The sequence below is a fragment of the Acanthaster planci genome, linkage group LG02, assembly GCF_054643075.1.
Source record: "Acanthaster planci isolate LZ-2023a linkage group LG02, COTS_SCS, whole genome shotgun sequence".
NCBI classification, from domain to species: domain Eukaryota; kingdom Metazoa; phylum Echinodermata; class Asteroidea; order Valvatida; family Acanthasteridae; genus Acanthaster; species Acanthaster planci.
The window spans coordinates 30,696,713-30,985,070 of record NC_141778.1 but is presented as its reverse complement, the minus strand read 5'-3'; the positions used below and the strand labels follow the sequence as shown (position 1 = coordinate 30,985,070).

General features: G+C 42.4%; 6 protein-coding genes and 1 long non-coding RNA gene across 18 annotated transcripts; 2 read left to right on the top strand and 5 right to left on the bottom strand.

Moving 5' to 3' along the window:
* Positions 1-21,487: 21,487 nt before the first annotated feature.
* Positions 21,488-44,716, bottom strand: rrm1 (ribonucleotide reductase catalytic subunit M1). Its single transcript, XM_087133403.1, has 18 exons — positions 44,556-44,716; positions 44,263-44,351; positions 41,541-41,718; positions 40,459-40,559; positions 37,885-37,944; positions 37,339-37,378; positions 36,465-36,541; positions 34,907-34,992; positions 34,494-34,635; positions 34,032-34,115; positions 33,016-33,257; positions 32,366-32,567; positions 30,214-30,363; positions 28,143-28,364; positions 26,339-26,551; positions 25,531-25,626; positions 24,646-24,834; positions 21,488-22,952 (listed from the first exon to the last, which is right to left on the bottom strand). Exons 1-18 carry the CDS (start codon positions 44,572-44,574, stop codon positions 22,722-22,724), a joined length of 2,421 nt encoding a protein of 806 aa, XP_086989529.1. The 5' UTR covers positions 44,575-44,716; the 3' UTR covers positions 21,488-22,721.
* A 32,221-nt stretch (positions 44,717-76,937) lies between these two features.
* LOC110976980 (thyrotropin-releasing hormone receptor-like) lies at positions 76,938-268,161 on the top strand. 6 transcript variants are annotated; one of them, XR_015424594.1, is made up of 8 exons: positions 76,938-77,125; positions 83,431-83,550; positions 84,044-84,192; positions 191,291-191,396; positions 203,485-203,577; positions 221,174-221,261; positions 257,987-258,121; positions 267,446-268,161. XR_015424594.1 is itself a non-coding variant. In XM_087133837.1 (4 exons), the coding sequence occupies exon 4, from the start codon at positions 95,031-95,033 to the stop codon at positions 96,210-96,212; it is 1,182 nt and encodes a 393-aa protein (XP_086989963.1). In that variant the 5' UTR covers positions 76,938-77,125; positions 83,431-83,550; positions 84,044-84,192; positions 94,357-95,030; the 3' UTR covers positions 96,213-105,260. The 6 variants fall into 6 exon arrangements, 1 of the variants encoding a protein (XP_086989963.1); XR_015424595.1 differs by lacking the exons at positions 221,174-221,261; positions 257,987-258,121; positions 267,446-268,161 and adding an exon at positions 206,142-221,087; XR_015424593.1 differs by lacking the exons at positions 203,485-203,577; positions 221,174-221,261; positions 257,987-258,121; positions 267,446-268,161 and adding an exon at positions 206,142-221,087.
* Positions 116,894-119,771, bottom strand: LOC147800141 (uncharacterized). Its single transcript, XR_015424533.1, has 6 exons — positions 119,315-119,771; positions 118,332-118,449; positions 117,895-118,046; positions 117,678-117,758; positions 117,390-117,467; positions 116,894-117,083 (listed from the first exon to the last, which is right to left on the bottom strand). It is a non-coding gene; the product is annotated as an uncharacterized LOC147800141 (long non-coding RNA).
* Positions 188,343-190,504, bottom strand: LOC110990293 (beta-1,3-galactosyltransferase 1-like). The gene has a single exon (XM_087133838.1). It carries the CDS (start codon positions 190,183-190,185, stop codon positions 189,103-189,105), a length of 1,083 nt encoding a protein of 360 aa, XP_086989964.1. The 5' UTR covers positions 190,186-190,504; the 3' UTR covers positions 188,343-189,102.
* On the bottom strand, positions 191,400-203,823 carry LOC110990295 (beta-1,3-galactosyltransferase 1-like). Of its 7 annotated transcripts, none has more exons than XM_087133839.1 (5): positions 203,445-203,792; positions 203,246-203,336; positions 199,052-199,190; positions 198,205-198,374; positions 191,400-196,978 (listed from the first exon to the last, which is right to left on the bottom strand). In XM_087133839.1, exon 5 carries the CDS (start codon positions 196,971-196,973, stop codon positions 195,921-195,923), a length of 1,053 nt encoding a protein of 350 aa, XP_086989965.1. In that variant the 5' UTR covers positions 196,974-196,978; positions 198,205-198,374; positions 199,052-199,190; positions 203,246-203,336; positions 203,445-203,792; the 3' UTR covers positions 191,400-195,920. The 7 variants fall into 7 exon arrangements, 5 of the variants coding, with proteins under 5 accessions (XP_086989965.1, XP_022110888.1, XP_022110892.1 ...); XR_015424598.1 differs by lacking the exons at positions 191,400-196,978; positions 198,205-198,374; positions 199,052-199,190 and adding exons at positions 200,522-201,221; positions 201,954-202,015; positions 202,602-202,760 and having other exon boundaries at positions 203,445-203,818; XM_022255196.2 differs by lacking the exon at positions 199,052-199,190.
* LOC110990298 (putative G protein-coupled receptor No18) lies at positions 226,756-231,296 on the top strand. Its single transcript, XM_022255202.2, has one exon. It carries the CDS (start codon positions 229,090-229,092, stop codon positions 230,431-230,433), a length of 1,344 nt encoding a protein of 447 aa, XP_022110894.2. The 5' UTR covers positions 226,756-229,089; the 3' UTR covers positions 230,434-231,296.
* On the bottom strand, positions 238,541-242,046 carry LOC110990297 (uncharacterized). The gene is made up of 2 exons (XM_022255201.2): positions 241,940-242,046; positions 238,541-240,889 (listed from the first exon to the last, which is right to left on the bottom strand). Exon 2 carries the CDS (start codon positions 240,872-240,874, stop codon positions 238,940-238,942), a length of 1,935 nt encoding a protein of 644 aa, XP_022110893.2. The 5' UTR covers positions 240,875-240,889; positions 241,940-242,046; the 3' UTR covers positions 238,541-238,939.
* Positions 268,162-288,358: the final 20,197 nt, after the last annotated feature.

Genomic DNA, 288,358 nt, shown 5'->3' with positions numbered 1-288,358 from the left:
TGCAGAACTATTGACGTACATGGGTAATAATACTCGGCACAAGTACGATGTAGACCATAGTAGTGCTATACATTGCAGTAACGACTATTCTATATGTCGTTCCCATATACACGTGCTATTATTTTTTCAACAGATCCAATAATAACCTAATCTACCTTATTTTCTGTACTTTCCTATTTTTTTTCATAGGCTTGCTCCATGTTGGTCCAGCGAAGGAACAGTCATTTGTCATACAGGGTGGGCTGTGAGCGGTCCATCTCCGCTGTCGTGCAGCTGATGGATGAACAAGAATTGTCGGGAGTGGACAGGTCCCTGTCCCTATTTTGCAGGGACCGGTAACTAGCTGGCTTCTGGGGTCCGTGGTTGGTTTAGCTCTGCGCATGCGCAATTGATTTTTCTATTTATAGAGATGATGTTTACATACAACCTTTCGTGCGCGTGACAGCCAAACACAATGGCTCTCTCGAAAACTTTAGAAAAGTTTATCCCCCTGTAATTATAGAAGCGATTACCTCCTAAAAACAGGTTACGTCTGAGAGTTGTTACATGCGGATATGACTCAGAAAAGAGAGCGCTAATCCGTTTTAGAAAGTCTTCCAAAGTTTGGCCACTTGACAGTGTTGCATTGTGGGAATTGTTATATGCTAATTTCCTCATTAACATAAAACCGGCAGGATTCCTCCTGCATCATTGCCCACTAGCGGTCCCTGCGTTCAGCAGACTAGTGTGTAAGACAGCGACAACGTACGGGGACGGGAACCAGTCTATGTTGAGACTAATGCAGCGTTTTGAAATGATACAATCGAAGACCGAAAGCAACTCGGTGCTGTGGTAAGCAACAGCGGCGGCATGCAGTGTGAGTGGAGCTGTTCTATCCAGGGGACTGGGGGAATGGGAGATGAGGTAAATCAAACATTGGCCCGCCGGTAGAAATTCCAAAAACTGGGGGAGGGTTGCTGGACACCACATGACACTAGCAGGCGCTGTTAATATACAGGTGTACGTTTTATGCATACGACTTACAACCCTTTAAACCTCCATCAAAATCGCGCATTTAAAAGCTTTTGTAGGTTCTCCTCCTTGTTTTCAGTACTATTGAATTTGCGTGTTTTGCCTGTTTGGAAATTTGAAAACTCCTCAAATCAGGCAGTCTTTCTCACCAGCTATAAAGGTGCACAGGCGATGATCAAATAGCCCATCCCCCGGTCAAAAGTGTGTGTTGGGGAGTGGTATATACCCACATTGATGCCCCTTTGCGGCAAAGCCTCACCGTCTCTGGCAATAAACTTGTAGTTTTGGTACGCCCCGTTCCATAGAATAGTCTCCCCATCAAACGAGCCTCTTGCCTCAAATTGTCAGCACATCATCCATATTGCAGTACTTGTACCAGAATTAATCAAAGCCGTAAGAAATTCATACTAGGCCTTACTACATTTTACAGATTTAGAATTGATTTCAAAATAACACGCTGATTTCTGTTGCTATTCGCTTGTTGTGGCTATTTTAAAACCATAAATGAATTTCTTGGTTTGCCTCGCATGAAGCGGTACGAGTTCTTAGAATAAACAGGTGAAAGGAACGTTGAAATCAATGGATCGTAAACAGTTCATATTTTCCTTGCTTCTCTTGATGAGCGAACGTTATTTTGGCAAACAATTCCAGAAAATTTCATCAACCTTATTGACTGTACTTGATAAAAACTGCTATTGCCAGCTTCATTTTCCACAAAGCTCGTGCAATCGAGCAGAATTATGACGAACAATGTCAAGCAGGCTCGTCGGCAACAACACTTCCACCAGAGCGATTTCCAGAAAAAAAAATGCATCCACAGGCCTGTACATGGATTTGGCGCATATTGCTTTCGTGGAATTAAAACAGAGCCTTACGAGGAACCATGGGACTATTATAGAGCTCGTCAATTGCAGTGTTGAATCCGCGCCCCTATCGCACTCGGCTATCTGCACTTAGCGAAGTCAATTTAGGCAAGAACACACGGAGATAAAATGCCCTCCAAAATGTCAGTCTAAACATTAGTCACCCGAGGATTATTTCCCTCGCTCTTGCCGTCTGTTGCCGGAGAAAATGGGCTTGCACTTCAGGTTAATTAATTTGGAAGGAGCGTGTATTCGCGGAAATCCAGGGTGACGGCGGAATAGCAGTTAAAACTGGAAAAAAGAGATGTAGATCTACGAGAGCACTCAACCACGACAGAGCCAATATTGACGCACGCTTTACAACCAACTGCTTTTCAAACTGTCGTCTGTAGTCATGGGTGGGGGGGGTGTGAAAACGACGAAATAAGACTGGGGCATACACCGTAAGAAGGCAATATGAAACCACACGCCATCCTCAATACGAGTCATTTATGCTATGACTCAACCACGAGTCTACAACGAGTGCAATTTGGAGAAAAAGCATCAGTTTCGGCAACTAGAAATGCAATATTTGTATTTATACCCCCAGGTTTTGACCAATCAGTGGGCGTCTGCAGCTAGCGCTATAGAGTCAAGATGAATTGTCGACCAATCAAGAGACAGGGCTCTGCACATTGGCGTCGCCATGATTTTTTCCCGGGGGGGGGACCATTGTTTCCCCATTGGATGGGGAATTTCCTGAGGGCAAGCTAGGTCTAGTGGCGAAATGAAAGAAGACATGAAGGGGTAAGGCGATACCTTTAAAGCAAATCCGTGACCTTTATCCCATTTCCTCTCTTATTTCTATTTGCTTCCTTTTCCCCAACTTTGTTTAATGTTTCCCCATTTTTTCAAGGAGGTGGGAGGTGACCTCTTGCCCTCCCCTCGCGACGCCCATGGCTGTGCTACTCCGAGTACACGGCCGGCGCGTGTTGGCTGCGTGTTCTCTCCCACACGTTCGTCTGACATGTACGGGCCCGTACAAACAATTCGACGAACGATCCATATACCAAAGTCCCAGGAATACAGAATATTGATGAACCTACAAAACGGGCTAGACATGCCATCAAGGGGCCGAATCCCAGCACGTAGTCTACGAGTCAAACAGTTTTAATAGTAATCTTTCCCCTTATTCGTCCAAACGTAATTTCCAACGCTAGATATTGGTTCATCTTTCGGAGAAATCCAGACCAGCTCCGAAGCCTGTAATTACACTAACTACCATTCTGGGAACGTATGTGTACTTGCAATAATGAATACGTATACCATGTACACGTCTTGGTGACATGCTGCGGTAAAACCTCAAATTACTCCATTTATTGCCTTCATTTCATGCATCATAGGAACAAGAAGGGAGCCGACTGACTAGGTACATGTATAGTCCTGGAGTGAGATCAACTATTCCAGGGACCGTGGATTCGTCTGAAGAGGTTTGGGAAAACAAGAACGATGTCCATTGGTCCTAAGTGCATTGGTGAAGAAAAAGTGAGCTTATCAAGCTCTGCGGGATGGAGTCCTAGAAGTCCTAAATGGCCGTGAATGTCCATTTGGACGAAATGGTTGTTACTTTTTACCAGGGAAAAGGAATTCTGAACTATACTCCTCTGAGAGAAACGACAGAGAGAATTAGACAGATATTTTATGTTAGTGAAATCGTGGCCAGTGTTTTGGAAATTCACCATTATTACGTGTTGGATTCCTCAATCATCAAGAATCCCATTTACAGGAGGGGGAAACTGTCAAACGTTGTACGAAAACCTTCGAGTAGTTACCAACTGAAGATTCGACAGGATGCAAGTCCTCAACTGCTCTGCAGAATCGACTTCAAAAATATTGCTGAATTGCGGTCCAAGGACTATGATACGGATGGCTTCATGCCAAGTGAACTATCGCCACACCAGAACAGGGTTTCCCAAGTGGACAGCAGGAAAGATGCACTCACTTCACCAGAAACCAAAACCAGCCGTCACCAAAACACGCAGAATGACGAGTCTGGAAAATGACACCAGTGAACTACATACTGCAGGGTATGACAGACAGGGTGACCGCGACGAGCCTCGTTTTGCGTCGACCAAGCGCTTTCGACGAAACAATTTCCGACGAACTCCGTCTGCCTGATTCAATTCTGGAAATACCGGAGTCGGCTGCCATAAAGTGCTCCCCGAGCAAAACGTCCACATTCCAAGAGGGGATCAAAATTAATAGGAAACGTATCATTCTAAAATGCTGGGGGTAAATAATGCGCTAGCTATCGGATTGCGCAGAGAGACCCGGAATCCCTCCGCAATTACTGGGGTTCTTTGATTTCCCGAACCGGGCATCGAATGTGTGAGCTGTGTTACGAGCGCTTGGAGACCAGGACGATTCGAGGAAGATTAATATCTGTATTGCAAAATAGGGGAGTGCCGCAATGAAATCAGTGACTGGAGTGCCGGGTTCAGTACAGTCGCAGGGCGCTCAAAATTTCTGACGAGTGGATATAGTATAAACCGACACAGAATCATGCGGTATCCAATGGTTTCATGTAAACTGTGCAATGGGCGGAGATTTGTAATGGGGGAGGGAACATGAAAATTTAACCCAAATGCAACATAGTAATGCGCGGATCTGTACGGTGAAATGCACTTTGAAGTCTTTGATGTCTGATTTACGATATTATCATAAAAAGTGGCAACCATTTATGGTTTGGTTTTTCCATAAAGAATCTAATTCAACAAGTAATTTCCAGTTTAGCACTGCCTTCATTCCCTTTTTCAACACCACAACAGCTGAACCTTGTTTAGTTTGCTCAATTAATTACTACAGCTTATTTCCTCTTAAGCTTGCAAGCGTGGAGTGATACATAATGAAAACCTGATATAACTCATGCGGAAGACATGTTTTCTCAACTGACACAAATTCTCAAAAGTCTCCACTGAAAGGTGCACTATATCGAGTATAGGAATCATAGATATTCTCGTGAACATACAAATACCTCTATTATACCAAACGCTTGATGGAAGCGATTCCCAATTCAGTGTGCCATCAAACAAGTGTTTTCCTCTTAGAGGCCAATTCATGTTGGACACTATAATTTGATATCCTCCTGTTAATTCATCGCTTCCTCGATGTGGAACATCCGGGATCTTTCAAAAGCACTCATCGTAATTTACACACAAATATTCCAAGTTAGTAGGGCCTTCTCTGCGCAAATAATTAAGACTACAGAGTCCTTTCACACGTAAAAAGAATAGCATTTGGCGACTCCGACTGGCCTCGGCCTGATAACCTCTTGGTGGCGCAATTTACTGCAAACTGCCCCCATATAAGGAGAGCGCACGAAGGAATGTATGAAACTAACTTACCTCGTATATTCTATTGAATGTGTCAACTCCTCAAACCTGCGATGTGTCATTGCTGTGTGACATGCATCCAATGTGACACCGATCCTGTGTGACACTATCCAAAGTGGCGCTGGCCTCCGGGGGGCATGATGCAATTGTGACTCCTCCAGAATGACGACACTTTGTAACGACGTCACCTATGTGTCATGGTCGAGCATGTTTACAGTGACACATCCGTTGTAACGTGGCTCCGCACAAACACACACATCCATCAGCGATTTGAGCGTGACACATATCCACGATCCAGCGTGACAAAGTTCCGGCCGGCGTGATGCATCGTCTTGCATGCATGACGCCAACCTGCACGACAGCAAAAAGAAAAAAAGAAAGACACTCACAACATAAGTTCAACAAAGGACACATCGTCATGCATTAAATGGGGCCTGATATTTTTTTCTTCAGATATCATAAGTTCAAGCCTCATATGACTTGTAAGTCTAATAACACACAGGCTGGTTGAAGTGCTTCGTGACAGGGGGTCATGGGTCTTTTCGACAATCAAATACACGACTCGACCCAGTAGCTCTACTGAACATTTTCCATTCAGTCTGTCACTCCTCACAAACAGAGGCATTATATGGTTACGTTGGGCTTAGAATCTACCGAAAATCCATCAAAGTCTTGTTTTACGCACCACCACTACAGTAAGTGAGAGCATCCTGTATTTTGGATACTGCAAGTTATGGGGGCGCGTCCAAAACGAGAGACACAAAAATGACATAAATAAATAGTTAGTACAGTGTAATTCGACAGCACAACGCTCGTGGACAGGTGGTACGCGCGCGTTACATGCCTTCGCGACCAACAGGGTGTCGTGATTTGCCAACTGCACGCGCGCGTCAAGCTTGCTGAAGAATGTGCGTGTGAGTGTGGTGCCACCGAAGTTATGGCGTCTCATCGGATTAGTCCATAGTGAAGAAATTCTGCTACATGTACTCTGTGGCGTAGCCACGGGCGGGGGGCTGGAGGCACGTGCCCCGGTACCCCACCCCACTGGAAAAAAAACCGGTAAATGGATATTGAACAAGGCTAACAAAACTTGCCCCCCCCAAAAAAAAACCTCACCACTGAAAGCTGGTACCTCCTTGGTCCCCCCCTCCGCCCAGAATTGGCGACAAGAAGGCACATTGGGTTGCTCCGTTATAGCTCTTATTTTCTACCTAATAGAAAATGGTGAGATTTTGCGTAAGAGTGATGCTTTCTAGGGTCTCAAGCTGGTCTGCTGCTGACCTAAAACTGGTGGAGACGGAATGTGATCACCAAATTTATGTTTTTATCAAGAACGAACACAAGCTTTGCTGGGTGCATCCTAGTGTGACACTGGGCCTAGTCTTAGCCCGAGACGGTTCTATCTGATATTTGTTACGTATGCACAAAACTATATCCAAACTGTTGCGCTTGAAAGTAGTCGAACAACAGAGGGCGGAACTTACATACCGCTATATTTACGGAATCGAGCACAGAATGGAATTGAGTTTAAATTTAAAATTTCACGAAGACTATTGGCCGAAGTGTATTTTTCACAAAGAACAAGAGCAAACTTTTAAAAACCCACGAAAGGTCTTTTATCCAAGACTACACTCGGCCAAGCTGGCGATCGTAAGCATTGACAGAAGCCGCCCACGATGTACCGGCCAACACAGCAATGTTCCCCGGGCGACCTTGCAGCGATCACGCGCTATATACACGTGAGTGATTGGTTCAAGATTGTGTAGTGGTTAAGGCAATTAGAACAAAACCACGGTCACGATTTCGAATACAACTGCACGTGTGTCCAACTAGTAAATAGCAAAAAGCGGAAATTACTTCACAGAACAAGAGTGTTCCCTTTAACATTTCAAAACCACCAGACAAAAGACAAGATGCTCGAAATAACCTTCAGTTGATAGCCTGTGAGAACAACTTGTCGTACTCGCCGGCCGCATTTCTGTGCCCCAGAGGATTTCCTGCCGGTAGAACCGTCCATGGCAGGCGCTAGACTTTGCTTTGGGAACTTGTTGTTTCGTGACGGCTGCACTGTCCTCTGCAGTCGCACAGCATCTATACGCATGGTTCACAATTTTTAAGCTTTGAAACAAGCTTCAGCTCAGAGGAATAGGGCCTACACCGACTGATTCCCCGCTTAAGCCAGTGCAAACTCCGAGACAGGTTGTCATCGTGAGTTTCCTAACAACGCCGCAACTCGAGGGCTAACTTTCGGAGCCCGTTGGCGTTTTTTTTAACTGTTTAGACAGGCGTGACGTGTTTGTTACGGAGAAGTCACAAGGAAGGGAGGGTGTGACAATATTTCCAGGGAACCATCACTGGCTTCGAGATGATTTAAGAAATTCTCATACCTATGATATTGGCAAGGCTAGTTATTATTGAAAAGTGGGGGTTCGAAAACGTACTTTCTTCGTGAACGCTTGTCGGACGGTACCTTTATCGCCTAAGAATCTTTCAAACCATCTGGCTTTCAACAATGCTCTATAAATGGCTCGAAAAGGCATATATTTTCCGCCTGGTGCAGGTAGTGAAAATGAAAAGTCGAAATGGCTAAAGACTTCTAAGCTGAAAAATACTGTCAGTCGATTTCATTTTATTCCAGGAGGGGGAGAAGGCCTTTGTCAACCTTCTTGTAAAGAAATTAATCTAGAAACAAAATTAATCGTATTCATGGGACGTCATTATCCAAGAGGGCAAAAGCATTATTGCTTTTTAAGTACGAATGCTCACCTACTGAAGATCACAACAGCCTTAAGTTGGTGGAAGATATAAAAGCTAACACGAACAGGGTAAGCGGTCTACAGTGTTGTAGCAATGTACTTGAACGCACGAATTCAGAGGTACATCACTTAACGTTGTGACGTTATAATACACGTCAGGTAGGGCAAAAAAATCTAAATTTAATTAACGCCTCCCCGGCGCAAATCCATCATCGGAAACCTGCTGCTACATCTGACTGGAACCAGCCAGCTGACGCCGGTAAGCTCGGTGGTCAAGTGGTTAAAGTCGTGGGTTCGAGTCCCACTCGAGTATGTTTGTATTTTGGGTTGTTTTCCACAAGCCTTTGGGGCCCAAACACTGATTATTCAGTGTTATAATACATGTCGGGCAGGGCAAAAAAATGTGGCTCATGTGTAAGCACAATATGTTTCAGATGTTTTAGAAACTATTCAAAAGGAACAAAGAAACATGTGATAATTAATTTGGCAGCTAGTACATATATTATTATATAAAAGTGGAAAAGACTTAAGAAAATATCATGTTTATGGGAGATATTTCTACGAATAAAATGACAACAGTAGACTCCTAGCCCCGGCAAATCAAAAGCAAAATAGTAGTAGAGTCATGTTTCAGTATGTGACACGTAAACCCATGAAAACAAATTCGAGATACATGTGTTTAGAGCGCAAGGTCGGCGAAGGTAACTGAAATTTTACATTTGAGTGTATGCTGCACTGCTATCCAGGGAAATTGTTATGAAGCGGATTCGCAACTGCCGCCTTCCTCGAGTCTCCGCAATTACAAAGAGACGAATATTGGTAAAAAAAAACATGGATCGGATCTCTCAAATCATTTCTTTTTTTTTTAAGGAAAGCCTTTCCCAGAATTGAGAGCATGGCAGTGGATTAAAGACGGTTTCTCATCGACTTATGAGAAGAATGCTTTTGTCACGGGTGGGAAAATATGTGCAAAACAAGATCAGTGCAATTTCCGACTCCGCTGGCTCGAGGGATGAAAGACACGGGTGAAAAAAAAAGACAAAACACTTCCGTGAAAGGAGGGAGCTTTATGTATTGCGATTTGGTCGCTGGCTGAATGTTGCGGAGAAGGAAAACAGGCCAAGGAGTGGAGGGGGGGGGGCAAGATTTCAGTGCTGCTGCAACACTATAAACATCGTACACTGGCTATACGCTCGCAACCCGCAAATTAATACGGACGATTCAAAATAGTGCGCCACCCTGAGTTTGCAACACGTTGGCCAATCATAACGCGCGAAATTTGTCGACCCTTTCAAAACGCGCATTGGGTCGATAAATTTCGCGCATTGTGATTGGCCTACGCGTTTCAAACTCTTGGTGTCGCACTGTTGTGAAACGGCCGTATTCAAGTTTGGTCAAAAAAAAGAGGGAGCCAATGGATATTCCAAACTTAATGTTTGCAAATATTAAGGAAAACGTATACAATGGTCGACGTTGACAACAATGTTTCTCGGCTACGGTACCACTCGTGGGCATGAATCTTATACAGATGGCCCAACGCATGCATTTCCAATAGTCATGGTCTGTATATATCAAACAACCATGTAAAATGCCAACATTAAAAACTTCAACCAATGACTTCAGAAAGTTTGAAACGCACTCTTTACTAAAAGTATGAAAGCTTTTTTTCCCGCATTTGTCACGTTCCCCAGTCTTTTCCAAGAGTCCGAGGCAAAACATCCGTTTCGTGTCCAGTTGAAGATATTTGTTTGTCATCATCTCAAATGTGGTTATCCGCAAATCCGACGCCACGAAGGCTTCGCCAAAAAGTCTAAAGGATCAATCAGCATATCAAATTCTGATTTCTGGAATTCGCGAGGAACCTCTTCATTTCTCCTGATGTTGTTTGTTTTTCAAGTTTTCTGAGAACTCGGCGACCCTGGACAAGTGCATCTAGTCGTAAATGCATCGCCCCCGACACGACCGGAGCAGTAATCCGAGCGAGGCAATAAGCAGCGAAAAGTCCACGCGATTGATTGCGCGCATATCGCCATGCTGGGCCAGGATATCGGGCCGGCCGCAGGCTATAATATCAAATCATCCGACAATAACCGTGCTGACGATTGGTAGAAATCAACCTCAGTGCCCGCGAGGCAGTGGCGTAATTTTGTGCCGGCGACGAGGGGCGATGGGGGATGACTTAAATCAAAGTATTGCCTTGCCATGGAAATTTGAAAAAAAGGGTGGGGGTTGCTGATACGATATGGCACTAGGGCCACTGTCTTGAACACTAAAACTCCCGGAACCTTACGTCAAACCGGCACATTTTTAGCTTTTCAACATGTTTTCTCCCTTTTTTCAGTGCTGATGAATTTGGTTTTTGGGAAGTCCAACAAATTCTTCAAAAGTCGCCTTCATTTTTTTTTCTCGCCACGAAAAATGCTGGGGATGATTCAACAGGCAATCTCACGGGGTCCAAAAGTGGGGTATATTTATCCCAATCCCCGGAATTTAAGCCTCGCCGCAGGGTGCCTTCTTCAGGATAAGGCGGGAGTATACGTGCACTCCCCGCCCGTTTGATGGGGCCATCGGCAGCTACATCTTCCGTTGGTTCACTGATGAACCTGGGAGTACTCGCCAACCCAGAGAATGGGTGTATTAAACTCTCCACTCATTATTCCACTGTAGGAAGTGTTTGCCGTTTGTATCAGAAGATTGAGTATTGTCCAAATTACTCCAGTTATGTTTTTACTCTTGAAAAGTTAAGTTGAAATAATAACAGAACAGTGGGAAATAAAATTCAGGTGGAACTCTTCCTCAATGATTTCCTGATTCCTTTAATATATTGAAACGTTCATTCACATTTCCAATTTGGATTTCTTCACTTTGAAAAGTCCACGCGCATTTAGCGCCGTGTTCAGTTTCATCTCGCCCTCAAATTCAAATGCTTGCAGTCACAACGAGCTGATATCTATATCCCGCGACTTGACCCATCCAAAATATCTACAGGCTTTTCTGAATACTGTATTTTGCTTCCTATAATGAGACCACCTGGAGAAAACGATTTGGGGGACAATTAAATCATTGATATGATTTCAAGCGCTTGAGGGCAGCAAAGCACCCCGGACTAACTTTTCCCGATGGATTTGATCACACGTATAAGGTTAAGCCCGTATCGTCAACTCGTCTATCTTGACGCTGTCCAGTAAAGAAACCTGAGGTTGTTTATTATACTTAGAACGGGAAACGAAGGCGCTCAAGGCACGTCCACTCAAAACTCAAGAAATATGTACAGCTTAAAGCAGTCCTGAAGCTTTGCTGAATTGGACTTAGATGTTTTATGAGGTTTTTATTTTAATACGTAACGTCCCAGGGCATGCATTCTAGAATACAGGCCAAATTCCAGTGCCATAATATTGTGTAATGCTATCAATACGTAAACACAGAGATTTTTACATTCGGTTTTGTGTTTTGCAATGTATGCAAAGCTGGTCTTTCGCTCTCGCGAAAACCTTCGTATGAGGCGATGCAATCGCTCTTTGTTCCCCCCGCCCGATGCTGAGGACAGGACGATTCCGTTGTGTGTCCGCCTCCTTCCCTCAGCTCGGGAGGGGAGAATACCTTGAAGATTTCCGCAAGGGCACATTCGTCACTTGCATGATTGGCCGCAAGACTGGTCGGACGCACCTGGATATCAAAATCGCTTTGAAGGTTTTGCGCGGACGCGACTAACGATGCTTGGGCATTGCTTAGATCTCTTGTACCCGGGATATCTCGAGATCTTAAATTCAAGGCAACGAGGGGGGGGGGAAGGGAACTTGAACCAGTATGCCGCTTATGAAGAGGGATGGCACCGAGTAAGGGATGTCGACAGGAAGATCGAGCCCTCACACAGCAGAGCAGAATAATTCTACTCATGCATGGGTTCAACCATAGTTGTATGCTAGTGATAAAACACGAAATCCTTTATTTACCGAAAACCCTCAAGTCTTCTTTAGGGGGGAGACATTAAACCTATATGGTTCTATAAGAACCACATGAAGGTGCTCATTCAGAAACAACTTTTTCGTGGTCGAAAAGGCATAATCTCGCTATTCTGCGAGAAGGCACTACGCTTAGACCTAATTACAAGGCCATAACAGAGATCAAACGTTGCACATAATGAAAAGTACATAAAGCTACCTTAAAAGCAGATTAGGTACTTTGTTTCTTCAGTGGCAGGGAGCCTCAGCTAGGGACCTTCCTTCACGTCACTTGCTCACTTCTTCCTCATAAAAACTGCCTCAGTTTTAAGATAATCCGTGAGTGCAGTGCAGCACAGAACGACTATCGACCACGTGAAGCCGCGCTCTAAACCACCTGGCGCGCACTGTGGCAGGCCACGACACCCTATTGGTCGAGGAGGAATTTAACGCGCACGTGGGACGCGCGCTCGGCATACCACCACAGCTGCAGCGGCTTCACTTTTTTCTTTTTTTTCCTGCGTCGCGTTACAGCCGCAGATAGCTGCACTTTCTTGACACCCACAAGTGTGCAAAGTAAAGGCGGCTGCCATGCATGGAAAAACAACAAAATAATGACTCGGAGATTTTGCCATCACAATGTTGTGGTGCATGATTGACAATGCTCTTTCTACACTTTTACAAACAAAAAACTATGCCGAGTTGTGTATAAAACATTCCACAAAGGGCATATAAGCCCCGGGCCTGCAGTGTGCCCGTTTGGTCAGAGTGTTTGCACAGAAGCGCAGAAGAGCCACGACCACGATATTTTCTTGACGCCGCGGGCGGAAGACACAACTTTCAAAAGTTTTTGTTGGTTGTGGCTATTCACACCCTCCTATACGTTTGCCGTGTAAAGAGTCGAAATTTACGTACTCGTGGCCCCTTACACATAATGTTGTGAAGTATACTGCCGCAGGGCCAAGAAGTCCACGTCCCATATTAAGTCTCACCGCCAACAGTTGCTTCACACAAGGACACAAACACAGAGAAACGACGAAGAGAAAAAAGGAACCCGCAAGAATTATAGAAGCAGAAAAACCACAATCATCGTAAACATCTCCCTTTGCTTCCCCAACAAAGTAAACTGGGCAAAGAAATTTTCCGAAAAAAAAGTGCGGCTGCAAAATAAACCCTCCATTGAAAAGAACTCAGGAGATATAAACACGTGCCCGTACACGAGCGACCCATTTTTTCTGCACTTGAAAAGAGCTATCATTGTCATCTTAAGCTTAGGGTGCAAAAAAAAATCTCACTGAAGAGTACTATACCCCGGAGACTCGTACCCCTACACGCGAGGATATTTTTTTCTATCACAAAAAGGATATATTTTTTCATCTTGAGCTTGAGCCAAACTTTCGGCGAATGCAATGGTAAGGGTCATAAAGGCGCTCATTTCACAGTTCCCCCGGCGTACAAACGAGTGGTAACTTCCTCCTTCAGAGCATGAAGGAAGCCAGCAGGCGGATCAAGTCTATCGCATTTTCGTGCATCGTTACAATACATCAAGTGGGAAATCAGACGGTCTACACTCATAACCACAACTTACGAAACACACTCGACACAGCCGTGACAACGTATAGCATTCGGAGTTATTGCCCTTAGGAAATCTCGTAATGCGTTTTACACAGTGACCGATCTCCATTGGACTGAACAAAATAATTATAATATTTGTCGTTCCTGATTGGGCACTGTTTAATCGCCAAATTTACATAACAACAGGGAAGCCTTTCCATTGGACCTCATTTACAGTTTAATTTCTCTCTCCGCCCAGATCAGAATAGCGAGCGCGTGAAGTATGCAAAACAGGTTGGATAATGATTCTGCAAACTGAAGCACCTTGTTAGCGCCGAACATTTGCTATGGCAGCTATTTCTGTCTAAGTCTTAGAACGCAATGTAAAGTCTAAGAAACAGTTCGGAACTTCTCATTATTCAACAACAGAACAGCTCCCCCTTAAAATAGAGAGAGGGAGAAATAAATAACAAGTATAAAAATATAGCTGGATTCTGACTAGTACTTGTTTTTCGGGATTTCTCATTTAGAAAATGTCCTTTTTAAAAGGTAGTTAGAAATGCCAGGATTGCTCTTAAAAATACATGTCAGAGATCTTCTGAAAAAAGCACCTTAGAAGAATACCAAGCTTACCATCAATTTTATCAGCATTTGAGTGCTTTTTACAAAACTCGAGGATAACAACTCAACCGAAATATTATGAGCTTGTCACTGAAAGAAAGGACACGAATTAGGTGGAAAATGGTCAGGATACAGTATCCAATGGCGACAATCATCTTGGCACAGAGGCACGCAAGCGGTCTCTAATGTTTCATATTTACGAGACAAGGTGATGCCCTGCTACTGTTACTATAGCAACCACAGAGTTTCGTGTCGTCAGGGATAATAAGGCGAATGGACACAAATTATGTGGCGTCAAGATGTGGCTGTCGAGCCTTTATCAACGACCTGTCATTATTTCCACGGGAGCCCTATTCGCTTAGAGCAGAAACACGCCCTCACCGTTTGAAAAGAGCCATGCCGGTGGGGAGTATTCATTTTGTTGGTAGCGATGCGATTGCAACGCTTGTGTTTCATAGTCGTCCGTGAGCCAGCGACGCGCAGATTTGACCAAAAGAGTCGCGGTGGGATGAAAATTGCGCCCTCTCTTGGTTCAGCTCGGGGCTCATATCCTACATCGTTGGAATCAAATGCATTTCAATGCACAGCTTACATGTACTTCATGCCGATTTGCTGCATCGTCAGTGACACACTCTAAAGCATGCAATTTCTCCTGTGCAGCGACCTTCTAAATAATTGCAGGCCGTTTAATGTTTGGAACGATTTCATCCCCGAAGAAGGTAACAGCTAGAAGGCCAATTTGTTTTGCACAAATTTCAAAAGGGTGTCCTTACCATGAAATTGGCTGAAAATGACCTTGCAGTTGTGAATCATATATATCATTACTGGAAACTAGATGGTGGAATAAATCCCCCCAAAATAAACGACTACGACATAAAGCACGACAGGATATTTAGCGACGAAAAACGAAGATTATGCGTCGGTAAAAAAAAAAGATAGAAAACACGCCAGCGACTATAACCTCTCGTATTCATGACAAATTTTGCTTGCAATCGTACCATCCGGTTGGGGTACTATGACAAGGCGAACACAACCAAATCCTGCAATCGATAGCTCATTGTAACGAGTCTCCGTTGAAATTCTACACGTGTTTATGACGGGCTCAGGAGCAGCATGGTACAGCGTAAACATCACCGTGCCGGTGACCGAACTTTTTCTCACATACACAGTATATAGAGTTATCGATAACATTGCCCACTCTGTCTCGTGCCTCAGCTGATGCAGTTACTGTCCGAGCCCGAAGAGCTAGCATTGATGTCTCAAGTTACGGGCAAGCCCGAGATTACCCATATAGGGTTGAACAAACCCGTCTACAATTCCAATTTGGGTGCGCATGCGCATGAATGGCATCTGGAGGCAACAAGCTTCAGCGGCCCATTAAAATGTGCGGAGGCACAAATTCCAAAGTCATTTTCCCTCAGCTTCTGCCCTTTTTTTCAATTTCGTGTGTGAAAGAAATTTTTGAAGAGCAAAATATAAACTTGAACAATTCCGTTCGTTTAAGGCGCTCGAGGGCTAAAAAAACTCAGTAGGGTTCCGTTCTTTGTGAGCTATGAAATAAATTTTGCGATACGTTAGGATACCATCCACCATTCTTGATCGACGACGTACGTAGCGAAACAAATCTAACCCAATCTGAAGCTAGCCCGCAATTCTCCCTAAGTTCAGCCCGCGATTCAGCGTAGTACGAGTGGTGCATAGTACCCAGAAGTACTATGCACCACACCATACTTTTCGGACCCTACAACTTGCTTGAGAGCATGGCAGAGGCAAGACTATCCCGCTACGGGCAATGGTAGAATCGACACCGGTGACGTACGTACAAGCGTGAGAATGAACAGTACTAAAACACAAACCAAAGCAAAGCTTCAAAACGTTGGACAAGTCTTGGAAAGAGCTTTCAATAACCAGCGTGAAGTGATAAGAATATAAACAGGATATGCCCCTCCCCTTTTTGACCGGAGGGGGCGTGACCCACACAAATCGTCCCCAAATATTTTGTACTGAACACACAAACAAAAATGCTCAGTAGTCCCGCGGAGAGTCATTCTCACGCCGGTCGTAATACATGGCCATCTAGTCACACAAGTGGAGATTTTCAAGGTAAAAAGACGAGGGTAATTAAGTCTCTTCGCTGTATACGTTGGCTGTTCAGTAAAGATAAAGGTTTTTGTGTATTAAACGCTTTCAATAATTCGACGGTGCTGGATTACTGAAGTAACATTTCAAATAACGCTGACGAACGCTGTTAGAGAAATGAGGTTGGAATGAAACTATACGCACGCGCACCAAGGCCATGGAAAACACAGCCTGTAGTAATCGCGGCACGCTTTGCTGGGCTTTGGTCACTGGCCGGCCAAGGCTGCGCAATAAATCATATATTCCTTCATCATTACCGTGAGGCAACTTTTCATTTTTTTTTCATAACAGAAAGTCTCCCCAAGTGATCTGATTTGCGGTTTGTCTTTACCGTCAGCGTCCTCGGAGAAAAACACTGGAGACAAAAAAGGTGGCCTCGGAATCACAAGGATTCGGGGTCCCATTTCAACATCGTCGTTGCTTTTGGACCCAACAGAATAACACTCACGGGTCGAGAGCCTGTTACTCTCCGTGCATCAGCGGCTTTTTGATGATTTCGAGTTTCATCAGGGAAAAACAATAAACAAGTGCGACGTGAAACTATGGGCCTGTTTTCGACTCCCACCTGCTTGCAAAAAAACGGCTCAAACAGTAACAGACCTGTCATAATTCGCATTTCTGTTTTTGCTTTTAGTTTATTTTTGCGTGATTGTGTCCATGCATGATTCATAATTCAAAGTCGTCGAAGGAAAGATAAATATAAGCTTTGAGGAGCCAACGCTTGAGATCATTCATATATCCATAAGAGTACACGCTTGGTAACAGGGGGATTAGGAGGTCGACAGCCCACACTAAAAGAAAAAACGGGAAATTACAAAAATAACTAAAGTAAATGCACCAATACCACTGTAAACAACGTATGCATGCCATGTATATAAACGTCTCATTATCATTTCTGCTTGTCCACAAAAATGAGAATTACAAAAACTCAGGCCAGACCCCGACCCCGAAACACTTCTGGATCCTCCCCGGGGTGTATAGTCATAAAGCACACAAAATTAATATAGCGCATCAAAACGACTGTTGGGAGAGTACGAAGCCAGAAGGACTACAGGTACATTATTTCAGCAAAGACCATGATTTCGTCAATGAAAACAAGAAAGCAATTTTTATCGAGCTTTGAATGGAACAGTCGTTTATAATATCCGTTATCAGTTGCCGAAGCGCTTTACATAAGTCTCGGTGCTTTTGCGCCTAATAGTCTCTCGTCCATCCCTTAGAATATGGTGAACCTCCCCTTGAGAGTTGGCTAACTGAACTGGCATTGCATGGACAACCGGTGCAAAACAACATCAATTTATGATCGCTGGCGCACTCCATCAAGATCAAAAGAGGAAAAGGTGAAACAGAGGGCTAAGATTTCACTGTCGCGTTGCTTCTACCCTTATAAAATGTAAACACTGGGGAAAAGGACGAATAAAAACAGTGAGCGAAGATCGAAATATAAAAGGAAGTAAGGGACGAATCTAGCGCGCAACCTCGAAAGAGTAATTCGAATTCGCGCAAGACTAACGTCACAGTGTGAATGTGTACAACTTTAAATGATCATCCAAAATATACGATATCTGCGCATCCACGTGTTGAGAAGGTTGTAATAATGCCAGGCTCTGTGCAACAATAAATTCTAAGCCTACGGCCAAATAACACCATGCACTAAAACGAGGACAGGGAAACCAGACAATGAGAAAGGAAGACAACGCTCTGTTTGTATTCACACTAAACTCAATGCTGCCTAATAAACGTGAAAAATTGGACGATTCTTTATAAAGGTCCTCGTTTGGGGGTAATTATTGTTGACGGAAGGAAATGCTCTAACGGAGGCTATAAGCGAAAACGATCCATGATATGGGATTAAAATGCAACCTTCAATACTTAAGATCTCATTTTTAAAATATAAATGTCTCGCTTCGTTCGCAGATTAATATAATTTCATTATTGTATAGGTACATGTATATAATTGGAGAATATTTATTGAATTAAACACAAACCAAACCTGGAAATGTTCGTGAATTTCCAGGTTAAATGTGCTTTATTGTTGGCTCTGTAATTTACCACAAAGTTCTAGGAGAGACAAGCCATGCACACTGCTTGAACCCTGCAAGGCCATGATAGAGCCGGCGTCCATCATTTGCCGTTTCCTCCCCGTAATTGGATGCGGGGGAAACGAGCTCATCCCAAGTGGCCAATAATGGTCTGCAATGTCCACTTCTCCCGTTGCTTATAACTGCATTGAACAGGTTATCGCCAAGGAGCTTCTGTAACAAAAATATGCAACATCGCCCAAATGGTGGTGTTAGGTTTACACCAAATAACCCATCATGGTGTTAGTGAAGACGGCAGTGTTGGTAGTGTACACGGTTTTAGAAGTTACACCGATTGCATTTTGCACGACATCGTTTGTACTTTTCGTCAGCAAAGATAAGACAATTTAAAACTTGAAAATAGAGCTCAACATTGATCATGTTATTTCATAGATGTGGATATGAAGGGCAAAACAAGACTGAAGGGGTGATATTTTGTGCAGCGTGCGCGCGCAACAACTGCATGCATGACGCACCTTTATATTCCGCAGCCTGTACTTGAGAGCGATATTTCTGAATGCAAAAGCAAGCATTCCCGCCTTGAGAATGAAGTGCACCCTCACCGGCGAAAGGAAGACAGATGGTACCATAGGGGTGCAGTGTCCCAATTCAAGGAAAATTCTCCGCCAGGCGGAGGCGCAGAAAAAGTACCCCCAGAGATTGTTTCGAAAAGAGGGGTCTGTTTGGGCCAGGAAATGGTGGGATTGTGTCAGTATGGCCCAGGATCATCTCTGTAGATTCAGGGGCACCCATCTGGGGGCAAAGCAGACAAAAATGGGATTGAAAATTAGTCAGAAGAGCCCCCGGAAGGTGAGGGATGTCATTTGAAAAATGGCCACTGGGAGGGCTTGGCAACATTCACTTTTTATGGGGTGAGTTTGTTTTGGGCGGATAATTAAAAAATTCATTGGTTAACCTACTAAAAATTGAAAATCAAATTAAATCTGAAGGACCAAACAACACATTGTTTTTTTGTTTGAGAGGCCTCAGGGACTTCAGTTGCCTGCCATGGGGCTCCAAACTTGGTTGATTTTACACTATTTTCAATGGAGCTAGAATTAGTTCAGTGCACCCATAGAGATCATATGATCTCTTTCAATGACTGTCAAATCACGCCCTCTTTTGTCCCGTGTTTTGCGGATAGACTGGGCCTGTCTGGTTAAATACATTTACAGAATCTGTATGTTAAACCAAATGACCATAGGAAGGACAGTTAAGAAAAAGCATCGTCTTTAGTAATGCGAGGAACTTCACGGAGATGTATGTATTAAAAAAAAATTAATTACTCTGTCGTGAATACATAGGTTCTGATCTTACATAAACGTCTTTTCAGTCGTAAATGAAGTCAACGTTCAAGAAAATACTCAAGGAAACGTACAGAGAAGGCATTCAAGGAGCCGTTCAGAATCGGGCAGATTGTGGGCATCCATGAATTTCGCATTTCACGAATTAATTCATATTTTGCAGTTGAGCATAGCAGTGTCCTCTTCACTTCTTTCGTAATAACGGCCATAAGTTATCAGCCCTGAGCAAATCATTTCTCGTAGAAAAACAATCATGGCCCAAACCATTTTTTTGTTCAGAGTACGTATCCTCCGACCTTTTTAACCAGCCGGCGTTCAAGATGAGAAAAATCAATGTAAAGGTTTGATTCAACAGCGCCCCCTACTGTTCTATGATCACCAAGCTCGTGCCAGAGCCGTATGGCCGGGAGGCACCCCTGTAAATAAATTCACATAGCCACTAATGATTAATCCCTTACCTCAAAATTCACACAGGTGTTCAGGCCGTACAGAAAAAAAAATTAATAATCAACATATCGCCTTCATTTTCCTTTCAATTTTTGGTAGGTTGACTAATGACTTTCTAAGAAATTCTCACCCCAAGCAGACCACCCCTAAAAAATTGGGAAAGATATTTCCCTATAAACTGACAAAGTAGCTACTTTGAAAATGCATCCCTCTGCAAAACGGCTAAATAGTGCCGCATTCAAACCCGATTGTGTATCCAAATTGCTCAGAAATGGAAACCCTGATGAGTCCGGGCCAGAGGTTCAGTGCTATATCCCCAATTTCATGGCTCTCGGAACTTTATAAAATCTTGAGTCTATATTTTTATTAATGAGCTCAGCGGACATATTTTTGGGCTATTTACGTTTACCCATAGAGCATGCGGCTCTTGTACACCAACTGTCGGTGTACACTGGCGCATGAACCTGTCTGATTGTTTCCAGCAAGGATGGGTTACACTTATGTCGCAACTCTCTCTATAAACAGCTCTGGATTGTGCCCCTCCCGCCCTGAATTTTCAATTGCTGACGGTACACCCAGTCTGTTGTCATATGTTATAACTCCCCATTTTTAGAGAGAGAAAAAAAAATCAGCTTTAATTGGTATTTTGACGGTAGCGTCAGCATGTATTACTTCTTAACGACCCCAAGCCCCGGAAGAAGGGGAAAACTCACCACAAGAAAGTTCTGCAGTCTAATTCGTGCAAACATAACAAACCTGAATTACGTCTGATGTTTCTAGACGTACAATGTATTCTGAAGAGTCTGATGTCAGAGCCTTGGAATACATTAATACAATGACATCATTATGCTCCATGCGTCTGCACAAACAAAATACGTGTTTATGTATTACAGTGACCTGTGGAGGGAGGCATGTAAGGTTGCAATCCGCCTTGAGCAGAAGCACCCCCTCATCGGTCAAAAAGAGCCATGCTAGTGGGGAGTGTTGATTATGGTAGCGATACGATAGCTACGCTTTCATTTCACAGTCGAAGCGAAGTTCGGACCAAAGGAGCCTACGTTACTACCAGCTTGGGTCCCATAATGTTTTCCTTGTCTCATCAGTAATACTACCCAGTTAATATGCTCACATCCTTAAGTGCTCAACTAAAATTCCTCATCGACAGTTCGATTACAAAAGTAAACAGTTAAAATCCAAATACATTACTCTTCAGTATCTTTTTCCAAAAATACACCAACGCTGAGGGCAAATTATTGTCAACGCAGTACTGCACAGCATGTATTGAAAACTAAACACACAATTTATGGAAAAGCCATACAAAACAAAGACGCTCCTACGGACCCCTAAAGGTCGATGTGCCAACCACGAACTTCAGAGACATGAAAATGCAGAGCCTTGATGATATCCTCTAGGAATGGTCGTCTTTATTGAAAAAAAAAGGTGGCATTAAAAATGAAACAAAGACATACAATCTGTCCAGCAAAGGGGTTGTGTAATACACACACAATATGCAATCGTTAAAGTGGTAGCAGAATCAAACTTTACACAAAGATTAGCCAATTTCAAGTCGAGACTGTGAAGAGGCACTTTTATTGCCGGAAATTTCCAGACAAAAGTGAAGTTAAATGTAACAAACTAATTCGCAAATATACATGTGCATAATTTACTGCAGGAACGTTTTGATATATTTCTATAAAGAATAATTCATTTCTTTTGTCATAGCATATTAATCATGGGCTTTTGTACAGATGAACATATTTAACTTTAGCAAATGTGTTCCTTCCACTTTACACAAGGACACATGATAAAGCAGTGAACAGTTTTTCCTGGCCATGTACATGTAATTTTTATCAAGCAAGAAATGAAAGAATCGTTATCTTTAACAGAAGAAATCTAGTTTGAGTAAAACAAAGAATGCAGTCCCAAGCTAACCATCTCAATATTCCCGCTTCAGAATTTTTTAAAACACATTGGGGGTGATGGTTAAAACCCCTGAATTATTTTAATTCTCCTAGCACCTGATGCATTAAATACCAAACTAAATGCAAAAGATGGCAAAGACTGCAATGGTCTGGTGGACAGATCCATGATATTTGCCTTGAAGTAAGCAGATGCGATGCAAGAGTTAAAGTTTTAGTTCATTTCGGTTCTGTGAGAAAAGAAAGGATCGAACCGAGTCAACTTTAACTCGTGCAATAAACTCAAATATTACTAGTGTACACTGTGAACCAATTACGGTAAATAAAGTTGGTATATATAATTACTACTTTTCTTGTATGTAATTTATTTAGTGGTACTGTGTATTTACTGTACTGGGATTTGCTTGACGTCGCACACAACCGGAATGGTTACTCAGATCATTAAACAAAGTAGACACGGCAGGGCTCCCTCTGCAAACTAGGCAGAAACCAACAAATCTATGACCCTGAATAGAACAAGTTACAAATAAATACACATGGACGCAGGAAAAGAAGAACCAACGGTTGCACTTTATTCAGCTCACCGGACAATGATCCAGAGTGTTTTGAAACAATATAAACAGCAGTGATAATTTGAACGAGTAATTTCAGTCGGTTAATTGGTTAATGGAGTTAAACCGAGGAGTCACAGCCCTGACTGCTAGTGACCGATTGCTAGCCGCTGCACATGAGGCACTCTCCGGGGTTCTCCAGGGAGCAGGCCAGGGCCGCCTCGTTCAGCTTCTGCATCTCCTCGTCCTCCTCCGCTGTCTTCTCCTCCTCCTCCTCCTTCTCGGGTGTCTCCGCCTTCTGCATGGTGGCGTTGGCCTTCTGCTTGTCCAGTGTGAATTTGATGGGGTTGGCGGCCGGCCGGGTGCGGAGGTAGTACATGCCCGTCTTCAGGCCCTAGGGAGTGAAGGAATGGCGGATGGAGGGTTCCTTTGATCAGCAAGACTTTACCTCAGGATTTGAACTATGCTTCTGGGGCTAGCAACAGACCTATTAAACATGATGATGTAAAGCTTTGTATACCTGTGCTTTCCTATGACAGTGAGATGGGGCGCAATCTACTGGGAGAGCACAGAGGTAAACAAAGTGTGACGTCATCATGTTTTAGGTCTATCAAGACCACTGCTCCACTCTGACCATGTCTAAAGTACTTGGCTGGCAACAATGCATTAACCACTTGCTGCCGGGGAACCCCGTTTCGAGCGCCACGGAAATTATACAACACCTCACAATTCTGGGCTCTTTTAACCACTTCGGACCGGGGCATTTTTCAACGTTGAGGATGCTGGGCCGGCATGACTATCATTTTTTCCGTTTTCAAAATCCTTCAACAATTCATCATTCCATTTAACAGTCATTTATAGCCGCACGGAGTAATCTTCAGGCACTACTCTAAGTTGACAGGTGACCTTTATTGACGCCCGAATATTTCAGCCAGGCCTGCAGCCTTGTAAACAGAGCCCAGATTGTGCGGTGTTATACAGCTGTCTTTTGTTCACGAACCTGGCTCAGTGCACTGCTGACCTCTTTTCAATAGGGGCCAGATTAGCATGCAGCGGTGCTGTGTGGCTCATCTCTGCGGTGGTGGTGGAGAGCTTTTGTCCCCGGTGGTAATCCGTTTGCTCTAAATACCCCAAACACTGGTATACGGTTTCTAAATAACGCTGGATTATCACCACTTTTGAGAGCGAAAAATGCCGGTCATGCCCAGCATGGTCTTTTGTTCGGAGTACGGTCTTTTGTTACAGGGCCCTGTTTCCTTTGTCCGAGTTCGGAGACCCCGGCCACACATATAAACCATACGGCTCCGATCCCGGAGTCCCCGGCTGGTAGTGGTTAACAGGGCCAGCAGGCCTGGCTTAAATACTCTGGAGTCAATGAAGGTTGCCTGTCAGCCTAGAGTAGCCACCAAACGGTCATTCATGTGGGTGTAAACATCCATTAAATGAAATGATGAATTTTTGAGGAATTTTGAAAACTGAAAATCTTGAAAATCTCCCGTGTGTGCCCTGCAATTTTAAAAGCATCCGGCAGCAAGTGGTTAAGACAATAGGAAATGGCTGACGCTACTAACCTAGTTGCGTCCATGAGAGCATGTGTAATTCTAAGCTGTAGCTAAATAAGGGGAGACTCCAATATTAAACACAGGTGGTGTCTTGAGGTTGATCTTGAGCCTTTGCCAGGTTTTATGGGGTACTTCAGGCACCCTGAGTAACCGTTCTTCAATTCTGGGCCCCATTATGTTTCGTTGCTGCAGGCATTGAAAATTTGTGCTAACTATAGCAGAAATAACTTTGCTGGCTTAAGCATTATTCCACAGTCACATCTTGCTCACGCTTTTGTGTGCATGGAGCTTTCTATTGCTACATCAAAAATGTTTAAGCAAATTCTGCTGCTGAAGTTAGCCAGCTCTTTCGTTTGCTTACTGGTTATGGTGGCAGTGAAATGGACAGTGGTTCAGTTGGTAGAGAAGTGTGTGCTTAGCAACCCTAAGAAACTTGAGTCTGCCTTCCCTGATTCGAGCACAGAGTCTGCCTCCTCAACACGGCCGCAAGGAAAGGAGGGAAAATTGGGGGTTGGGGATGCCTACCAGTTTCCAAGCGTGGAAGTGCATGCTGGTCAGCTTGCCAAAGTTGGGCGCTGCGATGTGGACGTTGAGCGATTGGCTCTGGTCAATGAAGGCCCCGCGATCCGCTGCCATCTTGAGAATGTTCTTTTGAGAGATCTCCCAGACCGTCTTGTACAGATCCTTGATGTCTTGGGGGATCCCCGGAATGTTCTGGAAACGGGTAGCACAAAAATGAGCACGATTGATATAAACTGTCTCTAATTAATGGATTTTTTTCCTCCGATCTTAGGGTTCATTTAAATGCTCGTTTATTGCATAAATCCTCGTCTGTTCAAGTGTTGATGACATTTCCTTCCCTTTCAGTACAAAGCTTTTTTAAAAACTTACGATCAACATTAGAAAAAGGGTTATGTCATAGAACACGAATGAATACTGAAGAATACAAATCATTTCAGTGAATACAGGGTTTTTTGGGGGGGAGGAAGGACTGGTCAGCTCATCAATTGCAAGTTCTAAAGATACTTGACTGAATGATTAAAAAGCAGATGAGACGACAATTGGAAAGTTGAATCAGGGTTGTCTTTGGTGATCAACTTCAAAGTATCCAGAACTTGGATGACTCAAATAATTCAGGCGAGTAGTGTCGTAAATGTTGCTTGTTTATGTGACTGCAATTTTTTTTTATCCGTAACATCAAGACAGGTGACCCATTTACAAATGAAACCAGCTCTCATGTCCCATTCTCTTTGGTATTTCCAAGTATCGGGTTGAGTTTTCTGCACTGCTGCCTTTATACAAAGACTGTAGGCAAACTAAAATACATCAGAAGTTTACACAGTAGAGGGTTTGTTGCGACTGTTAACAGTCCTACTTCAGGCACAAACCGCAGCCGCTAAAAGCACAGACCTGTATGGAGCCGTTATGGGCAATGAGGAGGTTCTTCATTTCATCATTCCACAACCCCGACTCCGTCAGATCCTTCAGGAGATGTTGATTCACAATCTGTACCAAAAGCAAAGAAACCCCCTAATTATAATATCACAAACATGAAGCTCAACAACAAAGCAAGATCTTGCTACTTTGGAGAAATGAAAAATGTTTAAATTTTGGCCAATTTACCAAAAAAGTAGAGAATAAAGATGAGTCAAACTAGAAACGGTACTGAGCATAAAACTTGATTTGAAAAAAAAAAACGTCTGAAAGTTTACAGAGTACAGAGTGTTTCTGCTCAAATGAAAGGAGAGTCCTGAAGTGGGAAGAAATGTAAGCTCACATTTCACCCTCGTCAACAGGGCACACGTCGGCTTCCTTACTTTCACAAACCTAGCAACTGTTCAGTGATCAACTGGTATACTCTCTGTTCTCAACGAAATCGGAAAAGGACTGAAAATACTGGAGATGGCAGTGTCTGAGCCCTACGGTAAAAATCTATTTTCAGAATATGACAAGAGTTTTCAGACTTGAAACTAAGCAATGAAGTATTTAAACTTAAGTTTTCAAAGCAGATCAGGGACCAATTTTTCCGGAGCTGCTATAAAGCAGCAATACGCCAAGCACAGAATATATTCGCTATAGGTAACTGGCAAAAATACCACAAAACGTGCACTGTGGTTGACTGGCTCTCTCTCGATATTTGCTCGGCACCAAAGTTTGCTTGAGCAAAATCATCAAATGTCATCATTAACAAAAACTCTGCGATAACAGGGCCCAGTACCTGGAATTCTCCCGAGAGCACCCTGCGAGTATAGATGTTACTGGTGTAGGGCTCAATGGACTCATTGTTGCCCAAGATCTGGGCAGTGGAGGCCGTGGGCATGGGGGCAATCAGCAGGCTGTTCCTCAGGCCATACTGGGCGATATCAGCCTTCAGGGCTGCCCAGTTGTGCAGGTCCGTTGGGGTGACGCCCCACATGTCATACTGCAAGATCTGCAAACAAGCAAAAGTTAAACTCAGCATTCAAATGCTTCATATAGCTATTGAATGCTTCAAGGAAGTACACAGGATTACATCAGATCCAAGATCCGCCGAAAGTTTCCCACAGAACCTCATAATTTCAAGTTTCATTGGGATAAACATTACTGTATATCACTCAATCAATATAAAACCTGTTGCATGCACAAGAATCCTTCTCATTCTAATTTGATTGTGATTCTGTTCTATATTAACATTTAATCTCAGTTTTTACCTAAAACCTGATCAAAAACTTAACTGTTGACAAAATTCTTTCAACTGGGGCATTTGCGGAGGTGGGGGAAAATTACCTGCGAACTTGGTTCCTGGAATACTGGCTGCTTGTGTGGTGCCCACGCGCTACGACTAGGTCACACCACGAGACAGAGAACTGCGCTTCTCCAGTGAAGTGACGCACCAAATGCCAAAAATAGCGTACACAAACACTAAAACGGCAATCCAAATCATCATAGTGCACCTATGTTTCCTATATATGCACCTGGTTTAATTTCAATCGTGTATACATGTACTTTGTTCATAATCCTACAGTATGATTCCACGAGTAGAGATTCGTACTTGCAATAAACACCAAACGTGAAACCGACACACATTACTATCTGAGTATCTACCTCCTTTCTTGCATTAGGAGGTAGTGACGAGATTGGTCAACTATTTACAGAGTCCCTGCAAGTGTTGTTTCACAGTACATTGGCAACCTTGCCAGGCATGCAACAAATCCATGAATAGATAGTGACAGCTTATGTCATCTTGACAGACTGTGAAATTTCAATACAATTTTTCATACATGGGAGGGGGGGTTAAAGTCAAGGTCAATCTACAATGTATAGAACCAGATTACTTTACTGTCCTTTCCTATTGTGAAGCAGTGCTTAGAAGAAACAACCTCAAATGGGCCATTTAAACCCTCTTCTTAAATCCACCTGTGAACGCATTCACACTACTGTCGTTCCAATGTGTCATGCGTGTCACATTTCGACAAGAAATGCTTAGTAGCTGTGAACCAAAACACGGCGTACATGTACCGATGTTTTGAGTGACTAGAACCTTACGATACCACGACCACATTTAGAATACCCGAGTATTTTTGGCAGTGTCTCATCTGGCCACCTTGCCGTTTTGTCCTGAGGACGGGCAAAAAACAAACTTGGACAGGCAGTGTTTTGCTTGGTTGAAATTTACAAGCTCACATTTTTTACCAAAAAATCTGTTATACTGGGGAACATGTGTTCACATTTCCTTCAAAAATACACAGTGCAGTGGAAATGTGTCCTCAAATAGAGCCAAGAGGTGTCAGGTCTCTATATTTTTCCCGGAAGAGGACAGGCAGTTTTTTAGAACTGGCTGAGGTCGGAACCCTGATTCCTTGTTAGCAAATCCCTATCAATCCCATACGGAAGCCATTCCAGGCAACATCACACCGGATTCCATATCCACGATACCCTGAGACTGCTGAATGAGTGATTCAACACAAGGTGAGAGGAGGCAACCATTTGAGATGAGGGGGAAACGAAGCACAAAAACAACTGACAAATGGCCAGGGACTTACCCCTTTGCTGGCCGGGGAGCCCTCGTAGGTCTCGTAGGGTCCCTGCTCCTTGGCCAGATCGCAGCTTGCCCTCAGGGCGGCGTAGTAGATGGTCTCAAAGATCTGGATGTTGAGCTTCTGGGCCTCGGGGCTCTCAAAGGGGAAGCGCATCTTGATGAAGGCGTCGGCCAGGCCCTGCACCCCGATGCCAATGGGGCGGTGACGCCGGTTGCTCCTCTCTGCCTAGGGGTGCGGACGAAGGAAACAAGCAAAATCAGCTTGACATCCACACCAGAAACTTCTTACAAATCAAAGCCACTGCAGCAGAGGTAGGCTTGCTACCAGATTCAAATCCAAAGACTTTGTTCAATCTTACACCATTAAACAAAGTCGACATTTTTTTCCCACTGCTGACAATTTCATGATTCAAATTTTGATTACAATTACCAACGTAAGGTCAAAAAAAAGTCTCCGGTTTCTGGTCACTGCGCGCGTCGCCGAAGATCTGCGCGGCGGCAAAATAAATAATTTTTTTTTTATTTTGCATAAAATGATTTCCAAAAGCTGCCAAACTTACTTGATTGGAAGGAATTCTACAACCACGTAATTGTTTTTGATGGGTGGGGTGGAGTAATATGTACGGTAAAGGAATACCCTAGGCCTCCATACATTTCAGTCGGGCACTCTGATCAGATGGTGTCATTTGTGTATCTTTACACAAAGGCCATGTCAAAATCAGTTGGCTGCGGCTTGATATCATGCAAGATTCTATGGGAACTAACAGTGGATGCTGCCAAATACTCGGTGTAATTTCCAGCTGTAGCCAATTAAATCGGACCCAGGCCCATGTACGTCTGTGAACCAGGCAAACGAAGTGGTTTTACTTCCTGCGTAAGTATACATATTGAAAATGCTTTTGAGCAACAAACCCTGAGGGGCCAGTCTATTTCGGTGTTGGCAAACAAAAGTAGATTAGAGTGAGAGGATATTTTGTTTTCTGAGCTGAAGTTTTCTCCCGATATGTTAAATGAAGCTTGTTTCTTATAAGCTAGAACAGAAAAAAATATGCAGAGTATGTCATTTGCCTCATGAGAATTTTATTTTCATTTTGACTCGATGAAGCTGAACTTTTTTATTCATTTTTGTTCATAGGCTATTTGACGTGCAACTTGTTTCCTCTTAAAGCTAAAGCAGAAAACACTGTGCCAACAATGTCACATACTGCTACCTCGTGAGAATTTCATTTAAACCGGAAACTGGAGCTGAACATTTATTTTTCACATGATTTGTCCATGGTTCTGCTGCTGTAGTTTAACAAGCCCAATCTTGCCAAGAATAGCCAATTAGAAGCCTCTCTTTTGAATGAGATAAATGAAACCATTGCCTCTCGTCATATTTTATGGTCTTTTCATAAGTAACAGGGCCAAAGTATATGTGCATCATTTTTAAGAAAAAAAGAGGGAAAAAAAAGGGAGTCAACGCACCACTTTTGGACCAAGCCCATGACTAGAAACCGGAGTCTTTTTGGCGGGGGGGCTAATGCAAATGGGTCTTTCCAAGAAGTTCGGGCACAGTTTTGTGACGGCGTCCCTTGTTACATCAGTGAAAATAAACATCTTTTTCCCTGCATGTGGATTCTAAATTGACATTGTTCTAAATGTTTCTAGGTTCTTGTAGTGGTGTGCTTCATCTTTGCCAAATAATAATGACTTAGTCTGTTGTAATGTGAAAATAATGGGCAATAAAAGTTACCGATGTAACAAGGGACGCCGTCACAAACTGTGCCCGAACTTCATGGAATGACCCAAATATCAACTACATTTACTATGTCAAGCCGCAACAATGAAATAGGATACAGAGCAAACGACAGACTGTTCCAACTTTAGAAGAAGTGGTACACGTGGAACTGCTCTGTCTTGCAGTCACATCCATCATGAAGTTCTCACAAGTCCATCAACTGTCATTCGCTCCAGTCCAAGGGAAAAGCAGCCCCAATGAACCACGACAAAAGGGCATTTCTTCATCACCGTCCCATCACCAATGATTTAACAAACTGACTTGTGGCTTTCAACTCAGACTTTTCCTTTCTTACCTCTTTGACAGGGTAGTAGTTGATGTCAATGATCTTGTTGAGGTTCCTGGTGACGACCTGAGTCACCTCGGCCAACTTCTTGAAGTTAAAGGTTCGGTTGGGCAGTACGTACATGGGCAGAGCGATGGAGGCCAAGTTGCACACTGCTACCTGTCAACCATTCAAAGGCAACGGATCTCACTCCACTCTCCATCTTTCAAAAAAGTGGCATTTTATGGTTTGACATTCAAAAAAAAAAAAAATGATCCACTGTCATCAAAATGAAAGCTGTCAAGTCAGACAGAGTTTACCCAGTGTGCATTTGTCTCAAATTTGCAGCAGTACTGAATGCAGGCATGGGATTTTGGGACCAAAAAAAACAAGGAAGTTCCAATCTTTACAAGACTTCATACAGTGTTATTCAATTTTCATGAGCTTGAAGTGAAAAACAAGGAAATCAGCTGATCTGAAGAAAAATGGCCAAAGGCTGTTTGAAAGATGCGCGGGTATCCTTAATTGCTAATTAATTAATCTGTACCAAATAAGCCACTTGCGAGTTAAATTTGAATAAAATCTGGTACACTGTGTTATCTGATTGCATAGAAATGTAACAATTTGAATTCCCCAGACTAAAGACACTGTTGCTAAACCTTGTGGTTCGGGGCAAGCTTTTGCATGGCGACCATCATCTCTGGAATGGACTGGTTCCTTTATGCCGTTCTTATCCATTGAGAAGAGTGTATTGTTGCAAGGCGTCTCTTATGAACTAAGCAAAAGCTTGCCCCGAATCACAAGGTATAAGCAACAGTGGTTTAGTATGGAGAATTCAAGTTATGTTCACGTGAATTTAAAGAACTCAGAGTACCAGATTTTATTCAAATTTAACTCGCAAATGGCTTATTTGGTACAGATTAATTAATTAGCAATTAAGGATACCCGCGCATCTTTCAGACAGCCTTTGGCCATTTTGACATTTGTTAAATTTTAAGGTGCTCTGGTTTTTCAATTCAAAGGAAGGCCGTCCAATAGGACTTTTGACCAGGCAGTACTGCCGTTCTTGACACTTCAGCATGATTTTCTCCAATCAAGTGAAAAATGTTGACGATGCACTTGTGCGAAAATTTATTAATTCATCCTAGGGATTAAAAAAAAAAAGTCGAACTTTTGGATTGCACCTGTAGTCTTGCTTTTGGATGATCTATTTTGCACAAACTATATTTGTTTTAAATAAGTACCTGAAATACTACAGATCTAAGTACCTGAAATACTACAGGTCTAAGTACCTGAAACACTACAGGTCTAAGTACCTGAAATACTACAGGTTATGTAAATCTACATACATGTACAGTCATCTTCTAAAGTGGAAATCGGAAAATCTTGATTGACACGCTATTTGCAGTTGGAAAGAAGTTTGTATGCTGAACCAAAGCATTAAGGCCTGTCCATACCTATAGAATGCGGAAGTGAGGCAACTTTAACATCACAAAACATTTGCAGCAAAATTCACTTTGAGTTGCACGCGTTGAACATTTTGCGAATATTCATTTTAACCACTTCGTGCCGGAGCATTTTTCAACGTTGAGGATTCTGGGCCGGCATGACTATCATTTTTTCCGTTTTCAAAATCCTTCAACAATTCATCATTCCAATTAACAGTCGTTTATAGCCGCACTGAGTAATCTTTAGGCACTACTCTAAGTTGACAGGTGACCTTCATTGATGCCCGAATATTTCAGCCAGGCCTGCAGCCTTGTAAACAGAGCCCAGATTGTGCGGTGTTATACAACTGTCTTTTGTTCACGAACCTGGCTCAGTGCACTGCTGACCTCTTTTCAATAGGGGCCAGATTAGCATGCAGCGGTGCTGTGTGGCTCATCACTGCGGTGGTGGAGCGCTTTTGTCCCCGGTGGTAATCCGCTTGCTCTCAATGCCCCAAACCCTGGTATACGGTTTCAAAACAACGCTGGATTATCACCACTTCTGAGAGTGAAAAATGCCGGTAATGCCCAGCAGCCTGGTCTTTTGTTCGGAGTACGGTCTTTTGTTACAGGGCCCTGTTTCCTTTGTCCGAGTTCGGAGACCCCGGCTGGTAGTGGTTAACATCACAGATCTGCACTTCGGTGTTTTCCTTTAGCGCCAAGTGTCGACCGGCCTTCAATGTACATGTACGTACCTCATCTGGGCTGGAGTATTCGATGATCTCCGTGCACAGGTTACTGCACTTGATGGTGCCCAGGTTCTGCTGGTTACTCTTGCCGTTACAGGCATCTTTGTACAGCATGTACGGGGTACCAGTCTCCGTTTGAGCCTGTATAATGGCCTGCCAGAGGTACTGGGCCCTGATCTTCTTGCGGTACCTTCCTTCGCTCTCGTATCTGGGATGGGAAACAGTGAACCGTTAACGTTTCCAAATTCTGTGGAAAGCAAGATGTTGCAAACAGGAGCACAAACACAGAGACAATTTGAAACATCTATCATCTAAACATCTACAAAGAAACTTTACTGTATCAGAATCTTGTCAATTCCAATCATGAAGTAGTTTGATGTTATACCGACATCTATAAGGGTGCCAGTCTAAAGGTTCTCACACAAATCTACAAACCAAAATCCATGACTTTTCATTGACGTTTAATGCCATTTTGCAGAAAAGAAGTTGTCTGGTGTTACCAACTGGCAGACTGCCATAGTCACTACTCCGGACGACCAAGGACAGCCTGTAAATTTCTCCCCGACACCGGACATTGTGCATGGATCCCGTCAGGGTTGTTTAAGCGGTATTGTACCGTATATGCTTTTTATGATTCATGGTCTACATAGACTCACTGTTCGTAGAGTTTGTCAAACTCCTTGCCCCAGCACTCGGACAACCCTGGGCTCTCGTTGGGGCACATCAGGCACCAGTCCTGGTCGTTCTCAATGCGCCTCATGAACAGGTCTGGTATCCACAGGGCGTAGAAGAGGTCACGGGCCCGCTGCTCTTCCTTGCCGTGGTTCTTCTTGCAGTCCAGGAAATCGAAGATGTCGGCGTGCCAGGGCTCCAGGTACACGGCAAAGGCCCCGGGACGCTGTGTTGGAAAACCACAACAGAGGATGAAGATGTGAATATCCAGTTCTGCCCTCAATAAATATGCCTGACACAAATATTCAACCGAAACTTAATCCCGCCAACATGTGCAAACCGGTGCCCACATGCAGTGTGCCCTTTCCCGTGAGTAGTGCCACGAAACTCCTGTGAAGTCTGTTATTACATTTCATCACTTTCTCGACGGCCTGGAACGAATCCATATCAGAAGTGTACTCAACAGACTTTTTCATTCACTGCTTCAACACGAGACGTGCCAGAGGGTGACTACAAAACTGGAATCTCATAGACAGAACCAAATTTCCAAAGATGTACTTTGTTGGGATGATGCTAATTTGTGCCCTTACGCCAACGTATCTTCCAAAGTACACCTCTGGAAACTGTTTGCGGTACCCACTGCTACATCGGACTTGGACCTGCCAGCCGACACCAGGAAGCTCGGCGGTCGAGTTAAGACATCTGCACTAGTAAGCAGGAGGTCGTGGGTTCGAGTCCCATCCGAGTCAGCTTGTGAATTTTTTCACAAGCTCTGGGACAAACACTAAGCACACAGTGTTATGGCAACATGTTGGGAATTTCAAAAAAATTTCACGAATGAAATTGTATTGAATTGCTAACATCGCGGTAATGAATATTTTTCAGATACAAAGTCCATGGGAATACAAAGATACACCATGTAATTCCTCATTTTGCAAGAGCAGACTATGCCAAAATTCCACTGTTTGCTTCTCTTCTGACCTTTGACCTGTGCTCTCACCTTGTTCCCTCCTTGATCCACATAGCGGGCAGTGTTGTTGTAAACACGTAGCATGGGCAGCAGTCCGTTGGACTGGCCGTTAGTCTGCAAAAGTCAAACAAACATAAATATTCAAGTTATACCGTTCAGCCACGAAGGACACAGTCTTGGATTGGAACGGAAGTAATGCCTTTATGCAGGACCAGTCTGCTTTCATTCATAACATGGCAAATTCCCATAGGAAATTCTCGCCATATAAGCAGGAGCAGTGCAAGTACTTGCGCCGGTCATTATAATTTATGGGTGCATTTCTGAGACAAACAGGTGCATTTTAGCTACCTGCGCCCGTTAATTTCCAGGCCTGCAACACCAACAGCTACCATCGGTGCATGTGCTATCCCCAGCCACGGGCAAGACTTTGAGACATGGCCAGGTTTTTTCTGTCTGCTTTTTGACATTAGAGCCCCCCCCCAACCATCTTACCCCGGCGATGTAGCTTCCAGTGGCTCGGATCTTGTGCACGTTGACGCCAATGCCTCCGGCCGTCTTGGAGATCAGCGCGCACTGCTTCAGGGTGTCGTAGATCCCCTCAATGCTATCGTCGCTCATTGTCAGCAGGAAACAGCTAGCATGCCAAGTGAGACAAGATTATCCGTTGAATTCTGAAGACTCTCACCCAAACGAATCAATCTTCTACAAACTACAAATCTTCTACAAAATCTTGAGAGCAGAATTATACTGTGTACTGGCTGGCATTTCATATCTCAGATTTGAATAAAAATACAGCCTGCATGTCAATACAGCATACAGTGTTAAGCTTTGGCAACCTTCACAACAATGCAATAGCACTTCCATGAGTGATAGATGCTGAGGCACTAGGCCACGTCCAAATGTACCTAGAGAGTTGTGGTCGGCAGGTCCCAGCGTTGAACAGCGTGGGCGATGCATGGGTGAACCACTTCTCTGACAACAGCTCGTAGGTCTGCAATGGGGACCAAAAAAAAAAAAAAACCACAACAAAATATCAAACATCCATAATCAAGGTCTGATGTACCGTAACTGTAGAGGGCAGCAGGGCAGTGCCAAATATCCGATCGATTATCGAATATTCAATGTTATTTTCCGAATTTGAATATTTGAATGCTAAATTCATGAAACGGGAGAATTTCTTTAGTTTTGAATGAGAAAAATAGCACTATGAAGACTTGTTTACAGCATATTCCATAATATGTACGATTCAAAAAATAAATTATTCATCAAAAAATTTAAAAGGAATAGAAGTTTTCAACGGAGCAAGAAGTATTGTTTGTCTGTTAAATCTTGCTAAATCATGGCTGGAGATACTCTGAGAAGTGAAAAGCTATTACAGTGAAGATAATATACAATTGTGTGCACTAACGTAACTGATTTTGTAAATGGTTTGTTCATCAGCAATCTGCCGGTCAGTACAACTGAATATTTGGATATTTGATCGAATTGAAGGTCCAATATTCTAATAGTGAATTACTTGAATTGACTCAGCCCTACAGGGCACGTCCACAATCTCCCGCATGGGGTCCCATACATAACAGATGTTTTTTTTAAAGTAACACATGGATTTCAGTGCTTCTCATTTTGGTGTTGGTGAACATCAACAGCAATTTTGACATTACTAGTGTTTGTGGTGATTGTGTAAAGAGAACGTAGCGCTGAATGTGGGACAAAAAGGGGACCTTTTCCTGGACTTCCCCCGGCACGTTTATGCAAACACTACATTCAGTGAATGAGGAAACAAACACGGACGACTAATTCTAGTGAGTACCAAGTGCCGACTGCTGGTGAGTAACAACCAGCCAGCAAAGGATTAGCTCTTGTTCCACTGGCAGATGTCTTCAAATTAGCAATGAGAGTAAAAATACAAACAGCAGTATTCCAAAGTGTGCATGTATTTGATAGCCAGAAAAAGACTGAGAAGGGCTCCGAGTGAGAGCATGTATCTGCTTGGAAATATGTAACCCACTCTGTGGAAATGAGTCTTAACTTGCCAGAGCCACTTTGGAGTAAAACGCCAGTTTTTGCACAATGTAAATCAATAGGAACCCACAGCATTTTTCACCATGGAGTATCCATTTTCATCAGGATGCCAACCTGAGTGATACATCAAAACAAAAATCTCAATTTGTACTTTCCAATACAAATGAAAACTCAAAAAGTGGCTCTGGTGACTTAAGACTCATTTTCACAGAGTTTGTCACAAAAACTGGAGTATCATCCCATTTGGGTATAAAAAAGTTTGCAAGTCAGCTCATGTCCGATTACAAACGGTCCGGCTGCACCTATAACATGCAGACTATAGACTCAGAACAGCTTTAATGAGGTTTGACAAATTACCATCCACATTTATCAGCAGAGAGTCCTGTAAAGAAGCCTGGACTCATCTGGGGTCACCACTACAGATCAGACATTGATTCTCACCTCAATCGCAGCGTCAATGTCCTCTTCGTGGATACCAACCGCTACTCTCATCAACATGTGCTGGGGCCGCTCAGCGACTGCAATGCACCAAAACACCACCGCTTGATGAAGTCTAGGATATGTTAGTCAAATTTCCAAAAGCCAACACGCATGCAACATTCCTTAAAAATTGTAGTGCGTCAGACATGACCAGTTGCGGCATTTGCAATGATATGGAATTTCTATGTTGCCGTGGAATTAAAAAAAAAAAACAAAAAAAAACAGGTGTTTTGTAAGAGCATACAAGAAAATTATGAACACAGGCAAATACAAACTGGTGACATCCTCACTGGGGCAAACTTTTTTAATATTTTCAATATCAAATGCACCAGAAATTGCTGTTTCAAATCTGGGGCCAGTTTTATAAAGGCAAGAGCTGCTTAAGCACAAAATTTACTTAAACGTCAGAAAACCTTACTTAATCAATTAGGTTACCAGCCAAAACTCCATGTGATGTATATTGTTTTGGAATGGTATTCACCTGTCTTTTGGTTAGCATGACAATCACGTAGATTTTGAGCTGGTAACCTTTGTTTTTTAAGCGAGTTTTTTTGCGCTTAAGCAAATTTTGTCCATAAGCAGCTCTATGAAATTGGCCCCTAATATACAGACTGGTGCAGACATCAATGAGAGACGAAAGAACAAAAAAGAAATGAGCTACATTTTATGAACACACATGCTTCTAATGCTCGAAAATTTACAGGAAATGTTGGGCACCTGCAGACAATAATCCCTATCGCACAAATTAAAAAGAGATTCATTTTTTTCTAAGAATGCTAACATGAGTTTTTCCCTCTCAGATGGGAGAAGGCAAAATCTTCCACAAAATACTTACTTTTTCCGTCAAGTTTCAAAAGGTATGATCGTTCCAGGGTCTGGAAAAAAAAATGATGTGACGGGAAATATTAAAGGAGAATCGGTTTTTGATTGAGACCTCAAACTTTCAAGTCGAAATAGTAACCACCTTGTCTTTGCTTCATAAAAATTGTGGAGAATTTTGTCACCTGACAGTGAACAAAGTTAGCATGACTGTGCCCAAACTCTTGCAAGTTTTTTGCCCTCGGGGTCTCAACTCTATGAGGCCGACAACTTAAGATGTGGAAACTGTGCGAACCTGCAAAATCAAGTGCGGCACGGCAGACAGCCACAAAGAGTGAAGTGGTTCGATGCCACTCAGAGCCCAGAGCTCAGAATGACTTGCTCTATGACAGCATAAAATCACAACTACATGACTTGGTAGCTGCAAGGAACGGCTGCCAATACTTTTCCTTTCCAAGAACCTGATCAGTGAGAGAAATAGACGTCAGAATGTACATTGCCAAAGAAATAACAAATGCCCAGAGACAAATGGGGGGGGGAGCTTTAAACGGCAGGAACATACCTTGAATCCGAAATATTGGTAGTCGTAGTCGCGATCGTAGATGATGGCAGAATTCAGCTTCTGTTTAGTCAGAAAACCAGTGTTTAATGATTCAGTATTATGACAATTCATTTCACCCTCAACTCAAGGCCTTTTTGCCTGGCACCCTTTCAATCCTTCAAATTCCTCCAATTATAGAGCCAGTGATTTTCCGCGATGGCGGAAAACGGATGGAATTCACGGAATCAACACTTTGGAACGGAATCCACTGCTTGAAATGGAACTTGCAAAATTTCCCTCTAAGAATGGCTTAAAGAGTAAAGAAAACTTTCTGCAAAGTACTAAAAAAGAAATGCTTACCAAACCCTTTTCAAATGCTTGCTTTCAATGCATAAATTATGCTGGAAACATGCTAAATTGCACCACTCCACCACATGATTGGATCGTCCGTGCCACACCGGTGCCGATACTTGTAAGCGCTATGGCGTGCGTGAGCCCCATGCATGCAGCAGCAGCCGGCACAGCGGTATGGTACATTGTGTATACAAACTGTACACACATTAGCCGTTCACACGCGCACCGTACTAGCAATGAAATCAAGGTGCAAACAAGTTCTTACTCACATATGACTATTGCACACGTGGGGAATTTAGTCTGTGAATCCGCATGGACGCCTTGAGACAAGGCTAGTACCGCATGGCGAAACGATGAAACCGCAGCAGCAAAACAGAAGACTAATTCCATATTTCGTGAATTAAATGAAACCTAGTAAGTTTGGTGTACCATAGCTTAATGGGCCCTCAGAAGTGTTCAATAAAGAGTGAAGTTTTGAGTCACAAACATTTTAGAGCTCAGATTTAATGTTAACTTTCTGAAGTTTGTCGCACTCCTGCCAAAGAAAATGGCGGGTCAATGTCTAACATTAACCCTAACCCTCCTCAATCCTTCACCTGTTGGAGGACTGAGGAGTGTTAAGGTTAACATATTGTGATCAATGACTGTTACATGGCAAGACTTACTCTGTGACTTCACTGTGCATGTATGTAATCTGATTTCATACACGAGGAGTGGCACATGAATTGGTCGTTAATTAATCGTAGCAAGTTTTTGGCGATTGCGCACCGGTGGGAAATCAATTAATATTCACTACAGGAATTTTTTAAAAAGTTGGAAACATTGCAGAGTATTTCCAAACAATATTGTTGTTATTTTTGTTTCTTTTCTTCTTTTTGGGGGGGGAATGTGGTTGGGTAAATGGTTTCCATGCATATATTAAAACTTGCTCTCCTATTTAATGCTTACGATAGTATGAAACGGAATTTGAATTTCTGAAGCAGAATCCGGGATTTGGCAAAACAAAAAATACCCATTTTTGAAAGGGAAAATCATTGGCTCTACAATTATCCATGCTCTGTATAAGAAATGTGGATAAATACCAGTCAAATGAAGTTCCATTTAACAAGTACTGTTGAAGAAAATCAGTGAAATGTGATCAATGATCCACCAATCAGATGACAGGGATTTAAGCAGGTATTGTATAATTCAACCCATGACCTCTTGTGAAACATTTACACGGTTCTTTTCCCCTAATGTGAACCATTAACACCCAGTGCGGAGGCATATTCAAGCAAGCAATTCAGAAAATGATTTCAAGGAAATTCCCAACTGCACAAGACTTTCTGCAGTTTTTTTTTTTTTTGCAATTTGTAACGGCTCATGCAGAAAGTGACCAATTAGGAAATACAGCTGATGTGAGGAAAAGTCAAATACGGTAAAAAAGGTCAGTGTCGCAACTAGCCAACTGACCTACAAGCAAAAGCAAATTTGGACGGGCAGTTTTGGTTTGTTCACAATTTATAACCCCCCACCATTTTTTTAAAACAAATCTTTTTTTACACTGTTAAATGAGTCTTTTCATCTCCTTCCATACACTGGGTTCAGAGGGGTGTCAATTTCAACAATTGTCCTGGGAGAGGACAGGCAGGTTTTTTTTGATTGACTGGAGGGGGACGGACAGAAATTACAATTCTAGTAAAACCCTGCGGTGGATGACTACAAGCAGGATGATTTCAGGCAATACAGGAACCAATGGATTGACCCTAACGATCCCAAGCCAGCCCAACTCCAGCACCTGAGTTTGTTGGAATCAGTCAGCATGAGTACTGCACTGATATATATGTACAATGTAGGTATCTCTCAAATGACGTCACTTTGTACAGATTGCAACACGCATCGGCATTTTTTACTTCAATTTTCCTGATAAGCATCGGTAGCGCCATATTTCCAACATATTTTGATCAGCACATATGCGAGTTTCAATCATTTTGCACACCGCGCGCACACGCACTTGTTTGTGTTACATACGCGGTTGCAATTCTCCTACAAAGATGGCGTCCAATGAGAGAGATCTACACTGGTTGTGTTTATGTGGGATGAGGCATACCACAGATGAACAAACAAAGAGTCTGACAGTTTATGTTGCACCATTTACTATATGTATGATGTTGAGATTTGCAAGGATGTGGAAGGTTGCAAGTAAATCACCCTAGGGTTAATAAAAAAAAAGAACAGTTGGATTCTTAATGGGGAACTCACATCTTTGTTTTCCATGATGATCTTGTAGGTCTCTTTCGAAATCAGCGGGGAGTGTTTCTTGTTTTTCGGATTGATGTAGTTGTACAAGTCTGTCATGACATCTGCATGTGAAGAATAGACCCAGAAATTCTCAAAAATGTAACAAACAGACTATGTAAGTCAAAGTACCTCAACGCTCCATGCTCTATATAAGCTGAAGTGATTGAAGTCAGGGAACCAGCCTACATCACCCTCCTCTGTCTCTGCCTGTTTCCAATGGAGAGAAGACCCAGACCTAGCTCTAGATTTGGCCCTGGTCTTGCCTGTATAGACCCTTTTGCTCAGTTTGTTTCACGTTGTTATTCATGTAGTGGCCTACCTCACTAATTGTAATGACCGCCCCACCTCTTGTGGCTATTTTGCCACCTAACAGTTAAAAACAAGACAGGAATCAAAGGAATCAGAAAAATCTAACTGTGGAATACTTTGCTTGCAGATTGGCCAAACAAAGGCCACACAATGAAAAAAGGGTTTATAGCAAGGATATGTACGAGAGTACTTGTTTCTCCTGACAGGAACTTATTTTTCGACCTTGTCCACATGGTCAGCAACACACCTGTTCACTGCACACACTTCAATACAGGCGTTTCATAATAGTGCGCCCCCAAGAGTTTGCAACACGTTGACCAATCACAGTGCGCGAAATCTGTCAACGCAATGCGCGTTTGGAAAGGGTCGACAGATTTCGCGTGTTGTGATTGGCTGACGCGTTGCAGACTCTTAGAGGCGCACTATCGGTTATAGCCTGTATTGTTCGATGCCACTGCATCATTGTCAGCACCCCTTGGGGAAACGTGGTTGGTTTCATAGAGAAGCTCAACTGGCAGATGTTAAGAAAACAAAACACTGTCTCTCTCTAATTTAAATGCAGTGCACTGAATAGTTCAGTACTTTCACAAAATCCCAACCATGCACGTGCTTAAACCTGCTCATGAACAGGGATTTAAAACACTAACAAGGCAGGCCCAAACAAACGACCATGGTGAGATACATGTATCTTCAGCCTTCATTTTCCACGCAAGATTCCAAACAGAACACCTTACCAGAAAACACTTTTTTGGTCTCCTTGTGCAAATTAGAGACGGCGATGCGGGCCGCGAGGATGGCATAGTCGGGATGCTTGGTCGTCATGGTGGCTGCTGTCTCTGCTGCGAGTGTGTCCAGTTCGACGGTGGTCACGCCAGGGTAGACACCACTGATCACCTTCATGGTGATCTGAGTCTGATGTCATCCAAGATGAAAATAAAAAGAATGAGAAAACCAATAATTTTGGCAACTTTTGACCCTGATGCCATCAGTCAATCAACTTTTCTTATTCATGGCTAGGGAAGAAGTCTTCAAAGAAGGGACAGATTCTTACAGGCTGATCCAGCTTAACCGAAAGTATAATGTGACTAAGCAATTCCATACTGTAGATCCAATAATCATTCCTGACAATCCTATCTGTGGTCAAAGCACAGAATGTCAGTAGCCTTGCACCGTTTTTCAACTCCAAGTAAATTTGGACAGCTAATCCCTACTGGTCCCCAATTTCACGAGATCCTATAACCTGCCTAGAAGTAGATACGGAGGTGTCAAATTTTTTTGAATGTTTGAAAATGGCAGTGGACACATGGTGGAAATTTTACATGGCACGGCAACTGCACATTATGCGCTAAGCATGTTTTGAGGGACTCGGAAACTTTACCGCACCAAATTTTCATCTGGTTCCATGCTTACACAGACACAATAATTCCATATTCACGGATGGAAGTCAGGGTGCAATTTCAGATTTTTTTTTTTCCTGAGAAAATCCTCCAGAACCAAGGATCACAAAAGAGCAAGCAAAATATTTTTTTAATTTATTTTTTTATCCTGGAATTCAATTTTAAAACACGAATAGATGAAAGGATAAATAAGTCTATCTGCAGAGCTGCCAAGTTCTTTCGGAGCATTTCAGCAATCTCAACTCTAAAAATCAGTAATTTTCAGAAAAAGTCCGTAATTTCTTTCGCAGAGCCAATTGGCTACGAAAACACTATTTTTATTTGATGTGCAATGCACAACACAGCATGTTTACATTGTACATGTAGTATGGGAGTTTTCAGTATGTGGAAAGTAACATATTTTAATGAAAAACAGTTTTGAATTATTATTTGCTTTGCATGCCAAATTATAAATCAAACGTACAGCCTTTGATGATGTATGTACTTCCACAGGGCACCTGCAGCATAGGCATAAAAACCAATGTTCGCAATACAGGTAATCCAAATTCTTATTATAACATGTGCATACTGGTACATGCTCGGTATGAAACTGCACCATCAACACCTCAGGCCGAATGGTACCACTGTCTTTAGGGGGAAAAAAAGGTTCCTATGTCCTGATTCCCTTCCCTAGTATCATCCTCACCTGCCTACCAAATTTGTGAATATCTAAATCCCGAATCTAAAATGCAACACTCTTTTAGAAGAGAATGGCTTGCATTGGAATATGTAATAAAATGGAAGCAGATGAATGTTTTGTGGGTACACTTCTCCCGTTGAGTTGTGCATAAAATTGATTGCTTGTTTGTCCCCAACCCATAATGCATTGCGCACGTCAAAAAGTTTTGTTAAGGAGGAGAAAAATGAAGTCGTTTAGGTTAGGCCTTACAGTTAATTAGAAAACCAAAACTCTTTGGCTTAGAGATGTTAGAATTTTTCAGACATGTCAGACCAGTCTCATCACAGGCCTATGGTTTGTGCACAGGGTGTCAAGAGGTGTCCATACATGGAACTCTTTCCAAAAGACACAAGTCTGAGTGACATACATGTAGGCCTACCTACGTGAGCTGATAAGTGTGCGTAATGATCACAAACATGACGAATACAAATTACAATGATCGAATTCCCGCCTGCCCACATAACGTTAGGCCCCAGCCTAGGTCAGGTTGGACGTTGGCTTCATCATGTTCATTTACACTACCACTGACATCTGCGGTATAAAGTCCTACAATGCGAAATATTTTTGGACCTTTTTTTTCTGACTTTTACCTGGCGGAGGCAGCTCAAGTGTCATTCACAAGTGCCTTGTATCCCAAATTTCATAAATGCTGTGTTGAGAGTACTAAATACGTGCGCAAGTGAACAATGTATTTTGCAGGAAATTTAGCACAACTCACGCTTTCCGTTGGTCAATCTACGTTGGTCTAGCAGTACGCATTTACGCATGCGCAAAAAGGCCATCATTGCAATAAAGCTCTGGCCACATTCTGCCAGTTATGTGGTCTAGAGCTAGGTCTAGGTATTCACTCCATTGGAAATGCATGGAGATGCGTAGACAATAGACCTAGCTGTAGCTTTGGAAGCCCGTTTTGGACACAGCCTTATCTGCGACATCTTCACGCCCACAGCTCTTCCGTGCATGCATAAGGGGTAGTCGGTTGCTATGCATTTCACGTGTGTGCAAACACGTAAGGCCTACAAATAGGTACTAGACCAATGTAGATTGTTCACAACGGAGAACATGAAGTTGCACTAAATTTCCCACAAAGCTACATTGTCCGCGGACATAGGTTAGTAATTACAACACAGCTTCTATGGAATTCGGGATATTAGTAAATTACGACATTCGAGCTGCCTCCACTGGAAAAAACATAAAAAAACTTTCGCTATGGTAGGGGGACTTTACAAATTACACCCTGGACATAAGTCGCAATGCAATGTAGACAACGTCCACCGGCACGATGCCCGGTCCACTGGCTGGGCTACTGTGGGCCGTTACTCCTAGTCTATTACGGCTTACCGGGTCTACGAAATCAGCATTGAGTTGGTAATTAAGCTTGCAGATCCGTGATGTGATCTTATCAAACATCACCTTCTCCTTCCGACCATCTAAAAAAAAAAGGAAATGAAGAAAAATACAAGTCATAAACGTTTGGCTTTCCATTGTGCCACGCCAACGAAATTGGAGGGAAAATCCTAACTTCAAAAAATTCAATCATGTTGGGCCAGGAATAGTGTCTGAACATGCTAAACCTGCCTGCCGGTGTTTTATTTCACAACATTCCCGGCCATTGTAGTCTGGCAAATGCTTACCTCTCTTTATCACATACATGGTGGAGTTTAAGGGAGAAAAAACAACTAGAAAAGTTGGAAAGTTTCCACTGACGAAGTTCACCCGGCGGAGGTCTCAAATCAAGCGCCAAAATTGAGAACAGCGGAAGAAAGAAATCTGTCATTCCTAAGCCGCTCAGCTGAATGTTGACCCCGGGTCAGGGTAATTTTAACCAATCATGAGGGTGGATTGCCAAAGTGGTTGAATATTTATGAGGCTACAAAATGACCTAGCTGGTGTACAAACGCTACGTTTGCACGCGTTTTAGTGCGCACACACAAACGAAGACCACCAGCGACAAGCTCGCGCGCGAAGCTTGAATACAGTTGTTTACTTTTGCTTTCCGAACAAGAGAGGTGCGCACCCCCAATACAGTATGGTCTTATTATACCCCTAATGTACTAACTCTTTGTCTGAAATATTTTTGCATAGGTCATTTTAATCTGACCTCCTTCTGACCCGAATCATTGTCCTCTGAGACAAATGATACGCGACGCCGAGGACGCTTGTATGCTTGAACACTATCGAGGGCAATTTACCGTTATATTATAATGAAAAATCATGATCTTATTATAGCTGTTGTGAATTTAAATTCAGTGTCGCATTTCTTGTTCGATACAAGCTCACCAATGCTGTTTGGGACTAGACAGAGCAAAGTGAATCCTCAGATTTCATTTTCAGATTCATAATTAGTCTTTGGACGAGACAATTCTCTACAGCAATCTATTTAACGAATGGTAATTGATTTAAAGTTTATAAATTGAATCTTTAATTTAAATAGGCCTACTCTTGGTTTGCTTTCTTTTGATGTAGCGCATGACCAAAATACAACCAGTAAACAAAAATAATTGACTTTAAAAACTTGACAAAATGAAGTTGCAAATATGAATACGATTACAACTGCAGAAAAACCTGTTTCTTGCTGCGTCTTTATATAAGCATTTTTTTAAAGAAAAAAATTGACCAGGCCACGGTACAAGTTGAAGAATTGCACTGAGATACACATGTATATCAACGCTTTTCTTTCATGTACATGTATATGTTCATCAAAAGAGGGCGGTATTGCGTATCACAGCAAGTAATTTTTGTCAAGTGGTGAACTCGAGAAAAAAATTCTGTCGCCACTTCACGACTGATGAAAACGAGCTACCCGGTGATTGGAACTCTTGTTCACGACTAATGAACTCATGAACACGATAAACACGACGCGATTGGAACGCAGCATTAACAACGTCAACTTTTTCAACTTTTGTCATGCTGACAATAATTGTTCCTTTAGGACAGCCCAAAGCCGTAAGTTTTTTTGGAAATCTACATCTTGTATTCGATTGTTAAACATTTCAAGGACATGTTTATGTAATTTATTTGTGGGATAATTACTTATTTTTCGTATTGATTTATTGGCAAAAAATTCCAAAAATGACAAGAGAACTAGGCTTTGACACACCACGGTGTACATGCACATGTATGCCTCCTGGAAGCCGCATGTCATTATTACTAAGTGCTAGGCCAAGTAAAGTGTTTTTGGACTTACATTCGAGGCTTACACGTGTAAGTCAGATATTGCATGTATGTTGGTAATGTATAACCAAATGAATACTTATGTTGCATTTATCAATCTTGATTTGCATTTGTTGTTCATTTTGTTATGTGTAGTAAATTAAACTGTAATCCTGAAAGTAAAAACTGCATGTTAACACAGTTACTTTCAATTGGAGCTTTCAACCGTCATATTTTAGAGAGAGGGCGCCATTCACAATTAACAATTTTTCTCAAACTATGACTTGAATTACTTGACCACAGCTTGAAATCACTCGTTGTGGCTGCCCTCGAGCCGTGCGTAATTTCAGTCCGCAGTCAAATAATGCAGACACGGCCTACAATTCTGTAAGGATTTGTTTCAACAAACTTTGTACAAACCTTTTAAATGAATTACCAAAGTTTGCCGAAAATTCAGTCTTGGTTGGCAGCAGTTCAGTCCTAAAGGCACTTTCGTTGAGCAGTTGATACAGGTATTTACTATTTAAAGTTTTAATATAAACATAATAAATCTTTTCTACAGTTTATAAGTCATTTCTTTTTCTTTTGTTCTTCTGGCCAGACATAGTTTTGCCAATCGTGATTGGGTATTTCAGGGCTTATGACAATAGCAAAAGAAAGGTCCCTGGATTTTTCCTGCATCTAGTAAATCAAGAGAGGGTGCAATTCACATTTAACAGAGCAGAGTTGCGACATGGGTGTCTCGATTGTTTCAACCAAAATGGTGGATTATGCTTCAGGCACACGGACACTTCCACAATGTTTACCTGCCACAGCATGCAGACATAATGAACAGCCATTTTGGTTCAAAAGTCTGAAGTTGGCACTACTGGCTTAACTTTTATTTAAGCCTCTTAACATTAAGTTTAACTCTGATAACAGTCATTCTGCTGCTGATCTAGGCCAGTAAGCAGACTGCCACTAACAGAGACATTCTCTCTTTCAATCAGGAAAATACAACTATCAAGGGTATGGTGACCTATTACATAAAAAGAAAGCTAATTTCGTCAACATTTCATTTTCTGGTCAGTTTTTGTGGGGTAATTCTGGCGACATTTAGGAGAAATTGTCCCCAAAGAATGAATGGCTTTACAGTAGCAACCCCATCGAAAAATCAAAAGTTGATGTCAATGGTAAAGCAAGTCACTCCAAAATGGAGAAGCCCTGGGTTCCATTCGCCCAAAATTCTAGATAAAGGGCTCTTAAACGGTTTTACAAAGAGCCCTCCCTTGTCCCAGATTGGCACACAGACACAAAAGAAAAGAGGCTACTGATGCACAATCCTGATTACAGTATGAGCAGTCACCGCCAAAACCATCGAAGACAAACCGATATAAGTAGTAATTTATGAAAGCGGATGTCCAAACAGCTTCTCGATCGGATGGCAAGGACCTAGTAATTTTTTCTATAATGTTTTACGATGTTCGCCTCCTCCAGAGAAAACCTTTATTGCTCTACTGTAGTCACGTAAGGGTGCGTTCTATAACCGGGGCAACCACCTTATAAAGTCCTTCGTTACGTGTTGACTAGCACGCACTCATTTTTCCAATGTTTGTTTGTTCCTTTAAAACAAATGTCAAACGTCCAAAAGCAAATGTCTCAGATAGTATAATGAAGAGAACTTTTTCATCAAGAACATATAGTGCGCTTTTTTAAGACTTCGCAACGTGTTGACCAATCACAGTGCGTCGTTTGGAAAGAGTAGACAGATTTAGCGCACCGTTATTGGCCGACTCGTTGCAAACTCTTGGAGGCGCATTCTTGTAAACGCCCGTATTCGGTAGCAAGTTTTATTTCTCTTTCATGATTAAATTGCAGGAGGCAGTGCATGACACACCTAAGTTTGTAGGACGATGCTAATAATCACAGGTAGGAAAAAAATCGCTGTTTCCTCGTGTTTTGAAATAAGAAGGCGTTTTGACTTGCTTTAACACCTTCGTGACGTTATTATGTCACCAACAATTATCACAGAAATGCCTTCAAAGACTTTACTAACCTTATATAATCTTCTGGCTTTATGACATGATGACGTCACCAGAGTTGAAGCAAAGTCAAACGGCCTTTGTTACTTCAAAGTAGGAAGAAGCAGCGAAATTCTCTTTTTTTAATATAAATATATCTCCGCAACTAATTTGAAAAAGCAAATTCTAAGAAAATTTCCCCAACCTCTGTAACGACAACATCCACTTACACAAAAATAAATCGTCAATGCCAAATGTTATGAGTGAACGGAACAATGGAAAAGTAATTCCTGTATATCTTGTCTTGTATGTTGGACTTGATGTTGGACTTCATGATGTTGTGAAAGTGTATTTTTTTGTATTTTCGGTAATTTTTCATGTGAATGTATTGCGATTTTAAGTGGAGTTTGTCGTCAACAAATAGGCCAAAGGCCCGCGATTTTAGACGAATAATAAGAAAATGAAATGAAACTAGTAAAAAAATGAAATGAAAAGAATCACTCACTTGATATTTTGCAAACTTGTATTAGCAAATTGGAAGCACCCCAAGACTTTAAGTAACACGCTGTTTATCAATCAATGTGGCCATCGACCATGACAGGGGTTATTTTCAGTAATGCCATGGCCATGTGTATTTTAATTAATTAGATAAGCAAGACCAGGATAGTGAAAAATATTAATTTTGAACATCGCTTTGATGTGGGCGAAGTTTAGTCGAGCTTGGAATGACGTCTCTGACATGGTAACTCGAAATCATTGGATATTATGGAGTTTTATTAATTGCTTTACAATATTCCTATCCACGAACACAATGATGTAAACCTGGGGGGGGGGTTATTTCCTTCCAAAGGCCGCTGTGTATGCATTCCACCAAAGACATATTCCTACGTGTTTTTGTGATCCCACGGGTTGTTTACAATAAGAGGTGCCCAAGTCTGGACAGACTGCAGAAACCGTTTCTACAAATCGGCATTTTGGGACTTGTGGCTTCTAACCTTTGGTAATAAGTCGTTCACACTTCAACTTGCATTAAGGCAGGTGGCTACATTCAGAGTTGGGCCCGGAGTTTGAGTGTTATGTTGCGGTACTTTTTGGGGGAGGAGATTATTAAGACAAATTGGGGTGGGCAACGCTTGTGAAATGGAGAAAGAAATTGCCCTATCGATCTATCAATCCTTTAATTTCCAGTGAAACACACAAGACTAACTTCCTGTGTATCACCAGGCAGTGCTCCTTCTCTCCACTTTTGAGTCGTTTTCAGTACGCAATAAGCATTGCGCAACCTTATGCTTTCCGCTGCCGAGTACTGATTATCTATATTAGAGATCAGTGCTGCCGAGCCGCAGGTGTGAAGAGCGCCCTCTATAATTCCCCATTACTGACTGCTCTATTTCTGTTACGTATTTTGGCATCGGGTGTGGCTTCGCCCAAATTTATTCCCGGAAGCTAGATTTTATATCCACGAAAAGAAATCACGTTTAGTTTCAAAAGCAGAGAAGCTGATGGAACACAAATGGAGAACGAGGTACAAAGCCCCTGGCGAGACGAAGCTGGGATTTGGCAAAAAGTCCAAAAATGAACCAATTTTTTGTTTATCTCGCACTGGAAGTGGGGACTAAGATCGTGTCGAGTGAGTCGAGGACATGAAAAGTTTCCCTTGTGGTATTGTTTTACGATTATTTGTTTATTTATTAATGTACTTTACAAAAGCCTGGGAAAATGTATGCTTTGAGACACACAAAAAAAGGAATGGCTTTCGCTTTGAAATTAACAAATTTTTCACGTGATTGAGGAGCCCTCATTTGTTCACTATGTTTTTTTATACAGTGGAGACAGAAGCTGTGAGAGAAATGCCTCTCACTCTTTTTTCACCTTCTCGCCCATCCACTTCCCGGGCAAGAAACTCTGAGCTGATTCAGGCAACAAGCAGCTGCATATAAAGAGAGGTGCCCTGCCATTCATCGAAATTTTTTTAGGACTAGAAACCTCGCCTCGTTGTTTTTATTCCAGGAAAGCTATAGAGGAAAACATGAAATTCGCTGTCTTTAATAATGATGCGTGCATGCATAATCTGTCAGTGAACCCGCAAATGCGATTATCCTGCTCATTCAATTTTCCAATAGCGCCGAGCGGTTATCCTCACTTGATATGTTGAATTTCCTCATTGCAAACTAATTACCTGAACATCTGGTTGGACCTGGTACTTTAAGTAAATTAGGAGTGTCAAAAACCCGTATCAACATCATCGAGAGCGCTAGGCGCTTGGGTAGCCAGTTGCCAAAAAATAAGAGTAGTTCGTGCCGCGCTGCTACACTTTATTGACGCCACAACCTTTGAGACCATAACACAACCATAAATTTCACATGCAGTATGAATCTTTGTCTCCAGTTTTTGCAGAGGTACCGAAGTGTGTATAATGCATATTGGCACCAGCTGTCTGTACGTAATAAATCCTCAAGTCATGAAACGGTTCTTTGAAAATGGATCTTGATTTTAATTATTTCATCTGAGATCCAAGAGGGGGAAAGTGAATCGCGAGTTCTCGTTCAAAAGAAAGCTGAAGGCCAGTCCAGTCCAGTTTTGAAGTATTAAATTTGCAGCTCTTTCAGTATACGGCATTTAGGACTTTGCCTTAATAACATCAATCTACAGACTGTTTTTAATGCTTGTTCAATTGTGCTTCGAGCCCATAAATGTAAGTTTGTAGATGCATATTTCAAAATTATGAGTAAACTGTGGGTGTACGCATCGTTGGTTAAATCGAGTGACGTTATCAAGCACATTGGACTTGGTTTAGACAGTGAATTTCGGCTTAATGTAGGCCTATTCAAGGGCTCACAAGAAAACTCTCCATTTTATCAGGTCTTATGAAGGGGTTGAGAAACACGCACTTTTGAGTGGTAACTGCGTCTTCATCTTGAACTATACTTTTACATAAAAGCCAAGATGACGATGTAAGCGACCAATGCAACCGTGCACTTCTGGGGGGGGGGGGGTGGACGGGGATGGGGGGGCAAAGGCTACTTTACTATAAATAGCAAATGCTATTTATAGTCACCGGTCACAACAACTGAAACCAAACCCCAGGGTATGGTCGTATCGCCAGTTCTAGTTATGAATGGCTGATTTCATGTAGCGAACCATTCACGTATGAAGATAACTCAACGAAAGCCTGACCGCACGCGCTGTGAGAGTAGCCAACGTCAAAATGCGAGTGACGATGGAATATTACAAAGTTGTTCGACTAGGATCTTGTATCGTGTGACTGTATTGCGCATGCGTATTGTTTAAAAACAGTTAGCCTGTGGGTCAAACGCCCGCCTTTCAGTGGCAAACTAAGGCGAGCATGGGGCACGCCCCCACTTGAGGTCAGTGCCCCCTATGTCCCCCTCCCCCCAGATATTAGAGAAGCTAAAGAAATCTGGTGAAAGTCCTCTTTGTTATATCTTTTTATTATCACCAAACCCATTAAGTTTTCCCCTCAGAAAATGAGTATCTAAGTGTCCCCCCCGCAAAGTGTACCCTAAGTACACCACTGCTGCACTTGTCACATCACGCTCGTTTTCAACCCCTGATTGATGTCGGCTGATGCTCAGATATATGATTTCATTCGTATCTGTACACTACCGTCGGGCAACTTGACTAGTGGTCCAGTTGACAAAATGCTCGCTGATCAAACCAGGCCTCAGTAGCGCTCTCCCTCCTAAAAGCCAACAATATTACCAACATTTAGTTGGGTTTGCGTATTGCACTTTAACGGATATTCTCCGTCGAGAGTAGTCTAACCGTTCTTGCACATGTGCCACGCATGTGATGTGCGCAGGGTGCAAAAGAGATCGACAGAAATTAGCCCCTATTCAGGGCCCCTATTCTTCACCAAGTTCAAAATGTCAAAACTAACTGCTTTGTGCCCTATTTACATTAATTCCTTTACGCCACAGCTTCTCTGTGAACGGTTTATTTTGTTTTGCTTGCATGAAAAAAATCAGTCTGGTTTCTATACTTCTTCCCGACAGACTTAAATTAAGCACAAAGTCCTTTATGTTCTATGGATTCACTTGGGCTCAGCGGGCGGTTATCGAACCGTACCGTTAAATGATTTCCACATGGAATCATGCCAGCTCCCAATATTAAGTCTGATATAACTGACTGCGTGTGTTGACTGGAACTTATGAGAGGCACGACATGTTGTCATAGTTACGGGAGCATGCACGCAAGCCGACCATCACTTCAGGAAATCAGAAATCAGAATTGACACCACGGTTGTACCACAGCTGAGCCCGATCAGGCGGAACGCCTGGGGGCTCAGCCTGAGGTTCTATACTCTCTGATTAGAAATATCCATTTTTAATCTCCGCCACACGAGTTCAGAAGGACATCTTCACATCACTTCTAACAACTATGACTGCCTTTGGGAACAACAACGGGGATGGATATTTCGGTTGGGACGTACATTTTATTTTCACGATACCAAAAGATAAAAATCAACAGATTACTGAGAAATTCACAAGATTTTGAGAATGTTTCTGTTTTTACGCAGTGCTTTGTGGTCAATACTGCCCAAAGGGGCGGATCCAAGGGGGAGGGGGAACTAAGAGTTTTAGGGTTGCGGCCGTAAAATTTACCCTGCAATACTCTGGTGTTCAAAATAACACCAGTGGTGTAGAATTTTATTATTTACTGGTTTTTTTTTGGGGGGGGAAGCTTTTGGCGTTAAGTAACACCAGACAAAGAATCAAAAGAATTGTGCATTAGTTCTGATGTTCAATTTTATCACCAAAGGGAGAATTCATTTATTACCAAACTGGTGTTTATTTTGGGCAAGGCTTTTGGTGTTAGGTAACACTGTTATTACCAGAAGCCACACTTGTACTGGTGTTAATTTTAGCCTAATTACCCCAAATAGTGTTAGCGGGAATTGAAGAAATTATACAAAGAGTTTGAATTGCAAATAAAACTATTGACAACAGGACATTTGAAAATAATTTAAAATCTAAACAAATTTAAGTACAAAAATCACATTTCAGAATATCCCGCGGATCGATGCTGTGCGCTGACTACAAACGCCCTGTAATCAATAGATTTTACGCAAGATAAATTACAAGATCTTCGATTTAAGTGTTGCAAATGGCGCGCTGTTTTTGTCGATTTTTCACAAAGCAGTAAACTCAAACATAAAACAAGATAGTGGAATGTAAGTTGTGGTGAATATTATACACCGTAATCAGCCAATCTTGTGAGAGTACGACAAAAAACAATGGCGTTCACTATACTTTGAACAGAACGTTTTGTTTTGCAGATATACCCAGTATAATTGCCCGTTCATAAGTTTGAAACTGACAAAGAGAGGTTCACTTTGTGTGCTGCCAACAATATAACAGTTTTCATTTTCTACAGGAAAAGTATAACAGTACTTTCTTCAGAACGCTGTTTAGAACTACTTCTATATTTGTAGGGTATATTCAAGTAGTCTGGTACGTCTGCTATAGCTTTGTATAATTAGGCACGGTATTGTGGGGATATCGCTCAGACGCGCTGGTGTATTCAGTAGTTTTCTCTTATGCTAGGCGAAGTTCGCCATGAAAAGGTAAGAGCTTGAATTAAAGTCATTATAATGTACCCATAATAATATATTGATATTCATTTGGCAAAAACATTATTCATTATGTTTTAGAAACATGAGCAGGTAAGTTGTAAGCCTATCCATGGATCTATATTTTTGGGGGTTCATTTTCTCGGTACTTTTTACTCGCAATAATCACAAGAGTTAGGCGGCTCGAAATAGAATTCCTGCTTTTTCGCTTTCCGAGCCCAACTTCAAGAGCACCAGATTCGAGGGTTAAGATTCGTCCTATAGAAAAAGGCAGAAGTTCTATCTTTCCACAACGTAAACCGGTTTGTACCGTATCCCAAAGAATGCAACACCGGGGTGTTTTAAGAGCGGTCTTAAGACAGCTCTTAAGCCAACTGGATATGTCTTAAAGTTATTTCACCACTCCAGCTGTCTTAAATCAACTTGATTCACACGCAATAAACCAGTCTACGACATCAATCACCAATCAACTTGTGTACAGAGCTTCTTGATTTTCTGACCTGGGACTCAAATCCCCCAACTGTTACTACTTCACTGTGTACCAAAACTGTAGTCAACACACGTTCCGCTACAATATCAAATATTAAAATAGTGCTTGACCTTACGCGTACTGTAAATTATACAAAGAATTAGCATGAAAACCATCCAGTTGAAGAATGGAATATGGGTATGCTGTATTAACCTTGCACAGAGCAATAACAATCAACCAAATATTCTGTTTTACTTCTGGTCTAAATATACAGAGAAGGGATCACACAATTCTTAATCTCGAAACAACTTTTGCAATGCTCTCAATTCAAACACGTTATACAACCACTCTCCACTTGACCTTCTTGAAAGACCATGTCTCGGAGAGACATACTGGGCAGAATCACCTGTTGACTTATTTGGGTGAGGAGGGCTGCTTGTAGTGTCTGATTCACTGGAGTTTATTGCCAGGGTAACGTCACTTGCAATTCTTGGGTCGAAACCTATGGAGCTGGGAATTGCCTGAGTAAACGAATAAGTCAGAGAGGTAAGTAATCTTCAAAACTGTTTAAACCCTCAGTTCAAAAGAATAGACCAATACAGACAAGTTACGTGTACTTCATGTACATTTTTTAGGGGGCCTGGCCCTACATGTATATAGCGTTGGCTTTCATTATAGAAATAATACGTTATGAAATCATTGTGTTTTATAAACAGAGTCCCATACAAGGATACAACTTCGCAAACTATGCAAGAAATGTATTAATGTTTTACGTTCAATGTGGGCCCTTTTAGAAAAAGGGTGGGCATGGAAATTTACGTGTGAAGTGTTTTTGGCTGAAAGTGAAGGGTATCATTGAAAGATGCCGTTACAAACACAGACCAGTATTACGTACACGTATCACGTACCCTGGCGTCATCAGTTTTCGCTAGGATAACAGGAAAATTTCTCGAAAAAGGATTTCAAAAAGATCGACAGACAACTTCTCTACTGGACACTTCAAGTTTATGATCTGTTGATATCCGCAAAGTTGAAGTCTTTTCCTCCAATTTATCGCCTGCAATTTACGGCAATAGCGCGTGCGTGCGCGTTTTCGTCAAGTGGCATAGGGTACTCTTCCATCAACATCAGGGATATACGATGGCACGCAAAACAGTGATTTCTGGAAGTATTGCCCAGACTGTCTATTTTTCAATGGAGGTGTATTTATAAGTAAAGGTTCAGTGATAATTTTGAAAGGGGGAAAATGCAACTCATAATTTATTATTTTCTCTTAGGCTTATATGTAGTTGAATCAGCGAAAGGAAAGGTTACAAGGGATCACTTAAAACTTAAGTTTTGGCTGTAAACACAAGGACTTCTATCTCTCTCTCTTTATCAACATCTTTATCTTCTCTTTGAAGGGTGAAGGAGGTGCCAGCTAGAACAGCGTATGATACCTTCACTGAGAAATGTCCCTTGCCATATCACAATCGTGCATTTTGGATTGCAATTTGTGGTCTTTGAAAAAATTGCCACAGTGTGTTACAAGTTGAATGTTTTTTAAATCCAGTTCTCAAAACTTCAGAAGAAAAACCATTCACTGTGATCCCTCACGTTGTACAGTGTTATCTCTGTTTTATTCTTCTACTAATGACAAGTTCACCAGACTTTTGATTGAGGGCAAACAACACAAAAAAGGAGTACTCTTGGTTCTAAACCTTTATTTATTCACGTATTGAATCGCGACTACAACTGAAAAAGAGAACTACATTTCTTGTATGATTTGTCCCTTTGTTTAAACAAATCCTAAATGATGATTTCCCTCCCCTAAATATCACTTTGCCTTGTTTCATACCCAAAATGAACAATTATTTCCCATGTTCTGTGATCTTTTTTGTTAAATATATCACAGAATTTTGTACAACAAATTGCGATTCTTTGAGAACTTTTAAAAAAATAATATTCAGCATTTAAGTAAATCAATATATTTTGTATCCACTGCAATTTTGCTTCTTTGTTTTATTCTTCTGACCGTTAGTGGCGGGGATAATAGAATTCTGAGTGTATCCGAACAACTGTTTCTTTAGAGGTGGCTTTGGTTCTTATCATTCATCTCAAGTGATCGGGGTTTCTGCATCGTGACGTATGGCCAGCATGCCATGAAGTTGTGAAACCACTGCAGTGAGAGGCGCTCATCCACTTTCTTCCTCTTCCCAAGATGAATTGCTATAATCAGTAGCAAGTGCTGTAACTTCAGTATGAGTACAGCCATAGCCGTAGGAAGACATCAATTCAGTGTGATTGACAAGATGTTGTTTCTCTTCCTGAGAAAACTGGGGTTCAAGACCAGACTTGGTTGTTTCCAATTTAATTTCCTGCTAATTCTATTACGCAGAGTGGAATATGGGACGGAGAAAATTCTGGAAGCTTCATTAATCGGTATTCCCTGAAGTACAGCCTCACATGCTTAAACGAAAGATTCGTGGGGATGCTGAAGATAGCTCACCCTTTACTGACCATGGTCTGCAGTTTTAAAAATATATTATCTGTCTTAGGAACCTTTTTAAATTCTGTTACCATTTCCGGGAGTTTCGCAAAATGGTGGGTTGCAACCGATGAAAACAAATGCAACGAACGCGCGCGTTCGTAATGATACAATTCAATCCTCTGACTAGCTGGTTGTGCACTTTACGTCGCCATGGTCGCTGGTTACATCGGTTACCACCCGCCATTTCGGGAGAGTCCCGGATGTCCGCGCCGCACACACCCTCGAGTATACAAAATATAAACCTTTGAGTGTCACTTACGACTGGAAACTTATTCTCAACATCTAAAAAGTTGGAGATAGCGGTGAGTACAGACATTAACATCAGGATCACTAATAACGAGTGATGTCGCACAGTCCTGCAGTAAACGGGAATAAAATTTGGTTAGCGAAGACGCATGACTAGCGAAAACACACGAAGCTATATAACGCTAGTTGGCCCTCATGAGGGAACACTGACTGCATGGCATGCCTACGGAATTTGTATATAGGCTAAAATGTTCCATGGGTTTGGCTATTTAGATCATTTGTCTTTAGTTTTAGCTCGGATGGAGTCTTTTTTACAGGCATTCTTTTCCTAGGCTGTATGCCTATCATGAATAGGCTATATTATGTATGGGCAACACGCATGCGCGTATCAACACGTATCTTGTGCAGGGCATGATCAGACATCTCTTCCGACGGAGTGATCTTTTTGAAGGACAGTTCAAGTCTGAAGAACATCACTCGTTAAAAAAACACTTATCAAGTTCCACAACTTCTATAAAGTCGCCCCTGAACTTGCTGAGATTTCTCCCACACCCGTAATATTAACACAATTTTGTCACAAATCTGTTAAAGGTTGAACAACAATCAAGGCAACGCATCCCGTAATTTTATGTCGACCAATCAGAAGGCTTCTTCGACAAATTTAACACCAATATCACGTAACACCGGGTTTTCTTTTAATTTTCAATGCCTAAGGAAGTATTTAACCCCTCCGTAACACCAAATCCCATAAAAAAAAATTAGAAAAGACTGGCGTTAAAATGTAACACCACAGTTCTTGCAGTGTAGGGAGGTTGGGTAACCGGAAGCACTATTGTTATTTTACGCCTTTGTCACATTTATTGGGCCGGGTCCCGCCCTCTTTTTACTACTCCCTCCTTCTTTTTCTTCTCTTTTTATTAATTAATTAATTAATTTTTTGGTGAGGGAGGAGGGGCGTGCGCCCCCACCCCCCTGATACGTCCCTGAGGACCGTTTCAATCTTTTCAGCTCTATTCCCATTGGTCCGGCCATTTTTTCCTCTAGCCAACTCCACATTTCCGGTCTGACTGCCCGCAATTAAACCCATGGTGCAATTTAACATAAGAATCAATCGTGCCATTTAATGAAGCTTGTAATGCAGCAAAACGCATGTCGCATCGTCACATTTTTCTTTTCCCATGTCACATGTACAAACGTATCCCATTAATTTTTTGTCGTAATGGTACATCGATCCACACTAGACTATAGACAACCTCTTCTCAACAGAGTCGGCTATTAGGGAAGCGTTAAGGGAGATGATGAATATACCAAGTCACATTTTTGTAAGTAATAATTATGACTCAGACATTTAGATTTTTTTTATCACGTTCCCTTAAAGTTCCCGTATGCTACAAACAGTACACAAAATTGAAGTTGGGTTCACTGTCAACATGTATAGTTAAGGCGGGGGGTGTTGAATGTACTCTGTCCTTAATCATGCTATGTAGAGAGGGACTTTTTTAATTCCACAAGAGTGCAAAGCGAATCATAGTGTGTGATGTACTTTTCATTTATCATTTAGGCCTGCCAGTACCCGGAAACTCTAATTTGCATGTCTTGCCTGCTTTGTGGTAAATCCCTTTTTGGTGGGAGTACATGAACGTGCCTGTACGTTGTTCTGAGATATGCAGACAGAAACGACACAAGTCTGCGGTGAGTTGTTGCCATTTGGTGCACGTCCAGACAGCTCTGCCCTGTATCATTTTTTGGTTGCTATGTATTCTGCATGCGCACAACCACTCTGTTTGTTTACTGACATTTTCTCTTCCGTCTGATTATCATCTGTCGTCATTAACCATATTTGCAAGAAATATCCATCACATCCGTCATTCGTTGATGGTTCAGCGCATTAGTCACGCTCAATTTATTTCACACTGGAGGGGTAACAGTCGCTACATGTAATTACTTGCACAACGACGGACTCGTAATAATTGTGGTCAGACCAATTCATTTCATTCTCCATTATCCACGTCTCATAAACCATATTCCTTGTATACAAGTGGATGGTAATTTTATATTTTAGGTCACATTCTACATTACCATTAAGTAGGCCTACCATTAAATGTTCTCCATTCTAGTCGGCTTCACCTCGTGGAATGGAACATTTGATCCATCGCCAAATGAAAAATTATTCTAATCATAACAAAATGTCTAACATTCATTGCTACGTAATGCAATACCTGCAAAAATCCTCTTCTACACAACTCGGAAGTGTCATCCGACTTGTTGAGATTTTCCTCGAGATGACAACATATCACTTCCAGAGCTACGTACTCTTAAGTGATAAGGAGAACAAATTGGTCCCGTTCGCATTAACGTCCGTCGTTATGCGAACATAAATTTTTGTGTCGAATGCGTCTGGTCCCAGCACCGGTAGTACTGCGCAATATAGGGCTGGTTCCCGTCCCTGCATTCTTTTCCCCTTGATGGGAATGAAATAAATGAAATGGAGGCTGGAACCAATCACAAAGCTCTATTCAACGGGTTCCATGGAATAGAACGGATAATTCATTTCAAATGTGATAAAATGATCTTCAATCAGATGGTGGGGATTTATGCAGTAATTGTATCATAATTTTACCCACTGGTTTACACAGGACTTGGTTATAGTGAGTCTTGTGCGATGCCTTTGTCGGCAAGTTGTAAATTTCCAGCATAAAGTACGACAAGGCATGTCAGTATTCAGAAATTACTCTGTCTCTTAAGAGCGTCGTCTCGTCTCTCTGCTCAAGAGCAATGTTAAGGGCTAATTCTTACAGGCAATTTGACGCAATTTCTTCAAATTTCCATTGGATAGAATTTTTGGGATAGTTCCACTGGTCAGTATTTCCAGATGTGCCAAACGTACGTGCCTCAGCGAGCTACCCAATAAGGCTTTGTGATGCGACTGGACGTCTTATGAATTCTGTCACAAGTTTCTTTTAGAACTTGAGGGCGTTTTCCCATCCCAGCGGCCTGTGAGGGCGGTGAAGATGACCAAAATCACAAAAACTTACAAGTGTCAATAATTAAACGCCAGCCACTTCTTTGTATCATTCCAGCTCGTCATGCTGTCAGCAGTGCGACTTCGCTGCGCGACGCCGGCGCAGCAACCGAAGAATGCTGTCAATTGCCGACTTTAATAATACGAGCTTCTCGTCAGACAGCAATTTCTCTACAATCCACGCCTGCTGCTCTCATGTTTTTGATGGCTCAAGTGGCATTGCAATAATACTACAATAATTGGGATTCGGTGCTGCAAATATGAACGGAGGAGTTAATGACGAAGTGATAATTTGCTTGTGTGCTGTACTTTGTTTTAGGAACAATGTAATAAATGTTTCATAGCATCACATTCTGTGCACGTTGAAACTCTTCTTCCGTGTATGAAACTGTTTGAAATCTTTTTGGAGTGAAGTGAACTGAGAAGTACCCTTTTTTAACCATGCAAAACTCACCCAGCTTGTCCAGACAAGTGAATGATTTAGTCCAGGAAGACACCATTCGGTTATTGTGTTCACGTTCAAAATTTGAACCCCTAAAAAATTTGCTTGTCGAAAATTTTGAGAAACACTACTCGCTGGCTTATTGCCATACACTTACATAACAGCATTTATTTGCTAAAGGAAACGGAAATCTATGATAGTACAGGATTGAGGTTCATTGCCTCCAATTACATTGCAAAGGTGCAATTTCAAGGATATTTATTTCTGTTACAGTTTTTCTTTAATTTCTTTAATATACAGCCTATCTTGTTGCTTTAAATATGTGCCATTATGCAGTTTGCATTTAAACAAAGTTTATTCTTCCTTAAGCAAACGTTCTGGGAGGTGACGTGGGCCCAGAAATGCAAACACGGCGCCTACACACGAATGAAAAGTTTCACTATTGCTTACGTGCATCCTTGATGACGAGACATAGTGGATCTTCAAAATTTCAAATGCATTGTGTCCCGGTAGCCAAAAGAGGGACTCGCCGTCCTTAGCTTTAAATGAGGAAAAATTCCAATCACAAACGGCCAGGTAACCACCGGCCACGCACTGCGCGCCGGCCGGGCATTTTTGGACGGGGTCGAGAGCTTAGTCAACACTTCGCTGGGCCAGTGCGCGCGGCAAGTGTATACACCTTATACTGGGCTGATACACTCTCGACCGCACCGTACCACTGCGGGGGCGGAGCGAGAAACGTGCGGTAAATACTCCTTTGACGGCCTCAGACACGTCCCAAGTCCCGGTTTAGCGTTGTGTCAATACCCGGTTGTGGTGGCGACGGTGTTATAGTGTTTATTTTGAGTAAAAGGGATTGTCCATCGAGACATGCGACAGGTTTACGCGCAATTTCAGTCGAGGACAAACTTGCAGGTTGATGACACTTCATACCTACACTATAAGGTTGAGTGTTCCCCTGTTGCCATTGCCTCCAGAGTTCACTGTACAGAAACGTTAAAAAGACCCAACTACGCATCAAGTTACAATTTCCAATGACCCTTCTTCTCTCTGCGTCACATGCATTGCAAGGATTTGAACATATTATAAATAAACTTAAAAAAAAATTAAAAGGTGGCAACTCTGAACAAGACTTAAAGCTTGTAAGGTAGGATTTTTTGGAAGAGCTGGACTTTGAAAAAATGTTCTGTTTCCCTGTAACGGAGACAAATTGTAGTAGGCTTTTAGCCCCCGTGTCTGTAGCAAAATTTTATTCAAAGGCTGAAGTCAACGAACAACAGTCTCAATACGGGCGATTCACAATAGTGCGCCTCCAAGGGTTTGCAACGTGTTGGCCAATCATACCGCGCGAAATCTGTTGACCCTTTCCAAACGCGCATTGGGTCGGACAGCGCTTTTTGATTGGCCAATGTGTTGCAAACTCTTGGAGGCGCACTATTGTGAATTGCGCGTATTTTTCAAGATAAACAGATGAAAAAATGTAAAAAATAGACATTTAATAAAAAAAATGAATAACTAGAGAAAGCTGATTAATGTCGTTTTGCTGATCCTGCTGAATATTATACACGGACTATGAGGAAACCGTTAGCTAGCGTCTTCATGCAACACCCATAGAGGGCGTTATTTCCATCCGTAGCCTATTTTCGGATTTGGTCTCGGAACCGGAATCGCGGCACAATTTATCAAAAGAGGGCGCTCAGCAGGGTGATTATATAGTTAATACCAGAGTACACACTCATCGGGATGCTCGCTACCATTCGGGAGCTGGGGAATAAATACCCACCCAGAAATAAAAGGCATCGAGTGACGTGGAAGAAAGTCTGATTTTGGTCCATCGCTAATAGCTGTGCATGTTCATTGGCCTACACCCAATCATAACATCTTCCCACTCTTCAAGAGATCAGATCGGCGCTGACGCAAACGAAAGAAGAGGGCCGCACGTGCAAGCGCAGAGACAGGCGTCAAGCTAATGATGTAACAAGCTTGATGCATTACATTAAAGAATGAGGGCAGGTCGTATACCCAGTGCCCCGTTCTGTCAGTCAAGCAAACAGGCAACAGAAAATACGTATCCAAATACACCTGAAAGAGCGAGGTCAACTAACGGAAGGGAAGGCAGTGTACCATGAAATTGAAATGACAAAACTTGATTTGCTGTAAATTAAAGAGTCCCAAAACCGTAGGTAGAGGTCAAGAAAACAGGCCTAAGGTTCAGGGAACACTCGAGATAGCGCACACCGAGAGACGCCCCATGTACTCGCTAGGAAAAGTGCAGAGGAACCGGAGCGAGACGACGCCTGGTGGATTAAAGGATCGCTGCAAAATTCCAGCAAGGAGACTTGGATTTAGTGGGCCCAACGAGCATCACTCGACGCCAGCAATCAGTGGGTCTAAATTGCTGTCCGCTAATTGTTGGGGGGTATAACGCATGGCTGGACCCGGGGGCTAATTAGAAACATAGGTTGCATGCCGTTGTGCGGCCGATAGCGCGCATTGCACTGGCAGATATCATTGGAATTTGAAATGATTTGAAGCGCTGGGGCCAGGTTTAATTACACCCGTTCTTCCAAATGTTCTTGCCGTCATTATGAATGGTCTGTCTCAAGAAGGTATTTTAGCTTTATGTCGGAGTAAATTCAACGGACAGTACGTAGGACAACTTTGACTTGATCCTCAAGGCTAAAGTTATTCGCGCGACAGTGTCTCCAGGGGGGGGGGCTTTAGTGACACAAAGAAAATTCACTCACTATTATGGTCTTGCTGACGGTGTTAACTGTGATAATGTTGTCTTTATTGATTTTTTAAGTTTCACATTTGTGATATTTATTTCTAATCAACTTCTTTGAGCGGGTACGTTTTACATGGCATGCCGAACATGTTGCATAACGTACAGTGCAATGGCTGTGCGTGTACCTTTCAAGCTGTTTTCCTCTGTCTAAATGAACTATAAAATTGAAGTGGATTTGAAAATCATTTTGTGGATTAAGATCACGTCACACACGTCAGCATTTGGGACTTTTGGCGCGATAATGAAATAGCTTTTACTATCGGTAATTACACCGATTGCACTCACTACGTCACGTGACCTACAGTGGGTATTACACATCAATAAATATGGCGTCCTCCCATAGCAAAGTGTTTCATAAGATAATAGTCACCAAAAATGAAGCTACGGTAGGTTAGGTACTCAGGCTACTGATGTGCTTAGTAGTATCCAAAAATCAGCTTTTTAAAGGACACTTCACTTAAAACACACTTTGCTATGGGAGGACGCCATGTTTGTTGATGTTTGATACCCACTAAGATCTCGTGCCTTAGCGGGCGCAGTCGGTCTGTTGAGACTACCAATGTTGTCGTCAAAGATACGGCTGCGAGTCATCAGGGTGTATTATGCATTTAATGACGCAGTGACTGGGTGTCATGCTTGACACCTCCACTGTCTCCAATTAAGGAAGCTGCATTTTGAAGGCACAAAGCTGGCAGACCCTGCAGCTATTCAATGCTGTCTCCCCCCCTACTTCCCCACCCCTACCATCAATCTCGCTCCCCCTCCCCCCGCTAGTCAGTTTACACGACACTTTCGCTCGCTTCGTGCAACGTACGGACGGCACTACGGTCGAGGCCGGCCTCGCGTGACTTCAAGTGTGACGTCCTGTTTTCACATGACTTGGCAGCGTCTGTCATCAAGGTTGAAAAAGAATCGCTAGTTGTAACAGACTTTGTCTTGTTGCCCTCTTCTTTATTGAGAATGACGAAAGATATAGTTGGGGCAATATGATGCCCCATTCGAAGTCCAAAAAATGCATGGTTAATTTTCACCACCTCCACGTTTTTATAGCTAGTTCAAAGTCCCATGGCTAAGCACCATGCATCAAAACTCTAAACACAATAAGCATCTAAACATGTTTAAAAACAGTTGGTAGAGAACCGGTACGGTATTCCGGAGGTCACAGTCTCAAATCCCGCTCCGGTCAATTTCTTTGTTCATCTTTAAACATGTTTAAAACCTGAGAGCAAACAAATGTTCAGAAAGGTGTTTAATGACTTAACGCAGTTTGTGCATTGAGGGTTTGAATATTGACGCCGGGAGAGTTGGGGCTGTCACCGTAGTAGAATAACGTGAGCTGGAAACAGCCAAACAATGGCACAAACAATGGCTACATGCACTGTTTGGTTTGGCATGCACAAGGGTTTATCCACTACCAACACAGGGCGAGGGTTCCCCTCATTTTCTCTGTTTTCTCAGAATGACGCAATCAACATTCAGCATGTCCAGCATTTGCATCTCGGCATGAACAGAAAAAAAAACCCTTCAAGGTTAGCTTTTTACAGTTGAGCTCTGAAGACAGGTGACACTGCGTTCGATATTTATTTGCAAAATCAGAGAAAATATGTTTTCCTTAGAGTTGCTCTTTAATGACCTAATAGATAATGTTTTTTGCACTGTGTCACTACCGCCTCACGCAGTACGCGCCGAGCGTGCGCCAACCTAGTACCTCCATATTTAGGAGATTGTTCACGAATACTCACTTGAACAAACCATCACGTGGCTAGAGGGTTGCTTGAAAAAAAATATAAGACTGTTGAACAAAATCTATAATTTTCAAAACTTGTTTGAACATCATGAATCAAAAGGGATTTATGTATGGAAATATATGCCGGTATGTTCTTGGCTGGTCTAAAACTTTTGTTTAAACCAGATCAGAAGAATGGACGCCGATAATGCCCGAGTCCAAGGCAAGGCCCCTTATTAATCAACGTCGTTACTCCTGAGCCAGTTTAAACGAACGTTTTTCTTAACGGCCAAGCTCATATTTATTCCCTCAGTGGTACGCAGTGCGAATACGCGACTGTCGCTGTTAAGGTGTCGGACTTGTGTTAGGCATCTCCGGCCCTTTTCGCGAAGGCAGCATGAAATTGCCGAGGGGACACATTCGATGAATTTGGAGTCCCCCAAACAAACTGCATTCCTGCCACCCGATTCATCATTTGAGGCATCTTAGCTCGGAGGGAGGGAAAACAGCCCAGTGATTTTTCTCCCCCTCTTCCAAATCATTTCCCGGTCAGGCTTGTCTCTATTCACTTCACACTTCGTTATATCCCGTTTGGCCGTCACGTTCGCTTGCGCCGTCGAGGGACTTAATCGATGGACGCACACAACTTAAACAACAGTAACAACTTTATGAAGGTACCTGTTTGCGTCATTCCTTACGTGTGGCAAGTTTGTGTTTTAGTCCCGTGACAGTAGGTGTTGCACGGCCAGCAAATTAAACATAGACATAAAATAACCTTTAACCTGGGCGGTTACAACACTCAAAAGAGCGTTTAAGACCTGTTTCTTCCCAGAATCAATTCTTTTATGGAACAAAATATAATATAAAAGTCCACAAATACAGGCCACATTCGAGATTCAGTCTGAAAGCACGAAAATGAGAAGTAAGTGCCGAGCTCTGTTGGTGAGTTTATTTTGAGAACCATTGGGCAGTGAAACATAATATTCTTGTCGTGAAACTAAACAACTGCTCTCTATAAAACGACATTAATCGTGGACGAAATATCTGCCTCGTTTAAGAAACCTCTGGAAATGACAACTTTATATTTGTATATTCTGTGCAGATACGTCGTCATTCGTATTTTGTAAATGATATTTTTTCCAAGTTTTCCTTGAGGCTTTTATTCTTCTAATCATTTGATAATTTTACGACAAGATTCTTATGTACAAGACTGATTACAAGACTATTAAATGTTATGAAAGAAAGTGAAGAATGCCTATCCGGGGGAATCCTCCCTCGAAAGTTTGTCTTGTACTGTACTTGTATTTTCCAAGCACAGAGCCTTCAGAACTTTTTGACACCAATAATGTGAAAATCAGACAAATTGTTCTCGTGTAACGTCCATTTCTCAAGGATGGGTCAGCCAGCAATACATTGCATTCGATGAACTCAGTACACGCCGGCTGGCTGGCGTGGCGTGTAGCCTTGAACTTCAAACAACCGTAACAACAAAACCATAAAGTGGACTGAGTTAATATTTGACACTTCTACTGATAATAAGTGCTTTCATATCAAAAAAATTAGGCCTGGGGCAGCCGAGCTCTTTGGGGAGGACTCCGCCCCCTCGGCTGTGAGATGGCCCTAACGAACCCAGCTCTTATAAGTTAAATCCTACAACGAGGCGTCTTTGAAGACGATCGCGGAAGACACTTGAAGGGGCAGTCCAACCAAATTTGATGAATCGCTGACACGAATATTTGACTTGGCTCACTCGGTTGCCGATCGAGCAATCATAAGCCCACAAACGAAGGCCCAAGAAAGGGTTGACAATATTTACCCATGCTCTCCCATAGTATCGCGTGCTCCATTCGGTCGTGGCCACCGGAAGACAGTTTTCCAATATCTTACCACAGGGAGAATGTTTAAGCAAGCAAATTTGGCGGCCAGGATGGGCAAACAGTGATGAGGCAGGCTCTAGCCGCCCCCCCTTCCACTAGCGTTCATCCAGCGGAACAGTTTGGTTGGTTGGCAACGCTGAGGTGAAACAGTTTGCCGGTGAACCGTCACAGATGTGTCAATATCGCTAATTGTTCTCTTTTGATCTTTCGATACCCAACGAGATTGATGAGACGGGATGGGAAGACAGAAAAATGGCAAATATTAGCAGAAATCAGAGATCTACATGAAGGGAACTGGAGCTGCAGACATTCAACCTGGCACAATGTAAGCTTCGATACCTTTTACCCGTTCCGAATGAACACTCCAAACTCGGCAAGTGACTAGACCTAATCTATCATGCACGTATACGTCTTAAGGACGTGCTGTACATCCCGGGGAAAGCGGTATATGTGTTTGTACGGTGGGGGGGGCTATTTGATCCTCCCCCGACTTTTTCATGGTGAGGGGGGAAAAGTCTTAGAGTGGATTTTGAGATATGTTTGGAACTTCCCAACAACCAAACTGTATTCAATAGTCCTGAAAACGGGAGAGTATAAACGCTTTAAATACCCCGTCTTGATTTAAGGCTTTTTACACAAACCTTGGATTTCTCTCCGCGTGCGGTTTCAGGTTCCGGTTTCGCAAACGTCGTGTCACCAGTCCGATCCATTGCTACGGCGTCTCTGCGGTGACAGGCACAGCAAGGGACTGTGAGGCCGGTATGTGTGAATTGCCTTCTTGTGGAGACCGACTCGAAGACGACGCCGACCCAGCGTCAGCGCCAGGAAACTGGCAGATGGTCATTACTGTTTTTTATGTCCTGAGAATATTATTGAAAGGTACTACTGCCTAGATGTGATGTAATGCATATAACTTGTGATTTGCTTTCAAATAGGTTCTGACGCACATAAATTTGGGACAATTTCTTTACTACATGGTACGTGCTGACGTTGACTGGGATTATGTAGAGATAACATTATGAGCAAAATCTGGTAAATGACCAGTTTTGACAATTTGGATACAGGCGAAGATTTCTGTACTATGGTACCTCACTTACATTAGTGAGGTTTCAGTTAAATTTGCATCTCGTTCCTGGATCCTTATTATTTTGTTGCCGTTCAAGTCCTTATATAACAAAGAAACTCGCAAGCTAAAAGTGACGCAAGCGCAAACAACTCGAGAGCAATACACATTTTCTCCAATGACTATTAAAGCGAGGCTTTCCGACAGTCCAACTTGCAACGCAGATGTGTGGGTCGTGGCACACCAGCGGTCCGTATTCACGAAATCCCGCCAGCTGCAGGTCGGCCTAATAATAGCTGGTGGTCCCGTTATGAAGGACGTGAAGAGAAGTCCTGGGTACCATGCATTCGTGGTCGTGGGAGCACATTATGTTCTGTCATCCAGACAACATGACTCCCCTCGAGGTTTCTTGCTCTGAGACATGACAAGGGATTGGAGCCCACTGTTTAACGTTTTAGAAATGAATTGCGTGGGAGCTTTCCTATGGAGCCTTGAAAGGTACCGATGGAGTTCTTTGAAGGAGTTAGGCCTAATGTTCCAAGAGTCTGCATATTATTTTCATTGAATATAAACCGAGACGCTGCACAATACGTGGCAACAATTGCAAGATATCTGGAATCAATCTTGCGCATAGGCCTTGCAAACCAGCATAACCTAAGAACCTCACCTCCTAATTTGAAGTTCTCTCTTTTGTTTCCAGAATTGTCGTGGCAATTAGTTTTCCCTCTGGGTTGAAGCACACGTTTTGGAGTAAATTCAATTTATGTGTCGCAGTAACCACGTGTGTATACACCTACGAAATTTGCAGTACACAGATTTTATGCTTGAATAAGGGAACGCTAGCGCGTTAACGCATATCAAAAAGCCATTTGTAATCGAGGTTCTTCTGTGCTCCGTTTTGCATCATGATCTGAGTTCTCTGTGGAAAAGTATCCAAACGTCGATGAAAAACTTAAAGACGCTTGATTACTAAGAAGGATTCCGTTAGGGCCATCCGCTGAAAACTCGTTTAAGCCAATTTGAAGGAGAATGCTTTTTGACTGACTCCTGTCGTCAACATGAAAAACGGTGTTACTCTCACGAAGCACACCCTGAAGAAATGTACCGCATATTGTGTTCTGTTACAATTTGGCATTGCCCGATAAATGGGCACGGCAGAACCCAACTTCTGCCTTCAAAAACGTCTCAACTCCCCTCCCCAGCCCCTTCAAAGCTCTGGAGGGTCTCAGATGTTGTAATCAACACTCTCTTTCGGTATCCCGAAGCATTGGAGCGCCAACTCGAGCCCGTCTTGTTTGGTTACTCGGTGAAATGTTCGGAAGCGAGTTCCCCGAGCTCTCGCAATTGACCGTTCTACCCGTCCACAGTCTTCCGCTCGGGGGATGGATCGGGTGCCGCTGATTTTTTTTGACGAGTCAGCCCTGTGATGAGGTGGTCTTTGGTGTCTCGGGCCCGGCCCACCAATGAGCTCTCGAGTGCTTGTTTGTGGCCTGTACGGCGCATCATCTCTCAATGTTGCATGGCATCTTTTGCGATTCATTTAGAGACGGACACGAGAAACGACGGCTGTTAGATGAATCATTTTTGGAGATTTACTCACCACTTGTGATATTATTTTGTACACATTTGCCATGCTGACAAAATTTGTGCCTAAAGTGGCAGCATTTTGCTCCTTTTCCTTGGCAAGTAAGTATAACTCTATCTTGTCAGTTTGACATGTTTGTGTTTTCGTTGTAAAATGAAATCAAGTGCAACAACAGCCCCAGTAGGAGTGATCATACCGAGTTCACCAAGTGATAATAATAATTTGGGACTTACAGTGACATCAGTGACATCATCATCAGCGACAAGCTGATGCCCAAAATAAGCCCTAAGCTGGACCAAGAGGGCGTAATTTTTCCAGGAACGGAGGCTCTTGTGGTGGGAACTACACTTCGCTGGTTCACAAACGACTCATACGAAATGCAAGCGTTACGGTCGCGTCACTACCAGCAAAATGAACACTCCCGACCAACATGGCTTCTTTTAACTGGGATACTTCTGCTCAGTGCGGGTAGACGGACCAAAATCAGTGTTCCGTGACAGATTCCTGTCCTGTGGTGAACTATTATTATTATTTTGATTTCGTCAAACAAGGCACTCTTAGAATGCGCACAACTTTCCAGACTAATGTCAAGAGGACTTGTTACCTAGCGACTGGCCAGAATTTCACACTGGCTGTCGCTGTCAAATTGTCTGTCGACAAAGAACAGTCGTGTGCAGTCTTGCTAAATTGAGACAGAGCGCGATTGGTGCTATTTTTGGAGGTCGATCAGCGATGCAAGGTTCACAATTTAAACTGACACAAAAACCCAGCAAATGGGCAGATACATCTCCACATGAAACCGCGTCCCCTGGCGTGCTCTCGAGGTAACGGCTGTTATTTGGGCAACCTCTTCTGCTGACGCCACTGTCCCATTTGAAGAATCTTCTCCTGATACGGATGGGCTGGCCTCAAGCCGCAGTTAAAAAAGACAGACGCAGTTAAAAAAAAAAGCCTGCTTGTCTTTTGGATCCGAGACACGAAAACGCTCTTATCTTCTGAGTAAACACACTCAGACTTATTTTTGCCTCGTTCATGCGTGCAAGAGGACAGTCGAATTGCACTTTCTATTTCGAGGAAACTCCACGGTTGATGAAGCCATAAGCATGTGTTATAATAAGCCTCGAGATTTCTGGTTTCAAGCAGGGCACCGATATTGCATACTCCCCCCCGACGCCACATATTAAATTCAAAATATAAATTGCACATCTATTTCAAGAGGTTTAATACTTAAATGCAGATACATTTGGCAGTCTGGAATTATTGCATGGAGGAAGAGACTGACATTAGTGAAACCACAGGACAAGAAATTTCATTCAGATTTCACAGTCTCTTGAAGAGCATCCACTCCAAACACAAGTAAAAATTCTATTTGTTTGCCTAACGGTGATCAACGTTTTTAAAAGGTTATTTTCATTTTTTTCTGCAAAACGGGTAAAGACACTTTTTGTAAAAACCAAATCCATTTACAAGTTTCCCCTTATATCAAAATGTTCAAGTATGCAAAATTGCCCTCATTAAAAGCCAAACAGTGGTTTTTCAATTCAAAAATAGAGAGAAGAGTTTGGTTTGGATTTAAAATTTGTGTCTAACTTATCGGTCAGTCTTTATTTGTTGAAAACTGTTTCGCCACATGAACGCGCAAAGCGTGTGCTTACAATCACACCCTCCTTGCGGCCAAATATAACTGAGCGATGATGTCCACTCAAGTCCTAACTCATATCTGACGGAGTCCATTGTCGAAAAAAAATCTGCTTCGTGCGCAAGTACAGCAGCCTCATCGCAAAGAGAGGGCAATATTCGAACGCCATTGTCAACTGTTTATGAAGAATGTTGCGACATGAGTGTCTTAATTGTTGGAACCAAAATGGTGGATTATACGTCAGTGCACATGGGCAACTAGCGCACAAAAGCTGCATGCTGTGCTATACACATGATGAATGAACAGCCCTTTGGTTCCAAAGTCTGAAGATGGCGCTACAAGTAGCTTTCGCCATTGGCAGAACTGCATATGCAATGATGCCACGACCTCAGATTGGAAGTCCGTTTTGGTTCCGAATTCCGCTCGCACCGATCAATGATCCAGCTTTGGTCTTTATGTAGTTTGTCACGTCGCCTCCAAGCACTTTAATATAAAACCATTTTCTTCCGAAGGTTATACAACCACCTCACGTTCAACAACCCTCCACAACACTACCTTAAGCAGCATTGCACCACGCTCCTGAACGTGGTCAGTGTCTTCACTGAATGGCAAGGAAGTAAGGCCAAAGGTATTTTTTAAGTATTGCGTCCTTGTCGGAGAATTGAAAATGTACTTGAGATCTCGTGGGTTGTGATTGCACGCAGACAACTATTCGAAAGAGGAGTTATTTTAACCCATTTTCTGCCTCAATTTTTGAGCACCAAGGCGGCAAGGCCACGCCTGGAAGGAGGTCGCCACCGTGGCTTTGACGAAGATGAGCACGCGAGGCTGATAAGAATTATACCATGTTCACGAGCCTGTAAACCGATGTTATCTTCTAGCTCTGCAAATCAATTCCGGTGAAGGACATAAGATGATTCTGATGAGTGGTATAGCTGTAAAAGGGTCATTGATATCCCGGTCTCATTAAGCGGAAAGTGTGTCACTACATGCCAAAAATTATTTTGCCATCCCAACGAGAACCACTCCGCAATCAGCGTTGCGTTGAGATGTTAATAGTTTCCCAGATGGCAAACTTGCTCGTGTTTGGGGAATTCACATAGAAAGCATTTGTAGACGATGTGTAATATTATCCCTTGCATCATCTCCACAGTGGCAAATCCAGCATTTAATGGAAGAAGAGGTAGGGTGCCAAAAAGTGAAGAGAAACCTGAACGGATGTGCGGGGTTTATTTGCTTAACTGGGTACAAAGTTCTTAAAGTGACAATAATAAGTTGACAGCCTAGCAGAACAAGGGGGAGGAGACAAGGCGTGCTTCTTAAAAGAAAAAACATTAACAATAGGTAGTCGCGTCAGATGAGCCTCTCTGGGTCCGTAAATGATATCAGATGCATTGATTGTCGGTCACGCTTGGCTCAGTGCTGGTGTGGACTTTGGTCCGTGGATGCAGTGTCGCCCGTCTCACTGGAATCTCAATTTCAACCTTCCCCTTGGCCTTAAGTGCAGTTAAACGAGCCTCGCGCCCAGGATAAATTGACAGCTTATTTATTAGAAAAATCATGCAAAGTCTTGTATTTGTAAGAAAAGAAAGGTGCTCAGTATTTTGCATGGTTTTTTCGGGGGGGGGGGTGTTATTGCATTTTTCTTTCCTTAGCACAAAGGCCTATTATTTGTCTGATTTTCAAAACGGTGTATGACATTACTGTTCCGGCTTAGAACGAACATGTTACACTTAATCTATGTGATTAATCCTCGTCCTTCCCAAAAATACTTGCATCGATTACCCCAATTCTATTCATACTCATTCTCTGTCTGCGTTTTCCCAAAGCCAAAATCTGTATAATCCTGGGTTTTACCAAGCCTTGATATTTCAAGGAAAAACACATGGATTTTATAGGAAAAAGTAACGAAAGGACTGAGGTCCGCAGTACTCTCTATGCTGTATTATGTCTTATCATTGCACCATCGATACTTAATGCATTTAGCTGCCGTGATATCTCCACATAACTGAATATATTGCAATCGACTTTTTTCACGTAGACCTTCGTGTAGCATAAACTGTAGTGCACTGTTTTCTTACTAGCTTATTGCATTTGAGGGATTTGAATCATCTTTTTTTATTGTTAGTTTTTAATTTCAGCTTTGTTGGTGGAAGATAAATGAATCGTATAAGTGAATCAACTGAATTATTCTCATTTCCTTGAAAATGAATGGTATTTATCGCGTTGGCGTTTTGAGGTGTCTATCTTGCCTTTAGAATGCCGTGTACATGTAACAAAAACACCCTGCCCACGTAATATCCTGGTAGCCACTTCACAATTGAGCACTGTGAATTACAGACATTTTAATGTGTTTTGTCGCCATAAGCCGTAATGTGTAATACATGGCACACATAAGATCCCGTCCCAGTTCCATTCACGGATAAAAAGGACACCAGATGTGTTTGCCAGTCAGTGCGTAAGGCGGCCGTGAGTGGGAGGAACGGGGGCGCTCTTCCCACTGTTTGAGCGTGAGAGGCTCCGTGCCAAGCACATGAAACCAAAACCTTGCAAACCATCTCTTGAGAAGATTCACTCGAATTATCGCACTCTTTGCAAGGGGATGGGAAATGGGGAAAATTGATTGAAATACTGGGGGAAATCACCGTAATAATTCCAGTTTCACTGCTGCGCGATGACACAAGTCACTGATAGATAGATCTTAGCCGCTCTGCGAGCATGGTAGTCCACAGGGATGTCTTAATGAGATGGAACTAGGTCCGCTGATTACCCACAAGACCTAATTCCCTCTGTTCATTCTGTGAGAGCAATTAATGGCCCGTGACCACTGCAGGTCTCTGTAGGTCTTGTACCGTGTCCAGCAATTTGTTACACCAAACGGGCCATCACGCTTGGTCATCTCAGCCCGTTTCCTGTCGGGCGTGTTGGTGTCCTAGACTCCGCGGAAATTGGTTTCCCGAAGGCGCGGATGGCACCGGCATCTTCCGCGGACGCATGCGCCGCAACAGTAATGGCGGAGTCTAGTTAGGTGCTGTTTTGCCAGGAGTCTTAATGGATCAGCTCAGTGTAATGGAGGGTGTAAATTCGCATCCCTGGGCGGCTACCGCTGCGGAGGCATTTTCCCCTTTGATCGTTCCGAAATCTTCTATTGCACTGTATACGTGTTTGGGATGCCGAAAAAGCGTGTATTTTTTCGCTGATGTAACTATGAGCAATGCTCCGCAGTTGTCGGCTTTAGCCTGAACTCTGTTTTCCTTTCTGAAATTCAGGGCCACTAAATTGCCAAATGTAACTTCAGTGTACGATATTGTCATACACCTGCAATAATGCGACCATTAATTGAGAACCGTGTTCTCATTAAAAAGCAGTCTTCGTCATCGCCTAAGTTTGCTGATAAAAGTGTTAAGCTGCATTTTACCCAGCTTTTTTTTTTCCATTTTCATTGTCACACCTTGCGCAGCACAAGGTCGATTTTTACACATATTAGACACATGAGTCAAACATGCAATTGTAAAAAGGGTTAAGTGGAAAGGTAGAAAATTGGCTGCAAATTGCTTTTATCTGATTTAAAAGCAAGGTGAGCGTTTCTTTATCCCCTGCAGAAGACATGCTACCTCGTCCACAAGACGCTTTTAATGTCATGTCCCAATGTAAAATGGCTTTGGATAGGGCCTACATGATTATCTGAGCATAGTAATTTTTATGACTTTCAATCACAGGTACAAATGAGATTTACAGATGAATTGGTGCGATTATTCATTACAATGGAAAGGAAAATTGAAGAGGAATAAATTTTAACCAGACGTAGTGAACTTCGGGCGTCAGTTGTTCTACTTTTACACTCTAAGCGTGCCTTGTTGGTGATGATGCGCATTTCCCCCTTTGGCCATTTTTGTAAGGCAGGTAATCAAAATTGGACTAATCACAACCCTCTTCAATCCCTTTTTACCAATCCAATCCACAGATCTGAGCCACTTGTCGCGTGGTTAGTATTCTACGAAAACTGGCAGCTCTTCCGTCCAGGAAAAAGCGACTGTCGTTATATCAGTGAGAGAGACAGCGCTGACCCTTTCACGCTGGAGTGAATTGGGTAATTGGCTACCGACGCGCCTCGCTAAATGGTGATTTGTAATCGCCCAAAATCCCAGAAAAAAGGGACTTAACAAAATATTCAGGAGGGAGAAAAAAAAAGAATACCATTTAAATCTATTGGAGCTCTTCTGACATTCACACATCCGGGAACATCCTCTCCGTCCCTTGAAATCTCTAACGTGAATGACAGATTTCGTTGACTGAAACTCCTGTATTATTGTCATCATCTTGCACTAACGTCAGTGGATCAACAATACTTTGTTTTGCACCTGGCTTTGCCGGCCGGATAAGTCCCTTTTTTGAAACTTGTAGCGGTTGGTGGCAGGGGTCACTGTACTTTATCCGTTTCTAGGGTTAGAAATCGCTCAAGTGCCAACTCAAGTAAAGAATGACTCAGAAATCTATTTTGATAACTTGGTCTTCTTAGGAAATTGAATAACAGAAGTTAAGTTTGGATACACAAATGTGACAGTAAAATTTATGGCGTGCAAAGTTAACATTTATTCCCGGAATAGAGATATCTCTATTTCTATTGCGGAAGAGATATCTGTATTACGTTCCTGCTTCTGAGGTCAGCAGGTCGTCCTCAACGTTCTCTTTAAAAAGTCTGTTATCTTGAGGCTCAGTGAAACTTTGTGCGTTACGATACAATGACCTTTCCGTTAACACAGTGTGCGTGACCTCAAACATAATTGAGATATCTCTATTAATCAAAACCGGATGTACACTTATTAGGAATAGAAATATTTCTATTAGGAATAGAGATATCTCTATTCATAATATAGATATCGGATTAAATGGTAAGCTTGCACGCCGTACAAATGCTGCACGTGGAAATATGTCACTCCTTCTCCATTTATCTCTTGTTTTGAGTCGTAGAGTTGGAAAGGTTTGGAAACGTTACCTTAAAAACATTCCATCTATTATTTAATCCTCCCACTGCACAGCTAAATGCCATACTCATCCTAGTAGCACATTGTTGCCATTGATGGTTTCATAAACAGCCACACACGCTGGGTGCATTTGCGTGGTTACTCCTGTTAACACGAGTAGGATGCGTGCGCATTACACTCGGGTACAGGAGTATACTCCCCCTCTAAACGAGAGTTTCGCCGACCCTCGGGTCGTACTCCAGCCGTTCGAGCGCTCAGGAGTATACTCGTGTTAAAGGGAGTACCTCGCTCGAACGCACCTTACGAGGGCTCTCCTCCTCCAACAATCGCCAAGCTCCACCCTCCCCCCACATTATGGAACCCATCGGTTGGCATGACCAGGCTTACTGGCTACGTTGTCTCAGAGACAGTTTCTGACTTTACACAATCCATCATGGGCGTCGATCGTTCTTAAAAGCGGGGGAGGGGTAGGGTCGGCGAGGGCTGGCACCCAAGGCCTTTTGTGGTTAAATCAAGCCAACGCTCTAAGGGAAGAACCTGCTCCCGTCCCCTGGGGAATAAACGTCACTCGAAGTATTACTGCAGCCAATCCTATGTTAAAACTGTTGGAAGGTTTAACATCTATATCTTCCATGATATCAACCAATTGAGTGATCAATCAATCTGAAAAAATAGATAAATTTATGATGTTGATCAAATAATTCTACAATCTATCATATGCAACACCCACACTCCCGTCAAATCAAATCAAAACTACAGAAATTTTAATTTATTTTTGGAGCTGGAAAAAAGACTCTCTCCCCTCGTCCCTCGGGAAGCGCGGAATGTCTTTGCTTCGCTGTAATTGGTCAAAAAGTCAGCGCGTTGACGCCCCAGGTGTTTCCATTGTTCTTCCGCACACAGGACGACGACGGCTTAGCTCCGTGCGCACGTACGTACATGTACGTGTCATGTATGGTAGTGACGCACAGCGCATAAACTTCATTGAAACATGGCGGCTCACTATGAGTTTCATTGCATGGACGTCAGGTACAGACGAAGAGACGGAGAGAATTGAAAATTAAACCATGCACTTGTCAATTCAAGGTGAGTTGCTTTTATCCTACCAAGCAACGATAAGTTGAAAGGTCTTGCTTATAGGATTTTCAGCTAATGCTTAAGGTCACAGCGCGTAAAATGCTTTGAGTTTCATTATGATTATGAAGCCTAACCCAAATACTTTAGATGACTCATCATGCCTTTCATTTTTTGTGTTAAGAACCTGCCTGCTTTGTATTGCGTTGCAGTGTCTTAGAAACTGAATTTCTGTATGTATTAATTACCACATGAGAATCGAACGTTTTGATCGTGGAGCCAGTTTATAGCATTCACGAGAACGGTGTTACGTACGAAGTTGCTCGACATTGGGCCGTTAACTTGGGCAGCCATATTTAGAAAACAACAAACCATAGCCTAGGCCGTGCAAAAGGTAGTTATAATGAGACTTATGTCCCTGTGCAAAGCATTTCGGCCAATGAAAGTGGGGTTAAGCTGAGTTTTCCAGAGTGCTGGTCTTTTTCAAAGACGCGTTCCGCCATTTCTCATACAATTTATTCAGCATGCCAGCACTTTCGTGCAAGGAGGTTGCGTCAGTACTTAATGTTTCAGTAAACCAAAGAAACTGTTTTAACAGTTTGGGTACGTTCACGTTCGCGCTTTCAAACTACAGCATAAATTACGAAATTGATTTAGTAGTTTCAAATTAGCACATACTTTTTCTGGAGACTGCTGTCGTGTTCTGCCGCTTTTATCTCGACGGCATGTTTGTCTTTTGTCAGCACTTGCGGTAGTAATTTACACGTGTACAGTTTCAATTGATTGTCACGATAATGGAGTTCAGTACATGGAGAATACCTCTTAAACGGCTGCATTGATTTCAACTCTGTCAGTGGTACACCGCGTACGGCCCTCCCCAGTGTACAACCGTCACAGTTTATGATGTACATATTATGAGTGAATCTATTCGAGGGACCAGTTGAAGTCATAGGTGCAGTAACCTATTCCTCTCCATTGAATTAAATTAAAAGGATATTCATTTCCTTAGGAGTAATCATGTCCATGTCATGGAGCAGCGTACAAATCCCTTCCGGGCAGGGCAAAGTAGACCGTCCGGGTAGAGTCGTCTGCAGCAGTCATTTTTATTAGATCGACTTTCCCTTTCTATGGTTTTGGACCTGTGGCCCAGACATCATCATGTTCCACGCGCTTGCGGGCAGACGTCGTGCTCAACCTCCCCATCCGGCCCGAGGAGAGAATCATGGTTAGGTAGATTTACAACGAAATCGAGAACAACTGCCAGCTAAAAAATGGCATTTCACAAACAGGCGAGAGAGCAAGGCGAGAGTTGATTGCTTTAGCGAAAAGTATTGTCTCATTTATTTTAATTTGGAATTCCAGACGTTGGAATATCAAATTAAGATACTGGAGTACATTTTCATCAAGACCTATTCGTTACAATATAAGAGCGTTTACGTCATCCTATTCCGTGCAGGAACGCAATGCAGTTGATTAATACTTGATCATCATCTTAATTTTAAAACAGGGACGTTTTGTTTGTCCTCATTGTGTATCTTATATTGCAGTGGCTTGAAAGCGAATTATTAAAAAACATCGTCTGCAAGTTGTACCTCAGATGAATGAAGTGCTGCAACACTGTACAGCGGTATATAAGAGGATGTCGCATTCTTTATCAGTTGTAAAACAGGTTTTGTCGGTCTCTCTCCAGTTTGCCCATTAACTGCGCCCGGCGGCGTAATATTGAACCGAGTGTATTTTTACAGATTAGGTCGCGTGATTTTGGGTTTATTGTTTCCATTGAATTGATTGAAGGGTTTTGTGTTTTCCTGACAAGTAATCAATATTCACCCAATTCAGAACCACCTTTCATTTTTTTTCACTTTATTGATTGTGTTTACTCAAACTGTGCAGTGGAACAAAATTAGATGTCGGAAAGGCTTGCCCATTTCGAATTGTCCGGCAGCTCAACTCAAGAAACTCATGGACATTCAGACTGTATGCATACTACCAGACGGCGCGCATTCTGGTGGCTTCTGTCCGACTTTCAATCACAAAAACATAGCTCTAGGTCTAGCGGCCTAAAGAACTGGGCTGAATAATTATTTTAAGTGATCTTACATGCCCCAACACCTAGTTGTGGTTTTCCTGACTTTTTTTTTACTCAAATGGAGGAAAGTCGGTTTCCTGAAAGTTTCCATGAAAAAATGTGTAGTTACAAAGACTTTTCCCCATACACGCTATAACGTACTCTAAATAATTCAGTTGATTCGCAGAGATTATTAATAACATAAATTTCCCTTTCCACTTTAAAGAGCAGCAGTTTTATATATTGGGTTCTGGAAGGTATCTTTTAAAGTGTCCATCGGTATGCTATTACTTGTACTTGGTAACACATTTTGTGAACCTTTGCATAATTATAATGTTAAACAAGGCACACGTATGTTCACCCCTTCCGTTTAGTTTGTGCGCATGTGCTAAAATTTGGCAAAGTTGTGGTCACGTTCTGTTGCTTGTTACAAAGGAACGGTGTCCCGCGTCGCCTTGCTCGAAATCCACAATAAAGTGATCGAGTGCGCATGCGCTAACTCTCAACTACGTGGTGCACGAAGGCATGAGAGTGAACATTACGTGGGCAAGCCCCTGTGTTGAGCTATATCTGCACAGATTTGCCCAAATTCGGGATATTTTCTTTCGTAAATTTGGCCTCTCGGGTGATGCCTTGTTCTCTCCGTCTATGGCCATCTCCAGTGAGTAAGGTTTATCACAAACATTTTCAATAAGGAAATTTTTGGTTCACATTTGAACAGAAAGCCCCTAAGATGAACAACGTTTTCCCGTAATTAGATCTATAGTAAAGATTGCGGTAACACCATGTATTTATCTCTTCTTTGAGTATGTGTGGTTCTGAGAAGAACCGGGGAATAACTGGACGTTTCGAACAGTGTACTCTGTCCGTCTTCAGGAGACTGTTCGAAACGTCGAGTTATTCCTCGGTTCTTCTCAGAACCACACATACTCAAAGAAGAGATAAATACATGGTGTTACCGCAATCTTTACTATAGATCTAGTTTCTTTCACCATGAAAACCTTTAAGTCTTATATGTTTCCCGTAATGTCAAATTACAACAACAGCGCCCTCATTTGATACAGGAAAAACTTTGGAATTTTTTTCAGTGTTAAAACCCTGCACTTTCCATTAAGAATAAACCAAGTAATCCTTACAAATAAGAGGTGCGGAGAATGCACAATACGTTCCGAAGTGAAAAAAATCACAGTCACTTTGCATGAATCAACTGACAGTTTTCAATCTTTCCTGACGAATGAGTACATTTGTTTTGATTGATTCTGGGGAAGGCAGTAAGTGATTCAAGATGTGCGTCATTTCTTTTTAATTCAATTTATTTTGTGGGAAAATTCTTCTCTCTTGAGCACAATCCCAAGCGATAACAAAACCTTTAAAGGAAACCAATTTACTTATAAGACAGCCATGTGCAGAAAATGGCTTAAATGCTGAAGTAACTTCCAGGAATGACATAATGATTTGCCTAGAGATTAAATCTGAATTTGTATAAAATATAAAAGGCACCAAAATGCATTTAAAATGGCAAAATGAAAATTAAAAATCGGGTTAAATGGCTTTAAAACGTGCATTTACAAGAACTGCATTTAGAAAAATTAGATCGAACGTGCCCGTTTAAGAATTGAAATGTGTTCTTTTCCAGAGCACAATGCATAAAAGTCTAAACCCAGCCACGTTTAAATTATCAGTATGGATGAAACATCCGGAAGGCATGGATGCAGTTATTCCTGTCACAAAGTGGACGTTTAATTAGGGAGGCACAATCGAACGCGGGATGAATTTCGTTCGATTTCTCAGAACTGAGAAGTCCTCCGCCATAAGCGAAGGAATTAGCCGTCTGCTTGATCAGGTGTTAGTTGGACAGCGACTCAGTCCAGAGGAGTGTGTCGTGGTCTGTGTAATGTGTTAGTTCTTGGAAGTACAGGTCCGCTGTTCGGCGTTTCCGCATCTTGAGACTGCAGGGCCAAAAACCTGTATGATTTACGCTGGTAGCACCTGCCGAAGGCTAAAAGGCTATTCAGGGGGGTCCCTATCTTTCTGAGAACTGAATACCTCAAAGTGGGTTCACAAGTTGATATCAGTGACCTTTGTTGCTTGCTTCGAACTAAACGTCTGTCATTCGTAGAATTAATGTTTCAACTGATAGAAAATCACATTTTGACTGATATAACAGTACAATATAATCATCAGTTTGATTCAAATCTCTATACGGCAATTACACGTATATCACACTGTTGTATGGGCAGAGAGCAACATCCCGCACCACTAGCATGTCACAGATTATGCCAGAAACCACCCATATGTTAATTGTAAACGGCGTCGAACTCCTATAGCCGAGAGTGTAGTTCGGGGATTTTGCCTTAATGCAATAATCCAATCATCGGGGTTTTCACAAACCGAATTTGGGTGCAAGTGGACCTACTTTAAATCGACCAGGTGCCGTAACCATGTGCATCACAGGATGATTGGCCGAACTGAAATCCTATAAAGCAACCTTTATTACTGGCAGAATCTGTACGACGACGATTCCTCGGCAGAGATTTCATGTGTTGTGTCGTACTGCGATTTCCGAAGATTTCTTTGAAGGACAATGTGAATTTGTCGGGCTTACCTTTGACCTGGGCCTTTGCCTTAACACTAACTTAATGTTTTGTGCCCGTGTTACAAAAAATGCATTATTTTCTCTCTTTGGAATAAGGTTGGCACAGTCGGACACCGAGAGACCTTCTTTATGAACTAGAATCCCGTCAAGCCTTTACAATTAGCGGTCAGGATCAAACAGATTTATTAAATCCGAAGGACAAGTCATTTAATTAGAAATTCGCTCAAACATCGGAAGAGCACGTCCTGACCCCAGTGACATTATACATCTTAGTCCGATGGATGTTAGCGACGTGCCATCGCGTCAACGGTTCCAGGTGGGATAAAAGTGCATTGGCGCTGAAGGCATTTGCGAACATATATTCCGCTGCGGTTTAAAAGGCATGTTTTCCATAGTTTCCTGCGTACCTTGCACTTCATCTTGGAAGATCCTGCTTTCCCTCAGAGTTGATTTCCTGTCTTGACTGTCTTCTTTGAGTCGATTGTGTACATAAATACCTTTTTGAGGTTACACAATTAAATTCGACATGTTCCAAAAATGACTGTACTCAATACAAAGTCTTGTAAGGGAATTTCTGTTTCTTGTTTTGATGGAAAACCCTAACCAAATCGGAAAATGACACTACTTAATACATAATTGGAAAATTTGTGATGCCACTTAATTTTTATATAATGTACCCATCAGATAGATGGGTTCAGCCACGGTTAAGTCTTGTCTCATTCCTGTATATCTAATGTTTGTATAGTCCTTGTCGTTGTCAGTCCCAGGTCAGGGTACAGAAGCTTTTAGCTTCACCCTTCTTACCTAGATGTTCCCCTCTGTTTTTGTGTTCAAGTGTTAAAATTATTTTTCCTGAGTAATAATTCAATTGTTTAAATGCGTTTTGAATCAAAGTACGTGCATTCTTGTCTTTAAGTATAGCAATGTACTACTTATGTGTCTTTTAGGGCAATGTTGAAATAAATGTTGAATAGGCCTAACCCCCCCCAAAAAAAAGAAAAAGAAAAGAAACACGGCATAATTGTATATAAATGTTTTTGTCGTCAACTGAAGAAAAGATCTGAGACGTTCAGGGTGACGTTTCTGCAATTTGGACTTAAAGAAATCTTAATGACAGATTTTACTCTTACACTGACGTATAAAGAGCCTTAAAGTCAAAGGTCACGCAGCGAGCTTCCGGAACCCTCGCGCTGTCCTCCTGTAGGGATTTTAAATTGGGCCGTCTTATCACGTTCGATAATTTTTAGAAGAATGATTCCTACCTGAAACCGTCCGAAGAAACACTATTGTCAGCATTGTACCTTTATTTTCCTTAAGTAATATTTTGGAAAAGTCAGCTGGAGAATGGTAAAAAATGAAATTCATGGATGACCTTTCGCTTCCGTCAACATCGTTCCTAGGGCTCCTTGGTCATGCCCGTTTATTTTCACTTCATGAGCTTACGTGAAAAGGAGACTGTAAAACGTTGTAAAGATTCACCTACCTGCAGCCAGTGGGTTCTATATTCAGTCTAGTTGCTGTGACACCGTTGTTGTCAGCAACGGTTTGATTAAACTTTAGAATCGTTAGTAAACGCAGATTATTCCTTTAACTTAGTGTAATTCCTAATAAATTGTAAAATGTTTGAAATATTTTTATCTGTTTTCATTTTAGCTTTCACCGAAAGACGACTATGAAATGTTATAACTACATACGAGACCAACAAATTGCCTTCGTCTATTTCAGATTTTCGGAAGTGAGAGGACAGATTTTGGCAGGATAATTCTCTTTCAGGTCAGGTAATGTTTCAGTTTCCACAAATTAATGTTAGCAAAAATTTTACTAAGGCCTTTTTCTGAGGTGATTTTGTTTAGAAGTAAACTAACAAAAAAAGAATTACAAATTCTAAAATTGGTCCACTTTATTTTTCCTATTTCCTAAAGGGTTCCAGATGCGCACCACCAGGCCCTATTCATAACACTGCATGCTCAGTATTTGTCCGAGACCTTGCAAAAGGATTCACAAGCTTACTTGGGTGGGACTAGAACCCATGACCTCTTGCTATAAGGGCAAAACTCAGATTTGAAATGAACATCTCCCCAACACAATGTATATCTCGGAATGAAAGTGCTGTAATTCAGTAATTTGGGGATCGGTGAATACTACACATTCTTTAAGACTATTCGTGTCAAAGAAGGGTCGACACATGTGACTGTGTCCCTGTTTTCAGCCCATTATAAACCAGCACTTCACAAATGACAGATTATTCTCTGCCTCCTTCTTACAGAATCTAAAGATTTAGCGGATTGCTCGGTTACGGCTTAGATGCAAGTGCAAGTAATTACAGCCGTGATGCTCTAGACTCGGCTGTTGATTAAGGACGCAAGACAAACAGTTGAGAAGTACCCATGGAAATTGGATTGCTCAAGGATTGGGGTAAGTGGTTTCTTTTCCCTATCTATTTTGGGTACACAATGACCGTCTTGACAGTCTAAAACAGAATAGGTGGTGTTATGTCACAGGTTATTGCCCTACAATAAATGGCAGTGCCTCAGTGTCTAAAAATTACGCGATCGTGTACAGTGTTTACGTTGTTGATAATTCCCGCCATAGTAGAAAATGAAATATGTTGTGGAGTTGTATAGACCTGCACGCATTTTGTACAATTTTTGCAGCGCTTGTAATACATTAGGCTACCAGGATTTGTCCCCGGCTTGTAGAGGTTATGCGTTGATGGTGCTTCATGGTGCCTCAGAGGCTGGCTTTGTTATTTGAATTTACGACAAACGCACCGAAGGTTTACTCGACCCTATCCCAGTAATGCAAAACTCTTGCCCTCTGAGGACGCGTTCCCGCATATTCCTTTTGTGATTATATCCTTTCCTATTGTTTCGAATCCGTGAACATTTATGTTGAATTATTCTCGCCCGTTTGGCTCTTAGTTGCCGTAAAAACTTAATGCCCAGGCACGCTCAATCCACAGAGTACGCTCAGTTTAATAATTGCGTTATGACGCGACGATTATTAGAACTTGCACCTTTCGGAAAAATTTTCCTCATTGTGGCCGGAATTCTTCATCCAATCTGGCCGTGTGAACCAAATTTTATTATGCATATTGCGGACGGCTGTATGATTTTGGACATTTGAGCGGCGCAGACGGTCTGCCCCGGATATTCTCCTCAATGTGGTGACGCACTTTGATCGATATCGGACACCGGGATCATGCTCCGCACTTCAGAGGCCATAGATTCGGTTGTCGCAGAAAGACAATAAGCATTTTTCCCCTGTCGACGTCATTAAGCAGTGCTTATAACTATGGCACTGTGGGGATAAGTCCAGGAGTATATATCCGACTTATTGCTGAGCTTATTTTGTTTTTGGGATGCCGTCATTTGTTCTAGGCGAACTAGTCAATGCAAGATCTCAAAACGTGCCCTTTGGTAATGATAGAACCCCCCACTGAAATACAATCCTGTCATATTGGAACAACCAACAAATCTTCCTGAAATTGGATACATTGCAAATCGTGCAATGAATAAAATTCTAGGTTCGTTTAAATGTTAACAGAATCTGCCTTGGCGAATAATGGTAAACAGCTTTTGAGTTACACATTATATCAATACTCTGCTTTAGACTGAATTTCAAGATAGATCCGTCTTAATGTCGCCATTCTGTACATACTGAGAAATTCGTGGCTTCAACCAGTCGTCTTGGCATGGGTAAAAGCATTCTAGACTCGTGGACCAATGGGCAGGCCAGTCATGGTGCAGCTGTGAATGCCGTCATTCCCATGACGACAGGTCAGCCATTTTCGGTTTTTAATAAATTGCAAGCTTCTACGCATACATCACTTTCAGTGAAAATATTAGCCCAGAAGTGCTTGCAGAGAAACCGGACAGGGAAGTCTGGAAAAGTTGTAATACTTCGACATACAGGCAATTCAAATCAGCGGCAGAAGAAAGTGGTCTTTGTGATAATGCATAGAACGGATTTCAAATACATACAGTAATCTGGCGCCTAAATTTGAACCCTTTTCACGATACCGGGGTTGTGTGAATCCAAATTAAATTTCTATAAAAAGGCTGTATGTGGTCGCCACGGTTTGCAATATGGTTTTGAACCTATTTGACAGGTAGTAGGCCTATTCCTGTGAAACTTTGGTAACCACTTCTTAACAAGTTCTTGTGGAGTCTCATCTTTCCTGAGCCTGTCCCTCCGTGTCTCTATAAGCCATGTTGTGAATATTGTCAAGTGTGTTATGATTACTCAGATTGTGGGCCCGAGTCTGCACCCCCCGTTGGTCATCTCATAGAACAACCATCAGCTTATCTTGCTTTCATCAAGATGTGCTCATGGGTAGTGTTACATGCCTTTATGGATTTTAGTCAGGAGCCTGCCCCGAGCTTATTACAGATGGCCATTGGCCGGCGGAAATCCTGTAGATGCCCGGGACTCTACGAGAGAGTCCTCTTGAGATTTTAGAGAGCTGACGCAGGGCTTAATGTCGTGTCAAGAAGCACTCCTGTTGCGTGCTTTGTGATATTTCGGTATCCTCTTGTCATGTTTTTCTTCTCTTCTGTTATCTTTGGGTCGAGCCTCCCCTGATTCATCTCAGCCGTATTTAGTTTCGCCACTCAGAAGGAAACCATTGTGCCTCCAAGTTTCCCGTTTTTAGTTCACGTATCTATTTCCGTTCTCCAGCAGAAGCTATTCACGTGGGCGCCGTCTTGTATAACTGTTAACTAATGTTGCGATTTTTTTTCTCGCTCTCTTCGGGTTCCGCTATTTGTGGTCGCTATTTTTGTCGGAGTATTCTGATTACGCCAATCTCAGGGTTTGCCGTTCCCTTTTCACCTTAACACTTACACACCATGGAAGCTTACACAAAAACCAAGCGCTCCTGTTAGAGAACCTATCAGCTGCTCTTCAATCTTCATGGCTAAAAATCATTCCTTATCAGCTATCACCCTGTCTCATATTCTCCTATTTTCAAAAGAAGAGTCGGTTTGGAGCAGTGGTACTTTCCTTGCCTTCCACCTCGTTGACCCCGGTTCGAATCCCACCCCAAACCGACACTTGGACTGAGGTTTTTGTTCCTATCTGACTCAACGGGTTTCCCTTGAATTTTAATACGGACTTTTTCTCCCGCCTCTTTGGAACAGACTAATAACACGAGTGATAATTACATAGTCTTTCCATGGTGAAATTTCCCTGACATCAAACCTCTACTCAAGTTTCAATCTTGCGAATTTGAAGAAAGAAACGCAACCCTTGCTGAATTACAAACGTTATCTTGCAACATATGCGTCCTAAATACATTCGGAGTGATGTTTGCTGTGATTGTTAACGTATTGTCGAAATGTCCCCAAATATCCCCCGATAAAAAAATGTGCGGAAGGTTTGCCACATTAGTGTACACTTAAGAGATCTAATTTCAAAATAAACTCTTGTTGCCGTTTTTTTTTTAGTGTGTTACGGTACCTGTCACCTCAAACATTGGCAACCTTTTTCGTATACAACGTGTTACACTTTCTGTAGACTACTGCTCAGGAGCTACCCAGTCTGTCTGGACACCGTTTCATTAGGACGATCATGGTCACAAGCCGGCAGTGCGGCTTAGTTTGCCCCCAGTCATATTTTCCCTCTTCCAGCAAAAATATGCGACATAGAGACAGTAAATGCAAAGACAAAGACAGTATCAGAAACCGAATGGTCATACATCTATGCATCCTGACAAATGCCAAACACTTTCTTGGGAGTTTGATTGGTGATTATTTCCATAAGCCGAGTCATATATAGCTCCAATACATATTAAAAATTGCCGTATTGTTCTCCTACGCACTAATGCTAATATAACATAATTTCATCAACGGAATGCCCCATCAGATTTACAGTTTCAAACAAAATGCACAGTCACCGGCGAAAGAGTTTGATATGTAATCTTAAACGCGTGCTTTTTACAGGTCTTTGTTGGATTTGGTAAGCGGCCATATTAGATTAATGTGCCCACTTTCCTCCTCGGAATACTGACAGTACGTTGTACAGATATTGGTTCGACTCATTTTACTTGGTACACTGGCTTTTAGGTAAATATTAGACCCTAGATCTCTCCATCAATGGTTGACAGGCTGCACCATCGGTTATCAAAGTAATGTCTGTTACGGTGCAGCAGTCACGGACAGCGCGATATGCAATCTGGGATTGGCAGCATAAGCCCCGACTTGGGCCATCAACATGAACCCCGACGTTAGGTATAATAATCCACGTCTCAGTGTAGAGTTTCATATCATGTCCCAAACTGTCCGGAAGCCATCAGAATCCAGAAAGCTACCGCAGACCTCCTTGAAGCTTTACCAAATCTAGTGTGCTTTTGGTGCTTATCTTCGTGTGGATGCAACACTCTTTATGAAAGAGGGTGGCAGCAGAATGTCTGCCTTGAATAGTTACGATTTCCAATGGTAAAGACAGTACTTAAGTCCGTATACGCAGATTGTCTGGAAGGAGCTCATTTTTTAGCAAGATTTTTACCCATGTTGACAATATAATGAAAGGCAGGTGTTCAAGATTTGTATCATCAATCACAAGAATTATTTGTAATGTCTGATAGAGTGCATTACTAAATACTTATCTAACGTACTCTTAATGGAAAGTTTGAGCGGGTAATTATTGCACGAGTGAACAAGATGAAGGTGTTTGGATTTTCAGTGCAATTTAAGTGAAAGCTGCATTTAATATATTTGCATTCATCCAACGATGAGGCTGTCCAACATGATGGATTACGGTATTATTTTCAGGGCAAATATGAATAACGCATAATAGGTTGATGGTATAAGCACGGATGTTTCATTATCATTTCGGTTTGATGTATTTTTTTTACAAATCCATATTTACATACCTCCCCAGTCAGGGCTGCATCAGAGAAGACGAGTTGTTCAATATCCCCCATTTCATGCTGCACATTGACCAGCAAAGCTAGCTCGGAGTCATTTGCATTGTAAGAAGTCGTTTATCACCCAGAGGACATTTTTTTTGAAGATCATTTCAGATAAAAATAGCTAAGAGGAAAGACTACATCATTTAATCAGTTAATAAGTTAATTTGTATGAACGGACACTCTTGACCACTACATCGACGTAATTCTATAATGGAATATACGTTAATATTAATACTAAATGGAAGTATTTTTCAACTTTGGTGGTACCAACAACCAGCATCACAATCACTTTTTCCACACGCTATGGTTTCTTCATCCAAACAGATCTAACATCGACAGGTATGTATCCTCCCCACTCCTTGTCCTAAACACGAGATGATCTGCGTACCGCCCACCATCGAAATTTCCCAGTCTCTGATATTGGCCAGCAAGATTCCAGACGTACACGAGACGGGCTCCGGCCACTCGGTCAACGATTTGCAATTGGAAAAGTGAATAGGAAAAACACGTGGGAAATTGATCGTGGCTGCCTGAGCAAGCAGTGCCGGGCAGTAATTTGGTCTTGCATCGGCGCTGCCCGTGGGGACAAGCTAACCTCATCAGGCGACTTATTGTTGTTATTTTGTTTTCTGGGCGCGGATGAGGTTTTGGCGGGAAATCCTGCCTCTGCCCTCGAGGTATCAAAAGCAGTAAAACCTAATCCCTGCCGGTTCTCTCGTTTCCTCCTGTTCCGGGGGCAAGGCAGTTCTTGTCGGGCAGCGGCACCGTCAAGGGAGCCACCGAGAGAGAGAGAGAGGTCATCACTCGGGTGTGTCAGTCGTGATTGCACTGATCAACAAGGGATTTGTGTATACGAAAACCCAGCCATAGCCCTGCAGTTTTGACTCAAGCAACATATGTACATGTATAAGCCAAGTGCAGATTTTTGTTGTCAGGTCATGCCTTAGAAGCAAAGGTAACGTCATAGAAATCACAGCCTTATTTCTTCACATGGATGCTCTCAGAGTCAAGACGTCTCCTTGGCGTGTATTGAGCGATTATTGAATCACGGTCGCGGGTATCCGCACACGTTTGTTGAGTGAACTCTGTATGGCTATCTGAAGGAAGCCATTTGCTCACTGGTGTGAGGTAACCAGTCGAATTCATCTCACGAAGGCGGCGGCGGGCGTCTGGCAATCACATTTAAAGGGAGGAATAATTAGATCGGGGGTTTGTGAAAGAGTTAGAAAAAACTCAATTGTCGAAAATGTGATTGTTTCTTTCTAGAACTTTGCCGTTAACGTGACAGTATACTATGCCGTTCGTTTGATACGTGCCATGAATAGAGGGATTTTACGTTAGCGCTGTCTGCGCATATCTGCATCGGTACCGAGGCTCTATGTATTGAACTTTTTCGCGCGCGCCCGCGGAGTCCACACAGTACATGCAGTATCCCGTTCGTAAGTGTAACTCCACTTCAGTTTAAACCACGCCCACTGCACAAGATACACAACCATCGCAGGTACGTTAGTTCGCGGTCAATTGCCGTTATTTTTCCTTTGATTTTACGTGTCGAGTCATCCTGAAAGACTCTTCCGCAAAAATTTGCAGCCTGAAAAACTCCTTACTTTCAATCGTCTGATCGTATTAAGAATTGAAGCTGACACATACAGCCTCGTTTTCAAACGCGAAAGTGCGCAGATCGATGCTAAAAGCGTCGTATTGGGATCCCTCTATACCTTGCTTCACTTTGACCAGTAAGGTCATGGATGTTAACAGATATTCTGCGAACCCAAGGAAATGATCAGCTTCCCATGCAGTCATACCAAAAAGATGTTTTAAGTAGGGAGATTTTTGGGGGAGGTATGACATTACATTAAGCAAAAACTCAATAACATCTCATGATTCGAGTAAGGTTTGTTGTTGGCTTGCTTACGAAATGTCAGACAAGGATAAACACTGGCGCCAAAAACTGACTGACCGAAGTCCGCTCTGAACTCGAGTGTGTGATTAATTTTACGGTACATAATTGGGAGGCCTCTTTCACAAGTAATATCCTCTGAAGAACTTAAACCGAAACGACTTGATTTATGGTTGCCTTGTTGTCGCGTTGCATTGCAGACAAGTTCAGCTTTTGGATGGCAGTTTTGCCTTCCTTAAGCATTTGCGTAGACTCACTTTTGTGGTTGGTTCGCAATTTCGATTTGAATTCTCAACAATATGCATGTGTACATGTTTATTTGCTGAAGATAAGCTTTCAATATACATTTAGTAGAGAGACTATTGATTAATTACAAATATTCACTTTAAAGGATTTCAAGTTTGAATTTATAGCAGTGCTGTGTATAAAACAAACACACGTACATTAAATCACCGGCAGTATGTCAGTATCAGTTATACATGTACAATGATGACACTAGATTCTTTACTTGATCCAAAAAATATCAAATGAAGAGTAAAACGAACGTTGGAAGTCGTGGCAGCCATTGGGAAACGCAGTTATCTAACAATACTTCCCACAAGTTGTATGATAAATGACTGAAAGTCTCTTCCAGCTGTGGTAAATATCTCTTTGGTAAATGACCATTTTTAGGTGACATTCTTGTTCTCACAATGCTATCAGAATGGCCACGGATTGAACTGTATTCTTCATAAAGACCGACAGTTCTCCAATAAAACGTTATTATAATTTAAGAATGTATTGATTTAGAGTTTAAGAATGCAAATAAATTTCATTGCACTTAGGTTTTCGTTGACAAATAAATCATGCTAAATCTAGCTTAAGGTAATACATGTACTTTGTTCCGTTGCCAATCCATGAGAAGATTTCATAGAACACCACGATACAGATCGTTGTCTAAGTGCACCACGTCAACAATTCGTAGACGTTGCCCTCAACGAAAATGAATCTTTTCGGACTCTGCTTTACGTCACTTCGGAAGATTGAGCTCCCGGAGAGTGAATGATCTCCCCGAACATCCCTGAGGCTTACCTCCTCAGTGTCCGCCTGTCGAGTTGGGCTACCATTACTTGCACATACGAGGCCGGTAATCGTAGTAGATAATCTAATCTACTCTAAGTGACTGGCTAAACTAACGACCTCGATGTGAATGCTGCCTTAGTAACGGTAAAATGAAAAATACGAAAAGGCCAAAGCGTCTTCAGAACTTTATCAGATCATTGAATCTGAACGTAAATGTAATCACAATTTATTTTAAAGAATTGCATGTCGTTACTTATACCTGTTAGATTGGGTTTATGGGAAAAAAGAGAAAGGAAACGTTTTCGCAATGAAATAGTGGAGTGAGCACTAGCGTCAAAGTGACATTTTCTTGACGATACTTGGTCTAGGTTTAGGAAGACTTTGCCCCTGAGTGCACACTGTAAAACCCAAGCGTTTAACATCTAAACGCAAATTAAACGCAAATCTGTAACACTTTTCGACATTTTGACACGTTCATAGTTAAACACCTTCGACATCTTTATACGCTGAACACACTGTTTTATTTAATAAACGCAAGGTATATTTATAATAAAATATAAAGGTCTTTATAGATATGTTTGGTCTTTATACACTTTTTAATTATAAACACTATATGTGTGTTTATTATTTAAACACCAAAACATGTGTACTGGCTATAACACTGTTTATACACTTTGACACGTTTATAAGGGTGCCGTGTTTATTAACTACACGTTATTGGGCAATGGTGGTCTACACGTTTTCAAGTCATGCGCTGTGACGTGAAGAATGGCAAGTCAACTACTAAAATTTAATACGGGAACAAAAATGGTTGAAATACTGTTAAAAAGCCTTATTTTTTCAGCAAATTATCACCCATCCGAGGTCCTGAAATATCCATGCACGTTACCGGTATATGCACAAACCTGTGTAAGAAATGAATAAATGCAACTCTGAACAGTTCGATTTCTCTACATTTACAAACGACAGCCAGCACATGTGCAGGGGATGCTGAAAGAGATCGAAGTGCGCATACACGAGTGTGTACATACAGCGCATGCGCATAGTCGTGTCTTAAACGCTGTGCGGTACAACTGAACTTGTTGTGTAAACACAGTGTTTATTTTTGGTGTTAACAAGTGATAATCTTATCTGCATCCATATGTTATACGTTATATCAGCTTAAATTAACCACTTACATCATGAAATTTGAATTTCATCGGCACTCAAGAGTATTGGCAGAAAATAACGGAATTCAAGTTTTAAGCCGCTATAAACAGGCGTTAAATGTCCCGAAGATAAACAACGTTATGTTTTAAACACGTTCACATCTATTAACGCACCGCGTGTTCAAATGTTTAATGTGTTTAGTTTATAAACGCGTCAAACGTTCTTCAAAGTTGGGTCTTACAGTGTAGGAAGTTAATATTTATACACAAATACAAGGAGCGTTTAGTTTTGTCTTTGCCTCAGTATTACATTAACACATATTTCTATGCCTTTGCTGATTTCATCTTTAGATTCTAGTGGGCAGGTGTTTCACTTAGCAGTAATCGGCAACTTAGCCATGGGCTAAGGAAGGACTTAGGGCTGGGTGATTGTCTGGATATGCCTGGCACTAGACGTGCTCTTGTGCTTCAGTGAAAAATGCATTTTCTAGTTCACCTGCTCCCTCTGTCCACATGCTTATGCAAAGTCGATCAGTAGAAACAGTTACTTACTGAAGTCACTGTGGTTTCAGTAAAAGACCAAGTATGGGTTAGAATATATGTCGCCTGTCCTGTCTGATACATATACATTTCTCGACAAGTAAGACAGGATTTTGGGGAAATTAAATTGAGTTTGGGGAAATTAAATTGAAGTGTCATTTTATCCTCTTCTTTTGAACATATTAATGCGATTTGCCTGAATCTTTGCTGCAGTGAATGGGTGTTCTTTTCGCCTCTGATGTATTGGTCGCTTTTTACAATTTTAGCTTTAGTTACTAATGCGTACTCATGTCATCGTGCAAAATTTCCCAAGTTATTTGAAAATTCGAACTATTTTCAAACTTCGTGTGACATTGTAGTAATCTCAAATCACCATAGCTTACAGAATTCAGCAACTACATATTTCATGTGAACTAGATTGTTGATATCGATCCTGCTGTATGTAGATCAGCAGCTGAATTGCAGTGCCGGTTCGAAGCCGTCACCCTCGCTCCACCCGAGACCCGATTGCCATTCACAATGCGCCTCTCCAAAACCAATTTCCCAGATGTGCGCAATTCTTAGTATCATCAAAATGGCCAAGCCCGTGCCGCTGAATAACGTGTGCGTATACGTGTATATCATGCAAATTTAGTCTGCCTCTCTGGATGTCGTTCTGCGCGTGCGCTTCGCTTGCATGCTCATTCCAGTTTTGCTCCTTGCTCAGTGTAGGTTGTGGTGAGCGTAGAGTATACTCACTCCCTTCAAACCATGGTCACGCGGTGCACTCGTCCTGTCACCCTCCAAGCTTGTCTGTCCTCTGCGCCTCACACGGAGATGAGAGCCAGTGTACATGTACATGTACATCATTAACCAGGCAGACTTGCTGAAAACAGACCTCGTCACCTACGCTATGCCAGGGAATGATTTGCAGCCGTACGTTGCTGCGCACGCGGACGGCCTGTCACTGCCTGCGTAATTAGTTTTGCAGTCACACCCACCGCAGACTGACTGAAAGTCACGCTTTGTCGTTTCAGTATGTACGTATATTAGAGAGAAGGCTGTGGCGCGCGGAGGCAGGTGATATAACTAGATACGGACTTAAATAAAGAGTTCAGTTCGAATGCGACCGTGGTACTGTGGCGTCGAGTCAGGACAACTACAGGTACAGGCTGCTCACCGAGTCTTGATTGTTTTCATCCATCTACCGCTGTGCTGCCTTCTTTTCTGCCTTGAACACATCAGTATCTCAAATCTTATGGACTTCAGCTGGAATGCACTGATAGCAGCGTCTAACCGCCAGGTGAGTGGGAATCAATTATTCCCATGGTCAGTTTCTGTGAAACAGAGGCTAACAACACGCAAAGTTTAATTATCTCATCTCCGACATCTAGACTGCTCGTTACCTTTGCAGAGATTGAGGTCTCCTTGCGAAATCCATTTCACACTATTGCTGAGTATTACTTGGCTTGTCACTCCTCTTTTTCGCAACTGTTAGCAATCACTAAATAAGTTAAAGTTATGGAATTTGCATCGCGACCACCGTTTTCCCTTTCACTGTACATTTGGGCACACTCTTGAGTCGGGTTCCCATAATTCGCTCGTGTGTGTCCGTAAAATTGAATAAAAAGGAGACCTATGCGTGCAAGTCGATTTGATCATCGCCTACACTTTGTCCTGGTGAGATTGTCCGACGCCTTTTTGCAGGAAAATGAATATGTCATACTTAAACAACTCGAATGAGTCCAATGGCATGTGCAAGGAGATCGAGGAGGATCAATTGGAGGCCCTCCTGTACAGTCCCATGGAATTCCTGACCACTGTTGTGACACCATGCATCTTGTTCTTTGGACTCATCGGCAACCTGAGCTTTCTGGTGGTGGTGTTCCGCATCAAGTGGATGCGCACTGTGGTGAACTGCTACCTGGTCAACCTAGCTGTGGCCGACATCCTTTTCCTGCTCTTTGCAGCGGGCGACCAGATCCTAGCTCACCTGCTAACACCGGTGGGCAAGGACGACTACTTTCGCGGTATGGCCGGCTGCATCCTGATCCACCTGGTCAAAGATGCCTGCTTCTTTTCCTCGCTGTCCCTCATCACCTTGGTCACGCTGCAGAAGTTCTACGCAGTGTGCCAGCCGTACCAGTACAAGCGATGCACCGGCAGGCGGCAGCCCACCAAGTTCGTCGCAGTGTCTTGGTTCCTCTCCGTCGCCTTTGCCTGCCTTCTCATACCAGGCACCGCCAAGTTTGAAACATACTGTATCATTTGGCCGCAAAACGACACCTACAAGGATTTTCCGGAAATCATCGGATTCTGTGTGCCGCACGACAACTTTGAGATAGTCGGAATGATCCTCCAGTCGATTCCTTTCTTCATGGCGCTGGTCGTCAACTTTTACCTGTACGGGAAGATTATCGTCGCCTTACACCATCGAACAACCTCTGGCAAGGGTTCCAACGAAAAGGCTCGCATACGGACGAGAAACCAGATGGCCCGCATGGTTATCACCAACGGCATCATCTTCTTTTTGTGCTTGAGCCCGATCCACATCACGTCCTTAGCGAAAGCCATTAGGAACCTGAGTGGCACCGGCGTACTCAGCCCCAAGCAGTTCGTCCAAATGAGCCAGGTGTTTCAGGTCATAACCCATCTCAACTCCGCCATCAATCCCATCGTCTACAACGCTACCAACCCCCGCTACCGCCAAGCCTTCTGTCAGACGTTCTGCTGCTGTTGCCTCTCCAAACACAGCAAGTATCGGTCAGCCGTTCAGCTGAGAGAGGTCTCCGGGACCAAGACCGGCGCGACGGTGTCCGCGGATCGAAGCTTCTCGCCAAACTTCATCCAGCGGACCACTGATACGCAGATCTCGAGAAATGATGTGCTTTAGATGTGCATAATCCTGTGTTTAGCCTAGGGGTGTACGTGGTGCGCCTGTATGACCCGTTCGGTGTCTCAAAGAGAGACCGAATGGCATAAGCTGAGGAACAAAATCAGCAGCGTGCCAATACAGTGTAAGAATAAACAAATCTTCACTTGGAGCCCAAATTAAACAGCAATGTTTTAATCAAAAGGTGCGTATACCATATAATACATTTGGAACTGTATAATGTGTTTGATACGTGTACGTAGAATACTTGTATCGCAGCTACGACTGCCACGAAATCTCGTGACTGTCATAATCCTGTCCAAGTTTTGTTTCACTCAGAAGCATAAACGAAAGAAAAATATGCTGATTTACAACCAACAGCCCTAAACGGACATACTCCAGCTGCCCGCCCAATATTCTGCATGTCTCTTTCGGCGCTAAAATGCCGACTGTCCGGCCCTCGGCAGCCGTTGCAACATGCAGATCGTCTCTTTCAAACTGCATGAGGCCTTGGATAAACAGTTTTATACTGGAATTCGCTTGATATACGGCGCAAGCAACCCAGACTAGGCAGGTTGTGTTCGTTGTTCCACATTCAATGTATTTGATTTTTACCGCGGCGATTATCATGCCCTGCGTCTGTGCGGGGTCCTCCCCTAATCCACCTGACGCCGATCAAATTGAGTTTGCGAAACGATGGCAGAATGCCGTCTCGGGGAGAGACTCGTTCCGCAAATTGACCACATACATCTGCCAGCTATGGTTCGGAAATGAAACCGTCTCTCTACCATCCCTGTCCTCCTGCCCTTCCGCGTGGAACAGTCAAGTAGCATCGTCCCATTTTCATGAAGGCGAAAGAGGGGAAAATAACCTCGTCAGTGTGGACAATTATTTATTCAGCTTGGTGCAGTTTATGGCCAGAAAACTTGGGATAGCATCTGTTTAAACATTCTTGCGTTTGCTTCATCGATCTAGTCTGGAAGGATGCCTGGGATTAGAAAACCTATTTTCCGATCGAATCTCTTTATAACTCACTAGATACCTTTATAGATTTCCATAATGATGATTTAAAAAAAGCCATCAAGATGTGTTGGATATACACTCCGAAAATAGGTTGGATTGAAGGTTCTGCAGTACTTCTTAAAATATCTGGACAAAGATTGTGCAGCTCGTAGAAAGTTGAAAGTAAGACACAATTTGAACGTTCTGTTTTGTTCATCCCTCTAACATTGCTCGAATTCTACTACTTTTCATATCAAATTCCTTACAGTTATGTTTACATTTTTTCTACGTGGAAAGTATTAATCGCTTATTTTTATCCACACATTCTAAAACAATTGGCTGGCGCAGTTGAAGATAAAAATACCCATTTTTAACATGTCTTAGGCAGACCTGTTAACTCCGAATGGCGATTGAATACCCTCTTTAATCTTGCAATTAAAAGGTTGTTGAAATAGTGTCAAGTTTATTTTTAATAACAACTTGCCCGCATAAATATTTGTTGTCAATATGTTTGCCATTCTGTTTGGCACGTTTCTTATCATGAATGTACCAGCATTCACAGTGATGCAATTACACGTTCCACTCGTTTCATGTATTGCCTGATTCTTTTTTGTAAACAATACACCTGTACTTGACTTTCGCCCGGCTGGATGCAAAAAATTCATTAACGAAAAGGATCCTTTACCCATTAACACTGACGCAGTGATAAATGCCAGTTACCTATTAACCAGATCATCCGGTGAGATTTCGATCGGTTAGGCGGTTAACTATTCATGATAATGTTATCTTACTTGAATTCTAAGCCGGCTGGCATCTTTTGATATAAGTACGCAATCTCCGAGGTAGATTAGGCGTGGATGCGCACATCACGTTTCACTACTTTGCGCTCGATTAAACCTCGTCAGCCCTCACCCTAAGAACGGAGAAAAGCGATCGATCCATCCAGTCCCTAACTTCAAGGCTGTCTATGTATGGTGCCGGAAATATTTCGGTACATGTCCATATAGGTTATATGTTGTTGTTTTTTTCCCAATGGCACACCCTGGCTGCGACTGCCACGGCTTGGGCAAGGCAAATATAATTTGCCTTAATTGAACGTAGGGCGCTCTGGGGACAAAAACACACGTATAAATACCTTGAAAACATGATGGATGGGGAAAGATGCGTATACGCCAGAACGTGTGACAGTTATAATGACTTGCTATTGGCAAGTTTGTGTTATTGTAGGTTTTGTTAACAGCCTTGGTGAAGCCCCCCCCCGTGCGTCAGTGCCAAGCACATATCAGAAAGGCTGTGTACCCATTAATCTCCTCCCCTTCTGGGTTATCAAACGATGACACGTAATCAGTGTGATGCAGTCGCACTGGTTGGCCATGGTTCTGAAACAACCGTGTCATCTCCGAGCTTCATAGCGTGAACGACTGTATTGCAAGAATATTACATTTTAACGCAGCCTATCTGAAAGCCAAATTTTTTTTATCAATAACAGCACTGATCATCGGCATGCTTGCTGACACAATGTTGGTCTTTTCTGAAAGAGGCAGTGGTGGTCAGTAAAATTGCCAAAATATTTTAGACTGTGTTACATTTATGGGGTGGTATATTCCATCAATGCTTTTATTCCGATTTATAAAAAACTACATAACGTCATGTCAGTTTGCAAAAGATTTTGGCTGATTCGTGTGTATTATTATTCACAATAGGGCGCCTCCAAGAGTTTGCAACGCGTTGGCCAATCATGACTGCGAAATTTGTCCACCCAATGCGCGTTTGAAAGGGGTCGACAAATTTCTCGCCTTGTGATTGGCCAACGTGTTTCAAATTCTTGGAGGCGCACTATTGTGAATCACCCGTATTGGTGTCAAATCCTAAATGCTGTCAAAAAGCTTGATGGTACCAGGAGCGCTCTCAATATGCTGAAAGAGTTTTCCCGAACCAGCGATCAGATCTTCTTTGGATGTATGATACAAAGGGAGCTTTTGCCTGAGGAAGAGGGCCTAATATTTGTTTTGATGGGATGAAAGCTAATCCTTATACCTCTGACAACTTTTAAGAGATGCTGTGTGACCTATGAATTTAGAACAAAATGGATCTCTTACACAGCCTGCCATCGAAATGTCGGTGGGCCAAATTTTATTCTAGCGTTTTGCTAAACCTTCCGTCGTGGAGCGTCGGCCGGTGTGGGCGGTAGATTCTGTGCTCTCAATCAGTGCGCTTCGCAGTAATCGACTGAAAGGAAATCCGTGCCTGAGTCTCAAGAACTAGTCGGCTCTTCGCGAAGCTCCGTTGCTGCATTGTGAGATCGTGTCCTCTCTTCGGGACTCTAAGGGCCGATGTGTGACCTTTATGTTTAAGAAAGACACTGCAACCTTTGACAGACCTGAAAACGTCCAGTAGAGTTACTCGATGTTTGGGAACGCCTAGCGCCGTAAACGTTCCACAAAGTCCCAGGAGTGAGCTTAGTGTGGATTTTTCAATTCACCCCACCCCCGCCAGCATTTTATGAAAGCAAGTGGCTTTCCCGTACTTATTAGCTGTCAAATTTAAAAAATATTGGGAATCTATCGTGACTATAATGGTTGGCAAACCCAACCGTCGCTACTGCCAATAATTTGCCGTCATCTGGAAGCCCTGTTTGCCAAGTATTGCCCGAGGTTCAGCTGCTTCTAGTTTCCGAAAAATGGACTGTACAAATATGCGGGCTACCGGTCACGTGACGGTTGCACAATTTGCATCTTCTGTTGGAAAAATAACGGCGTTTACTACTCGTAGTACTAAAATAGCAAGATTGATGATCGCTGGGAAGATAATTGTTGCATGGCGATTAACGCCAGCCAGTTGAACAGATGGTACCGCAGAATGATACATAATTCATACATCGGTCATAGCATGTCATTTAATCAATACGAGCACGCTTTTCATTTCGAGAATGAGCAAGGTAGCAAAATAATTTGGTCAGTTGAGTCATTCAGAAAGCCGACATCTGTATAGGATCAGTCGAATCCATGTTGTAACGAGGTTACAAACTCGGGATGGGGGAGGGGCTTCAGCTACTCCCCCAGATTTTTTTTCTGAAACACATAGATACAATATACACTTACATATTATACTACTGGCTTTTGATACACATGTAGCCGTTATTTCCCCCTGTGGTGCAAGGGGGGTGAGCTATTTGGAGTAAATTCCGGTCTGAACCCCCCCTCCGCCAAATTCTTGGTGCGCCACCGGTTCTTGGCACCATCTTGGAATGTACATCTTCTCTTGTTAGAATATTACATCCATAGATACAAACAGACTTTGAATTTTATTTGAAGTGTAATTCTCAATGTTTGCAATGAAACCCTTAAAATCGCGGGTATTACTAGCGGGCGAAATCTGTATTTCGTCAATGTTATTAGATTAGTATTCCAAAGCTAAATGCATTTGGCGCATTTTCAAGTGTTATCAAATCATTAGCAAGAAATTTACTTCCCTCGTCATAACTCACAAAGTGTTATATTCCAAATGCTGCGTGGACAGCCCACTCCTATTCTCCCGTCGGTTTCAATCACAGTGGCCCAGGACTTTCATCAGTAACATGTACCATTTGTCCTCGGGTTATAGCACACGAGATGCATTTTCCATCACCTCTACGCTGAATATATTATATGTCAAATGCTTAAGTTTGGACAGAGAAATGGATAGATCGTGAGATAGAGTACCATTGGAGCCTCCAGGGTCTTCATGCTTGCGCTAAAGACGTACATCGATATACATCCAGGATGATCAGTTTGCCAGATGCAAAAGTACTGACATGGTGTCATGAGTCTTCCCCCCAAAAGTGCCCCAGACAAAAAATCGTGTTTCGAGTTACGCAGACGGAAAAATATTGCCTCGGAGGCTTTAATACAAGTCCAATTTTGAGTCGGCCGCCCAAGGCCAACTGAAAATCCAGACAGGCGGTGGGTCGAGTATAACGGACATCCGTCACTGACTGAAGAACTGACGTCGAAATATAAACTGACAACCGGGGACCTGATCACTGACAGACACCGCAGCTTCATTTGAACAAGAGGGGACGAGGTAACGACGCTAGATAGCATTGACTGGCCTGAGGATGGCACAGAATGCGTATTTTCAGGGATAGGGTGAGGATAGACGAGCACACAGATTATAAAGGGTACATTGGCTCTACACCCGAAATGACTGTCTTGTGGGTTCTTGATGCGCTCGTGGAGTGCATCAGTCATGATAATGACTGTACAACACAGTTGGCGAAATACAAAACCAACATTTGCTGTTTAGCATCACTTATATTTACCACAGCGAAAAGTGTGCTGCAAAGCAAACATGTCAAGTGTAATATGGAGAACGACAAGTTGTCGTCTACTTTTCTGCTATCAGAATAGTATAAAAGTAGCTTTCACGTCTTTGAAATCTTTGTTTTTATGTGGTCGAGTGGTTATGACGTCTGCACTAGTAAGCAGGAGGTCGTGGGTTCGGGTCCCACCCGAGTAAGCTTGTGAATTTTTTCGCAAGCTCCCGGGCAGGCACTGAGTATACAGTGTTTATGAACAAATACGGGCAAAACCCGTAATATAATTCAATTGTTTCACTTTTCTGCCACCTGAAAAGCAGAATAAACATGTTTTCTGCTACCAGTGAGCAGATTTTACTTTTCCTCTGTTCCCTGGTTTGCGAAAAGTGGCCATCTGCCTTTTGCCTGTCAAGAAGTAGAAAAGGAAGTGGATCAAATGTTTTGACAACTGTTCGTTCCACTTTACTGCTTTTAGGATAACAGAAAAGCAGATTTTACTAAAGCGGTTGGAAAATGGTCATCTGTTTTTTTCCTTAAAGGCAAGCAGAATAGTTGATCGAACGTTTTAACCACTGTTCACTCTACATTGCTGCTTTTGGGATACCAGAAAGCGGAAAGTGACCATCTGATTTTCTTGCAAGCAGAGAAGAGGACCGAACGTTTGACCACAACCGTGAATTCTACTTATCTACCACGGAAACAGATTTTACATAGGCGATCGAAAAGTGGCCATCTGCTTCTCTGCTTCCAAGAACCGTGAACGGGGTCGTGAACATGTAGGTTACGACCATTTCCTTTTGGAGGGTTGAAGGCGTAGAATCCAATATCCACCCTTTCTGTTTTAATGAAATAATCCCAATGTTTCCCAAGCAAGCCTGCATGTCTGGTGGATGATTGTTGTTGATTCCAAACCTCTACGTGGGACAGATACACTGAGTGACTAACCAACGAATGTACCCTAATGCTCTTAGACCCACAGCAGATGCATAAGGTGACTGAAGACGGACGTACCCGACCGACAAAAGCTCGATCACCGCAGCCAGAACTGAACTGTAAGATATGCCAGTCAAATCTAAGATTTAAAAAGACTGCTCGCAGGAGAGATATACTTGAGGTTAATTACTTAAAAAAAATGATCAATTTATTTTTGAAAAGGCCAAATTTAAAAATGAAACTCCGTCAGATATTAGAACTTTGTGAGTTGTGTGATTACTACTTCCCCCGTAAAAAAAAATCGGAAAGCTTCGGTCACAATTAACAGTTAAGATCTAACGATTTGTTTGCAAATATATATAACACAAAAACTGCACTCCTGCAAACTGGTTGCTAGCTTTAGTGACCTAAAATACAAATCAAAATAGTTGATGTTTCGATCCTAACAGAATCTAGCAGAAAGATTTAGCTAGGCTCGAAACGTTGCGCCTTCCTACTTTGGTGATTTATTTGCGAGCTAAACTATCAGTGCATGGCAACATAAACATGCTCCGCTGCTGGCACACCGCAGAAAAGTGCATCGTGACCATTGCTTGATAATCGATGAAATACTTGAAATTGCCGTGACGCAGACCATGTTCGTTCTGTTCATTATACCCTACTTAATACTGTAATAATGCTTTGGTGTCTGCTGATGCTGACATCTTTCACTGTTTGGTACGAGAAATGTCACAAGTACGTTCACCCGATCCCACTTGATCTCTCTGTATGCACGTCGACGAGATCTGACGCTGTTGACTTTCATGAATAGTAATCCAACTATTGTCCAGGTAGTAAAAGCACCCATTTTTCCACCTGCCATGGCGGATGAGCTCACAAAGCAGGGACACTGCAATCAATTGTAAACAGTTTCCGCCCGAAATATTTATATTCATGGTCAGTTCATTTCTCGAAATGCGAGTGCAAAACAAGAGGTGCAATATTCAGCACTGCATCAGAATGAAGAGATCAAAATGGTAAGGCGTGTGTAATTGCATCGGCTGTTGCACGGAAAGACAGTCCAGAAAAGGTGTTGACACCTTAAAGTCTCACAGAGACATCCGCCGCCAAGAAGACATTATTTGAACCCTGTGAGCACTTTCTTTGGGTTGCTGATCAACCAGGTTATGAATGCTCCTGCATGGGATGGCATGGGATTTCTTTCACGAATGCAGTTCATATAACTTGAAGATATGATCAAGTGAAATGTTGACAATTCTCGCAAGCTGACAAAGTGTAATCATAGAGAACACTTGAATTGTTTCAATATTTGCTGATTCAGTTTGTAATTACAGTTTTAGCCGGTTCTTTTTTTAATTCCCCGTCGTGTAGGCCTGGCAAGCGCACGCAGAATATCTGCAATTAAACGTGAAAAACCATTTATCACAGCATAACAGATGGTATATGGGTTATCACGTGTTGAAATGCCGAACTGGTAGATTACATTACAGACACGTTATCCAAATCCCAACTCAGGAAGTCAAACAGGAACGTCAGGCTAATTCATGACAGTTGCTTTTCCAGCCAGGGGTGAATTGATATAGTCTGGAGTGATATGAGCATTATTTTGACAAGGTATAAACCTCTCATTTTGGACTCTGAGCATGTAAAACCATATTCCTGAGTGAGGTCAATGACACTACTGATGGCAAACTGCTGCAGCAGTATGTATTTACGGTGTCATTTGAATATTCCTTAATTGTAGGCTGTTTTGGAAATTCTGCATCGCATACTCATTTACTAAAATGGTATAGTAGAAAACTAATCCTTTCTGAATGCCACCTACCGAAATGACTGGGTTTTGCCCATCTTCCGGGTTGTGTTAGGATTCCTGCCTGCCCAGTCTATCACACAAACGTAGCTCAGGGTTAGATTTGTTGTAGTTTTAACAACGGATTTCCAATGGGAGGTAGAAGTTTAAATATTTATCATAGGAAACCTTATTGTCTGATATTGAGCTACAATTGACAGCATAATAAAACGTATTTTGAAGTTAATAATGTTTTAACATCAGTTTTATATCACATTTCTGCGATGTTCATTGTTTAAATGTACATACTGAAAGTACTGAAAATTAGATGGAAGCGGTTAAGCAAACTACGATTGCAGGAAAAATGCCTTTAACATAATTATTGAAGCACGACTTATACTGACTGCGTACAAAGTGTTGATTATTTGTTTGGTGATAACAGCTACATATACCGTTTTCAATAGGAGGTACTGGACAAAATCGTTTGCCGCCATCGCTGGTGAAGCTGTACGTATTGTGCTTTTTTTTAATCGCAAGGTGTCGTTAAAACTCAGTTTTGCCGTACCGTATATCATACAGCTCACTGTATCATTTCAACAATTAGCTGATCATGTGAGCAGGGATACCACAGTAGATTGATTCATTGAGGGGAATACGATATGATACCTTCTAGCTGATTTAGTTGATTGTGAATCAATTCACAAATGTAATCATTGTTTAATACCGATGGAAACTTCATCTTGACTGGCTATTCCTACTTCTATACCAAAAATGTATTTTACACATTGGTGTTCCGTGTTCGCTCATTAAAAATGTGACATGATGTAAAGCAAGCATTGATATCGGCCGTATAGGTATGATTTTGAAGCACGACTTTATTTGTCGCGAATTAAAAGCCCTGTATTTGTCAGTTACGACTCTAAATGTAAATGCAGTTTATTGAATATTTTGGAATAAACATGTTTCAATGTGGCAGCTGTTGGATCTGATCGAACTGGCTTTTTTAAAAACCTGTAAATAAATACGAATGATCAACAAATTGATAAAATTGTGGCTTGTGTTGATTATTTATGGGTAGGCATATTTTGCGCATGCAGTTGACAGGTGTTGGCACGTCCATTTGAGTATACACATCCTTCGGATATAATCAGTGTTTTGTGTTTGAAGATGTTATCCCGTTGCACTTCAATTAAATGTCTCCCACAGTCTCTTCAGCTTTGAAATTCTGTTTGTTGTCGACACCTTTTAGTTTCCAGAGATACTTCTACATTTTAGGCCTTTAACACGTCCTTCAGGTCTCGTGTTTGATTTCGGCATGGTTGTGGTGTGATAAGCACGTTGTAGTTTTGTACAGTTTTGTGAGATGTAAAACTTCAAAGTTTGAAGATTCCGGTACCGTTATTAGCGAGCACCTACATGACTTTTTTTTAAAAATCTTGTCAGTGTTGTTGACACACGTTCCGATCGGGGAAGTACGTGTGTTTTAAGGGTGAACACGTAACGCGCCAAAACCCACACGAACAGAGCTTTTTCCCGACAGGGCAGTGCATCCAATGTGGCGGTACAGGAAGGGCTGCTTTAGTGACAACATACCAATCGTCATTCACGGACAACCTAGGGCGATTTTACAGATTATTCGAGTTGTCATTAGAGGAAGCTAATCTATGATCGGATGCACTCTCGATCAAATGGGTTCTTCGTCTGAAAAACAATCGTTAGCCGAAGAAAGACACTTGAAACGTCGACACATTCTCACGACAAGTGCCAGGGCCTGTGCCTTTTATATCCACAACCCCAACTAAACCATGGGCATACATCCAGTATTTTTATCGTCTGAAGAAAAACCTTTGTCCGTATAATTAAAGTGAATAGTAGGTTCGTAACTAAACTAAGTTGTGGTTCTTTGCGTTATTTGCCTTGTATTGTCCGCTATGCTTGCGACCAGTGTCTGGCCTCCTCGGTTCGACCAGAAGATTACACTGCATGGCTTCTTAAAGGTAGTGATATTAATAGTTTGCCCGTGGCTTTGACAGAAACCAAACCAAATAACAAAAAATACGGCCTGGGATCCTGATGTCATCTTTATGTTATTATATGGATGTGATACCTCCGGGAATGGCCTTGTAACATGAACCTGTCTTGCTATTTGCTGTGTAAAAAAGTCTCCAACCTTTGCAAGTTCAGAATAAGAAGAGAAATACGACGCACGCTTTCTCTGGGACAGCTCTTTGCATTCTTCTCCAGATTTTTAATTTCCGCGCCAATTTCCTCCCACGTTCATGTTGAAACCACGCTCTGGTTTTGCGTTATTTTCAGTCAGGCCTCTGTCGTCAGTCAACGAACCCAGTGTATTTGTTTGACGAATGAAAGGAAAACAGACACCGAGGAGTAAAACTGCATCGAGAAAATAAAATTCCGTTTGGTTTTTCTTCTGAAGGGCTATTTATCTATATGATACATATATACACGTTTGAGGTACAAAATTTATGTCGACTCTACAAATTAGTATACCGAGAGACATTTATTTCACTTTCACATCCAACTTGTCACATCGCGATTATGTTTGTCTGTGTGTAACAACAGTGTAAGTTGCAATAATTTGAGAAACATACCTCGTTGTAAACGATGATTAGCACCGAAGAATAATTACAGTTTATTTTTATAAATTGCCATGCACATTCCATTGGAATATTGGAACATGGTTTTTCCTTTGTTGGCATGAAAACAATTTACAGCAAGTCCTAACGGTGTCGTGAATCGAAATTCATAATCACTGCCTCGGTTGGTCGGCCTGCATAAAACATTTTGTTAAAAAGAGCGATTTCCCAATTTCTGCAACATACCCCTTTAGCCTAAATGAGATTCTGCGTGCATTGGTACAAGGTGGCTCCAAATTTAACTTCGCAGTTTCGCGCATTTTCAACGAAGCAGCCAAGCGTGTGAATTTGTATTCCGAAATGGACAGCTCTGTCGCATAGTGTCTTTACGTCAGCTGATATGCGTCCATGCTCGACGATTCCATGGCTTGCGTGACATGAGAACATCATCGCTGCGCTATCGAGGACGACCTTGGCTTTGAAACCAACAAAGCCTCTGCGAGCCACGTTGAAAATGTAAAACAAAAACCCCTGCATTAACACCACTGTGGCGGTATGCTTTTAACGCAGGATTTAATAGGTTTGTCATTCTGAGGGAGAATGCCCCACTAGCTGACGCGCTGACGGCAGCCTCGCACTGTTATAGTGTCGTAGAGAATTACGTCGTCGCCCAAAAAGGACCATAAAAATATAGAAAGAGCCACTGTTTTACGAGCAGGTGTAACTTCAAAGTGGTCGTCATGCGTTGTTAGTTTTACGTTTTACTTTAATTTTCGACCTCACTGAGGCACTTAGCAATAATACAGGCATTTAAAACCAATTTAAAGGATATTATTACGTATCCAACTCGTATGACAGGTTGCACATTTGGCAGAATAAAAGGTCTGGATAATAATAAGGTAAAACTAACTCATGACTTCGTCAGCTCTCTGATCTTCATAAATCTAGAGTGATTCGTATGAAAAAAACGTCAGCATTTCCCAAGACCCGAAGCCGACGTCATTGCAGAGGCAATCGTGGGTTTCAGTGGACGAGCGTGCAGACGCAGACGATCACGCCGGCCCATTATTCTCGCCAGTGATTAACGAGTAAATTGAAGCTTACCAGCAGTAAAAAAAAAAAATCCCGTCAAACTATTGCTGGGATTTCGCCAATACATTCAGGGGCATCAATTGTGTAAATAGATTCTGTTCTAATTATCTCGGCTGACTAATTCCTCAGCTTATAGAGGCATTTCCTAATTCTAGTTATTTGACTATCCTCGGTTGAAAGTGCTTCCTATGAATGGAAATTAACTTGTTCACAACGGCTCGTATACTTTGATATTCACAATCCAAAGTGACAAATAGTGAGCACGCAAAGCTGACGATATTGCCCACGTCATGCACAAACATCACTTGTACCTTTTGACGGGCTGTCCTATTAATCAGTGCAGGCACAAAACGTAATTCAAGAAAGCAGAACCAGTAAGTTAGAAAGATGGATTAATGTAACTTAAACATTAATACCAAAGTGAATTAAAACATGTAAAATGTCAACTTATGACATAAAAGAAATATTTCCAGAGAAAAGAAAACACTACATGAATATTCAAGCTTAATTGGGTCTGTTGTCTGTGAAGTGACTGACCCTTTTTGCACCTGCATCACCACCCGGCAAAAGAAACCGCATAGAACAATGACATTCAGTCTGTTTAACGTTGAATTTAGAAGTGTTGACATGTTAGGAGTTAACGATGTCACTGGGGAGATGATGGAATCGAATGCATTAAAACCCGAGGAAGGTTATGTTTTGCTAATAAGTCATCTCTCCATATTCCAATTATCAGTGACCGGTGCTGAACTGTGGAACGGAGAAAAATGTGTGTTCAAGCGTTGATTACTTTCGACAGCAGAGTATCGTGTACCAGATGGTTTTGGAAAGGTGCGATAATGGTATTATCAATTCCAGCGCACCGGTTCATAATACTCAAGCAATGGGTTTCAGTTTCTCGCCGCAAGTCATAGAACATGTGGAAGAGAATCACATGAGATTGGAATTGGCCCTTTTAGGTGTGAATGCTTACAAATGTTTTAGAGAGAATTTTTAAGGGTGTGTTTAATTGGATTGTACCGTTCAAACTTTGAAAATGTACCTTAGTTTGTAACTAGTTTAATCTTATTTTCAATGTTTTATGTTGTTATTGCCATTTTTCAATGGAATTTTGGTGCTTTATCGGTTTCATTACAACGCAAAGTTTCATATATGTGATTAATGGGCCGATACCTCCATTTTATTCAGATATTATTGAACGAAAGGTTGTTGCAAGCATTTTTGATATTTTTCTGTCGTAAATGTTCATTTTAGGATTCATCTTTCGGTACTTACATGAGAGCAACCGTTTTCTTTCTAATATTTTCAATGTACACATTTTCGTTCATAATTTGAACAGATGTAATTGCATCACGGCAACAGCGCCCCTGTATTCCGGAAAGGCATGGAATTTGGGGAATCTTTAAAGAAGAGCACTTTTGTTAAAGACAAGTGGAAAGTTGTACAAAAATGTGTCTGAGAAAATCTTATCGCGAAATAAGATACAACCACAATTATCATAATTATCAACAGCTGAATGTTTCTGTAGCTAGGAGAGTTGAACATGGCATTATTGCAGCTTCATTCAACCTTTTTCAACCCAACTTGAAATGAACGTGTACAGAACAGTCACCCAATCCATCTGCTTTCGCATAAAACACTGAGATTACGTGTCGCCTCCCCTGAGACACCAGACCTAAACCGTCACTCGCATTTGAGTATCTTCCCTAACAAGGCACTCGACGGTTTAGTTCAGCGTGCCTCTGGCCTGGGACGTCGAGAGATTACTTTGCCGGGATTTGTGTCGGGACAAGGAACTCTCCCTTTTTCGCTAGTGAAATCCCACGAGGTCCACACTTCTCTGTTCAGACTCGGTAAGGCCAACGCCTGTGTTCAGTCCCGAGGCCTGCCGGGATTCTGCCGCATTGTTGTCATCGTCATTCTCCAAGTTACTAGGACGGGAGACAGGCACATAGCTATTTGTGTTTTATCCTGTTTCAAATCAGTTTTTAAGGAATAGGTAGGTGCTTGGCGTGTTTTAAACGTGCATTAAGACCGGCTAAGGAGAATGGACGCGACTAATAATGACCGAGCCCGCAGACGAGGGCGTCATCAGCGTTCAGTTTCTTGAGCCGGTCCTAAGCATAAGTTTAAGACCAGCCAAACACATATTTATTCCCATTTAGAAATACCTTTTTAGCCAGAGAGTCAAAAGAATTTAATATATGATGGATTTCCGATGATTTGGTGATAGAAATTTACTTTCATTTTCCCGAACACCCACGTCTATTTTATGGTGTAATCCTTGTGCAAGTTGTACAAAAGAACCTCCTTGCACGTTGTTGAATAGTGAGACTGTCTGAGGTATTTGTGAATAAAATTATACCATGCTTTGTGAAATGAACGTGAAATGCTCGGATAGTTTCAGCCGGTGTAATAATTTGTCAGCTCTTTTTACAACCCTCTGGAGTGCGACCGTACTGTTTAAAACAGTACCTTTTCAATTTTAAAATTACTCTTACGTTTTGCCGCTACATTTGATCTAAACTCCGCATGTTCCCCAATCAGACAGCGAAGACTAAAACATGGTGAGTGGTCTTTAAGCCCAGGTGAAAGCTTGAGGGTGCGGTCCACCATTTCGAGCCCTATTGAAAACAGTGTAAAATCAACTCTGTTCAGGGCCCTATACCATGCATGCATGCCAACCCCCCTGGGGTTTCTGAAAAAAAATACCATTATTGTTTTGTCCTTAATCTTTTTGGTGAGTCAACTAATAACAGTTTTAAATATTCACACAAAATAAATCACCTCCGAAAATGATAGTCTTAAAGTATTGCATTCAGCCGTTTTTCAAATGGCATCCCTCTATTTTTTCCGGTACTTAGAACAATTTTTCAAGCTTTTTTTGTCCATTCTGCCTTCACATGGAAGCCCAAAGAACCAGGGAATTGATCCTGGCAAAGATTTACACAGCTCACCATTTTGGGGACCCAAACAATCTCCTTTTTCAAAAGAAACTGTTGTGAGGGGGTACCTTTTATGCTAATGAGCTGGGCAGAAATTCTCATTTGAATTAATGTACTGCACCCTTGAGACTCTCCGGGGAAACTTGACTGTTCTTGCAGGCCCGTTTGCTTGTGTACAAAACAAATGCCATTCATTCCATGGGCTTTTGCCGCCAGTTATCAATCATCCTGTCATTGTTCAGTGTTATATATTAATGTATTTTTGAAAAAAACTGTCATGTTGAGCTAAGATCTCTCACTCTGATAAAGGATTATGCTCACCCAAAAAGTCTGCATTCCCAAACAGTACCTCGCTGAAACGATACGTGGATTTTGCTCAGTGTAGGGCTGGGTTAATTAACGAATTCTTCCGTGAGGTCGGAAATATTGCCATGCAGTTCTGAACTATGGGCAACTGTTGCGTGTATAAAAGCCAAGCTGTGGGCCTAACTGAAGGGACCAAAATCGCTAGTAATACAATAAATCAGCAGTGAAAGCTGTTGGAGGGCTGACAAGTGAATGCTTGAAGTACGAAAGTACGAAAAACAAACAATAACCTGTTGACTAAAGCACGGAATATTTCCTGGTTTGTAGGCATAAAACACACAGTTCTGTACTGAATATAATGAATTCATTGAACACTTAATAAGCCCTTTATCTGATGTTTTATTGTATTCGATGGTGACTTCAGTAATTTTCCGTGCCACCATATTTGATTAGCTCTTCTGACATTTCAAGTATTATTTGATAGTCTTCCCTAAAAAGATTTCTTTTGGTGCTGTGGAGTCTTTCTATTGAAGATGCATTGAAATACTGCTGTGTTGTGTTAATTATGTTGTTGATAAACTGCTCGTTCCTTTCAAAACCAGGAAAGAACGAAGTAACTCCATCACCGATGTATCATCCCGTAGTCTGAAAAGTTTTATGTTTATTATTTAAACTTTATTAGGAGACGTCTGTTGACGAAAGAAGTACCTGCATTAGAAAAATGTACAAATGTCAGCTCTGGTAAACAAAGTGGCCTAGTTAATTATAGCTAAAGTGAAATGAACCCGAGTATAGGGAGCAATCTGGAAGACCGACTGATAGCTTAGATACATGATACCTTTGCGAGTGCCAGTATAATAAATGGGGCGGGAGTTGATTGAGCGGCTGCTTTACTAAAGAAAAGGGCAGAGAAGCACGCTCAAAAAAAAAAAAAAATGGGCAGAATCGCGCGCAGGCAGGATTCCCGCCAAAACAAACGCTTGTGCCACTACTATCATAAACACTATGCATCACACATTGGATTCTAATCACATTGAAAAACAAAGCTAGAGTACTTCGACTTTCAAAAGGTGAAGAAGTGTGGACTGAGCCAGGGATGAGTCTCCAAACCAGTCCAAAGTTTCCCTGTATCCCCTTTTTGTAGACGCTGTCTCGAACACTGGCGCCATAGTAATCATCTGTCATTTGCCCACAGATTTAAGCTATGGGACAGATCTCAGCTTGTGTGACATTCGAAAGATACATGTAAATAATGCATGTCTAGCTTAAGACTTGACTTTTTTCCCCGCTTCAACTGGCGTTCAACCCCCTCAATCCCCCATTTAGCATTGACTGCAGACGATGCGCGCATTTTCGGTGGGCTTACCTATTCTCCCTCATCTGAAGAGGCTCCGGTAAAACAGAGTCTCTCAGCTCAAGGATAAAGTAAACACATTAAAACTGATATGGATTAGACGCCTTCAATATTTTTGCCGTCCAACGATGTGTTTATTCGCCTGTGTACTCATAATATTTATGCATCCAGCACGGGCCTTAGGAAACGCTCCAGACACCGCCTTGTTGCTGCCTGTATATTGTCCGATCGAGAGTTTGCTGACGTTTTTCATTTTAAGGCGATGCATAAACTGAAATGGAGACAGCATTTTCACTGAGCCAACCATCTTCTTAAGATAGCAAACGTGAACAACGGAAACTAATGTGATTTTGTTTTTCTATTATGAAGACGTAGCTTTAACATTAGACCTACAAATATTTCAAACCGCAAACAGTTTGACAGACAGTCAGACGTCCTGTTGGTTTGGCTTGACTCTGTCAGAGAATAACAGTAGCATCCTTTTACTTATGTTTTTCACTTTTGGATGGAGTTTGTCATTGTAGACAGAGTTCTATGAACAACCACGAAGAAAGATCTGACCACCTTTTTTCAGTACTTTAGCTTGTCATTTGGTACAGGGTTTTAATTAAACTGGAAAGGTTCCTAATGAGTGCAAACTCGTAAGACAAGGCAATACAGAAAAAAATGAATGTTTACATGTATAGATTTTAATCAGGTTTTACACCTTTTAAAGACTGGACTCCCTGACACAGCAAACATCCGTGGGAACGGTTAGTAGCCTTGTCAAATAACAACGCATTAAATGAAACGCAGTAAAAGAAGCAACACGCAGAGACATCAGTCTGCTTGGCTTGAACGTCTATGTCTTATTAACATTTTGTGATTAAGGGCACGCTAGTGATGCGTGATATAAAAGGCCGCTGCTCTACTGGCCTAGGATGCCGGCATTTGGACAGCATTGCAGATTGAAAGGAGACTACACGGATGGGTTGAGGTTAGAAAATAATATCACCCCCCCCATCGATCACAATGGGTGCTTTTTAACATCTATTGCAGTCTGGCAATAAGCAGCAAGTCTTTAAACTGACATGACTCATCATCGAGTTTTGACATCCGGCCGTATCGTGGTGCCCCAAGGGACCTCTCTTCCATACTGCTCCCATAAGCTCGAGAACAAAAAAAATGGTGCATTTAAAAAAAAAAAATACAACGAGTTTTGTGTTTGAAGTCGGTAGAGTGCACTTTAGTTTCAAAGATACACCGTGGTCGAGTGATATGCAAATTAATCCATTTGCTTTCACTTCATAACCTCGTCAGCCGAAGCTACGCGGAAGCCAAAGTATAGAAAAGTCTCCCGAAGGGCCGGGCATTGTCCAAGTGCCGAGTTCCCAAAACATACGAAATATTTTTTCCCCATCCTGATGTGCGAGCCTCACGGTACGGGTTTGTGGTGCCAAGCGAGCGATTGACATTACAGCGACCGGCAGTTCCCTCGAGCTGTGCGAGTAATTGTCCGGGCATTGACCTACACGCGCCAACATTCTCGTCCACTTAAGCCTGGACCGCGGTGTTGATTTATCTCTCATGTTAGCCCCTAAGCAACCTTGTAAAAAAGCTTGAATATATAAAAGAAAATAACTTTGAAAAAACGACGAACAAAAACACACCAGCGATACACAATTTGGTATTCTATGACATTTGTAGTTGTGGATATCTGGCAAAACACATTTTGGCCAGGATGACAAACCGTTCACTCAGCACCGACCAAACACGGGAAAATGTCAGATTGCTCTTAACTGTTTTCCCCTTCGGTTTCTCGCAGTGTTGGCGCTGTACGTTCGAGTAACTCACAAGGGTATGGTATGTTTCATCTCTCTACTAAATTGACTCTCGTCAAACGGGGAATTAAAGCAACCTTGTCCCTTGATCACACCGGTGATTGAGACTCCTGTAGGCCTAGACATCCGCTCTGTCTATTTTGTTGTGCAATTCAGTGACCAGGAATTTGCAAAATAAACCAACGGTGTAGAAACCTGCATTCCAGCCGGATCAGAAGACTATAGTGAAACAACCTCTAAAAAAATTGAATGGTTGAGCCTGAATGAAAATCACGATAAAAAGAGAAATTGATGAGAAGCACGAGTGCCTAAAGTGGATTAGGTTGATAGAGTCAGTTGACGCAACGGTACTCTTTTTTTTTCAACCCTGCCACCCGCGTCCTGACTACCCCGGGCCTGGAGGCAAGCGGGTCCTCTTGTTTTTAGTCCCTGCTTGATTCTGAAGCTTTCCCCTTAACTATCGGGTGAGATGTGTCCCCTCTGTTTTTTCAACTATGTATATTCAAGGGTCCACGTAGGAGCTAGGACTCTCTTTGGCAGTATAGCCTTCTTGAGATTTTATAATTAAAAAAAAAAGAGGTTGTAAACACAGCGCTTTATTTATTGTCAGGGAAGATTGCCGTAAACTTTAAACCAAAATCGCTGGGATTACTCTAGTTACAAAGCGCTTTTTGATAGATCATGAAAAGAAACTTCCCCTTTACAATCCATTTTGTCTGTTAAGGTAGGTGTAGTACTTAACCGCGGAACTCACGGATGGCGTGGCTGCACGTTCGCTGCCGCAATCCCCGCAAAATCTATCGGGGAGAAATGCATCCGATTGCCAGAGGCTCTATGAATCATTTATAACGGCTGTTTCATGTGGATCTTTGGCTTTCTGATTATATTACAACGAAAGAACAGTTCTCAAAAGGTATACCTGTAGCCGCAACAAACCAATAGTTCCCCAATCAAGAAACAAAATATTGACTCGGTGCACTTGTTAACCGTTGAAAGTGCTTCAGTCTTACTGGTAACTGGGGCATTACCTTTACAATGCAGAAAATAATGAAGGCACGTATTTCATTTTCGGCAAACCAGAAATACAATTAGTTATGACGATTACAGTTACCATCTCCATCCATCTGCGTCTCGCCTGCATGACTGACTGTCCCATCATTTTGTAAACCGAGAGGCCTGAGTTCATTTATCAAACTGCGCAGGGTATTTATACGGATGATATGTTTGTGCAGAGGCATTCATACGTTGGAATCATGCCTATAGTGTTCTCCGTAATTTCAACGTTGTAGTACTGGGTTTTGCCCACATCACTTTACTAGTGGTTGTACCAGGAGTATATTCCGGATATTTTACGTTCCAATCCCGCTCTTGTTAGGTGTCGTTATTAGTCAGGTTGGCGTAGTGGTTCTCTCTTCGCCTTCCCAGCTAACAATTTGACGTTGTGACGACGTTGCCACAAGGTCACGTTTTCGTTTCCGCAACGTTACAAAAGTGACGTTGTAGCGACGTAAAAATGTCGACTCCCAGTTTCGTTGACACAACGTTATCACACAACGTTATGAAGACGTTTTTACAACGTCAATACAACGTAATGTTTTGACGTGTCTACAACAATGCTGCAAACTAAAGACAACCGAAATATCACCTTTTTACAACATTTGGGCACGTAATAGCAACATATTTACGACCTGATTTTTACCAAGGCACAACGTTTTGGCAACTTAATGGGCACGTAACAGATACGTCTTTACAACCCTGTAGGAACCCGACCACGACTTAACTGCCACATTACTGCAACGTTGGCGAGGACGTTTGTGCAACTTGTGGGTACGTCAATACAACTATGCAGCTTCCTAAATGTAACGTATATGACACTGCATTGCAACACATTTGGAACGTAGTAGCTAAATGTAGTTGTAGATACGCGTATGCAACCTCTTTGGGACGTGATTACAACTTGATGAGCACGATATTGAAACCTATTTGCAACCCTTTGGGCACGTCTATGCAACTTTAATGTAACATTCCAGTGACGTTACTGCAACGTCGTGAGTACAATACTACAACATTGGAGGGACGTTTTAGCAACTAATTTGGTACGGTACTGAAACATTTGGGGAACGTTACTGCAACTTGTACTGCAACCATTTAGACACTGTACCGCAACCATCGTTGACAACATTCCTGCAACTTTGAGGGCACCACTTATTTGATGCTTAACGGCTGCACTTATGCACATTTTTACATCAGTCCTACCACATTAAACATACCTGTCGACGAATGACAACGAAACAACTGAATCAGAATAACTTTTTTTTTCTACTTTTATTACAAAGTATGTACTCCATGATCTTGATGGATCTAAACTTTGACAGTCGATACCATTACAAAATGAAACTGGGTAACTAAATTTTAGTGATGTGATGTTATTTGTGATCGTGATATTTTGGTGGAATTTTTCAGGTTCCCCGAAAATATTTGGTTTGCAATCTTTTGTGAAAGTTATGAACTGGGGGCAAAATACGCACAGAAAATAACGGAAAAGCATTCAGCAAAGGCCTGATTGTTTTCTTTTTTGTGATACGTACAAAGTGAACTAGATTCATGTGTGGACCTGTGTGTTAAAGTGCCAAAATAACTTATTTTACAAAGGCTGAGGATATCAATTATGTGAGAAAAACTACGGACAGTATAGTTTTCCAACAGAGGATGCAGTGCTGTCATTCATTCATTGTCCGCGTCATCTCGGACAGGATTCTGGACAAAAGAAGAGAGAAAAATCACAATAAATATCTTCTCTTGCATACAACAGACATTGATAGATAACACTGACAACTGTTTTTGATCAATTGTTCATGAAACGGTCAGCATAATGTCTATTAGTATTTTTGCATGTCATTTCAACCCTTTCCGATAAATTCTCACAAGTATATATTCAGGTTTGCAGATTCATAACTTCAGTAGGATGAGTAAATATCTGAACAAGCTGCTATTTTATACTCCATTCAATATTTCACGCCAAAACACTGTTCCGTAATTACAGTAGAATATACTGACACATACCTTCTGTGCCGCGGCACGAAGCATTTAAAGAAGTCGAGGGGACCGAGGAGGCTGGAGTTGTGTCGTGGGACATAGTCACTGCATCCATGTATATTTAAAAAGGTGACAAAGGTAGTGAAGAAATGTGAGTGACTTTTTATATATTTTGATAAACTTCGCTTAACTCTGAGCGATTGGCTCGTAATACGTATCGGGACACTAAAATTTAGCAACTGCACTTGAACATAGACCACAGGTTATAGCAAAAGAAACAATACATGTAATAGGGAGGAAAATTAAAGGCTCTACCTTGGTTGAGCAAATCGATGTCTACATCTGGGGGATTTGGTAGGGGCTTCGGGGTTGGTTGCTTCTGCAATGGTGCAATATCTGAAAATATTACAAAGGCGATCAACATTAGGCATAAAAGACAATTTTCCAATATACGCAGCGTGCGTGACGTGTTGACTTCATAAGACAGTCATTGCTCTCAAACAAGGTTGATGTGTTCAGGAATTTTACTTACAATCTTTGCTGTCACTCCCCACCTCTGACGAGGAAAACGACTGATATCTAGTATGTCGCTTTCGTCGACGGGGCTCATCATCGCTGTCCACCGATTCGACAGTTGACGTATCTTCTGCGATTTTGCATTATGGAGTGCCTTTTCATATGAATCTGTAAAATAATTTGCAACACATTACACAGTGTTGCAAATGGCATCATAAAAATGTACATCAGACAAAATGTACATGAAATGTAAACTGAATGCTCAATTCATTGCGTGTTCAACTTTACTTATGCTTGGATTCGAGCACACTTCACTCACCCGTATAAATTTAGTGAAAGAGAATGGCTGCATACCTAATTGCCCCCATTTCACTGTGTAATTGTTTGATCAGGATAAAACACAATTCCTCTTTACTTTGGATTGAATTATAATTTTGCAAAAGGGGCATTTACCAGTATAACTGAACACCCGTATCTCGTAGCTGCTCACTTTTCTTCATCTGGGGTCTGTGGAATCCCTTTACGAACCCTTGTTGAGACATTCTTTTTGGGCCAGAAACCTCAATGGTTCCTTGATTAAAAAAAACCATCACCATCGCATAAATGTGATACATCAGGCCTGTAGATTGTACAGAAAACATGAACAGAGTCTATCTGTGACAATAATTTAAAAAATTGCTGTGCATCTGCGAATCGTCTATTTTAAATCAATTGAAACGTAATGCAGTAATTGCTAATGCACTAAAACTTATTAAAGACACTATGTGTAGCTACTGGCCCCTTGTTTTTCCTTATCCAAGATTTATGGACAAGGTAGTCATAGCACAACTGTTACAACGAATCGAATCGAAACTGCCCTCTACACGATACACCTGTTGAGAACAGGTCAAATATGGGTTAGAAATGCAACGGTTCATTCAAGGAGAGTGACCCAACTTAACCTCTCCGTACTATCCACATGCTCTTTAATACGCCAACACTGATAAAAATTTATCAGTCATGGATACTGGGAAAGGGGTCAAACTGCCCTGCTCTTGGATTGTATTTAAGCATTAACAGTATTATTTAGAAAAAGGCCTCTTCTCAAGGTTGAAGCTGCATGCAATAGTTTATCCTGTTTTGGGGGGGTCTAAACAAAGATTGGGGCACTGGCGAGTTGTGAGTTAACTTTGCAGAACCGTTCCACTGCAAAAATAAATAAATAACTAAATCCACACTAGATATTACACTGTTTTGGTGTGAACCAAAAAGGTACAGATTGATAATGCTAATACTTTCTGGTATTAGCAAACTGATAAATCTAATCAATATCAACATTAGCTTTTATATTTATTTTAATGAATGTTAACACTGATTGATTAAGCGTATTTTCCTTCTCACAATTAACAAAATCGGGAGGCTTTTAAACAAATTAACTTTTATTAATGTACAAGCACCTTCAAAAGTAATGCAGTATTGCCAGAAAGACTGCAGATGAATCCTTCCCAATCACCATGGCCTTCCTCACCGGAGTCCCTTGTGGGATTCGCTTCATGGATGTAACAAACAAACAAACCATCACACTCTTGATAATCTCTAAATGTAGGAATAAACGGTGGCTGTCACTTATACGGGAACTAGCTGTTGCATACTGAATAAAGAAACAAATTCGCTTGAAAAAATTGGCCAGAAAATATACCTTATATGCACAGACTATACTCAATAAACCATCTAAACACTGAATTTGCGTCTCTTTTACCAAATATTTCTGTGAAATACGAACGTTAATAGATTGTAGCAGTTATAATATTACGCCTCACGTACCACCGTCTCCCATGTGAATATCTGCTTCATGCTCGCGTGTAAATTCTCTGATCAAAAGGACAAAGTTGGTTCAGCCTCAAAACCAATCATTTTAACCATTATAATAACTCATAAGCCTAGAACTTGCCTCTAAAGAAGCAGGAACTGACATACTAGCCACATTGAAAGATCAAGTCGTACCATGGAGAAAGGACTCAAACAATAGCAATGCTACCAAGGCTCCTGGCTGTCCTACCTTATGGTCATTAATTGTTGCCCAAAAATTCTCAGCCAAAAAACTAATCTATAAATACAAAGTGATCAAAAATACTACACATATAATAACCTTTCTTCGATCAAATGCAATACGAAGTCAAAGTATATATCACACATACAAGCGATAAATCAAGTGTGAAAGACCTTCACTCAAGATAATATTCAAAGAGTTGGGAGACCACTTACACTATGAATTTCAGCACCATGAATTATCAGTTAATTTGCAGTTTCACTGTGAAATTGTTTTTTCACTGCAACTTCATAGCAGTTCACGTGGTGAAAACATCGTGAAAATAATCCCGGATATGACCCCTTGCCGACACCTTGAGGTCACGTGAAAACACCATGAAAATGCAGTGAGCCCATCTAGGGGGCTTTCCTCATTAACTTTGCGGTGGGGCTAATCCTTTAAATTCTTTAAGGACCCATTGTCTCATAAAAAGTACCATTATCTGTCTTCTTACTGTGGTGGTGACAGGTGTAAATGTACACTGAACACCCCAATCACAATGTTCGCATCCTTGCAATGTACATGTAATCCCGGCCTGGTTGTTCATACACTACATCATGTCCTGTATCTGAATGAGAACATTGTAGGGACTTCAGCAAAACGACTCCCCACAAATTATGTCACCTCACAGAAACATTTATTTCAATTTTGTGGCATATCTGTGATTTATATTTAATTTGCTTGAGTAGAGTTATACTCATGAATATTCTGGAAATTCATAATTCCCATGACCATTTATGATTACTTATCGACAATTAAACAACAGTCAGCACCGAGTGCACACTGTTATGCATGATGTTGGAGCAGAAAACACTAGTGCCAAAAAGAGTGTTGAAATTTGGGGGAAGACGCGGATTAGTGAAAATTCTGCTTATGGACTAGTAAAAAGCCATCACTGCTGCTTGTTATTCCACCACTTTGTATACAGTTTCACAGTCTTTTGGCAATTCCATAATTCGATGTGGTAACTTCACAACTTCACCACTCAATGTGCCTTTTGCCCACAAAAGTTAGAAATATTCATATGTCTTCTGGTATGTGGTCAAGGGGGGGTGTTGTGACATCTAACACCAAGTTTCGTGGAATTTTATGAATCGTGTCACAGTTTAGAGCTGGGGAAAAAAAACTTGTGTCCTTCCTCCATGGTTCTACATAAGCAAAATGTGCTTATCAACTGTTCAGCTGCATCCGGCAAATTTGAGCCATCGTACGTGTATCCATCTCTTCTCACAGCTCAAAAAAGGAAAAATAAATCCTGTCTTTTCTAGGAAAGACAGGATCCTGTGTTCACAAAACACCTGCTTTACATTCACAACATGTGGAAAGGAAGTTTTGTGGTTTTCACAAGTTCCCTTCGCATTCCGCTAATCACGGTTTCGAAAACACGCACGCAATATTGCTTCATGCAAGGTTTCCGCTGGTTCCCAGAGGCCCAGACCTAAACAGGGGTATTCAATCGCTCCTTTTGTTGGTAACTGCTACGTTAATTCCTGGCTGTCTATCACACTAATCTTTTATTACGCTTTGGCAGTTAAACTGCTGTTTTCCACGGTGGGAAACTGGACTGGTGTACCGTTATGAATAACAATAGGACCATAAGCTACGAAGATGTTTACGTGAAAAGTCCGTGAAACTGCTGTGAGCTAATCCGCTCCCAAGCTGATCAACTTTCCACCGTGAAAACGGGCTTACATTGCCTTGACAAAAATTTCACGGTGATTTAATAGTAAAACTGCATTTTCATGGTGTTGAAAGTTCATAGTGTTATGACACACTGTGACTACCAAAACTTCCGACACTATCGATAAAAAACTGACAACAAAAATGCAAGCTGACGTTTTCCCGTATAGTCAGGGTACCGTTACAAAATAATAATCAACTTATAAACTGAGTATATGTATATTATCATCGGTATCACCCAATCTACGTACTTATCAAAATCAAAAATAAAGGTTACTATGTCTTACCTGAAGAGAGAAGCTAGATTTGGCGAAGCGCGGTAGGTTTGGTCGGTTGACTTGGTGGCTGTAGATGGAATGGGTACCGCTTAAATTCCAACGGTCAAAACCACCATCAAGGTCACCACTAACTGACTTTCTCCAGTCTCCCGGATGCTCCACTTTCAAAGATTGGTTTGTACGTATACCCCTTTTACATCCACATGTACCAATAATTATACAACTGAGAGAAGATAGTTTGAAACTACGCAAAAGTCTTGATTTAGTATAAATACTGTTTGAAAAAAATCTGTTTCAATATGTAGTGCTTAAATTACAACGGTCCACTCCAAACCACAACCAATAGTGCCACCCGCTGGATTGCATTCAATTGTCCCTGGGTTGCTCCACTTTTGGTAATCTGCTCCATATGGCCGGGTCAACTTATGCCTAAATATTAGCCACGATGGGCCTGACTGAGATAGACCAACACACCGAGAGACAGAAAATACTTTGTTGGGTGAGACTTATATCAAGGCGTTCCTTTTCATTACATCCCAATCATACAGCATTTCATTTATTTTCAAAAAAACTTTGCAATGAAATGAAAACAACCTGATTCAATAAGTAATATGCATTTTGGAAAGTAGGCCTACATTATGTCTATATGAGAAAACTATATATATCTACCGATATGGCTACGTTATGACAACTTTGTTTAATTACTGGGATAGCACATCCCATTATCTATAACACCCTTTCAGAGGGTCACAAACTGAGAAGATACCAACCCACAACGTAATGACAACCTATCTTTAACACTTAAAAGCATCATTATGAAAATACCTTCCTACAACGTAATCACAACGCCAAAATCCAACATAACGACAACGTTCTGGAAATACCTAGGCACTACGTCATAGTAACGTAAAAACAGGTAACATTTCGACAACGTTATGAAACCATTTGAACGTCATCACAACGTCAAGATTAAAACATTACAGCAACACTTCAAAATACCACATTACAACGTTATGACAACGTGCTTTTGGCAACTCAATAGCAACGTCATGGAATAACCTACATGAGACGATATCAAGACGTCGTAATGACAACCTCACGACAACGTTTTCAAAAAACGAACTTAAAACCTTATGGCAACGTAATAGCGACAACTAAATAGCAACGTTATTCAGAAACCTACATAAAACGTCTACACGAGTTAAATTATGACTTATTTTCAACTTCGAGAAACGACCATCGCACAACGTCAACGCAACGTTATATGGCAACTTTCAAAGGACGTAGTGAAAATAACCAGAATACAACATTTATACAACCATTGACTGAACACTCAAAGGTTGTGGTAACGTTGTTGTAATGTCATCATGGCACATGACCAAATGACAACCTTTACACAACGTTTCATAACGTTGTGGCAACGTAATGTGTTAGCTGGGTTTCACCTCTGCGGTCTGGGTTCAATTCCCGGCTCGGTCCTCATGTTGTTTGGGTTTTCAGTCCCTACCGGTACCTGATTTCGTCGGTTTTACCCAGGATATTCACCTGGGGTTTTCTTCCCATCTCTAAAACTGTAACTGCGTCTCATTGTCTCCTCTCTACAGGTTTCTTCAGGCTTGCAAGCCACAGTGCCTTAGACGGTGTTGAGGATAATAATTATAAATAATAATAATTACCCTTAAAAGTAGATTCACGTATTTTGTATTTTTATTTTTTCAAGTATTGTGACGGGAAGAATGCCCTGCTCAAAGATACAAAACGCTGCTCGCTCTCTGAGCTCGAATTAAGCCCCTATGCAATGTGCTACGCATACCCTGAGCTGTATTCGGTGAAGAAAATGAGTAGCTGCTCGACTCGATGCGACACAGCGAGTGGTGATTCATCTTTATCGTGCGGTTACTAACCTGTAGAGTCACAGGACGGTAAATTGCCCATAACTCTCCCTGCCCCGTGATTTATAGTCGTAATACATCTCTCAGGACAGTGGCAAGAAGCGAACTTGACTTTCTGTAAGCATTTTATGAAACTGAAAATTGAAAAGAAAGCTTTCAAATGCATACTCAACGCGGTCTCTCCGTGGGACGATTGCTCTTGAAATATATCTCCCCGAACTTGTTCAGATTGTTGAAAGAAAACACGACTTCTGTTTCTTGGCTCCATGCTTCAAAGTCGCAGCTTTTCGTCAACGCGATTTTTATATTTTGATGGCCTTTCTAATAAATGACCGATTTTATGACCAAGTGACGGGTGAAAATTGCTCAAATCTTATTCGGCCCTTTTTAATGAGAAATAATGAATGCAATTCAGGGTTTTTTCCCCAACGAAACCGACCCGAGATCCAGGTTCGACTGTACAATTGGGGATGCATCGTAATAATACCGCAGCCTCTGCAGACAAAGTATATACCTTTTGAACCTGATGCAGTTTCAGATGCTCAAATGAGTTGACTGGCATTTCAATTGTCCGGAAAATTGGCCTCGGAAGAGCACAAAATGTCCGTCACAGTAAATTCCCGCCTGAAGTCGGATTCCACTTCAGACAAGATGCTCTGAATATCACTTGGAAAGCAACACTGCCATACTAGAGCAAGGTCTTTGGGGCCAGCTGATGCGGGAGGTGTTTCATTAGCGATCAAGGATCCACGCTGCTGCGAATCATTGAGCATCGATGGGAGGTCTTGACGACCACTCAGCAGCAAAGGCCGCCACATCACATTCAATTATTCAGTTGCTCATATACCTCCATCCCACTCAGGCTATTATCGCCTTAGAGTTTCCGGAGGAACGCTTCAATTTCTCCTGGACCCCTGAACAGGAGGTGGCAGGCGAAACCGTGCTACTGCCTCGTAATTTAGAATGCCAGATGAACATAAGACACAAATATAGAGACCATTATACTGTTTGTACGGGGGGGCCTTAACATTTTCATTCGTAACAAATTCGCCTGAAATGAATTTCCTACAAATTTCTCTCACTTATTATTTTGTCTCGACGTATCCACGTGCTGGTAGGGCAAAACGTTCCTCAGCCGAATTGCTTTCCACTCTGTTAGCTATCGAGTTATTTTTTGCCTCAGACCTCAACAGTAGTACAGCGGCACAGAAAATTATTGATACCGTGGCGTTTAAATTAACCACAAATAAAGTACTTTCACCCTTGAATTTTACATGGATGTGTACGATAGTGCAACAAAGGGTGGTACGCATTGAAGGAGGCACCACGCAGCCAAATCTTCACGTTCCACCTTGGTATGAAGTCATAGCTCATGAGGCCCTTTCATCCAGTCTCGGTTGAGCAGTCTCGGTAGACGATGCTCTCGGGGGAGGCGGCGACATGTCCTCTTCTGCTCTCTTGTGGGTAATGTCGGCAGCAATGTTCTCCCAATGATTTATAGAAGCACATTTGGATTTGAACCGACGTTAATTACGACCGCGTTGTAATTCCAAAAACTATCAACGGTGCAGTGTACGCATAAATGGACGTTAAAAACTAATAAAAACGAGTGCTTTCGTGTCATGCACGGCTAAATACATGTACAAACAGTTTCAATTTCCTACAAAAGCCGCAATCCCCCCACTGCTTATGAAACTTTAATAGGTTATACCTTATTACCAAAGGTCGGTAATGTCCTGCTTCGTATATACCGGTTTGAACTTAACCCTAAAAGAGGAGAGGGCGGAATCGTCCCCCGTTGACATTTTGTCTGATATCTCCGTATATAGTGTATTTTTTTTTCAGATGCTGAGCAGTTAGGGGTTTTGAGAGTACCGGTAACTCTTTGCGCCTACCGTTCTTGCGCAGCGTCCATTTTCCAAAAATGGATACGTTTTCCACTGTGGTGCTCAGTGCATGCAGGCGATAGTATGTGTGTAGCCTTGAAGTTCACGATGCCAGTGACAACAGAACGATATGTTTGATTGATTTCAAACTTCAGAGTTGTAAAGAGGAGTGTTTTTTAATGTGCATGCCAAGTTCAATGAAAATCGAGCACAGTAAAGTCGAGTTCGGGTTGGGGCGGAATCCACCCCATCCGGCTATAGGATGGGTCAAAATAACCCGGCTTTTTGAGGGCTCAGTAAAAGCTGACGGTGATATCGTTCCTGTACATAAGGCTCCTTTAAGGAGGCTCAAAGAAAGTATACACTGTAAAACCCGAGCGGTTAACTTCTCAACGCAAATTAAACGTAAATCTGTAACATTTTGACACGCTTTTAATAAACATATACGACATGTTTATATGCTGAACATTATATGCAGACTTTTATTTATTGAACGCAACGTATGTTTATGATTAAATGCATGGATGTGTTTAGCATATGTTCAGTTTTTAAACACTTTGTGATTAAAAATCCGTTTGTGTGTTTATTACTTAGACACCTTAACATGTGTACGGGATGTAACACTTTTTAAACACTCGAGTCACAATTTTTGGCGACTCGAGTCCCGACGGTTAAATGACTCGACTCGAGTCTCTGCGACTCAACTCGACTTAACTCGAATCTCTCATGTGGAGACTCGACTCGAGTACAAGCTTATAAGCTCGAAAAGTTAAAAGCTAAATTTAAGTTGGATAGATACCTGTCATCCGAATTTATGTTCAGTTTGTGTAAATGCAAACAAAAATACCAAAAAGACTTACATGTAGTTGTGTTTTTATTTTAGGCCTATTTTGTTCAGAAATTTGTGACTCAAATTGACTTGAGCTCGGTATCTGACTCGACTCGCCTACACAAAGTGACTCGACTCGACTGTGTAACCTAATGACTCGACTCGAGTCACAGTGTTAAAATGACTCGACTCGAGCCACCAAATTCAGTGATTCGTTACAACACTGGTTTATAAAGGGTGCAGTGTTTATCAACTGCATATTATTTGGTAACGATGACACACGCGTTCAAGTCACACGCAGTGACGTGAAGAGTGGCAAGCCAACTGCTACAACTTAACACAGGAACAAAAATGGTTAAAATATTGTGACCGACCTTATTTTATTTCAGCAAATTATCATCCATCCGTGCACGTTACCGGTATATGCACAAACCTGTGTAAGAAACGAATGAATGCAACTCTGACCAGTCTGATTTCTCTTCATTTGCAATTAACGACAGCCAGGAGACGTGCGGGGGACGCCGAAAAAGATAGAAGTGCTAATATACACGTGCGTATAGATACAGCGCGTAAGCCTTGTTGTGTCTTAAAGGTAGGGTCATACTTTGGTAATGACTCCAGAAAAATTTGTGTGATTTTTATCAGAAATCATTACTGGAATAAAGATGGTAATAGCGGCAATCAACCTGCAAAATAATTTCATCTGAAATGCCCCCGTTGATTAGAAATTAGCAAAAGGATGGCGAAAATTTCAGTACAACTGAACGTATTGTCTAAACACGATGTCTATTTTTGGTCTGATAATCAAGTGATTATCCCCTCTGCATCCATATATTGAACGTTATATCAGCTTGAATTAACCACTTACATCCTGAAATTTGAATTTCATCGGCAGTAAAGAGTATTGGCAGAAAATAACGGAATTCACGTTTTAAGCCGCTATAAACAGGCGCTTAATGTTCCGACAATGAACAACGTTATGTGTTAAACACGTTCGCATCTATTAACGCACCGCGTGCTTAAATGTTTAATGTGTTTAGTTTATAAACGCGCCAAACGTTCTTGGGTTTCACGGTGTAGTACCACCCTGGGGCCATGCAGCGCACCAAATGACCATAGGACGGTATTTTGGCTTCGTCGAACAAGGAAGTTTTCCACAAAAAAATCCATCGCAGCAGCATTGAACTGTAATACTGCTGCCCTGACGTTGCGACTGGCTCACTAACTGTATAGAACCAAAACGAACAGCTATCGGGTGTTTGTATCCTCATTAACCTTCCGTTTGCTGTAACAGTCAACAACAGTCAACAATTCCTATGACTTCCCCTGTACAGTACATAGACATATGACATGTCACTTGACTGATTTTGGCTGGTAGGACAACTGTGTTGAGACTGCATCTTTAAAGGACGTCTAAAAGGAACCGATACGTATAGTGTGCTTCTGTGGCACTTTGTCAAATTGGCTAAGTATCGGTTTGCAAAGCATCCTCAGCTGATCATGTCTTAAATTTTGTCTTGCTGTATTTGTCAAGTTCAACTGTCCCAGGGACAGGTTCTGCCTTGTATTATCGTTTTTTTAATGTTAAAATTAAGGATTTCTCCCGTCGGAACCCCTTTGGGTATTCAAGCACTATTGGTGTCCACGGTAAGACAGGGTATTAAAATAGTGACCACTGTTGTCATCAAGATGGAGGTGATTTTCATTGACACTGCTGCTCCAGAATGTGACTTCCGCTGAGTCGTCAGTAACAAAACTGAGGAATGGCAGAGACTGAGCATTTTGGCTGCTCATGGATCAGAAAAAAAATTGTGCGAGGGGAAACGTTCAGCGCCTGTGTCATCAACGCAAAGCTTGCCAACAAAAATCACACTCCAGCCCCGTCCTACCATATCTAAGCCGGGTTCATGTACTATTCTCCAACAGCTAATTAGTGTAATTACTTGGGAGACAGCGTCTGTGTGCAGAATGGGTCCTCTCCATCTACACATCACGGGCAGGCTTAGGAAAACCAACAGCAGCCGCAATCAAAGAGCAGTGTAGGCCTTTTTTGGTCTGATGGCCCGATGGAATGATGAAGCACTGGACGAGAAGGGGTTATTAGCATTTTCCCGACTGATGGCCGCCCTAATGTCTCGGTTAGGGTTTAATGTTTAACCCCGCGGCTGACTTCAAAGAGATTCAAACTAGCCCTCCATCACAAGAACTAAACAAACTGCAATCAGTCGCAGTAATTAATAATGCATCTCTGGGCAATTAGTCCCCTGCGTGCACGCTATTGCAATTAAAGAATTGTTTCTCCTTGACTGTCGTGTTCCAACGCCCACACCTGTGTCTACCGCCTGGCGTCATTACCTTCCCAGTCCTGGTTTTCCTTGACGAGTTGGAGAGTGACACTCTTGTGGTGTTTATATTGCATGGACGCTGTTTTCATGCACGTTTCACTGGTATTAAAAAAGGGAGAAGAGCGAAATATTGCGGGGTTAATTGGCGTGGCAAATGAAGGAAAAACAAACTAGAAATTAACAGCCGTGAATACGACTTGACGTGCACCGTGATGACGAAGGAAATAAGACGGCTAGAGAGTTGTTTTTAGATGAAGAAAAACAAATGAGGAAGGTGAAAGCTATATACAAGCAAGACGTGGCATTTACCATGAAAACGCAAGTGCTACAATAGCGTCGGTAATGGAGAAGAGTAGGATGGATCATGGAAATACATGTACTTATCTAAACATGTTAAAGGTTCTTTGTAGACGTCGTAACTGAGCATGCGTGGATGATGGGTGTGGTTAAACAGAGAGCGGGAAATGTGTAGATGTATGATATGGATTCATTACTCTCACGCATAAATGCTTTTGGCATTATCTCAGCATGGATGCCAAACAAGTCATGGATTTATGCATCTCGTTACGAGGGGAAGTGAACCAGTCAATGATAATTTGGTTTCTTCGGAATTTTTTTGGTATACTCGCTAACCAAGTGACAGATGCATTCAAAGTGCGAACGAAATAGTTGGTTTAGAAAAATTATCGAAAGGGTACCGTTCTCCTGGGCTGAAAAAAATGGACATGATTGGTCAGTGTGGGATTACTGAGTTTAAAATCCCGATTCTGTTTGGCCGATTCTGTCGCACTGGCATTCACGGTCATAGTCCAAGCCCGAAACTGATGTCCTTGGAAGGGGTTCCAATACTGTGCTTTTATTATTGTCAATAGCTTTGCTTTCTAAATCTTCAATATAACACTGTAACAAAAATGCTGACTTTCCTAAGGTATTAGTTGGACACTTACGATGTTTTCGGTTTCAGTTTTGTTCAGTGATCTGTGCATAAAATGCATTGCTTGTTTGTCATCCAATCCCATCATGCAGTGCGGACGTCAAAATGACGTTGACTGAACAAATTCCCATTGGGTGTGCCAGTTGAGATTGAACGTAGAGGGCGCTGTTTAAACGGATGAGGGTTACAATTTCTCGAAGAGCCAAAAGAGCAGTACACATGGCACATCAAACGCATCACTTTAACATTAATGTAAGGTGATCGAAATAAAGAATATTAACACATGTTTTCTCCGTTCGCCGTGTAGGCCTTAACGCTGAAGTCAATGGCAAGCAGGCTAAGACGACTTTACTATGTACTCATAATTTCAGAGACATATCAGGCGCTCTGAAAAGTAAACGACCGTAAGGTCGTTTCACTTGTCAAAGGTGATCTTGCCCATCTACGAAGAGGCGGCGCGAACATGACAAGTCCACCTGCTTCGCGTATCCCCAAGGTGCCGTGGTCAATCACTCACCCCCTCGGCGCAGGCCTGCTTGTGGAGGCCGAATCGAGAGCGTTCGGTCTCCTCTTGTCGTACAAAATTGCTCCGAAAAAAAAAACACGAAAAACCACGTCTTGGAACTTCAGTGCGTCAAAACTCTCTGTAGATCTCTCTTTTAGGCCTATTTTTGCACGCCAAAATCAACTTCACAAATTCCCTTCAGCAAATCTGTGGGGTGCTGTGGCCAATGTTATGCTGACTTTGATCCTCAAGAAGCACCTGCATACACAAAGCCACTGCCGATAGAATGTAACGCACTGATACTGTCCTAGATCCCACAGAGAAGGGCGTAGTATCGAGGTATACGTGTGCAAAGCGGTGACTGAATGATAGATATTTTCATTCCAAAGGATCAGTCGGTTTCCCAAGGCAATGGGGACGGATCACATCTCATATGACATGCGTCCCCGGAGTTAACTGTAGTTGCCACGATGTACTCGATGAAAGGGAGATGTAATAATTATAAGTTTGATGTAGAGAATGACAAATCCAGAGAGAGCTAGAAAGAGAAAAAAAAAAGGTGTTGTACTAACAAACCAGTTTGAGATTTTTTTTGTATAATACCGTAACATACGCTGCCGATATTCTCTCGCACGTCTCGCGATGAATGAAAAGAAATTGCAGTTGTCGAAGTTTCTCAAGCCCAATTTTATACAAATACAGACCATCGGTTGAAAGCTGTATGTGTTTTTTGTCTGGTAAAAGGACTGTCAAATGAATTTATCGAGAGGCTTTTCTTTCCCGCCTTTTCTGCCATTAACATTACCCCGACGCCATGCTGAAGAATTCCCTTACCTCACTGAATAATTGGTTCGCCATTATTGAATAGAACCGGCTCCAGAGTGTGATTAATAGGACAGGTGTTAAACTAGTTAAATTGGATCTCTAAACGAAATACAATTCATTATCTCGGAGATGCAGCGGGGCTGTCCATGCAGGCGACGGTCGATTTTTACCCCAGGTGCACCAGTCCGTGCATTCATCATGTGGGCAATCATAGGAACGACAATAGACTGATTGCGCCTGCTAAGTCACGTGACCTATAGTGAGTATTGGATATCAACAAACACAGCGTCCACCAAAAGCAAAGTGTTTCATAAGTATCATTTACCAAAATTAAAGGTACCGTACTCAGACTACTGATGTGCTGGGTACCATAACTTGGCTGTATTGTTTGTAAACAACACTCAAAACACACGTTGCTATGGGGTTGATACCCACTATAGGTCACGTGATTTAGCGGGCACAATCGGTCTATAGAGGTTCTGCATGGCAGACATGAGCAAACCTTTTGTATCCCTCCGCGACAAAAGCAGTTACCAGAAAGATGGCTGCCATGCAGAACCTCTGTACGGTCGAACCTTCGTGACTAAAACTAAAAAAAGGAAAAAAAAAAGAAAGAAAAAACGAGCAAACAAATGCCTGAGCAACTATTAGACGTACTACATAACCAGGACCTGCGACTGGTGCGAGGGTTGCTGGCAGGAAATCAGGAATTTTTTAACTGCTTGAGATACAAAACTTAATTAGATAGTTATTGGTCACAAGACGCAGAGACGGGTGGTGCCAAAAATCATCATTTTTCCCCAAATCATTCTGAGCCGTTAATTGAAGATATTAAGTAATGGGCACATGGGTGGAATAAATCACAACCGAACCGACATGTGTATTTTGCGGTAATGTGCCCGGAGTAGACGACTTAGTGAAGGAAGTGTCGACCGAGATTTTCATTATTTATCACCAGAAAGACAAGAATTAAAGATTCGCGCCAAGATTAATAACGACCGAAGTATGTCAAGTTCCCTGACGAGGTTAATACTCGCACTGCGGCGTCCATACATCATCGTCAGCTGGATCAGACGGTTTTTGAGAGACGACGTTATAGCTCGTTGGGGTCCGAGCCATTATATCAAGAAAATGAAGAAGAGGGAAAAAAACTGGGCCGCGTTTATTGAGTTTCATTTGCCGGTGATGCAAAGATACGACTTTGCTGTTGAGATTCCACGGGAGGTTTTCTTTATTAAATCAGGCCGCCAGATGCGGTCTTGATAATGCTGGAGACAGATCACATGGGTGCCCTAAGTGTCACTAAGGGTAGCAATACCTATACGTTAATTATTATTCAGTCATCATTACCCCTAATCTTAAAGCGACGAAAGAACCATACATGCATTATTGTACTTTTCTCTTGGTACAGTTTTCCATACTTTGTTATTGTATACAAAAATGGTGCAGAGCAATAACCTGCTTGAATGTGCGTTAGCATCGTGGGTACTCTCGTGAATAATATTTGTGGCCGTGCGTGTAATTTTTGAAGAGCAAATGAGTTTCAAGCTAAATACTGTTTTATAAAAAAGGTGCAGTGAAAGGTGCAGTCGTGTTTCGTGACAAGGAAGCTTTCTTAAAATTCTTCGTCAGTGCTAACATCATGCAGTCATACATACACGAAAGCATGTATGACCGATACTTGCAATGACCCAAAATAAACTGGACGTGTAAAAATGGCGACATCTGCGCTGCAGGCTCGAATGTGCAGTAAATATGCCACAGCCAGTCTAAATATTGAATCCGGGTTGTTATTTTTTTAATGCTTTGAGAAAATATGTACATGTTAACATTCCATAGTATGTTTACATGCGTTCAGTACGAATCTCAAAAATGTGGAATTTTCATCGGAAATGTGTCTATAGATCGCGTGTGAGCTCTCCAGCGACCCCCCCCGCCTCCCTGCACTGCCTGTTACCGGGCCGTGATCGTGACGTGACTCGTGCAGAGGCTCCAACGCACCCGTTCCCAGAGTGCTTACATCCAATCCTGCCTCGCTTAAAAATCATTTCTGTTCCACAGCCATGTCGCTGGATCGTTCTACTACACACATATCACCACGGGCCCTGGATTTGTGTGCGGACTTCGTATTATCGACTGAAGGATTTTAAGGGGAAGCAGCAGTTGATAATTTTTAAATACAGACCTCAAAAATGCACCTTCGTGTCTCAGTTAACCTTAGTTTCAAATTTTGTTCCTCTATTTTAAAATGTATTCTTGCTGTTTTTGTTTGTTTGTTTTGTTTTATGCTAATGAGTTTCCATATGCAACAGCAAAACTTTGATGTCATCCCGGGAAGACAACAGTAAAGTTATAAAAACTCCTCCAGTTTCAAAGATTTTGCTGGCCTAAATTTACCTTCTCCAGTGATTCATTGTTGTGTACGTATATATCAGTACGCCAGCAGGCAAGCCACCTTTTCTCAGAATTGTTTTCAGTGAGTAACTGAAGGGTTCATAATTTAACTAGAAAACCTCTGTACTGAACTATGTCTCCCCTGTATGACATCACAGCAGCAGCGCCCTCAGTTGTCGAGAAAAGCGTAGATATGCATCTGACCTAAATAAGGATGTTTCATGGTTTTCATACACGGAAGAGGAGTACAAAGTTGCAACGAAAGTTGTGTCAAAGAAAAATTCATAGTAGCTACACTTTAAGCTGAGTGCGGACTGAAAAGAAACTGGAGGTCCTTGAATGGCGTGGCTGGAAATTAATAAACATGGAGCAAAAGACTTTTTTCAGTCCTGTAAAGAAAATCATGCAGGCCCAACGAGCTCTCAAGTTAAAGCCGAAAACGATCAGTATCCTCTTAAATTTACTGAAAAACAGTTCTGTTCCAAAGTCTTTGTGGTCCGTATTTCTTGATCAGGACCATCAGAACCACTTACATAGGTACCCCAGGGCTTTCTTTGCCAGAATCGGCCTGACTTAAAAAGCAATTGAGCGTGCCGAGTATTTGTGCATCAAGGCGATATATAGACATCATGCCAATGATGTAAGCAGATGCCTCGTTCATGACAGTTTTCCAAGTTGAAAATAATTTCAAAGTATTGTCAGATTAATAGGCGAAATCAAAGCTATACAGTTTTCACCGATGAAATCTACTAAACTTATATCTCTGGACCTAAAAGGTATGGATTTTCTTTTACTACCCTGCCCATTTTGCCCTAACATATAACTCTCCTGGGATGTCTTGCATTATTTTTAATGTTCGACGCGCGTGTAGCAGGTGATCCAATTTCTGCGATCCCTGAGCAAATAGCGTCATGTTTGGTTGGTGTGTGTGACACTGTATTATCAAAGTCCCGGCTGTTATGCATCTCAATAAAATGTTCCTGCGGGACACGTAAAACAACACGCGGTATATTAACAATGGCCCAGTTTGCCCATACGAGTCCTAGCATCAGCCTCGTCCCCAAGGCCGTTTCTCAGTGCTTTAATGCTCGTATTTGGAATCTTCGGTCCTTCGTCCCCGGGGCAGTGTTAACTAATGGACGCATTCTTTCCGGTAAAGTCACTGCGGAGAGTGGGCAAAACGATAAAGGAACGTTGCATATATGTACCTGCATGTTGTTTTACATTTTAGTAGTTAGCGCCTGGGTTTTTTTGCGTCAAGCCTTTCACCTTTATAGTTGAAGGCATTCCTCGACCAATAACGCCATTGGCGAGCAAGCAATGTGATAGATGCATTGGAACGGGCCTGAAAGTACCATCCATCCATGAAAGGCCATCGAGTACTAATAAAGCAAAGCAGTTCTCTACTCTGAAGCAATAATAGATCAGTGTCTCAAAAAGTACAAAACAGAGGGGAAAAAAGAGGTGTCCTTTACGTGTCTGACCTGTTAAATTTTAAGAGACCATTCACAGGCAGGCGTCCGTGATAGGGATCATCCATTTTTTCCGACCGTTAGGAGGACGAACAGGGCGTGTGGCGTGTCAGATATCGTGCTTGTCGCTAGCCACACCTATTTTGAGTCCAACTGACTAAATGACCGACCGACGACCTGACAGAGCGACCGACCCTACTTACGTACAATACGTTATGTTAGGCATTCAAAACCATGTGTACGTTTTTCGAAAACTGAATAAAATAAGGACGATAATACCAAACTGCAAGTCGCCCTCTTGCGCATGAGCAGGCTCGTTCTGTTTGGGCCGGCCATGTATCTGTGACGAGGTGATAGTGACTGTTCTTGGTTAGGCACAATCACCAAGTTTCCTTTGGGTTAAAAACTGCTGACTAGCCAACAATGGGCTTTTTTGGTAAGAAATCAGAACTGTAACTATTTACGTGTACCCTGTACAGGTGTGGATCCAGAATTGAGGGGAGGTCGAAACCCTTCCCCCTGCTCTGAGATAAAAAAGGTTTTAAAAAACGAGAAAATATAATAACTAGAAGCATACAAATGCAAGTGCACGAATACCACTGTAAACAACGTAGGCCTATGTCATGTAATATTTCTATCATTGTTTCCGCTTGTTCACAAACATAAGGCATTAATTTAAAAAAAAATTCTCCGGCCTGACCCGTCACCCTGGAAAATTCCTGGATTTGCCCCAGCTATATAAAGACTGCGGAAATCTGTTTTTGAACTTGTTTATTAATTCATATCCTTCAAAATAATCGCATACTCCTTATATAGGTACCGTCGTATATTAAATGGCTGTACACGTATCCCCGGCATCTGGGGCACATTTTGCAAGCACGGAATGGGTACAAGTTCACACGACATCCTCTGGGCCATATGTTTTGTTGTGAAATAGGTCCATGTATTTACCAATAGGTCCTGAAAGCAAACAGGCGCTCTCAAATATAAACCTGCCGCAGACCCTTCGTTAAATTCAACACCTAAGTGCTGATTTTTCAAAAACAGAAAACTTGAAAGCACAGCTGTTGCTTGCCATTATGATTTGTCCGAGAGTCCCGCGCAAATGCCTGTGTTTTTTCTCATTTTCTTAAATTTCAGTGTAGTTTGGGACAATTGGCGACACCTCCAGCTAGACGCATCCACTAAGCTGTTTAGACATACTTAAATATTGGTATGAAAGACAGGCTCGTTATTAGAAATTTTCACCTTTGTGCCATCATATTTAGGGACACTTGAGGCCTCTGTTCATCAGGTTTCCTCGCTCCCTGCGTCCGACTGGCGAGCGACTCTTTCCCGCAATTAGTTCAATATTTGCCCGTTCATAATCGAGCGCGACCCCGGAGGCTTCCCTCCCCTGATTGTTTAGAGCCATGCAGCGATTGTCTGCCCCAAAACATCGTGTATTAATTCTATAAATAGCCCGACCCGTGGATTACATCCGTTCATCGGTGGGCCAAGTCGATTGCAATCACGGCCTTATTGCCCTGGCCATCGAAGAACGCGTTTGTTAATCGTCAGTGAACTGTCGAAAGATCGATCCCCAGTAATTCTCTTTCGTTCACATGTCGGCCAAGATGAAGCTGTTGTACTAATAACATATTTTGGCTCCCACAAAGGAGAAAATGTGCTCCACTGGCACTTACTTACTTATGCCTCTTGGTTCCTCTGAGGCCAGGACAATCTGCCTGCATCTGTCTCTGTCTCTGGTAGCCTGTAGTGCCTCTTTCCATGTGAGGTGCAGTTCGCTTGGTTCAGCCTCCACAGTTCTTCTCCATGTTGTTCTCGGTCTTCCTTGTCTCTTCCTTCCGCGTGGTCTCTGTCTCCAGGCTACTTTGGACAGACAATGCTGGTCCACCCCTACCTATAAGCCGCATGAGTCGCCAGCGCCAGATCTCTGTCACCACACTTTAGCCTACGAGTTGGTCTTCTCAACTCAAACGTCTTAACTATAGCCGAACTATATCTTAAAGTGCATTTCAGAGTTTCTCAGGTCAGAAGATGCGTCATATCTTTCTGAGCTGAGGCAGCTGTTGTGAAAAAACATCTATCTTTTCCATGTCTTGATCATGATCTTGATTGGTATTTAACCGACAAGCTCCTGCAAGAACATCACTCAGCTTGGAAGGGGCGAACAAGCTATTGATGAGTGCTTTAGGACCTAAATTCATTACTGAATATTTTGCTGTCACATGTGCCAATAATGTGCGGAGGGAGATCGTTCCAGTCCTGACTTTAGCTGGTCTGATAAAAGAGTGAGTGTTGAAGACCTTTGATGTTGGCGAAGGGGATCTGCAAGCACTTGGGTTCGCTCTTTTATGACACGCCAGTATTCTGATCCATACAGTAAGACAGACTTGACATTGCTGTTGGAGAAAAATCTGCTCTTGATAAACTGTCGTTTGAGTTCTAGTTACCATACTCCCCACAGGTTCTTTCCGTGCGCTGAACGCAGAAGTTCCAGCGAATGCATCTGATCATCAAATGATATTCCGCGGTGCGTTGGTTATCCTTCCCTTTCGCGTCTCAAAAAGGTTCCCTAGTGCTTCAAGTCACCTTAGGGGGACTCTGAGTCGTTCATGTTTAAACGATTCTCGGCGAAGATGTTGGGGAAAAAATAGAAAGAGGGCATGCAAGTCTTGAGGACTGACTGACAATGAGGCTAAGACTATGTCTAACTGAACGGGGCCAGAGCCTGTGTGATACTCCGTGTCCAGTCGAGAAAGGCCCGCTGTGCTCACTCGAGATACTGACTGAAGTCGGGCCTTAGGAAATTCAAAAGAGGACAGTGCGGGGGGCAGGAGGGTATTGACATTTGAACGCAGGGAAATTGCCAGGTTGCAGGTCAACTCAGTGCAGTCGATGGACAAGAAGTAAATGGTTACCTTATAATAGATCCTTTAATACTGGTATGTGCTCTTCATAGTGCCCTGCGGGTCTACAGTAATCCGTGTCATGTTGTACAAAATGACACATCCTCCTTTCTTCTTGATCCTGCAGTAGAACTACTCTGAGTTTGCCGGTGAGTGTGCAATCAGATAAACTCCACAAGAAGCCATGGCAACCTCATGAAGCCCGGCGGGTAACAATCAATATCTAGTTACAGTTTGAAATGTCTGTCCCCTGTCATCTCTTCATGTTCAATCAACCGTCGGTTCCCCCCATAACAGTGGAGGAGTAACTGGGTTAATCAATGGAAACCCGGGATCGAGGATATCCATATAATGGCCTGGACCCTGGGAAAGAGGTCAGCTCCGTGAACTGAGAAGCATTTCTCGATCCGCCATTTGATGTCATGCACATTGAGATGGCGTGAGAAAAACCTTGCCATTTTCACTGTCGTGCCCAACATAAGTGACATTAATATGGTTTCTTTGAGACCTATATTAATTAAGTATGCACTGAAATCGATTCATTAACCACCTGTTTCCGTGACTTTCCGAGCAGATACATTGTGAACAGACATATCCGTTGTGGGCGGGGACTTGGCGTGTCGAAGAGTCCATTTGGACAAATTTCTCTCGGTAACTAAAGTGGACGAGTGTGCCCCAACCCGAATAAAATTCAAATATGTGTAGCTCACTTCGCTTGTTATGCGAGTGAGTCGTCTGGGCTTGTCGCCTGCACACTGTACGAGATGTCCCGCTTTAAACATATGTTGAAAATGTCACGCCGGTTTGGGTTCAGTGAGCGGTGGTAATGTGTACGAAAACTCCCCGAGGGTAGGAGCTGTATTACAATTTTCTTTTTGGCATGTGTAAACATTAATTGTCACACTATTCTGCGCCCTTTGTCGCTGTACCGTACGTCCCCATCGACTCGTGTAAAGAGCATGATAGACAAACATAGCGGACAGAGCCTTGATACAATTTTTATCAAAGACTGGCAAAACAATGTGAAGCAATTTATCAGCAAAGCAACACAGCTACAGCGTGCAACGCCACGGGTGAAGGAAAAGAAATCATGCTTCAGTTTCCATGGTAATGGCCTTCAGTCAGGTCCCGTGTCATCTGTATATTTTCTTCACTCGCAGCAGAAGGTTTTGACAGCTTGAGTGGAATTGAATTTCCTTCAAGAAAAAAAAATTAATTAACTGTAATATTTAACAGAATGGCACAAAAAACTGCTTTCACCTTAGTTGCAGTGGCGTAGCCATGGGGGGCCTGGGGGGCACAAATTCGGGGTGCCCCCCCCAAAAAAAACTGGCTGAATGGATATTAAACAAGGCTATCAAAAACTTGCCCCCAAAACCACATCATTGAAAGCTGATGCCCTCCCCATAAGAAGCTGGTGCCCCCTTTGTGCCCCCCACTAGTAAAATCCTAGCTACCCTGCTTAGTTGACATGATAGTATGACTGTAACACGTCAATTTCCCGACGTTATAAGCTCTTCCTACTCTGCGAAGCAAAAAGGCCTGTAAAGCGATAGGCCTAACCATAAATATTACGCATACCATAATCACGGGCAAGATTTTTGGCACTGACATAAAATCTTCAGATGGTGGTTTGGTAGTCGGCCAATCTGCTGAGTGATCAATTTTGTAGACGCCGTCTCATAACGGTTTATGTGCTATTCGACTGCAACATTCACCCAGGGCAGTCTAGACAGCTGACTGTCAGTCTCGACATTTCACGTGTGAATCTCGCGCCCATCACGATTGTCGTACAATAAGTGCACGAAGGGGTTTATCACGTGAAAACAGAACTTGCCAACTGTGAAAATGCGAAGAACTTAGCGAGCGGTTAAAGTGATCAGCTGTAGCAATAAAAGAGGAAGTTTTGGCTCTTTGAAGGGTAATAAACCATAATTAAGCCAACGGTTTTGATTCAATCGATTCCCAACAATTTGAGAGGAATAATAGTTACTAAAACACCACAACAGTCATTAGTTATTTCAAAGATGGATTTCAAAGATCATCAGTTTGTATGTAAACGACATTCTCTGCAGATGCGGATGCAGGGGGAGGGTTTGAGGGGTCGAACCCCCCCCCTCCAAGACCACCCATAAATAAAAATGGGGAAACTAATAAAAAAATAAATAGAGTAAGTGGACCGCTAGAGTAACTATAGAGTAAGTATGTAAACAATGTATGCCATGTAATGTTCCCGCTTGCCTGCAAAAATTAGAAAATCAAAAATCTCCGGCCTGAACCCCCGGAAATATTCCGGGATCCACCATTTCCCTGTTATACACTTAAATTGATAAAGATCACATTATGCATGTCAGTATCACGAGCGTTCATTTCAACTGTCGTTGAACGTTGGCATGTATCACGTGGCTACACCACTCCCAAAATCGTGAATGCTTTTCTATCTGCCACAGTACGTAGTGTTTTGGCCCATTTGACATTCAAAAGACAAAAAATGTTAAAGAGGCGCTCGTGGATATAGGATATATCTAAAAAAAGATATCCTCAGAAATGTGCTAAAGTAAGCTGAGTGTAATAGCCTTTCACTGAATTAAAATTCCGACTAGTTCTTTTAAAGTGGTGGTTTTAAAAGCGTGCCCGAATTCCGTCCATCCCCAGACACTGACGATTATCTAGTTCTCTTCACTGTAAGGAGTAAGTGTAAAGTGTCAGCCAGCGTTGTCACAACAACCGAATATGATGCCGTGCCGTCTTGATAACAAGACGCTTATCTGTATTGTGACATCTTCTCCTCCTTTATCATCTTTAGCCTGCTCTCTGCTGACCGGTAAACCTTAAAGCACGTTCTGTATTGTCTCGCAGCACCCAAAAGGCGAACACTGACAAAGCATAGGTATGAATGGCGATGAAATCAAACGCCAAGAATTCGAGTCTGTCGTGAACGCGCGCATTGTGAAAAAATAACCAGCGCCGCCTGTACAGCATGGTTGGCGAGAAACGCGGACCGCTCTCCATTTCGTGCCGATCTATGAGGACAACTGGTCACGATACAATAGAGTCTGATTCAATTTGGCGAGCCATACCGGGCAAGGGACAAGAAAACGCGAGAATAAACACTGTCACAATGGAAATGTTATCTTTCTTATAGGCGCGGCGGCTCAAATCGGAAGCTTTCAATGAAGACGGAATCGATGGTTGCCCGAAGGCTGAGGTTGCGCACCGGTATGTAGGTGAGAGCAGGCTAATCATCAGGGACACTTTCCACCATTGTATCCTGCCATCGATCTGTTTTGGTGGCAGACGCGATGCTATCGTTTCGCTGGCAGAAATGCCTGTATAAATATTGCGGTTTTGCCGAAAGAGTGGGTTTGCTATTGGCGTTATCCCGCGAATATCCAAGTTCAAGGTCTTGGTGCTGTCATTATTGAAGGCGCCGCATCGCTTGTTTCGTTGTTCTTCGTTTTCATGCATCTTTATTAGAAGTTGTTCAGTTTTTTTGTTTACTTGTTTGTTTTTTGATTGTTGATTTAGTTAGGGTACAGAAATAAAAATCATTGTCGAGTGTAAAAGGTGGAAAAAAAGACAAGTTACAGGCAAAAGGTGGCGTATTGAATTCCATATCTGCGTGTACTGCCCATTGGATATAAAGAGACATAGCTATAACCTATAGCTTAGCTTTCACGCATTTTGAGCTCAAGTCCGGAATCAGACGCTATTCGATTACGGTCGCACCGTAAGTTGAATGAGCATTTTGCCCGCCAGTTGTGACGTGAAGTGCCAGTCTGAGAATCTCACAGCATGGGAGTACACGAGTCGATCGTCTAGATTGAAGTGTACTCCGGGAACAGTTTTATTTTCGTGGTAGTGAGTAAAAAAAAAATCAGGTATATTACACAGTTTCATCTGGGAAAGTGAGAGGTGGTGATTGCCAGGGGTCACACGTGATTGGTCCTGATTAAAGCACCGGGAAGTGGAACAGCAAAATAAGCAGCTTGAAAATGAGGAACAGCAAGGACAAAAGGAAAATTACCACGATGGTGATTGATCACGTGCCAGTAACTAGACTAAGTGCAAGATGAGACACCCGAGTTTCACAAGTCGTCGTCGTGCTCTTCGTCTGGACGTCGAGCCAGGCAGCTCGGCAGCGTAGCACGACCATGATTGTGCGCTTGCTCAATGCCATAGATGCTAGACGTCAGAGTGTAATGGGACACGTGATGTCATTTTACCGTCTTTGGTCTGTAACCCATAATAATTCCTCACAGATAGTTTGGTGCCAACTCATTTGGCTCGACACTGCAACGCTATACCCAGAATGCTCTACGCAAGACATGACGCACGTTCTTCGCTCGCATCTCCACCAGATTGTTCGTACTTGTTGATAATGAAACCTGGAAAGATTGGCAGGTAGATGTAAATATTTTTTACGTTCTGTCACATAATCAACTCTCGTAAACAGATACGACGCGGCACACTTTTGACCATCGATAGCGCTTGGATGATACATCCCAACATTTATTTATTCTCAAAGGGTCGACAGTCCATAAGCGATACCCAATCACGCCGTCAACTCTCAGAATCGTTGCAGTCATCCAGGTTTGTTTATGTAAGCCTCTGGCCATTAAACAAACCCTGGAAGCTTTGATTAGTCAATTTAGACCACTTTCCACGACTCTCAGGCCTATGCTTGGTTGGTGCGTGTCAGAATGAACCTCGAAGTCGAAACGGCCGAAGGTTTCAGACAGACAAAACGGACTCACGTGAAGCTCGACAGAAAGTCACTAAATTTTAGGTTGTTAATTACACAAGCTTGTAGAATTGGTAACTAGCGCTGCAGCCCCATGTTGAAACTGCATTCAGCTATGGTCAACGTACGTTGAAATGTCCCCTACTAGAGAGACACAAAAACTTGTACACGTATATTTATGGCATAATGTAAGGCTTCACATTTTCTGCAGGTCCTATCGTTTTGTAGGCTCTTCATGGTGCCCCCCAAAATAAATAACATGAAATTCGAAAGTGATATTAACATCCAAAAGGTAATTGTCAGAAATTATTATTTTTGGTGTCAAATTTAAAGTGACTTACTTATACTGAATTGAAATGGTCAATGTGAATCTCATGTTGCGTTGTGGTGATATTTTAATGACATAACATAACCTAACTTAAGTTTACAAGGTCTTCCTGCAAATATGCAATCACAGCTTTCAAAACCGAAATTACCTCAAAACTGAGTTCTTTAATTCGTTGGAATTCTTTCTTGTTCTAACCTTGGTGACACTGAGGCTTATTTCAGAAGGCGATGGTGGTTAAATATTAATGGTACAGTTTCAGAGTTTGCAGTCTCAGAGTTCAATGACCTCCTAGTGAATTCGTAACAAGGTGCTGATTTGTGTTACTCCTTCTGTTACATTTTGCACCACTTTGAAAATTTTCAGGATCCCTGTTGAAAGCTCTGCTCACTTCAGTTTCACCATAGTGTGAGCCTTTGCAATAATTTTCACGTATTCACGGGCATCGTCATAAGCAAAGTATTTTGACTGCTACGGTAAATCTCAGTAGCCAGAACAAAGAAGCAGTCGTGTTAAGTAATCGAGAAGCATTATCTCTGCAGCGCAACATCGGATTTAAATGAAGTCAGCAGGTTTGAACAAAATAACATTCTAAGCTTTGATTGATACCCCAAACCGACAATTTTTGGGAGAAATGAAATGTTACTTTTGGGTTGTGTTTTAGAGGACATCGTGCAAAGCCACGGTGGCTCTATATTATTGATAATGGATCCTGAAATTTGACCCCCGATAGCCTGCTTTCTGTACTTTCCGACAGGAAAAATAACGTGCAAAATTTTTAGAATGTGCAATTTTTTTCGTTCGTTTACTCCTTGAAAAAAATTACTTCATAAAAAGGCCTTGTAAAATATTTGCTAGCATATTAAACTATGGAAACTTAATCATTACCTGACCTGAAAGAGAAATATCCTGTCAAATACAATGACCCCTCACTTCCTAAAATCTAAGGCCTACATGAAGACCAGTGCAATTCGGTGTTCTCGTACTCAGATGAACAGTCACGAAATTGCATTTTGTGGTAGTCTTTTGGTAAAGGTTCAAAATATTTTGAGGATTTTACAATTTTAACTGGAAATAAACTTTTTAAAGGAATAAATGATACAAAAGATTCTTAAGTTTCATCTAACCCTTGCACACAAGAAATGCGTCAGGTCAACTCGACTGAATCTAGAACCCATCGACTGCAGGTAGGTTTATTTTGCCATTGTTGTGCACTCTAAGCACGGGGAGTGAAAGCAAACGTGCATGAACAAGGAGACCTAGAAACGATGTTGCCGGAAGTGAAAGATCGTTAATGAGATTCGGTGGGCAGGTATTTTTCACCCATCTTCCCAAATATTACTTGAGGAAGACAAAGGTAAAATTTCGGCATGAGTATTTCTTGGGGTGGCTTCAGTTAGGAATTATTTGTCCAAAAATTATCGAACGTTATAGGACGGCCCCATCCAAAATGCTCATATATAGGTGGACCGCGCGAGGGTTCCGGAAACTCTCTGCGTGACCTTTTCCTTTCAGGCTTTATACGGCCCGGCCAGGTGATATCAGCGTTGGGAAGGCTGTTTACTGTCTGGTCGCACATTGTATATGTTATCTTGCTCTTGGGCAATGATTTGGGGACGTCTGAGGACACTCAGATTTAATTATTTATTTAATTTTTTTGGGTGGCGGGGGCACGTGCTGTATCTCGATCTGCAAAGTTGGGCACGTGAAAAAACCAAACACAAGTGTAGCTAGCTAGAATGACTGATTTGATAACGTCATCAGATTGACGTCACAGTCCCGATTTCCAGGACCTCGAGTCTTTGAGGCCAGTTGATACCCCGGTTGATCCGAATCCAAAGTCCCACGACACCACTGGCGTTGCCATATTAGACACGTTCCAGATCACATAGCAACGGCGAAACAGAGTGACTGAAGACTAGTTCAACTCCACCCCTCACCAACTGTCCTCCCTCGCGTCGGGGGACAGTTTTTATGCTAAATGACCTCCAGACGAACCCTGAAACTTCTGATGGGCAATATCCGTTACTAATCAAAACGCATAGCAGCGTGGTAAAGCATCTGGAAACGGAAGGGCATTTTCTAGATTAGGTGTTGAAATTGTTGCATTTTAGCCCCTAAATCAAATTAGTTTCCCTTGTGGCAACAGTAAGAACGGCGACGTTCCTAGATTAGCGTCACGGTGGCAAATACTGCATTCGATGCTACTGGTTTTTTTTCAGGAGGTTGAGCACCCATAAAGCGTAGTACGCTCACAAAAATGCTGCACTCAAGTCACAGGTCCCTGTTTTTATTTATGATCACCCTCACAACAAAATCAGCTACCGCGTGGTAAGCAGTAAATTAAGAAAATTACAACCGTCCTGGCTCGATTAGTATCATCAATCATCTCCCTACCGGTGGGGATTTTTTTTGTGCCGATTGCACTCCTCGATGTTGGGGAATTAGAGGCGGTGAATCTGCTTTGAAGTACAACAATGTCCTACCTCCAAATGATCGAGACGGTCTTTCTCATTACGCTGCCAGCAGTGATTAACGAGTTTTTCACGGGCTTCTGAGGGGGTTTCTTCGTTTTACCGCTTATGATAGCGCACGTGCATTCTCCCGAGTGCTGCTCGAGTTCGACATGAGGTCGCTGTTGAACTTGCAGAGTTTCGATCATCAATCTCTTCCCAAGCGGATGGACTTTTCGTCCTTGCAACATCAGCCGGATTTGCCGAGTGCACGGTGCGCGCCCCTCCGATCACGATTCATTTCGGCTCATCTCGCGTTTTGGCCGGCCTGGCCTGGCAATTTGCAGCTGCCGGACAGTTTAGTCGGAGGCGCAGAAGACTATGCCACTTCTGTAAATGTTTGCTTAAACATAAATCACTTCTGAGGACGCAGCGCAAAGATGATGCGTTCTTCCCCTTGAAATTCTGCCTGATTTATACGCTTATTCTTGCTTCCTGACCTTTGCAATGTTTCTCTTGCGATCGCTTGTAATTGTAAGAACTTGAACTGTGGAAAAGGCTGATCGGAACATTTTCAATCATGCCAAAAAGCTGCATGCTTGATGAAAACCTCTCTGTTAAGTACTTGTATCTCGTATCTTAAAAAGTTCTGTCGTCTTAATATTAGTTATTTACAGATCTATTTTTCAGAAACGGCTTGACGTAATTTTTTGTTTGGCAGCACTGTCCACGATATTGTTTGGGGCGCTTTGTTAGTTTACAAATATTGACCGTTTCGAGCGCCACGGTAAAACTGGCTTCTTGAGGTGATGGAAAAATCGAACGCTCAACAGATCAACGAGGTTGGCTTGTTTTACCCATGCAACGAATGAAAAGGTCTGGAATTGTTTCATATCACCGCACCCAAAATGGTACATCCAGGTCCTGGTTACATGGGGAAAATGTATTTCTTAATATGACTGCTCAAATGCTTTCGTCTGTGAAGAAATCTTTTCCTCCCTAAGAAATGTAACAGTGCTCTTTCTAATAAAATGCTGGTTCTTTTCACTCATTGCTCATCCAGAGATTCTGAAGTTTCAGAGTTATCAAACATACAATACTTAAACTCAGAGCGAGGCAGCCGCTCTACAGTACTTGTGCACGGCAAAAGTTGTTTTCAAACACGGATTGCCATCCTGATTGAGGACCATATTCTCAGGCGCGCACGCAAGGATCCATGCACGCAGAATAAATACGCATGCGTAGCAGGCTATGGCACAGCTTATCCCTCAAGTGCATGATAGTCCACTACGCATGCACTTTATGAAGGAATTGTGTAAATATCGTACAGGGTAGATGGAACACGTGAGTGTCATCCTCCCTACGTACTTGTGAGATGTCGGGGCACCTTATCAGCGTGTCTGTGCGCTCAATGATGCCTCAAATTGTAGTGGCAGTCACATTTGGTAGGGGTATAGTACAAAACAGATTTGAAGAAAAATGGTTTATTTCAGGTCCCAAGGTATTGAAAGTTGTCAAAATAGTTCCTGAGGTGAAGCGAACCTCGAGAACTATAGTTTATACGCCCAGTACGTTATAAAGCTAAATAAATATCGATTACCCACGCGTCCTCAGAGCGTGTTAAGACGTCTTCCGATTATGTGCGCTATTACTTGCGTCAAGCGTTGCGTATCCATCAAAATCTCTCCCGGGCCGAACGCAACACACACCTGTGGTATGTTAATAACAGAATCGATTTTTGCGCCCGTTAAAGTGAAACGCATGAACGCATCGTGTACGCAACGCGCCCCTCAAAAACGTACATATGCAAAGGCGCATTTAAGGCACTTTTCCAAATCGACTCCATTAACATAGTGCACTTGTGCGTTGCGTTCGGCAGTCAAAATCCCCGGGAGAGATTTTGACGGATACGCAACGCTTGGTGCAAGTGTTGACGAAAAGCGCTTTTATGTTAACTTTCATACCACGTATCACACTCTCGGCCAATCGCAGCACAGAATCTGGGGGTTGGTTGTTGTAGTTTTTAAATGGCCGACTGTGCCGTGCTGTTGAGAACGTTTACATTCTTGAGCAAAAGTTTGATGTCATATCCGAAAGAAAACCTTTAATTAATCATAATAATACAATGGTTCTGCACAAAAAATGATAGATTTTAATGGTATTAGTTTTTCTGGCCTGAATTGTCTTTCGTTTTCACTTTTGTGTACAGTACATGCCAAAAGCCAACTTGCAACCCTGTCTTAGAACTACTTTCAGTCAGTAAACTCAGGGTTCACAACTTGAACAGAAATGCCTGTGCACTGGACCATGTCTTCCCTGAAACATCACAGCAGCAGCGCCCTCATTTCCTTCAGGCAAGCAGGGGCAATTTAATTCAAATGTTTAAGAAAAAGCACATTTTCCAATACAGTTAACTCCGAGAGGAATGTCAAATAGCTTTCATAATGTTGAAGAGGAGCACAAGGTTGCAGAAAGTGTTTACAAGAAATAAAAAACACCACTGGTACCCTTTAAGGTTAATGGAGTAAACTAAAATCGGTGTCAACATCGATGTCCTGACATGCGCTCTTACGAGGGGTGTGGCGGGGGTGTGTGTGCATTGGTCGACACAGAAAACACGCAACGAATGTAATCAAAGTAAGTCTACTTATGTTATCTGGCGTCGGCTGAAAAACCACCATTCTTTTTGAATATTTTCGGGGGGAGGGGTTAGTTGCGTTTGTCCTGACCGCCGAGAGTGGGTGGAAGAAGAAGTGGTCTCAAAGTCACTTTAGAATGCAAGGTTAATAGGATTCACCAAATGGTGTGACCAGAGAGACCACGGAGGGCTCTACAAGCTTACTGTATGGCGTTGGTGGTGGGATAGGGAGGGAGAGTTTTGTAAGTATCCATGCTGGACAGTCGACACGTCCCGTGCCTTACCATCTCTACCGTTTATCCGCATAACGCCAGCCTTATTCAAGTCAGGCCTGGACAGGATATTCACTCGATACTACGATAGGGCATTCTGTTGCGTCCTTGACGCTTCTTTACGCGGCGGGTCAACGGACCTAGCCAGTGAGCGTGGCGAGGGTGGCGCCACGCTTTTGCTGCCCGAACGTGACCCGAGTCAGACGTGTAGCAACGTCCAGGGCCCACCCACATTTGCACTGAAATTATGCCCAACATCCTGAAAAAAAGATTAATTATTGAACTATCATCTTAAGCAGAGCTTTAAAAATGAATGTGTCTGAATAATGTGTTTTCAGGTCTGCTTGTCTACTGCTGATCAGTGAAACGATACAGGCGGATGTAACTCCTCAGCCTACGCCTAAACTGACCCGAACCGAAGCGATCCAAGTCATGTCTGAGAATTTTCATTTTTTTCATTGGTTTATAGCGTAGCACTGTTGAATCAACCAGTGTTCAAAGACTGTTTGCTACCACCAATAGTTGCTTATGTCCTTCGACCGAGCGGTCATTGTCTGCCTTGTGCCCAAGCCCGCTGGGACGCCCCATCAACTGCCGGGTCCATTACTTCAACACCCGAATAACCACATCTAACAACGTCCCACCTATTCATTACTATGGTTGGGATTTTACAATATCGCATTAATTTGTCTGGATGCAGTAAGCCGGATGCCAACATTATGAGATTACAGATTTTGATCAATGACGGCATGATTTTATGGTCTCCCCAAATGTCCAAGCTCGCGTGACGCGCTCCGCCCACGTGACGTTTTGTCAGGATCGTTTTTTCCCATCCCTGGAGTTGTGATAACCTCGTTTATGAGATGGCGCGTAGCAATGACGCAAAACTATCACGAAGGGAGCGGTCCTGCATCCAAGGCTGCCATTCCCACGGGGAGGCTTCACGGTACCACGGTGTGAGCCGTGCGGACGTCATTTCACGGATGAGGGGTCTAGGTTCAAACTAGAGAGGAAAAAGTCCGCGTCATTTCATCTGGCTATTTTGAGTTCCTGCTATAGACACGATGGCATTAGTAGGCATCGTTCATACTGCCTCATCTTTCTTTTCAAAAGTATACACTGTATAGCCCAAAGCTGCAACACTGTTTTTGTTTGCAAGCATAGTTTATCACTGTGCCGTCAAGCAGTGACACGAACCCGGGAGGACATTAGAGTTATTTCTACATGATGGCAACAAACATGTGTGAAGCCTCCAAGATGGAGCTTGACAGTCTTCATAAATACTACTAGTGCCTCGTTGCCAATACGTATGCGTACGACGCTCCATGAGTGCCATCTACTTATTGATATACTGCGACAATTTATCATGTCATGTCGACATTGGGCGGGGAGTAGCGCGATTGTCTTGTCGAGATGTATTGTCTCGCCAAGTCCAAGTCTAAATGACAACTTGTGTACATGTACATCTTTCTTATCTTTCCAAGATGGCGACCTGTCGAGGTGTATTATTTAGGCCAGTCATCATATCGCCTTTTGGAAGTCGATTTGGAGACATTATTTTGGTGGTTAGTCCTGTCACTCTCTGCTGTATGTCGACATGGCATGATAAAATTGTCGCAGTACATAAATGCATGTGAGTGGCACTCGTAAAGCGCTGTATATACTGTACGTACAAGCAACTGCTGCACATCTGTCCCATGTCTTGTTGCGCCACCTCGCTCTCGTATTGCTGCTTGTAATTTACATACCCTCACATTTTGTGGGAGTGTTTTACATACCCCATGAAGGTTTGTACAAGTGGGAATGTGCAATCCGTCCAGGGGACTGCAAGCTCGTCATTCCTGTGATATGACAATAAGCTTGGGTCGGAAAGCTGTCTTTAATTGCGATGAAGTGGAGGCATTTTTTGTGTTCAAAATGGACTTCGTTGATCATGATTGTCCTTCGATGAAAATGTCTCCAAACAATCATTGGATCGCCGACGGAAAATTGAACGAAACATCAGAAAATGGAAGATTAATAAATAGGATTTGATCTAACTTAAATATAAAAGACCTTAGAAAGACTTTTAAGTATTTAACGGGTTTTTTTTCAAGCAACGACATTTATCATTCCTGTCTATGGTAGTTTACTGACTGGGCTGCAAAGCAATGGATTGAAGACATCAGTATTTCAAGTGGCTTTAGGTTTTAAAGTTTCAGGGATGATTATCATCTGGAGCGGATAACTTTTTCCAAGAGTCATCGGATTACCTCCGATCCTTGAAGAGGATATAACAGATAATGATATAAACTATAATCTGAGTGCGTCACCATTCTTGATGTCACACAGATACTTCATTGGTTTCTAACTCCCGAGCTCGGAACCGGTTTTGCATTGTCTTAAGGGATGGATTCTACGACAGATCCATTGTCCATTGGCGGAGTATACACGTAAATGATTGACAACGCTGAACCTAGTTCAACTAATAATTGAGCAATAACCTTTATAATACACTCAACCTCATAAAACTATGGGTTAAGCGTTAGAAATGTGTGCTATTGCACACTCTTGCTAACACTTCACCTCCGATGAAAAGGTAGAAATTGTATATAATACAGAGCAACTACGTTTCGGAACGTAGACTGTTCAATAGCATTTAAAAAGTCTCTTTAAGCAAACTGTGGGTGTTTTAAATTGAATGTTTACTGCAATTGGGGCTTTTTAAATGTATTTGCGAAATGTTTATGCTATAATGGTTCTTCAACGTGTCTTTTTTTTAAGGAAAGACATTGACAGAATATTGAAGCAGAAATTGTACACTCTTTAAAACGATTGAATTAATCCCACCAGTTTCAATGAACATTTGACGTACTCGTGACAACAACGTTTGCTACAAATGCAGCAGGCTGAAGGATCAATACAATAAAGTTTTGCTTGCAATCACTTTTTGTGTACGTTAAAATTAAAACTCCTCTCCAGTGTAAGAAACTGCTCGAAATTTCTTTGGAGTTAAAGTGAACAGTAAAGGTGCCGTTTTTTATCCATTGAAAATAGACCCAGCTTTTCCAGACAAGCGAGGGCGTTGTTAGTGTGATGTGAATCCAGGTTGCAACAATAATTTGACAATGGCACATTCAAATCATCTAAAGCAAAGTATACAAAAATTTACCACTTGTTGTGAACAAACCAATGCAACATTCAGGCTCAGTGTCTCAGATTACACCACATGTGTGCGTGATTACGGCATAAAAACCAAAATACAGATAAAAATAGTTAAACAAAAAAAATCAAAATAAGGTTAATTGAAACACAAGGGTGCAGTTTCAAGGGTTTGAATGAAACATTCGATTACAATGTTTCCTTTAAAAGAGCAAAACCTTTACATTGTGATTGTCCCATTTCTTCGAAAATATACTCTACGGGTCAAAACATATTGTTGGGAGCGATAAAATGTTTTCTCCAACGACAATATTGACGGGCCTTTACTTTACATAGAGCAGACATGATATTGGCGGTCAAAAGGGAATGAGTGGATATCAGAAGGATTCATTTCTTTAAAAATATAAACAACCACAATTCTAACTTCATTCTATCCCACGCTGAATGCTGTGTTATTGATTGTGGAGAAATCTATCACCTGGACCCCGGTAGAGAACAAAGTCCAATTTACGGGAACTTTCAGCAGCTGCACTTTTCCAACAATATTCAAGCAAACAGCTCGGGAACAGAAGCCGCCATGCGGTTGCACCTCCCCTACCTCCCACAAGAAACGACGGGAAATTGAATCAGGCGAAAGTACGCTGATCTCTGAGAGGTGGGGCTTGCGCTTGGTAAATGGAAGTCGGGGAGGGGGGCGCCGACATATATCATTGTTAGCAACATGTGCCTTTCTGGCACGCGCCTCACCCAGCCTGGTGTTAAAGTGTAGCTGAGATGAATTTTGTTTAACACAATTTCTTTTTGCAACTTTGTTCTCTTCGTCAATGAATGGAAACTCCTTTGCATTCCTTTTTGGTTGTTACTATTGAAATGTGCACTTTTTAAAACCTTTAAAATTACTCATGCTTTCCTGGACAACTGAGGACGCTGTCGCTGTGATGTCATCCAGGTAAAACATTGTTCAGTGCATACGTTTTTCTGTTCAAATTGTGAACCCAAAATTACTCACCGAAAACATTTCTTAGAAAGGGATTGATGCTTACTTATTGCTATGCACTTAAAGAATGCATCAGCAAAGAAGGGAAATTTTAGTCCAGCAAAATCTATAAAACGTTGGACATTTTTGTGTTCAAATCAATTTAACATTGAAGCCTTCTTCATGAGATGCCATCACGGTTTGCTCATATGGAAATACTCGGTAGCAAAAAACCCCAAGGGCAGCAAAAGCCCCATTGAACAGTGAAACGAAACTTAAATATAAGGTTAACTGAGATACAAAGGCGCATTTTGAAAGTCTGTATTAAAACAAACTAATTGCAGCTACCCTTGAAATGTATTATGCCTCCACTAAGCGGGCATGTTATCGCTTGTTGCTTCAGAGACAAACATGAGCAGAAATCAACCACTGCACGCTCTAGGTCTCCAATGTCGCACAACACGTTCGGAGGGCCCAAGACACACATACAGGATACATTTGCGTTCAGAATAGGCGAAGAGAAAGCACGGTGGTGGCATCCTAAAAAGGAGCGAATTTATGACGCCAATCGTCAAATACTATCATATTCCATAGTTTGATGATGTTTAAAATTGGCCAGACAACGTCGCTTTAGGCGAGAGATATTTCAGTTGCACTAGTGGGTTTGAAGTTCCAGCAAGTTGCCGGTTCTTATGCATGCTTTTGCCGAAGGCCACGCAGGTGCGAGGAGCGCAGCTCCCGTCCCCTGGAATACGTTCCATTAAATCAATGCGAGAGATTCACAGTTTGCACGTGTGCATATATCCAGCCCACCTGTCCCGTATGCAAAGTCACTGATTCATTCGGAAACAACATTCACGCGGTCATGGACCGCCCTCTACATAATCGTTGTTTAAATCAAAATGGCAAGGATTTCTCGGAAGATGGTAGCAAGAATGTTCCAGAAGCGCCGGTTGTCAATACGTATTTCTTACAATAGCCAAGATTTTCCCTTTTTCATATTGACTATTTTACTGTTCATATTAAAAACATGAAAATATGGTACCAATCAACGAATTTGTCAGAACTTTAAAATATCAAAAGCATCCGCGATACGTAGAACTAAGGAAATAGACAAAGAAACTAATGAAAGTCCCTATTACAACGTATTGCAACGTATCGACACTCGACTGACTACTTTTGGTGACAGAGCTTTCTCTGCTATTGGTCCTCGATCGTGAAATGAGCTTTAACCTTCACTCAGAGCTATGGATTCACTAATACTAGTTTTAAGTCTGGTCTTAAAACCTATTTTTGTCGTGGAGCCTTTTAAAAATAATCAGTATTCTTTTGAACTCACAGTCATTTTATCTGGAGTATCTCAGTATTTTTGCAATTTAACTTAGTCCTTAATACGGTTATTGCTTGGCTTTCAATATTCTACAGTGTTATGCGAATTGAGGAACTAATTTCAAATTTTAATTTAATATTGTGTACTTTGAATTTTGTATTTTGTTTACTTTCATTAATTATAGATTTTTCTTCATTTCCTTGTGATTGCTGTGATTTTTAAGCTTTTGGGTGTTCAGCGCCAAGGAGTATTTACTTTTTAATAGATCGGCGCTTTGAAATGTATTATTATTTTTTTTATTATATTCCTCTTAATATGGTAACGAATTGTAGCACCACTGTGCAGGAAATTATGGCTATGCCAGTAAAATAAACTAGGGCTGTCTCCTTTTATGAAGACTAGAAAAACTATTTATATCAATCGATTTATCATTTTTTGACAGCCCACGCACGCGCTCCTGATGGTGAAAGGGAACCTCAAAAATAAGTTAATGAGTGCTAGCATTTTATGCATCGTAGGGCACTGTATTGTATAAGCTGCCTCTAAAAAGGAAAGAAGTACAAAAAGGAAAATCAATCATCCAACCTGAGTAATCTCTGCCGATGGAAAATATATTAACGATAATTTCATTAGGGTGAATTTTAGCTCGGGCCCCCTTTTGTTGTTCTTTGATAGCCGGGATGCAGTAAATCAAGTTAATGCACACACTAATTTGGACTTCTGGTTCGTGGGGTCCTACATCCCATTCCATGCTACACTCTTCGGTTCATTCAAACACGGCCATCCAATCTCCCTGTCATCCACGCTAAAAAAAAATCCTTTGCCAGTTGTACCCTATTAAAGTGAAGCAGCGATGAATTGTTATTAAAGTTAACACAGTTTTTCTCTGCAACTTCAAACTCCTCTTCATTGTAGGAAAATCATTTGGCGTCCCTTTAAAATTCGCCTTGCTTGTTGGATTTAAACTCACAATAGCACTCAGAGTATTTATATAACATTCCAATTCTTGATCGTATTACATTAAAAGTCTTGTGGTTGTACTTGTACCGTCTTTAGACCTGCTTTTTTGTGCCACCTGATATTCTTCTTCAATGTGTGAAACCTATTCGACGTCATTTGAGGGTCAAGTGTAATGAAAATTGAATACAGAAATTGGCATAAGTTCCACAACATCTTTTAAAACACTAAAGCAAAAAACGATAGTAAATTAACTGAAGGATAAGGGTAATTTGTCAGGAGTCGTGAAAAAAAGAGTGCATGGCATGCACTCTTTAACTGAAGTACTTGATCACTGCACTCAGTTCTTTACAAGGTGCCAACGTCAAAAGAGCGCGCTTTTACGATCTGTCTCTCAAGTGAGAGGTGGACATCATTGAAATATACATATGCTCTGGGAAAATTCCCTTCTAAATAGGCTACGTCTGTTTGTGTAATTCACTTTTGTAAGAAGTTTATGTCATGAACACTTAAGAGCATGGTTGTTAATATGCCTATCCCTGTGCACGCGCACGTTGGTGTGGGCAGTGTTGGATAAATGCCACTATTGTCAATCTGTTTTTTCTCAATACGTCGAGTGCTTTTGCGGACACTTCTTTTACAGGTTTTAGCTTGATATATACGTATTGTTGAAAACAGACAACTCAAACTGACGTGCTTGGAACATCCCTGTCTGAAAAAGAAAGACTACACTTCGTGCCTGGAATAACACGAAATAATCCCCGAGTTGCTCTGTTTGGCTTATCTAGACACCGCTGGTGCAACTCAGTCTTGCATCCCAGCAGCTGAGCCCCTTACAAATCCCTCGCCAATATTGACCTAGATTTAGTCGGGTGGAAGAAAACCTAAAGACACATACAAAGACCGGGGAGGAGGAATGGAATAATCAGAAGGAAAAAAAATAGGCCACAGAGTTATGTCCGTGAAGATGTCCGCCGGGAACGCGTCGGACAGGGAAGAAGTCTCTCGTCATGTCCACAAGATTCGTGCGGCTCGAGGGTTCGAATTTGGCGGGGAAAATATGGGCCACAGTGACATGTCCTCCGCCCCGGTTGGCCGGAAGACTGATTGGAGAAAGTCGGTCATGTCTAAACGAGATCAGAGGGACGGCACAGCAATCACAGTATGTCATCGGGCAGTGATCCTAACAGCAAGACAGAAAGTGCCCTTGGCAAACGGCTGCAAGGTCTTTGGTAGATTTCTTGGTTATGGTGTTGATGCTCAGGCTAGGAAGAAGGCTAACAGGTCTGTTGAAGCATAGCTGACGGTTATCTGAAGGGATGTACATTTTTCCGCATGTTGTAACTTTTCATTGACAGAATGATTGGTTTGGTATGTTAGAAGCGGCGGGTTTGTTAAACTACACTTGGTCATATATCCTTCTTTCAATATTTTTCCACACAGAAGTTAATTTGATTCTCTACTTGACTGCTCGAACTTAAGCATGGGTTATTTTCGTTTTGCGTTCCAGTACTGTCATTTCTTTCCTGTCAACGGGCGGTGTTTCAGATCTAACCGAAGAAGAGGCACGTTTTTAGAAAGGACAGATTGTCAACCATCTGCTGGGATTCCCAGAAGGGTTCAATCCGCTGAATACACAAAGCAAGGCCTCTCCTATTCTTGCCCCAGCGGGCCTCCAGTCCGAATTCGTCCCTCTTGGATTCGAAGTTTATTACATTTGGCGCGCCTGCATTATTATTCCCCTATCTGTAGGATTTGTTCTTTTCGTTTCTGAACTTGTTTTGGAGAAACCCGAGGGAACTTCCAGATAATTGAAGCGTTTTTCAAAACCGCCACATGGTTCCAGCTGCCATCCGTCTCAGCGACAGGCAACACTTCGACACTGCGGCTCGATAATGTGCGCCTCGCTTTTTTTGTCCACAGTTTTATGCGAATGACTCACTAAAGCTATGTCAATTTATATTCATCAACCTCGATCTCCACTTGAAAAAATTAATAAATAAATAAAAACGTTGAAAGTCGGAATTCACCCTACATATCCGTCCTTTACAAACAGCCGGTCATTTTCCTTACAGTATATTCACAAGTGCTGTGCAGGTTTTGACCAAACCTTTCGAAAAATTCACGTCACATTCTGACGGTACAGTAGGGCTACCGGTTTGTTTGGCGTGGTCAAACAATAACAAGGATATCGGTATAAGCCATTGGACTGGGGTGTGAATTATAAACAAATGAAACTTTTTTCTACGGAACTCTAGTGCTAATTTGGTAGAGAACCGTTTTGTTATTATCAACTGAGAATTTCGATCAACGACCCCCCTACGATTTTTAAAATTCTGTTTCACAGTTTTCAACTGTATTATTATCGAGGTCGTTTTAATACGCAGTGCTTTCGTACGCAGGAATGTTGCATAGGCCTATAGTAAAACCCGCACAGTGTGTAAATGGGTCATTCTATGAGGTTGGGGCACAGTTTGTGACGGTGTCTATTGTCATACGGGTTGCGTAAAAATGAACAGCTATTTCTCAGCATGTGGATTCTAAATTGACATTGTTATACATCTTGCAATGTTGAATACAAAGGTGTGTGTTATCTTTACAGAGTAAATGACCTACTCTACAGGTCAAGACAGACGGTAAAAGTTACCAATGTAACAGGGACACAGTCACAAATTGTGCCCCAACCTCTTGGAATGACCAAAATACATGCAGTTGTGGACGTCCCAATGTCTTCTCGTTGTTTGGACTGTGAATTTGTTCGAAGGGTAACCAATGTCCACGCGAGCCACCATAATGTTCACTTTTCTCTACTGCGAGAGGATCATTTAAAAATCCGGCTTTTGTTTGCGCCTCATCTATACTAACAAGAGAGAAACCCACTGGTGCCCCGTCCGTCTTCCCGCGGTTTCTGGCGCAGGTGGCGGCGCACCCGCGATGTAATTGACCCGCGCCATGTTGGGAGCGGTGTCCTGGCTGCGCCGCTGCGTTTTGTGCGGGCCTGGTGGCCGGGTCCTGGCGCATGGAATTTGTTGACGCCGGCCGCCCTCCCGAACCGTGCCTGTGTTGCGTTCGTCCATTGGCCCTTCCTGTGACCGTATGGAACGGTCTTTGCCATTTGGTGTGTGTGTGATGGTCCCGGTACAGATCTTCCTGCGTTCGAGCCGAGAACCAGCGGGGTGTTGGTTCCCCGACTATTCTCTCTTTCCGTTTCATGGCGGTGACGTAATAACCGCTACTGCATTTCAAGCTTGATTGGTTCTCGGAAATTCGCTGAATATTCACGATACGTGTGCGCCGTCCCCTACATTAAGTAAAATGCACGCGTGGTACCAGTTGCGACCTTCCTATCTGATTTAACAAGGATAATAATCAATATCCAAGATCTATTCACTTGTGGTCGAGTCTAGCATTGGTTTATCCGTGCTTTTTCATGCAAGCCCGTGACCCTTAATTGGCATGAATGGTGAATGTCCATGTCAACCCGAAGAGCCTGCGCTGCATGTCACGATCTCCTGTTGTCATATCGCTGACAGTATGCTACTGCGCTAAAAATTAACGAGAAAATAATGACAATCCCAAACATTAATTTTATTAATCCCTGATTTTTTTTTCGACGGGAAGGGCATGTTCGTGGGATGATTCTGAAGCAGTGTTCAGCGAATACCGAGACTAAAAGACAGACACTTTTATGAAACCAAAATAGAACGTTGGGCCTAAGGGGCACCGCTTTTCACGGGACAGACTCCAACCAGTACAAGTATCGGCCAGCCACAAATTTATTTGCACCCCATGAAAATGAGTCATGAATATTATTACACCCAGACGACGAACGCCAAGGTGAGCACTTAGTGTAATTTATTTAGTACTGTGACAATACACCGTCGCTGTTTGAAACGAATAAAGAATGTAGGGCCTACAGTTAGGGCCGGCCGCGCTCTTCAGCTTAAGGCCTAAGTATTATCAATTCCCAATTCAAGTATGGGCATAATTACTTTCACCCCATGAAAATAAAACTACTGAATATTATTTCGCCCCAGACCATGAAATCTAAGGGGAGCTTTCAGTTTAAATTATATGATACAGGTAAAAATACACGATCACCTATCAACGATTGATAAGGAACTTAATGAAAGCTCGCAGTCGGAAACTGTTTGTTCGTTGCCGACCCGTGCTAAAATCCTCACGTTGTGCGTTTATGATACAGTTTCTAAACGGGGCTTAATTTCTTGAGTATTTATTTCATCCTTTCTCGCGTAAGGTAAACCTAAGTATGATTAATGTATTCAGCCCCATTTAAGTACTGTTATTAGCAGAAATGATGAGATTGAAAAGCAATTAGAATGTTATTCCCTGGAAGCGATGAACGGGATTAAAAAAGAAACACCTTTGCAATACATTCCTGGATAGGAGACACATTTTCACTCTACCTCCATGGTATCACATAGGGTTAGAGATAGGGTTGGAGATAAGGATAGGGTTAGAGTTAGAGATATGGTTAGGGATAATGGTGAGGGATAGGGTTGGGGCTAGGAGTAAGGATAGGGTTAGAGATAGGGTCACGGATAATGGTTAGGGATACGGTTGGGGTTAGGTGTAAGGTTAGGGATAGGGTTAGGGGTAGGGTTAGGGGTACGGTTAGGGTTAGAGATAGGGTTAGGGATAGGGTTAGAGATAGGGTTAGGGATAATGGTTAGGGTTAGGGATAGGGTTAGAGATAGGGATAGGGTTAGGGACAGATGGTGTCAACATTTGACACAACTGAATATACGACAACTAAAGTCAACATATTAAAAATACGTTATAAAAATGACAGGAACAGTGCTCACTTTTCAAGTACATAAGGAAGTTGCTGTAAAGAGGCTCGATTCACAGGGCAGGGTATCTGAAGAAATAAACCACGTATCAGATCCACCACAAAACATAACATGTTATTCAGCAGAACTGTTCGGTTCCCGATTCACTTTCCCCGGAAAAAATGGCCTGCATGATACTATTGAGGGTGCATTTCGCGAAATGGTTGTATTTCTGAGCATGAATATTTTGTGATCCCACGGGTTCTTACAATAAGACATGCCATAATCAGGAGGGATCAACGAATCATTTCTATAAATTCCGAATTTGTGACTGGCAGTTTCCAGTTCGGGTTATTTCTTTCGCTAAAGCCCTAAATTGCGGGCATATTTGGATAGAGGCGGGCGGCGACAATCACAGCCGGGTGAGTAGTTTTACTACTTTGCAGGTATCTTCCTATAAAATTGAAAGGAAAAGTAATCTTCTGGCATGGCCATAATCTTGAATTTCCGCTGAAAAAAGGAGACAAACCTCCTCCGAGAGTCAACAGGCGGCGCTTTTTCGCTCTGATATTTTACTGCTTTCTATTGGCGCGTATTATGGTGTAGTGCAACCTGCCAGAGTTCATGGCTGTACCACTACAGACAAATTCCCATAGACAGCAATGATAATGCTCACACTTCACAAATATTTGAAAAATACTCACCACTCTCACAGGTGTCCAGGCTGCACAGAAAAACGATGATCGATATGTCCCCTTTCATTTTCCTTTCAATTTTCGGGGGGTTGACCAATGAATGTTTGAGAAATTTTCACCAGAAGCAGACCACCCCTAAAATGAAGAAAATGTCCCTGCCCTGAAAAGTGGCCATTTTGAAAAACCATCCCTCGGAAAAATGGCCAAATAGTGCCACTTTCGGAACCGACTGCACCCAAATTGCTCATAATTGCAAGACCAAAGTCCAAGTTGGAGGTTCAGTGCCATATTTCTCCAATTCCTCGATTTCATGGCCCTCAGGACTCACTAATATAGAATATGTTGCGTTTATAACTTTTATTAATGAGCTTGGAGGACAAATCTTGGCCTAGTTTGCAAGGGTGCACCCTCAGACGTGTACGTCCGGACGTACGTGTAGTCTTGGAACCCTATCGTATTGATGCGCGCATTTAATTTACCAAGGAGAAGCCGTCAGGGAGATTTGTGCGCAGGCCCCTTGTTCATTTTGCTACACGATGCACTATTGTAGCGTTGTCTTTGCAGAGCAAAATTCTCTGGGTATAACTTGGTTAATGGTTTTGTTATCTACGTAAATATGAACAGCCAAAAGCAATTCCCTGAAATTGCCAAATGGTTAAGCTGGTGGTTATCTGATAGTCAGACGGTGGGTTCGAATCCCACTGGTGACTTTTATTTTCCCAAAGCGTGCTGTCAGTCAGTAGCTATAAGAGACTCTAATTTACCCCCGCCAAATACCAACAGTACCTTAGCCCACGGGGTAAGCTCTTCTGCTGGGACTGTCCGCGAAGTCCAGGTGAGCACCTTAGTACAGGTTCGAGACGTATGGCCGACTCGGCGGCCAGGGCTTAGGGGCTTGTCTCGTTTCCTCCCTTGCATGGTCGCTCAAACCCTTTTTGGAGTTAAATGGATGGGCAGGGAGGAAGTGTGATGGGCCGGGAACCCCGAGATCCCAGAAGAGTCCTATATGGAAGCCGGTAACTGCGATTCCTTGCGAATTTCAGGAGTCCGTGCGCCTGAATGCTTGGTCAACACCACATAACTTTTAGATTTTTCCCTCACCTATTTCTTTTTTCTTTTTTTTTTAATTTCCTGAGCGCAAAACTCCCAAGGCAATTTTTTAGGTTGAATACATGGATTTTTTAAATCTATAAACTGAATTTGAGGCTTTTTATTTCAATGACAGCACACAATTAATTTGTTTTCACGTAAACATTCAAAATGCACCTTTCTGTCTCAGTTGACCTCGCTTTCAACTTTTGTTTCACTGTTTTCAAAGGGTGCTTTAATAAATGCTTGGTTTTTTTTTTTCACGGTAATGAGCATTCCCATATTCAAGCACAACGGCGACGCTTTCCCAGTCAGGGATATGAAGGGTTCGGGCTAGGGTTAGGGATAATAGGGTTAGAGATAGGGTTTGGGCTAGGAGTAAAGATAGAGTTGGGGTTAGAGATAGGGTTAGGGATAATGGTTAGGGATAGGGTTGGGGTTAGAGTTAGGGATTACGCCGAGCCATTTACGGGACTGGGAGAGTGGCTTAGCCTTTGAACTTGACGTACTCTCAGTGAGGTACTTCTTTTGGTGTCGGTCATTGTGCACTTGAGTTTCTGATCGGTTACAACATCTCTATATAGGCCTTTTCAATATGCATGTCTTTATAAATTCACAAATCTTCCAGGCAAAAAATCATGATTTGATTTGTTGCCCCAAATTTCTATGATAATCTGTTTTCAAGTGCATGGTTCCATTGAGTTTAGAGTTCACCTGACATCTCTGCCGAGATATCATTGTCATGGTTTCATTACCAAAACATCAACACAGCGGAGTTCCTTAATCATAGATAAACCCTCCATTATTTATCTGCTAAACAAAGCCACAATATTCACATCGATATGTGTAAAGATAGTCATAACTATTAGTTATTCCATACTAAAAGTACCTCAACAAATCAATTTTAATTGATAAAAATCAAATGTCCACAGCAGTGACAAGGTAAATTTCAAAACGTCAGCGGTTGCTTCGACAAAATTAAGGTTGGGATTTGTAGACATCATTAAGCTGTCATCTACAAAGTGTGTTCCCCTGCATACTGTTCCACAAATTCCTCACTTAAACATGGGCCGGGTTAGACGTCCTCCAGAACACCGCCGACTTTTACACCTTTTAAAAACCACACAACACTAATGTTGGTAAATGTTAGAAGTATTCAGAGATGTGCCCGCTGCAGCTTAAACGATTGTTTTACATGTACACTTAAGTTCTCTGTAAGATCAGTTTTATCTGTCTTGGATATCGAGTCGTGTCCGATGGATAATCTTTTGTTTTGTCTATATGTTTTTTTCTATTCTTGATTATGCTAATAGAAAAGTGTCAGTCAAATTACACTGGTGTGGACTTTTGTGTCAACATCCCGCTTTCACCGTTAAAAAGGCAAACAAAATGTGTTACGTGCAAACGGAGCATTCCGTTTACATTAGCCTCAATACATCGTTCCTATCCTTAGAACACTGAGTAGAACGGCCAACTAGCAAACTTTACTCGAGTAGCTTGGAATAACTGAAATATTCCCAAAAGAAGGCATGAGTTGGTGTCTGCTTCCTCTTTCTCGAAGGCGCTTTTTACTCTTCACTGTGCCAGTCCCCGCACGAAGTTGGTCTCTTTATTGCGCATCATCAGTCTGAAAATTGTCCAAATCCAGAGATTGCGGTATCATTGGAATAAAATATTACTTCTTACTTCCACTTACTTTGTTGACACTAGCGGGTGCCGCGCGAAGCGCAGCATCCCGCTAGTTAATTCTTAAATGTAAATAGGTGAAAAAGCGTGTGAACCAGCGAACCACGGCTACCCCACACGTGCCCTCGTTTCTTACCCTGCGAATGCCCTCTATAGTTTGTGCTAGGAGCACATACAGTCAACTTAAACGTCAGTGGAGCACCCATGAGCTTCACTTGTAATGTCTGGAACAGGGACTGTCCCAGTATTCGCTTTCCATAACCCAATCAACTAGTTCGACCGAGCAGGCGTCGACATTTCTTGGTGGGAGCCATCTCGCTGGTTTCTGAGCTTCAAGGATCCTCTAACCATCTGTTCCCTGTTACTCGTGTAAGTCCTCCGATCCAATCCGTCACTCCGTCTGTCTACACATGTCCTCCTCCTCATTAAGCCGTCTCTGGACGCAGGTGTGAGCTTGAGTCCTCTCGCATCCTGTAATAAAGCGCTTGGCTGATTGGAAGACGGGCCGACCATGGCCATTTGTCGCTCCGCACTCTGGTGCTGGGAGATTGAACGTACACGTAATTGGTTCTGCGTCTAGCCGTGGAGTGACTCTCCCCCGTCTTCAAAGAGAAAGAAAAAAAGAAAGAAAAAATTCGATCGCGAAACAATGAAATAAGGCCACTACTAATCTAATTCGATCGATAGCAGCATATAACAGGTGCACCAGCGCTCAATACCGAACGAATAAAACGGTTTGTGATTTTCTGTGGCCCCTCTCCCTTCCATAACCTGGATCGGAAGCTTCCCAGGTGAAGAGGGGGTCAGACGGGAGTACCAAACGCATCGACGCAGCCCGGCTGGCAACATCGGCCCCGTTCCGGCGTGGGTGTCCGCCCATAGCGAGGGGGAATGAATCCCGGTGCCTTCTTGATTGATTTCTCCCTAATGGTTTTAGAAAGTGGCGCGGGACATATCTGGGTTTTCTAGGTCAGCCTCAAGTGTGAAGTTTGTATTAAATGTTATGTGCAGTGAGGCAGAAGTGGTGACCCGCTGAAGAGGGGGTGATTTCCTGGGATTGACCGGTACAGAACACGCTCAATATCGTCGGTAGAGACGGGACGAAGTAGTCCTCGTCTGAAGCAAGTGCATAATGCTAATCGTAACTATACTTGGGCTCGTGTAATTTAAGATCGATGATCGATTCTCCTTGTGTGATTTCCATCTTGAAAAGGGGACGATTACAGCAAGCATGATCATAGTAAGATATCCCGTCAGCATGTATTGTGTCTCCTAATTTCGAAATGCAGGTCTCTGAAAACAGTTGATGTGTTTACATTTCATATGATGGCCGTGGTAGGGACGTCAGCAATCTTGCAAATTTCCAAATGGCATTCCGCTGTTTAAGTTCATCTTGTGCTCCCTCGCGATGTCGCCAAAGAAATTACTGAGATTGTGAATGCCGAATCCCGGGGCGATGCCAGCTCCGGACGGCAGTAGATCAAGCCACAAGAGACGCTGGGCATCGACCATAAAATGGTTCGAACTTTGAGTAGGCTTTTTATTCCTTATAAATGAATTCCTATGAGGTAAGCACAGTCTTCTTTTAGTTAACGAAACCGAATATTTCATGGCCATCAATCTACGAGAAACACGAGTATCGATTTTTTCTGAGAAACGCCATCTTTATGCAAGAGTCAGGCGTGCATCATTTGCAATCGAAATTCGTTTTCTCTCCGTCCCACACTAATATCGTTCACTGAGAAATCGTTAATCTCACGACACTGTGAATATAATTCACTCCAGAGGAACTTCTTACATGTCTGTCAAGCGCAGAGACCCAAGATCGTACGCGCCATGCGCTTTCGGGCCTGAAGAAGCCTGTGGATGATTGGTATTACAACGGCCGATGACGAGTGGGGGGGGCATAGGCTAGTTCTGCTTAAGACCCCTACACCGTATCAGGCAGGAACTGGAGACCCCCATTCTATCACCACTGATACAGCAGGTGGGACTCAAATCCAGGGCCGGACTTGTCATTATTAGCAGATTCACTATGCTATTACCAGAAATCTGTCGGGCACCAGTCGCGTGCATTGTACAGTTTACGGCGATTTGGCTGGTATCCTACTTTTGCTCAGCGCATAGTTCCTTTGCTTAGCAAGTTCTTGTGTTTACACATCTGTGGAATTAATAAGTAGGCCGCGTCCAAATCACCTGGTTGCGGCTTGAAATTACCTTCAACTCTGTGCAGACTGGCTGCAACCACTGGTACCATAGACGTGTGCGTAATTTCAGGCCGCAGCCAAGTAAATCGGACAGGACCCTCTTCAGATTGTGTGTTCGCAGCTATGAAAGACAAGAAAACAACTCTCCTGCTTCTTTGTTCTTTTTAAAGTCAACACTGAAGTTGTTTAACCACGAAAGAATACAGTGAGATGGAAGGCAATCTGTTAAGATTGTGACTCACTTGTCACCTGAGTTTTATTCAAGCTTTCTCCGTCATATTTTGTGACGTCATCCAAACTCTAAAATGGCAGCTACCAAAAGTCTTCCTTCACACCTCAAAACATGATTTCAAGCAGACCCATGGAACGTTCGGTTTAACTGTTTTACACCCACATTATTACCACTTCACTGGCCAAGCTGCACGACCTTTTTTTCAGCAATCCCGTAGAAAACGAGCTCAAAGCTGTTTGTGTCTGAAGGTAAAGTCAACACGAACTGTAAAAAGGACACGCGCCTGTATAAAAAGCGCTGGCCTCGAATTTAAAACACGAGTCAGAATTGTTAATCAATGACAAAGAGATTGCGGTGTCAAGCGATGCAAAAAAGTATCATTGGGGGGAAAAAGGCACGTGACCATAAGTATGTAACAAGAAAGTGGTTAATATTTGACGGGAGTATTCCGCCTTTTGCCAAGGAGTTTTGTCCACCCAACAAGTGTTTGGCCGATGGTCTGGCTTATATTGTACTACGTCAACACATCATCGCCAAGCTTCGCCAGGAGAGTTAAGGATCACCGTTGCTCAACAATACTGCTGTCAAACGTATCAACTGGCTATTATCAGCTTATATACCTTTTATCAGCTCGTCCCAGGAAGTTGGTCAGATTTACCCTAACTGGCACGGTTGTGGAAGTTTCGTACCAAATAAAAATGGCATTGACCAACTACTTGCCTGAAGTTTGTCTTTGTTGATAGTTGAATTAATTTTTAACTTTCGCTCAAAACACCTGAGAAATTTGTACCTGAAATTTTCGACCAAGAGCTCCGGTCTTCGTCAGCAGGATGACCTGCATATTGAATCCGCGAGCAAACCTTTGTACCTTTAGTAAGAGACAGAGAACACCACGTCACCAACCCAAAATACTTTAAGAACATCAGTGAGGATGTCGAAATGGAAAGAACTGAAATCGTATGGTCTTACAACCTCGTTGACCCCTGTTCAACTTGGCAAAGCACTGTCAACCACTCAAGTAGAATTGAAGCAAGATATACAGGTTTGAGCGAAAGGACACACCTCTTACCTTGTCAGATCATTCAGTTCCTCAAAGTATGTTTGAAATTTGTATACATTTACTTTGTATGTTCACAGTGGAATTTACTACAAATGAAATTGTGCAGCTAGCAATGGGATATTCAGTTCTCCCACCATCTGCGATCTCGACATAGAACAGATAGAACAGCGAGATCCATAGCTCGATATCCGCAGCCCCACGCACACTCCCAGACGATTACGAGCGTCACGTATAATGGCGAGTAAAGAGCGGACGGGAATCGATCTACCGCATCCTGTGCTAAGGGCAGACTTGATAAGGACAGTGCACACGGTCCTTTATGATTGCAGACCCGCGAATAAGTTGCCATAAACAACAGTGATAAATATCCCTACTTCAAAAAATTAGGGAAAATGCCCACAGGTTTCTCAGGTGTTCAAGACACACATCCAATTTTAGCTCATTTTTCGTTTTCCTTTCAGTCTTTACTGGCTTAACCAATGACTTTGAAGACATTTCTCTCCCGAGCTGATCAGCCCTTAAAGCAGTCGTGACACTCATCGGCATTTTGAAAAATTGATGCCCGCTTATCAATCCGCATCATCCACAATTTTGAGGGCACCGTTTTGACCACTATTTTCAGAAATGTATCCAGTCCAAGCTATCCAGTCCAAAAAATGCTCCAAGAAGGGGAGACTTTGGCAGCCCGCAAATCATGATTGGGTCCGCTCAGACAATTCGGAGCCTATCCTGCAACCACTCATTGGGGAGACTGAGCGGTCCCTCAAGACCAGATTTCTGGACAACCCGTCGCCCCAGCTCCACTTGTTAGGCCTACACGTTACAACATTACATCAAATCACCTGTTACTACAGCACATCTGAAATATCAACGTCCTAGACTGGGACGCTCGCTATTTCGGGGTGTGTATGAACATGAGACAGTGTACATGTAGATCAGAGCTTACAAACCATCACTGGGATGGGGGACGATAAAAACTCCCAGGCGTCTATGATCTAGTGTTGGGATCATGAGTTTGTAAGCTCACAGATTAAACATCCAGATCACCCTGCTGACGAAAATCTGAGTTCTCGGTCGAAAATTCTAGGAACGAATTTCTCGGGTGATGTGAACAAGAGTATAAACATTAATTAAAAAAAAACACTGGTCAATGTTTTCATTTTTGCCGGTCGTTGTTTTGACGGCTTTTAGAGTATTTTACTCATAAGTGAAATGTTCCAACATGAAGGCTAAGAACTCGTGTCGAAAACTGAACATCGTGTCCTCAATCATACTGCGTAGCCTTTAACTTCTAGGTCAGACATCAGATACAAGTAAATCCAGATTGTCAAGGCTCATTGGTTGCGCTTGGGGCCTCGCCGCTCTCATGATGTGCTGGCCAGGGCAAAAATTTACTATCTATTTTTTTTTACTGGATAGTAGAGGAGTTGATGATCTGGCGTTGGCGAGTCCTGGCGACGTCATCCGTCGCGCTTGACACCCATATAAATCAATTATCCTATTACAAAAACATCAACCTCCGGTGGTGGACGTGCAAGAACTACGTGACGCAGATTGTAAATGTATAACATTTCGGCCCTAATGAACGCCTACATTGCCCCTTTGTAAGTCCTTTTTTTTCGAACAGTTCATTTGCAAGCAGCTGGAAATGCATGCGGGCCATTTTGTTTTATACATTAACGTGATTCACCTTGTCAATAGTAACTGTCAGATTTGATGAACGAGGCCAGTTGCTTTGATAAAATGAAGTCCATGTCGGGTATTTGACATGGCCAAATAAATTTGAGCGCGAACCACATTCTCTCGGGTAAATATACAAAAATGTACGTGGAAGTTTCTGGGGAGTTGATAACCGGGTCAGAATGTTGTGTGCTTGTCTGAATTACGACCGAGGGAAACATTTTTGGGATTCTAAGATTTCCCCATAGCATAATCAGTCCTCGGTCAGAACGTCTGATCGGAGCGTCCTTGTTCTGTGCAAACATGGTTTTGATATCAATCTAGGCGGAGCTTTCCTAGAAGGATTACAGATTTCTCCTGGCAAATAGGTATATTCATCTTCATCATGATGAAAAAGGGGGCAACTATCAAGGATTGTGAAGTGTTGTTGCAAAATCGAATGACAATTAACTGTGTCGGTCTTGGAGTAGCCCAAAAGATCCAAATGGATGGGCTTTAAATATCCAATTTTCTACGATAACTTCCAGTCGACGAAGAGAGTGCGACTTGAAGCTAATGCGCATGTTAACTTGCATATTTTTGCACGTGCGATTGAGCGACAAATGATTTACCGGGAGTCGATGTCTTTTATCATGCCCTACTTCCATTGTTTTCGTATGAAGTTCTTTGCTGTTTCACACTGTCCAGTGCAATCGCGATGTCTGTCGCGCAACTTGGCGCGGGAAAGTCACGTCTGAAGCAGAACCCTCTAGCAAGCTACACTGGCTCTTGCTTTCGTGCACGCTTTAATCGAGAATCGCAAGTTGAAAGCGAACGATGTTGACGGGTTGAATGCGATAGTGATTCCGTCTGTATTAAATAGTGCTCTCTGGGCCGATGATCTTACTAACGCTCATCCGGGACGGCGGTGCTCTCGATCACATGAATCTAAATATATCCGACGGGATCTAATTAAAAAGGCAGGGCCTTGGCACTCAGTGAAGTTATATGGTTTTATTGCTGGAAGCGTATAAACATACGAGTGCTTACAAAAACGTGCTACCTTTCCGCTGCAAATTGGGTCGCGCGAAGATTGGGGCATTTGCTGGCAATGAGAGCGTGTCTTTCTTAAGTCAAACAAGCAGTGACTTAAATCAGTCGGAACAATTTTAATTATCTTGTTCGGCTACAGACGATATGTGCTCCTTCCTCATGAACAGGTGATGGACGGCGGGCACCTACCGAGGCTATTTTTTTAGTTGATTGAAATTTATAACGCATTGTGGAATTCGACCTTTCACGTGGATGGACGTCAGTTTGGCACTAAAGGGTCGTATTGTGTAAACCAACCAAGAAAGAAGAACGAAATATCGATCTGACTGAAAAATGCTAACCGGGAGCATTTCGTGTCAAAAGTGTGACTTATCGGGTTGGGGCAGACGAATCTGAAATAAAAACGGCAATGATTTTCCGGATTGAGGCTGCATGTGCTTCCTGTCATTTGTACAGTCATAATCCTTTCAGTTAGGTTACCTTAAAGCGCATTGCTGACATTTTGCTACTAAATCCTACAGAAAATGTCAATTTTTGTACCGCCGACAAAAAATGTCTTCGGCATCATTGCCTTGGTTTCTTCGGCATTCCTCCGATGGGTGGGAGGCTGATACGGGAGTTCGGTTTTGAAGACATTAATCCTCAGCCCCAGAAGGGTGGCAGCTGCAGAGAAATTGTCAACAGTTTCTTGCATCTCCTCCGGGTCAACGCCGAGCAGGGCTGAGTCGTCTGCATTGAGGAGCTCTCAGACATTGTGCATGCCTTAAGTCTGGAGAGGTTAAAGAGCTTTCCATCTGCTCTGGTCCTGATGAATACACTGGTTGTCAGGTTGGGTTGCCAGAAATGCTGCAAGGTGGAGGGAGTGTGAAAAGTGTCGGTGCCAGGACGCATCCCTGCCTCACTCCGTGCCCGATGACGAAGCCATCGCTTACGTCCCCTCCCATTGACACGTTCCCGGTCATACCATACCGGAAGAGCTTGAAAAAAGGCGATTACTCTCTTTAGAATCCATGCATTTCCAGTACTCTCCACAAAGTTTCTCTGTCCGCCGTGTCTAACGCTTTGGAAAAATCGATGAACAACGGTTGCTGCTGCTCCACCGCCTTCTTCCGAAGCTGTCTCAGCGTGGAGATCGTATCACCGGTGGACCCACCGGCTCTGAATCCACATCGGTTCTCTGGCATCAATTTTTTTGAAAGGGCTTTGTCCAATAACCTTTGGCGTAACCATGCCTCGGTGATGCCCACAATCACTCTTCTATCGCCCTTCTTCCTGTACACTGTCACTGTTATTGCGTCTTTGAAGTCCTGAGGTACAGTGTAGGTACTGGTGTTCCCAACATGCACTGTGGAGTTTTAGAAGCTCTGCCCCGGGGCTGGGGCCGCCGTATTTCAGGATGTCATGATGAACTACACCCCGCCCATGAGCCTTTCCACTTCTCATGCTTTTCACTATTCTCTTGATTTCGTGCGGAGTTATTGGATCACACAGTTCTTCTTTAGCGCATCTTCGTATCAGCAATTGGCAAGTATTTGGGGATTAGCTAATCTTTGTTGAGTTAGATGAGTACAGAAATTTTCGTTTCATCTTTCTGTTATTTCTGTCCGGTCGTAACAGAGCTTACCTCTATCTGCTGATTTCACTGAATCAGCTGAATTGTTGCAGAGACCGCGGTAGCCTTCAGTCCTGTAAGAGCCATGCATGTCATTCCGGTCAGCCATCTCCATCAACTCCTAGGCCTTCCTATGTCCTTCCTGTTCCTGATCTCTTTCTGAGTTGTGGCCTTGATTTCTCTGAATGTTGCCTGTAGCCCCTCTTTTCCTATAACAGTTCTTGGATGGCTTCGTCATGTTCTTCGAACCAGTCAGGCGACTGCCTTAGGACAACCTAGCGCCTTGTCTGCTGTTATACACAGTAGCCCCTCTGTGTCCCGCGTGTCTGTCATGGGTTTGTCCTCATCGTTGATATACAGAGCTTGCTAGCTGGCTGGTATTCAGTTTCTAGGGGGTACTTACGCTGGGTGTCCTTGGCGCTCTCAATTTCAGTTTCAGCCTCCGCTTCGTCCGAACCAGGAAGCGATGAGTCGAGCATTCGGCTCTGCGCAGTGCTTTCGTTGTGAGTACCACGGGCAAGTCCTTTTTGCGAGATATAGCAGAGTCTAGTCGATGGAAATGATTGGACCTTAGGTGCATTCATTAACTTCATTAACACAGTACAATTTCAAATGCCAACTATGACATTGTTTAAACCTAATATACATGATGGACACTCTATCTACAAAAATAAATACCGGTTAATTATCTATTTATACAGATACATATAAAAACGTAAAGGCCATCAGCCTGTGGCTACGTAAACGATGGTTACTGTTGGTTTCATTTTATCGAAGGAGTTTGGAGTGAGTCGTAAGCCACACAGCCGGAAGCGTGTTAAGCATACGGCAGCCTACGGCTCTCAGGCCAAAGGGTACTGATATTTTTTTTTCGGTATCTTTAGGTCCCTAGTGGCCACAGTCATGTGACAAAAAGAGAGGAATCGTCATTCTTTGCAGATTTTTCCAAATGCATGGCAATTTGAAAAGGGCTCGTCAATTTTTCGTGGTATGTGTTTGCATTATTGATCTCCACTCCTGCTCAAATTCACTAATGCTGTTAACAAACTACGGATATATGCGCGCTGCACCTAAAGATAGATGGAGGCATCCTAGACATTACGTCATACTCTGTGATGACGGCTATCTTTGATACGGCAGCCTGGTGAACCACCCTATAACACCACTCACACTTACGTATGGCGCCTCTGATCCCTCCCCAATTATAAGTCAGCGCACCTTTGGGAATATGTGGAGCCGACTGCGGGCGGAACATACGACAGCAGGACCCACACAACCGTTCGTAGTTTTAGCGTTGCTCTTAAATTAACGAGCTGGTAAACTGTACATCGCACAGCGTAGATGTCTCTGTTTTTTAATTGGTTGTGAACATAAAAATTTAATTTCACGCTCTGTTACATGCATTTATCATTAGTTTATCAGCTTTCTGCTTTCCTTTCGGCGTTTTACATTTATCCTCTATGTCAAAGTGCGCTTCACGCCATTAAACATGTAGAATGATAAGACAGTTGCAGGTACATAGTCACACTAATCATTTTATCCAACGTGAAACCTCTTCAAGGGAAATGGTTCAGGAGGGTGCTGTTCTTTAAAACAGGTAGGTTAAACCCTTGGTGAAATCACAAAAATAAAACAGTTCGATAAACACCTTCATAATTAACTGCAAATGTTCACATTTCAGCAAGAACTGGAGAATGAATGCATTCATTTTGTCTTTTTTCAGTCAAACATTAAAAATTGATGCTCCATAATGCGAGCCTATTTTCTGTACTGAAAATAATCGTAAAATGATGCAATTGTTTTTAATCTGGCAGACAAGACTTGTATTTTGATGCATTATGTGCAGTTTTTTAAGAGTTCTGCAAATGCTTGACTGTGGTTCTCAGAGTTCTTTTTTGTGCACCTCTTTTGTTTTGGGTTTTATAACACAGTTACCAACTAGGGACAGACCTAGTTCAAAAACCACATGAGTACTTTAGATAGGGATGAACTTTTCTAGCCCCATCAAATTCCGTGTGCAAAATTTAACAAGAGCCAGATTTGTTAAACCGCACCAAATTCTTTATTCAAAATTTAACAAAGGATAGATTTGTCTATATCTGCTAAATTCACTATCAAATTTTAAAAAGGGACACAGGCCTATAGTTAACTCTACTAAAATTTTTATTTAATATCTAAGCTATGTCTATGCCTAACGTACAGTCTTCATTTCATGCGATCGAAAGAAATAGCATATTTTGAGGGAACGAAATAATTATTCGAGGGAACGAAATAAAAAAATTCTCATTGTGCCTGTCCCGGATAAATTAGTTACGCGTACATAGCGTACTCTGTGTCAAACACGCATATACTTGCGCGGCTCATGGTGCGCCTGTGGGTGCATTCCACCAAATGGTTGTATTTCTGCGTGCAAGCTCATTAACTTTTTGTGATCCCACGGGGTTTTTACGATATGACAGGCCATAATCAGGAGGCGTCATAGAAATATTTCTATATAACCCGAATTGGGACTGATAGTCTCCAGTTCGGGGTATTTCTTTCACAAAAAGCCCCAAATTACGGGCCTATTTTGGATAGAGGCGGGCGGCTACATTCACAAATGAGCGCTTAGTTTTACTGCTGTTTTGGGGGTGTCTTCCTTGAAAGGCGAATAAAAAAGATTTTCGTGGCTAACCCCCATGAAATTGAAACGAAAAGTGATGTTCTGGCCATAATCTTGAATTTCCAGTAAAAAAGCGAAGGCCAACCTCTTCACGAGAGTCAATAGGTTTTGCACTGTTTTCTATTGGCGCGTATTGCAACCCTATGCCGTGAGCACCAACAAAATACGCCCTCTTTTGTTCTGGTCGGAGCGGATAGGCTACATGATGCATGGGTCTTTCCTCGGAACAGTTGTGGCTTTTGGACAAATTTTTCTGTTTTCAAAGAAAGAAAAAAAACAGGATTCACGTCTGTCAGTGGGCCCGTGCCTACGCTGCGGCAGTGCGCGGTCCAGTGCAACATGTGTCAGGCTACTGCTTGTGCCAGCTATTCAGGTATTGTCACCTTAAGCTTCGATAGTAATATACATGTACTCTGCAATTACATGTATACACAAACGTTAGCATGGTTAGAGCTACGTAACCTTCTTTATGCAGCACGAATTTTCATTTAAATTTTCAGATAAATAATAGGCTAGGCCTAGGCCCCCAGCTGGCTAAGCAAGGCTAGAGTTTGTCAAACTGGCATGTTTGGAGCAGCTTGCAGTAAACTGCCTGGCACTTCCATAAGGCCATTCGACAGCAAATTGCGAATCAACCTCTTCTTACCCATTAGGACATTGGTATTGACTTTGTGTGGACAGTGTTTATTGGCCTTGTGGTAGGCCCAGTCTTGAATTAAGAGGCAAACAACAAGAGACAAGCGTTTCTTGCACACACTGTCATCCAATTAACCTGCCATCGACATGGCGATTACTGGACATCGGTCCTGGAAGCAATATGAGAGTCCATCCCATTCAGCCTAACCTAGCTCAAGATGGAAGCAAACATTTCCTCTCAAACAGACCAAAAAAGTAAGTCGAATGCTACTGGATTTCTCATACACTGTAAGAGACTGAAAACGAAATTGCACCATTGTTCCAAAAATGAATGACTCATACAGTGTTGCCAGGAATGTGATACAACTTAGTGAAAGTAGCAACATTGGGAAATACTATTTAAAAGAACTGGTCAGTCGGGAACTGTTTGTATCATTAGCATTCAGTAGCTTGAAATAATATTCTGTAATGGAAACCTCTGCTACGAATTATTTGCCTAGTGATTTTATAGACTGGCATTCTATTCAACAAGAAATAGATTCGTCTGTTCCAAAGACTTGAATTACGTGGTGCACTAATTCAAGGTGTGTAAAGGGAGCCAAAACATTAACAAAATGGACACATCGAAAGCTCAACTGTTCCAGGAATTCAGAATTACTCTAGAAGGCGCTGCTGGCCCGGGGTATGTGGATCTAATATAAAATGTACGTTTATTGATGACCACACAATATGTGAATTTTGCTTTCAGCGGGAAGAACAAACAGCCTAATTGTTACCAGAGCTGATGGAAGGGTCAAATGGGGGGGGGGGCTGAAGAATTGTAGACATTCTGAAAGCATCGTGACACCCTTTGGAGAGATTTTTCACAGGTAATTAAAGGATTTGACATTTTCATTGTGAAAATTTAATTAACAGAGTACATGTTACATGTACAGTGTACATGCATGTAGTATATTGTAATTGAAAGTTAGCCTTAGAATTGGAATTTCTCTTCACAGTTGTCCTCTTCCCATGGAATTCATTCACAAACTCTGAGATTTTCACAAAAACGAGAAACGATCTTCACTCATTTTCACAGAAATTGGAACAATTTTCACGTAATTTTGCGCAAGTGAAATATAATATTTGCGTGCCTTTTCATTCGTGGGAAATAACGCCTTGTGAAGTGTGAATGTAACAGTGGATTTTTCTCACTGAATTTCCCACTCCAATTCCCGGTGTTTACTTTCAGATGAAATGTTCTGTACGTACCCTTAATAATTGTTCTCAAAGAAGTTCAGTATCCATTTCTCTTTTTGTTCAGTAACCAACATCGACAATTAGTAATTTTACAGTGCAGTAAAGTGACTGTAGTCCATTGTCCTCAAAATTGCCGACCGCAAATACTTTCGTGAAACGACAATAGCTAAGTTTAATGCAGATATTATGTTGATAGTACATTATGAAACAGGAAACCACAACTGATACATCCTCTTCTTATGTTAGGAAAACTCAAATTTTGTGAAGCTTTTCATTGCATTTTGAACTGAAACTGCCAATACGAAGAGCGTAGCAGGATATTCTGTGAAAGATATCTGACAAATATCAATCGCGGAACTGAGTTAAAGTCCCTTGAGGCCATCATGAAAATATCAGAAAATTCATTGGAAACCAAACAGACCCTGTTTATGTATTATTAAGACAATGCGGGGTGGACGAATGTATGTCTGAATGGTTCATACATTGTAAAGAGTTTGATGAGCTGAACAAGTCTATCCTTGGAGGATAAACAATTTTCTTTTCCACTTTGTACTGCATTTTAGACTTTGTGGGGATAAACAACTGTATCCCTTGTCCATACAGCATTGAAGGGTTTGCCGGGGGTAGACAATTCTATGCCTGGTCTTATTGCATCAAAGAGTGCCTAGGGATAAACAATTCTATAGTGCAGTACGAACTAGGGATTGTCTATCCCTAGCAAACCCTATCGTTCGTACTGCATTAATGTAGAGTTTGCCGGGGGGAAACAACAATCCCTCGTTCGTGCTGCATTGAAGAATTACTGGAGATAGACAAATCTGTCCCTTGTTGGAAACTTGTGTGGAGCATTTGGTTGGCCTCCAGGAATTTCTCCTTGATTGAGGAATGTGCAAGGGCTATTTCGAAATGTTATCAAAATATTTGTGATCGAAGTGTTTTATGCAGCTTATTGGCATTTTGCTTTGGGTTGGAAACTTGTATCAAAAATTAATGGTTTACGTTTGACAAATTATAACCTTTCAGAGTTATTTAGGAAAATATGCAGGAAAATTGATAAATTTCATTGGAGGAGTCCAAAAGAGAGAAAAATATAATTTTAATTGAATAAAACTGTGATTTGAAAAAGAAATTGTTTGCGCGATGTTGTTGTATTTAGTGCTTCAATTCAGAAAAACATGCAGGCTACTGTGGATGAATTAAAAACAAAATTTAGCAGAATATGAAATGAATAATAGTCTGGCTCGATTCAAATTAGTGAAATGTTGAAGTAAATTCGTAGCTTTTTATGTTCTAGAGGAAGTTGAGAATAGGAGGCTTCGATTTCTCATTTTCACCAATTATTTCACGAAAAATCATTTTTCTTTCAATCATCAATTTTTGAAAAATCGAAATATGAAAATTTGCAGTTAATTGTGAAGGTGTTGATAACTCTTGGATGTCTTACTTGAAAGAAAGTACATAACAGCCTCGGTAAATCTGTAAGTTAGTTCCGCTCAGAATGCTACCCTTTTTAAGAAAACGAGTTTTGTTCTTTCTCAAAGATGATCGACCGACTGTCGTTCGAAAGAACGTTTCTTTTCCCATACCACATCCACTAACGGGCGCCAATGTTTGTGTGTGGTGTGTACGGCCGATGTTGAAGTCTGAATAGACAGATAATTCTAAAAGCAGCTAAAGCCACGCCGGCGAAATTCACCAAACGCATTGTAAACTGCGAGAACAGGAAGATGTAAGCTCTAAAATAAAAAGAACATGTGGATCAGTTTGAAGTTAAATTTGATTTATGAACGGGATTTTCCTTAAATGTTGCCATCTGACCACAAAGCATGGACCCGTCCAAGCGGTTCAAAATATCAGCTAGTGTATGCTTGGCCAACATGGCTGCCCTTTTTCAGCTGCACAGCGAGGCCCATTTTTGTCAAAATAAGCCACCATATGCAGACTTGAAACGTCCACTATTTCAGCTATAACATCATGTATGCCCAAATCAATAAGTCAAATGAGTATGGGCTTCATTTGCATCGACGACGTGTACTAACAGACATGAGTGTGGGGTCATGATACACAATCGCGCACGCATGCCATAAGCACATCATACGTAAACAAGTGCGATTGCTGCAGTAACTTCACAGCTTGACGTTTATTCACGAATTTGCAATGTTGTGCTGCACAGTCCAAGAGGCACACTACTCTTAAAGTAAAGTTACTGATTACACTTTGCCATGGGAACTGCTCTTTTTAGAAGGAAAGAGCACCTGTTCGTTTGCAGGTTGACACCGCATGTGCGTTGTTTGCTCACTCAGAACGCCCTATAGTCCACGGGTTTTGCAAAATGACAAATTACAAGATCTTCAACTTTTAAAAGCGTACTTTTTTTTCTCAACCTTTCTCAGAGCAGTTAACTCAAAACATGAAACAAGTCGGTGGAGCGAAAGCTGCAATAAAATTCATACCCCAAATCAATCTTGTAAAATTAAAGCCAAAAAACAACAACAATAGTTATCCTACCTTTAAAATACACCCGTTTTGAATAGCGAAAACTGGTCTATAGGTCGAGCTTACTCAAGGGAGCACTTCACAGAATTGACGCCAAAAAAAAAATCCTCTGAACCTGCACACGCGGCAGTCATATGAGATTCGAATACCCCGTGAAATGTCATGATATGAAGCACCGTGGGAATCGCAATAAAAATGTCACAAGCGATGGAAACATTGATACAATGCGGAGTGTGTTAAGCGCGATATACTTGACGACCCCTGGATCTGGACCTGTCCCCGCCATGTCAGAATCTCGACAAAATACGTCTCCCCCGTGCAAACAGGGCGGAGCGATGTATGTGCATGATGCTTGATAGCCTCGCGCGCTTTCAGTCTCTAATGAGAGTGCTTTCCCTTGTTTTTTTACACTTCAGCCCCATGGGAGGTGATATCATAGTAAACATATTGAAGTCCAATTTCATCTATCACATAGTCTCAAACAAATTAACCCAAAAGACAAAAGCAATTATGAATCTGGTAAAAACCTAAAATGGGGCAAGTAATTCTCAACCTGAATACTCAAATTAATTCCTCCTCATTGGTGGCACGCCAGACGAAATAGCCTCCTGAGATATATTGCGGCATCAACACATTTATCTATCCTCTGATTAAAGTCTCCAGGATAATTCAGTGGGTCGGTTTTCCAGCAATTTCAAATGATTAGAGGATTTCGTACTATCCCCCAAGTGACGAGACGTTAAATAATTGACGGAGCACAGAGGAGAAATAGTTCCTGTTACTCCTTGTTCTCGATTACCCGTCTTTTCTTGATGAACTCTTGTTGAGTGACGGTGCTCTAACTGCTGTGGGCGAGACAAGCGACGATTCGGTTGCACGAAATCAGCGGGGAAAAAATGATGGAATGATGGGCTTTAATAACCTCACACATTGGTGTTATCTGTCAAACGTGACAGGGAGATTTGGAAATTGCGTGCACCAATGAAAGTCTAAGCCCGTACGTTTCTTTCGAGCTGTGTTTGGATCCTTCCCGGAACAAGAAGAGGCTGGAAGCTAGCTTTTGTTTGCTTATAGAGGGAAATTACCTTCTCAGCCAGAGCTCAGGCGCAGATTATTCCTCCCCTCCCACCTCTGCCCCCACCATCCTCAGCTCGGCTGTCGACTGACAGCCCGCGCTTCGTACGGTTACCGAGTCAATCCATCCCTTAAATGGCGGTAATCTAGGACAAAGTGCACAAGGGGCGGGCCCAGCCACTATTTTTTCAGTGCTAAAAGATCACGAGTAACACAGTAGTTCATTTGAAGGTAAACATCCCAATGGAGGGAAAAACTGACGGCAGAAAAAGGGCTCGACTTGCCAGGTTAAATAAACTCTGCACGGGGATGACGGCTGCCTATTTATCTTTCCGTTTTCACCATTTATTTTTGCACAATATGATGTCTGAACGTTGGATTACTTCTAAGCTCTTCTACATAATACCAGTCACATTCATGTCCAGGTTAGCAACAAAAGTCTCTGATCCAGATGACCAACGACACATCTGCATGCTGCATAATTCACGAGTAACGTCTGTCATTTTGAGTCGACATCACTGGCTGACATTTTCACTTCGTTAGTCAGCGCATACATCAAGTTAATATTCAGGGAAGTAGGGAAGATTGTTCCGTGGTCGCTCTCCGGTGCCATTCTGTGTGTGTAACTCTGAACAAATTGTGAAGGCTGAAACCAGCCGTTCGGCTGGCCTAGCCTTTCTGTTGCTTACCGTTGAGGGGGTATTTGTGAACAGAACCCAGTGGAGCGACATATTTCCCTATAGGTGAAACCCTTTAAAAAATCATTACAAATATCCCTGATTCCTTGTAAGTTGTCTCCTCGAACCTCCGTGAGTTTACTCCCATTGTAAAGCTAACCGAAGGCACTGTGACATACTGGTACCATATATGTATTTGGGCCACTGAACGCCGATAGCATTAACCGAGGTCGCTGTATTTTTTCAATGTGAGATTTTCGCGCCAAAAACACGGAGTCACAATTAAACCTTTCACCGCCTGCAGGTTTGCAGATTAGCTGACAACCTTGACCTTCGCACAGGTGCTAGGGTACTCTGTATGCTTTGTGTAACCTGTCCCCGCGGAAAACAGATTCCTGCCACATACCTTAATGGCGGAAGGTTTTTTGGGACAGAAAAATGGTGCCTTGAGTGAGCAGGGCAAGGAGAGACACGCGACCGCCCTGATTCTGCCCATCGCCATTAGCGCCCAAAACATACTTGTGTCGCTCTTGCTCTGAGCGACTGTATTTCACTCCAACAACAGAGGGAACATTTTTTTATAATGTTGCTACTCTGGCAAGTTAGATGCTCTGCATGTCGATACATGATGATTGCAAATAGGCCCACGGGGTAGGTTCGTTGGGACTTGGTGAGAATCGAGGTTGAAGTTTGGAATAAAAAAAAAGGGGTGAGTTAGGTGTTTAAGTATAAGTCGTCGTGGCTTGAAGGTGTAGAAACTTCAGTCAATTATGCAGTTTTTGACAAGTTGACGACGAGTTCGAAAAACTGTGTCAATAAATATCAAAGGTGGGCCTGTAAAGTATTAAAGGGCGCGTGTGGTCTATTCTTTATCTATATTTTTCTGTCATCCTTGTGTATTCCCTTTTACCTTGTTTTTATTTTCTCTTATGTTGTCATTGTTTCGGGTTGTAATGCTCAGGTGAATTTGCACAGTCATGAGCAAACCTCTGATGTCATTTCAGGAGAAAACCCCAAAGTTAAAGACATTTCATTAGCAGAATGGACCCCAAAGGGCCCGACTCATTAAGGGTCAGAACACTTTTGCTGTTTCGCGACAGCAAGTAGCGTTATATGGCTTTCTGGAGGCGTGCGGAGAGTAGACAACCAACCATCCTTCCCTTTCTGTGAATAACTATTCTGTATGTCCGCCTTGAGCAGACGTACCCCCATCATCAGTTGCAATGAGCTATGTCGGTCGACAGTGCTCATTTTGTCGGTAAACGCGTGCATTCATTCTTGTTTCTGAACCAGCGAAGTGCAGTTCCTACCAAAGGAGCCCAAGTTGCTGGGGAAATTGCGCCCTCTCTTGGTCCAGCTCAGGGCTCATAACAACTGAAGGCTGTGGCTGTGCACATTTTTCCTCGTCGAAAAAGGTGCATTAAATCACGATTAATCAGTCTTTCCAGCTGGATGTCAATAGTAAAGTTACCAACACTCCTTGAATTCAGCACAGCAATTTGTGTAGTAAACATACCTCACCGAACGCAGGCTATGTCAGAAAAGGTAGACAATTTTGTTAAAACCCTGCTCTTTTACAGTTTTTTCACAAAGGATGGCTGAATACTAGATCAATTATCACGCTAAATCGTAGATGGCGTTTTATAGAAAGAGAGTAAACAGTGTGTCGACCTAATGTATCTGATGGACACAATTTATCTCAGCCAGTTATCATGTAGCAACACTTGCCAATATGTTTGCAGGCATCTTTTCTCCTGGTAATGGTAGCTTTTTTTAGGGGGGAGATTATTTATTTTGAGAAAAGTGGGGAGAAACACAGGGCATGAAATTCGCAAATTTAAAAAATTTTCATGACTGTTACAAGCTGAAATAATTGCCACTTTCTATTATCTTGACTATTCTTCTCGAAAAAACAATCCCAAAAAGTACAAGGTCTGTTCCCGAACCTTCGTAATAAATTAGATAATTTTTGTCAGAAGCTAATTACACGTCAGCACCGTGTGATGTTTGTGCCATGTATTTCTGACGCCCGACGAAAAGCGTCGGCTGCTATAACAGTCGTCTGCTATTTGATCAGACAGCGCACGCGCGAGTGAAAGCAACTAAAATATCGTTGAGGCTATGGACCACGAACATACGTGACAGTGTTACATGCATGGACTTTTCGACGGCGAAACTGTTTTTTTTTTTAATTTAACAGCCCGACCAGTGAGTGAAGTTTTCAAATAGTTTCAAGAAGCTAATTTTGGGTTCAGAATTTGAACAGCAAACCCCTAAAGTTAACGTTGTTTCCCACCAACAGCCCCCGTAGGTGTCAGGAAAAGCATAGATAATTTTAAATGGCAAGAAAATGTTTAGAAAAATCATGTAAAGGGATCTCATTATAGTTTTCATATACACTTAAGAGAAATAGGAAGTGTAGCAAATAATGTTCCAACGTAAATTGTCAAAATGGTTGATGTCCCATCCTACCTTAAAGTTGCCGTCCCTGTTCAAAACCAGTTCTCAATCACTTTCCAGCTCTTGCAACAGCTTTTCGTAATGTAATTAGAGGACTGGATCCGATTTTCACGCATAATGGACCTCAAACGCAGGCCCAAAATAGAGGCAGCGTAGGCTAAACTTCCCACACAGCAGGAGAGCACATCTTGATCTACCAGCAAAGGCTAGGCTATCTTCAAAAAGCACTGCGTCGCCATAGTACCCTGTGATTTGTATTTGCACTGGTTGTGATGGGAAGAAAGTTTCGTGTATTCTTCATACGCGTTCGGCAAACCCGAGCACGTGACTTTTTAATTGCTGACTAATGACAATATTTACGCTTGCCACAGATCCCATCAATTATTGGCGTTCGTCTGATAACAGGATGATATTGGTGTGATGTGTGGACACAAATCGCCGGAGTTGGTAAACACCATTACCGCCCTCGAGCGCTAAAGCCGGTCTGCCATTAACAACCAGACGTTGGTTTCCAAGCACGAAGTTAGCGCTGCGTGAGCTGTAGGGAAGTGGCATACATGGAGATGCATAGCCCCGAAGCCGAAATAGAACGCGAAATGTGGAGCTGAACCAGGCTTTATTTCTAGATTATCGGGGATGATGTTTTCTTTGCACACCTCAGCTTTTGGGGCTGCGCGGCTACAGATTTCCGGCTTGAGGTGATAGAGCGGCGATTGGGCGACGTGAGGTGGGTGCGAGATTGCGCGGCCCAATTTCTCCATGCCGCGCAGATCGGGACCCTTTGGCGAAAGAAAATCGTCAGCGTGACACTGTGTGGCGAGGGGGTTGGGTGGGAGATCCAATCGAATACCCTGGGACCCAGAACCGACGGTCTGCGTCGCTCTGCGTCTCACAGCCACACTCCGTGGCCTGGCTTCCAATCAATCCAATCGAGACTCTTACAAACGGACAGATGGACAATCTTGCAATGCGGATTAAAGGGCAAGGTCAGAATCATCCCTCATCGAAGAATGCAACTAAGACTCTGGACAAAACGGTGTTGGAGGTGTTCCTACTCATTCACAATCCACCCTTCCCATGCACTTGTAGTTTGATTGATCCTCTACACTTGATTGCACATTAGGCTTACTTGTGCAACACACGTGTAATCGAATCAAATCGGTTGCTAGTTAATACCTAGACGCCGGTACTTATATGCACTATCCTCAATGACTGATTATTCTGCCTGTTGTAACATACATGTTAGAGCAAGGACCTTGCTCTGTGGTTGTAGCATGCTCAAGAATGATCGGGGAAATTAGGTTAAAATCAGGTGCTTTATATAGTGTCGCAATCACAAACCCGTGTGTTACCCGTGTGACTCAATGTTACCCGTGTAACTCAATGTTACAAGTCAAATCAATGCAGCTGAGGACATTGAGCATTAATAGTTGTACGTTGCTGGCAGATGGGGAAATAGAAAATTGGGGGAAAACAAATTATTATGATCGAATCCAAATTTAGTGGACGTGATCATAAAACAGACAGGGCATCACTCCATCCAGCAGAATGTACTTGTATAGTCAGACCTCATGATAATGTTGAAAATGGTTTGAATCTTGGCTTTGATCCTTTTGAATCTTGGGGAATGTTACTCATCTTTTCCTCTCATTTTCTCCAACTTTCTGTTATATGCAGATAACAACGCATAACACGATGATTTCCACGCCATGTGCTATGAGCTTTTCTGGTTTACAGTTGCACCCCTGGTCCCTTGGTCCTCAGCTCATAGATTTATCACTTGAAGTACCCGGAACGTCGCCTGGGCGGCGCACTGTTCGAGAGGCATTCATTTGCGAATTTATGTAGGTCAAGTGATGCCCCTTTTTTTTCTTTTTTTACGTACGAAAGGCCGTCAGGTGCCTGTTAAGTAGAACGCCGCTTAACTATGATTTTTTTCCCGTAACAACCAACATGTACGAGCCCTGAGCCTCACGTATCAGTTCTGGTTGCACTCTATTCAGTGTTTTGGGTTCGAACTAGACTTGCAAAGCCTTGACTTAGTGCCTCACAGCCAATTACGTGCGAAATCCCAATATTTGTCATGGTCAGGAATATCGATGGGCTCCATGCAGTTTTACTGTGACACACAACAAAACGGTCAAAATGCCAAGTGGTAGATAATGTATGTGCTTGAATAGGAAATGTGAAACTAGAGAGGGTTCGAGATTGCGAGTCTCTTTCCGGCTAAATTTTCTTGATTTAGTCAATGAATGATGCAAATCATTCCGACATCTTTCGGGTTGGAGTGGAGACTAGAAGGCTACCGCTGGAGTTCTACGATGTCCAAAATATTCACAATCTGTCCATGGCTCCTGCCTTGTATCATTATCGGTTTTGTCACTTTTGAATCGGAAGTAATTAATGGCCTTCGTTTTCATCACACTAATTCTTGCGTAGCCCTCTCCTAAAAATGGTCAAACTTGATAATCGTGAGATCCGAGTATCTCTTGGTAAAGATGCAAATCATTTGTCGCTGGATTGATGTAAATCGAGGGCTGTCGCAGAGCAGCAATAAGAGAATTTGTACGTTTTTATGATCTGCCTGTGCATCAGGAAACAACATTTCTTCATTGAGTTTTGACGCGGCCGTGTGTCAGCGCCCGGCAGACAAGCCCCTGATTGTATCGAACTCGAACCGCGCTAGTTACGCGTGCCACGAAAACTTCCGCTTCACCTGCTTTGCTCCATCCCGTGTCCTTGGGCCTTCCTGGCCGGTGACCGTTACATGGCCGGGCATCGATTGCAAGGATAGAATGCGTGTAGCGTACAGAGGAAAGACTAGGAGCAAGAGGGAAGGCATCCAAAATGTGTTCCCAGCCCCCCCTCTGTGCAGTGTTGCGCGCGACTGAATTAGCGTACATTCAGGGGTCGATAGTCACACGAGTCCGCCAGGAAAGCGGAAATTGTTGGATTGATTAAACAAGAAACATGAATCCTTGGGAAAATCTTGTGGCGCGTTCTGCACTGGCCGTATGAGCAACCTCCTGTGCCGTATCACGATATTAAAGCGATCCCCGCAAACACCCCCTCTTGTTCTTTATTTGTCCGTGTCTCTCCAAGATATTAACCGTCCCGAAATTAGATACAACGTGTCAACAGTGGATCCGGCATTAGATTCGCGGAACAGCCCCGGCATAGGTGAGACCATCCGCAGGCTCCGGTGTGCATTACACGAGAACAAGCCTCTAAGACCACTCTCAATATTTGTGTAATTTATCACTGTAGGTTAATGGAATCCACGTTGTCCGATGAAAAGTTCAGATTTCTCCACACGCGTGCTGTAATTTCCTTCGTTGCAAAGACGCTTGCGCGCCTTGGCACTTTTCCGCTTTCTCTCCCCTCTCTGCAGAATAAAATGGGCATACACACCTACGTTTTTCCTTTAATTATCCCGGGAAATCTAGGCACACCACACATCTTGAGGAGACGCTGTCGTAGTTTAATTTGTAGGGAAGCCGACGTGGGCAGGTTGTCTTCAAATTCAAAGTGGAGATCACATGATCCCAAATCAAGGTCGCATTTAAATTAATCGACGTTACTACTAACCGATCCATTAAGCCCTGTCCCATTGTAAATTGACTAATTACAGCCGCTGTCCAACGTGCAGCAGTCCGACATACATACAAGGCATTATGCTGCGTGCGGCTGGAACATCCGTGTGGCATGGGGAAGAGCAATCATTCATACATGGCACATACTGGTGGGTGCGTGCAAGGTCCGGGCCGGTGAGAAAGGCAGTAAAGCATAACTAAACCGCCCATGCATTTAGGATGTGCCTTCCAAATTACACATTTTTCCAAGCATAACCTAAGTTATAAAATTTTATTGAGCTATCAGATGGAAAAAGGTGTCCGAAATCACCCGACGACCCGGAAATCACAACTGAAATATTGGGACCTTCAACATCTTCTTCCCCTCTGAAATAATCTGACCTTTTCTTCAGCGACGGGAACGCATGACACTAAGCACGGACTAAACATGTACTCCGTGCACTAAGAAGGCAACTCCCAAGATACAAATACAAGTAAAGAGGGTAGCACAGTTGTGAGGTCCGGCCCGAGCCAGTGTGACCCCTTAGCCAGGCGTTTGGCATGAAACGACTAATGGTATTTCGATTCCCATTGAATTGGGATGCTAGTCCGTCGCACGTTGCTCCCCAGCTAATGCATATTCATTGTACTCCTAAAGGTGGGGACGGCATATTGGTGTAAAGTGGCTTACCAGGAGACACACGTAGCTGGCAGCTGGAGTCGAACCCCAGACTCTCTGATCATGAGTCACCCACCACTTGAAAAAACAAGTAACGTGATACAGACGCGCGGCTTTGTTCATGTTGCAGTCACATTCAGCTTACTTCTGACGTAATAAACGAGAACTGGATTAGGATTACGAGGGGCGACCTCATCTCTTTTTAAATGCTTCATGAAAGGCTCTTCTGACTGAAAAATTACCATAGCAAGGCACTGAAAAGATTCTTACAACGGTTACTCAACCTTCCAAGGCTCTTGTAGATTTCCAGGCGTCCTTGGCACCGAACCGGGCCCATAGACGATGCAAGGACAGATGGAGAGACAAACATGACTTCGATTCGATCTGCAACACTGGTACGAAGCCTGTAATTTGTCAGGGGCACAACGATAATCTTTCACTCCCTGTCGGTACTAGGGAGGTATCGCTTTTACATGCTCCCCGAGCGAGTCTTCTATTACATCCAAACAGCCGATATAACTTCATTAACTATTTGTGACTATTTTGATAACGCGGCACGACTGTCCAAGCTCTGTTTCGAATGAAAAGCTTTTTAAATTGTATCACCTTGATCGCTGTCAATTCCTCATGTCAATCCTATAAAGGCCTTTATATATATATATATTATTCCAATGCAAGCGCTGTCAAGCAAATACTTTGTAACAGCTAAAAGTAATCCTCAATGCGTATTAATTTCCAAGAACATCTCAGTTTTAACCAAAATCATTACGTGTGAGCTTGTACGGGGGTGTCTTACGTGTTGACATCGACTTTGCAAATGTTGACTTCACGTACGTTCTCACGAAATGTCAGTTATCGAACTGGAGTGCCCAATGTGATTTTTTTTTCCACTGATAGAGGCCAGACGAAATTGCCGATATACGAATGATTGTGCTAAATACTATTCAGTCCAGTTACAAAATACTTATTCTACTTCGGCTGAAAATTTAGAGATGTGCAAAACGTGTTAACGCCCACGGTGCTCGGCTCTGGCTGGGTTGCACAAATTGCGCCCTCTTGCGGTGTTTCTAACATTGAAGAGATCCGCCTTTCAGGTTGTGTGGCCATTGATCACGACCACCCTGTTGGCGTATGAACGTTTATCTAGCCTGCCTTAAACTCTGAATATCTCTGTACTTTGTATTAATAACTGTCATACCTGTCATAGAGCCGCTTAATCTGAACAGTGTACATGTAGTAGGTTAGGAATGCCACAACTTGATGAACAGAGGGCGCTGTTTGCAGTAACTGGTCTTTCAGTTGTATACTATTAATAAGCCCTCCTGATTCTTTTGATGACATTTTAATATTAACTCTAAACATTCTGTTGTCACGATTCGTAGTTTCCATAGCCAATAAACTGGGCACCGATGCTTACTCGTTCGAGTTTTGGTGTCCTTTTATAATCAGGATCACCACTTTCTGAAATCTACAAAATTCCTGTAAATTTTTCTCCTTCCGTCTAGAAGCATTTTTTCCCGAATGAATTGGCATCTCTGGCTCTCCCCATTTGTCCATAATAAGAGTTGACTGTCCAAAGACAATGCCAATAAGAATCTTTATTTCTAATATCCCCTAAATAATGGATATTGAGCAAACAGCATTAATAAAGCACATAATAAAACGTGGATTTCATCAGTTTGAAAGCACCAAGGAGAGAAGGCCATTTGTACAATGGCAGTTTCTCAGCCAGTTATTTAACAACTGGCTACGAGCTGATGTGAGGACCTTGTTTCACATTTAATCTGATGACAAGTGATTGCTACACATATCTGAATTATGGAGGAACTACTCATCATCTCATGTTACTTGTCCCTCTACGGTTGGGTCGTCTAATCAAAAAAACCATGATTACTGATATCTCATGATTTTTCAACAGCACCCTGATTTCAAAGCATGATTATTGCCTCATCGAAGCTAGGAATGTTTTATGAACCGACCACAAGAAATCATATTAGCACATCACAAGAAGAATGAGGAAAGAAATATGCATGACCCACACCAACTCATTTTTAATTGTTGCTCTACCCTCCAACTCTGTGGCCCCTCCAATCTCAACCCTTAAAGCGCTGGAGACGGGATCTGCCCAACCCCCCTTGATATTTTCCCCAACACGGTGTCACTGTCACAGTACATTTCCTCTTTTGTGCCAAACTTTGATTTGCATTTCAAGCACTCACTTAAGAAAATCAGCATTTGTTATACCTCTGCTTTTCTTACTGTGTTTTTTTTCATTGGCTCAGAACAATCACGGGACAGGGCGACATAACTGCATGTCACACTCACCGTTAGACATCGCAACAGCCAGTGTTGTATATCACACGGTTCTTTGCAGTGCAAAGAGTAATGCAGGGACTGAACCACTAATGTTCAAAGATTTCTTTGTCGCCCTTAATTTCCCTTAGAAAAGCAAGTGAAAAGTCATTAAGATGGATATGACACAGCTGTTGTGGACTGCTGTGAGGTAGGATAGGAGGGTTTAAACACCCTTAGGTATTAGCTACATGTACATGTATGCATCCCTTAGGTTTTCAAAAGTCATATCCCACATTACAGCTGTGAGCCATTATGAAGTGTCCCTCATATCAGAGGTTTGACTCTTTAAAAAAATTGACTGAAATAATTTCAGAATAAAAAACGGGGATCAAAAACTCTTTGTCCATAGCAGCAATTGTACACACGTACATGTAAGTTGCAAATACAATTATTCTTCCAGGCAAACAACAAAGCTTCAGCGTTGATGTAGTTCTAAGTCCAGGGCCAACATGGCTTTTGAATGAGCAGCTCTTTCCACATTGTCCTAAGCTGGTCTGGGCCATAGGAATGGGCAGTAATTACATAGCGAAATCTGCAGTATGAATACTTGATGTGAAGATTACTAAATTGGCGGTTCATAATGGGCTTGACATTCAGTTTCTCCAAGCACAAACCAACAAACACATCTTCTAGATGGAGGTATCTGGCTTCTAGAGACGCTGCGTAAATCTTCCCTGGTACGTCACCAGAGAGAACAAAACCACCGCCAGACAGCCATGGGGGATACAAGTTTCCTGGAAAGACATCCTGGGGCATGTACCACTTGCTCCCCTTGTCGCGAATGGGGGCTTCTCCAGCAATGACGAGCCCAAACGCGAGGTCAATTCTAGGGGGATCTAGGACAGTCACGTAGTCCAGGAGATTCTGATAGCTGACGAACATGTCGTCATCCGTCTTCATGACAAACGAGGCCTGTGGACAGTGGGTGCTGGCCCACTTCATGGCCATCATGGTCTTCAAGGTCAAGTTACGGTAGGTGTCCACAAAGTCCTCCATCAAGAGGTCGTGGTGTTGCAAGCTCTCTTCCAGAACCCGCTTGTGGAGGCTCGGGTCTCCCCTGTCCCCTAGTAGAAACAGTGTCACGATGGGGAGACCGGCCAGCTGCTTCAGGCTGCCCCAAGTTTCCCGGATGGCTTGTCTCCGTTTAAAGTTCCTGTGAATACTGGCTACAAGCACGAGCAGGAGGACTGGTTTGGGAGTCTCAGTCTTGGGATCCATGCATGCCATTGGTTCGTCCAAAACAAGTTTAAAGTTGTGCGGATTAACGTGACCCTTGGTGGGTGAGTAGGCAGCAACTAAATACTTTGTGTAATTGAGCGTCCAGTTGAACGTTCTCGCTGTGCCAACAAAAGCGAAGTCTCTCTGGCCGAGGTGTAACAGGTTCCCATGTACTTCAATCTGCTGGAGAACATTAGCCGGTCCCTTCATGTTGAGTACCAGCATTATCAAGATAACGGCCAACACTGGAACAAGAAGACTCTTGAGTCTGCCGACGTACATTCTCTGCACCTGCATGCATGGCAGAAATTGAACTGTGCAGTTTGTATTGCCAAGAATTTACTTCTTGTTAATTTTCAGAAAGCAGGATTTTTACCCAATGGATACAAAGAGCTTGTATCCAGTCAAATCTCATGACCAAGAAGTCATAATCATTGTGATTCTGATTTACAATGTACATGTATTCATAGACCAAGGTCAGGATTTGTCACAGAAAAAGATTCCTCACATTTTCTGTGCCATGCTGGTAAAATAGCAAATCAGGAAAAGAGTCAATATCTAGAACTACCTTAATCTGTATCTGTTTACTAATGTACAGACACCTAGCATGGCTGTCCCAAACAACTTCCGCTTTTCTGGCAATTCTAGCCTTCACAACAACTTACATGCATTTCATGAGGGATTTATAATCGGCAGTGAGAGTGCAACATTACAAGGAACAATTGAAGACAGCCCTACATTTAAGCCCTTGATATAGGGTTGTGGAGGGCTTTCTTTTGACATTTCTCTTTAGATGTGTGATGCATGGCGACAGTATAAAAACACGTCAAAAGAGACATACGTGTGCAGTACGTACATGTACACATGTCATGAACGTAGGCCTAGTCCGTTTGGACACGGTTCATGGAGTTACATGTACATGTAATTTGGCCGCATATCCACATATTTGCTACTGCACTTGAGATCAAACTCTAACCAGAACTGAATGAGAGTTTGATCTCAAGTGCAGCAGCAAATATGTGGATATGCGGCCAAATTACATGTACATGTAACTAACTCCATGAACCGTGTCCAAACGGACTAGGCCTACGTACATGTACATGTGTACATGTACGGTGTACACGCATACCCGTACCCGTGAATTTGTGATTGAAAGTACCTAGCGATACCTCCAACGCACGAAGGGTATTAGGGAACCAGACTTCATATAGACGGCTGTTTCATGATTAGTCAAGAAAAGGCAAAAATGCCGGGTAGCAATTTTTAATGTTGGAGCAGCTGTGACCCCCCCCAAAAATCCATTTCGTGGTTGGTTCTGCGAGCCTACTCTAAAACACAAAAATGCTCTTAATTAGCTAGTGCACGAAAACAAAAACAAGTGTGTTTCAAATCTCTTCTCCAGGTAGATGCTACGTTGAACTGCAACAAGCTCGACTGCAGTAATAACAATTGAAGATGGACGAGACAAAGCCAATTCGGAACAAGAACAAAACAGGTCAATCCCACAGGTATGTGCCATCAATCTCTCTTTCAAGGCTTTCTTAACCAGACTGGTTAAGATTCATGGTCCACTGTAGAAAAATAATTTAGGATTGATACATTATTCATAAAAAATAGTGATTTTCCAAGTTGTCTGTTCCTGCCCCAAAACAAACGATGGCTATGACAGGCAGAATTAAATACACAGCCGCTAAAATAATCCAATTCCACATTTTTTCTGTAGGAGAAAATAATAACATACGTGTAGAGAGCTTGTAGTTCCCGTTTGTTTTGACCACTCATGAACACTTTACGTTTTCGGGGCTGCGATTGCACTATGAGCGGTAATGTCTCACCTCAGTAATATTTTCGGCAGCAGGACGGCAATGTTCCCGTCCAATCATTTGACTCTACAATGCTGACTTTCCTCTATCGCCATCCACGCTTTGGAAACTTTTCCAAGGTGGTCCAGTCCTGAATTCAATAACTTCAACAAGGGGATTAATCTGCTGTTTTATTTATACGGGGTAGGCGGCCCTGTCGGTTATAACTGCTGGGGGGGGGGCTGATTCGAATTACACTCGTTACAAAGATTAAGAGAACAAGCCTGAGCTTTGAAATCAAAACAATGAACCGACAAGACTAAAAACTGAATTTAAAATGAAAATAGAAATCACAAACATAAGATATTGAAATAAATCAAATACATGAAAAACAAGGGCATGAAATCAAACTAAGGCAATAAAGATAAAACTAAAGATTTCAAAGGTAACAAGACACACAAATTACGGAACAATAAAAACGTTTGAAAATTTCAGCTCGATTGAAGATTAAAGAACAAAGAAATAAATTAAACATAAAAATACAGAAACAGAATTTCGATTAAAATTAGACAATCTAATTTGGATGATTAAAGTAATTTAAAACTTCACAAACACTCGGCTCCCAGACGCTCATTTAATTTGTTCCACCAAAGGGTCCCTAAATATAGGAAAAAAAGTGGTAACCATTAAGGATTGTAAAGACACAGAGTGTACAATTAGTCTTGGACCTAGTTATGATATAATGATTATTGCGAAGAGATGACAGAGATAATGTGGAGCTATGTTATTGAAGCATCTGTGAACTTCGAACGTCCTTTGAGCACGCCACCGTCACGTGTTTGAAGATCTTTCCATAAAAGAGTTTGTTGCAAATCTTCAGTTTGTGCACTAGAATGGACATTCAAAATTGTGCTATAGCAAGACGGTTGTGTATATTTTTAAGCATGTCTTGTCAAACATAACATTTGGCAGCGCTACAATTGTCATTTGCCTTACCATAGCGTTACAAAGCAGTTTGAAATTTTTGTTTGTATAAGAGGTTCTGCAGATCTTTTCAGAAAACGTATAGTGTTCTACCATGGGCTGAGATTCCGGGGGAGGGGGGATATATTCCCCCCTCATTTTGACGTGGGGTAATCACCCCCCCTCTTTTTCAAGTCACTGGCTATGCACACACTTAACCTGCGTCACGATCTCACCTGGGATGGAGGGCGTGCTGAGCTTTCAGAAATCAACCCCCCCCATGCGACAAGAAATCTCCGCCCATGTGTTCTATACTCACTTTTTATGCTGTACAGTCGATGTGCTCGTTCCATGTACGTTTTTCATCAAGCATAACACCATTGTAATTGTAAAATTTGATTCTTTCAATCTCTTCCATATTGATGAAGATTTGGATGCCACAGATATTAGGAATTTATTGCTGTGTACCATAATTTACGAATTTAGTCTTACTTACATTGAGGGTAAGTTTGTGATTATAAAACCAAGTAGCAACTTAAGACCATTATCAGTATGGAGGTGTTCAGTATCCAACCGAGTATGAACCTTACTTCTAGTTACCGCGACACAAGATTAGAGACCGCTGATAAAAATGACAAATAGTAAGAGTCCAATAATTGAACCTTTAGGGACGCCAGTCTAAATATTGTCAAGTTTGGACAGCTTGCCCTTCCATAATCGTGGCTCACTGTCTGCCTCTAAGGTAGGAAACAACCATTTGAGCTTTTTATCCAAAATGCCAGCTTTTACATGATAACTATAGTGATCAACTTTATCAAACGCCTTTTTTTCCAATCAAGGAAGATGGCCGTTGTTACTTTCCCAGCATCCATATTATTGAGGATATGATTAGTAACATCCAAAACTAAACCGTGACTGTTGTTGAGCCATATATCTCTCCCCTTGAAGGAAACAATATAATTGAACACGAACCACCTCTTTCAGTGAGTTAAGAAACTAGTGGCAGCATTGAAATAACTCCAGATGCCAAAGACTGATTAAGTAGCCTACATGAAACACCATCTAAACCAACGGCCTTGGAAGACTTAACAACCTTGATTTGCTTACTCACCAAATTTTGCTGTTGGCGGGGGGGGGGGGGAGTTGAACTTAAAAGCTATGATCTTGTATAGTTAGCATCAGTGTCATTATAGCTTTGTGTATGAAAGAACCTCTTATTCATCAACTGAAGTGTTTTCCCAACACAGATTTCTTGGCATGATGTATTTTTAAAAGGTCGTCAGCCAAGTTGCGCTAAGCTTACATACCCAGTGTGGACTTGTGATCCAAAGATGTCCACACGATGCAGGAAAGGAAGACGTTCTGTGGACTTAAACGCGTCCACAGGACGTTTCCCCTTCTCTGAAAAAGATGTTTAGAGGCTTTTTGGGGTAGGGGTCATCTGTCGTAAAGGAGGAGGAATATAGTCAAGGAAACCTTGTACAAAAAGCCAGCTGAAAATCGTGTTCCCAGTTCAAGAAAAAGACTATGTTCACTGAGTTTTCTTAACTGCACGAAAAGAAAGGAATGTCCACAGTAGGTATGTAAGGTAAGTGTGGGTGTGTTTGTTAGTAGTCACAGGGAAGGTAATGCCTCTATTTCGACAGAAGAGCTTCTTCTTGGCATGATACATGTACATGTACGTCATTTCTACGCGCTTGGCGAAATTATTGACCTTACTGTGAATGAACTTAGCAAAACGCTCATGATCTTGGTTGCCAGATTGTTGTGTGTTAGGTCAAAAAGCATCACACTCCTAGCTACGTTCAAGCACTTCTTCGGTGAGCCAGGGTGCCTCGTATTTAGTCTGCCGACGAATCAGTTGAGGAGGGGAATGCTGGCCACACAGTAAATCAAACATGAGCTCTCTAACCCGAGACATAACTAAACGTATTTTAAAGCTCCCTATTTTAGAGGTCAAAGGTGGAACCCGAGAGTGCAAGATTATTTTCTTAAGCCCGAGCGGAAATACATCAATAACACTTAATGCATTCGGGATGTGATTAAAAAGAAGATCCATGCAGGTTCTTGTGGTTGGAAGAACTCTCGTCGGAATTGGCACAAGCTGTATGACATTTAATTGGAATTTGCAGCAAAAGTCATCAATTTTAGCAAAATATGTTACATCTAAGTGTGTTAAATTTGAAACCCTCGACTGTCAGGGTTTCACTCGAACCTGCATCTATCTTGCTAATTTTAGTCCATAGCCTTGGTCTAGAAATTCAATCGTTCTGTTTGGGAGATACACAATTTCTAAAACGATGGACCGAGTTTGCTTTACGTTTATCTTAATCCAGCATCGAATAAGGGAACGCAGATTTGTCTCTGTTATCGTGATGCCTATTAAGAATAATGGAAAACGACTTTAGCAAGCTCTAGAGGTGGAGCACACATCTCAAATACCAAGATTATGTTACGATCCCCCAAACAATACTAACAATTATATCAGTGTACTTTACTTTTGGCGTACTGCAGAGAATGTGCAAGGTAGGTCTGAAAAAAATACTGTTCCCAGTAGCCTGAACTCACCCTGGTGTCAGTGGTCTTTTTATCTTTGAACAACAACAAGAATGTATATTTTGTTTAGCACTGTTTCACATAAGACGTAATATTAATGCCTTATTGGCGATCTGCATCTACAGTTTTTTTTCGAGTTGTCCGTAGTCAATAGATTACTTGACTGGTGGCCTCTGTCTTATAACAGTTTGTTCCCAACTGGAAGACACAGTACTGAAGTCACTTATCCCTCAGTTTTTATGAACTCACTTATCCCTGAGTTTTTATGGTCATATGAGGCCCTGCATTTTGGAACTCAAGATGGCGGACATGAGGCCGCTAAAAATGGTTACAATAGATGTACTAAAACTGATGTTTACACGAACATGAACTGCAGAGAATAAGGTGCTTGGCACATCCACAGAAAATACGTAGAAAAAGACCATCTTATATACACATAAATAACACAGGTTTCTTTTTTAGCTGCATGTCTGAACACAAACCCTCAGTTGCTTTTTTGGCTTCCTGCTGTCTGTCCTACCTCTCCTCGTCACCAAGGAGGGAGCCCTTGGTTCGGTCATTCGAGAACAAAACTCGGGTGCATAATTATATAGGAGTCAGCAAGTGGCTGCGCTGATAGGACAAATCTCGCACGCGCACATTGCTGTACCCGTATGGTCTCGGGCGCGTTTCATTTTGGGCAAAAGCTGTTAGAATACCGATCTGGCTCAATCATGTCCAAAACCAGCAGTCTCTCTGGGCCTTTAGGTCTTTCCATACGGTCCTCAGTTCGGCTGGTCCGAAACGATGCGAGGTAATGATATAGTGGAACCTGCAGTAAGAATACCCGATGTGCATGTTATTGAACCGGTCACTTGTAGTAAGCGTGGCATTGAGCTTCTGCAAGCACAGACCCAGATACACGTCCTCGAGAGGCAAGTACTTGGTGTCCAAAGACACGGCATAGATTCTGCCCGGCATGTCCCCGGACAGGACGAAGCCTCCTCCGGACAGCCACGGCGGGTACACGTCACTAGGGTACAGCTCCCGGGACACGTAGTACTTGCTCTTGGGATCCCGATAGGGAGATTCGCCCTTCAGGACACGGCCCAGCGCGAAGCCCGTTCCGGGGGCTGCCGTGGCGGCCAAGTAGTCGAGAAGATTGCGGTAGCTGACGAACATGTCGTCGTCGGTCTTCATGACAAACGAGGCCTGCGGGCAGTGGGTGCTGGCCCACTTCATGGCCATCATGGTCTTTAGGGTCAAGTTCTTGTAGCTGTCCACAAAGTCCTCCATCAGGAGGTCGTGGTGTTCAACACTTTCCGCTGAAACCTTTTTGAGCAGGTGCGAAGTCGTCCCCTTCCCGAGAAGAAACAGCGTCACAATGGCTCGGTTCCGGATTTCTTTGAGGCTCCCCCATGTTTCTCTGATGGCTTGTCGCCTGTCGAAATTAGCATGTTTACTGGTTACCAACACCAGAAGGAGAACGCTTTTGGGGTGTCCCCTGCCCGGTTCAATGCACGCCATTGGTTCATCCAGCAGAAGCCTGAAGTCGTGAGGGTTAAGATGCCTTTCGTCAAGTTTACGGTGGTAAGCAGTTTGGAAGAGCTCCGTGTAGTTCGTGAAATTGGTGGTCACGGCATTACCACCACTAGCCAGGAAAGATTGGTCCCCTCTCCTGAGGATATTGCCAGGTACCCAGACATTCCACGTCTGTGTTACGAGATAGATGGTGGCGACTAAGATGCTGCCCAAATATGCGCAGGTCTTTTTGTCCGGGGCCATGATCACTGCATTGTGTGAATAAACCAATCGCGAATATGTATGTCAGTAATGTGTTTTACTCACATGATCATTATTCGGAAAACATTCGCAAGATCTAGTCACCCTACGCAAAAGATCGAGCAAAATTCGATTCAAAATGTCACACAAGTATACAGCAAATGCACCCCTTATCGTGAAGGGCATGGAGATCAAAACCTCTGAGTCCCGTAATTTCATGTGAAAGTATTATTTTAGTATTAGTATTGTTTAGCAATAGAAGAACATTAGCCATTGTTTCTGGTCCTAGATAGTAACAAAATATTACTCTGGCAAATAAGATAGATCGAAAGATCGTGGTCCAAAACATACCATAACTACGCCAAGTTTCGTATAATGAGGGACAGGTGGGTAAGGGGCCATCAAAGTTGGAAAACGAAGTTGTGCACAACCGGTGAGTCTTATTATCTGCATTATTAAGACATTTTCAAGAGGATTTCTGACGCTTAGATTCACCATTGCCGTATGTTTTCACTGCATAGTAAGTATGTAAGGCGAGCCAAATCACGATGGCCGAGTATTTGTCTCCGTATCATGCGCCCCGCATTAGAGTTTAGCTTTTAATTCACTAATAATCCATAATTAAAGGGTAGCTGCAATCAATGTTTTTTGACTACAAACCTGCAAAATGTATTTTTGTGCCTAAGGTAAAACTTATTATTTTAAACTTTGGTTTCAGTATTTCAAATGGTATTTTAATGCCATTTTGGTTTATACTAATGAGTATTTCCATATCCATGGGCAAAACTATAACGTCATCTCAGGAAAAAGCCTCAATGTTACATTGGGTTGTACACAAAAAAGGCTGCGTTTTTGTAGATTTTTCTGGATAAAGTTTTCTTTTCTTTGCTGATTCATTGTTTATGTGCATAGCAATTAGAAACCGTCAATCCCTCTCTCAGAACTGTTATCAGTTAGTAAATTCTGAGTTCACAATTTAAACAGAAATACCTATGCACTGAGCCGTGTCTCCCTAGATGACTGCACAGTAACAGCGCCCTCAATTGTCAGGAAAAACATGGATATTTTGATTGTTTAAAAAAGTGCATTTTCAGTGCTTTTAACCAAATAGGAGTGTGGAAAAGTATTCATGCATTCAAGAACCGTACAAAGATGCATCAAAATTGTGCCATAGAAAAATTCATTGCAGCGACACTTTAAACATTCCATTTTCTACTAACAGGCTTGTACTCACAGCTTTTATTATTGCAAAGGTCTGTTGCTCAATTTCCAAATGCACTCTGTCAGCAACATTTAGCATTCGCCACATTAATTGGAGACTTTCCACCTCGGTCAGGCCGACAATTCTGCTTTCTGGTCCTTACACCACGTCACATGTGACGTCATGCTTGTTTTTTTTTCCACCTGCAAAGCGTGAGAAAGTATATTATAAGTGTATCGGGCCACTGTTTTCTGAAGTATTAAAACAACTCATATTAGGGACTATTTTAACTTGATGTTGGAGCCTTTTTTGTTTTATGCTTATTTGAATTTCCATATTCATAACAAAGCTTTGAAGTCATTCAAGGCACTAAACTTTAATAATTGTTTTTCTATACATAACATTATTGTAAATTTCCATTTCTTTGGCAAATTACTGTTATGCAAATATATATGGCAATAACTCAGTGCGCAACCTTTCCTCTGAAATGTTTTCCTGAGTAACTTTGGGTTTCAACATTTTAACGTGAAAATATGTAACCTGAACAGTGCCTTCTATGAATATCTTTACAGCAACAGCGCCCTCACTCCTCCAGAAAAGCTTTGTCAATGAAAAGGAGCACTTAAAATAAACTTAAATCTAAAAGAACTTCATACTACTTCATACACTTAAGAAGTGTATCAAGACGTGTAAAACTAGTCAAAGAAAATCTCATTGCCTGGGTCTTTTAAATGATCTTAGAAAAGGAGCTTAAGAATAAAGTGGTTTAAAAATCGGCTTCACGTGCTCACAGTTTGTAAGTTGTGAACAGGTGCAACTACGTTCAAGTGGTTTCTTCACTTGAAAAATGCAAATAATCCCTTACAAAACCAAAACACACCTGCAGCGTCGCCTAAAATGAACTCATGGAACTCTGCGAATTCGAAGAATCGTTATATGAGGTCGAAACGTAACATCAGTCTTGTCAGTGCCGGTACCATGGGCATCGCCACCCCCAACCCACCCACTCCCCCCAAAAACTGAAAGGAAGCAAGGAAAAAGAGGGAAGTAGATTAAATGGGGGCAAAATTAAAGATGAAAATTACCCATACAAACACTCAAAATTGACGGTTCCCACTGTCGATCGTATATCAGTTCGTAGTTGAATGTTTTTTACGTCTCCCCCCCCTCCAATTTTCCCAGGGAAAATAGTGGTCCACCCCCCTTAAGAAAAAATCAGGGTGACGCCCACGGTCAGTTCCCGTAATTGTAACACTATGAACAACGCATGGAATAATGGTCCCGTTACTGAGAATGCGGAACTTTCAAAAACACGAACTCAGAGACTCTATCCGGTTCGTAAGTGTGACGTCACTTCAGTTTAAACCACGCCCACTGCACATGCACTGCACTAGGCATTCAGTGATCGTCCAACCATAGACCTGAAGGAGAAAATACAATGGACTGCCAACTCCAGCGGGCGCACCGCGCATTGCGCGTAAACATGTTCCGTCAGCCGGAAGCTCTGGAGTTGCCGGCACAGGAAACTTTTGGTTGACCTTTGTAGCGTTGTTCACGTGCGATGAACGAGAGCGACAGGCGCTGCGCTCGTAATTTTGCCTCGGAACTTTTCTTTTTCGTGGAAAAACAATCGCAAAATGGACGAGATAGACAACATACAAGTGTGTTATGACATTGTGATAATTATAAGTATACTAACGTGAGCATTAATAACAATTAGTGAGCCTTTAGACAGGGAAAGCTGTGTATGTATTCTTTTCTCATGCACGATCGTGACAATCGGCAAACATGATCGAGTACTACCAGGTCTGGTTGGTTTAGCCCAGCAAAACCTTTTTTTTCTGACTCGTAAAGCAATTTTTAGAGTTATAAATACTCATCTCAGAGGTGGGGTTGTCGGATTTTTCAAGGGGAAAAAATAGTACATGTTCCCCCGTTCATATTGAAGTCTTTTAAAAAATATTTTCAATGCTAGGGCTATGAGCAAATTTGTGTTTTTCTACCAGATTTAAATTTAAGGGACATCGTGTTATATTAGAAAAATGAGTGGGAAACATGAAGGTCCATAGCATAATTTCCCCAATGACTTCGTACATGTACATGCCATACTTCATAAACTGTATGTAAAACTAATAGGATCTTTATAAGCTGATTTTATAGTCAGAATTGTTTTGGGGCAAAAAAAGTGACAACATGCATCGGCTTGTTAAATTTTCAGGCAGAATATTAATGACGGGTTTCTGGCTTCCCTTGGTCAGAGGAGCAAGCAAAACTTCTAAACATTACTCAAATTGGTTTGTAAACGACCCAATCCCCCAGAATTCTGAATTACAAAATGTAAATAAACAGATTTGCAATGTACACATACAAACATTATATTTTTTTCAAGCATCTCATTTATTATATAATAGTTTCAAAGTTGTCAAATAAAATTGAGGTTTCATTAAAACATCCTGTAAGATGCCTTTCTTTATTAGTTGAATTTGTCCATATTCACGACAGGCTTTTATGTAGGAGGCGTAACTGAGGGCAGTGGTATCCCCAAAGATATGGAATAGAGCAGAGTTCTTAAATATTCTGCAGGTACTCATGTACAACATTATATGACACATATGAAATGTGTAATGTGCACTAGTCATCATGATACTTAACCTTTGGACTCTGGCATTAATATTAGTGATTAAAGAACGCCTCCTAAAATCTTCATTCTTTAAAATCAACTACTTCATTTTTTAAAGAGGTAAGATGAAATGAATGAGGAAATTGCAATATAAAGTAAGCTTGTGATTTCTTTCCTGCAACATAATTTTATTAACACTAAATATTGCTTCCCTGAGGAAAAAATCCACAGTGTGCCAGGCTGGGATCAAGCACAGAACATCCTGCATATACGGTTGAAGCATGTGGCCTGCTAAAGTTTTATGCTCCTTATGGGTGTTGCAAGTGCTAAAATGATCAATCAGTGTACTCCTTGTGGCGTCCCTTCGCACATTGTTCAAGTCCATGTGAGCCACCAAGTTAGGGGATGGTGTAATTGATGCTGGCACATCCTAAAGGAGTGGGATTCAACAAAGTATGAGTGAATAAAAGCTCGCTTGAATGGGTTCAAACCCAACTTTCTTTTATCGCATTCAAAAATGTATTGCACTTGCATTGTTTTTTTTCATTTCAAATGCCAGTTTTGAAGGTGTGACAACATTCTGAACTGTTACAATCCAAGGGTCACCAAAAGACCATATACCAATTAGTGTGAAGGAACATACATTGGTCATTCACAAGATGTTCATTAACAGTAACATTTTATTCATGATTTACAGAAAAATATTAAACTTTGCAAAAATGGTTTCATAACTACCCTTAAAAATAAATAAAAAACTAAAGGGGTTCAGATCTGCTTGGTTGGATTGGCCCAGGTTGATAACATGAACCTAAGATATGGCATCTGGCCAAGAATTACTTTTGAACAAGAGTTAAAATCTGACTTTATTGCTTTGGAATAGTTATAGCATGCATAAAATTCTGGTTACTACTCAACAAACATTTACAGAGGGGTTAACATGAGGGATTTAATACATGTGAACATCAACAGAAAAGCATTAATTGCAGTGCAATGTGGCTTAAACATCCATACATGGAGCCAGACACAAGAAAATGCTTGAAAATGAGAACAAACAAAAAATGAAACTTGTTAAAATTGCAATTTAAGAAATCAAATTTTAAACATTTAACACAGGAAAACTCAAGTCAACGACCAACTCAAACAACCATCTCGATGCACTTACCAGGACCAGGATAATTAACTTATGATGTGGGCAGAAATTCAGTGGGTAGGCTAAGTTGGCACCTGCACATACCACAAAATGAAATATGAGGAGAATTACTGTGAAGTGAAAAAGAATACTGGACCAGACCACAAGCAAGCCAACTCATTTTTTCTTATTAATTTGTACATTTTTTGTAGTTTTTATTATGTTAATATTATCACCCCACTCTTTGGCACTACTTTTACATGTTTATGATAAGCTGACGATATTTCAACTAAGCTGAAGCAGAAATAAGACTTTGGCATTAAAACCCTGATGTACCGATAGTCACATTTTATGAACTCACCTATCATGTCTACTAGTACTATAAAACAATGTCATCTTCAGATCTTGACGATTCCTAACTAGGCCTACATGGTGTTGCCTCCATTCTTATCGTTCGCATTCCGTTCCGCCTCGTCTTTTCGCTGTTTCTGGGCTGGAGCTGGCCTCTTCGGTAGGCCTATACCATAGAAACTCAACCCGCCTATTTTTGTCTTTAGGCGCTGCTTTCAGCAACTGCACAATCATTACCTGGAAATTTATGCCATTTGGAGGAGGAAATATCAACACCTTATGCACGCGCAGCACGATCAAGTATACGAACGACAGCAAAACGGAAGTTACCTGTGCCGGTAACTTCGGCACTTCCGGTTGACACAAGATCGACGTGCGCCCGCTGGAGTTGGCAGTCCATTGTATTTTCTCCTTCAGGTCTATGGTCCAACTAAGTGGGAGCCTGCAAACTGTGGCACGTCCGCGTGTATGACGAAGTTTCTTATGAACCTGATAGAGAGCCGAAATGGATACGCCACGCTCACAATTAGTGGTGTAAAAGGCATTAGCGTGAGAACCAGTGCGTGAACGAACGCAAGCGCACTCCCTTCATTGGCACCACACTTCCTGGTTCAAAAAGACGTCACACTTCGGTACTCGATGGACCGTTCCAGCATTCCAACGTGTATTATAGTGGAATATGAGTGCGTGTTATGGGTACTAAAAAGCCATAACCTGCGGTTGAGCAAATACGTGTACATGTAGCCTATGTACAGATTACTGGCTGATGGCTGATTTTCACAGACTACCACGTAGTTCTATTTTATCTCCCTCCGATGAGAAAGGAAGTGTAGGCTTCCTGGTCGGTCTACCTTTGTAATCTGATAGTTATATAGTTGAACTGATGCCATTCCAAAATGCAGCACTTCATATTAGACTTTCCATTCACCCTTCCTAGCATCTGTTAGTTTTGTCCAAATTATGTACGTACTTACTCATGGCTAGAGTTAGCAAAGTCCAACACACCGCGGCACCCGTCCGAAATCCTGTGCCTTTACATCACGGACCTAACACCGTACAGCTAGTCTGTGACCAGTTCAAACAGAAATTCCGCGCACATAAAGAAGGAATGATATGACATAACGTAGTGGCATTTAATGGAACACATGCTTTTCTACTTAGTGATCTTCTTACCGTTTTTAATGTCTTTACAACGTGGCGGACGTACCACCAGGAGCACAGACCATCCTTCCTCCACGCTCGCCCGTGTTATCAAATTAGAAGAGCATCTACAGAGGTCTGGACGTGCCATTCGACTTGTGACATCGTGAGTGTCAAGTCAGTTATACAGAATACAGAAGTGTTATTAGATTATTTTAATAACAAAAAGATATGATGCTCTTAAGACGTAGCTCTGCGATGCATCGTAGGAAATCGAAATTGTAAACACAAACGTCACAACACCGAGGCAAAATAAAGCCGCTATTTCAACTGCAAACGGCACTTCTAGAGATCCGTACAAATAAATACGATTTAACCTTGAACACATGCCCCGCAGAGAGCGTGCCCAGACAATATATATGTACAGTACATGTACATGTACGTGCAGGCGGGTACAAAGTGCAATCATTATAGTGGGATACCAGTGTTCGCCCCGTTGCGTTTAGAATTCGCACTCAGTGGTTTCAACAACAAAAGATTAGCCACTGGACGATAAAAATAATTAGCATTATGATTCCATCGCCGTGCGGGGAGCGGCACTGTTCACATTCGACCCCTCTGCTATTCACGTTATTTAATCACTGTAAAATACATCAAGCCGAAAGGTTATGTCGCAAGGTCAAACTTTAATACCTTGGGAGCTAGTGGCTTGTCTGAATAAACCGCCAACCTGTACGGCAGCTAAATAACGAGACCTACACGGTATTGTTGACACTATGAACATCTAACAAAAAAACACCCAAAAAACAAAAACAACAAAAAAACACGAATTAGTAATAACCGTGGATGCTCAATGTTAGTGCACTGTGTATCTCTTGTTAGATGTTCGTAGTGTCAAGGCGAAAAAATGGAACATGTGTACTGTACGAGTACATTTATTTTGATCCTTCAGAATAACTAGTGTGAGCCTCTCACCAGCCGATGTAAATCAATGCTACGAGGCCCGATACCGCAAGGGGGTTGACATGGTTATCATTGCCACGGCGACCGTTGCTTCTGGTTTTTCTCACATAGCTGTTTAATAATTGATAGTGCATTCTAACCTTACAGCACCCTAGATTGTTCTGAAAACAGGTGGATTGTGTCAAAATTACAACTAAAAGCAGTGTTGTATTCGAGTCCATCACAAGTCCCTTCACAAATCCCTTCAAGAGGCCAGTCTCAGGTAACAGGGTGAACAACGTTACAGCTCATTTGACTAGCCTGTGAATTGTCTTAAGACTGAATGACTCGTGGTGGACTTGTAAGGGACTTACAGGGACTTGCTGAGACTTGTGATGGACTTGTAACGGACTTACACTGACTAAAAGTAAGAGGGCGTAGATACAGCTAATTTTCACGTGCCTTCTCCATTTGATATATGGAAATACTTACGCTCGTATACCCTATTATCAAATGATAAGGGCCAGAAACGGAATAATTACGTTTATCCATAAGCGAATGTAAAAGAAAAGGATAGTTAATTTGGCCTGGGCGTTGTTAACACTGTCCGAGTACTACCGCACTAACTGAAACTCTGAATCCTGGCCTGTGTTGATTTTTGTGGCGTCCGATCTTGTGAAAGACAGGTGGATACCCGCCTTCCGTCGGCAGGCCGTGCAAGACGGATGACCATCAACCAACTTGTAATCATTACCTGTTACAGCAAAGCGCTACTTTAAAGTTGTTGATAAGTCTGCATCGTCTTCTTCACTTTTGATTTGCTTTCCCTGCTTCATCAACTTTACTGTCACGAGGGGCGTGCACCCCGGATGCGCCACAGGGGGCTTGACCAACCCCCCCCCGATCCTTTTTTTTCCTATCCGTCTTTCTGAAAACGAAGATACAGTATACGCCTATCATAACTGAAACTACTCGCTGATATAACCACCGTAGTACTCTGTGGTACTACTGGGGGAGGGGCTTGGGCATCATGTGCCTTTTTTGGGGGGGGGGTTAAATTCCGATACCCCAACAACAACTCCTGCATGATTGCAATTCCGCATAATTGATTGTCATGATTGTCATTGATTGTCACCTTTGATTATTTATGTTCTTTGTCAGTGTCGCCTGTGGCAACTAACCCATGTTCGAATCAACATGGAGGTGGTTTCAGTTTCGAACTTTCAAGTTGGGACAGGTATCCTCTCTGAGCAAAAGCACCCCCTCATTGGTTGAAAAGAGCCATATTGGTCGGGAATGTTCGTTTTGTTTGCAGCGAAGCGACCGTAACGAATGCTCTATAAAGTCGTTTGTGAACCATCGAAGTTCAGTCCCCACCAAATGAACCCCCGTTGCTAAGAAAATTGCGCCCCCTCTTGGTTTACTCCGAGGCTCATAGGAAAACCAAATCATTTTCCTGGGAAGATCTCACCACTCATTCCCTTTTTTCGACTGTAATACGTTTCTCCACAAGGAAAATGGCACTCAATCGTCTCGCCCGTGCTCCAGTGCTAACAGTAACCCTAGTCCTGCTCGCAAAATGTGCTCAAAATTGACTTGATATTTCAAGACCGGCACGGGCCTCGCTTGGAGGGGGCAATGGCTTTTGGGGCAAACCTTCATCAGCAGCAGACTGAGCAACGAAAACACTGGAGGTGGGTCAGTTCTCAAAGCATTGTCTCATCCATTTCCTCTTTTCTTTCTCCTTTCTTTCACCTAGATTCTCAGCCCCTTGTTTTTTTTTTTTAGGAAGGGGAAACGGCCCTCTTTCACCCTCGCCCGCCCAGCTACGCGCCCATCATAGCCATCGGTGAACCTTTTTAAGATCTGGAATTCATCCTGCATCGCAACGGCGCGGCATTCCCACACGGTCCTTCAGTGATGCTTGGTCTGTGAGGGTTGCACTACACCAAATCCGGATCCGCGCCCATAGAAAACAGTGCAAAATCAGACCGAAAGAGCGCCGTCTGTCGACTCTCGGGGAGAGGTTGGCCTCTGTTGTTTTCACCGGAAATTCAAGATTATGGCAAGAAGATCACTTTGTGTTTCAACTTTATGGGGGTTAGCCTCGAAAAATTTTTTTTTTTCGTCTTTCCCCGAAGATACCCCCAAACTAATTGTAAAACTATGCGCTCAGCTCTGAATGTAGCCGCCCGCCTCTCCAAAATGGGGCTTTTTGTGAAAGAAATACCCTGAACTAGAAACTACCAGTCCCAAATTTGGGATTCATAGGAATATTTCTATGATCCCTCCTTATTCAAGCATGTTTTCTTTCAAAAACCCCGCGGGATCACAAAATATTAATGAGCTCGCGCGTAGAAATCCAACGATATGATGGCATGCACCCTGAGTGATTCACCTTACAAAACATCAATAGCGCCCTCATTTCAGTCAATTTGCTTATTTCCGTAATCTTGCATAGAACATGCACATCACGCACGTAGTTTGGAAGATGAAGTTTGCACAAAGTGAGGCAGTCAAGGCATTGCACGCAGTGTGATGGGAAATAAGCGTTAATACAGAACTCCTATACAGAAACAAGGGAAGACCAGTGTTGCAGTCAGGCCATCAGACGACTATCACAACACAATTACAAGACTGGTCATAAGACAAGTAACATCTTAAAAGGAAAACTTTTGTTGCAGTTCATGTGAATTGCATTCATTCACGTGAAAACCTTTTATTCAGTACCGTTTGTAATCCAATCCAATCATTCCCACGCGTCTCCTTTCCTCCCTTTCAGAGATAATTTAGCACAGGTGCCGCGGGCCGACTGAAATTAGCAAAGCCTGCACCGGAAGGTTGTGTGTTCAAAGATGCCTGTTTGTGACTGTGTAATCAGGGTACATGTTAGAATTGAGATCAAGTCAATACAACAGGCCCAAAAAGTCTCTAGTTTCTGGTCAGCGCGCACGTCGCCGTGGACCTGCGCGTCGGCAAAATTAAGGGTTTTTTTTTTATAAAACGACGTCCAAGAGCTGCCAACTTGCTTTATCGAATGGAATCCAACTTCTGGATAATTTTTGATGGGGTATGGTTGAGTAATATGTACAGTAAAGAAGTACCCTTAGTTCCCCATACATTTAGTCGGGCAGTTTTTTTAAGATGACGTAATTTCCTGTGTTATTATACATTGATATCTGGGAACCAGGCAAACGAGGTGGTCTTATGTCCTGTATACATGTACAAGCTGGAAATGTATTTTTTTAAATAGTTACAAATACGGGCCAGTCTATTTAGTGTTGGTAGGGGCTGGCATTACGTGCGTGAGTAGTCGCGATGGACATTGCGCGTTATACGTGCACCATTTCCAGAAAAAAGTGAGGGTAACAAAAAAAAAAAAAAAAAAACCGCGTCGCCGCACCACTTTTGGAGCCAGCTCCTGACCAGAAACAGGAGACTGGGGGGGGGCGCTTACCTAGGTTTAGTCCGCCCACCCTGTATCATGCAGCGTGTGGTACAAACACACGGGAACGTTCAGTGCAACCTCGGCCCCAATATGCTTGTGCGTCATCTACCAGCAGACATGCTAGTTCGGCGAGATTGAGCATTATAACAGTATTCGCTTTAATACCGCAGTGCTGGTTCATGTCAACTTGGCGCCAGAGGACAAACGTGACTGTTTGACGACTTGGTTTCAGCTCTAATAAATGCTTTAAGCGGTCTATTGATCGGTTCACTAACAACATCAATTAACTTTGGTAAATACAGGTGCATCAGTATTGACGTTAATACATTCGGCAATTCTTATGCCTCTTGCCTTTGGTATTTCATGTAGGCCTATCATAAACTCCTGCCTGTACGTGAAAAGAGAGCTTTAGAATTAATACAGATGAACATTAACAAAGATGAACATCAGAATTATCCCGAGCGTGGTCTAAACCACGAGAGTGCCTTGACGCGATGTAGCCAATGTTGTGAATAGACAAAAAAAATAAATGCCTGCTCTGCCTTGTAAATGAGCTCGGTACACCACAGGGCATGGGTGTCGCCACGATTTTTTCCAAGGGGGGCAAACGATTTTTCCCCATTGGGTGGAGATTTCCGGAGGGCAAGCTAGGTCCAGTGGCGAAATGAAAGAAGACATTAGGAGCAGGCGATATCTTCTATAAAAGCAAATCCGTGACTTTTATCCCATTTCCTCTCTTATTTCTAATCACTTCGTTTTTTCCCAACATTTTTTTAATGTTCCCCCTTTTTATCAAGGGGGGGGGCCTCCCCTCGAGACGCGCATGCTGTAGGATCCTTGCCAATAACATGCACGGCATGCTTAGTATTAACATTGGAAGCCGCTGTCCAAATGTTCACATTCCCACCACTCAATCACCCATTGCTGCTCTCAACCAGCTGTGTTTACCGAGTCTCAGTGCTAAGCGCCGGCTTTCAACGTACGCAAACACCATTTCAAGTCAAGGCAATCAGACAATTAATAAAAATGTGCAGTGAATCAAAAAGGCTAAAGTAAAAGACAAACAAAATAATGGCCTTGGCAGTAGAAATAACACCATTTATCACAGAAGCAACTGCATAATACTTTCGTTGATAGTAGCTCGGTCAGGTATTGGAAAGTGTTTTCTTAATTTTTTTTTCGTTTTGGTTTCATTTGAAGAATGTACAGTGTATAGTGGAAATAATCCAGGAAATGGGGGATGGTTGACAGGTGATAGCCTCGTGGGCCTTCTCTTCAGCGGTACGTGCCGTTGCGAGGACAATCCATAATTTGAACAAAATGCGGGACTAGATGGCAGACTGAAATGACTCCGTGATGAGTGGTCCATGGCGTTGCTCAAGAGCTTTCCCACAGATTGCACAGAAATTTCAACAGCTGCCCTTGGACCTGGCCATTCGGGAGGGCGCCAGGAAGCCTGCGCGGCTGCCCTGTGAGGAGGGGGCCGGTTTAACGCCCACGTGCTTGCGCGCGCCTCGCAGGAACCGACTTTGCCACGCAGACAAATCACGGCCCTCGCCGTAAGACACTCAGATTGCTTAAAAGAGAAATTCTTATCTTACCAGGACAGGCACATCATGCCTCCATAATTGTGGTGTTTTATCTATCCACATTGACACTAAGTCAGGAGTCACGGAACAGTTTATTTATAGCATCCATTTAAATCCACTAGGTCCCATCCAAACGTAAAATACATCATCACGTAAAACACATCAGTAAAAAACTCTTTTGAAGAAATTAAAACATGGATATAAAATATGACAAAATTAAATTTTGTAAAGATAAATAAATGAAAGTTTGAAAACAAATACAAGTATTAAAGATAATACTCTCTGAGACAAGATTTGAACTTCTCGAGAAAGCACTATACAAACAAGGATATCGCATCCCAACCCGTAGTGGCACAGGCGAGAAAACAAAATGTAGGTACTTAGTCGGTTTTGGCGAAAGAACCTTGAACTTTCACAACGTGGTCATTTCTAGTGATTCTGTTGGCAGGGCTAAATTTGCAACGACTCGTGGCGTGGGCAAGTAATTAAAATTATTCCCAATGTTGTACCTCATCATAAGCTAGTCCAGGGGCCCTCCGTCTGCACTCCCACATGTCCATTCACAGCAAGCTATTGCAGCAATACGGTACACTCGGACAACCAACCCCCGATAATAACTAATCTGGCACAGCGTTTTTGTAGCTACCCTACAGTGGCGTAAATATGTGCCGGAAATGGGGGGGGGGGGGATTATGGGAGGATGACTTGCCTGGCCACGGAAGTTTTTTTTTGGGGGGGGCTGTTGATACCATATGACACTATTTAGGGGTGTTGTTCATGATAGACATGTGTATCTTTAATACGTATTACATTTCTGCAGAATCTTACATCAGAGCGGCATATTTATGGCTTTTCTGCTGGTCTTCCGTTTTGGAGTGATATTGAATACATTTTAGTGATTGGGAAGTCTAAGAATTCTTCATAATCCGCTTGAATTTTTCTCATGATCACGAAAATGGGGGAAAGGGGTTCGATAGCCCATTTCCCCCCCCCCCATCAAATATGAGATGGATACATGTACCCCATCCCCCGACCCGACATTTACACCAATGCTTTTCAGCAAACTAACTTGTTGGGACTTTTTTGACGGGAAACATGTTGTGGGCGAACAAGTGATCCCTAAAAATGTTTTCTTGATTTGGCCAGAAGGGTGTCTTGATGAAGCAGGGCATTTTGTCGCACTTTCTGTAAATTTCGTTACATCGATCGTTCCAGTTTGAACTCACATTAATCACGATGCCGAGCCATTTCTCACAATCTCTTTCTTGCAGTTTTGGCTCGTGTATCAACCCGTGCATGCTACTGCTGTAGCAAACAACCCGCAATACTTGGCAACGTTTGCATAATGATTCTTTTTCCAAATCTTGTGACAGAAATGATGCCGTCCCAACGCCGTGCTTGGACAATGGGGACAAGTTAACTACACAAATGAAAGTTTTGCACAGAAGTTTCCAAACTTGAATGTGTTTTGTTGTTGCTGTTGTTGTTGTCGTCGTCGTCGTCGTTGTTGCTGCTGTTGTTTTGTTGTCTTGGTTGTGCTGTAAGGTCCTTTCACCGATACACGAACAGAAACACTTCGAGATCCTTCACTAACAATCAGCAATGTCATGGGCAGACCGTGGTGTTTTTCCAAGGAAAATTCTAGGATTAAGAAAACGAAGTAATCCTTGATTGCGTAAGACCCCACTTATACACGTCAATGCACCTGGTTGGCATCACCACAATACGTCGCAAGGTCACTTTAACAGCTGAAATTTGTCGAAAAACACATCTCTTGTTTCTTCCTTTTCCCCGGCTGCGGTCTTCACAAATGTCAGTATAAGTCTCATAAAATGCGCACTGCAAAAAATGCAGTGTTCAACATTCAGCCCTTTTTTACATGATACTGTAACAGCAATACAAACAAGTTCTAAATACATTTTCATTAAAAGTGACGCGCAGGTGGTAGCTTTTCCCATTCTTAGAAAACCAGTTTCATCAATGAATGCTAAAGGGCGCTCTTTATCTTTTGTCAAACAAGGCACTACTTGTCAAAACAGCATAAGAAAAAGCACAAAAAACCCTCCTTTACAAATGCCCTCAACATTATTGTTCACACAAGTACTTACATGATCAACAGTTAAAGAATGTAATTTACTCCAAGAAAATGTAGAAACAGTGCCATATGTATTTTGTGCATAGTGCTGTGAGACCACAATGTAACTTCCCCCCTCCGGAATATTTCTGCACAAAGAATACTTCATAGGTGAGTAGGAAAGAAAGTGGTGCCCCCCCCCCTATTTATTTATCCAATATTAGCACCCAAACCCTGAGAAAACAACACCAGCAAATGAAAGCAAGGATGTCTGCACCGTGAGTAAGGCTTATTGTTTTTTCTCCCCAACAAATGATCATATTAAACGACCCGAAGCCGCATTCGCTTTTGAATCCTCCCAACCAAAAGCTGGATACGCCGCTGTTTTCATCTTGAATCAGTAATAGAAGTAGATTAGAAAGATGCAAACCGATCGGCGGATCGGAAAAAGTATTCGAGTAAAAATTCTGATTGCACACGGGAAATCTTTCCCTGGAACTAATGACAGTTCAGGCTTACCGACGATTCAACCTGAAGGCGACCCCGTGTGGCATATTGAAACCAACGTGCATAACAATGAGAGGCATTGACCGAGGTGGCGACAGCTCGGTACGCGCGCACCGAGGCAAGGCTCGGTTCACGCCTCTCAAGAAATCGAAAGCGACGCGAGTTTCATTAGATTTCGTTCATCGCTGCCGTAACGAGTTCATGTTTCCGTACATATCGAGTAAAATAATTAGGCCTATGAACCTTCGTAGTCTACATAGCAGACTCTATGAAAACGTACGTGACCCGCTGGCTGCAACGCGTTTGCCTTCGTGGACAAAATTGACACAAGTGAGTGTAAGAGATTTAATCCACGTGAGGTATAAAAGAAACAAGACTTAAGGGAAGTCCAAAATCCACTTACATGACAAGGGACACTTTAAGAACTGAAAGGTCAGCAGTGTAGCTGAAAGGGGGTGTAGAGTAGAACGCAACGGACTGGCAATTTTAAACGCAGAATCGGGAAACAAACACGGCACGGAGAAGTGATCATTAATGACACATCGGAAAGGTGAAAATACATCATACGTGCAAAACCGGGATGGTGAAAGCAGATGATAAAATGCAGTGAACACCATGATACAAAATTTTTTCCCAAAATGATTATGATCCTGCTAGTGTCTCCACAGGAACAGATCCAGGGGAGGAGTGATGTAAACCTAGGACACCATTTCAAAATTTTTATCGGGTAGGTGTCGGATAGAACGGTCCGACAGATACATTTATTATCTGTTGGCTATCAGGTTACGTGTTCTCAAGTGGCCAATTCTAACTGATAAATGCCTTTTATTGCATTACTTCCAAGGCTATGTGGTTTCAGTGGAGCAGCACCCCCTCCATTATTCACTCAACACAAGTCACTGCTATCGGTCGGATGGCCCTGTCCTAAAGTCAATCGATAGGCATTTTGAAATGATGCCTAAACAGGGCGACGTTTTGTTTTGCAAACAGGCAAACAGAACTCCACACGTGTCCCTCTCAGAGGTATGGACTGTTACGGTACGTTTCACATCAGTACTACATTTTGAAACACGTTACCAGACGAGTGCAAAATTTATAACGAGTGCTAAAGGGAATTTGGGACACTTGTTACTAACGGGGAAAACAGAAATATTCCACCTATGCATGGTGTCGTGCAAAATGAAATCGCCGCGTATTGAGTATCGTCTGTCCCGACTCGTCTCGTAGCCCTCATTATTACAGTTTGCTTTACAATTACAAGGTGTTCGTTTTGGCAATCTTGAGTAAATCTAGGGCCAACCGGCGCATGGACCAGTTTGGGTCACGTTTGGACTGTAGACGTCACGTGCTTCCCACCTTTGCCACGGCGGTTGGCCTTCCAAGAGGGTTAAAACGAGTTTCGTCTGCAAGTTCGCTTCGCGCCAATCGGCCGTGAAGATTTATATTAAGCCGTGGCTTAATGGATGTCATTATCGGGGTGAAGACACTCAGGTGGGGAATATAACACTGCCGTAAACCACCGAGCCAATTATCGTTAACGACAAGGGCTTCAATGTGGCCAATGGCCTAAAAACTTGTCATAATAAGGACAGAACCATTAGACTGGCTAAATGTTGACCAGATCTAGGCTAGGTGGGAACCAGCAGTGTCAAAACGCAAATATCTTTCAGATTCGTCAGACTAGAAAGTGCCTAATTTTGTTACACTGAGCCATTCCCGAAAGCGGAACAAATGAATATTGTGCTGTTTGGGCAATAATCTAACAAAGGATTCGGGAAAGACGTAATGAGATATTTTATTCTCTCTTAAATTTTCAAGATCTGTGTAACGCGTCCTTAGAGAAATAGGCCTGTTGCAAACTGTCTACTAAGTAGACACATGTTACCTTGAACGGACCAAATTAAAACGGATATCTGCGGAAGGCCATTTGACTTGTACATTTATCGAGCGGCATTGTATCTCGCTATGGTTTTCCAGCATGGAGCATATCGTAACGCACCGCAGCTACGATTATGTATTGAAATAATGTAGGTGGTGGTGGGTCAGTGGGTGCATGCCTATATATACACACGATCTAACTCCCGGTGATGCTGCTTTGAGAGAATTTGGTTGAATAATTGGCGTTAAAATTGCAGTTGAAAAAAAAAACAGGAGATGTCCATATTCCATCTCTCCGCAAGGATTGATGCGGGTTTTAATTTGCACCACCCAGCTAAAACGTTGGCCATGCACCCCCTTCCCCGTATCGCCGCCCATGAGTTTATTTGGAAGGCTATCGGAAGAACAAAGAAGACGTCGAAGTTGTGTCTATATCCGGGTTCGGTCAACATGCTTCAGGAAATGAAGCCATCGAATGTCAGTCATTGTCAATATTCCCTGATTGATCTGTGTGTGCATGAGAGACAGGGGACTCCTGATTAATGCCTGCCTGATTACCCTCTTCTTTTTTTAACGGTATTTGGAATCTCTTTTACGAGCTTCAAAGACATCGTGAATATTTTCTTCTTTGCGATTTCGCCACTTTTTTTCGCGATTGTTTTCATAGCGCTGCACCCGCCACTTAATTTGCAAATTGTTTTCGGAAAAACTGAATTTTGTGCGCACAAATGTAAAAACCAAGACCCAAAACATCCCTACATTGTTCCCCAGAACTACTGTCGTGTGCGTGCAGGAAGTGTGAAGGTCCTGACGCGGATGAGTTTTCAGGATAATGAAGTCTGGCGTTTGTTTGATATCATGCTGTTTGTTTGTTGGTATGTTGGGTTGTTTTTTGTTTGTTTTTTTAAATTTGTTCTGTTCAAATGGCTGTGAATGTGCTCCTTAGCTGTGTACATATAACCGAATCTGCCAACACGCGCGAATCAAGCTAGCCAACAGCGTCAATATAGGAGCAGAGGAAGGCTGAATGTGGCAAACAAAGCAGCAGGTCATTGCATCGCCCAGTCATGTACCCCTAGGCATCCGCCTGTTCGCTTCCACTTGTCGTTTTTAATGCTAGAAATTAACAAACACGGTTCTTCTTTTTGATGTAAAGCGCATCACATTTTAAGCTAATTTGTTTCATTGTTGGTCTGTCCTTTCTTCTCACATTATGAATCAGAAGCCAGAAATTAATTTACCATATTTCCCGAGGGCAGGAAATACTGCTTATGATTGAAAAATACAGCCTTGTGTATCAGTACAGATCCTCTCCTGAAAATAATTTTCGGCCCTGCAGAATGCAAAAAGTAAGTTCTTGATTGTTATTTCCAACACCTGCTATCAACGTTTCCTGGTCAAATCTTTATACACTGGTGTGTATTTAGCCCCATGGCTATTATTTGCTTCTGTAATGACAGGCCATCTATTAAGGAAGTCCGCTTCAATTATTAGTTAAGGACGCCAAGGCAAAGGAAGACGGGCAGAAAGAGTCCAAATGTAGCAGTCTAAAAAACACATAGTTTTATTTACATGTCAACTTTGGGGGTTCAGATATCTAGATATGATTACAACTAATTACAATTCAAATCCTTTATTCCTAAAATTCCAATAATTCCCCCAAATCCTCAAATTCCCCGAATGCCAGGCCAGTGTGCGACCGTGGATTAGGCCTTCCAGACAGCACCTAATAATGAACAGTGTGTGGAGTAAAGATCGAAACCCTAGTGTAAATCATACGAGTCACCACACAAACAAACAGTTGAAGTACAATGTAGAAGCGTACATGACAATATCACATGTACGCTTCACGTGAAACTTTTACAATCAAGACGGTGAATTTTCACTCCAAAATCACTCAGTCCACGTTCTGCTATGACCCCCAATAATCATCAAGTCGGGTCACACACTATGGAATCATCGATCGCGAAGGTGAAAAGACTATAAATCAGCTGTTACAGTGCAAAAAACTAGTTTTCACGGTAACACACTTCCTTCGCGGGAATTTGTTATACATTTCTAACGGGCTGGGTGGCGTGTCAAAGAAACTTTGATGCCCCCTAAAACACGCTTCCCTACACTAATAACCTCATTACCGACGCTAAGTTACCAGGAATTATGAAGAAGCCTGCAATGTGCTTTCAAGCGAATAGGCACAGGATGGTCCACCTGAATGAGTTCATGACTAATAAGTCCCGGACTCGTTTAACTAGTCGACCAGCCCATTGTACCGCTTTCCAAGTTATCCTGCACTGGCCGCTATCCATGGGAGGCTCGGGCTTCTTCAGAACTGTTACGGTTTCGGTGGGCAGTTCTTTGAAATTCAGATGTTCGAAGACAATCCCATTAATCTTTCGTCGTTCAGTGATCCTTGAAATTTTTTATCATTAATTTTTAAGAAATGGGCTTCATGATATTTAGCTCTCTTTTGATCTGTGTCTCTGACTCCTGTTGGAGTTTTCATTCTTGAGTGACGAAATCTCAATTTGTTTAAGCTTTATAAATTATAAACAAAAATAAATAATTCAGGAATGAACTGAGATTTGGTGTCGAATTCTTGAGATATGAATTTTGAATCCGTTTAATCCTTGCAGTAAAAAATGAATCTCCTATGATCATAGGTAGTATGGAAAATGCATGGGAGAACGTAGGTTCACTATGACTCTAAATTCTCTTCTACTCCTTTTGGTTACTGAATTGCATCAACGTTTCTCAATATTGAAACCAACCTCTTAAATTATTCAGTTTACATTAACAATGACCTATCAAAATGATCGTCGTGATATGTGCGCTGCCTCCCGCAAAAATTACTCTTAGCTGCAAATAACAAAATGCATTAGCCTTGTGCCATCAATTACCTACACAAGTTTCTCTTCACTTTGTAATGCGACAATGTGTCCAGGCACTTGTTACTTCCGGATCGTATCACTTTCCCGTCTCCCTCTCAGTGGTGACCGTAGAGTAAAATATTTTCATAAAGGTTTGAACGTCTGGTCTAGATAGCTCCGTGGTCTGACAGGAAATTGAAGGCACCGTCAGTAATGCCGTTATTAGTGATTCACTTTTTGTAATGTCACTTTGGGTAATGTCACTTTTGGCGAAGTCACCTTTGGTAATGTCGTTTTTATTTGTGCCACTTTTGGTAATGTCACCCTGGGTGATGTCATTTTGAGAAATGTCATTACATGTATGTATTCTCCAAAACAGCGCTGAGAGGAAAATTAGGTCCCTGATAGAAGAGATAAAGAAGCCATTCAATGATGGTGGTAACTTTAACATAACTTTAATACACTTGGATAAGCATCCTAAGCTTTCACTTGTTCTTGCCGTGGTGGTTTAGGAATTTAAAAAGTCAGCTCCCTAATACCCCCAAGTTAAGGTCAATGGACCTATTAGTGCTCTGCGTTTAGGACCATCCACGTGTGCAAATGGTCGTCAAGTTCTGTCCCGGCCCCTCTCTGCTGTCGTATCGTATTATAAGGCAGAGGCAGAGCTATTTCGGCGAGTCAGGTGAGAGATGAATCACAACGCATGGCTCCATCGCGAATTGTATGAATTTATGTCTCCCATTTGGGCTTGCGTGTCCCAACCCACATCTTCCCAGCCGGTAAACGTTATAATACCCCTACTTTCTGAGCCACTTTTACGAAGTCTTGGGTCCAGACGAAATAATTTATCACATATCTAGAACAGTATAGGCGCTTTCAAGCTAGGCCTCAAGGGCTCCAGTCTCTCTTAATCCTGCCGAACCGTGTTTTGGGGGACAGTCAACCTCAATTTCCATCGCGTCTGGGCCAGCATCACTCAGTCTGCATCTCGTTCATTCGCAGTCCAATCCAACTTCTTTACATAGCTGCGTTTCCCCTCTCAAATATTTCTGAGAGAATCTGTTCGTACTAGTGCCTACAACTGATATAGGGAAACCTTCACCAAAAACTCGCGCAGGCGTATCAAAATAGCTGTAAATGACGCCGTCGATTTTCAATTAAGCAAGCATAAACAACCCGTACCAAAACCGACAGCAGCCGTGTCTGTGCGTTAATATCTTCCCCCATTTGGACCAACTACGGACAGATTAATTTGTTTAAATTGAAATGTCAGGTAGCCTTTTCTTTATCGAGCGTGATGTATGGCTTGACACGCCCACATTTCTAACACAGACAGATCGCCTTTGAATTCGATCACGCGACCATAAGCGTCGTCACTTTCCCTTGCCATTTCCTGTCGCACTACCTGCAGACGATTTTTTTTACACATGACGCCGGGGATAGCCTTGAATAATTAAGGAATAATCGTGGCTGCAGAGTTTATTTTTTTAAGGGAAGTAAAAGCCGATATTTCAACAGGATAAACGTCCACAAGGCATGATGACTAGTCTCCTTTCAAGACTGGCAAGAAAACCATTTTTGCATGAGAAAGTACATACAGTATCTCCAGCCTCTTTCTTTTATCTTTTATCCTTTTTTTTAATGCTACCTGCAAAGGTTTGCGCTATGGCCTGTTCATCGGTAGGTAATTTTCTTTACAAAATCGTGTAAGAGGCCGAGAGTACGGAAGAGGTAAGTCATAAATAGGTCACTGGCATGCATCTTCCGAAATCATCCATGGCGTACCTGAGACTCTCACCGTGGCGCGATGGCAGTGGCTCGCCAGAAATCGATCAGTTAAACCTGACATCTTCCGTTTTCCGGTCGGCGAAGAACACGACAACGAGTGCGCATCCCCTAAACCTGCAGGGCGACATGGTGACCCTTAGGGAAGTGAAACTCTATCAGCTCCCGGGGTCTGCCTGGCAGACTAAAAGGTTTGAAGTAGTTTTCGCTTGCATAGTTAGATTATAAGTAGGCTGCTCTGATTTCAGGAAAATATGACAGGCCTTGATTGTCCAGCAACAGGTATTGTGTTATCTCCATATCCCCTGAAGCAGGACGCACACTATCTTATAGCAGAGCCTGATTCACTCTATGATCCCCGAGCTGGACCAAGAGAGGGTGCAATTTTCCTAGCTACTAGAGGCTCCTTTGGTCGGAACTGCACTTCACAGGTTCACGAACTATGAAATTCATGCGTTACGGGCGTGTCGCTGCCATCAAAACAAACACTCCCAACCAACATGTTCCTTTTCAACCGATGAGGGGGTGCTTCTGCTCAAAGTGGATACTTCACGCAAAATTTCCCTCCTGAGGTTCACAGAATCTCCCATGGCTGTATTAAAAAGTGGTCATAATGCCTGATTAATACCTCATTCCATCAGAACCACTGTCTGGTCTTTGTAAGAGTTTGTCACATGCTAATCTCTCGTTGAGGAACAAAACTATTCGGAATCAACTTAATAATCAAATACGTAAGTCCCACAATTAGTACATACAGGATCTTATTTGCATAGGCCTACTAGTGCTGTAGAAGTCCGTAAGATTCTAACCGCCTTAGATCCAAACAAGGCCTGGGACCTGATGATATCTCCCCATGCTTCTTAAAATTGCTGCTGATAGCCTGGCTTACCCACTGAACCAAATTTGTAACTTATCTCTATATATCGACTGGTCGAGTGCCAGCTGAATGGAAACTTGCAGACATAATCCCAATACACAAGTCTGGTGATGTACGTGATATGAGTAATTACAGGCCAATTTCACGATGCTCAATTGTAAGTTGTATAAAAAATGTCTTGAGAAAATTGTTGCAAAACATGTTGCAACAATTGTTGCAACGCACATGTATAAACGCGGTATTATTTCCGATTGTCAATACTCAATATGGCTTTGTTTCTTGTCGCGCAACAGTTACACAGATAGCAACAGTTTATCATGAGTGGGCAGAAGCCATCGACCGTCCCAACCCGCCCCGTGTTGATGCAGTCTTTCTGGACTGGTCGAAAGCTTTTGATCATGTCAGCCATAGCATTCTTCTGGAAAGGCTGCATAAATACGGAGTTTTTGGTTTGTCGTTTCAATGGTTTCAATCATATCTGACCAGCAGACAACAATGCGTTCAATTTCTGGGTACTCAGTCAGCATGGACTCGGTGGACTTGGGTGTGCCCCAGGACTCTGTCCTCGGGCCACTTCTTTTTAATATATTTGCTTTTGACCTGCCTTTTTGTGTTCGATCTTCATTGAGACAATATGTTGATGATACTGTGCTTTATAGGATCATGTACAATGAAAACGATGAAGCTATTCTTCAAACCGATTTGTATCAGATTGATAGTTGGTGTGCACAAAATAGAATGAAACTTTATAATGAGAAATGCAAACTGATGTCTATTTCCCGTTCCAATCCTCCAAAACCAGTAAGTCGACTGATCAATTTAGGTGCAGTTATCTCACGCAATCGCTCCTGGAAAACTCAAACCCAAACCGTTGTATGTAAGGCAAGTAGGTTGCTTGGTTTTGTTAGAAGAATTGCTAAATGTAAGGATCCTGCTGCGATGGTTAAACTGTATTCTGCCCTAGTCAGACCAATTATGAGTATGCTACCCCGGTCTGGTGCCCAAGCTCTGTCTCTGAACAGGACTCCCTGGAACGGGTTCATAGAAGGTTTACTCGATGCTGTCTCGGTCTTCCTCGTAGACGTATCCACATCCAAAACAAGGAAAACATCGAGTATTCCGAGCAGTGCACCAAGCTGGGTCTGCAATTCATATTGAATAGATTTCATTTTCCATCTGTCTCCTTTGTTGTTAAATGTTTGTACAGAAAATTTGATATTCCCATCCTAAATCATCTCACTCCCAGGTGCCCGACACCTTGACTCAGTAAAATTTTGTCATGTGCATTCACGACCCAATGCTTTTCACAAGACATTATTTGTTCGATTTCCTGGTTTGTGGAACAGCCTTAATCTCGAGACTCGTGACAGAATCATGTTCGGCCTGACCGTCTTCTGGAATAATTACGTAATCACTATCTAACTTCCAAAGTGCAATCTGAATTAGACGGTTTTTAGGATGTGGGTTCGTATATGGTCCTATTTTTTGATCAGTCGGGATTGTACCTTATTGCTAAACGGGGAGAGTGTTATACACGTCTTGCAGAGGTTATAGGGGGTTCAATTTTGGGTCATCCACATTTGACCTATGGAGATTTTACCGTGGAAGCATAAGTATATTCAGTATTTTATTGTAAGTAGTGTATTTTTGTGTAATTAGTGCAGTGTACATATCCTATTATTAAATGAGGAATAAGTTTATTATTTTTACTTGTATTAGTTATTTCTTTATCTGTATTCCTTAAGGCCAGTGTTGTCCGAATAGTGTGTTCGTTGCATTGTTACTTTCTCTCCAGTAAGTTCCAACGGATGAACCTCAGGCTCAAGCCGAACAGATCTCTGGGAGGACGAGAAACAATTACATGTATTGCGGCTTAGTTCCACGTAAGAGAACATCTCAGCAATGCTGAATTTTCCGACCTCTTGGTTTGTTTGCATCTGCCTGACTGTTTTTCTGTGTAGCCCGCGCATCCCTTGCCTCTACGTCACGCCCCCCCAATAATCCATTGCTGTCCGCCATCTTTAAATCAGGTGTGCTGTGGTTTGAGGGTGCAGTGTCCCAATTCAAGGAAAATTCTCCGCCAGGCCGAGGCGCACAGAAAGTACCCTCAGAGATTGTTTCGAAAAGAGGGGTCTGTTTGGGCCAAGAAATGGTGGGATTGTGTCAGTATGGCCCAGGATCATCTCTGTAGATTCAGGGGCACCCATCTGGGGGCAAAGCAGACAAAAATGGGATTGAAAATTAGTCAGAAGAGCCCGAGGAAGGTGAAGGATGTCATTTGAAAAATGGCCGCTGGGAGGGCTTGGCAACATTCACTTTGGGGGGTGAGTTTTGGGTGGATAATTAAAAAAATCATTGGTACTACTAAAAAAATTATTAAAAATTGAAAATCAAATGAAATCTGAAGGACCACACAACACATCCTTTTTTGTTTGAGAGGCCTCAGGGACTTCAGTTGCCTGCCATGGGGCTCCAAACTTGGTTGATTTTACACTATTTTCAATGGAGCTTGAATTGGTTCAGTGCACCCTTGAGTTTTTGCCATGCACGAGCACACCACCGTGAATGTCCGTAGCTGTAGCCACACTGTGGCCATTTCTTGATGCAACCTGACATCAGAGATGGCAGATAGACAAGGTTCTTGGGAAATACATGGCGACAAAGCGAACCGTTCGTTCTATCAACCACAGTTCCACTCTTTAGTCCTCTCCATACCCAACAGCTGTACCGCACCTCGCTTAGGAAAACAGTGCGCTTCAGAACGAAGAGCAAGGAAGAACAATTAGCATGTGAACCCAACAGCTGATGACAGCGATAATGGATCAGTACCCCAGCGGAAAGGAATAATTTCTGCCCGTTTCCTTTCACTTTTAATACTTTTCGTGGCGGCATTCGTAAATTTGCGCATTTTCAGTTTGGGTCTGCTGTCACACCTGTAAATAAAATACTGCTCTGCCTTTTTGAAAAACGGGCAAACATTATATCGACCTTGTTATTTGTAGCACACAGTGAAACAATCCGTCGGGAACCTGTCTTTATAAACCTCACAATCGTATTACTGTGCTAGTAATTACATAGGGAAAGTTTTTCGTGTGTACATTTGGTGAATATTTATATGCGTCGAATGAGTGAATTCTGTCAGTCAACCCCTGCTGGCTGTTGCAAAAGGTATCCATGCATTTACCAGGAATTCTGACGAATGTTATCCTGGCAAGTAATTCTTTGCGAGACGAATAATTAAGCAACAGCATGTCAAACAAACAAGCGGAGGGAGAGCTCTCTTCTCTGATACAGACTTCAGTTTAATTTCAGCAGAGACAAGTCAATTTTGCAGGGTCGGATGAGCTCCGCGGCTTCGAGTTGACGACTCCCTTCGTTCCGCCGGCCAGTTCGGCTCTCCAGTAAAATCAACACCAATCGAGACCACAATCAATCTCGTCTCCGTCTGTCCGTGACTCCTGGTACCAGGTTCCCGTATTTCAGAAAAAAAAATGCACCATTCAGCTACTTGAATGACTTGTGGGTCATTCTTTCCTATTGACACGCGCTCAGCGAAGTTCTGGCAACCAACTCATCAGCCACAGTTTATACATGTAATATCGTCAGGGCCTTGTCGTATGTAGACTCGTAATGTTGGCGTATGCAGTTAGACTTCACATCGTAAATGGACAAAATACCAATAAAAGAAATGGCAACAATCACTTTCCTCAAGAGACAGAAATTCATTTAATTGACTTGTTTTTAACCCACATTTTGTGAGGCAGAAAACGTTTGCCTGTTTGTTTTAGAACACCGTGACGTCGGTACAGACACTATCGAGAGTTGTGTCCGTCGACCAAGCTTGTGCAGTGGAGTGTTTCTCATCCAGCGTTATGCCTTTCTATGGAAACGTATTGCTGCAAATGCGAAAAAATATGATTTTATCTCGTTTAAACGACTTATTACCTCGTTAAAATGACATAGTTATCTCGTTTAAACGACATAGTTATCTCGTTAAACGACTTAGTTATCTCGTTAAACGACTTAGTTATCTCGTTTAAACGACAATTTATTCGAGCTGGACCAAGTTTATTCCATGAATGTCTACTTTCTTTTTCTGATAGCATCTTAGGAGAGCCTCACGATAATGATTAAGTGCATCTCTTGGCAATCCCTCAGGGGTGTTACCAGTTTTTACCGTGTATTTTGTAATTTTCTATGTCCTTGTTTTATGCTTGTTGCTTGTTGTCTCCGTCTTGATACATGTACCTTAGAAATAATAAATGAAATGAATGAAATGAAATGAAAAAGAACTGCACTACTTCGCTGGTTCACGAACGACTGTGAAATACACGCGTTACGGTCGCGTCGCTACCAACAAAATGAACAACAGACCAACATAGCTCTTTTCAACCAATGAAGGGGTGCTTCTGCTCGATAGTTTTAGAATGCTCACGTGTATGTTTACACTTACAAGTGCAGTCCACTAATTCAAATGAGAATTTCTGGCCAGCTCATTAGCATTAAAAGTTCCCCAACGGTATCTTTTGATAAGGGAGATTGTTTGGCCCCCAAAATGGTGAGATTGTGTAAATTGTTTCCAGGATCAACTCCCTGGGTCATTGAGCTTTCATATGAGAGCAGAATGGATAAAAAAAGGTTGAAAAATGGTCCTAAGTGCCCAAGTAAGTTGAGGGTTGCCAGTTGGGCTGCAATCAGACTTCGGAAAAATCACTTTTCGGTGGGTGATTTTGTTTTGTGGGAATAATTAAAAATGCGATTAGTTAACCAATCAAACCCACCAAAAATTGAAAAGAAATTGAAAGATTAGAGACCAGACAATAATTTAATTTGTGTTTCGGAAATCTCGGGATGTCGGTAAACATGTTATTGGGCCCTGAACAAGGCTGACTTTGCACTGTTCGAACAAGTACATTTACATGTGAAACAATCAAGAGTCAAAGTGTAAAATACCACTGCACAAGCGTGACCAAAAAAAAAAACCGGACGACAGGCGACGCACAACGGGCGACGGAAAATGGCATGTTTGGAACTGGTAAATGGCAGAATTGGGATACAACAAAAAGCAAAAGGCGACGGGCGACGGGTGACAGCATATATGGAATTCCATAGTATCAACTCGGGGATCCCCAGCCATTGCATTCGCACCCCTCTCTGACAATCCTTGATGCACTTCCGGTAACTCTGACCATTCCAAATGAAAAGTTGACAGAAGTAGAAATCTGCAAAATCTGTTAAACATAAAAAATTAGGTTATCCCAGTACATTATTTCATGCAATTTTTCTGCTAAATTCCGGTGTATGCAAATATGAATCAGGTAGTATTAGGCCCAAGATATTCAACGAGTTCAGTCGTTCAACATGAATAGAAACTTGTATCCTTGAGTGCATATTCATTCATAATTCTTTTTTGTCTTTAATTCGTGGAAAGTCAACTTTGACATAAATTACAAATAGTAATTGGGACGCATGATATGCTAAAGAGACTAACTTGGACGGAGGCCTGATGAAATTGTTTGTTCATTGGATATTTGATAACCCTCTCTCCAAGATGCGCGACGAATCTGCATGACCAAGGGGATTTATTAAATTTGAATCAAATGACTGCTCGCAACTCACGAAATCGAACGACACCCTTTGATGTTAGAACGCAGATATAAAGGAAAATTCAATTTCAAACAATTTTCTTATAAAATTGGAGCATCGCGATGTTCACCGTAGTTCGTCTGCAGCACTCTCTGCGCGAGGTCTGATACCGGCGAAGTTCCAGCCTTTATCAGTTACATCAGTTGTAGCGAAGCCTTCTCTACGGCTCGTAAATCCGAGACCAGATTGTATCTTCCTTCTCGTCTTTACACGGCATTTGTGCTCGTTTATTGGCGGGGTGAAATGACCCCCCCCCAAAAAAAAAAATTAATAAGACGCTGAAATTTTACTTCGACATAACAGGGGCAAAGATCAATTCCCACTAATGAAGCAGGGACGATAGTGTTTCAAGTTCAGTGCCCGTTTCCAGTAGGATTCTTGTTACAGATATCAGACAGGTGGCGGAAGGATTTAGACAAATCACCCGTGACAAGAAAATGCGTCACGCTCCATCCACAGCTCTTGGAAAATTTCCTCTCCAGAAATTGTCCGTTGATCTTCTGTCTAAAAATATACTAATCTCATAACTTAAGTTCATGTATAGACACATTTATAACTAAGATCATTGTAATGATGTGCACTGAACCAGAAACCGAACATTGAAATTGCCACCTGCTGAAGCGAGAAGCGAGCGACGGGCTAATGAATTGTCGTCAAGAAGACGCGTGAATGATGTACCTCGCTCATGTTTTCATCATTTGTTCCAAATTGATGCATGCCAGAAGAAATACGCCGATCAGCGTGAACGGCAGACAGTCGCTATCAATTTCCCCTGAGCTCACTGCGGACGGTGAGTTATTGACCGTAACTGCGCACTGCACTGGGCCGCCTCTATTCAGAATGATGACAGTGAGCTATACACTACAGCCGGGCTGGGTCCCCGAAATTAATTCAGAGCTGGTTTCCCTTCTAGAAAAATCAGCTGCGGTGGTATTGAAACGAATGCTGGGGCCATAATATCGAAAACGAACAAAACAAAGAAACGTTCTTCGATGAAAGCTGAGAGTAATTAAAAACTCAACCGCCCTTTTTTTGGTTTGTGCTTCAGATTGGATGTACGCTAGTCAGGAAATAATATTGTCAACATTGGTCGAAACTACAGGATTAACGATTTGTAGCCGCCTCATTTTGGTACTTTATATTGCAATATTGTGCAAAGGAAGAATCCAATGTATACAGCGTTTTCAAAGTAATACAGTTATCCAGTCAAATAAGGTTTTAAATTCTGAGCCTGCAAAAGTCGCGCACATTAACCACCCAAAGATCGAGGCGACTCGGTTTGGGTAATTTTCAATCAAGGTGCACTTAGCGAAGAGGGAGAGCTGATCTCCGATTCGGCCATGTTTTGTATTGTTTTTTCGGAAATTGATCAGACCGGGTCTGATTAGACCTGGCGGCTTCTGGCACGCGTTCTGCCCGTGAATCTTCGTCAGTCATCGTTAGTGCTGCATTGATCTACTGATCGCGTATACCCGGCCCCTTTAGATGGGTCGCCACGACGGTATCGTTTTGTAAGTGTACATGTATGTGGGCCTTCCCCACGTTCAGGCATGGACGTATAGGAAAATGTCTTAGGGGACGGACATTTTGTTTCATTAAGAAAGGCCGAATCACGTTGTGGGGACAACAATTTGTTCCCGATACGTTTGTGATCCTCATAACGTCTGTATTTCAACTTATGTGCAGTCCCCATAACCCGGCAACAAGTATACTGTGTGTGCTCTTATATGCTATCTTAATCTTGTTCTTAAACTTTGAGCTGAATAGCTCTATTCCTCAAACTTGTTTATAGTTTCAGTCAGTTTATTCTGAACTCCTCTTTAGTCTGCTAATGTCAAATGTCGTCCGTCTGTTTGGGACTATTGAATTGGTGTAACCGTTGCAGTACACGTTGTAAGTTGGGTCTGCAAACTAGTACTATTATATTTGCCTCTGTTGGGGGATGATGCCTGGAAAGCCGGTAGTTTTCAGTACGTCTACATTTAAAGAGGAACAGACTTGAGAGTGGTCACAAATGTTGAGGTGCAGGAGTTTTTGTTGATTGCTTAATCGTTCGCGAAGAATGATGCCTGCAAGGACGCGGGTTTGAACCGAATTATTTGAAAGGAAATAACTCTCTCTTTTCTATGTAGTTTGCATACTAATGTAAAAAAATATTGATGTCGGTTCGTATTAAAAAGGAAGCCGACAATGAATCCACGTTTCACTTTCTGTTCCCCAAAATTGCACAAACTGTTATTAATGAATTGGTCTATATAAATGGCATGATGTTTTGTTGTTTCTGTTCAACAAATTTGATCCCAGAGGGCATGAAGCAATCGATCACTTCTCTTTTAGCCTAAAAATTGGGTCTCGGATGAAACCAGGATTTTGTTGTTTATCTTTGCAGCGGGGAAGGTGCTGTTAACTGCTCATTCGCTTACATTATCTATCAACACTGCAGGTGGCCAGTGCGGCCATATGGTCCCTTCGGTTTTGTTATTATCAACCGGATCTCCTGTAAACAGTGGTCCACACAGACAACTACCGCTATGAGGCTCGTCTCCATGTACATTCCGGATTTGCATTAAATGTGATTTTTTTTTTTACCCAACCACACTGTTGTAACACATTGCTAATTAACACCACGAAGCTCGACGTTTGTTGCAAAAACGACAGAGCAAGACCCCACCCACCGCTCCGCTAAGTGTTAGTACAGTTTAGATTGTAATTGTTCGCTAATGGGGTATGGCACTTAACAAGTAACAAAAGCCTCAAAGCGAAATTACAGTAGCTGAAGAGAGATGCTTGAAATCATGAGAAAGGGCCTAGCCAAATGCCCAAGTTTCGGGTGCTGTACGACAGGTTATCGGGTAACTCACAGCCGCTCCATGGTAACCGATGAACTCTTGCAGTTGGTTTCGATCAACAAGTGCCCCGGTCATATTCAACTATGCGCATATTTTTGCTCATTGTAATCCTTTCTCTCCCCCCCCCTTTATTTTTTCACTCAAGGAAATCGGTATTTCCAAATGATTGGTCGTTTTTTTGCGTCTGCGCACTGGACGATTTCGCCACGACAATTGACCGTGTCTGAATAATGATGAGTCATATAGCATGAATGAATGCACCGACACAGACTTTCCTTGTTTGTCATGACCAGGCGGCCGAACGAGGTCGCGCCGCTCACTTAACCCCCCGATGACCGGATTGATCAGCGTGTTATGACCCGGCGGCTACAATGGAAAAAAATCAATTCATGCGTTCAATTCAATCAGGCTCCGCAAAGCAGCAACCTGTAGCGTTTTTACTGCATGTAACGTTCAAGTGCAGTGATGTGGGCTTGTGCCGTGCAGACAACACGTTCATTATGTGTGAGTGGTTATACGTTGCAGGTAAAGTGACTGAAATGAACGACTTCCGCTGGTCGAGACGTGTACATAGTACACGTGCGTGGTGTACTGTACGTGCTCCTCAGGCAGATATTTTGTGAACTCCATCAGGCCACAGGATTTCAGTATAGTACCCAGGAGCATTTGAAGCCTCTGTTCGGCCAGACAACTACTGATTTGTGTGAGCTCTATGGTGTGAGTAATGCCCTCCTAAACAACTTACCAACCGAGGCTCGCATTATAAACATAACGAAATTCACTGTACCTCGATTCGTACTCTTAAAATGTGCCTTTCACATCAAAATTAAATCGTGTTCACATGCACTGACACTTCGGGAAGACCGCAGTTAACTGTTATTTTGGGGACTCCTCTGCCTTCGGTAGTCCCACCACGATACCGCGGTCCAACCGTCAGACTCGTGGGTACTGAAGCGTGGTAAAGACTTTTTTGTGGAGGCCTACGCGTTCATGTGTTCGTGTCGTGCCAGTCATAATGTGGCATTCAAACATGGATTATTCTACCGACAACAAAAAATAATTTATATTCCCTGCCAACGTATTTCGTCGTAGATGAAGTAGGAAAATATGAAAACACGGCTAGGCGAGAGTGTTGCAGCGCAAATGACGGCTGAATCTACTTTCCAATGTGTCCCCTGATGTCGTCAAGAATTACCATAAGTCACGTTTGTGAATAATGAGTGTCATCAATATTGTGTCGGCGGTACCGCCGCAGTCAACCCAGCTCACCAATGTGTCGTGGGCCGGGGCGTTTGGATCGGACAACTCATTAGATAGCGGCTGGCCCGCGGAAGCGATGTGCGGGGACCTGTATGAGAATCACACGTGCTCGGAGGACGTGGGCTCCCGGTACGTGCAGGCCGCGCTGGGGCTGGTCAGCTTCGTCCTCATCGTCTTCGGCAACGGGCTGACCATCTTGGTCATCGTGACGGACCGGCAGCTCCACAACGTCTCGTTCCTGGTCATCCTGAACTTGGCCCTAGGGGATCTCCTGTTGGGGATTGTCAGCCAGCCGCCGTCCATCTACTACGCCTTCACATGCGTCTGGCCCAGCGGCACCCAGGGGTTCCTCTGCCAGTTCGTCGGCTTCTTCATCTGTCTCCTATGCTCCGTGTCCATACTCTCACTGGGACTCGTCAGCTACGAGCGGTACCTGTACGTGGTCTGTCCCTTCGAGTATCAGAACAAGATGACATGCGGGCGGGTGATCTTCACCTGTGCCCTGCTGTGGATTTACTCCACGATAGCCGCCGTGTTCCCGGTGTCCGGACTCTGGAAAGGTGTTGGACTGGTCCCAGACACGGCCTTGTGTAATGTTCTCTGGCACACCGAACCCATCTTCATGTGGGCCATGATACTGTTCTTCCTTTTCCCCTCTGCAGTTGTCATCGCATATTCTTACTACAAAATCTTGCGCATGGCCCGAACCATGAATCGCCTAGAGGCCCGTTATCGTCGAGCCATCGAGCTCAACCCGATGGCGCCGTCCAAAAACGGCTCGGCCCACTCCCGTCGCGGCCTCTCCAACACCCCCGACGGCAGCACCCCGGATAGCACCATGTCGGTGGAGGATGGGGCCACTCCGGCCACCGGCCCCGCCACCCCGGTGGCCCTCCGCAAGATGAGCCTTGGCAACGCCCGGAAGGTGGCCAAGGTCTTCGTCAGGGGGCGCAAGTCCAACATCACAGTCACGGTGCTCATCGGCACTTTCGTACTCTGCTGGACCCCTTACGTCGTCAGTCAAATCGTGCAGGCCATATTGTGCGAGCCCATCAGCTTCTGGACGTCCGCTCTCACGCAGTGGCAGTGCATCTTCAACAGCGCCTGCAACCCAGTCATTTACGGGGCCACCAACAGGGCATTCCGGGAAGGGGTCAAACGGCTTCTCCGCCGGTGGGGGTTCTGCCGGCGGCGGTGCAAACATGGCCCGGCTGACCCCTCCCTCGCCCCGTCCAGAGAGAGGCCGAAGGAAGAGACGCTGCGCGCAGAAAGTCAAGAAGAACTGGACTCACTTGCCTGACTCGATGGCCCGAAGGGCAACATTCCGTTATTTATTGTTTCAACTTGAGCCATGTAACTTGTTTACATTATGCAGGCATGGTTCAGATGAGTGAATGACATCAATATGCGGTCAGCGGCAGCTCTAGTGGCCTCTGTGATGGTCACTGTGGCATCGCTCAGCCAGCTTGCTAAACGGGTCTTGTACATGTTTTTCCCCTCCACCGTTCCTTGGATGATTGTTTTCTGAAGGCAGTGAGGCCGCTATCAGTGATGTGACACTGACTGCCTTTTACGACCATTTTTATTCATTTTAAACCTACTCTATTTGAATTCGGTTTTCAGATTTTGTAAAAAGTGTCGGATAGAGGAAACTGACAGTCGCCAAATGCCATTTTTCAACAGAGAGATGGGTGTAAAAATAGATAAATCTATTTATTCACCAAAGTTGTAAAACTACATTTTGTGCTCACAATGGGGACTCTCCTTCATAATATAATTATCTTGAGACCTTATTAAATAATTCAATTTGAAGAAAATTTCAATTCCCTAATAAAGCATAATTGACCAGATGGATGGGCTTTTCTCTCATATTTGTTAACATTGGCATTTAATAGTTTTTGCATCTAAAATCTAATCTTTCCGTTGACCCAGTTGTCCTAATTTGTGTAATGTCGTCAAACTTACATTTGTGGGAACTATTGAGCCCAAAGATTGGCTGATAAGGTTGATAAATTATTCATCTGCAGTACTTTTGTTCCAGCATTATTTGTAAGGGACAGTTTCCCCTTTCTTTGAAATTCACAGGGAGTTGCCAAATTAAGTCTAATGGAAACTAGGTCAGGGTAGTAAGGAAACACGATCTATTGTGGCGGTGTAACTGTATCTTATGTGCTGGCTTTTAACTTCATGTTTGTAAGGAATAACTGAAAATAATTAGGACGCCAGAAACAAAAATCATAAAGAGTCGCCCCAAATCATATGATTTAGACAGCTATGAACATTTGCTCCTCGGACTTTCCGGCACTGTGATGTCAATAGACGGAAGTGTTGAATCTCCAGTGAAAATGTATTTCTAAGTTATCCAATATGCCCATGTTTCTGAACCATATAGCTTACAAGTCACAAGAAGTTTCCAGAGTTCCAGAGATGGACGGATTACCCTTGCTTAAGATGTTTATTCAGGCACTGCCCCCCCTCTCTCTTTCTTTCTCTCCAGATGAGGGATTTGGTGTCTAGATTTCAAACCGCAACCTTTTTTCCTTAATGGACGCAGTTTATTAAAGCTAAAGCAAAGAAAAAGCATAATTTGATGACTGTCTTGTCAGCCATGCTGACAAATGAAACTGTTTATCCGGAGATGACTGTGCTTCACCTGCTCGTGAATATGACATTTTACATTGCTGTAAGCAGACAATGTCAGGAAAACACCCCCGATGTTCGTTGTTCGGGTGCAGAAGTCCTCTTTGATGCCCTCTGCATGAATTACTTTTAGCCTTCAGGGATCGACACTTGCGGTTATTGAGATAATCGCATATACCCTTCTTCTCAAACTTTGCTTAGGCATATCCCAAACTTTAACCAAATTGAGGACTGGGTTATTTTCAAATACGAACTGTCTGTTGAGGTACTATCACCCAACTTTTTTTTTCATTTGTTGGTATATTTGCAGAGACGACAAAAACACTGCGTGTAATTGCCTATTACCGTCGAAAACAACGACCATATTAAAATTTTATAAAGATGCAAGTGTCCATTGTCCAGTGACGTCTTTTAATACTTTTGTCATAAAATCCCAATTTCACTACTCGCCTTCAGCTTTTATATATATATTTTTTAATGAACACAAGACAAAAGTGATATTGAGAACAGGTGTTTACTCAATTGTATTTGTATTGTTCAATTTCTAATCAGCGATTCAAACCAAACCGATTTTTCACATAACCCATGTGAAATGCCAGATTTATTGAAACCAATTTTCATATTTCACAGGCAAGAGTGATAATGATATAGGGGAGAGAATATTGCTCCGTCACTGACGTCACTAGAAGAGAAAACAATCATTGCAGTGGTGCATCTTTTTCTTTTGCTATCGAAGTCCCCAATGTGGATAATTTATGTTGAAAGATGCTTCACGCCGTATGACACTGTTAAAATTGTCTGCTAAATAACAGGAAATTCTGTTGTCAATTGGCATTACAGAAGTTACTATTTTGTGCCAGCACTTTCTGGGAACACTGACTCTCATTTCTGCAAATGCAGATATTTCGTATTGACGGAATTGATACCGGTACAATACGTGAGTGTAGTCATGGCTTGCATGAAATATGCATCTGAACGCTTTGCACACAGTGCCATGCATTTACGAGCATTGTGAATTTTTGGGCCTTCTTCCAATAATGCCCATGCCTCTACATGATCATTGTATTCAAACAGTGACAGTGTCAAAAATTTCAACTTCAAGTCATCAAGGAGTCATTTTGTCGAAGTTTTGCAAAACGTTCATGTGCATTATTTGGCACACCGAGAGCAGTCATTGAAACACGCAATTTTATCATCTCATAAATGTTTCCCTCGTCATCAGTTTCCAAGTAATGGAGGTTAAAAATTACCAGGTGCTTCAACAAGATAAGATCTCTGCAATCCTAGTTTATCACTTAACGTTTTTCACATACTCCTCTTTTTCGATGAAATATATCTACAGCTTAACTACTCTCGAAACGCATATACCATACGGCTGTCTAAATGACTTAATTAAATCTGTCATCTACGCCTCTCGCAGAGCCACAATCAGCATCGCGTTTCCCGCTCAAATATCGCTAAGACTACCCAAATAGATCTTCCAAATTAGAGAGTGTGTTTTCACGTCAGCCTGGACGATGCAGTTGTTGGATCGTGTTTCTTGTCAGTCGAAGAAGCTTCAAGTTCTGTATAATCTGTCATCCATCTGAATTGTGCATGTAATAAACCGACAGTGATATCGTTGCTAATACCTTCACCAATGGACCTTCACCTCTGGCCTTCTACTGTCACTTTCCGTGAGTGCTTGCACAAATTGTTATCAAATCTGAAAAGAAATCTCTTTTATTCAATGGGTTGCGATGTGCCTTCGAGTGGCCCGATGTACCACTTTGGAGGAAGCGCTTAATGGGGTCAGTCGTTACATTGTGTTTTCCCGTTACGAATGGAGGTCTTGGGGATTATGCGGGAACCTATAAGGGGCGTATCCCCGGTGTGTCACCCCCCCCCACACACACACGGCGCCATAGTTATATTTTCCCCTGAATCCATCATCCCTGCGCTATGAATGATATGTAAGTACATGCCTTTGTTGTCATGTCCTTCATTATTTTTTTTTTGAATGCCTTGATCGTTTATTGTCACCTTTCTGTAAACTTCTGCGGGTGGGTCTTGCATTGAGTCGTTTAACCCCAGTACGCTAAGTCATGCAGTTACAGCGACCAAGGGAAAGCAAGTAATAAATTTCTTTGCAGGTAGTGCTGTGTTATCCTGTACAAAGGAGACAGCAAGCCTTTGATGGTATCTGCTCGTTCGTATCAACGCAAGTATTCCCTCTCTGAGGGAGATGGTTATTATTTGTTCATAAAGCTTTCCAAATTTTTTTCAACACATGTTGATAAATGTGCTATAGGCCTACGGGTCTTTTTTCGCCAGACTAACATAAATACTGAATGCATCGTACACAAGCCATTATTACTGTGGAAATGGAATTTAGTGTTAGATATTATAGATTAACTAAATAATGTCTTTGAAAACTTGAACTGAGGGATAGTGAATATCTTACGATCGTGTAGGATGCAGCTATGAAAGAATAATATCATTTTAGCCTGTTGTACAAGATATAGTTGAACTTATAGTGCTCGCTCACATAACGCTTGCAGTGGTTAAAGCGAACATAGAGCTGCAGTGAATGTTTTTCTTAGACACAGTTTTTCTGCAACTTTAATACCCTTCTTTGATGAATGAAAACTCTTTCACACTCTTATTGGGTTAAATACATTGAAAAGTGCACTTCTTTAAACACTCTAAATAATTCATACATTCCTTCGCAACCGAGGGCGCCGTTGCTATGATGTCATCCAGGGACAGAGCTCAGTGCATAGCCATAGGTTTCTCTGTTCTGCTTTTGAACCCAGAATTCACTCACTAAAATCATTCCCAAAAAGGATTGATGCTTACTTATTGCGATGCACATAAACAACGATGAATCGACAAACGAGAAAACTAAGTCCAGCCAAATCGACTGACATGCAGAACTTTTTGTGTACAAGCCAGTGTGACCTTAATGCCACAACGATGACATCAAAGTTTTGCTCATGAATATTTGCTCATTAGCATTAAAAACAAAAAGGCAGTAAAATACCCTTTGAAGTAATGGAACAAAAGTTGAAAATAAGGTGAACTAAGACGCAAAAGTGTATTTTGAAGATTTGTATTAAAACCAACTGATTGCAGCTACCCTTGAAGTGATTCATGTCGCCCGTTCCCTCAGCATCGTGCCGCATTACGTTTGCCCGTCATCAGTTTCAATGTGTCAGACACTGTAGAGAAAAACATACTGGTCACTGACAAAGTCGAACACAGCAATTCGAGGACTTACGGGGATCGTAATTAATTTGTACAGGCTTACAGCCTTCTGGCGATAAAATATATTTTCCCCACTTATTGAAATGAGCAAGAGTGCAATGCACCGCAATGATAGACCCATAAAAAAATGTTACCACGCTCGTAGAGCGTGAAATCTAGCGGAATTCGACAGAAATTACCCTGGCAAATGCTGACATTAGACTGAAGTGCGTTTCGAGGAATCTTTGTGGGTTGATTCCCTGTTGAATTAAAAAGCCGTAACGAATAATCTCTGCACGATCTGATCTTGTTGACTTCAGAGTAGAGGTGTTGATTGAAAGTACAAGTATATGTTTTCCTTCCTTGTAGTCGTGCGGTAGTGAGTGACAAAATTGTCAATTATACCCTTGGAAAGCGGGTGGTCAAGGTGAGAGTGTTAATCTTCGTGCTGCATACAGCGTTTTAACGGCTGAAATTGTACCGTGGTTGATTATAATAAGGTTGTGTAAAGTATGGCTGTGCAATATATCAGTTTATAGTTGATGATTTAACTTCATATTGAAATATTCCATGGCAAAATGTCGACATAAAGTAGACGTATGGTCAGGACACTAGGTAACAGTGTTATGTAGGCCGTACTCCATCCCAGGCATCAGCCTCAATCATTATTTCATTGTCGATGATAACATGTACCTGTAGGCTGTACACATGTCCACAGGTGTATAAGTTAGTTTGAAGTTTTCTCCAAATCGAGAGAGAAGAGAGATGTGAAAGCTTGAACACAAAACCTATTCAACTTAACCTTCAATGACGATCTTTATGGCAACCAGGAATAGTGAATGTCCTTCACATGGCATTTATGTGCGTAACGAAACCTTGCCCTTCGTGACGTGGCAAGTTTGATTAAGGCCTTGGTGTGTCCTTTCGCCTGGATCAGGTTTTTATCTCCCCAATTAACAAGGCTTCGTCTTGATGAGCAGCGGCTTCAGGAACTTCTCGATTTTCAATGGGCCTGCAGGAGGCGAATCTGGGTATGGTTTCGTGTCCTGAAGACTATCAAATCATCTGGACTCACATGATTTGCCAAACTCATAGTTTGATAAGCGCCTTTTGGGTTTGTACACTGGAAGTATCTGATTCGTAGACGAACCGAAGGCTATAGACAAGGGCGGATCCAGACCCATTTCTCGGGGGGGGGCATGAAACCCGTTGCCCCCCCCGATCCGCTCAAACTACTGTGGTCAGATGTCATTATATATGCCAGTTCTACCATGACTCACGTCTTCATCATCCTCGAAGCCAAAGGATCAAGGTTTGTCGGCTCGCTGAACTAAGCCTATGGGTCCTGTCAAACGGGGTGTAATTAGTAGTTGCACTAATCGACTTTAATTCCCGCATTTGTATCACAGGAAAGATGCAATTCATGCATTAAGAGTGACGCACAGAGGGATTATACTTACAATTTGTCTTTGTGCCAATACAGCGTCAATGGCGTATCCAGTAGGGTCGGGGCAGGGGACTACTCTAGAGACAAGGTGCCCTTTTTTCTTTCTTTCTTGTCTCATTGAAATCAACAACATTTTAGAAACGGTACTGTCTGTTCTGTGGAGGAGTTAGGATTCTTTTAAAATGCGAACAAATTTGCGTTCTTTAAAAAAAAAAAATCCGTTTTGCCCCCCCCCAGCTGAAGGCCTGGTTACACCACCGTACAGAGTCAATGAAATGTGCGTGTCGTTTGATATTTCTGCATTGTTTGGCACCAGTTGGCCCCGTTTTCCTTACAAGCATTGCTGTTTGGTGCTAAAGTTCGGTGCATAATCCGACTGGTGGTCCCACGCACCCTGAAGGCTCGAAGAACAATGCTGCAAATGTGCTGATGTTTCTAGTGGTCATGTTGAAACTCAAAAAGAAAACAAACATATAAAAAATGCACGATTGCAAACTGGCTTTTAGAGTGTCATTTTTATTCCCCAAATAAACTATTGTCATGCATTACCACTCATCGGACAGTGATGATAAAAATAACAAAGTCACAAGAGCTACAGAAATTGCTTACAATGCAGCACGCCATACAAGTTAAATCGAGAATCTTTAGCTCCAAAGTGAAATGCGAAAAAAACTTAGCCGTTGGCAAAAAAAATCCAGTCATGGTATCAACGGCTTAATCCTAGAGACGTAGAGGGCGCCCAGCAATATTTAGCGTAAAAGGATTTTTTTCTAGAAAAATTATCTGCGGTTGAAACCTACGCAGAAAAAAATCGTCCATATGATGATCTGAAAGAGCATACCCTTTGGTATTGGCGGGTGCTGTATAATGTCCGCTTATCCGTCCGGAAATAATGACGGCGTATCTCTTTGTACAAAAGCTCAACACTGTTTATCTGTATAACGGATTTTGCCCTACGTATATATTAATAAACACTGTATGCTCATTGCTTGTCCGAAAGCTTGCGAAAAAAGTCATAAGCTTACTCGGGTGGGACTCGAACCCACGACCTCCTGCCTACTAGTGCAGACGTCTAAGGGCAAAACCCGTTATATAAATTAACATCTCCCCAACGCAAAAATACATCTTGAAAACTGTTTATCTGGTAACACTGTTTATCTGGTACAAACATTAATTATAATGTAGGCGTCTCCGAAGAACTCTATCAGTATCTCCTATCCTTTTATCCACGATAAGCCATTTAGAAAGCTAACTTCTTCAGTGTATGTCAGAGAGATGTACACTGTAATGACTCAAGTCAATGACTCGACTTGAGTCATTCCGATTTGAGTCACAATTTCTGGCGACTCTACTCGACTCCAGTCCCGATGGGAATGACCTGACTCGACTCGAGTCTCTGCGAGCAAGAAAATGACACAACTCGACTCGAGGCCCTCATCAGCAGACACGACTCCATTGGAAGTCAATAAGACTCGAGTCCCAAAAGTAAGAGCAAACGTCTTAGCGAACAAAATGTTTTTAAATGGCTTGTAATGCTCCTATCGTGTGCTATAATCATCAAGAATAAGAAGTGGTGCGACCACATGTAGAAACCCAGAGCGAAATTTAAAAAAAATACCCCCCAAACGACTTTTTCTGATGTGAGCTCAAACCTTGGTGACTCGAATTGACTTGAGCTAAATATTTGACTCAACTCGACTTTTTGCCAATTGACTTGACTCGACTCGAGTCACTAAGTTACAATTAATCGACTCGAGTCAAGTCACAAAAATTAGCGAATCGTTACAACTGTATTAATTCGTCTGTGATCACAGAGTGAAGGAAAAAATCCGTGCGTGAAGAAGGAAAATGTCACTCTTTAATGGCAGCGCCGTCTGCGCTTTTTTCACAAAGCCGTGCGCAAAACTTGCGCGAGTGCCGAATGCGTAACCGCTCCGAGCGGAACCAAAAAGGCCTTTTTTGGTACTCACCGCATAGGCTTGCCATGAGGCGTGTAAGTATACGCGCGTTTGACGAGGAGCATGCCGAGTACGCGTAACTACTTTATTCGTGCTTGTATCAACCTCATTCCCATGGGAACAATCTTGCCGCGCCATGTTGGTTCCCACCATGCCTTGTAAACACCTATCTTTGTTTCGCCGATTGGGGGTGCACTTCAGCTCGGGGTGGCAGGGTCTTTGAAGCCTCTCTGTCCAACCATCACTGAGGGAGTATTTGTACACAGTACGTTTGATATCTAGAGATTATCTAGAAATTCACGAGACCGTCGCTGCAGAATCATGTTACTAAAGGCGTTGTTCTAAGTCTGTATTGAATCTATGCAAGTATTAGCAGCCGTTGATGCAATCGATAATAGCAAACCGTTTTCACCACCCCCCATCCAACAGTCAGCAAGCACATTCATTAAGGCCACATTTTAGCTCTGGACAGTGAAGCTGCTAGATTTTCTTTCGTTTGGGGTTCTGACACTGCGGGCATAGTGGCCACGGTGAATTCAAGCTCGGTGAAAAATCTTGACAGAATGCATATCGGCTACTATGAGATCCCCTCCTGGAGAAAACGTCATGGCGAAGGGATTAAAGAGCCCACGAACAACGCGCCTGATGAACATTCCTTGCGGGTCATACTGGTGGATCTCGCAGCCTCCTGTTTGACCGAAGTGAGTCGAGATGTAAATGTCCCCTGCCTCGTCGCAGCAAACACCGATGGGCTTGGCCGACTTCCTGCCGACAGAGGTCCCTACGTCGAAGAGCTTGTTGCCCGTGAAGTCCACACAAACCAGCCGCCTCTCGTGGTAATTGGTGAAGATCAGACGGTCGTTGTGGCTAAATGATATGCAGCCGTGTATCAAGTCATTGGGTATAGTGGTGATCAGAGACCCGTCCAGGTTGTGGACAGAGATGACCTTTCTCCCACTGTCCGCCACGGCTACTCGGTTGTTTTTGTCCACGTCGATCCCACTGAGGTAGCTCTTCAGTTGCCCCTCGCGGTCATCCTTCGCAGGCGCAAACTTGTGGAGCAGTTGAAAGTCACTGCCAAACACCTTCACTTTATCGACGTCGGTGACCAGCAGATGGTCATCACAGGTCACCGCCACACTGTAAGGTGCCTTCAACGCATCCTCTTCTGTACGAGTCAGTGCATTCTTAAAGAGACCGTTTGGGGTTAGCACAGTAAGTCGCTGGTTTTTTGTATCTGCGACGGCGATCCCTCCGTCCTTCAAGGAACTGACCCCTGTCGCCCCCTTAAAATCCCCCTGCCCATCTCCTTTCTTGCCGAACTCGTGTTTCAACTGCCATTTCTCCTCGTGGACTATCTCACCAAGGTCTAAGTCATTCACCACGTCTTGGCACTTGATGCCGACATATGACAATTCATAGGGCACCGGTTCGAACTGGACCTCTACCTGGGAGTCCAGGTTGTGCATGATCTTCGGTTTGAGGTCTAAAAGCTCGTCTTCCTCAGCTTCACGCATCAGCTCGGTCACCGTTTCTACGACTTGGTCGGCCCGGTCCATCTTCTCGCGGTTGCGACTCAGCACTTCTTCATATTTCCCATCCCTCTCTCGACCGATCTCCTCGACCTTCTCTCTGAGGCGGCGAGATTTTTCTCTGATCCTTGCAATCTCTTCCTCTTCTTTCGCAGAAATATCTTGGCACGCCCGTTCCACCATGATCTTCAGCCTGCTCCTGGCGTGCTGTATGGAACCGTTGGCGACTCGGAATCTCTCTTTGCACTCCTCGAACGAGAGCAGTGCCTCCTCAACATCCTTCCTGAACTCTCCGACAACGTTGCCGATTTCGCCGTATCTGTGATCTTCCGTGCGGTGGTCGATTGCGGCGCATCTGGCACAGATCGACATCTCGCAGGCGTAACAGTAGAAACACACCCTGTAGCCCGCGTGGATCCTGCACTGAAGTGCCTTGCTTTGGACTTTCCGTGCTTCGACCAGCGGGCTGCCGCTGTAGCTCATCAAGCTTTCCACCGTGATGACCCGGTGTTGTTTGGTGCGCTTCCAACGCCCGTGGGCCTCCTGGCAACTCTTGCAGATGTTCTCGTCGCAGTCCTGACACCGCGCAACAGCTTCCAATCCTTCGTCGCACTGCTGGCAAGTCGGCACTGGCACGGAGTTGCTGCCAAGTAGCAGCTCCTGTTTGTTGAATTCGTCTACCAGGGACTTCAAGAAGAAGCAGTTGGACAGACCCTGCAAGCCCTGGTCTGGGATGGCCGTAGGCTGTCGACACAGCGGGCAAGTGATGTCCTGTTTCTGCTGCTGTTCACCACTGACAAGCTTGTCCAGACAGTTCAGGCAGAAGGTGTGTAGACAGTCGAGTATCTTCGGATTAGTGTAACGGCATCGGCAGATTGGACAGTCCAAGTGCCCCTGGCTTATCCTTCCGAGTACGCTCTTGGTTGCAGCCTTGGCCATCACTCACAACATAGCCTGGGAATAAACAAAATATACAACAAAAGGTCACAGTCGTATGTCAACCTGCTGAAAGACAAAGACAAAAACTTTTAGTTTAAATTAAACACCAGCGGCAAAGAAGGTGTTCAAGCATTGTAATCATTGTATTTGCAGCATGAAGAGTTGCCATGACCCCACGCCGTGTTTATGCATTGTTAAAAAATGTCTGTCAAATAACGGTAAATTCTATTGTCAGTTGACATCACAAAAGTTGCTGTTTTGGCACAGCACATTCAACTGTCAACTTTTCTCTGAATACTAACAGGAGATTCTTATGAAAGTGTATTTAGGACATTATAGGAAAAAAATCCCTTACGTACGTACCGGTACGACTTAAAATTTTTTTCTTACCATTTTGAACAGTGTTTGCTGTCTTTGCAACAGTCACTGCATAATTGTGAAGCAGGGGTCAGGCGTCGTGGCATAGTGCTGCATCGTGTGACGTGCAGCGCCAGTACCATTCAATCGAATCCCAAGAGAGATGATTCCTGTTTTCTTTAAGCCGATACTACTTCAGTTCTCGAATTGTTATCATTTCGATTGTACTGAATATTTCCACCAGGTGAAATTGTGTGAATGTGATTTTAACCGAAGGATGCATGAAATGTACACGAGACAAATCTGTCAATACTTTACACAGAAACTTCCCGTTGTTATCAAGAACCAAGAGGGACCTAATTGCGAGCGTACGTGTAGGCAAGACTCCCTTGAGAGCTAGTAATGGAGCGGATGGTCCAATTTCCTACTAAGGAGCATTTTCTGTGACAGTTTATTCTTTGAGTAATACTCAAAAGCAGAACGACCCTATCATCGAACCCACAGGCCTACCGTTTATAGTAGTTTCGTTGCCTATAATTACTATTGTTGTAGGTCCATTGAATTCACACGGTATCGATTCTTATTAATTTGACACCACATTCTCGTCTCCAGTACAAGTGATGGCTGGAACCTGCGAAGCTGGAAAGATTCTCTTGGAGATAACAAGGAACGCTGTACTGTTTGCCAGAGGTGTTTAAATGAACTTACCGTGTAAGGTTGAGGCCCCGTCACGACTTAGTTACAAATAACTCCTCTGCAAGGCAGTTATGAAGGGGTGTGTGGATAACCCCCTGGCTCTCATACACCCCAGTTGAAACGAGGTGTGCCCGTAAAAATGTGCGAATTGCCAACACCCAACCGAGCCTGCAGGGTCGCTCGAAGTAATATTTTGGTGTGCTTTGCCGACCTTGATGTTGGTATTAGTCACGGGTAGGACTTGTTGTCAGCGAATGTGTCGGATGTGGGCCAATTTGACAGGCTAAAGTTAGATCGCCGTGACTGCGCAAGGTAATTAAATAGGAAATGCTCAGAGGCCTTTTATCTTAAACCCGAAGTACTTTCCGATGTCCATACGGGCATACACTTCTGAAAGACAAGGAGAAAAGTATCTAGTGCCAAACAGGAAGGGCTGTAGAGGAAAGCTGGTTTAGCGAGGCACACTGTTGCTTTCTGTAGTTACTACACTACTCAAACAAGTTAAGAACCACTTCAAATGTTATTTTGTGTATACTCTTTTCATATGAGATATTTTACTGCTGAATATCTCTTGCATCATTGCACTTTTTGAATTTTTTTTATCCCAATGAGAACACCATCTAGACAAACAAAAAATGAAAGAACTAGACCCCACTCATTGCTTTGAAAGAGATTACAAGTTAAAAAAAGAGTAGCCCTTAACTTAAAAAGTGGTCCTTAACTTTTTTAGTAGTATACATGTATTTTTAACTTCATATTTGGAGGAAGTGGGTGATAGAAATGCATTCACGTTTGCTCGACCCTGATTTGAACCAGAAGTATGTTGTTGTCCCTTGGGTTTGTTTACCAACAGAAATGACGTCATTAAAATATACATGTATATATATCATTCACATCTTTTGATGACTGTTTTCCTTCATAGTTTTTACAAGTCAAGTGCCAAATTTTAGAGGGAAGACGATGTTTTCTCATAATGGCTGATTTCAAAAAACGTTTTGTTGATCCCGGGGTTATATAACTCGGGCCTTAAATTGGATGAACGTTTTCTTCAGTTTAAATTAATATCTATTATCACCAAAGTAAAAGGTGACTTGCTTTGTATTTTACTTAAAAAAATATTGTTGTTAGCTGTCGACAAAGAAAGTTCGTTCAGCAACTGGTTCAGAAAGCCGATCCCAACTGAAGTCGGTGTTTGGAATAACTAATCGGTAGGCCTCCACCCTCAACGACGTTTAGTAGTTTGCATGGCGCAGAAAGTGTGCCGCTAGCTCAAAACGAAGCTACGGGGAAGAGGCATTACTGCCGAGAGGGCGCCCCACCTTAAACCCCGCGTGTTTTAAAGATGGCTGCGTTCTCCTATTCCGGCTTCATATCAAGTGGCGCTGTCCTTTTTCGTCTTTTTGCTGGACTAAAGGTAAGTTTCAGTTATTTTTGCTCGTAAACGGTAGTTGAAGATACAAACTTGTTTTATGAGAAATCAGTATCGAAACGGTCCGAGCTTTTTACACCAGGAACCACTGAAATTCTGCATAAAAGCCCAACGTTAACTTCTTGTTAAATTAGCCCCGCTAGTGTGGCACGGACTCTCACTCCCGCTCCATCCTTAGCCACACATCCGTATACGCAATTTTGTGTCGGTGTACTGAAAATTTTCGGCGCACCCACTTATCATCGTGGGCGCAATTTCTTTTACACACAGAGGTGATCATTAGCCTCTCTGCTTTCTTAGTGCCATTTATTGAATGATTTCTCTCACGTTGTTTTAGAGATTGTAGGTCAACTCGCCCCCTGGCCGACTCGCCCCTTACCAGCTCGCCCCTTACCAACTCGCCCCTTACCAACTCGCCTCTTAGCCAACTTGCCCCCTTACCAACTCGCCCCCTGACCGACTCGCCTCCTGACCGACTCGCCCCTAGCCAACTTGCCCCCTAGCCAACTCGCCCCCTAAGTTTGCCAAGTACGTATGGCCGGCCCATTCACCATTTAATAAAAAATACAATCAGTCAGAGATGGAATCAGTGATTGCTGCCCTTAAAAATAGGTTCTGGGGTTTGCAGCGGGCACTCAAAGTCGAGTTTGTTTAAAGCTTGGTGGATATTCCCTTTGTGTGGAAGTTGGGGGGTAACAATATTTTTTGATATTGGTAAAACTAATTCAGTATTATCGTGTGTATGGGCCATGGCGCAGCATTTGCTGTGTATTGTCTATGGGATTTTGTGCGCCACAACACCAACACTCTACCATATTAATTAACTTTGCGGACTATTTCGGATAAAAAAAATGGTACATATTAGTCATAATGCCTGACGACGGAAGTGTTAAGGAGACATGATTTATGACAAAGGGTGTAACGGTCGCAACACACTTTCAGGTTCCGATAACTTCACAGGATGCAATTATTAGTTCACAATTAACACTAAATACTGATTTATTTGGCGAGTACAGTCATCAAGGATCACGTTGTTGATTGGCCATATTGAATTATATCCCAGCATGCACTGTCGGTGTCATGACGTCATGGTAAAACAGTCATGTCATCTGGTGCCCGTTACTTGTAAACAAATTAAGGGCACTCTCAAAGATATTCAATTCCAAAAAAGGAATAAAAATTATGCAAATAAAAAAAAATTAATAATGGGGCTTTAAAAATTTACATTAGTGTACAATGTACCACTATGACTTTATACATCACACAAAAAGCGCATATCCAAGAACCTAAATCAATTTTCGCAGTATATGTGAGGTCCCAGTCGAGTGAATGAGCAACAGAACTCTATAACTAACTAACTAACTAACTGGATATCGGGTCACTTCAAGAAGATACAGTCACATACCCAAATATTAATGGGACGGAGGGTTCGAAGTTGTTGATCCTGAGGGTATGTTGGATGTACAAATAACCTAATCAGACAGTGGACGTAGGAAGCGTTTGAATAAGTAAGTGATTAGTGGTGATGTCCAAATATCCATCATCATCCGTGAGTCGTTCGTGTCGCGTCATTGGTTAGAACCATTGTTTTTTTTTTTAATACATTGGGCCAGCCATACATGTATTTGTTTGACGTTCCTAGGGGCGAGTCGGTCAGGGGGCGAGTCGGCCAGGGGGTGAGTCGGTCAGGGGGCGAGTCGGCCAGGGGGCGAGTCAGTCAGGGGGCGAGTCGGCCAGGAGGCGAGTTGGTAAGAGGTGAGTCAGTCAGGGGTCGAGTTTACGAGGGGACGAGTTGGAAAGGGACGAGTCGGTCAGGGGGCGAGTTGACCTGACACTGTTTTAGAGCCCGTTGCAACTTGGTACATGTATGATGTTGTATTTTATCGCTCAGTCTGTGTATTAGTTACTGTAGATACATGTATGTCTTGACATGGAACAGCCGTCGAGACGATGAGGGGCCAAGTGACGTAATGTTCAACGACCTTATTTTAAAGATGGTGACTGTGAGAGCGAGCCCATGAGATTGAATGGGTGAAGGCAAAAAGACTGGAAAATACCAGAACAACGTGAGTGAAATCATTCAATAAATGGCCCTAAGAAAGCGGAGAGGCTAAGGATTATCTCTGTGTGTAAAAGAAATTGCGCCCACAATGAAAATTTTCAGTACGCCGACACGAAATTGCGTATACGGATGTGTGGCTAAGGACGGAGCAGGAGTGAGAGTCCATGCCACACTAGTGGGGCTAGCTTCTTGTGAACGTCTGGCGTCGCTAATCACCGTCAACACAGTACCAGTCCTTGTGATTTGTGCAAAAACAAAACACCCCTGGACATTTCCAGGTGTGCAATTTTTCTAGGAGTGTGATTTTGAACAATGAATTAAAACCTTGGGTCAGTCAAGACTTAGTAAAATAAAGATAAAATTAGGTCGACATTACATACATGTATAAACAATCAAAACCAACAAAAATAGTGCAACAGTTTCAGATTAGTTTATTACACCTGCTTACTTCAAGCAAACTGGAAGAGATTCCAGTATGTCCAATACATGTAAAAAGAATCAAGGTTTTATAATGGTCATAAAATCATAATATCAGCTTTTCCATAATAGCAGCCTCAACAGACAATGCCGAGTTCCTCTGACTGAGCCACAAGATCACTCCAGTATTCTCCATGAAATTTTTCCAATAAATCTTTCCTGCGAGTTATTTCCATTCATAACACTACAAAAATGTATTGGGAAACATTAGGACGTTTACGTGTACGTGTCTGCACACAAAGATCTGCTGCGATCCACGCTGGCATGATCTCTCCATGGCTTTCAAGCACTACATGTACGTGGGGCATCATGATTGACTGGTCGGGTCCCAGTCTCAACTTCAAAAGAATTCGTTGGCTCACTACACCTACGGCGCGGGAGCCTGCATCATGAAAGCTTGTCAACTTCTGGAGATCGTTTTGTGCAGATGCAAGTAAAAGCCATCTACATGTATGTTTTTTTTTCGAAAAGTGTCATTGTTGTGATCGGAACAACTTACAGGACAGACATCTCCGCAAAATACCTGGGATAATCAGGAAATTCATTGGAAAAGTTTGACTGAGAAGTGGTGTGATCTCGTGGCACTGTGTGTGATGTGTACAAGCTCGTAAAGCCATGTACAGTCTGGTGTATGTAGCATTACGCATGCAGCAATGGTTGCTGCAGCGCTGTGCAACATGGGTGTGCTGAACGATTGTACACAGACAGAGCTGTCACACAAATCTGTTTTGCCAGGAGAATCAAAAATGATTCTGTCATCACTAACTGTTAGGTAGGCCTAATGTTTGATTCTTTTCGTTTCATCTTTCTCAAAAATTGCAAAGTATGATTATAAAGTAAACTCATGCCGAGGAGTGCGGTACGGATGGTTTCAGGCGTGCAATTATTTGCACTTCTCAAGAAGCTTTTAGGCATGTGATGGCGTGGAAGTGCAATCGCTCGCCTTAAAACAAAAGGACTGCAGTACAGTCTACCCCTAGTCCAGGTGGACTCCCTGGCTGTACTACGTTTTATATCGTCTTGATGGCACACAGGTTAAAGCTTGGTACCAGTCACGGCGTCCGTGTAGCAAGCGTGCAACTGACCTTCACTGGAAATCGCGCATGCATAGTGCGTGCACGCAGCGTGGATTCCTGTACGTGCGTGCACTTTGCCACTTGAGAACGGATGAATTGCATCTACAAAAGTAACGTTGTCTCTCATTTACTTTCCTTGATTTTGCAGTCCGTGGTTCGTTCTGAAATTCCTAGCCCCCCCAAATGGATAGATAAGGCCACAAAGAACGTAAACGTGAAATTAGTTTATTCAACAAGGTAAACCAAGAACAAATTGGAACTAAATTTGTGGTCGGTTTTGTACACAAGTCTTAGAACCTGGACGTCAGTCGTAATGAAATGAAGACTGGCGTCGAACCTGGGCTAAGTCTACCCCCAGAACTGTAGGGTCCAACGTCCACCCCTCATGGACCCCACAGTTCTGGGGTTAAGTACAGTCAGCACACCCTCAATACCTCCTTATACATTCTGGCCGCCAGCCGTGTTTGTTTCACCATCTTGACCAGGTCGAGGACCAAACAACATTCTAGCAACGACGCCAGACTCTGCATACACCGCTTGATTGTGCAATGATGATGTAATTTTGAACTATTTTTAGATCAGGATTAGCAGATGACATTGATCTCTTTATTGCCAAAAACTTCAATACAAATTGCTCTGATTGATCAAATTAACTGGAAACATGCTGCCCCAGATCTACATGTAAATGAAACTTTGCTTTCATTTGGTATGTCTAAAAGCAGATTTAGGAGATTTTTTTGTAAATCTTGCACTGGATATGATGAATTCGGTGGATAGGCAAGTCCAATTCTGCTGATGAAATCATTTAAGCGGAAAAAAAAACTTTGTCAAAGTCTACTGTATGCATGAAAATGTTGCCATTACAAATCTCCATCAATTAACCGTGGCAAATTTTCAGTAGTAATTTTGCCATAAACTCCAACGGTAATGGCAACGGTGGCCATGTTGGCTGCCGGCATTTCAAATCTCATTATTTTCCCAAATCTCGCTAGAAAATTATTATCAAGTGACCTGATAAAAATGACGACATTGCTTCTTGACCAAGCGACATAAGCAAAAATTGGAGACGTCGCTAGCAGGATTCTAGCCACGGTGGGCGGCGCCGGGCAGCACCACCCAGTACTCTATACATAAGCTACCGGTACCACAGAGCCGGCCTCGCAATGCGCGCGTCAGAAATGTGTCACTGGCGTCCCGCACTTGGTGCATACACGCTGTGTTAGTAGCGGTAGAATCATCCGTTCGCCCCGATTAATGCTATGATGAACAGGGGGCAAACAGGCTTGATTGCAACGTGATTGTGTACGTCCATATGCGCATTGTACATGTACATGTGCCGATATCGTATACACGGTATTTTGAACACCATGATTGTGCTAATGTTGACCAGAGTGGGAGGACTGTCGAGGATTCGATTCTTGGATATTTGGTGAGCAACTGGACTTGTTTTGCACCGTGTCAACAAGTGAGCAGAAGTTCAGGGACGAATACAAATATGGGCCATTGCAAAGTCTTGTCGTGGAGAAGCTTACGTGTAATGTGTATTTTGCAACGGATGTACATTTAACTGTGACATGATAAACATTGCCCACACTGCGGATCTTACGACACTGAGAAGCACATTAGTTAGGCCAAGAAAAAAATAACCCTGCTTCCAATTAAATAGGGTCGGTAGGTAAGGATTTTTGGACAATTTTTTGTGTTGATTGAATGTGATAAAATTTGCCAAAATTGCCCCTAAAGTGATTAAAATAAAAGCTTACCAGAATTAATGTGGAAATTTTAAAATCCACAATTACAATTCACACTTGCACAATGCTAGTCAGGTAATTACAAGTGTTTTGATGTGACAAGTTGTTGACTGGTGTTTATTTTGAAAGAAAAATGGTAGGATTTTTTAAAACTTTTTTTCTAATTTGCCGATGAAAATTCTTAGGGCCGTGCCGAAAAATTAGGATTGGTTGGGAAACCGGAACTGGAAGTGCGATAGGATTACACTTGTTCATTTTGAAAATTTGGTATCTCTGATTAAATATACCAATTCAATCGTATTTCAAGCATCAGAAAGTGTTGAGAACTGCGCTCATCCAGAAATTTACCCGGCACTAATTTGGTCCTAACTAGAACACTGGTTGCGAGATTGTGGTTTGGTCCCCGACCTGATGACCATGGATCTGGACCACAATCTGTGATCCGTCATTGGTTTACAGATTCCGAAACTTGCATAATCAATATAGACTAGGGCCGTTTTTCAATACCCAACTTCGTCTCGGTCCAGGCTTCGTTTCCAAAACCAATCCCCGATTATGGGCCTGAAGCATTTAAATTACATTGGATTACTGTAATTTTTGGCTTTCTTGCATCTTATTTGATGTTCTCTGGCACTATTAGACTGATTACCCTGCTCACAGCCTCAAAGTCAGCTAGTAAAAGAAACAGTTGAAGCCTGAGACAGAGCCAAAGTTGAGTATTGGAAAATGGCCCAGGCAGGGATAAAAATAAGAAGGGAGACCTACCAGTACATGTGGGCCCCCTACATTTTAATTTTTGGATTCACCTAGATAGATGACACCGATGTAAAGTCAGTTCCTCATTTGATGTTCAACATTCAATGTTGAACAAGTAACCGTTTGATATTCCAACACTGAATAAGTAGGCTAACCATTTGACATACAGAGTGCACACTCGTAGAAATGATGGAGTGCAAAAGGGAAAAAACACACAGAAAACTGCACCACCATTCCAATGCTTTCTCATGTACCTTATTTACTTTGTACCTGCGATATTGATGTATGCACACACAAAACTCTCTCCCACAGAGCAACCCTGGGCATAGGGTTTTTTGGCTTCAAACAAGCCCTGAAATGTAGGTGACGTTTTTTTACGGCAATCTAATTATTTAATTGGAAAACGGTCATTTATGTCTGCTGTTTTCATTGAAACTATTTCAGTCAATTAAAATAAGGAAAAACAAAATCATAGTTGTGCGTCCAGTTACCTACCCCAACCTAGCAAGTTGCACCAACCCTCAATCTTTTTATCCCTCCCCAAAAATCCAATAATAAAACATACTGTCACCGACCCTCGTGCTTATTTCAGGGCTGTGAAATCTTTGGTTTCTTGTTGAGTATGCTGAATTTCATTTTCCACTTTTTTGCCATGGACAGGCCAGATTTTCCTCGTTTTTCTTCCTTGCATAAGTGCCAATTTTTATTAATTATTTTTTTTCTACCCAACTTTGCATGTCCTCATGCGGACATCGAACGGCACTGGATCTCCGTAATAATGCACCCGACTGAATCTAATGTCCATGTACATGCACATGTACAGTATGTGCGTACAGTTTTACATATCTGTGCAGCTCAAAGCGCAAGCCTTGTCTGTAAACAGCATCCCAGGACTATCCGGTCATCGTGCTGTGATTGACTGCGAAATGAAACATCAGTATTCAACAAATTTTGATGTATTTCAATAACTATGTTGGATACAAATGACATTAAATAATTGAATGAATGGATGAATTCATGTGTCAGTGGGACTCATTACAGCCATTCCTATCTGTGCAGAAGTTGTGAGTTATTATCTCCACTGTAACTCGCGGTAGCACACATAAATTTCACTGTGAATTTACAGCTTGAAATAAGGTTGGTACAGTTTCGCTTTCGCTGATACAGGGTTTCGTGACAACTGGAGCAGGGCACGCAAAGTTATTGTGTCACGCATCATCGCCCGGGTTTTAAGTGCTCTATGTGCATCATTTTGTACGAGCTTTCAAACAAGCTTTGGACATTAACTCATCAAAATGTCACCGAAACACAAATGGAAATTGTCCGAAGAGGCTCTGACTTGGATACAATCTTTGACAGGACATATCCTCAAGTTACGAATCCGCGGGAAAAGAACAGTGGATGGAGTACACCGTAAACCATCAAAATCGCTTTTTAATTAAAAAAAAAAAAAATCCCCAACCTAAAATTGTTGACCCTAAAACTTCAGATGAAAAAAAAAAGATACTACCCACCTCCCCAACCTATTTTTTTTTCAATGTAATAGGCAGCAAAATTAATATTTTGCTCGGCTTAATATACATCAATCCCACATCCTGGGTCTCAACTTATTTTGAAACCTTTTTCTGTACGCTTCCGCAACCCCACTCTCTCCATTTCAACCAGGGTTTCATGGTTTAAACGGCTTTGACGTGTCAGTGGAGTTCTTTGCTTGCAAACCCGAGTAGGAATGCGAATGCATCACACCGCACTTTTCTCCAACTGAAATCAAATACCAAAACCCCACCCCCGCCTGGAAATTACATTGAATCTGATGTCATTGTTTTTCCTCAATCAGCAACGACTCCTAGCAACCCGGGGCATAGGGTATTTTGGGGTCAAACAAGCCCTGAAATGTAGGCAACGGTTTTTTAGGGCAATATAATTATTTGATTGGAAAAATATCTTCTGTTTATATCAATCAATCAAAATAATAGACATCAATCCCATCCCCTGGGTCTAAACTTATTTTTCAAAGTGCCTCTGTACACTTTAGTGACCCTGTTGCCTCCATTTCAATCAGGGCTATGCAGTCTTACATGGTTAAAATGACTTTGACAAAAGTCTTTTCGGTGGGGTTCTTCACTTGTAAACGAGAGAGAAAAGTGAATGCATCACATCACGCTTTTCTCAAATCGAAATAAAATTCCCAAACCCCATGCCCTACCTGGAGAAAACCTTGAATCTGATGTCATTGTTGTCTTCAATCAGCGACAACTCCTTGCAACGTGCAGCATGGTTTTTCATGGTTGAAGAAACCCTGAAATATAGGAGGTACTGGTTGTGTTTTGTCCTTTTTGCACTCCATCGTTTCTAGGGATGTGCTTCCTGAGCAGTCGCCGAATGTCAAAAGGTTACTTATTCGACATTGGATATCGGTTACTTTTTAACATTTAATGTCGAACATCAAACGAGGAATAAGTAACTAACTTCACAACCTTGGTAGATGACTATGACATGTATGACATCATGCTCACAAATTGTAGAATTGATGTTGTGAAAAGAGGGTAGGGTTTTGGGTTTTGAGGGAAATTATGAGGGGAACTGTGAGTGTTTTAACACATGACACATGGTAGAGTCAAAGGAAAGTGTTCCATATACAGACAGGTCTACCTTTCCCTGAAAATGTTGCAGCAGCTGTGATAAAATGTCCTAAAGTGTGAGATTTACATGTAGCTAAGAAAATTCCAAAGCATTTACTAGGAAAACATTTTTTCAGACAGGTCTTATAGGGAACAGGTTGATTCGTATCTTGGACAATTTGTACCTTGGACAACTCGTACCATCAACTCAACATAATTGCACCAAATCATACCTCTGCCAAGTCGTACATGTACCTTGGTCAATGTACCTCCAGTATAGACAACTTGTACCTTCGCGTAGAGACAACTCGTACCTTCGCGTAGAGACAACTCGTACATGTACCTTCGCGTAGAGACAACTCGTACCTTGCTCAGCGCTTACTATTGTTGCAGTGGGGTCATCGTGAACAATAAATTGTTTCTCAGTCACCACCTGTTTTCGGCTATACTGCCTCCCGTACACTTAGGATGTCATTCATGTGCGTCAATCCTAGGCAGTGTGTGGTGTCAAGGTGGCCGTTGTAGCCTGCAGTTTGCGTCTTCACCGTTGCGATGAACACCACTTAAGTCAAAGTGTATAACGTAGTGTCAGTTGTAACTTGTATTTCTTTCCTTGTATTAATTTTAGCATGTGTCCACAATTGTTGACCGGATGCAACACTGCACTGTGTTTAGGTTACGAAACTTATTTGCTGTGATGCATTTGATTTCATTTACAGTGTACTTCTGAGTTCATAAAGTAATGTCAGCTGTAACTTGTTTTTTATTATAAACTGATGTCTGAAAGTTGAACAGAAGTACACATAACGTTGCATTTACATTTGGGATAATAAATGGAACGGTTTTTCAAACTTTCATGATTTTTTTTTTTTGCTAAAAACTTGTGTTTATTTTTTACAAAATAACTTTTAACTTTAATAAGGTTTAACCTCCTTGTTCTACGCTCAGGGTAATACCTTGGAAGCTGCAGAATGCAGAAGTGGAATAGTGATGTACTACACATATGCAACATTTAAGTAGGCCCAAGTCAGAGATTGTTGCAATGTGTGAAAAGATGATGGTACTTTTCCATTCAGTGACACTTTGTCTCTGGTTGGAGTATGTGAAATTTGGCCTTTTATGTCCGAGAGTTGGATTATGAGCGGACATAAGAACACGACCAATCATTAATTTTGGTTCATTTGTCGGTTGACTGGTGGTGCAAGTAGAGGACTGTTTTTCAAATCCTCTTGATAGCAAATTGTTGCCATTGTTGAGGGAGTCCTCACAGATGTTGCTTCAGCCTAAGTTGCAACTTTCCCCAAGCCATCCAACCTGGTGCGTATCTGCAACTGTGCCTGCCAAAGCCAGCGTCCACCAGACCCCCACCGATCTTGACTTTGACACCGTAGCATCAGGTGTACCGGAAGGCCTCCTTCAAGCAGATTTCTAGATTCGGGACTTGTGACATCTGTTTTTCTACACCGACGAGCAACTGGCAGTTTTAAAGAAAGCCAAGGTCTGGTACATGGATGGGACTTTCAAGATCATCAAGAAGCCGTTTTGCCAGTTGTTCAGCATGCATGTGTTTGTTATTAAAAAGAGACAGCCGCCAGCAGAAGCAGATTCCTCCAGCTTTCGTCATGATGGCCAGCCGAACCAAGAAAGACTACAAGAAGGTCCTCAAGAAAATTAAGTCCAAGCTGCTGTCTAGATGTTCCACAATAGAAGAAATGGTCGTGGACTTTGAACCCGGCATGTGGTCCGCCATTCGCCAAGTATTTCCCTTGGTTGACATGAGAGGTTGTCTGTTTCACCGGAATCAGGCGCTTTGGCGCCAGAGCCAAGACCTGGGTCTTTCTGTTCCATTCACCACCGATGTAGTGGTTCAGCAGTATATCAAAAAATTGATGGCACTGCTGTTCCTTCCCAGGAGCACATCCGAGGAACTTTTTACAAGATGCAAGAATGAGCTTCATCGCCACTCCTGATCGAGTTGTGTCGTTACATCAAGCAAACCTGGATCACCAGCACCAAGTGGCAGCCTTCAAGTTGGACTGTCTTTGTGCAGAGCTGACGCACCAACAATGACGTAGAAGGTAGGCATCGCCTTATCAGTTGGAAAGCTGGCCACCATGGACTACAGTTCTACAAGCTCATCCACCTACTCCACCAAGAGGCAACCTTGGTCAACATCCAAGTGAAACTCGTCAAGCAGTCCAAGTTGTGCCCATACCAGCGGAAGCAGTACATGCAGACCCAAGGCAAGGCTTTCAAGTTATGGGATAGCTACCAGGCAGGACAACCGACCACATTGGAGCCTCCTCTCAGCATGCAGCCACCTCAACGGACCATCCTTGTAGAGCAGCCAACACAAACAATCAACACAAACGGCTCTTTCCAGAGCCACACATGTTCACAAAAGAGATATTTACCTGCAATTAAAATTAAGATCCCCTCTTCCCCCAAAAAGAATTATTCCACAAGAAGTTGAACCATTAAAACCCCACCCCCCAAAAAACTCAGGCAATCGGACCCCCCCCAAAATGAAGAAAAGAAATCAAGATTTTGAAATCAAGGTTATAATTTTGTTCATAAACAAATAAAGGTATAAACATTGGTGAACAGAAACTTTCATTGCCAGCTAGTGGTTAATGTAGTCAATTCCAGCTTGCAGACTCCAGAAAATTTAATGTTGATATCAACGTGTCAATCCAAACCTATAACAGAAAAAAAAAAAAAACAAGAAGATAAAACAAACTTCCTGTGAAATGTGAACGAGGAAAAATGAGAAAGTTAAGTGAATTGCGAACCTGAAGGTGCGAGCTGTCTTAACTCACGGTACGAGTTGCCCATGGTACAAGTTGCCCAAGGTACGAGTCATCAAAGGTACACTTGTCCAAGGTACGAGTTAACTCAAAAGCTTGTGCACAGGGGTATGAAGTGTTGTCCGTATACGGAACTCTTTCCGAGTCAAATTTGCATGGCTGTTTATCAGTAAGAAAGTCACATTTTCTCACAAGTTGCAATTTGAACTTTCCCCCAAATAGGGTCAGCACAATAAAGAGGGTGTTGCCTCTGCTTTTTGGGGGCTGACCAGTTGTGCAAGATTAAAATGACAAAAACATGGGATGTGCCCAGATACGGTGCATGTACATGTTCACAATCTCCGTGGTGGTGCACATCACAACTCGGAGACTGTCCCTAAACTCAGACAGTCTCTGTCCTTTGCTCTACAACTGACAAAATTTTTATTGAAGCTCTCCTCAATAAAATAGTGTTGACAGACTGATAACTGATCAGTGAGTGATCTACTATAATTGGATGGTCTACAGGTGGATGGACCAATTTGATGGGTCAACAGCAGACCAATTAGATGGGTCAACAGACAGACCAATTGGATGTGTTGACAGACGGACCCCTGTAATATTAGGAATATAACACATTTACATATATACATGTACTTGCATGTACATGTACATGTAGATAATACAGCATTTACTCTACACACTGCATCATTTGTGCATAGAGCAAATACTGTGCACACACACTGGTAGTAAAAAGGCTATAGGTCATACACTGTGGTTTGAGTGTATTGCCTTGAGTTCTTGTTAACCAAAACACAGCTGTTCAACATCAGAACCTCTGAAGGAATGTGACCAATTACAGAACACTTTCTTTGGTAGACAGTCCCTGTACTCAAACCAAAACATCTAGGGTGACAGTCTTCAGATGACACATCATAAAATGACTTAGTACACAAGTAAAACCTCTTAATCTGTGTTGGTGGGCATGTACTAACCTTGAAATCTGGTAGACAAAATCATGTAAAAACACTTGCAAAAGTCAGAGTGTGATACTGCTCCGAGTATAAATATGCAATATCATTGTGGAGCTAACCTGGATATGCTAAGCTTCTCTCCTACTGGCTACATCTGTCTCGGCACAATTTAACACAGTCGCAACTTGAGCTATGTAATAGAACAGAAATTTATCCTTACAATGTGTACAAACATCATCCTTAATCACAAACTAGGACATTGTTGAATCGAGTGAGCCAAACAAGGGGATAATCAGAACAAATGGAGAGAAGAGTACACTGTAAAATAACTTGATGTGAATGCCATGATTGGGATTGATCATAAAAACAAGCAAACAATACAAGTCCATCAACATGAGAAGAAACGCGGTCTGTAATACTAAGTAAGCAAAATAAATTTAAAAATGAAGTTACACACAGGTAGATTACTAGAAAATATTCTAAGGACAGCAACTCACCCCATATGGCTACAGTGTCGCCTTGAGTGTGCGGCTGTTGACCAGTGGTCTTCTAGGTGGTGGCGCAGACTGAATTCTGACCCTGGCATAGGCCCTTAAATGCCCTTTAGAGTCTCTTGAAGGACATTTCCATCAAGAATATGATTGGTCACTCACAAGTTTGACCAAACCCCTTCCTCAAAGTTTGATTTGTATATAAACTTCCCCATTGGTCAAATCTTTGAAAGTTCATTGTGTAACTCTGCTAATCAGCAGACAACCTGACACCTCCAGTTTGATGAATCTCCCAAACCATGTAAACCGACATTCTGTTTCTAAAAAACTTGGTCAGGACTGTAGAAAAGTTAAACACAATGCACTGGATTAGCAATTGGGGTAAACATTTATGACCTCCATCATGGCATACCACAGATGGTTCCATTTGGGTTGCATAAGGTTGGAAAATATCCTGGGAACAAGGGAGCAGAATAAGAAAAGGAAGATAACCCACAAGAAATATTCATTGTTCCATTTCCTGACATATACATGTACATTGTATATGTAACTAATGCGAATGCAGTGTAACAGGAAGCTACTACATGTACATGTACACAACAATGCTATGCCTTCTGCCAAGCACTTAAATGTAAATAAACACAGGGTACAATCTACATGCATTGCCAAATTTGCAGCTTATAAATAATTTGATCATGAAGTGATAACATTTAGTATTTCTGCATACCGATATTAAATGTACCGGTTCATCTGTCTTGATTTGGGTCGAGCATTTCTTCATTTCTGACGATACTTCTGAATTAATCCAAAGCTATGCACTGCACCAGCAGCACATTTGTATTCGGGAACAGACCTGTACCCATGCTTGATGCACAGTTGGGACATGATCCCCTTGTCAAGTGTGTCAGTGAGCCACTTCAGTATCCCAACAGGGCATGTTCCACAGGAAGCATGTCCAAGATCATTTTTAGAACACCAACACAATACTGGTACATGTCCAGGGTGGGCCCAATCAGTGAGATGCTCATATGTGCCAATTCACACGAACATCATGCACTGAACATGTTTGGACTCGCATGATGTCATGTGCTCATTTTTTCTTGACCTTACAGTGTTACCTTTTTGAATTGGCTCATTATCTCTGAATTTATTCTATTGCATCTACCGGTATGGAACAGTGATGTACATGTACTGGTCGTCTTGAGACCGCTCTTGAGACCACTTTTTGCCGGTCTCGGTCTCCAAACTTCTGGTCTCAACTACAACACTGGTATAGAAAATTGTTGGGTTGCGCAAATATATGGAAGGGCTACGTAGTTCAAATCTGCTTGCCCTGAAGAAGGTACTCAGTGTCGGAAAGCTCAGCAATCACATATTCTAGAGCACTGATTTGATATTATATTCTTGTCCATATTGTTGGGTTGAGCATGGTTTGGCATGATACTGAATATGTTGCTAAGGTTCCGACTGTAGGCAACTTTAGGATTTAGTGTGATAACACAGACACATTCCGCTGAGCTTGTTTTGAAACTGCGTACCTTTAATGCTCCTGTTCCTCAAGTGAGCATTCAGATTACTGTGTTTGTAAGAGACTTGGTACTGTCTCTTTGAATGTCATTTGTGTTGTTATTCTCAGATGTGCCGGAAGTACAAGCATGAGTGCTTCATTGGTAATCTGCCTGCCTCTGGGCATCATGATACAGCATAGCGTCCATCACTGGTGCCTGGCTCAGTGCTGCATCATCTCAAGCTTCTCACACCAACAAGTGAGGTAAGCAGACCAGCATCATGTACTTGAGAGTTTGTAGCAGAAGTGGACTACATCGAGTGCTGATTAATCTGAATGCATTGACTTGGCAAGGGCGTTTCTGCTGATGGAATGCGTAGTTGGATTTTTAATACTGAACGAACATGACAGACAGGCATGGCTTGTGGACTCAGTTGATATGTATGTCAACATGTATTGATCTGTTTGGTAAGCAATACATGACTGGTCATCCAAGCCAATTACATTGCAGTTTGCAATGTTACATGATAGTTTGTTCAGTAGCCACGGTTGCTTGCTTGCTGCTACGCAAACACAGCAATCGATCATAAACAGTAACTGTATAACCCCTCAGCATGGAGGACTATTTTGTTCATGCGTTCATTAGTCTTATGGTTCTGCTACTTTCTTCGACTTTCTTGTACTTTTTCACCCTGAATCATGTAGCATTCAGTAGCATTTTGTTTGTGCATACAGGTACATGTACAGTATGTTATTTGCCAGGGACCCCCAGTTATGCGAGTTCCCTGAACTTTGCTACTACCAATTTAAGGTAGAGGTAAATTCTTTCCTGTTGAGTGTTTTTTGTTTGTTTTTTGGCTATGGGAACCAAATAAACACTTAAGGGGTGTCAAAATTTCATTCATTGAAATGTAGGGTAAAATTTCCACAGCAGGTGTTGCAAAAAATGGAGGCAGCTGGTAATGATTGGGAGGACAGGCACTAGTAACGTTTCTCTTCTACACCAAATGATCAACAACTGAACGTTATATTGATTTGAGGAGCCAATTAAGCATTCAGATGATACGTGTATATCATTTATTAGGCTCAGTATTATTGGTTTCCTCAGAAGAAAACAAGGAAAAAGAAAAAATGGAAACATATTTAGGCCCATTTTCAGTTAACCTTCTTGTGGTACATGACGCCAAGGCCAGGGAATTTCAAAGTATCCGAAAAAAATGGGGGAGAGATGTCCGAGGGACACTAATGTCTGTCACATGGTTTCCAGATCCCCCCCAATGCTTACTGCTCATTCTCCTCCCTCCCATCAACACAGAGTTATGTCACTGGTATGGTATTTTTGGTTGGTTAATAATACCTAGAATTGAATAGTACTGTCTGTCAGCATAAGTCCATTCTTGGTCTTAATCTTCAGGATCTGGTTTTGATCTTGATCTAGAAGCAATTGACTTATACACGTACTGGTCTCAGGTACAGTGCACATTGAGGAGGAGGCATTGCATGTGATCTTGTGTCATGGTCCACCACTGCATTGACAGACAGGCTTGGAAAAAGAGAATGTGGATACATGTACATGTACATGTACTTGTACTTGTACTTGTAGTAGTAGGTGACGTGTGCCTCTTATCACATAGAGCCGTTTAAAGACTGCATGTACAGTAATTTTGATGTGTTTGAGTTCAGGTTCATAACCGTTATGCAGGCAGCATGTGGTTATTCCTACATGTACATGTAGCTTGGCTCCCAATGGCACACGTCAGTAAATGTGTACATATTGCATGCCATCACAAACAAAGCCTGAATTGTGAATGGGTATTTCAGCCACCAACCAGATCCAAGAGTTAAGTGTAATGTCCAAAATGCTCGATACATATACATGTATGTACTGTATGGGCAATTCCACGGGTAACAGACTGACACATTGGAAGAGGTGTCACAATGGTTCCCTTCTGTGAAGTGACTATAGTAAGGTCAGGACCTAAACTGAAGTGTATTTGGATTCATCGTCAGTAGTTTTACGTTCTGCAGTTTCTCTCTCAACGTGTTTTTTCTAGGAGTCATCTTAGGTTAGGTGTGTTGGTAACAGACAGACAGTTTTGCAACCTGGCTTTTTATGAGGGTAGTGTTAAATGGCAAAACTCTCTGAAGTTTGCAAATAACATGTAATGGTATACTAAAGACATTATAAGGGTACATGTAAGTCCTTCCCACTTAAAGGTGGTGGTTTCCCTAAATCAGTGTTGGATAAAATAGCGGGATCAGAACTACATGTACATATAAGCTCGGTAACAGACTGACATCCTCTGAATTTGAGTACATCATGCATCTACAGTACATGGAGTATTTGAGATTTGGGATACTCTTGTACCGGTAGCCTTCTGAAATGACATTTTTTTTTCATAAAGTGGTCTTTTATTAATTTAGTGTAAAATGTTACTCAGTAAAATGGATACATCGATTGACTAAACCAAATAAAATACTGGTGCTTGCAGCCAAATGAAGTCTGCCCTTGGTTCTACATGTACTCACATTGACGTGTACAGTACATTACTGTGCCATACATGTATAGTACATGTGCATGTATGCATCATATGTCCCCTGTTCACCTGTTTGGGCTGTTGACCAATGTATCAGTGACGCAGCTGTTTATTCTGTTAATGTATGTACATGTACACAGAAAAAGAAAACAGCAACAAAGATTGCAGATAGCCGTGACAACAGCCTTGTGTGACAAGTGACCATTGGTTCAAGTGCCTTGGACTAGTAAACTAAAACTGAAAGTTTCCCCTTCCCAGTCAGCCTAGCATTACATTGAACTCTGTACAGGTATCGGTACATGCACCTGCATTTTGATTTTCAGGTGAGACCGTCCTTCAATTCACTCAACTTGAGTTCACTTTTCAAAGATACCGTCCCGTATATTCCAACATTTGCAACCTTGAAGTCAAGTCCTCAAATCCAATTACAGAGTTCTCTGAGTACTCTGGGGACCGAGTTTTGGGCTGATTACAAGTACATGTATACTGGTGACAAGTTCGAGTCCAAAGCACCAAGTATGAGTACATTCAAGGCCTGAGTACTGGGCCGAGTCTGAGTACTGAGGCCTGAGTCTGAGTATAATATTCAGATGCCCACTTTATAATATAATATCAGGAATCGCCAACATACATGTATTTAAGTGTGAAAAAGCTATGATAAAGTGCAACAAAACCTCTGTCACTGTCAGTCAACTTTCATGCACAGTGCTACAATTTCCTACTGCTTACTACGTACAGTGTTTGTGAAATGCATAGAGCCTCCGTTAGCATAAAATCATGTGCTTAGTAACGCCATTAAATTGGGCCTAGCCTGACCTAGCCCAGGCACTATGCTGAACTTATGAAACATGTATGTACATGTCTGTGTACAGTCAGCAAAGAGTGCGTAGCAGTGTTTTCATTTGAAAAAGAGTGGATTCAATTCAACATCTTGCTGCAAGTTGCAACAGGCAATATTCGCAGACTGGTTCTGGAAACTTGGAGTGTATGTAAGAGAGGCAGGAATCAGAGTTGTGATGACTCGAGTCAATAACTTGACTCAAGTCCTATTAGAGTCACAATGTTTGGTGATGAGACTCTATTTGACTCGAGTTGCAATAGGTAAATGACTTGACTTGAGTCAATGTACCAGGTACGCGGCCCTTCGATATTGTGGCGGTTGTTTTCCCAGGCCTAACCTACATGTAAGTTCAGGGTCTGCAAGTCTGAAACTGGTTGGGGTGTCGACTTTAACCTAAACTTGGGTTCCTCCTCGGTCCAGAGATCACTCAGAGCTACCTAAAGGCTGAGAGAGTGGATCCGTTTTGGTGAAAATATACCGCCAATTATGATGACTGTGATGCTCTCTGCCAATTCGACAATACACAACAAGGACACTTGACAATTAGATTGCCAGTAAGCTCATCAACCATGTGATTTATTCAGACATTCAACAAATAATCAATTGATTAAATGATTGAGGATAATTTGTATTAGTTAAATCTTTGTTACAACCTGTATTGCTTTGCGTGGTCTTGAGGAAAGGCTATTAGCAATACACAGCTACATGTAATATCGTACTGCGTCGCGCCAATCAGCAACGCACAGACTGTCGCCTTGCGCAACTCCTGTGCAACGCACCAACCAGTGTTGCATTACATGAATGCTTAGTCACTATCAGCAATGCACGTCCAGTATTGGGAAACATGAGACCAATTACCAACGCTGAACCCAAGTCGCACTGCACACCTCAATGTTACTCTGCCGAAACAACATCGCATTGCATAGCCCAGTCTCACTGTAGTGGTACGGCCCGCATGCACTAAGCACCACGGCACCGTGGGCCCAGCCCAAATCTAATGCACCCGCAAGTAGACGGCTAGACTGCGCAACCTATCCTAAGACAATCCGCCTGCGCCTAGCATATACACAATGTAGTATCATGTACAACGCCTTATAGCAATGCACGCCGCAGCGAGAGCACGAAGAACTCGCATCTTTACAGCTTTGCTGACACGTGTAGAGCCCAGAGCAAGTTCCGCCCACGTACTCGCAAACCAACGAGTTTACCCCAAACTTGAGAGAGTTTGTACACTTTCTGCTACAATATCCAAACCCAGTTCCATTTTTTGGACCCGATATCTGTTTAAAAAAAATGAAAATTCACGTATATGAGATTTAAGAGTGAAGGGAAGAATTGCTGAAAACTCACCATGCCGCTTGAAAACCCAGTCCTGCTGTCATAGCTGTGGTTCAGAGATCCACGGAGCTACTTTTGTTAAAAAATAAGGTAAAATTTTTGTTTTGTTCATAAAATGGTTGGGGATATTCCCCTTAATGTTTAGAACAATGTGCTGCTTCCTACATGTATGTAGGAAAAAAGAACCCTGTTTCAGGCACATGGTCCGCCAGGATTGCTTGCAATGCCATTTTTTACGTGTTATTTGTTTTTTTTTATCTCAAGGGGAGCCATTAGGCTCCATTATTCCATTCATTTCTGACACATTACAATTCTATGTCCATATAAAGGAACAACATAAACTATTCACAATTTAAAACATTCGAAAAAGAAATCATGATTACACAAATAGAATTAATACAAACTTAAATGGCCATTTGCCCCAACTGAAGAAGTATATCATTATATATAACGGGTTTGCCCTTACCCAATGTATATTTATAAGCACTGTATCCTCAGTGCTTGTCCAAGAGCTTGCGAAAAAACCTCACAAGCTTACTCGGGTGGGACTCGAACCCACGACCTCCTGCTTACTAGTGCAGATGTCTTAACCACTCAACCACCGAGCTTGCCGGGGTCGGCTGGCCGGTCCGAGTCAAATGAAGCAGCGGGTACCGCGAACTATTATCAAGATGTATTTTTGCGTTGGGGAGATGTTAATTATATATAACGGGTTTGCCCTTACCCAACGTATATTTATATATGTTGGGTAAGGGCATAAATAAATACATCTTGATAAGTATATCATTCTTCCCATAGATATTCTTGAACCTATCATTACTCAGTCTCGATTTTTTCAATTAGTAAAAAAAGTTGTTAACACCTCTTAAACTTAATAATTATGTCAACATCTTGAGCACATGTAATGAGCACTTATAGTTGTCAAAAACCACTTTACATCTGATGTTCCAAATATGACGTAGCATTTTTGTTACAAGCACTATTGGAATCAGCCCTAAACTACATGTACATGTACATGTATAACCCAGAATTTTGTTGCTGTCTTTGAGATAGAAAAGTTTATGCCCAGTATATCTTCTCAGAACACGTTCTAAGAAAATCTAAGCTTTTGTGGTGCAGGTGCACATCACAAATAAGTGCCCATGACACTCATTAGTCAATTTACACAATGGACAAAGAGTATCATTAATTATACGCTTTTTGTACAAAACATCTTTAGTTGGAAGAATACGGTGCTTCATTTTGAACAAAAATCCTCATCATCGGGATCGAGCAAACAATTACTATAGCAGTGTATTGTTGACCACCCAGAGATATGGATGTTAAAAACATTTAACCAAACTGCCTAGGCTTTTGGCTCTGAAGTTTGCCGAACAACAAGCTCTCGATAGTTTGATTTAGTATTACTAATTAGCATGGCGAATGGGAATAAAGCATCGGTGCAGGTAAAGTACCTCATAACAAGTCAATTACACATGTGGTTGGGAGGCCCATATTTCATCTCCTCAACGAGGACAGGATTAATAGTCTGGAGAGCCTTGGCCAAAATGCTGTTATGTTCAAAATCTTACATTTTCGAGCAATAAAACGAAAAGACTGCAAATGACCCTTATGAACAATATCCTTGATGCAGCAAATCCCTGCACTTTGAAGACGAGCTTATTACTGAACAAAGGAATGCTGCAGGTTTTTAAGAAACAGGAGAAATTGTCATCCACCTTGCCTCCAGCTACATGAAAAGCTTGAATAATTTCCACATAAAAACTAGTGATTTTGAAGCTCATATGAGGGTTTGCAAAGATGTACCATCCTGAATTATTTTTCTTGCTAGCTCTGTTTATCCAATAATCGAACACACCGGTAGTTTTCCATCGCTTACATCTTGAAACATGTCAAGCCAACCATTGCAATTTTAAACTCATTAAAGGGGAATTCCGGGCCGAGTTTTTCTTTCAACTGTCTTGAAAAGCATGTGTCAGAGAATATAAATTTCCTGATTTTACTTGTGCCCCCTGCCTATTAATTACCATTAGAAAATTAAGCAAAACGTTCTCTGTCTACTGCGCTCCACCTACCCAAACAGTCACTACATACTGTATGCAAATTTCCCAGGTGCCTATTAATGTTCGCTGAAAGGATTTGATCACGTGTAGTGCACCCTGACCTCCCACAATGCAACGCAGCTTTGCCGCCATGATCGTCCTTCTTTTCTCAGCACCGTAACGTAACAGGCATGTCTTTCGAGGCTTCTTCAATTTTTCAAGCTTCCGTTTTCGCTACACGGTTTTGTGTCGATTTGAACACCTTTGTGAATAAAGTATTACCTTGAATTTTACCTGATTGCTCAAATATCCTGTCTGGCAACTTCAACGAGAAGATCCAATGCCCTTGATGTGATGCATATTCCCTATGAGGGAGTTAAAGCTCACCTTCAGCAACTGCCGCTGTTCCGAGAAGACCTTTTCGCTGGCAAGTTTGTTGACATGCCGGAGACGGCCCAAGCAGATTAATGCAGCCAAGAAAATATCCCTCGGGACGTCGCAGGTGACTGTTCCTTTTTGCCTTCGGCGACCGCTGTGTCTGAACCCGTTGGCAGCTGCCTTCAACTGCTCACAGGGTTCTGGAAAAACATCACCTCGGAGAGCTGGGTCCTCTCAACTCTCGTCCATGGATATTCTCTCGAGTTTACGAGCACTCCGCCGTCCGAGGCAATACTACATGTACTACGGCTGTCTCCTGTTCCCCGCAACAAGGACCAATGCGTGGCGCTGGAGTCAGAGATAAATTCCCTTCTTCAAAAACGGGCTATTCATGTTCAACCTGACCAGCTGGGATTGGGGTTTGTTTCCACCTTCTTCCTCACACCCAAGAAGGAAACAGACAATTGGTGTCCTGTCATCAACCTGAAGTCATTGAACAAATTCATACGTCTAAAGAAGTTTCGTATGGAAACTATCTTGACAGTGGTACAATCCCTACCAATTCCGTCCTGGGCCTCATCGATCGATCTTCGCAATGCAAATCTCCACGTACCAATTCACGATCGGAACTGCAAGTTCCTCCGATTCATATACAAAGGGAGAGCTTACGAATTCCGGGCCCTGCGATTTGGCCTCTCAACTTCTCCCAGGGTCTTCACGAGAATTGCCAAGACCATTGTAGCTTATGTATCTGTGCCAACTAGATGTTTTAATTTTCCAGCACTTAGATGACTGGTTGATTGTGGGCTGATCTCGAGACGAAGCCATAGCCGCAATCCGTTTCACCTGCGACCTTACTTCCTGTCTCAGTTTTCTTATCAACCTTAAAAGGTCGAACCCGACGCCATCCCAGCTTCCACATATCTAGGGACGGTACTCGATCTCCACAGGGGTATAATCACGCCAACGATTGACCGAGTAATCAATCTTCAAGACTGCATTTCTCTTTTCTGGTCATCACAGTCACCAACCGCCCTCGCTTGGCTTCATCTTCTCGGCTTGGTGGCCAGTATGGTGGACCTAATACCATGTCACAGACTCAGAATGAGACCATTTCAGATCCATCTGCTCTCCTACTACTGGCCCATGGTAAAACCCATCGGTTTGCCAGTCCATGTCTCAGAGGATGTCTAACCACTTAATCACCAGACTCCCCTTTCGGCGAACCAAACCAGACTAGTCATTTCAACCTTTTGGATGGGGGTATCCCTTCCTCCACATCAAGTATCCGGGACCTGGAGCACCAAGTTCTGAACAAACCACATCAATGTATTGAGCTTCAGGCTGTCTTCAATGCCCTACGTCATTTCCTTGTGAACATAAAGGGAAGAAACGTCCTGATCCGCTCAGACAACTCCATGGTGGTAGCATACATGTACATCAATCACCAAGGCGACACACACTCTCCCGACTGTGCGTCTTTACATGGGAAATTTTCTGCTGGGCTATGGATCGCTCAATCAATGTGCAAGCGATCCACATTGCAGGGCTGGACAATTCCATAGCAGACGCTCTGTCTTGCGGCACAATTTGCCCAATGGAATGGACCCTTCATGCCGACATAGTCAAATCCCTGTTCTCTGCGATAGAGAGACCAGACGTCGATCTCTTTGCATCGGCAGACAATGCCCAACTCCCGGTGCTTTGCACCAGAATGCCCTACCCACGAGCGTGGGCCACAGATGCTCTACAGATCGATTGGACTTGCTTACTTGGGTAAGCCTTTCCTCCTATCTCTCTGGTTCCAGGGTCATATCCAAGATAGAACGCGAACATTGTCAGATCCTACTCATCACCCCTTTCTGGCCGCGTCAGCCTTGGTTCTCTAGGCTGACCAGGCTCCTGGTTCACCGGCCCTTTGTCCTTCCGGCAAGACCAGACATCTTTGACAGCCGAAGTCAGGAATTCTTCATCCAGCACCAGAAAGTCTTCACTTAACGTGCTGGACACTGTCCAACAATCCTTCTGCTCGGCAGGACTTTCTCATGACGCTGCGGCCATGGCCACACGAGGAAGACACCCTTCAACCCGCAAGGTGTACGACAGCCGAATACGACATTTTACTACGTGGGGCGACGAACATGCCGTGGCTCCAACCGACGCTCCTTTGAATAGTGTTGCGGAATTTTCATGTACCTTTTCAATTTGGGCCTACAAGTCTCCATAATCTGCAACTATACGTCGGCCTTAGCCGCTATACACTGTACATTTTGGTTTTATAGATTGATCCACTATGTCGACTAACACTGCCCTTCATCATCTCCTGCGTGGTATGTTTATTGAGCAGACTGGCCAACGCATTCCAATAACCAGAGTCAACCATTTATCAGAGCCCATGATGTTAGAGTTGTGTCTACTTCTTGATCTTACTTCTCTGGGATTTCCATTGCAGACATCTGTAAGGCTGCGTGCTGGAAAACTCCCTCTACATTCACCTCCTGCTATCTAAGGGACGTCTTGCAGAGCAACTTGGCACTTAGCAAGGCAGTCCTACTGTCAGCAGTGCAGAGGTCAAAGGAACTGTTTTCAGACCGAACAAGGGGACCGTCTACCTGAAGATACCTCTCTTGTGAGTTTGGTCTTTATTTACCTCCCAATGCATAAATTTGGTACTAACTTTAAGTACATGTACGTGTGCATATTTTTGTGCTCATGACTATTATTTCATGTCGTGGCCAACCCTCCTCCTAGACCGGTGCCGCTCTGCATGTGGAGTGACTGTTTGGGTAGGTATTCTCTAGTAGACCCGACCCACACTAAATGGGAGAGGATTTTACATGCTCATGAGCGCAGCCATATCGTTCAAAATTCATGCCACATCCGGGATTTTTTTTACGTCACGTCAACACTTGCAGAATACGCAATGTAATATAGTGGTGGTGTACCCTGCTGATTGGTATGGCGTTATGCATTATTGTTGTGGCACGGAGCAGCCTAAACATGTACATCAGCTGATTATGGACAGTGCACACTCACTTTTTCACGTACTGTACTTACTGTATCCAGAAAAATAAAACGTTTGAAAGGCTTTTGAAAAAATCTTTTACAACCACGCTGTATATTTCTTTTCTGAAAGAAAAAACTGTCAGCACTGCATCAGGTTTCACTTTCTTCACTCTAGGTTTGTAACTCAGGACTTCCGCTCAAAGTGGTTTTCACAGACTAACAGACAACGAACGCCTTGCTTGGCATGAACGATTTAAAGTCGAATTTGGCATTCCTAATGCTGTGAAGCCATTTCTTACAAATCTCAGGGTGTTTCTTTGGATCCAGAGTGACGAAAAAAGCTCGTTTCCAGGGTTTTGCTTATTGGAGCATCCAAATGCCTGACAAATTGGTTTTTTTTTTTTTACTTTCCTGAAACCCTTCATGCCTTTCCACGCGGCACACATGCATGTGCAGTAGTCGGATCATGATTGGTGGTTCTTTGATTTTAGATATAATAGCAAGGATAAAAGTCAGGGACCCAAGCTGTGTTCACTTGACAGCACCGAGCGGGTGATTGTGTGCAGCGAGTGAAGGTGTAGACACTACGTCATAATGCCCCGGATATTGGACAACTTCGCACAAACATTTCGAAGGAAGCGAGGTTATTTTACACACATTAGATGTGCTGAGTAAAATTGTAGCACAAAACGGCATTGTAAAACCTAAACATTTTAACTTTGTAATGGCAAAATGGTGGGTGGAGTTTCCCTTTAACTTTATACGCACATGGAAAAGACATGTGTCCCCTTTGTTCTTTGGATGTATAATAGTATTTCTCTTGATTTTCTCAACCTTACCCTCCCAAAAGAAATTCCAAATAGCACACTGTAAAAATGCGCTGCACATGACGCACTTGCAGACTAGTAGCTATTTGTCCCAGAATCATGAACACCTGAGGTACCATTGCACATCAGGTGCTATTTCCCTAGCGCATAACGACTACATGTAGCACGTATTTGTCCCAGAATCATGAACACCTGAGGTACCATTGCACATCAGGTGCTATTTCCCTAGCGCATAACGACTACATGTAGCACATATTTGTCCCAGAATCATGAACACCTGAGGTACCATTGCACATCAGGTGCTATTTCCCTAGCGCATAACGACTACATGTAGCACATATTTGTCCCAGAATCATGAACACCTGAGGTACCATTGCACATCAGGTGCTATTTCCCTAGCGCATAACGACTACATGTAGCACATATTTGTCCCAGAATCATGAACACCTGAGGTACCATTGCACATCAGGTGCTATTTCCCTAGCGCATAACGACTACATGTAGCACATATTTGTCCCAGAATCATGAACACCTGAGGTACCATTGCACATCAGGTGCTATTTCCCTAGCGCATAACGACTACATGTAGCACATATTTGTCCCAGAATCATGAACACCTGAGGTACTCTTGCACCTCAGGTGCCAGTTTCTCAAATAGCACTTACTAGCACCAATTGCACCTGAGACACTTTGTGCCTCAGGTGCTAGTTAACGCGCTACTTGCAGCACAGCATTTACATGTACCTGAGGCACGTTCATTACCTCCTGTATTTCAAGCATTGACGCATTCACATACATGCACCTGAGATGACACGGCATTTCCATTACTTCATGTACATCAAGCAATGAACAAGTGAGATACATGACCCAGAGGTGACATTCTTATGAAAAGGTTAGGCGCCAGCAGACTAGTGCTTAACACCGCAATGTTTGACATGCGCGCATGTATGCGATGCGCACGGACCACATAAGGTTATTCTTAGTTGGCTTCTATTCACATAAAGATTATACATTTTATGCATTGACATTATTATTATCACTGGGTGGCAGTTGCAAGCATAGAATTTGAGTACATTCAAAGCAGTGTTAGAAACATTTCTAATATACATTCAATCACATGATTTATTTCTTGTTTAAGCATGTAGCAGCTATAAAAGATCTGGATAAAATGTGGTATTTGAAATGGTAGAGAACATGATCGATTAATATAACTACCACTTTGTATCTCAATTACAGACTTAAAAAAACAAACTTGGCACAAAATGCTCCAAAATGCCTGAAGAATCCAAGATGAAGAATTATTTTCCCGTAGTGTTTCACTCCCAGTAGACATGAATCAAATGTAAGGCTGCAGGAAACCACTTTTAGCTGGATTGCATTCGGTCACAAATGGGTTAAACACAAGCAAACTGAACTGAATAAATTGGGTGACTGAGAGGTGGAAGTTGAAGCAATCATGTTTTTCCAACAAAAGTCGGCCGACCAGTGTTGGAAATTGATAAGAAATACTATACTTTTCTAGTGCTATTATTTTACAGGATCAAATTTTAAATGTAAATTACCAACATTTCAATGAGGTACATGTACTACATGAAATGTTTGTAGTTTTGCTTGCCCATGTTGTACATTCCCTTAACACTCCCAGTTAAATTAACAATTAGAATTATCAGTTCCACGTGACGTATTTGATATAAAATATTACAAAACTTCTCAAAAACTGTGAAACTGTTGCAACACTTAACTTTTCATGAAACACTATTACAAAACTATTAGTTGGCATTGGTTAATATTTTCTGATTACTGAATATGGATGCCCTCCTCTTTGTTTGGAAGACCCTCTAAAAGTATTTTTAAAAGTTATACACCCTTTCATTACGTTATTTATAAGAGAATTTTGATTTGTCCAGTTAACTTGCTTTTGTTTTCTAAATGCGTAATGACAAACACGAATTACATGTATGAATTAGAAGAAACCACAAAGTAGTAAGTCTTTCTGGCAAATTAAAACTGAATTGAAATCAAAATGAGGGTTAGCCTAATTTTAGGGTTTGTCAGTGTCACAAAAGGGTGGGGATATGTCTCACAATAGTGTCCACCATTCCCCACCAAACATTCAAGTGACAAGTTGTGGCTGTTTAAATGTCACGTTAACCATAAAGCAAACCACTGCACAGAAATCCAAAACGGGTTTTAAGTATCTTGTTTTGTGTTCATGGAAATGCATTTGTCACAGATAAGAAATGCACCTAACATCCAATCCCCTGAAAAAATCTCTGCATTTAAATGTTGATTTTTCTGTGTCCGATTCAGTTCCATATTGCATGAAATCCTCACACTTAATAAACAAGCAAACTGTCACACTTGATTAAGATTTAATCTAATTCTATTGAAGAAAATGTGTAAGGATCTGTATTTCATGTAACAAATATCAAGTGGCTTTAAATTGTGAAATCGGAGGAAAATTATTGCATGAAAAAATCTAGACTTTTCCAGTTCCTTCTGTTTGAAATCTCCCTGCTTGTCAAGGAAAATGCGTGCCTAATGACAATGAACATATGCAGAGAATTTGGAGAAACTTAAAAAGAAATGGAACAATAAAATAAAGGGGGATGGCTCACAAAGTTACAAATGTAAACTTGTAATAATAGCTGTCCTATTTCACTCTGTGCCACTCTGTATTTGAACAGCTTCCTGAGAAATTCAGCGCGGGATCTACATATATGAACAAATTGTTACAGAAAAACAATTATAAGCCCCCCCCCAAAAACCCCACTTTCTACAGCGGTGGCCACATACAATGGAGGGGGCCTCAACCTGGGCAACCTAGCCTACATATACTTGTTTATAAACGACCTGTGTCGTTTATACTTCGACAGAAGGTGTTTAACTAATGTTTGGGCCCATACCTACCAACATCTTATCTAGGCTAGGCCTATACATGGGAACAGTTCCATTCTTTCCCTGCATGACCTTTGCATACGTGCGGCCGTGCACGGGTAAACATAGCGTTGGGATCGGGCATAAGACCTAACATTAGGGTCACAGTGAATCCCAGCAAGTAAAATCTGTTTCTCCCACAGTAAGAAACCGTTGAAAACTAATGCAAACTGCTTGATTACTTACTCTCAAATTTCTCGATGACATCATCGGAAATGTCCTGTTCCCGGCGGAAAGCACACAATTCTTCTGTTGTCTTCGTCTTCAGTTCTTCGATCAACGACGCCATGTCACTCGCATGTGCACAATTGTGTCAACAACATAAAAACGGCTGCCGGTGCATGTAGTATGCTATAACGTACATGTATGTACATGTATGTGTACATACGCGCCCGCGTACCTGTGTCATATTTCATGCCAGGACTGTTTTTCATATACTATACCCTTGAAATACAAAAGGGCACTTGTTACTTGGCAAAAGAAATGAACAGTCTAGAGCCTCCTTCACATGACCAATGCAAGATGGATTTATATGAAAAATAACGAACTAGAATGTACTAATAAAAGGGGAAAAAAGTATAAATTAATACGCAAAGCGTTTCCTGTCACGTGATCAAAAGGGTAGCAAGTAATGCATCGGGCGTCTCAGGTGATGAAATTTTCCCACTTTAGCCTTTGATGATGTGCCCTACTGCCGAGGTTAGGCTTGGGCTAATCGCTGCTCATAATGAAGATGGCTTGCCAAAATACAGCTCAGCTTTTCTTCAGTGGGCTAATAAATTAGGGTTCACAGGCCGCGATCGCCGCAGTGGTGAAATATGTAGTGTTACTTGCAAAGTATTATTCTTTATCGATTCAGGTGCATGATTAACCATTCAAGAGCTGTAAATACGTGCCCCATTAGGTGAGAGCTGACTCACTAGCTACAGGTATCGAACCTCTGCTTCATGTGGAGTGAACCAAGTCTTGTAGCTGTTAAGTATCATGTAGGGCCTACCTTGTCTTATTACTTAGACAATTCAAGAGCAACATGGATGTATGGGTGGCATATTCACTTAAGGTTCCAAATCCTATTGTTTCCAACACATGTAAAGCCAAAGCCACAGGCAGAGACGTCGGCACGTCGAGTTATAAAACATATTATGTTTACCAGGTAGGCCTATGTGTTACGTTTGAATATATACTGGTGCCTCATGTTAGATCAAATTCACTACAGGTAACTAATATGCTTCAAGTACGTTGGTGCTACAGTGCTTCAAGTATATGAATCCCATCATGTGTCAGTTGCTATTTTTCAGGTGCAGCGAGTTTATACCGGGGCACTTCAGGTACCTAAAAGTGTGCTTCAAGCACATTAGGTGCCATTGAATGAACCTCCGGTGTCAATATATTTCCACTTTAACGATTCAGGTGCAGTTAGTTTATATTGGTGCGCAAGTACAGGTGCATGAGATGAGATCAAATGCACTTTAGGTACCTACAAGAGTGCTTCAAGCACGTTACAGTAGGTGCCATTGAATGAACCTCCGGTTTCAATATATTACCGCTTGAACGATTGAGGTGCAGCGAGTTTATACTGGTGTGCAAATACAGGTGCATGGGATGAGATCAAATCCACTTCAGGTACCTACAAGAATGCTTTAAACACATTAGGGGTCATTGTATGAATCTCAGGTGTCAATATATTGCCACTTGAACGATTCGGGTGCAGTGAGTTTATATTGGTATGCAAATACAGGTGCATGAGGTGAGATCAAATGCACTTGAGGTACCTACATGTACAAGTGTGATTCAAGCACGTTAGGTGCCATTGAATGAACCTCAGGTGTCAATATATTGCCACTTGAACGATTCAGGTGCAGCGAGGTTATGCTGGTGAGAACGTATAGGTGCATGAGGTGAGATCAAATGCACTTCAGGCACTAAAAGTGTGCTTCAAGTATTTGAAATGTTTTGGTTGAAACGTTTACTGTCACCTCACATGAGTCAGGTGTCCGCATGTTCTCACTTAATCGCCTCAAGTGCAATAAGTACTAAGTCACATGCACATGCAAGTGCACAAAGTGCGTGCAATTTTTACAGTGCATCATTTATCTTCTTTTCAAACTCAAATGGACAAGCAACAACACTCCCAAGGTTTGCAGTTCTCACACCAACAATAGTATTGACAATGACAGTTTTACCATAGTACGTGAGATTACACTTAGACCACTTTTCCAACATGCACTTCACTTTTTTCACTCGAGATCCCCAATTATCTTCAGGTGTAACATCATTTCCAACAATAACGCCCAACATTTTATTGTATTTTTTATTATTTCCTCTTCTCATTATAAAGATTACAGTAGGTATAGAACTGAAAAGATTGGAATATTGAGTTTAGTAGAGGAGGCAAGATCTGAAAAACAAAAGCTTCTGTAAGGCCTGCCATTCTGCAGTACTACACTAAATAATAAAGCACCTGGCTCATGCTACAAAACAAAACAACAAAGAAAAGAACAAAATCGGGTACACATTAGGAAACTTCTGCAACCAACAAAAGCCACATGGGGTATCTTTCCTGTTTGCCAATTGCCAAGCCAAAGCCCTTTTGTTTTGTGAGTATTAAGCAGTGATGTACATGTAGTCGAGTGCTTTTTGAGAACCACGTTCTCTACCAAATATTTAACTAGTTAGGAGGGAACAAAGCTGAAGTACATCGGCATTTGATGGTACATGCATAAAGGTAAGATTACAAAGCAACATAATGACTTCAGACCGTCACTGTTTGATTAAAATTAACTTTTTAGGACAAAAGTACTTGGAAAGTAGTACTTTTAGAGTACTTTCCGAGTACTTTTCTCCTTAAAACTTAAATTTTACACAACTGGGAGTATCTGAAGTCTAACATTTATTTTGTAATCTCACCTTTGCACATTTACCATCAAATGCCTGTGCACTCTGGCTTTATTCCCTCTTACCCAGTTCAGCTCAGACCCGGTTCCCTTACAGAATGTCATGACATTGAACTCAGAATCATTACTGACAAAAAGGTTAGGGTCATCTGCATGTTAGATCCACATCTGGGATACTAATTCTACTGAGACTGTTATTGGATCAGATCAAGGAGGCCAGCCCTTCTGCGCAAATCAGAGCGGGGACAAGGCATAACCTTGCCTAATACCCCGCGTAACCTGAATCGGAAATTATTAATAATCATACTACAGTTGGGGTTACTATACAGCAGATTAATCCAATAAATTAACACCGAGGGAACTCCATTCTTTTCAGAATCGAAACATGTAAACTCAAAATAATATGGTCGAAAGCTTTCTCTTGATCCAAACTAACAATTGCTCCAGTTAAATTATTCCAATTGACATAATCATTGACGTCCCTGGGGGTCATTATATTTTCTTGAATGTTTCTACCCTTAATGCCACAAGACTGCTCTTCTCCTATTAGAATAGGCATGATAAGTTGCAATCTGTTCGTAATAACTTTTTATAGTATTTTTTAATCCACATTCAATAAACTAATAGGACGCCAATTTTTGAGGTCATACTTGCTATTGGATTTCTTGTGAATGAGTCTGACAAGGGCCGCATTCATAGAATCACTCATAAGACTGCAATTGTAGCACTCATTAAATTCATCAAGGACGTCATTACCGATCATATCCCAGAGGATCTGATAAAATTCATTATTCATTTGGAAGAGAGCATGTTTAATTTCCTTTGCCGTTAACTTACTTTCCAAAATCTGCATATCCTCGGGAATGGGCTTGGTTTCCACTGTGGCAATAACCTGGTCGAGATGCTCTTGTGAAATTTCTTCTTCAGTATACAAGCTTTTGTAGAAATTATTAGCACGTCCAAATAAATCATTGATATCACTCACAAAAATACAATCTGGCATGAGGAGCTTGTCAATCCTACTATTTTGAAGTTGTTCCTTTTCCAAACCCAGAAAATATTTTCCTTAGGTACCGCCAATCCGTGAGGGTATTGTAATTGTCCTTCTGTGATCGCCCCCCAAAAAATAAAGATTGCTTAGACGGTCCGAACACTGAGAGTAATTTAAAAGGCTGTTGTTACCAATCCATCTTCCGCTCCCATGTTGAATATCAGCAACATGTAACTTAACATTAATATGGTGATCTGAAAATCCTTGTACTTGAACAGACACCTACATGTAGCTCAACCACATTGTCGAGTAAATTGGAGGAAATAAAGACATAATCAATTGGACTAGACATTTTAGTGGCTTTGTGATAATGAGTAACCTCTGGTGCTTCATAAAGATCTTTTTCTTGGATCACGTTCTGTAAAATAATTCTGCTACCATCATTAAATCCTGCAATATCTAAAGAAACATTAAAATCCCCTCCAAGAGTCCAATTGTTATTGCTTGTAATTTTATCACATAACTATCAAGAAAATGGATTTGTGAATACATGTTTTTCAGAGCATACACTGTCATGATGGAGATGACATTATTGTTCTATTTAATTTCCCCTTGGATCCATCTCCTGTCATTATCCTTCTCAATGTTGGCAACATCCAGCCCCGTCTGTCTGTGAAAATTGCAACCCCTCTAGACTGCCGATTACCGTGGTTAACTCCAAACGAGTTTCTTGTAGAAAAACAAGATCAAATTTCTTACTTTTCAAACACTCAAAAAGAACATTTCTTTTTAAATCATTCTGCAAATCATTGACATTTAAAGATACAATTAACAAGAAGGACATTAGCACAAGTGTTGTGTAGTTAACATGAAATTGAAAATGTATTGTGGACCTACATGTACTTTCCCCTTAGAGATTCATGACCTCTTCCTCTGGAGAGATGGATTCCAGGTAAAAGTGAAGGCAACAACTGAGTCGATTGACTCTCTAATTGGCTAGAGGAATCTGTGCTTGTGGAATGGCCCCGTGTGAGGGGACTGTGAAGACAACCCCTCATGAGCACAACGTTCTGCCCAACTGGGCCGATCTGCCTGTTCATGGTGGTTCATCTCCAAAGACTGGCTAGGTTGACTAATGCCAAGGGTTTGGCTTTCTTGTGAACATTGAACATCTTCCTTTCCAATAGTATCTGTGGAATGGCCCCGTGTGAGGGGACTGTGAAGACAACCCCTCATGAGCACAACTTTCTGCCCAACTGGGCCAATCTGCCTGTTCATGGTGGTTCATCTCCAAAGACTGGCTAGGTTGACTAATGCCAAGAGTTTGGCTTTCTTGTGAAGATTGAACTTCTTGGCCTTCCTTTCCGATAGTATCTGCCGCCTTTCCAGTAATTTCCATCGGCTCACTGGGCTTGCTCACTGCTTCTCTTGCCCAGCTTGAATTGGTGACCACTGGCTGAGTGCTGGTGAACGAATGTTCGGTGGGGTCAGACTTTATCCCCTGCTCCCTTGGAGTTCCGAACTGGACTTTGGTGGTGGTTGACTTAGGCTGGACTGCTCTGCTATATATATATGTATTTACTTATTTATTGGTTCTGAGATCCGTGATGCTACTTTTGTTAAAACTAAAGGTAAAAATGTTGTTTTATAGAATGGTTGGGGAGATTCCCCTTATTGTTTAGACCAGTGGGCTACTTCCTATATAGGAAAAGGGAGCCCTACATGTATTTCAGGCACATGGTCCGCCAGGATTGTGTGCAATGCCCTTTGTTGTGCGTTCTTTATATTTTAAGGGTACCTGGGTACCTAGTATTGACATGGGTACCCGTTCCAAAAATTCCCATAAATGCACACCCCTACAAGTAAAATGACTTGACCCAACTCGAGTCCCTCATCCAGAAGTGAGATTTGTCAGGATTTTTCAAACTCTTAAAAATCTGGAAACTCCTGAATATACATGTACATGTACTATCAAAATTTTTTTCCATAGATAACACATTTTTGTAAGGGGTGCCTTTAGGCAAACACAATTTACCATGGAGCCAGCATTGATGCAGGGCCTTTAAAACTTCTAGTAATTACTTTGTGGATAGTTTCTCCCATCTCATGAGATAATCGCAATTATCTCAACTGCTTTTGTTCTGTCCGACAGGATTTACCACAACAATCAAAATGCTATGTTGATGCTATTTACATGTAAGAGTGTGTGCACTAGATAGAACGTGATAAGGTGGGATTCAAAGTATGTGGCTAAAATTGGTGTAAATGGGGGGGGTCGCAATTAGCCTTTAGGTTGTGCCAAATATTAGTTCAATCTAACCTCGTCGTCAGGAAATATAGCCCAGTATTTACTTTTGCTGTAAAATATGTGTGAATTTGATGATTTTGGGCTAAAAAAGTTTAAATGCTTGCTGTTTAACAGTGGAAGGCACAAGAGCATTGAAATTTGCAGGAGTTAGAGATTGTGTCCTGCCCTAAACTTGGTGTCCAAATTGAGGGAAAAAATAAGTAGTTATAACTATCTTTGAGTAGCTATGGGGTCATTAGTGCTGGTGTTTGAGCAGTGAAACTTTGATGAAAGAAATTCCGTATCTTGGTCGTTTTATGGAGTTGGAAGCACACACCTTGGAGAGTGTATCACTGGGTGGTATTTGTTCAGCTGTCTGGTCAGCAACTGCTCATGGATGCCTAGTTACTTCAAGTAACCTGTACTGAAATCTAAAAGTCAAAGACAGTACGGAGTAAATGTGAATCAGGGTCCTGACCAGTGTGAAATTGTCAGACAATAATATACATGTACATGTATCAGGTGAGATGCAGAATTGGACTGCCACTTATTCATTCAATGCAACATTTTTAATTTTACTTCCCCAAATAATTGTTTTTGGTTAGTAATGTCCATGATGGTACAGTCGCTAGGTCTCTTATTTTGCCACTAACTGTGAAAACCAATCAGACTCGATAATAGGTGGTGAAGTTAGGTACCTGGCGACCATGAGGTAACTCAGGGCTTACTTTGAATCTTACGTGTACCTAATCAGAAGAGTTCAGTACACGGAACAAACCTACCGGAACGCAATTTTAAAGATGGATTTGCGCCGGGGGATGTAAATTAATTTTTTTGATTTTTTTTTTGCCCTGCCCAATGTGTGCTTGTGGTTTTTCACAAGCCTTCGGGAGCATGCATTGAGTATACAGTGTTAAAAATACACGTCAGGTGGGTAAAAAATCAAAAAATTAAACCTATGGCACTCGTCTGAAAAATTCAAGTGTTTTCAAAGTGAATGCTTCAACGTTGTTCTTGCTGAGTTTGACTTTAAGGACATGTTATCACTTTCTGATGGCTGTAAACCACTGCAAGGGAAAGTGAGTGAGGTCTGGATATGGAATTCTTACCCCTGATCAGTTGAGCATATATTTAAATAGTATAGTCCTAGGAAACATTTGTTGAATTGTACATTACAGGCTTACAGTGTACATGTATATCACAATTCAAGCCTATCATCAGCGCCTATGATCAATGTACTCCATCTCTAAAACATCTCAACTAGTTGTTTTGTTAACACCACAAGCATGATGACATGGTCTGCCTTTCCCCTTCATGGAGTGGATGACAACATGTCCACTCGACACACCCGAGGCAGAGACTTTCCACAGTTGAGATGGCTTTGTCTGTTATTTGTGCGCTGACAAAGATGCACTGTATGTACAGTTACGGCCAGAGTAAAGGTTTACACGATACGCGAATAAGCGTGTGTGCGTGTATAGGGAGTGGAAACATGCTATATATGCGCATGTGTGAGAACGCGATACACGCAGTTGCGGTTAGCCGGATGGACCGTTACCAATCTGAGCCAATTAAGGTCAACCGCAATCCCCGGGTGCCTGGCCGAACGCGTACACAATGCACGAACAAGCTGTTGGCAGTTTGAAGTGGTGTCCAATTCACTTATCTATCAGCCTATGTTCAGTGCGATACACTAGAAAACACACAATGCCTAACGGACAATATTTCAGTGTCCTGTGTGAGAACACACATCTGTAAAAGAATTAAAAAACCCATCGAACAGGATCGTTGGTAGCGGCCCAGCGGCCAAATGAACCCGCACACAGTTGACAAAGCTATTCACGTTGGAAGTATCCACTTTTTGAAAAAAAAATCTGACAGTTTCCGTAAAATACAAATTTGTACGAGGAAAAGAATATTTTTAATCCCAAAAAATAATTTTGCAAACATTCAGAAATAATTATTTTTCCTTCCTCCACGATCATACACAACGATTTTTTCTTCTGACGGGTGACCGACAGCCCGATTGACCCTGTGGCTTCGATCGCCGAAATACACTTTTTATGCAGCCGCGCCTGTCTTCAATTTCCTTAAAGAAATATGACCTTCGAAACTGTGTGGACAAGGACGTTATTTTTCACCTTGTTTCTTACCCAACCGACAAAACCAGACATGATACGCGAATAAGCGGTGGGCAAACTGGTGTCAAATTCACTTACGTTTATTCATCAGCCCATATTCGGCACGATCCATGGAAACACACATGAAGTCTCACCCTAGTGCTTGTGTGTCCCGTTTGAGGTTGAGAATAGTAAAACCCAGAAACTGTCTGTTATCGAAGCAAATGAATTAACAACTTCAACGAACAGGATCGTCAGTAGCGGCCCAGTAGCCAGATAGACCTCCACACAATTTGACAAAGCTATTGGCGTTGGAAGTATCCACTTCACGAAAACTGACAGAATGCTTCTGTTAAATATAAACTTGGATAAGAAAAAAAGTCAATTTCCCCAAATGTAAAATTTTCTCAAGTATTTATACAAACGGACTGTTGGCGGCATGATGCGACATGTAATTTGATTGCCCAATGTCAATAACAGAATTCCGCTTCAGAAACTCAAATTCCGTTTCATACCTTCGTAAGCATGAAATAGGAGAGCAAGTTTTAAACTATGCATAGAAACCATCTGCTCAACCACATCCCATGTCCCCGAAAAAGAAAGAAAACAAACAAAAACAACACAAATACTGATTGGAAATACTCTGCAGTGTTTCCAATTTTTTAAATATAATTTCTGTAGTGAAAATAAAAAAAATCCACACAATAAATACCACCAACCCTTGATTTCCCATCAGTGCACGATTGCACAGGGCTGGCCCGGGCGCGATTGTCAAAAAAGTTGCTACGATTAATCAACGGACAATTTATGTGCCACTCCTCGTGTATTATATCAGATTATATGTACATGTACATACATGTACATGTACAATGAAGTCACAGAGTACATGTAGGTATTGCATGTAACAGTCATAGATCACAACAGGTTAATGTTGGACAGAAAGTCGAAAGTAAATTTGAGCCTTATAATGTACGGTTGTGACTGAAAATTACACTCCTCATCGAACACTTCCCCGGGCCCATTCAGCTATGGTACACTAAGCTTACTAGGTATCGTTTTATTCAAGAAATATGTACTTGGTCTTCCGTGTTGCTGCCGCGGTTTCATCGTTTCACCATGCGGTACTAGCCTTGGCTCAAGGCGTCTATGCGGATTCACAGAGTGAATAGCACACGTGTGCAATAATAGTACATTGATGTGTGAGTATGAACTTGTTTGCGACTTGATTTCATTGCTAGCACGGTGCAGGTGTGAACGGCCAATGAGAGCTCCATACCGCGCCGCTGCGCTGTGCTGGCTGCTGCATGCTGCACGCATGGTGCTCACGCTCGCCGTAGCGCTTGCAAGTATCGGTACCGGTGCAGACGACCCAATCATGACGGAGCGGTGCAATCAGCATGTTTGATTTACGGCATAATTCCTTCATTAAAAGCCAGCATTTTAAAAGGGTTTGGTATGGAATTTATTTTTAGTACTTTGCAGAAAGTTTTCTTTACTTTTTAAGCCATTCTTAGATGGGAATTGTGCAAGTTCTGTTTCAAGTGGTGGATTCAGTTTCTAAGTGTTGATTCCGCAAATTCCGTCCGTTTTCCGCGCTCGCGGAAAATCATTGGCTCGAAGGGTTTATTTTGCTCAACGACTGACCCAACATTTTAATGCCGCTAGGGTCATGAAGTGCCAATTAAGGTAATGTTCAGAGGCCAGCAATCTGTTCTGGTTATATGACATATGACTGTCACTGCGGCCTCAGTATGTTTGGCACATGGCACGCTGAAATCAGTTCATTGATTCAAAAAGTTCGAGTTGCAGATTATATACTTGTACTTGTAGCACTCTCGACCGTTTTATAATAAAAAAACCTCAGGGATGTTTGCCAACACGCGGTCATGTAATGCCATGGCGCATTTACATGTACAGTATTTCCTTTTTCCTTGTTTAGGTCATCTATTTTCTAACTCTCAAAATATAAACTCGAGATATTTAACTTACATGTGTATTGTACTCACAGTTTATAGGTTTCATATGTCTATTTAGACTATTAAATATCAATTCTGGAAGGCCCCTGTGATGTTCACTTCATTCTATTTTCTTTTTATAAAAAAAATCATGGTGCAAGTCAAAGGTGAATTAGCGGATCTTTGCAAACAAAGGCCCAATTGTTAACACCTTCATGGGGGCAGATAATCAATGCACACAACACCTGGAACAATTTGTTAATAAGGCCTAAACGACTTTCTTAGGTTTCTCTTGTTTTTCCTGTTCTTTTTTCATTCAGTTCTTTCTTTCCATCTATTTCTTGATTTTTTTTATTAATCCATTTATATACAAAATGAACCAATAAAAGAAACGATGGATGAGACATGCCAAAATAACTTAAGGGATGCGTCCAGGCATTATTAAAACTCACTCTTCAAATTTTTCATTGTTACACTTCAGAAAATGTTATGCAACAAATACTCATTTGCAGTTGTCAGTAAGTGGTCCATAGAATTCATATTAAATGTGAAGACTGTACAGCCGGAGGGCTTGTAAGATACATGTATTAAGAAACATCTTGAGCCAGTGAAAAATCCCGGTACGTGTACAGGTTTCAGTGATAAGAAGGGACAGCTCGTTAATTGTTGATTCCCAACCTAAATATGCACATCATACATGTATTTGCTTGTTTGGGCATTACAAATGCTTTATTACTCAACTTTGATTATTTTTTTGTATTGAGTGATTCCAGTATCTTCTGACCATGGATCGGGTAGTATTACTCACTCATGTTGTATTTACAGACAGGAAATCCTATAATGGAGATGTACATTTTATAGTTAAAATAAACTAGGTTAAACTCTTTAATACAAGTAAAGAAACCAAAAATTAAAAGGATCTTTTTAAGTTCTGAAAGAATGTACGATTGTGTTGTGTTCCAGCTGAAAAAAAGGATGTTACAATTGAGATATGCAATGAGCTTCCTATAGCAGAAATCACTACATGTATCCCCATTTTGAAAAGACGCAGTTGCACCTGAATGTGTCTTTTCCTCACTTTATTTTGTCAAGTTTTAGTAGAACAGATGGCAGGAACTCGTACTTGAGGGCCTGGCATTGATACATGGGCATGAAGAATACTACAAGTATGTTCCACCTTGCTCTGATATTAAATTCGAAACAAGCTTACGTCTGCCTCTATTTTAAACAAACTAAAAAATCCGTAAACCTCCATACAGGTTGATTAATAGACTTCAAAAGAACTGTGAAGTTTGAAAAAGCATGTAACAGCGCTGAACACTTCATGCATTTTGTCTTTTGAGAGCAATGCTTGACAATTAAATTGTGACTAGTGATTTGTTATTGTTTGAGGAACATAAATGTGGAGTATTTTTTTAATTTTGCAAACTAATCGTTCTTGGACTAGTGGCTCGTTTGTACGGGGGTGCAAATGCCATATTGTCACGCGAAAACCTGCAGTAATAACAGTGTGGCGTGTTAGCAGAGACTTGGTCAATTTTCACTCAACCTAGTTATCATTTACGGGTGGTGTTGCTATGCGCGCTTTTAGAGATCTCCTTGCACTCCTATTGTACTCGTCAATTGTTTTAATGCAGGTTTTCCACATGCGCTCACGTTCATCCTCGTACCCCGGGCAAAGCTCATAGATGACTGCCTTTATTGCATTAATACGCACTGCATCCATTTTTGTCATTCCCCTTACCTTGCGAACATTTGCAATCACTCTCTCCGTGTCCAAGAATAAAAGAGACGCTAACTTTCTGGCAATTTCTCTGCTTGGCCGTTAAGTATAGTTAGCTGATGAACTTTTTTCTCCAGTTCAACAATGCGTTCCATCATGTCACCGCGACACAAGCGACAAGTTCCTGTGCAGGAACACTTGTAAAATATATTTTTTGCACTTGGTATTTGTGGAAGTGCAGGGGTAGCCGGAACTTCCAAGTTTGGAGCTGGGAGAGTCGTGAAGCTGGTCCCTGGAAACCTGCAGCTACCGGACAGTTGGTCCCAGGAATCTGATGCATTTGATGACCTTGGGGATGGCTCATTCCATGAGTGGTGGGTTAGTTGGTCAGTGAAGTTGGAAAAAGTTGAGGGTCTCTGGACAGGTGCTGGCTGAGTGCTTGGGTAGTTGGTCATTTGGCCCCAAGAACTTGTTGCCGTTGCTGTTGAGCTCTTCGGAATTAGGGGTGGCTGGGTGTTTGAGTAGTCTTTGAAGCACGATGGTGAGGGACCCTGGTTCGGTGCCGGCTACTTGCTGGAGTGGGGAGTCACCTGCTCTCGGAAGCGTGATGATGCGGGCTCCTGTGTCAGTGCTTGCCGATAGCTGATGTGGTGGGTCATTTGAGTGCTTGGAAGGGGGCCTAGTTGAGCCGTGAAGGAAGATGCTGATGATGCCCTCTTGGTTGGTGCTTGGGGAGCGCTGGAGCTTGATGTTGGGTTGAAGAAGGAGTTCAGTGGTGGCAGAGTTGTGCTAGATCCTGGTTGAATCCAGTTGATTTGACACAGTGGCATTGTGGTGTTTGATGTTACTGCGATCCTTGAGTTGCTTACAGGCCTAAGTGTATTTGATAGGGTTGTGGGAGGGGCATTGTACCTTGGTGGTGGGGTAGGGGTCTTTGGCGGCGGGGTTGGAGATCTTGGAGGGAGGGTTGGAGATCTTGTGGGTGGAGAATCTAGAGACATGTCACTCTCGCTGTCGTCCAAGTAGCCCGTGTCAGTGGTTTCTTTGCTATAGTCTACTTGTGGGATGAATGCACTGCTGTTTTCATTTTGTTTTCCTTTTTTGTCTGTTTTATGACAATCCCGCACTTCAATTTTCTGTTTCAGTTTGGCTATGGTCTCAGTCACATTGTTTTGGAGATCATCGACTGTTTTCTTTGGTGGTAATTTATACCCAGTGTCAAATTCATCGCTTGCATCGGTGTCACTCTCTGTCGAATCAGGGCAAACTGTGACGATTTTAGCCATCTGTAAATTGAGAAAATGAAGACTTTCATTCATTATTCTTGGAAAGGTTAAACATGTATTATAATTTCACTTGAGATTTCTCAAGCATTTGATATCCAACACACCCTTGCTAATTTATTTTTTAGTTTTGGTTTCCAAAAAGAACAATTATGTTGGACATGTGGCTCCTACAACAAGGCGGATTTTTGTTGCACCACTCAGAAACACTGCTCTTATTTTCAAATAGTGTACTTCCATAATCAATTTGAGGAAAAATAAATTGCAGCTTCAAATAATTTATCACTGCGGAACATTGGAGGCTCTTGTCACTAAGTGGGTCAGTAGTGATTACTTGCGGTTGCTGGCACGGTGATTTAATGCCTCAAACTAGTGACCTTAAAATGTTAATAGCACTGGAGAGAGTTACTCCCGGTCACTTTTGCTTGAGCAGCCGTGGCGTTTGGTTGGAAAATCTGTCTTTTTTGCAAAAGCAACCCTCCTCCACCCCGTTCAGTGCCACCTCCTGTCAGTTTTGTTAGTTATGCCCCGCGCCAATTCCAAGCGGCGGGCTCCTTCTGGGCCGACGAGTGGAGCGAAGCGTGCTCGGGGGCGGCCTCGCAAGTCTTCCCGTCAAGATGCGTTGGTGGTCGCGGCCCTTGCAGGGTCTAGTGCACCGCAGCTTGCATCGCCCGGTCCGGATACCACTATTATACCGTTGGCTACGGTCGGAATGATTCCAGACATTGCGAGTGTTGAGGCTACCCATGCAACGCCAGCGCCCGCTACCATCAGTCGGCCTGGAGGGAGCTCGGCGCAAACTTTGGAGCCGGGTAAGTCCCCTGTTACGGGCGGGAACCTACTCCTTTTGAATTAGCCCCGCAACCTTCCATTTTCACGCCCGTGGTGTCGGAAACTTCAGCTCCAAGCACATTGTCAATTACCTCCTTTTCCGATTTGAATATGCCATTAACTAGCGTCTGTGACGATCTCGGGGCCGCGATTCCTCAACATCTAAAAGACAAAATTTGGAGGGGGGAGTACGTAGAATTGGGAACCTTGTTGAAGTCGTCGCGCGGCATGGGATTGGATAATTCCTTTGACGAGACGCTTTTTACAGTCGGGTCCTATGAGTCCCCACTTTGGCAGATTCGTCCCCATAAGCAGGCTCCGCGTATTATGTCTATAGAGCAGTGGACGTCAGCGTTTCTAGTTTTTGCATCTGTGTATTTGTTGCGCCATCCTACCCACGCGCGTTCGTTACTGAAGTACGCAGACACTATTCGCTCGGCAGCATTTCGACATGTGGGGTATGGTTGGCGCGAGTACGACATCCAGTTTCGATTGCACCAGGCGCGTGTGCCGTCACGCTCTTGGGCAACTGTTGATGCCGAACTTTGGCTGGTGCTGCTTGTTGCGCCCGTTTCGCACCAGCATAATTTTCGTCCGTACCAGCAATGTGAGCGTGCCCCCTCCACTGCCACCAACCCCTGGTCCGATTTGGGCCTGGTCGGCGCCCAGTCGCCGGGGTTGGTCAACCTACATGTAACGACTTCAACCGCGGTCAGTGCAATCGCCCGTTGTGTCGCTTCGCGCATCGCTGCTCCACCTGCAGGGCATTTGGCCACCCCGCAACCCGTTGTCGGGGAAACTCACAGTCTTGCGTCATAGCACGGGTGCTGGCAGCTGGCACCAAGCCCGGTAAAACTAAGTAGTATGCTCCCTTTTTTACGGGCTTACCCTAATACTCAGGACTCCCACATTTTGCAAGAAGATTTTTTGTGCGGTTTCCAGGTAGGCTATTCAGGTCCCAGGGTTAGTACCTCTGCTCGTAATCCTACATTTGCTCGCAAACATCCCAACATTCTGCAGTCAAAAATTGATTGTGAAGTTGCTTTGGGTCGCGTTGCTGGCCCGTTTTTGTCCCAGCCTCTTCCTCATTTCCGTTGTTCGCCTATGGGCCTGGTGCCCAAACAGACTCCTGGTGAATTTCGGTTAATCCATAATTTGTCGTCCCCTATCGGCAAATGGGTGAATGATTTCATTGATCTTGCAGACACCACCGTTTCATACACGAGTTTTGATGAGGCGATAACTATGATCACAGGTTTACCACGCAGTGCCCTGATGGCTAAGTTGGATATAAAATTGGCCTTTCGTTTACTTCCTGTCCATCCAAGCGATTTCGATTTGCTTGGTTTTTCCCATAACGGCCAATTTTATTTTGATAAATGCATGCCTTTGGGCTGTGCCATATCCTGTGTTACGTTCGAGCGGTTCAGTACTTTCCTTGAGTACTGTACTCGTAAGGTGGCCAAATCTCCTAACGTTGTGCATTATCTGGATGATTTCCTGTTCGTTGGGGCTAGTTATGCCGAGTGCGCACATTCCCTCCAATCTTTCAGAGTAGTTTGTCAGCGATTTGGGGTTCCCATCGCGGAAAAAAAACCGAAGGTCCAGCCACGAACCTCACTTTTCCTGGGTTTAGCGATCAATACGGTTGCACGACAGATCCAAATCCCGACTGATAAGCAAGTTGCTTTACAAAATACGATTGTTAGTGTGCTCGATCAGAAGAAAATCACACTGGGCAATCTTCAGTCCCTGCTAGGTCGTCTCAATTTTGTTTGTAAGGCGGTAAGACGTGGTACGGCCTTTCTCCGTCGTTTGCATGATCTAGCTAGGGGTATCTCCAAACCTCATCACAAAATTCGCATCACTTCAGGTGCACGAGCAGACTTGCTGGCATGGCAGCAGTTTTTGTCACATTTGAGCGGAACGATAATGTTTCCTGATTCGGTATGGTACAATAGTGACCAATTGCACATGTACACTGATGCTTCTGCTGAAATTGGTTTTAGGGCTTACTTTGCTGCGCACTGGTGTCAAGGGAAGTGGCCCGAACATGTAAAAAGTCAGTCCCTTTCTATTGCCTGCTTGGAGTTATTCCCTATTGTGCTAGCGGTCCAGCAGTGGGCTGTCCCATTGCATAATAAACGTGTGATATTTTGGTGTGACAATCAGGCTGTAGTTAGTGTCATCAACAGACAAACGTCTAAATGTCACTTAATGATGCGTTCGGTGCGCCGCCTCGTGGTGGCATGTCTCACATATAATATCCAGTTTCGATCTCAGCAGGTTCCAGGCCTGGATAATGGCATTGCTGATGCTCTTTCATGTTTTCAGATGACCAGATTTCCTCATCTCGCACCCGCTGCAGACCGCGATATGACCCCCTTGCCCGACAACCTGTGGAGTGTCTTCAGTTAGAGGTCCAGAGTCTTTTGCATGACGCGGTGGCCCCCCGTACGAACTTGTCTTATCAGAGGGCTTGGCATCTTTTTCAATGGTTTCGTCAAACCC

Bases quoted from the DNA above. Each gene is read 5' to 3' on its own strand.
- rrm1 (XM_087133403.1), bottom strand. The intron at 34,116-34,493 runs GTAAGATGGTTG...TGACTTTTGCAG, and splicing joins CTGGAAGCTACATCGCCGGG to ACTAACGGCCAGTCCAACGG. The intron at 22,953-24,645 runs GTAGGCATCCCC...TTCACTCCCTAG, and splicing joins ACTTCCACGCTTGGAAACTG to GGCCTGAAGACGGGCATGTA.
- LOC110976980 (XM_087133837.1), top strand. From the start codon at position 95,031: ATGAATATGTCATACTTAAACAACTCGAATGAGTCCAATGGCATGTGC.
- LOC110990293 (XM_087133838.1), bottom strand. From the start codon at position 190,185: ATGCAGGTGCAGAGAATGTACGTCGGCAGACTCAAGAGTCTTCTTGTT.
- LOC110990295 (XM_087133840.1), bottom strand. From the start codon at position 196,973: ATGGCCCCGGACAAAAAGACCTGCGCATATTTGGGCAGCATCTTAGTC.
- LOC110990298 (XM_022255202.2), top strand. From the start codon at position 229,090: ATGAGTGTCATCAATATTGTGTCGGCGGTACCGCCGCAGTCAACCCAG.
- LOC110990297 (XM_022255201.2), bottom strand. From the start codon at position 240,874: ATGGCCAAGGCTGCAACCAAGAGCGTACTCGGAAGGATAAGCCAGGGG.